The sequence below is a fragment of the Clupea harengus genome, chromosome 20 (genome assembly GCF_900700415.2).
Source record: "Clupea harengus chromosome 20, Ch_v2.0.2, whole genome shotgun sequence".
Lineage (NCBI taxonomy): Eukaryota > Metazoa > Chordata > Actinopteri > Clupeiformes > Clupeidae > Clupea > Clupea harengus.
In genome coordinates, this window is record NC_045171.1 from 3517868 (window position 1) to 3785038 (window position 267171).

The following is a 267171-nucleotide window of genomic DNA, read 5'->3' on the forward strand; positions in this document are numbered from 1 at the left end:
GAAATTTCTCAAACCAATGCATCACTTAACAGCACAATCACCACCACAGAAACCTGCTATTTAAATTATGATCTCCATGTCAATAGCTGTAATGTTACCATGAGTGGTGGTATTGATTCCCAGGTGTCAGCATAACAGTTGTAAATGTTCTATGCAAATGTGTGAGATCACCAAAAGGAAAAAAATATTTTGTCTGTTCCAAGATGAGTGTTTCGTTTTGCGGGTTTGGTTTGCTGTTGGTTTACTCTCTGGACACACAGACCATCAGTCATAGTCAGCTGAATCATCCCTTACCTCCGTCATTAGCCACACAGAATGTATTAAAAGTTTTTGAGGATCAGCTACTTGGAAAAAAAAAGTCTTATCTTTCAAACTAAACACAACTGCTCACCAAAGTTCAGTGACAGTGCAGGCTAAACAGACAGAAGCACATCTTGGACTGTGGAGCACTAACACGCTCAGTTTAACAACGCGAGCTCAGGTTTCGCAGCCATGGTTGACACACACTAGAGAGGGAGCCAGTGGCCTGCACCCCCTTCTCCTCCCCACCAGATGAGCAGGAGGCTGAGGTCATCCCCAAGGTGTCACTCCAGCAATACATGCAACAACTCCCAGGCAGGCCCAAAGGACTGACGCTCATGAGAAATGGCAGCCAGCAGAGAGATATGGAGCCCCGCGGTGGAGGCCGGGGGAAGTCACACTGAGAGGGGATGAAAAGTGAGCTCCCCTGCGGAGGGAAGCTTTCAGAGATGCTGCTGAATATGGATCAAGGGGCGAGATGTTTGGTTTGTTCTGCGGGTTTAGTCTGTATTTGAACATTTTAAAGCAAATGTATACCAGATAAGCAATAAGAAATCCAGAGTAGCCAAGCAAGACCCGGGTTGAAAACCTTAAAAAACTTTGCCCACAAATAATTTGTGTCATTATGCCATTGATACTGTTGTGGTGACTGGTCAGTCTGTAACACAATATGTATGGTGGACTACATGTCACCGTTAATAGGTGTCTACTTTTGTTATGCTTGAAAGCATTATTCGTGTCTGGGTGAGTGTCATTGTTTTATAGTGCTGTGGCCTCTTAAATAGCCATTTTCTAACATAGCCAGAGTGAATTTACTATTATGAGGAACTCCAGACTTTATGTATCCACCTTCAGGGGCTTCAGTTCAAACATGCTTGACAGATACTAAAACATTTTGTTCAACCAGTTCCCATAATATTTTTCCATTTTACATGCGCAAAACCTGAAAATCCTTAACTTCCTGTAACAGTCAGTAAACATCCAACGGTTTCATCCAAGTCAAATAAAGATGGTGTGATACTGTATTTTGAATAGGCTATTTAATATGGACATCTTTTGCATTTTTGTGCAAGTGTCATTGATGTCTCATTGTTTCCTTTCCGGGCAATTTCATTGTTTGTGTTTACTGAAAACAGAGTGCCACGATGGGAAACCACGATGGGATTTCAAGTGAGGATTCCCCACTTTTGCCTAGGAAGTATTTCCTTGTGTTATCATCAATCAGCTGATTTGAACAAACAATGTTTCTCTAACACCCTGGAGTGGATGAGAGAGAAGGACGAGGTTAAGGGAGGACGACAATAGGTGGGAGAGCAAGTTCCGAGGCTGCTGGCGAAACATGAGCTGTATTCTATCCTGCCATGGAGGCTAAACAAAATAGCCACAGAAAAAGAGTCTAGTGTACTGGGCAAACATGACACCCGATCTGTTGTTCATCAGTCAGTCTGACTAAATGTGTACTCGTGTAGACTGCTGCCCCACCTGAAAGCGGGATGTTGGTAACGTGACTCCTTACCTATATAATGCTCCGTCTCATCAGTGTGATAGTGCCTGAACTAGCGCGTCACGACGGTTGCTTGTACACCTGCTGGAATAACGTCCTGCCAGGCAGTCATCAACTTATACCTGTGTCTCCGTGTGACTAATGACAGTCGTCTCCTATTTTGTCGTTTACCTGGACTCAGGTAAGCTTTAAATGTCAACTTAACGTGCCACCAAAACCCCCAGCAGAAAAAGAGAAAAAGAACGGGAAGATCTTATGAGAATCGGGACCCCTGCAGTCAGTTCTCACCGGTCCATCTGATCAGTTCTCACCGGTCCATCTGATCGATTCGCTGCACGGGAGAGAGTAAGATGCCGGTCCAGATTCCGGATGATAGCGATTTCGCCTCGTTCAAAGAACAATGTGAAAACCACGAAGGATGGATAGCGCGGTACACCAAAGGAGGTGTGACGGTGTGGTGTAGAGACGGCGATGATTGCAAAGCTATCCAGAAACTCAAGGCAAGTGTTCTGCATTTCCCCAGTTCATTTTCACTGCATTGCGGAATGAAGACTTTTTTCACGCTGAGAGGATGGCCAGGTTCCGCATATTATTAGATGTAATTATTTGATGTGTTCATTTGAATGTAACTTGCAATTGTTAAAAGTAAGATACATTTTCTCGCAAAGTTCAAAGCCTCAGGTTAACTTTGGGAACATAATTGAATCCCCAAATGCTTAACATACTAGCACACGTATAAAAGCTAAAAACACGTTTCATTCCCTTACTCAAAGGCTAATAAAGTTTCATTTTGGAGACAAGCTTATTGGTGTTGCACTGTCCCTTTTGGGGAAAATGCGTAACCTACCGTTCATAACCACATAGACTAGCTTATGAACGTTAAGTTAATGAATAAACATTATTTAATCATAGGGTTTTATTCCCGATGGCATGTCCTAGGAGTATGTATGAAGTGTTATATAAGGCATAACGTCCACTTTATATTGGCCAAGAGCAGCAAGCAGAATGGGGGAGGATCTATTGTTGAAGTCCATTATGTTGCTCTCGGTGCATTGCCTCACTCCTACTTCATCCCCCTGTGATAGCAGTTCTTCGCTCGCAGCTGCAGTAAAATAAGTGCTGAGCGCAGTTATATGACCGGAGTGGCGGAGGCAAAAGATGTCGTCTGTTACCGATTCAGGGTTTTATCACCCTCGTGAAATCTGCACAATGGCGTCTTTCCTTTCCCTGAATGCCTGCCAGAGTGGAGACCCAAGGTAGAATATTATTTATAGATGATCCACATATATTTTGTAGGAGCCAGCATCTTTGGCTAAGGGATCATCCAGGGAATGTTCTCAGGCAGTATAGGCCTTTTCCTGCCTTCATGTTTAATTAACCCAGGCTCTGAGTAGCAGCCCCTATCACATTGCTCCTTTCAAGTGAGGACTTTGTGCCATCGAGTTACAAAAGGCAAGGCCTGTGCTTCTGTGCACCACCAGAATTGAATGGTTTTAGACAGTGAGTCCATTCATTAATTACCCACGACACTCAACCTTAAGAGCAATTCAATCAATATTGTAATAACATCTATTTCGTGCAAACACTGTCTGTTTGGCCTCGGTATACATTCCTTTTGACAGGCATGCAGCATTACTGCAGTTAACGTACCGGTACAGTTCTTGACAGTAACATAAGGAATGTACACACACACACACACACACACACACACACACACACACACACAAACATACACGCACACACACACACACACACACACACACACACACACACACAAACATACACACACACACACACACACACACACACACACACACACACACACAAACACACATACACACACACACACACACACACACACACACACACACACACACACGCGCAATGAAGTACCACATGTGTGATGGCTCATCAGCAACCAGAGGGTTGGCATTGCATCTAACCAACTGACTAAGCATGTCCAACCCCAACCCCCATCCCTACCCTCACCCCCTACCCCCACCCCCTACCCCCATCCCTACCCCCACCCCACCCCACCCCCTGCCCCCATCCCCAGGAGCATCCGTGTCAGTGATGAAAGAGCTAGCTAAGGGGCGGGGTGCAAGCAGGAGACATCCTGAAAAATTAAGAGCGGAAAACTCGTGGTAACTGCTAGCTCAGATGCGGAAACCTGAGTCCCAGTCGTGGCCCAGCCGGAGGGTATGCATATATTTTTTTTTTGCAAGGAGCACTACAGTTGACCTCGACATCAGTGGCGGAGGGGGACGCCTGGGGGGGGGGGGGGGGGGGACCACTACCACAGTTTGGGGCCCTTTTCCCTAGAGGCTCACGGGGCTGGAGAAGGAAATGGTTTAGACCCCCAGAATATCGGCAAAAACACGGATGACAGACCTGCCTCAATAATTGATAGATCTTTCTGGGGTAGTGATGCGCTTCTTGCCATGAATAATTGAGTGTGTGTAGAGGCATTGACGACATTCCATTCATAGAGACCAAAGAGAGTTTGTTTCAAGGAGCCCAGTGGAAATGGGGAGCGACCGTTCACGCTGGGTTGGGCGGAGGTGTCACATGAATTATTCAACTAATGTCAGGGGTATTAAGGATAGGGTTCCATTACTTCTTGCACGGTCCAAACAATATCTGATCGCATTGCACCTGACGTTTTTGGTCTTACTTGATCCACAGACCTACGCAAGCAATCTTAAGAGTGCAGTGGAAAAGTTGCGTCGGTAGAGAGTTTGATATCCGAGGGTTGCTTTTACCTCCACACTCTTATCTTCAAGCTGTCTTTGTTTCTGCCTCTTTAAAAATGATTTCTAGCTACAATGGCCAGGAATGAAAATCATACTGGGGAATTTCATCCTATGTTGATCATGTATTGACTTGTGAGCGTCATTACTTTGTCCTGAATGTTTTGACAGGCCTGGGAGGTATATCTGTGGGAGGTATATTTTATGTGCACATGTACACTCATGAAAAGTGTACTCCAGAGAGTCTACGGGCTGTGTTTGACCTTTATGCAGCTGGGTTGTCAGCTGGACTTATGTTTGACCTGCATGCCTCCCTCATTCAGCCATAGTAAATGGGTTCTTCATGGACTAGCAGTACTGCAGGTCCCTGAACCAGCATAAAATGGCCTTTCTCTACTAGAAGAACCAAGAAATCCTACATGGTGCATGTATTCACACCACTGTTGAATGGATTATTTCATGGTCTGTGTAATTCAAGTCTTCAGTTCCAGTAACTTCATACGCTAGTCACTCAAACTCAATCATTTCCCAAAGTATCCCATACCATTTTAGAAGAGAGGTCATAAAGAACAGCCATCCACCCACAAATGTCCCAGGGTCGACCTAAAGCACAGCACGTCTCAAAAGACTAACCATTTTATTCTTCTATTCCCTTCTTTTTCTCTGTCTTTCTAGATGAAAATCGTGTGCAAAGATGTCACAGCAGAAACGTTGTATGATGTCCTTCATGACACCAGCTACAGAAAGAAGTGGGACTCCAACATGGTTGACACCTTTGACATCGGAAGGCTGACAGTTAATGCAGATGTGGGATATTACTCTTGTGAGTGTCCCAGAACATCTGTTTACTGGTCCTCGCTCCCTCATTACTTCTCCTCTCTAGAGTCTTGTTTCGTTGAATTTCCACTCATTTAGTCTATAAACCGATAGTTTCCCAGCACACAAAAAAACAAGACAGATTTCATTCTCTGCCTGGACACATGAGGTGAATAATTCTTTTTAGCATTCAAGCTGCCAGCCAGCAAGCGAATCAATACGATTCAATTTACCAATGGAGTCTCCATTACTCAGAGAGCTTTGACTACAAATGTATTTTGTCAAACTTAATCTCACCAACACTGCATTGATAAAGAGAGACATATGAGGATAAATGCTAAGACCAAAGACTACTAAACTCAGACGTTAAATGACCAATATTGGGTGCTTTATTAAAGGGGAAACCATGTTGTCCTGTTTATCTTTCTCATTGCATGTTTGTTCACTTGTGATTCTAGGGAGGTGCCCAAGCCCGCTGAAGAACAGGGACTTTGTCACAATGCGGTCATGGCTACCCCTGGGCAATGACTACTTGATCATCAACTACTCCGTCAAACACCCGGTGTGTACGTTTGAAATGTTTGTTTTGGAAGAGTCAGGATTAGTTCAGTCTGGTGGAAGTAGATAAGTTGGTTTGTCACTTCTAAGGCCCTACACACATGTGTAACAGAAGAAGTGTAGGTCAGTGGCAAAAGTCTGACCACGGTGTCAGGTGAACGCTGTGGTGATTTAATCTCCATGTAGCAATGAATAATTTCAGTATGTACCCTGTGCGCGGCCTGGAGGTCATATTTTCCCTCTGTGGAAATTAGCAGGATAATACAATCTGTCTAAAAGGGGGCCTTTCCGATGCTCTTTGGGTGTCAGAGAGTTCAGCCCAGAACTCTGGATGGATGCCCTTGTCAAGGAAAAATCTGTCTGACACCAGATGTTGGGAGCAGTCGCTTCTGTCACTCTCAAATACCTTTTAGTATTGTCTCATTTTCTGCTGGGAGAATACCATTTAAAAATTACACTGAGATTCTTCCAAAATCACTAACAGATGAAAGAGGAAGGTCTGTTGTTAAGCATGGCCACTGCGAGAGGTAGTGGCTGTGTTAAATTATGTAGTTATCATTCTTTTGAAATGTTATACTTGTGCTTGTATTCATTTCACGGTCCAAATTCCATTTTAGCTTTAGCATGTATTACCAACGGAGACTCTGTGTTTGGTATGCACTGTAGAATAAGGTCTTATTTATTTATGTCATTTTTCAGCAATATCCGCCAAAGAAGGATTATGTGAGAGCTGTGTCACTTCTCACTGGTTACCTGATCCAATCCAATGGGCCAAACTGCAGCTCCCTCTACTACTTAACACAAGTGGACCCAAAAGGTAAGCCTCTGTTCATATTCCAACACAGCCTCGTGTTAGTGATATGTTTTAGTTATCTGTTGGGATAACAGCTTTCCAATTTATTTAGCAAATAACATTTCCAACCATTTCCACAATTCCAATATTATTTGCCTCGGGGGCCTTCAAACCTAAATGTACACCTCTGAAAGAGCTTAGATGAAATATTTAATATCCAAACACAAACACGGCACCCTTCAAAAACTTCAAAGCTTGGGCATGTAGTTATAGCACGGTTGCTTTGTTGATTCTTTCATCATTTGTTTATTTTTTTAAAGCCTTTGGCCCTTTAAAGCAATTTCAGTAACACGGCCCTTTTTTTCAAATGAGGCCTTTCACTCCCCTGGTGCCTTGCGGAGGGCTCTAACATCAGCTATATGCTTCAGGCGCTGAATCCATTGGACTGGAGCGGGGGCAGGAAGTCTTTGATCCCCAAAAATAAACTCCAGCACAGGACATATTTCATACATTTGCTAACGTCATTCTTTTTCCTTGCTGTACGGAGAGATCAGCGGATTATTAATGTCTTCCACTGCCATGATCCGCCAGCTGTTGGTGACCTGTGGGACCGTCACCACGGTTCCTGTCGCCACGGTTCCCCTCCCTCCGCCCCGGCACATCATTCCAGAGGGCTCGACACAATGCAGGCCTTCTGCTTTTAATAACACCCCAAAGATGCTGATTGATTTAAGATGTCTGTGCTTTGTTTGTAGCAAAACAGACACATCCCCTGCGTGTCAGCCAGTACAACAGCATGATTATAACCACTAAGGTTGGGCGAGTGTATTTAGTTGAAGCATCAAAGCCGACAGGGGAAATCATTTTGTGATGAAATTGTGTTCATCATGCAGCCATGTAGCCTTAAAGCCTGTCAACTGGCCATAATTCAAATGTGTCTAAATGTTTGTTTGTTTCTCCCCCAGGGTCTTTGCCCAAGTGGGTGGTCAACCGAGTCTCTCAGATCGTTGCTCCAAAGGTAGGAAATCGTTTCCTTGAGAAAACCCTCAAAATAAGACATTTCCACACGGAACAAATTCATTTAGAGAGCTAATGGTGAGCCCTATTATGGCCTTCCACTGCCACCTACTGGTCAGTTTAGACTAGTGCAACAACAATCAATTGAAGTCCTTCGGCGTTTACATTAGTGCCTTCTAATTAGCCCACGTTCTCGCTCATTCAGGCAATGAGGAAGATTTACAAGGCATGCGTGAAGTACCCCGAGTGGAAGCGGAAGCACAACCCCAGCCTGAAGCCGTGGATGTACCCCGAGCAGAACACACTCCCCTGCATCAGCGTGGCCGACCTCACCCTGCAGAGGGCCGAATCCCTGGAGAACATTGATGAGAGGGGCCTCAGCGAGGAGAAAGGCCAGCACAACAGCGACGACGAGGAGACCTAGACTCTCCCCTGTGACCGCTCACACTCTTAAGAGTGTGTGGCGGTGTGTAAAAGCTCTGTGTGCGAGTGAGTGTGTGTACACATGTACATTGTTATGCATCACATGACTCACTGTTTTCTTCTTTATCTCTCAGTGTTGGTTCAAACGTACAGTAGGGTTTGCATTCAGTTGAATGATGGAATATCTTGTACAGTTTTTTGGCATGTGTAATACTAAGCGCACCCATCCTCATACATACAAAATTGGGTTCAGGAAGTGTACATCAAATTATTTTAATCCAGAGATATTTGTACAGGGATGATTTTTAAAAGTTTGAACATTCAGCAAGAGAGCTGTGGGAAAAGTTCTTTAGTGTGTCTCTGAGTTAGAACTACTTCTACTTGAAACTACTCTTTTACTACTGACTATCTAATAATACTGATTATTACTTTATTGTCTTCTTGTTTGGCTTGTGGCTGTTTAAATGGATTTGGCAATTTAAGCAGTTAGTTCAGCTGGAATCAAGTTAATGCAAAGTCCCCAATCTTCCAATACATGTTCTGTAGATAAAGCTTTTTTCTGCATTTGCTGGTAGGTACGTACGTATATTATGGGGTTGCTATGGGGATTTAGATGGGTATTGGGGTATATGATGGGGTTGCTATGGGGATTTAGATGGGTATTGGGGTATATGATGGGGTTGCTATGGGGATTTAGATGGGTATTGGGGTATATGATGGGGTTGCTATGGGGATTTAGATGGGTATTGGGGTATATGATGGGGTTGCTATGGGGATTAAGGCGGGTATTGGGGTATATGATGGGGTTGCTATGGGGATTTAGATGGGTATTGGGGTATATGATGGGGTTGCTATGGGGATTTAGAGGGGTATTGGTACTGAAGGGCTTTATGGTAAGTCTCTGACTGGGTTGAATTGTCATATAGACTTGCTGATGCACTTGTGGTCACAGTATGATGCGCTATTCTCTATAAAAATTTTGATGAACTTCTTGAAGCTTATAGAAACACCGGATCATTGTGCCTTAATTACATCATGACAGTAGGCTTAGATATGTTTTATTTTTCAACGGAAAAACATACATAATATATTTATAATATAATATATTTAGGGCAAGTGAATCCAAATTCCCTAATGGTAACACCCAAAGCAGAGGTCTTGTATCTGAAAACATCAGTGATGGCAGAAGAGGGATAGAATGTTGGTACATTTGGCATAAAATGAAAATGACATGAAAAGATCCAAACAGGCTAACATGTCCAGTGGTTACACGCTGGTTTCAGCTAAGCTAATAATGGTAAGAACTTCAACTTATACATAAGCAAGTACTGCTATTCTGCATGGGTACTTGGGCAAACGGATATTCATACTTGTTCACCTCAGGGTTTGTAAAATCAGCTGTGTTTGCTTTCTTATTTCCTTTGGCTCACACAGATTTGTTTCATATTCTCCGTTTCCCTCCCGCCCCCCTTCCTCTGTCATGAATAAAGACATTCTGTTTAGTCTTGTAACAGCACCTCACACTTTTTTACAGGACAGATAGAATGATTGCAGAGATGGTTTATGTGAAGGCCAGGCCAAAATCTTGAATGGCTCTTTATGGGTCCAAAAGACATTTAAGTTGAAAATGTGTATTGACAGGAAAAATGTGGGTGCAGCATTCCTCATCTTTGGACTGAAACGTCAATTGCTCTACATAGTCATGGATGAGCAGATACTGCACAATACAAAAACTATTTTCCTACTTGTTACATACTGTTATTCTATAAATTATTTAATCAAAAGCAACTTACTGGGTGGGTAAATAACTTTACCTTCAACCAGATGCTGTAAATATTCAGCAGATTAAAAGGTCTTTGATAACTTGCTCCACCACCATGGGACCATGGAAAAAAGCAGATAGCAGAACAGAAACGCCATGCTGTGCCCTTGTTGTAGCACCAGGTACTGTTTGGTAGAAACATGGACACAATGGCATGGGGTCAGATGGATAAAGGAGATCGAACAGGTTTGTGCAGTTCTGGTGGTTACTTTGTTGGCAAGCATCAAGCATCAGAGACTCATTGAGTGACATGAAACGGTTTTGGATCACATGAAGGTCTGATAGTTAAAGACATGAAAACACACATTTTTTGTACCCTTTTTTAATATATGTTTTTGCAGGTAAATACCTGGGAGATAGAACTCAAAGCACCAGAGAGCAGTTCCAAGAGATCCCCTTTTCAGAGAGTGTGAAAAGGATGATTTAGTAGTCTTGCCCCCTCCGTCAAAACTCAAGGGCAAGATGAGAATAAATGACTGGGACGACCTGGATCCATATTCACAAAAGATAATATGTCTAAAATCTGTAGTAAATTCAGGGGCAACTCTTATCAATAATGAGTGTTTTCCTCTCGTACTCCTTCAGACTAGGAGGTGGACTCCTCCACTGTAAATCCAGGTGTACTTATCTCAACCGTATCCACTGAGCACAAGTATCAGCTGTAACCTACTCAACAGAGTCTCCCTCACTTTGACACTTTCATGATCTGAACATACAGCAATACCTACAGTAGCACTTTTCCCCGGGAATGGGGATCTTGGGCAGGGCGTAGGGTTGGGATGAGGACGTGTGTGATCCTCAGAGCTCAACGATCACACTGGCGAGGCCTAGATGTCACACCTTAATCATTGGGCAAATGAGCCCTTTCTCCTTACCTACATCATTTCATGTTTTGCATAATTTCTTGTGTTGTGGCTTCGTTTAGGTCATTTTGTTCAGATTTTAGTGAACTGGTTCTTTTGTACTGCCCGTCATACATGGGCTTATTATGTTGTTTGATGAATGGTCGGTTCAACAAAGGGGGCAATTGACGGTGTATAGGGCATTGCTACTACTACCCAGTCAGGCAGAAAGCAGGATAGAAATGGCTTATATGCCACATCCACATTTTTCAGTATAATTCAACTTCTTAATCCGTTTTGTCCCCAACAAGGTTGGGGAGTAGCAAGTGACAGGTTGTTATGTAAGACTTATGTAATTAAATTACAAAATAGATGTAATTGTAATCCGTTACAGTTACTGAGAAAAAATATCGAATTAATTTACAGTTACTAATCAAAATGTTGGTATTAACAAAGGAGTTAAATCCAAAATATATTATTTTCTGTAAAACACTTTTTAGCTGATATGTGTCATTCTGCAGCTTTGCCTCTCGTCTAGACAAGCTCCATTCATTTGGCAGTATACACTCAAATTCCGAGCGATGTTTTGATCTGCCTCTCGACTGCCAATCAAAAAGTAATCAAAAATAATCAAATGTAATAAGTTACATTACATTGATGAAGTAATTAAAATAGTTACATCACTTATTACATTTTTTAACCGGGTAACTAGTAATCTGTAACCTTTTACATTTCAAAAGTATCTTTCCAACCCCGGTTCACAGTGGGACATAAGGTCGTAACAAGATGTATCATCACTGTCATATCATATCAGTATCATTCATTAATTAGGCCTAACTGTAGGAACTTTGGACAACATTCCAAGTTTTCATATATGTTGCCGAATATATATTATATATATATATGTTCCCTTTGAAAGGTCAGCAAGAAATCGCTTGGTTTAGTTGATATCTGGCTCTTCCTCTGTGTAAATAATCCGTTTAGAGTGTTTTTGCAAATGTTATTATAACAGATTTGGCATAATTATAAACTGTTCTGTTTACCTGTGATAATAAGTGATGTTTACGCACAACTGCATCCTTTTTCATACATGAATTTGCAGATGGGGCCACTCCTAAAAATCTGTATTGTCTCAGGCTCTTCCTGTTTCCCATTGGGCTCACTTCCTGTCGACATCAGGCAGATTGTTCCTTGGGGAAGGAAAGGAAACTCCGCAAGCTGTCTGATTTCTCACAGGAGACCTCTAGTGCTGCAGTCCCCGAAAGTCCTGGCTTCCTCTAAAAGCGGCAGCCTGAATTTATACTAATTTGATGCATCATGGATGCACAGTGACATAATTCAGTATAACGTGTTTATTGCAGCTCATACTGAAGGGTCGTTATGTGGTCTATAATGGCTCTGGCTTTTTGTGAAATATCCCCTATCCTAGGCCTCTGATTTAGTTGAAAGGGTATTATTGAATGTAGATACACTTGCTCTGACTAGGGTACTCCACTATATAACTTCTGACGAATAACTAAACAATGAGGGAAATTATACTGACATAATATGATTTATTTGGCAACATGTTCACAATTATGTTTTATTGAGAGACCAAAATATTCAGCGGAATATAATCAACAAGGACGGCTAGAAAAAGTCGGCGAAGATCAACTAGCGCCTGTCCCTTTAAGGAGTCACTCCGGACTTGTCGGAGTTTCAATAAGCATTGGCACAACCCATACTCCCAAAAAGCTTCCTTTAGCTTCGGATTGACACTGGACGCCCTGTCTTCACCCGACATTCAGCAGGACAAATCAAATGTTTTCCACCTTTAGGATGTGTGAAATGCAACGCGCAACAAATTAAGGTAATGTAGCACAGAGCGTAGTTACACTAGTTTCATTCATAGTAATCGAAGTGTGCTCTCCACAGCATAACACATTTGATACCTTCCTACAAAGACTGTAAGACTGCATGCTGTTGTTACTTGAACCGTTTTGTTCAAAATTATTGCTGAAATATCTGCCTGGTGAATGCGTTTGATACAGCTAGTAGCCTATAACTAATGTTGCCACTTATGGTTAACTCTGTTACTTGGCTTTTTCAACTCCTGTTGTGCTTCAGAGTGTAAATATTACAGTATTGTTATTTCACGCTCGAAAAGAGGTTTTTCTGAAATCATAACGATACAGGAACGACTGTGGTAATTATAGCATTGTGTAGTAGAAAAGTGCTTAACTTAAGATAATGAGGCTAATGTTAAATATCGGGTAGTGAATCAAATATTTTCACCTTGTACCTAAATGTGGTAACCACAGAATCCAACAGTTCTTGGGTGGTATACGGCAGAAAGTCAATTAAAACAGGAACATAGAGAGGCAGTTTTAAAGTTATTTGTTCAGCAGAGCTGCAGGCATAATTAGTTTAGAGGAGTCACAGTGGAATTTGTCAATTAAAATGCTTTTCGATGTTGAGCATTCTGCGGCATGTAACGCCCATGCAGTTCACTGTTCCTTTTCAGTTATACTTCTTTGCAGTGTACCATGGTTTCATTACCATTTCCTCTGTGACCTGGCTTATCAGACCCCAAATCTCATGTCAATGAAACTACAGGACTGAGATGTATGATGGTGTCCTGTCTGCATGGTGTGACCCATACTTCCATATTTTCAAAGGCAGCAGGATCCTTTAAGATCCACCCCCAAGCTGATGGGTCTGGAGAGACTAAATTAGTTCTCATGTTTTGTAAGTCTGTTGCTGTGCATTCATATTATTTTAATTTGGTCAGACAGATATCCACATCCCAATGCTCAAATGCACACATATTTATGATAAATATTCGTTCAAATGATGTGGATAGATGTAGAAGTGACTCGTGAGTCATAACATTAGTCTTACTGGAAAGAAGTGATCCTTGTGTTGCTACGAGTTCCTCTCAGATGAGTCTCGATCGCATAGACCAAAGCATCAGCAAGGCATCAGCAATGATGGCGGGCAGTATTCTAGTGGAGTGGAAACAGTTCTTTTTTTAGGATTCTATGGGACCAGAATACAAGCGGCCTCGGGCTCCCTGCCTGTACACAGTCTTGTTCAGACGACAGAAAGTGTGGGCTTTGGCTCAAACAGAGTGCTTTCAGTCCGGCGTGTACATCTGAGTGCTCCAAATGTGACTGAGCATATTAAGGCACAAGTGCGTTCTGTCATCTCGGCAGCTCAGCCGCGGCCAGCCCTGAACAATGCCATATTGTGTCACACAATAGTGCTTCACTGTTATTTATAAACACCCCCAGCAGCACCCTGCATCCCAAATGCCTCCTTGATTCCCCCCCCCCCCCCCCACCCCCGTTTCGCCAATTGCGTTTGACTCTCCAGCTTCCACTAATTGTTCAGATGGGAGGACCTGGGATGTTTGACCAGGACAGGATTTGTGGAAGATGTTTTAAAGATGTTTTTTCCTCTGGTTACGTAAGGACAGAAAAGTTAGTGAATTGAAGGCGGAACACGCCACATCACGATAGTTTGTAAATGATCTATTTTTGTGCCTAATTGATGAGTTAATCAGTGGCACTGTCTGCATCCTCAGTGTTCACTAGAGAGCATATAAAAACAAAGGATGTGACCAGTTTGGAGGTTTGTTGTTTTTGGCTTTTTGTTTGTGACCTGCCAGTGGTCTGCACATTCCTCCAGTTATTTAGGAGCGTATTGAAGTTGTTAATGAACACATATTTCACGTCAGCTTTACTGACTGTTAGGTCATTAACGCAGTGTAAGTAAATGTTCACTCTACGCTGATAACCTAGTGTCAGTTAAATTGTCCAAAACAACATTTTACCTGCAGTTTGTGAAGAAGGTGACCTAATACTCAAAAAAGACTTACTGGGTTGATGATCCACCAAGAGGAAAGGATGCACGTAAAAAACGACAGAAAAGGGAAGGAAGTAAACAAACTCAAGGAAACTGTGAGAGGCAACTTCTTTGTTGAAACCAGTCATCTCATCATCTCATGATCTCTTGGCCCTAGCAGTGAACATCAATGTGTTTGCAATATGTGCGACGACTAAAAATGCACAAATATCAGTGTATAATGTTTGTAATGGTTACCATAACAGTGAATCTTTCAACCACCTATCCGTTATACACATCTTTGAAATGACAGACCGTATACCCAACTTGCTAACATTAAGAGTTTGTCCTGTCCGAGGTTATGTCCTTATCTCTGCTCCATCTCCGCTTGGTTGACATTATCTCTTTTCCTCTGGGGGTGTGGGGGGGGGGGGGGGGGCGGGCAGGCAGTGTTGCTCCACCACAGTATGAGAGACAGCTGTATCCTGTGTTTTGGGTTCTCACAAACTCCAGATCAGCCATCCCGATAGTTGTGGGTGGGTCGCAAGGGAGTAGGGGAGAGAGAGAACACTGGTTTCTTTTCACACAGTCATGATGAGGTGAAAATTTCCTAGAGCCAATGTGTCTGTTTGTGAACGCGTTCTCAGTTAACTCCCCCCTGATTTGATGAGAGGGCGAGGCGCGAGCGCTGCATGTTTTCCGGTGAAAGTGCGTAGCGCCGTGAAGAGCAGAACTGCCATGGAAATCTGTGTTGTCATCTCCTCTGGCCTACATAATGTAGACGGCCCGTCTGAGAGAGCGCGCTTATCTCGAGACGACCCCCCAACCCCCAACATCAGCCTCTCCCTTTGAGCTCACTGGTTGCAGGAATTTGGTTGACGGTCAGATTCACTGGGAGTGACACTGATGTAGATTCCCAGACTGGTGTCTGCATGTTTACACCATGTCTGAGTAGAGGGGATACCTCATGATGTCGCGTCTGTGTCTTCAGAATGAGAGCAGAAGTTGTGGTCTTGTGGTCGCTGCCGCCTACACTAAGTAGCAAGAGGCTGCTAACCAGTGCTGCCAATGTAGCAGCATACCAGTATGTAGCATAAGAAGCTAATCTGATGAATGACTGTTGTAGTGTGAACGTACTTTACATTCAGACAAATAAGGGTTGCACATATGAGCCACTTGGTGAGGTTACCCTATACTACGCTTTACGCTTAGGGTTCAAGTCTTAATGTGGCTTGCTGAATTTCCACAAAGTATTTGTGGTCACATTTTAATGGTCTAATTACTACAGCAGTCCGGGATGTAATTGTAAATGTTCTGGCTTTGAACGTTATTACTTAGTGATTTGTAAACAACAGGGTAAGCATCTGGATATAAAAGCATCTGGATATAAAAGCTGTGGAAGACTCCTCATGCTGAACGCATTTGAGTTGAGTTTGAGAAAACATCATGTTTACAGCTTCTCTTAGAAAAACTACACTCCGAAGTGGACATCATGTTTACAGCTTCTCCTGTAATCTTTTATCCTCCCTGACGCTAAGTATAGCCTGTACCCATTCAAATCACACAGAATGGCTTGTGACCTCCTCCCCCCCCATTTACCATTGAGTGACTGCCCCACGATGACAGGCTTGCCGTAGAGATGTGCGTGCACTGCCTCCTCCACCCCCCCCCCCCCCCCCCCCATGCAACAAACACGGCCGCTGCTCTCTCCTGCGGCGCTTGTCAGGTCAGGCTTTATCAAGCGCCTTCACGAGCTTCCTGCCTCCGCTCCGAGCGGCAGGATCCGGTGTATCAGTGTGCAGGAGCCAAAGGTTAGCTTCCAGAGTGCAGACAAAGGAAGAGTAGGATGTGACTCACGGCCCCCTTTTCATCAGCCTCCCAGTGTCTGCTATCCTACTCAGTGCCGTTCGCTGGGGAGCGGCCTGGGATGAATGGCATTTATGTTTGGCCAAGATCAGGAGAGTGCCTAGTTGTTTACGTGTTCTTATTGTGGTTCATGCTATGTCCAGACATTCAGAAGGAGATGTCAAAGGACTAAAGCTGAAAGTCTCTATTTGCAACAGCAATAGCTACAACAGCAGAGCAGAGAAATGAAGTTAACCTGGTGGCCAGTGACATTCCACAGGCACGGACAGTGGACTATCCTCTCAGTAACAAGTGTGGCTGAAGAGGGAGAGTTTGCTTCTGTACATGGTGTCTGGGGAGGTGGACACACGAAGGCTTCGTCCAGACCAGACTGACTCACTGGGATCTTCACTGCAGACACACGGTGAAGCTTTTTGTCTGTTAAGTGTGATGTGCCCAGAGCGAAGCAGGGGGGGGGCTCTCAAGGTCTTAACCCTTTGATTAGGAAATAATTCACCACGGTTACCGGCCCCTCCCTGACAGGATGGAATGCGGCTCCCGGGGCCTCTGCCCTCCCCTGGCCAGCCTTGAGCTTTCTGTTCAGGCACAGTCACGGGCACCCTCTAGGATACACACTGGACAGGGGGAATCTAACCCCTAGCTCTGAGGAAGTGTGTGCAGAAGGGGAGAGGCCCCTCTCGCTGCTGTGCCTACGCCCAGAGGTCTGAGTGTGTGTCCCGGCCTGGGGCCTCTCTCTCTCTGCTGTGTCTACACCCAGAGGTCTGAGTTTGTGTCCCGGCCTGGGGCCTCTGCTGAGAAATTCTTTTGAATGCTGCCGACCTGTCAGTGACCGCAGGTCCTGGGGATATTGACGTCTTGAGATCATGTACTGGCGGACGGTGGGAATGCGGCGAGGCTATTAGTGGTTAATTAAGGGGCATAGATGTCTCCGGGGAGTAGCTTTGCATTCTTGCTATCTTCTCATCAGTTGATTTCATCAGAACACTTCTGCCGCCTTCTGTGGCGTACACTTTTGATTGGTTTAGATTTCTCTTATGGCGCTTTCTCTCGTCATAAAGACCAACTAAGAGAAACAAAGATGGGCCTTTGTCTCGTCAGTGACATCAGCCTTTGTTCCACACCAGTGATTTTAAGAGGCTGGAAGAAGGGTCACGACCCTCTCTGGAAATGTCACAGTGATGCCATTTTCAAGTTTCCAAAAAAAGCTTTCTCTTGTAAAAAGACTATTAACTCTTTCCTCTCTCTAGTTGTTGTGTGGTGTTATTGATACATGCGTGACTCTCACACACATGACATGGGCAATGAACATTCAGCTTTAAAGCGCTGAATAAGTAGAACCCCTTTTCATAATGCCCAGTGGCATATATGACTTTAATCTGTGCCCTTTTTGTGTGCGTTTTTTCTCTCGCAGATGAAGAAATGGTGCCTTATTGTCCGCTTGGCCGATGTCGCTTCTGCCTACAGGCTAATTCCTTAGCCAGGGAACAACAGTATGGCAGCAATAGATACAAGCTCAGATGTAGAAAATTTGTTGGCTTCCATCCATCTCGAGAAGTACCTGGACAGCTTCCGACAGGCTGGATTTCTCTTCGCCTCGGACTTCTGTCACCTAGACAACGAAGCTCTGGTCGCTCTGGGCGTAACCGCTACTGGTCACAGGAAACGGATCCTAAGATTGGTCGGCCACATTGAGCGGGCCTGCCAGTCTCATAGAAGGGGACCTCCACTGGACCGCTGTCAGTCAGAGACCACAATTCATGCCACGGAGGCCGGAACGGCGTCCCTTCACGCAGACGCCACCTCGTCCTTTGAAGCGTTCCGCAACAGTTCGGTCCCGAACCTGTCCTCACTTGTGACGCACAGCAGTGCCGCAGGACTAAGCAACCCTGTTGTCAAACCAGTGCCAAAGCCTCGGACGGTTTTCAACAGACACAAAAAGGCCACCTCTTCATCGTCGCTTCAGGAACCTCCAGTGACGAGGAAACCCTCTCAGGAATCCCTCTGCTTCGTAGTTCTGGAAGGGGAATCCACAGTGGACTCTGTGAATGCTCCCTTTGACCCCAAACCAAACCCCTACGAAAGGCATCCTAGCATCGCCACCTCGACCCCAGAGCCCAGCGGCTTCCTGCCTCCTGTGCCGCCGAGGCTCCGTCGAGGGTTCCCCCCATTCACCCTCCGGGGGTCCTCCTTGCCCGAGATGGCTGAAGCCGAGCACCACCTGACCACCCCCTCCTTGTCCTCCTCCCCTGACTCTCTCCATAGCTTTGAAGGGTCCTCCTTCTCTGGGACGCCCACCTCCCCACACAGCTCCAGGAACTCAGGTGTGGAGATGGTCTCCAATGAAATCTACTGTGGCACTTTAGCAGGCTCCCCAGTGCCCCGCTGGGGCCTGTCTGTTCCCAAACCACCCCCGCGCCAGGAGCGCAACGTACCTTCTGAAAACGACGGGTAGGTCTTCAAGTCCTTTCATTTAAGTCTAAATTTAGTTTTCATCTGAGCTGTCTGGTTTCTCAAAAGCATGTCATAGATTTCATATTTTTTGACTATCACCTATTATGCAAAATATTTGAGTGTTTGTTTACCAGTATGTTTAGACTGGTTCCATACAGAGTTCTTGCATCACAAAGGTTCATTCGAACTGATTTTTCCCCTTTTTTAAGCACTTTCAACAGCAGTTCCCCTGAACAGCCTAATCAATTGATGGGTAAGTTTTTATTGCATCACTGATACCTCTCCAAAACTTGAAGTCCCTCAAAATTGAACCTATGCTTGAACCTATGCGAAGCAAGTGCTTTTGTGCTATACTTAATTTTATGTAAAAATATATTCTTAAAGTTTGACCTTAACCAAATGATTTGATCTCTGGTAGCACCTACTGATGAAGAAGATGACATGATCAGCCCATACTGTGAAACAGTTTTCCAAAGCAGACGGCAATATCCACATGAAGAGGTAACCATGTGTGTCACTGAAGACTTCAGTATTATAAGTATTAAAAAATGTCATTGCCCAGTGAATGTCTACTGCAGTAAAAGGTGAGCTGTACTGTATGTTCATACTATATGGATTTGGACAGGGGGAGAGGACCAGAAGCAATGAAAGCCTTGGACCCAAGAAAGGAGACGAACGAGGGTAAGAGTGTGTGAATGGAGTTTTTAAAAGCACAGGAAATGATAAGAAATTTGCCACTTTTAGTTGACAGATGTGGGATATTGGATGACGTCCCTGTCAATGTCAGGAGAGTTTGTTGACGGTCCCCCTTCCTCCTCTCCGTCCAGGATCATGGCCCATTCGTGGCTGAGGCGCCTCTCCAACTCCCTCCACCATGACACCCCCGGCTACTGCACTGTCGGGGAGCCGGCCTCACGCTCCTTCTCTCTGCCGCCGCACGGCATGCACCTCAGTGAGCTCGAGGAGGACCAGACCATCTCCCCTTACGCCAGCTACACCTCGCTGTCCGAGCGGGCGGTGCCCATCATCTACGGCTGGCTGGATAAGCTGTCCCCCCAAGGGTATGGTCCGCTGGGGCTGCTGCTCACCTACTGTCTCTGCCCGTCTGTCCCTCTGAGGAAGTGTCTGTGCCTACTGTCTGTCTTCTCCGAGCGGTGTGTCTTCCTTCCTTTTGTCAGCCATTTTGTCACTTCCCCTTTTCCACACTTCTGCTCTTATGGCTTTGGCGTCTTATTTTAGTAGCATATGTTAGGTCTATTGCAATCCAAGTTTGAATGTTGCAATTGTTCTTGAATGTGTCTATTAAAACACTGTAATGTGTATACCATATGAAATTGTTTTCGTATTGAAATGTGTGTTTTGTTATGTTGTGATAACATTTCATTTTTCCATGTGTTTAATTTTTTATATTGCAGAAACTATGTGTTCCAGAAGCGTTATGTGAAATTTGATGGCACAAACCTAATGTACTTTGGCAGTGAAAAGGTATATAAACTGAATGCTGGCTAATGTCCCTCAGATGACACGTTGATGTCTGCTTGAATGTCTGGTTATATTCTCAGTCTCTGTCTGCCTCGAGGACTACAACTCTTCTTTTTAGAGCTGGCCCCATTTCTCTTCTTTTGTCCCAAACTGTCTTCCAGGACCCTTACCCAAAAGGTGTTATTCCTCTGGCAGCCATACAAATGGTTCGCACGGCCAAAGACAACAAATTTGAGGTGGTGACCAGCCACAGGACATTTGTCTTCCGTGCAGACAATGAAGGTAAACAGAAGCTCACCAGCCCCCTGGCTAAGCCCGTGTGAATTCTCAGCACTTCACATTTGCATTTAAGGTGTTAACAGAAATATTTTCTTCATCTGCTCAGAATCATTATAAACATTTGTTTTACACTTCTCTTACTCATTGTCAGACATGTATTCAAGTGTTTACTTTGACTTTTAGTTTTCAAAGTATTTTTTAGTTGTATGAAAAATGAAATAACAACTTCCCATGTGCAAACACTAAGTTTATGATTAATGACAAAGGGAGGCCTCAAACCATAGCCTCAACACAGCAGAGAAAACAGTGCAACGAGAAGCCAAGGCTCCTTCCTCCTGGGTGATGAAAGCTTTGGTCTGCGGCCCATAGAGAACAAGCGCTTTGGTGCTGTAGTCCTCAATCAGAATGTGAATGTCCGCCTCGTCGCTGGCCTTACAGTGCCCCCCCCCCCCGTTCTTCCTCCCTTAGTGCACAGGAGCAAGTGGTGCAGCACCCTTCAGGAGCGGGTGAAGGAGCAGCTGGTTTTTGGCCGCCCACGCTTTGGCACAGGCAGCCACTGCCAGAAGAGCGGCTCGCTGGAATTTAAAGGGACCAAGTCCAAGGTCTATGTGGCCGTCAACACCGAGCAAGTCTGGATTTACAAGAGCGAGCAGGTAATTAGTCATGGCACAGTGGCACTCAGGGTTTGTGTGTGTGTGTGTGTGTGTGTGTGTGTGTGTGTGTGTGTGTGTGTGTGTGTGTGTGTGTGTGTGTGTGTGTGTGAATCAGACACACAAATTAGTTTCCTGTCCCACGCTCTGTTGTGTTGTCCTGCAGTGCTTCAAGAATGGCATTGGAATCTCAGTGATAGAGTCCAGGGGAGCCACTATCAGAGATGGCAAGGGCAGGAGCTTTGATCTCATCACTCCCTACAAAATATTCAGGTGATGGTCTATGAACAATCTCCCTCTGTTTTCATGTGGGCTGGGAGGGAAGCATCTTATTTTCTTTCATCTGAGCAGGAGAAACTTTATCATTTAACTCCATGTCCAAGGAGCGGGTATTTAAAGGATGTGTGTCTGATGAGTACGTGATGTTTGAATGTCACAGCTTCACAGCAGAGTCGGACCGTGAGAAGCGGGAGTGGATGGAGGCCATGCAGGAGTCCATCGCCGAGACCCTCTCCGATTACGAGGTAGCCGAGAAGATCTGGTCCAACAGGTCCAACAAGGCCTGCGCCGACTGCAAGGCCATCAATCCTGACTGGGCCTCCATCAATCTCTGTGTGGTTATCTGCAAGAACTGTGCAGGTGGGTCTCCCTGATGGGTGACCTGATAAGACCCAGGTGTCCTATCAGTCACAGCCAATAGGTCTATAAATCAGTCAGCCATCGTTAGTCATGATCGATATCTGTGCTTGACTTCATTTGACAACCTAAATAACAGAATTGGGTGCTTTGTAAATGACTGTGATGTTTCTGATATAATGCCTGCTTACTTTGAACTCCGACTCGAGAAGAAGGGCAGGATTTTCCCCCTTACAACCATTTGTTTGTGCCCTGCAATACTCGTTTTCACACTGTGGGTAAGACGTAATCCAGTTTGAACGAGGCCTGTTGGCAGCCCAGCCAGCACAATGCTCCTCATAGCTTTTGTTCTGTTTGACCGCAGGCCAGCACAGAGGGTTGGGAACAATGGTGTCAAAAGTCCAGAGCTTGAAACTCGACACCAGCGTTTGGAGCAATGAGATCGTTCAGGTAAAGGAGCTCTCCGCATCTATAATGAGGGCTCAGGTAAAGGAGCTCTCCGCATCTATAATGATTGTTCAGGTAAAGGAGCTCAACACATCTATAATGAGGGCTCTGAGATCTATTTTATATCTGCTGCCTGTGATAGCATCTGTTTCTGCCTATTGCATTGAAAGCCATGCTATATCATGGGTGCCTGCTTGTGGTGTTCAGACTCTCTTCTCTGTGTCCCAGCTCTTCATCATGCTGGGGAATGACCGGGCGAATGAGTTCTGGGCGGCCCGGCTGACCGCCGTCGACGAGTTGGACTGTGACGCCATGCCGGAGCAGCGGCGGGAGTTTATCATCCAAAAGTACCGCGAGGGACGCTTCCGCTGCCCGCACCCCAGCTTCGGCACCCAGGAGGAGTTGCTCAAGGTGCCAGACTTACACCAATACACCAAAAAGTTGCTTCTACAAACTGTCGGAGACTGTTCTTCCTGTTCTTATGGCTGTAGGAAGAGGGCTATGTAGGGAGACTGTACTATGCCACTAAAGAGAAGTTAGGTCTCCTTGAGCAGCCCGAGTTGCTTAAAATAGCCCTGGACCATCTGAGCACACAAAGACAGCAGTCATGGCTGGATCGGCATTCATTGTGCTATCACAGAGTTGGACCAAAAGCATTCATTTAGGTCTGCAGGCTAGCAGTCGGGCCATTTCAGCTTTTACAGGGAGATGGACAGGGTCGGATATGTGAAGACCTAAGAGAACTGATGAAAGGATCACAGTGAAGGCGAGAGTCTTTCTCTCTTTTTAGGAAGAGGATGGTTCTGAATACCCTGCGGCTGAAAGTGCTCTTAGTGATGCATGTTCTAAGTGTGTGTGTGTGTGTGTGTGCGTGTGTGTGTGTGTGTGTGTGTGTGTGTGTGTGTGTGTTGCATTGCCCCAGGCTCTCTGCACCGCCGTGACGGAGCAGAACCTGCTGAAGACCGTCACCCAGATTTTTGCGGAGGCCGAAGCGGCGCGTCTGCTGGATGCTAACGGCCATGACAAGCATCTGTCCCTCCACTACGTGCACTCACAGGTCATCTCCGGTAAGGCCTGCCTCTGCTCTGCTTCAAAGCGGGGCAAAGTGGCTTTCAAGTCGTACCCTCCATCTTTCACTCCAAAAGGGTCAGAGAGTACAGTTGCTCTTGGCATTATTCAGTGTACTTAGCGAATCTTTATTTATATAACACTGTCTCCCCCAAGTCTTATCATAAAGTATCTAAAAAAAATGGGTTGCGAATTACATTTTTATTCAGATACCACTATTCTCAAGTTACAAGATCTGGGTTGTGTGTGTCCTCTGCTGTGGTTTGATATGGTGATGTGCTTCAACAGACTCCAGTGTGTACGATGAGATCATGCAGCAAGTCTTGTACTCTGGGTACCTCTACAAGGGAGGCTCCTCGAACAAAGGCACATTATCCCGCAGAACCAGAGAAGGTAGGCGAATACGTGCCAGTACACTCCCTTGGCACAAGTTCAGTACCGGGGGCCCCCCTCTAAATTCCTCTGAAATATGGGCGCTGTTAGGACAAATGGATACTAATGTATTGTATCACGTTACATAATATGGGAGGACAGGATCTTGTGCTTGGCTTTGTTTTCAAAAGAGTTTCATTATTACCCATCTAATGTTCTCATGATCTTTTTTGGTTACTGTTTTTGAATTTTCATAAGCATGGAAAGGGAGTTTCCTGTGCCGTTTTTGTATATAACTTATCTTGACTCAAATGTGTTTTGTGGACATTAATTATGAATTTCATTGTTCAGTTGTGTAGCCAAAAACCTGAAGTCAATACAGCGTTTGATAATATATACATGTATACTCAAGCGCTCTCCTAATTTAAAAAAATTGTTACATTTATTGCAGATGAATTATGATTAAAAATGAAATGGACCTAAACCAAGTCCATTCCTACCATACTTCATCCAGAAGACGGGTTTGACCTCAAGAAAACAAACGAGATGCAGACAGATGCTGACCCGGACTCTCCTTTGTCTCCTCAGATTTCCAGAAGTTCTGGTGCTCCGTGGAGAAGTCCATTCTCTTGTACGAGTCGGACCGGAGTCACGAGCCCAGCATGAAGATTGACGTCAAAGATATAATCTGTCTGGGAGTCAGCAGACCAGACTCGTGTAACAACAACAATGGATTTATTGACCGGTATATTAACATCAGTGATACTGGAAAAATAATATGACAGATGGCAGAATAAAACAAACTGTGGTATTTTAGTTTGTTTTATTCTCTCATTAGCCACTATGTCTTCTGTTATTCTAGGTTTCGTTTCACGTTTGAGCTGTACCTTTCGTCTGACAAGCTCCTCCAGTTTGGCTTGGAGACAGCTGATGCTCTGCACTGTTGGGTGAACGCCATTGGGAAGGTAGGAGTGTCTGTCTGGACTCATCGAATGTTCAGCGTCTTCCATGTTTGTTGCTTGTAGGAGGTTTTGATAGATCTGTCTCTTTGTCTGTGTTTGTCTCTGTCTCTGTCTCTGTCTCTGTCCAGGCCACGACTCCTCTGAGCTGCCACTGCCTGCTGGCGCGGGAGTTTGAGCGCGTGGGTAGGCTGAGGTACAAGAACATGCTGGACCCCCAGCAGTGGAAAGAGGGCTTCTTCGTCCTGCAGAAGTCCAACCTGTTCATATGCCCCCGGACCGACGGCGCCGCCGAGGACATCATCAACCTCAAACGGCTTCAGGAGCTCAGTGAGTCGTGCTGCCATCACTCTGTCGTACACTGACATTTGATTGACAGGCAGCAGTTAAATAGCTCCTCTTTGATGTTCCTCTTGTTCAGGCACTGCGTCTGAGACTGACAATCATGAGAAAAAGGACATTCTGGTGCTGGTTGAAAAAGGAAGGTAAGCACATACATTGGAATTGCATGCCAGTGCTGATTTCATTAAATTATTAAAATCTAATAAAAGGTTCTGGAACTAATTAATGAAAATGACACCGCTGTAAAAAAAAGGACACATCTCTCACAGACTGATTCATCTGCACACATCATGCTTTTTCCATGATGGCCACACTCCTCTCATCTCTTTGTCTCCATGAAAGACATTCATTGAAATATGATTCATTTGAAAACCACAGAATGCTCAGGATGTTCCCAGACAGGACCGTAGTAATGAAAGGATCAATTCTCCAAACATTATGTATGTGGCCATCATTGATAGTGTCATTTTCTCGTCCCCCGCACAGGACACTTCATCTGCACGGCATGGGCCGCACAGACTTCCCCCTGTGGTTCGCCGACATCCAGAAGGCTGCCGGAGGGAAGGGCAATCAGCTGAGGGACCAGCAGCTCAGCAGACATGACATCCCCATCATCGTGGACAGCTGCGTTGCCTTCATCACGCAGTACGGTGAGGGCGGGGGCCGGAGGCGCGGAAAGGCCCTCTAGTGGCGGATTAATTCCACCTCACTTCATCATCATCATCATCATCATCTCCTTATATTCCTTTCATTTATGTCTCTCGCCTTCAGACCATTGGATACCATTCTGTGTTGTATTGCATCTAGTAAATGATGCTGAGCTAGGAATAGTTCACGTGTAATTAGATGGTTAATGGGCTAATGTGACCGTCTATATAAATATCTTAAACTACAGGACTGTAATCTATGCAAGGCCACTGCAGTTACATGTGCAGTTAAATTTCACAGGGAATGAAAAGATCTTTGCTTCATCCAGATATGGAATGCTGTAGTCTGATTGGCCTGATCCTGAAGATGATGCCCCGTGTTAACAGTGGCTTCATGTTCATCCCTCCGCAGGCCTGGGGCATGAGGGCATCTACAGGAAGAACGGCGCCAAGTCCAGGATTAAACTCCTGATGGAGGAGTTCCGTAAGGATGCCCGCAACGTGAAGCTGCGCATCGGGGATAACTTCATCGAGGACGTGACGGACGTGCTCAAGAGGTTCTTCCGGGAAATAGACGACCCAATTTTCATGGCAGACCTGCACCTGTTTTGGCAAGACGCTGCAAGTGAGTCCTGCTATACTATGCCTACACGTTCACCACACATGTAGAACAATACTATGCATACACGTTCACCACACATCTAGAACAATTACAGTGTGCACACGTTCACCACACATGTGGAACAATCACCACATGTAGAACGATTACAGTGCGCACTGGGCCACTCAGACACTTCAACATTGACACTCTGAATCGAGCTCATTCTTGACTCACGGTGATAAAAGAAGATGCTCCCTATTTCAGAGATACCGCACAAGACGTACCGTCTGGACCGATACAAAGAGCTGATCCGAGGCCTGCCCCGGGTCAACAAGACCACACTCTCTGCACTCATCAGTCACCTGTTCCGGTCAGTGCCCCCCCCCCCCCCCCCTGTGCACTCAGACCCAACCCTAGGGTTGAGCACGGTCCCTCCTTATGAACACCTGTGGATTAGCTGTGTTTGCTGTTGATGGGTTGTATCTGACAGCTGTTCCTTCCACTGTATGCAATGTACAACATCTTGTTGTTGTTGTTGTTGTTGATGTTTTGGTTTATTTTGTCATTCAGGGTACAGAAGTGTGCTGACCTGAACCAGATGTGCACCAAAAACCTCTCGCTGCTCTTCGCCCCCAGTCTCTTCCAGACTGATGGCAAAGGGGAGTACGAGGTGAAGATCATCGAGGACCTCATCGACAACTACCTTTATGTCTTCGATGTGAGTAGACCGGCCCCCTCCACGTCTCTCGAGACGCTCTCTCTGTGATTACCATGCACAGGGCTGTACTGAGATCAGCCTCTAGTGTTGGTAGCCTCTTAGCCTCAACGGTGCCATTTGTGTTCAGGTGGATGAGGAGCACCAGACACAGATTGAGCTGGAGATCAGTCTCATCACCACCTGGAGTGACACACAGGTACCAGCTCTCTACTACTTGTATGGATTCTATGGTTACTGGAGGAGAATGACTGCTTTTTCTTAGGCGAGTGTTAGTGTTGATGCAGACTACATCTTAATCCTCTTTCATGTGATACTCCCAGCTCTCTCAGGCAGGGGACCTGATCATCGAAGTGTATCTGGAGCATAAGATACCTGACTGCTGCATTACTCTCAAGGTGGGTGTACACCTCTCAATTCTATCCATCCGGAGAATTCTAGTCAGTGACCGAAACAGTTTGCTTACCTTCTAAAAACTGTCATTAAGCTCTTTGTCCACATGGTGGCAGGAGAGTTCCAACGGAAACAGTGGAAGTTTGGGTGGGTGATGTTTGTTTTTGCGGCGTGCTTTGCCTGCAGGTGTCTCCCTCGATGTGTGCTGAGGAGTTAACCAACCAGGTGCTGTACATGAGGAACGTTCCAGCCGCAGAGAGAGACATATGGATGACCTTTGAGGCGATTGAGGATGGAGAACTTGGTGAGGGAATACAGCCATTTGCTCTAAAGGCAGAAGTGAAACCTCTTAATGCAATGTTTGGAAACCAGACTGAGAGCCGTACGCTGAACTGTTTCACTTTCCATTTGATTAAGTCCCTGGGAAGTGAACTTTTTCACAGATTATATAACAGTTTGTTTGACTGAAAATATTTGAATGATGTAGTGAACTGGACCAATATTTACAAAAATAAATTACGAACTAAAACATGCAATTACATTCGTGTGTGTGTGTGTGTATGTATGTATGTTGGCATCTATGTGTGTTTATTTCAACAAACATTGTGTACTATTTGTAGTTGAGGTGTAAATACGGTGTGTCTTTGTCACAGAACGGCCTCTTCATCCTAAAGAGAAGGTTCTGGAACAGGCCCTCCAATGGTGTAAAATGGCGGATCCCAGTTCGGCCTACTTAGTGGTGAAGAAGGCCCCTAAAGGAGAGGCTATCGACATCTTCACAGGTGAGTTTGTGTGACGCCTGTATTATTTCCATAACAATTAAATGACCCCCAAAAATTAAGAAAGTCACAGACGTTGATTTCACACTCTTTCCATGTGTTTGTCTCCTGTGTTGTTGCGTGGCCATAGCGTACAAGAGTGAGATCGTGAAAGCTGGAGTGTTGAAGTGATGTGTTTGTCTCCTGTGTTGTTGCGTGGCCATAGCGTACAAGAGTGAGATCGTGAAAGCTGGAGTGTTGAAGTGATGTGTTTGTCTCCTGTGTTGTTGCGTGGCCATAGCGTACAAGAGTGAGATCGTGAAAGCTGGAGTGTTGAAGTGATGTGTTTGTCTCCTGTGTTGTTGCGTGGCCATAGCGTACAAGAGTGAGATCGTGAAAGCTGGAGTGTTGAAGTGATGTGTTTGTCTCCTGTGTTGTTGCGTGGCCATAGCGTACAAGAGTGAGATCGTGAAAGCTGGAGTGTTGAAGTGATGTGTTTGTCTCCTGTGTTGTTGCGTGGCCATAGCGTACAAGAGTGAGATCGTGAAAGCTGGAGTGTTGAAGTGATGTGTTTGTCTCCTGTGTTGTTGCGTGGCCATAGCGTACAAGAGTGAGATCGTGAAAGCTGGAGTGTTGAAGTGATGTGTTTGTCTCCTGTGTTGTTGCGTGGCCATAGCGTACAAGAGTGAGATCGTGAAAGCTGGAGTGTTGAAGTGATGTGTTTGTCTCCTGTGTTGTTGCGTGGCCATAGCGTACAAGAGTGAGATCGTGAAAGCTGGAGTGTTGAAGTGATGTGTTTGTCTCCTGTGTTGTTGTGTGGCCATAGCGTACAAGAGTGAGATCGTGAAAGCTGGAGTGTTGAAATGCAGAGAGGAGCCCCCCAAACTGCTGCAGGGGAACAGATTTCAGGAGCGGATATTTCAGATCAGGGATCATAAACTGCTCCTGCTGAAGGACAAGAAGGTAGGCCCGTGTCCCATCAAATACTGTCCCCCAATGGGGGCCCGTGTCCCATCAAATACTGTCCCCCAATGGGGCTCTAATCTGGCCTCCCTGGGTAGTAAGACATGTTCCTTTGTCATTCAAGAGCAATAAGCCAGAGAAGGAATGGCTGTTGAAGACTTTGAAGATCTATATTGGAATCAGGAAGAAGCTGAAAGCACCTACCAAGTGAGTAACCATGACTACTACTCTGTTCTATAAACCCGAGAACATCCAAATTAATTCCTGTGACCGTTATTCCATTCCATGTCAAAATGTGGATTATTGATTTTTCCAGGTGGGGTTTCACAGTCATGCTGGACAAGCAGCAGTTGTATGTATTCTAGTCCTTCCTGTTCAGTTTCTGCTTTCCTCATTGCACCTTGAAATCAAATAAAAAAAAATGATTTATTTATTTATTTATTTATTAAAGCCACCAGGCTACGCTACCAGGCTACGCTAAGGGTTAAAGTCACTGTCATCTTTCTTAAAGGTGCCTAAGCTGCTCATGCCAGGCAGAGCTGTGGGACTGGATAACCAACCTACTGAAAGCACAGGTGCCACAGCATCAACACGCCTCCCAATAAACATGAACACAGCAGTAGACTCAAATAAGTGTGTCGCCTGTGGACATCTAAAATGTTTCTTTCGTGGCGGTTTCAGGATGACGACCTGCGGCCGCCCGTGCTGAGGAGACATTCCTCGTCGGACATCTCCAAGCAGAAGTTTGGCACCATGCCGCTGGTGCCCATCCTAGGGAAGGAGAGCCACACCAACACCAACTCCACCATGCTCTCTGCCAATAAGACTCTGGTAACACAGCGCTGATTCTTGGCACCTCTTGTAATTGGAATGTGTTGAAAAATGAGCCAGTAAAAGGCGCAGTAAATTTCACTGATGATACCGTAAAACTTTATTTAAGGCTCCCATTCAGTATATAGACATTTTTATTTCTGTATTTCTGTCATGTATTATACCAGTTTTTAGACCAGCATTATGTTGTCCTTAAATAAATTGGTGTATTTAGTTTTACATTGTGATTAGTCATATTTTGCACTAAGCTATGGGAGATGTCAAATGTGCCCTGAAGTTACTTCCTGGGCCAACCTTCCAAGTAAAGTAATGCAAAGGAGTACAGAAAAGAAAACATACAGGGGTTGTATCCCACTCTTACACTTTTACCCTCACAGAACAAAAGCCCCTCTACAGGGGGCACTGATTCAGCCCATAGCTCTCCAGTGTAAACGTAGCTCATATCCGTCCCAAAAAGGCCTAAACAGCGGCCTGGAGCTAACTCCCCACAGTGTGTGCTCCTGGAGCTAACTCCCCACAGTGTGTGCTCCTTGCACGCCCCCTGGTGGTGCTGTCAGTATGGCACTCAGTGTCCCCTGGAGCTTCTAGGTCTCATGACGAACCCTTGGTATCATTGTGTCTCTGCAGCAAAAGCTCCACAATAGGAGGACGCTGTCCATGTACTTTGTAAGTAGTCCACGCACACGCTCTGTCTGAGTGTCTGTGGCATGCTCTCTGCTTGGCTCCCTCGCATGCGCGTCAGACACCCTCCCTCCCTCCCTCCCTCCCTCCCTCCCTGTCTGTGAATGACTCACTTCTCATGCAAATCGCCTCACTCTTCTGCACCCTCACCACGGGTGTTGCACCCCTTCTAAGCGTTGTTCTGGGGTTTGCTTCGGTGCATGTTTCTCTTTTTCGAGAAGTAACTCCTTTCAAATGTTTTTTGTTTTTTTGTTCCACACACTCACCCTGTGATCTGCTTACACCACTCGAGGGCAAGCTGGGTATGAACAGTTGACTGCTGGTCTCACCATAACATTTCATTTCTCAAACATTTCTCTGATTATTTGAAAGAAAAAAAAAATCTTCAGATTTTTTTTTCTTTTTTTTCCTTTACTGGAAACTCCCTGTTCCTCTTGGAAGCGATCGTTTCCCCCCAATGACACTATCAGGATGTTGCCTTGAGATGTTTGAAGTGAAGACAACAGGATGCATGGGGAGGAAGAACTGTTCCAGTGTATTGTTTTGCAGTCATAGCCTTGAGGGGAGGCCGGGAGCCTTTAGCTGCCTCCCTGTGTTGTGAGAAGACTGCGAGGCCTCTGGTTTAGCCCCAGTCCGCGGGCTTTGCAACTGAATTGTTTGCATGCATTTTCCCCCCTTTGTCCGGCACGTATTCAGCAATTATCTTGAGGTTGTCACTGTGATACTAAAACAATGGCTTAGCCCTCGAAAAAGGAAGTTTGTTGTTTTTGACGTCGTTGAAGCTTGAATTCTTCCAGTGTTGAGTTTAAGTGACAACAAATAGTGTCTTTGTCCACATAATGGCAGTTGATCGACCAGATATTCAGTTCAGATGACGTAATCACAAGGGAAGCTCATATAGAGAATAAACCTGAATCCCCCAAATTGCCCATCTTAGTACAAGTTCATAATGATGGCCTTTTATGTAACCAAATCCCTCATGACCCAGTCAGATTTAGTTTAGCATCAGAATTGGACCCAAGCCCTGATCAGCCCCGCCCCTCTCTCTGTCCAGCCAATGAAGGTGCAGCAGGACTCCTTTGAGGAGCGGCCTGAGAGCCCCGAGCCTCTGTACGAGGAAGTGGGCGACTTCGGCCTGCAGGTGCTCAAGTCCCTGGAGACCAGCTTCCTGTCGGGCAGCCATGCCAACCCGCAGGACGTGCCCGAGCGCCCACTCAGCCTGAGCCCCAGGCAGACCGCCTCCCTGGAACTGGGCCTGGGCCTGGGCGAGGGCTACGGCCCGGCGCGCCCGCTCAGCAGGGTGGAGGAGCTGGCACTGCCCCTCGCCCCCTCCCTGGAGGCGCTGGCGCCCGAGCTGGGCAGGGACCCCCGCGGGAGGTCGGTGGTCCCCGTGCCCCGGCGTCAGCCGCGCAGGCCATGCAGCCCGTCCCAGGAGCTGCTGCTGCAGGAGCTCTCCAGCGTCTTCACCAAGAAGCCCGAGATGGAGCCCCCGCAGCCGGCCGAGGACGAGCCCATCTGAGCTGACGGTCAGTGTGGACGCACCGGCACAGACTCTGAGACCTCCAGGTGCACCGGGGAGCCTCCAGGCCAGCTATCAGATCCCAAATACAGTGGCGCCCGCCTGTCGGCTCCAATGTGGAAGAAGGTGTTTTTTTTTATTACTTGAGCTTTTATGCCATGGGCCAAATGCACTGGTCGCAGGAGCAGATGAACCCTGAGGCCTGCACATCCACAAAAACATTTGTTGTAGAGTGTCAGTATTTATCTGTATTTGAGGTTCTTTCTTGGGCTTCTTGTCGTATGAGTAAGCCTAAGCAAGTTGTCCCCCGCAGTAATAAGACTATTGTAGCCCTCATTCCTGTGAAGTTAATTTGCTGTGTTTTTAAACAGAGCAATGATTTGGAGCTCTTTGAAGTATGGACCGGGCTCCTAGGAAAAGGAAGAATACGAGTATTTATTGTCCACATTTTGCTAAGCTGTATTTTGCTTGGTTTGCAGTTAAACCACTTTTTATACTTTCCAGTAGATTGTTTGTATGACTGTGAGATGAATACATTTTCAATTTCAAATTCTGTTCTATGTGCATACAGGAGCTGTCTTTCATCAGCATTAACATTAAGGCACAAGCTTATATATGGACTTAATATGGTGCTTGTGGAATATGCAGTCTGTTCTTCCTTAGCTCTCCATCGTGTGATCCACATGCAGAATTAACATTGTCTATGGGGCACATAGATTCCAAACCACTGTAGTAAAATAACTTATGTACTGGAAAAGCATTAGAGAGAATACAACATTTCATTTTAAGATCTAGTCAGGACCAAATATATGTAATTTTATTTATTAAATTATTTGCAGAATATTTCGTTCGTGCTAAACCACCAAGCAGCTTTTCTCAAAAACACTGTGACACTGTGGAGCTTGGGGGAATCATTAGCATTTTATAATGTCTGCAATACCTCGTTTTTAACAGTAGGTGGCAGTGTAGATATGCTTCTTCAATAGTATGGATTTTTACTGCTTGTAGTCCACTTTTAGTTTTTGACCAACTGTACATCACTAGACAGACAGCCATAAACATTTGTGCAAATGACCTCTCTCATGATGACTCATCAACCTGTGACGTCTGCCACCAGTCCTTAAACATCAGTCTCTTTAGTATTCCTCAATAAAACTGTTAGGTCAGCATTTTATGCATGTCTACTGTACCTGTCATTCCTGGCACGTTGCCGTACTAATCCAATATCTAAATGTTCTGTTGACTGGTTTTGTGGTTCAGCAATTTTCCCTGAATATACTTTTGTCAGGAAATGTGTGCGTTTTCTGTATATATTGTATATTGTTGTTCCTGAATTCAACTCTTTGGCAGTGATATGTTTATTTTCATCATCTTGTGCCATACCATTTAAAATACATAAATACTTTTCTAAGGTTTGCCACTGTGTGTTCTGATTTGATTTGCTGAGTTAAATCATCTACAGGAGGAAATAAGTGAACGAGGTCAGGCGGTTTTACACCTTTTGTTACAGTTTTCCTCAGTCCCTTTGGTACATTACTCCGATCAGAATTGAAATTGAGAAGTATGTGTTCAACATCCACATTATCTTATCATCTCCACATTATCTTATCATCCATCTGTTACTTGTTGGTTTACTTCTGATGCTGCTTTCAAAGTCCAAACGCAGGATGTGTCTAAAATATGGGTCAGTGAACCAGAGTGGATGTGCCTGGTCCGCATAGAGGACATGTACAGTTACAGTATGTGACCTTTAACCTCACACAACATCTTACCATCCTGGGAATCATCTACAGTGATCTCATCCCTGAGAGTGTGACATGTGTTGCCATGGACCAGCAGTCATCTCCAGTGATCTCATCCTTAGAGTGTGACATGTGTTGCCATGGACCAGCAGTCATCTACAGTGATCTCATCCTTAGAGTGTGACATGTTTAACATGGACCAGCAGTCATCTCCAGTGATCTCATCCCTGAGAGTGTGACATGTGTTGCATGGACCAGCAGTCATCTACAGTGATCTCATCCTTAGAGTGTGACATGTGTTGCCATGGACCAGCAGTCATCTACAGTGATCTCATCCCTTAGAGTGTGACATGTTTAACATGGACCAGCAGTCATCTCCAGTGATCTCATCCCTGAGAGTGTGACATGTTTAACATGGACCAGCAGTCATCTACAGTGATCTCATCCCTTAGAGTGTGACATGTGTTGCCATGGACCAGCAGGCCAAATTACTGTATGTCGGCATTTGGGTCGATGAAAACTTGTGTCACACAAACACCATCTGGGAATGGTTTGGTGGCTTCATAAATGTCGATTACTCTTTGTTCCATCTATTCTTTTCTTCATTGCTATACAGAGGTATTTGAGTTGTGGTACTTGTGATACACAACTGTATACTTTAAAAGTCGTAAAGATTTTTTTTCTCAGCAGGTTGTAAATGAGGGGACAGTCCAGTTTCATGCAGGTTATTTTCTACATCCTCCTACTACATGCTTACAGTGCACAACCGCTTGTATACGTGTGATGGAATTAGTGACTTGGATAACATTCAACTTTTTCAACATAATATTCAGTTAGTATGGAGGCAGGTTTTAATGATCAATCATTGTTACTGAAAGAGTTCCATTTTCATTTTACCGTCTCTAAATCAATCCTGGAAGCGTTTGCCTATTGCATGAACAACATGACTAAGCATCTTGACTGTCCTGTTCATAAACAACGACATACAGACTTCTGATGGCACCGACATGTTTATTGACATAATTATTTACTTTTGAGATATAAACTCAAAGGATTTTTACTTTTGAGGTATAAACTCAAAGGATTTTCAGGAACTTGCAGGTTATATATTGTGTGGGGATGTTTTGTGCAAATTGTTTCGAGAAATGCACTTCCTGTTTTAAAAATGTTCCGGATGATTGGAGATGATGTACCGATGCAACTGAGACGAAGTGTGAGCTGACACACTGATCCTTTGTGCTGGTGCCCGGCCCTGATGCACAGATAACGCACAGATAACGCACAGATAACACACAGATAATGCACATCCGGATCTATCTGGCACAAAGTTACTATCGTTATGGTAGAGGGCATTATGATCGTACGCATGATGGATGCACATTGCTTTGAACATTGAAATCAACCTTGAATTATTGCAGTATACTTGCCATTTTTGTGTCTGAATGAGATAGTATACGAAGAAGTGAAGCTTCATTTGAATCATGCTGATTAGAAGGAGAAATGGATGGTTTGGGAGTCAGTTATCCTGAGTGATTTGATTTCGATAAATTGTCAAACCTCAGCTGTCTAATCAGCTGATTAACCCTAAATTCATTCTACATTTTTTTTATGTCCAATAGTAGCACGTAAACTACCAATGAAGCAGGTTTAGGTACCAATGATGTGTTTTCCAGAACAATGCAGTGGCATCTGGCCAGAGGACATATTCTACTGGGAGTCACCCACAGTAGAGAGGAGCAGGCAGAACACACTGCTGACCACTTACTGATATATTTCTGCTTCTAATGGTTATACATGTTTTATGCATAAATATGTGGGTATATATTGGCTGTTCAATTGACTAGATTCTGCTAAATTACTTTGGATTGATTGGAATACTGTTGGTGAAAACATGAAAGAAAAGCAACAGATTTAGAAAAGTAACTGAAAGACTTTTGGTAAAGCTATTAGATGTTGCAAGTGTCTTTGGAAAGAGGATTAATTCTTTGAGGAAAGACTTAGCATTAACCTTTTAAAAGTCCCTTAGATCAGTCAATCATTCCTATCCCCTCCGCTAGAAATACCTTCAAGAGTAATCTCCTTATCCGAGCTTTTAACAAGACACCTCCAATCTAAAGCCATCAGCAGCTTGGCCTATCCTCTGGGCAACCATCGGTTTCCATTTGGTTAAACTGGCCATGAAAGACCACCCTTCCTTGTAGACAAACACTTCTAGTTTTCAATAAGTCCATCCCTGTAATGCATCAGCCTGAACCCCATTGAGCAACTTCAGAGCATGTAAGACACAGGCAGGCCTTTCTTTTATTTGGGTTTCTAAAGCCTCCTGTTTCAGCTGTGTAACACATATGTAAAAAGAGGAACGATAAAATGACTCCATGCAATGTTACATCAGTGTACACTCTAGGATTGAATGTGGGCTTAGTTGGACCAACCCCGCGGCAACTCAATAGGACACTGCTGTGTGAACAATATAAAAACGGAGACGGGCTTGAAAATCGCAAGCCCTCGAATGTGTTGCTTTGTGTGGCCGGAGTCTGCTCTGAGAGAGGACCTCGAGAAAAGACAAGCCTCGACAAGAGTTTAGGGGATTAAGTTCATTCTCACTGCCAGTTTGTCACCTTCCTGCTGCCCTCTGCCAGGGCGCTCAATGCGCTGCAGTGTTTTGTAATGGCTGCGCTTCACTCCACTGCACACCCAGAAGAATGTCCAACTCTTTCCAGGAGGAGCAGGGAAAATATCCCCAGGGTGGTATCCCCACTCTCTGTGTCCGTCTTTTCTTTCTTCTCTCTCTCTTTCTTTCTCTCTCTCTCTCTCTCTCTTTCTCTCTTTTTTTGGCCTCCCTGTCTCTTTGTCTAAATCTTTCTGGTCTCTTACCCTTTCACTCGTTCAGATAGTTCCGGAAAACATATGCAAGTGAAAATGAAGTCTTTGTCTCAAGTTTGTGGCACTAGTCAGTTGATTCTGGTGTTGTAGGGAATTCTATATGTCACTTTAATAGCAGACATCTTATTTGTAGTTCTGTTCCGTAATGATTGTTCGGACAATAACGGGTCATACCACGTCTAAAACACTCAGCAGTTATACAAAGAGAACATCGCTTCTCTCAGTTTCGTCTCCATGTTTTGGAGAGCTTCTTTCTTTTTTCTTGTTTGTCTATGACATTATTTTTTGAATGCAAATGTCGAGATGATGGGTGGTTGAGAGATGACACACAATGTGCTGCCTTCAAATTTTGGGGCACCCTCTTGTGAGCAAACACGCATTGTTCAATGCCCACCCACCCACCCCCCAAGTATTAAAAGGGCCTCATTGAGTCTGTGCTTGGATAAAAGGAGAATCTGTCGGCGGAACGAGCCTGTCGAGTCTCAGAAAGGGGAGATTCACTGGTTTGTCTCTGAGAGAAGGGCCTCTTCACTCCTGAATTGGACCGTCTTGTTTTCACTGTACTCTGGGAGTCAGTCTGACACTGGAGGTGTCGGCCCCGGTGGGGAGAGCAGTGACTCGAAAGGTGAGAAAACCGCAGCATTAGCAGCGACTGGGATCTGGTTTCAGTCTGGGGAAGGAAGCCCATCTCTGAATGCCCCATGACAATTGAGAGTAATTGGGGACTCCTGTCTGCGGAGTGTTCCTTCAAAGAGGAGCATCTCAGATGACCACCATTATGATTGTCCCCCTGGCTTGGCAATTAGGACCTGAATCAGCCCTCAACAGACCCATTGGCCTGACCCTTCCTTTTTTCTGACCATGTCAGAGAAAATTACTGGTTTGAAATACTGGGAATAAATGCCCATGAAAAGAGGTCAGCGTCTTGAATGGAAAAGTTTTCAGCAAAATTGATTGTGTGCGGTTTAACTGTGCACAACCATGGCAAAACACCTCCTCACGTTGTGTTCAGGTCTTCTTCTTCTTCTTCTTCTATGCGGTGCCCAACAGTGGGAAACACACAAGAGGGAAACCACCAGGACTGAATTCACAAATGGGTTTTATATGGCTTGTCATTTCAGAAACAGCCATTACCCTCATCTGCTGAACTGTGAACTGGGAAGTTTAGTTGAGGTTTGTCCTCTCCCAGTCTTATTCCAGTGTTGTAATCTGCATACGTAGTAAAATTAAATAAGGCTTATGTGTTTTTTGCATAATTCCTATTACTAAGTTAAGACTTATGGAGGATTTGCCTCATTTGTTTTGTTGAAGAAGTCTCCTGTGTGTGTGTGTGTGTGTGTGTGTGTGTGTGTGTGTGTATGCGTGTGTATGCCTTAATGAGAGTATGATTTGCCATTAGTGTGTAACCCATAAAGAGGAGCCTACTTACTCAACAATTGCATCCTGTTAGTTGCCCCAATTATTTGAAACAACTCGGGCCTGTTTTGATTAGACGGGAGTTATGCAAATGTGTAATGGGGCTGCATTGTTGCACACACATCCCTGGAGGCCTGAGCCTGTAAACACCATGGCAGCATTCTTCTCCTGCCCCAAATATCCCCCCAAGCACCGAATCAATAAATAAAGGCTACGTTAAATGGGTATAATCCTAGGGATGACCCCGCTTTGTCACATCACCTCGACCGGGACTGAATGGGGGGTGCGGGTGGGTGGAGGATAAAAAAAAAAAAGGAGAAAAGAAATGGTCCACATTAAATCCACAACAGTGCACGCCTAAGCTGTCACCTCTGTAAATGACCTCAGGGTTCAAATGGGGAAGAAGGGAGAGAAAGAAGGACACACTTTATAACTCCGACTTGAAAAAAGAACCTCCTCTGCAGGAAAAAAAAAGGAGACCCTCCTCTTATTTTGGCTGTGCGGGGTGTTGTTGGTGGCTCCACCATACATTAATCTTCAACCCCCCTCCAACACATACACACACCCACACACACACACACACACACACACACACACACACACACACACACACACATCTTCCTCTCGACGGCTCCCCCTATTGTAGCTGTCCTCATTGTAATGTGAGCCTGACTTCATCTCTATGCACCGGCAGGCTGCACTGTCTTTTCCTCTCCTTTTTTTTTTCTTTCCTCCGCCTAGCCTGTCCAACCCCCCTCTCTCCCTCCCTCCCTCCCTCTCTCCCTCCCTCCATTCCCCGTCCTTAATTGCCTTAGACCACCAGTATGTTTCTGCTGCAGATGTCTCCCCCTTCATTTGCCTAGAGAGCACAATCAGCCCCATCTGCTGCAGTTTTTACTTTCCACCACGAGGTCTCTCCACACCCACCCGTCCCCCCGCCCGTCCCCCCAAAAAAGAAGAAAAATCACCTCTGCACCCACCCACCCACCCACCCACCCACCCGCCCTTCCCCTTCTAAATCTCCACAGTAAGCCCCCGACGCCCCCTCCACCCAAAAAAAAGCCACAACTCCTACTCCTCCTAAAGAAAATCTTGTCAGTGGGGCTGGGATTGAAAGCCTATCAAAAAGCTATAGAAGAGTGCTTTGGTCTGGAGGGCACAATCGAGGGCTTGGTGTGAAATGAGGGCCCCCTACCAGTTTACTTTTTTCCCTCTGTACTCCCTGTCAGGCCCCTGAAAGAGGCTCAGGCCAGAGAAACGTGGACAGATGGGAGGACTTTGGGGAGGAATAATCGGAGTGCGCCGTGGCTCGATAAAGGTAGTGCATAGTGCCGTTGTTTATACAAAACAAAATAAAATACACAGCCATGAATCCCCTCAAAGAGCCCCAGAGGCAGACTAACCCCCCCCCCCCCCCCCCCCCCCCCCGCTGCGCCGTAGACGTTTCCACTTGTGTCTTAAAAAAAACAAACAAAAAAAAACATGCACTAAATACAAGAAAGCCAGAAAGCACATTATAGTCAAAATCCCTTTGAGAAATGCAGTGACATCTCATGATTTCTTTATTTGTCGCCCCCTGTTTGGTCCATTTGCCGCCCTCCTGTCTCTGAGCGTGTTGACTCTGACACAGGCGCTAGTCGGAAACAATCTGTGAGGTTTTTCCAGACAAAAATCGACTGACACAGCAAGTTTCTTAGGCTGTGAGTGATGTCTCAAACTCACAAATTCCCATAGAGGGTTGTGATTGTGGCGTCAAGACTTGAAGGCATGATTGATGGTGCATTTTAAGGGGCTGAAACAACTATTTTTCCTCATTTTAATAATTTTGAGGATGCCTTTTGTTCTATCAATCACGGTTCTTTCTGGTAGCGTGCCTTTGTGCCTGGCCTAAAGTAAGGTAATGAGATGAGAGGGGCCACTGTCAGTTTCACCCATTTGTATTGTGAGGGCTACAATGCGCATTCAGCTCAATCCATGTGTGTACTTATCAACCATTCTTTTAGAATACCCTCTGTAAGAACATTCAAAGTAGCCAAACTGATCTGCAATGAGGTCCAGAGTCTCAGTGTGTTTATGTGTTATTTAGAGTCTCCGCCTAGTTTTCCAAGCAGTGGTCACTGCTGATATGGTACCCACACAGCCCAATGTTCAAATTGATTCCCTGCATAAATTCACTACTCCCTTTTTAAATAGTTTCTCTTTAATTCTGTCGACAACCCTCCACGCATAATCTCTGCTCTCATGAAGACACAGACGTTTTTTGGCAGAATGGGGGGAAAAGTACTGCCGTGATCCAAATATTAACATTTACTGATCTTAGGCTGCGGCTACCGCTTTGTGTTGCGTGCTGTTTGAAAACAACCCCAAACTTTCAGATCCGGGGATGAAAACTTGAAGATTTCATCCCTCATGCCGCCTCCCTTCACAGTCCAATGGAGGTGCACTGTGTCTCCTGTGAAAGCCGCTGAATGGCTATTGTGGAGGCCCGTTGCGCATGTTATCTAGGCTGCCTCTCATGTCACTCAGCAGTCATGTGGGAGCACGGGGCCACGGCACGTCTGGGGGCCCCCATGGTCCCGCCTCGTTACCACGTCCAACTGAAGTGGCAGGGGAACGGGGAGCAAGGACCACCGCTGCCCCTCAGTCATGGTTCCGCTCATTCAATGACAGTTTGTTCTCAATTAGATTGCTTTGTAAAAACGTGAAAGCCATTTTAGTCAAATTTTTCCCTGCCATCTGGGGAGGGCTTTCAAGGGCATTACAAATGGCATCCTCGACTTAACACCAATGTCTCGGCTCTGTAACAGTCGCCTGAACGCTGGGCTGGTTATGGAGCGCTGTGCTCACATGAGCCAGGATTAAATTAGTTTGAAATCAACTGCATATTATCACAATGTCCGCACACGCCGAGCAGGATAATATAGATGCATGTGTGACCTTACACGTGTTTCCACTTTCATCTAATGTTCATACCTTGTTAATGAGACTATCTGCCCTTATTAACCCCTGCGTCTGAGTTTGTGTCATCCTGTGCACAGATGTATTAAAAAGCCTTTGGCAGTATTGTCCCGTAGCAGTAGGGGGCACTGTTTGATGTGTGGGACATGTGTTCTTTTGTGCCCCTCTAATGATCTGGCCCAATCCAGACCTACACACATGAGAGTGTATCAGACTATGGATGCCGCAGGGCAGGTGTGCCCAGTACCCGTGTATACACAGAGCATGACATCAGCCGTGTTGTTTTGCTGCAGGGACATTTCTGGCAAGCGGTGCTAAATCTGGATTTAAAGTAGTTCCATGAAGTGACGTGTGCAATGGAAATGGGTTCAAAAGGGTTTGAATACTGTGCACTTGCTCCTGCATGGACATGGTGTCCCAATGACATCTATAACGACTATAATAATGACTACGATAATGATTATATATCTATAACGACTATAATAATGACTACGATAATGATTATATATCTATAACGACTATAATCATGACTACGATAATGATTATATATCTATAACGCATAATGAATGACTACGATAATGACTATATATCTATAACGACTATAATAATGACTACGATAATGACTATATGTCTATAACGACTATAATAATGACTACGATAATGATTATATGTCTATAACGACTATAATAATGACTACGATAATGATTATATATCTATAACGACTATAATAATGACTACGATAATGATTATATATCTATAACGACTATAATAATGACTACGATAATGACTATATATCTATAACGACTATAATAATGACTACGATAATGACAATATATATCTATAACGACTATAATAAGGACTACGATAATGACTATATATCTATAACGACTATAATAATGACTACGATAATGATTATATATCTATAACGACTATAATAATGACTATGATAATGATTATGTATCTATAACGACTATAATAATGACAACGATAAGGACTATATATCTATAACGCATAATGAATGCTGTGGTGGTGGTGCTACAGTGCTAACATGGCCACTGCAGGATGCCTACGTACGTCACTTTGGATGAAAGCAATTGCTAAATACCAGACCTTTATCATCATAATGTTTTTGATGAAAAAACATGCAGAACGCATCAAGCACTGTAAATTTGATTGATGGACAGTGTGGATGAAAAGTTGGTCAGAGCACAGTGTCAGATCAATACCTTCATCATCAGATCATTCTTCTGATTACCACAGTTACAATAACAAAGAACTGAAGTAATTTAAAGTTCTGTTATATTTTTGTATTGTGAGATTTTGTCAAAACTCAGTGATCATCAAGTGTACAGATTTTTTATTACCGTTATTTAACTATTTAAAATGCTTTCACACCTGTAAGCACCAACAGTAATTGCTATTTGACACAAATTGTGACTTTAATGGCAAAGTCTATTACACCTTTGTTAGTTCATCAAAAATATAATAATACCTAATGCAATAATGAACCCAATCATTTAATAACATACCACCAATAATATAATAAAATCTTTGGAAGGCATTATTGTTTATTATTATATGGCAACGACAGTACGAGCGTTCTGATGGGCTGATGCGTAGTCATGCCACCCGAATATTGCTCTCCTCACCGGTCAATACGGATCCCTATTGCCCTCTGACGAAAATTTTAAAAGTTTTTCTATCCAAACATCAACAGCCATGAGGAAGTTCAGAGGAAGCGAAGATTTGTTATTGAAAGTGATGATGAAGACTAGAAACTATAGTTTGAAACACTTGTGTTGTTACTTTACTGTAAATTAAAGCCATTTTAGTTGAGCCGTGTTGTCTGTTTTCTATTGATCATTGTAACTTGAAGTTAGTAAGTAATTGGTTGCTACGCAACACCTGAAACACATTGTGTCGTGAGAAGACTTGAGAGCTGAACAAAACTACATGTTTTCCATTTACAATTACCATTTATTTTCATTTACAGAATTAAAGGAGCGAAAAATGCCATATAATAAACAACTTACTAACCTCGACCGTTCGGTCATGCCGGGAAATATCAAACTTCGGCTTTGGCATATCAACCTATTTCAAATAAACAATTAGGTATTTTAACATATTATTATATTCAGTTTTAGATTTATATTCTTCACTTTTGGTTTGGTGAATTCCATTTTCTTCGGTAGATTATCAGAGAGCTGAAGCTTATGCCCAAATTTTCACGGAGATCTAGAGGATGGCATCTCAACTCAGTCTAAAATTATATTAATAATTATATGTGTTGCATAGCTAAAAGGTTCACTGAAGAGCCTATATGTGTATTATAACATTGGCTTTCGTTTGTTGTGCCTTCACCCCTATTACAATGATAGTTGCAGCCCATATTTCAGTTACGTTCTAATTGATGACGACACAGTACACACAGTACACACCAGGGACGTGCACAGGAATTTTGAAGGGCCATTGCTCTGCCCTGGAAAAAAGGGGCAACACGTTAATTTTTGTAACCGCCACCGCCACGCCCCCTCCCCCTGGACGCATATTTTGCCTATATCACTTGAAACTCTGAAATTGTAAGTGTTGATCACTAACCGCCGCCACGCCCCCTCCCCCCACGCACATATTCCGCGATTACATGAAGTTCTGCAGCCGTAATACTATTTAAAAAAAAATATATATTTCCTTCGGAGGGGCAACTTCAGTCGAGGAGGGCAAACGGGCAGTTGCCCGAGCAACCTTAGCCCCCTCTTGTGCACGTCCCTGGTACACACAGTACAGTGAAGAAAATGCATTGATTGTATTTGAACGTTAAAACAAATGCATTGCACTTCATTCATCAACCATCTATATAAGACTAGGATGTAACTCTATGTACTATACACTAAATCATCTCACGCAGCCTGTTGAATGTAATACAGCTCATGCGTTATGTCTTTCCTAGCACCTAAACACCTAACCTGTGGATTTGACCTGTTTGACTTCAGTATTCTGAGCTTCCATATACTCAATTGGGCCAGGGCTGGCTGGATAGCTCTAGGAGTTTATTTGGTTCACAAAGTCCGAGGTGCAGTCAGCCTTTTGCCTACAAAATGAAAAGCACAAGAGTCAAATAAGGGCACAACACAAATAATCCATTTTGTTTTCTGTGCATGAAAGAATGTGGTCTCTTCAATGTTTTGTGGACATAATGCTAACGTGTTTGTGTTTTTCGTGGACAAAAAGCTTATGGCGTTTCGTAATACATGAATTCATTTGATAGCACAGAATGTATTCCCTCTACAAAAAAGGTCTGTTACACTTGGCACCCCAAAGCCAACAGACTTGCCAGGAAAAAACAATAACACAGCAGGCGGTATTCCAAGTACGTGGTTTAGTGACAAACCTGGGCAACCTCAGAGTAAGTAGTAAACCTCCTAATAGAAGAGCCGAATGGCTTCATTCTCCTAGCAAAACAAAGCCATGAGGCTCTTCTTTTAGAAGGTTTACCGTATTCTCTGAGTTAACTTACCCAGGTTTGTCACTAAACCACATCCTTGGAGTACCCCTGACAGAGAGCACCTCCTGACAGGTACCAGCAGCACAGGTAGACTTGTCTCTTCCTCCCTGAACCACAGGTTGCATCAGAAAATGCTCTTGTCTCTCTCTGACTTGCACTGTGTACGCTGAATAGAGGGATCCACCCTGTCCTGAATAATAGACAACAACAGCAAACTACATGACAGCACTCGTCTGATCAAGCTAAATGGCCAGTGTTAGTACTGCTCACGGGTGTGTAACATGTACCCAGCTCCTGAAAGCATATGTGCATAGAAAATGGTTAAAACGAGTCTAGAGTTTCTATCTTGAATCTAAATGCAAAATTCTGAAACTTTCTCAGCTTTTGTTCTCTCAACGTTATGCTTACCTCAAATTAAAATGTGGTATTCCTGCAAAATCATGTTCAAAATCATGAGAAGTTGCTCAGCATGATAAGTTGTGATTTCTGGAAAGGAAATGTAAATATGGCTAGGAATGATATGGTAGATGAGTGCAACCGCACACACGTTTCACCTGAACACATAGTCATCAAGAATGTTCTGTGTAAAAATGCGTTCCAGTATTAAAGCAACACTATGCAACAATTTGACACTTTTTGAGGTATGGTTTTATAGGCAACTAGTTTTGGTACCATCCTCAAATTCATTTTGATAGCATGTGGTCATGTGAAGGACAGATAAACACCTGTGTCTTTCCCACTAGCCATCCAGGATATGCACACATTTAGTGTTTCCTGACTGGAAGAAAAGCCTTCACAGCATGACATTGCAAGCTAAACTACCAAAAGACACCAGTGTGTTGGCAAGCCTTTATCAGTGCCAACTGGGCTGTTGGTGGTGTTTGCAAGATTTGTGCATGCCTTTAATGTAGTTAGCTTGCTAGAACAGAACTACTCATGGCTGCTTTAATGGACAGAATGGGAACTGGTCCACTGCTCAGGAGCAGAGGGTGTCATTCCCAGCTCCATTCCTGTCAAGATGCAATTGAGGTGTTCGGAGTCATATTCCCATTTTTCCCAAGCTGGTCCAATTATCACACATCCATGACTTTTAACACCACTCAGTGGTGTGAAAAACTTGTGAGTAAGTATTCCTCTCGAGGGTTGCATTGGGTGTGAATGTTTGTGTGTGTGTGTGTGTGTGTGTGTGTGTGTGTGTGTGTGTGTGTGTCTGTGTGTGTGTGTGTGTGTGTGTTTGTGGGTGTGAGTGTTTGTGAGTGTGTGTGTGTGTGTGTGTGTGTTTGTGTGTCATTATTAGTATCCTGGGAGTACAAGGCCAAATGTGATGTTTAGGCTTGGTTTTGGGTGTGCATTGAGAATTGAGAGGTGTACTGGAGGTGTGTGGTGAAGTCCAAAGGGAATACCAGAGTCATGTGTGTGTTTGTGTGTGTGTATGTGTGTGTGTGTGTGTGTAAGTGAGTGTGAGTGCGTGTGTGTGTGTGTGTGTGTAAGTGAGTGAGTGTGTGTGTGTGTGTGTGTGTGTGTGTGTGTGTGTGTGTGTGTGTGTGTGTGTGTGTGTGTGTGTGTGTGTCTGTGTGTGTGTGTGTGTGTGTGTGTGTGTCTCTGAGACAGACCCCCAAGGTGACTATGCTTTGCTGTGGAGCACCACCCTATTGTTTGCCATTTGTTTACCTTGCTTCCCCAAACCTCTGTGGCGAGCACAAAGCAGGCCTAGATCAACAGCTCCTTCAATGGGAGCGGCTCCTTTCTCCCGACCAGAACGCTGGTTACCTCAGAGAGAGGGAGAGTGATTAAGAACCCAACGGGCTGTCCCGGTTCAAGAGCACAAAGGCACTCCACTTATCCAATAAAAGTGCCTCACCGCCGGCGGCACCACACTCGGCACGGCCCAGCGGCAGCGGAGGCAGTCCAGCTTTGACACGGAATCTGGCATTGTTGTTCTGGAGTGGAAAAGAATCTAAAAAATCTCACTAGCTAATTCTAATGCAGTACACATAATAACATGTTCAGTAAATGTTTTTTTTTTTCTAATCATAATTTAAGGCAATACGAACAATGTCTACAACTTCTGATACAATCTCTTCAGCATTTTTTTTTATTTTTGATTAAGTGTTCTATATTCTGCAGCATTACTGTGTGTGCGACCTTGGGCTGTGTGTATTGTGTTCGATGGTAATGATGGTGGTGGTGTATGTGCGACCTTGGGCTGTGCTGTATTGTGTTCGATGGTAATGATGGTGGTGGTGTATGTGCGACCTTGGGCTGTGTGTATTGTGTTCGATGGTAATGATGGTGTTGGTTCTGTTTTGCGGGAGAGGAGGGGATGGAGGTTGAGGGGGGTGGAGGTTGACTGGGTTTTGGGGAGGTTTTGGGAACCAGCAGGCTAAACCAGCTGCATGGATAAGACACCGCCCATTCCCCGCTCAACAACAAAAGATGAAAGCACGTCCTGCTGGGTGGCAAAGACACCAGGTGACTGCAGCAACCTGATGGGTTCAGCCCGGTGCTCCCTAATGTGGAGACTCAGATCCAGTTGTATGCAGACTATTTAAGTTCCTCCTTTTTCGAAAAGGGGGGGGGGGGGGGGTCTTTTCCTATTGCTCTTTAAACGTGACCACATAATCTGTGCCTATGAGATACAGACAATGGACTGGTTGGAAGGTGGCACCATAGTGGCCTTCTCTTAACAAGGGCCAACCATTCGGCACCAAAGCACACGTGTCAGGTTTCAATTGAGAAATGGTGGATTTTAATGAAGGGCTGGTCTCACAGCGTATATTTCCTAGTTCTATAAGCTGTTTTCTCTGTTTAATTGGCAAGGGGTTTGAAGTGAATTTGGAGAACAAAGAACAGGTTTTTTCTGCAGGTTTTCTTGTATTCTCCACACGTCAGAACAGATCGTGAAATTAATTTAGCTTTTCCCTTTTGTATTTTTCTTTTGGTGATCAAGTTTATTCACACATTTTTATTTTAGGAGGTTTATTTTGAAGGGACATGTTTGTGAATGTGTTCGAGTTAGCCAAAAGGGTTACCACTTGTAGCCTGATCTCTGGTCAGATGTCACATGGTCAAATCTGATTGGACAAGAGAAGATTGTATTACCAACTATTAAACTGCTTTAAGTCTTTGCATTAAGTATTTTACAATCAGCGATTCTAAAACGTTTTGGTCAGATTTGAATTCTGCCTCTAATAAGATCTATCCAATAGAGGTAGAGACATGAATTCAATATGCTTTGTCACATTGTCTTATGTTCATTTTGTAATATCTGTTAAGTGCATTACGTGGAATATGAATAATCACAGGACCCTGATGCCCATGCTATGACCACAGCCAATATTACTTAACTAAGAGATGCTTTTACTGGGTAATAAAATCACCTAAGGACTTCCTGGCTCAAGAGAAAGCCATCATTGCAGGAGTAGGAATCATTTATGGCGCACACGTGCAATGCATCATTCCGCTCCAAAGTGTCCCACCGCTGGAGCCAAACTTTGCTCCTTTGTCCCGACATTACATGGCCCAAGTGAGCGTTGCCATGGTATCAGGGTGGATTGTTTGTATTTACACAGTGATTCAAAATAAAGGGTTCAGAAGTTCAGGCAATAAATGCAACATTCAGAGAAAGTTTTCAATTGTCACTGAGTAAGAAAGGGGTTTGTTACTCAGACTCAATATTCTTTCTCTCCTTCTCTCTCTCATTATCTGGCCTCCTCTTTCTTTCTCTCACTCTCTTTTTCTCCAGCTCTGTGTCTCTCACTCGCTCTCTGTCTGTTTGAAATTGTCAGGCCTTTTGAGTGTTTACGACATGTCCTCTGAGCTGATGACTAGGAAGCTCAATAGAAGTGTGATGGTCCTAGAATGCTGGAAGTGCTGTGTCTGTATCCACCTGCCAAGCCGTAAAAGCTGGCTATTTGCAAGTACTGAACTTGATGACCACAGTCGAATGCTGATGTAAGATAGAGGAGGCTAAACATACATTTGAATGCGAAAGAAAATCAATGAGTCAATGAGGAATGAAAATGAGTTTCTTAACTGTTTTATCTGCACTGCCACCGACCCGGCTCGCCATTTGCCTATGAAAGGAGGTTGGCACACTTGGTTTGGTTGGGGGGCATCTGTGGGTTTGTTAATCATTCCCTTGTCAAGCAGATAGCGAAAGCCCATCTGAAGCCACAGAGCGACAGGCCCTCACAGCGACTGACGGATGCGCCCCTCTCCACCAGAAAGCTCCAGAGGAGTGATCAACGATCTCCCCCTGTTCCGCCGGGGCGAGCCCAGGAAGCCCAGTGTGGCACAGAGGTGCTACGTCAAAGTGTGGAGTGGGCCACCTCACTATGAATAAGAAAGAGAGAGGCCAGGATTGATCAGGAGCCTTATTGATCATTTCTCCCACTGCTTCCCCAGGCGGAAAATGTCACTCCTACAGAGATGGCAAATCACATGCGTTTCTCCATGGGTAGTTTTCAGCCTTCAGTGCTTTGACAGCACATCTGAGGCGACTTAAACAGCCTTAGTGAGGCCGTCACACGTGGCAGAAGTGCAGGTTATGCTCTTTGCAATCCACTTTTCTTTTTTTTTGCAGGAGACAAAAAGTTAAAATTCTTAATTATTATAATATTTAATATAAATTGTGTTGGAAAATATTTTGAGATGTTTTTCACATTGGTTTATTTGCATATAAAAGAGAGTGAATGTATTTGCTATAATTAGCATGTTTGTCAGACTTAAATGTTTTCCCATGGGGGAAAGTCATGTAAAACCAAAAATGTAATACAAATATCATAACTATTATAAAAAGATGGCTTTATAAAAAGAGAGCGTTCTGCAAAGACTTGAATCCCCGCATTTGTGACGAACTTTGCCTGCACACTGACGGATTTAGTGTGGAAAATCCAGTGTATTTCAACAAAGAGCCTCAGTCTACATCTGAAAAGCCATCTCTCTCCATTTTCATTTTTTCTAACTGGCCCAAAACAAAAAAAGTGCCTCTCCGATTCAACCGTACACCATTCGTACCCTTCCTCTTCATGCCCTTTTGCCCCCCCCCCCCCCCCCCCCACCTCCCCCTCTCTCACAGGGCTTGCAATTATTGCAGATTTCCAACTTCCACTGGAACTAATGTGATAAAATCTAAGAAAAATACACGGTGGACAAAGAGAGAGATGTAGCCCTGGGCAGGACTGCTAGCGGAGGGCTAAGCCACGGCAACAAGTGCCTTTGGGAACTAATGGGATTTTCAGGGGCTTTCCTTGATCTCCTGCGCGCTCATTCAGGGAGTCTTTTTGCAGTCTGGCGGCACACTTCGGCCCCCCAGCTCTGGTCCCGTGTGCATTCAGAGGGCCCCCGCTGAAGGAACAGATCAAGCACTGAAGTCTTCTCTACAGGTGATACTCCGTCTTCAGGATAGAAGGACGGCCGGGCGCCAGTAATGTCAGAGTGTCAGAACCCAGGAACAGATGTGGAGTCGGCTGCTGTCTGGATTTGCAAGGGTAGCATTAAGAGTGACTCCCCATTCTGATACATCAGCACGTGGAGTGAAGCTTAGAATTTGGTCAAGCAGTACTAAGCAATTAGTTGAGCAGATTTGGTGGATTCATACCATTCTTCAGCGAAACACAGTAGATTCTAGTAGATTTCTAAACTTGGGTTTATAAGAAAACAGTAACAGACATTTCAGCAAAAGAATAACAGCTGTAGACTTAACCATTCCACTGAACTAATACAATTACACTGCCATGAAAATAGAATGCCACTATATTCTAGAGTTAATGACCTCAGTCAGATTACTCAGTATAAATTTTATTTCAATGTGTTTTCTATTTATCAGTATTGTGAGGAAGGGAATGAGACACAAAATTAATTAAAAATTAAAAAAAATATTTATTTGTTTATTTAATTGAGAAATAACAAAAATATGCATTTATGTATTCATCTATTCTTTATTTCTTTTGTATTTTTTTTATTTGGGAGAATCACAAATCTTCCACAGAGTGCAGGTCTACAGGTGTCAGCTTCGTAATGTGTGTATTCTGGCAGAAGGGAGCATTTTGAGACCAGGGACAGAAAACCCTCCAGGGTATGATCTGAGGGTGGGCAAGTCTGACAGGCAACTCTTTGAGCTTCTGTGTGTGTGGTTTGTGTGTGTGTGTGTGTGTGTGTGTGTGTGTGTGTGTGTGTGTGTGTGTGTGTGTGTGTGGTGTGTGTGTGTGGTGTGTGTGTGTGTGTGTGTGTGTGTGTGTGTGTGTGTGTGTGTGTGTGTGTGTGTGTGTGTGTGTGTGTGTGTGTGTGTGTGTGTGTGTGTGTGCATGCACTGGAGGAGGGGTGGTCAGCGTTCCGTCAGGCAATCTTCAAGTGGCAAAGCTTTTCAAAGCTTTGTTATCCACTTTGGGATGGCCTCTCTGACCCTAGTGTGGACGTGCTTAGCCCTCCAAGGAAATGGAGAGGGGTCCTGGTCGTACTTTATTGTTGTAGGGGGGAAGCAGGGTTCAACCGCACATGACCAGCATTCCCCAAGGAGCGGTAAGGGCGAAGACCCAGCACAAAGGTGAATCAGAGGAGTTGTCGTCGGACGCATGAAAAGGGTGGAAAGGCAGGAAGATTTAATGTCCACAGGCGACCTCCTTGTTGTGCGAGCCTGTAATACACAGTATCTATTCTCCCTGCTTCCTTTGTCTTAGTTTCAGCCTCTGGTATAAAGCCAACATTCCTCATCAACTTCAGAAATTTGGGTTTGAATTGACCTATGGCACCTATATGTTCACCTGTGACAGTTGCACAGTTGCAAGTACTATCAGCTGTTGTTTGGTTCGCTGTGAAGACAAATATTCTTTTATTTCAGGTTTTGAAGAGAAAGTGTGTGTGTGTGGGACGTGGTGTTTTTAAAACACAATCCATCGAAACCTGCTCTAACTGCAAACCCTCAGAAGAATGCCAAATTGTTCAAGCTTTCAAACACATCTCTAATTCTTCCAAAGCATTTTGTGTGTGATTATGTATCTGGGGTAAGGCACTGAACCATAAAGAGCCATTCTTCTTTAATCTGTAGCACTATACACACCCACCCAATTCGTTCCCAATTAAATTGTGTCCTTCTCAAAAGGCAGCCTATTTTTATCCAATCAAATGCATATTGGGATCATGGCACCGGGACCCAGTTTGTCCGTTTCCATGCCACCATGAATAGTGGTCTCACAGGAGGATATGTTTAGAAGCAGGTGCAACACACATCCCACTGTGACCCAAAGCAAACAATCTCACACTCTCAAATCAGAGCAAGACTAAAACAAACGTACAAATATCTAACCATGAAGCACTATCAGGACAGATAGTGCCGAGCACACCACAGTTCCGTTAATCATCAAGTTGGGTGTGAAATATCGGTTATTTTGAAGAGTTTTTTTTTTTTATTCACTCCCCAGATTTTGAGATGTTTTATAGTCCCGGTCCATAGGTCCTGGCTGCATATAAAAATGCAATTAAAAAGGAGGAGGGGAGGGATGGGATGGGATGGGGGGGGGGGGTCCCTTTCATTCTCTGTCCCAGACACTTTCTCTCCGGCTTAATCCAACCCCCAGCCCTAAGACTCCTTATGTGATCTGGGGCACACGGCTCCCATTCACACCGCTTCATCCCAGCCCTTTGTGCTCTTAATCGTTCCTCGGTATTAAGCGGCCTCCACGCCTGCAATCCCCTTCCTAACACTCGGCCAGTGCGCTTTGTTCTTCGGTTTGCAGCCTCTCTCCACGACCACTGTTCTCAAGCCCCATACACACACACACACACACACACACACACACACACACACACTGGCCCTCTGTTGTCCTTCCCCTGCCTGAGGAGACCCTCTTCTCACGCTGCTGGTCTGATCCCATGTTGCCTCGCGTGCCCCAGATGTACCAGCACGCACAGGGAGGCCCTAGAGAGACTAGAGTGGCCAGGACTCCTGAACTGCTGGCAACCCAATGATCTCCCATTATCACTGCACTGAGGCCCTCTCACAGTGCAAAGACATACTTTACCATAGGCAACATGTGCAAGACATGTACAACTGACTGACTGCTGACATTATAAGCTCAGTCTTTTGGAAGCAGATAACTTCTACAAAGATCCGCAAACTGTTTTTTACACAGTCATAACCATAACACTTATACAATATTACACACATAAAGACCAAGCAATATCATTTTGGATGATGCAGCATTTCAGATGTAGTTTAATGAAACCGTATCTTAAGTAGTATCTCTATGCCAGTCCATTATTCAGGGGGGAAGAAGCCTTTATGTCTTCTCCTCTGTCTTCTTGTTTATCTGCTTCTTGTTTATCTGCTTCATAAGGGATATGGTATAATTATTTTAATGTTATGTTATGTTATGTTATGTTGTGTTGTGTTGTGTTGTGTTTGATGAAAACTAATCATAGAAACTCATTAATTATAAGTGAGCATAATGCCCCATCTCCTCCCTCATCTAAATGAAGAGCTCATGGTCTGGTTGATAGGCAGCTGCAACACAAATTGGCAGAGTGACACTTACTCACCGACTTGTTTTCTTCTTCACATGCTTTTGTTGAGATGATATATGATATTTATGCATGACTCTATGCGTTATGACCAAATGTGCGTTATGACCAAATGTGCGTTATGACCAAATGTGCGTTATGACCAAATGTGCGTTATGACCAAATGCGCATTGTGAGCTCCATCACTAATGTCTATTATAATTCACTTGCTTACAGATACTCTGAAACATTATATATCACTTGTAAAAATGAAGGACACTGAGAATGTCTTAGAAGATACACATTTTTTTCATTATTAGGCTGATATAGTGATACACACTCATGGTGTGCACATGCATATAGACCAAAGTGGATAGTATATACATATCTACGACACATATAACTATATAACTAAGACATCTTTATTTGAGTGTCTCATTCCATTGCATGTATTTCTTGTTTTCCGTCCTTTTGCTGTCTGAGAGCTGTTCACTTCAATGAGTAAGAAAAACAGTGTAGTACACTGCAAAAGCCATTAAAAGAATATTTTCCCTTCTTATTGTCTTCTATTTCCCTCTATCCCACTCCAAGTGCTCCTCAACACTAACCCCAGACACACAAACAAATGCAAATGGCTCTGAAAAACTACAGAATGTAACTTGGAGCCCTATTTTAGAACTGGGATGAATAGCCCTTAACGGAGGCCTAATTAATCTAAGTACAGAGGCAATGGGCCCACTTGGAATTTTTTCACTCCTTTATCTGGTGAGAGAGAAAGAATAGAATCGAGCCACCCCTTTTTTTCTCTCCAGAGAGGGGTCTGCCTCATTCAGCCGTTTCTGTTAACATTTCTGAATGTTATACCCCATGGGTGAGCAGAATCAATCAATCCTCCTCTCTCCCCGTCTCCCCTGCATATTCCGCTGTTGTAAAATATGCAAGATGGAAGAAGGGGGGGGGGGGGCCAAAAAGAAATATAGTGATAGTCTCGGTTGTTTAGGGCCTACACAGTTTTTAAGGAGCAAAAGAAGCCTGGTCCTAGAGTTTGTCAGGTGCTGGGGTGGCAGAGGAGAACAATGGGAGAGGAGAAGCAGAAGGCTGGAGATGAATGCTTTGGGTAAATCAGTAATGGAGCTAAAGGGCATACGCCTGTGGGGAATTTGCTGGCTTATAAAGGAGCTTTAAGAGGCCTCCATTCATATGGACCCAAAGAGATTTGAATTGCCCCCTTCACAATCACTTGAAAGGCTGGGCTCAGGGTGTTCCGAAACAAAGTGGGAATCACGCTGCCTTTCAATGGCTCTAATAAGCTTTTAACTATTTTACATTATGGCGTTCCTCTCTTCTTCTCCTCTTCTCTTGGCATTGTTTGCTAGGCGTGCAGCAGGCCAACTTAAATGTCTGATTTATACTTTTCTTCATGGTGAATTTAAACAAAAAATCTCTCTGAAAGCAAGAGAGAGAGCCAAATGAAAGGGGGGGGATTCAGTTTTATTATTTAAGGTGGAAAATGGGATTCATTATTTAACCGACAGCAGGGATCTAGCTATACGATATAGGGAGTACATTTTAACAATTTCAATTTCAAAGCTCCATTTTCTTCAGATGCAACATTTTATACTCTCTCTCCTATTGTCTTGTGTCTTGAAGTGCATACTTAGTCTCACAAGACATGTCATGCAAATAAAATAGTATTTCCTGTTTTTTCTCTCAAACACTTGACTAAAATTGTAGGCAATATATCTGCAGGTCTCTAAGTACATGATGCTCTCTGCAAAAAGACAAAAGGAAAATCAATGAGAGTAGGTCCTAAAGCCAGCTATAGGCAACCATCCCTGTTGCTAGGCTGTTTTTACAGCACTGGAAATTGCCTTTTCTCCGCTGTCTGACGGAGGTCAGGGGTTCAGTGACGGCAGCCCAGCTACACCTTCAGCCTCTCCTGCGCCTGCCGCCCTGGTCCAGGAGGATGGGTGGAAGTGTGTGTGTGAGTGTGTGTGTGTGTGTATGTGTGTGTGTGTGTGTGTGTGTGAGTGTGGATGTGTGTGTGTGTGTGTGTATGTGTGTGTGTGTGTGTGGGGGTGGGGGGGGTGGGGGGTGGGGGGTGGGGAGGAGAGCCACGCACAGCTAGAGCCGTCGCCCTCTCGATGACACTTTTAAATGTGGGCTTCCCTCGGCTGTGTCGACATTAAGAATTTCATGGTAATTGTTGAAGACAAGTAGGGGGGCTCGACCTCTGCAGCCCTGATTAAGTTCTCATAAAAAAGCCCTCACTCCCAGGTCCCAGTAATAGCCCCCGATAGTAAAACAGAAATCATCCCCGCGCCGTGGGAGGGTAACCATGGATCCCATCCTTCAGAGACACTCTGTGTGGAAGAGTCAGTCTACTCTGAAAATCAAGTCATTTCATGATTTTTTTTTATTTCTATTTCTCTATTTTCTATGTCATGTTTTCTATCCATCCTGGTTCTGCTTTTCCTATTCTGAGATGTAGGCCTATGGCATATTAGCCTATGACATATTAGCCAATGCTACGAGAGAAGATAAATGACAGTGTTTGCACACTGACTGTCATGGCATAGTATTGAGCGTCCACTAATACAGACTAATTTGATTTTTATCTCTTTCAATTATCATCCTCTCTGCCTACTTTGAATCCATTAGGATGCTTGTCATTCCTTGAGGAATAATAACTATTATTATATTATAATTATAATTATCGTGTTTGAATAACATGTTATTTTATAACCTTAATATGGCCCTTTTTAGACCTCACTTTTGGCTCTGGTATGTAGCCATAGCAGAGCATAGAATAGCATAATTACGAACGCAATGTTTATCTCTTGAGTCTTTACATCTTAATTTAAATCCTGCAACAAACGATAGCTTATATTGTCTTGGTCCATGAAGAAGAACTATACAATATGAGAATATTCAATGAGATTCTATGAGAACATACAAAAACATATATATACAAAAAAGATCAGTTAAAACACTGTATATTGTTTGTAACCACCATCCCAGATTGTTTGCTTGAAAAACAGACCCTCTGAAATGTGCATATGTATTTTTATTAGAGTATTCATATTCATGAATTCTGCTTTGAATAAATAGCCTTTTCCTGGTGTTGCAAAAAAACAGCTACATCTCTTTGACAGTGGCATGTCACCAAGCCAATTATTCACACAAAATCAATTAATGACTTTACCTCAGAGACAGCATCAAATAACAAGTGTCGGAGACAGAAGCTGTGCCATCAGTCTTGGCATGATGCATGATGGCATCGCTACAGGTGCTGCCACAGCAGGAGTTAGGAGGAAAGGGGAAGAGGTTATCTTGTGGCGTATTGAGAGCAGGAAAAAAAAAAAATCACATCTGTTTATCCAAAAACCTGGATGGTATTGAGTTTCCCTGATTTTTATCTCTGTGGTCTCTGAGGACCAGCTCCCAAAGTGGGCGCGGGGTTAAGAAGTCATCTATTTTGCGGGGTGGTGGGGGGGGGTGACGGGCGGGGGGGGAATCAAAGTCTGGAGAAACGGGCAGCTGCATGGCTACCCTTTTGATTGACACTTTCCTGTGACTCTGTTCTGCCTCCGTGGGCATTTGAGCATCTGGTTGTTCCTCTTGCCCTAAAGAAAGAGGCTGCGCTCGGACGGGGGATGGGCGAGGCATAGGTGACAGTGCGTATCAACTCAGGTAGGTGCATCTCCACCCCCCCCCGTCACAGGCCCCACTCCAGGACACTCCAGGCTAATTAGACAGCACTTAACATGGTCGAGAGCACTCGTAACCTGCTGCCACACTCCGCAGCCTGGGACATCGGACATCCCTTTCAAAACTTTGTCAGGAAGAGTGCTTCAGTTTACAGTCCTTTAGAGAAACGATCATGTTGACGGAAGCTTTGGGTTGGATTACTGGACTTGTTACTTGTTACTTAATACACAGGATATTCCTCATTATGTATATGTATAACTTACATATTTCAGGTCGATGATTAGTTATTTAAAGTTGCAAAACTCATTTTAAATGAATAAATCATCACCTTTTATAACCTCATTATTTTCCCTCAGAGTGGCTCTTCATGCCTTACAACTCCTTAAGTGAAATCCTCTCAAATCCGTAATGTTGAACATATAACGTAATACGACTAAAGGCAATCATTTCGTACATGCATATACTGTATCAGAACCAAAATGGTCTAATGAACCATTTTAAGAGAATTAAGCTGCTCATTGATTTGCTCTAAATTGTAAAAATCTATATCCTGTGCGGTGATCATAGAGCAACTCACACGATACTGATATATAAAATGTTCATGACAACCCAATTTTAAGACCTTTACTACATCACTATTGCATAGGTATATACGTATACCTGCAAAGGTGTGTTTGTATTTGTGTGCATGTGTGTGTGGTTGGAGGTGGGGCTGTGTCCGTTGCTGTGTGTTTGTGGCTTTCCATTACAACCGTATGTAAGATATCTTTACACACTGCAGGCAGCCACTTGGAACCTCCAGCCCCGGGGCAGGGCCCTCTCTAAGCCTTTGTGTCTGTCTCGCTCCTAAGTGGACAAGTGCTCTCAAAATGTGAGGCTGGCCTCTACCTCGGGTTATTGGTGACATATGCCTAATCTACCACAGGAGGAACATCTGCGCTCGTAGCTCGTCTCTCAGGTGGAGGTGAGGCTCAAATGACGGGACAGATGACGCCGTTACAGTGGCAATGCATCACCGAGGCAACCTAGAAAACTAAATTTAGCTGAATAATTGAGACGACTCACTCTTGTTGTTGTTTGTCAGATGCAAGCAAACACACATGTGCAAAGAGACATAAAACATTTTCAAGTCCAAGAAAATGTGTTTTCCTTTTGAGAAACAAAATCACAACAATCACAGTCAATTTTCCCTTTACAACTAGCTCCCGCTAACAGTGAAGATGGCTGGCGTAGGTATACTCTCGGGTCAGCTCCACTCTACAAGAGCTTGACAGAACCACGTTCATTTGAAAGGACAGATGGATGCTTGTTTTTAAAGGATTTGTAAATCAAACTTACAGGGCTCCCACCATTACCATCCAAAATGGCTCTTGTTGATTTGAGTGAATGAGGTCTGCTTTTGGGCAAAGCCAATTCAAGGAGCTCCATCAAGCAGCCCTCTGCACCGCCCTGGGAGTACCCCTTGGGCCTTCTATGAGATGTCAAACACTAATAGACTTATTTCCTCCTCATAAACACTGTCAGGGAAAACAAAGAGAATACACTGAGCCTGCTCAAATGAATATGGGATGTGGCTCAAGGCCAGTGGCATTTCACAGGTGGGTTGGGGAGGAAGTCACTCGCAACACAGGAGGAGAAAGGGGGCAAGAGGATCCCATTGACTTCAGACATTCCTGCATCACTGTGGGTGCGCTTCTTGCACAGGCTAAGACAAAAAGCTCTTGCCCCGTCATAAAAGTGCCCTGCAGTAGGAGGGCTTTGGGAGAATGGTCTGTGATGTAGAAGCTTTAGTCCCGGCCGACAAAACATATCCAGTGGGTTTACAAATTGAGAACAATGTTGAGGAATTTACAATTGGGATCAATTCTGTTCTGTTGTGATGAGTGGGTGTAATAATTCATTTCAGTGGTACTGAGGACATGGAGGATTCTACTTTTGAGGTTGTTTGTTTGTTTTGTATTTTTCGATTTGGGGTTGCCGATTTGGTAAATGACAATCACAATATTATTATATTATATTATACTATATATATTATATTAGAAATATTTTCCTTCTTTGTCCAAATTGTTGATTGTCATGTCCCGTCTTTGTGACATGACAATTAGACTGAAAATAAGCCTCAATTTTATCAACAAATCATTAGCCACCTTAATTGCCCTACATTGCCGTAAGGGATCTTCTCTAGGACTTTACCATCAAGGTGTGAAGCCTTCTGTTGAAATGCTGAAGGGAAGAGAGGCTTGGCCTGATCTTAAGAAGCGTTTGGAGAGGCTTGTTCTCCACAGTTGTCAGCACTCACCTGCTAATCTCTGTTGGGGTTGAGCCCACAAACAGATTTAGTCTCACAGTTATGTGGTTCAAGGCGAACAGTCGACAACCCAAAACAAGCAATCAGGGTAAGGGCTCACTCAGCGGCCAGGAGGAGAGAGAATCCACACATGAGCCATAGGCTGCTTCAGGCTGACCACCTGATTATCTGACCTCTAACCTTCTGTTTTAGTATATAAATATCCATATTAATGAATCACCTGTATAGGCAATACCACATTTAATACCTATAGCAGAAGAAATGGATCTTAATGCAGAAGTTGGATACAGGCTTGTTTACCTGATGTGAGCATCTGAGAAGATACAATTCACCCCAGGCCCCAGAACGAACAGGGCTGGATATTGAGAAAGAATGCAAAAGAATATCCAGAACTGTTTTTTTTTTCACTGAAATAAACGTGGTTCAATACATCGTTTGTGGTTTAACTGTAGCGATGTATTTTAGTGCACTTTAGGAAGTGGTACCATTTCAATGTGGAACATTTGCTCTCCTTAAGGCTTTAAAGGTTGGCAACCTGCTGCCGCCACCATCTTGCCACCATCAATAATTAATGTCCCCAATAGATCTGAAGGGAGCTTATAAACCATACAGACAAATGGAATCAAAGTCAGCCTGTCTGGCTTTTGAGAGGGTTTGCTTGCCATCATGCGAGTACACTGACATCTAGGAATGCATTTTGTTGTCCCATATTGTTGCTATCCAACCTATTTAAATGTAGGACATATGTTACACAACAAAATGTGAACACATTTGTAGGATCCGTTTAAAAATGAACAAGTGCTTCATTATGCATCGGGAGGGTCATTTCGGCGAGATGGCACTTGATTTGTGGCTGGTGTCTTGGCCAAGGGCTTGGACCAAAGCGTAACTGTGTCTTAAAATCAATATTCCCATTTATGTATTGAGCATGACTCATCTTGGTGGAAGATCAGAGGAAAGGTCAAGGATACACGTCTCCTGAGGGCCAAGGGCTGTGGGTAGACCAGAGATGGGACGACATAGAAGCGTGCACATGGCCGTACACATAGGCCGACTGTTTTGATGTTTTTGTGCCCGTTGACATGGGAGGCCGTCTCCCTGGGAGGTGAGGGGTCTGCTACCCCGCTGTGGCCCCTGTGGCCCCTGACCCTTGTGCAGGCCCTGCAGTTACTAGCTTTCAGTCTCAGAGATGAGGGGGAGGGGACGACATGCATGACAATCTAGTTTAGTTTTTCGTGTTTTCGCAACTTTTAATATTCTGTCATAGTCCATGAGTTCTACCCTGAAGTTTCACAAGATGTTTCCTAAGCTTGGTAAAGAAATGTAAAATTGCAAATAATGTCAAACTAAAATACACAAATAATAAAATACGATGCCATGTTTTCAGCTATTTACAAAGCCGCTCATACTCTTCATGCCATCTCCAGAATTATAAATAACCAACTTATTTACAAGTTATTAACTAATTCAAATCCTTAAATTAGTCTGGAGCTGGATAAATAGTTATTTAATTAAACAAATAATTAGTAAAAACGTGATCAAAATAGTGCCTTGCGAGGACAAAAGTGCCCAAAATCACAGTAAAACTGGAGCCACAATTCCCTCCCAACTTTGTACAACTGATGATGAACTCCTTTTTACTGAAGCATTGGAGTGGCAATAATTAGTTTGCAGGTGCGAGCGCAACACGTAGCCCAGCCTCGGCGTTCATGTTGGGAATTGCTCACGGTCCTGTGCATACGAACAAAGGCATATAGTCATACAGCATACACAGATTATTGTGACTCCCTTCAATGCATCGGCACCCGTTATTTTAGGACGCGCAACAAAAACAGGTGGTATTAACACACATAACGTGATGTACATCAACTTCATGCTTGCAAACGTCCTATATATTTAACGATGAAAATACTTAAACAAAGCAAACTATAAATGCATTCGATAATTGTATATATAAATGTTGTAGTGACACTGTACACAACCACTTGCCTACGAGATTGCACAGTGATACAGATTTGGGTTTGGGTGTTTCCTTAGAACGTTGTCTCAGAACGACCTCGGTTTTTTCCCCTTATATTAGTTGGCATGTGCTCTCTCCCTGAGGCTGGAGGCACCCCCATTATACGTTTCTATCCTCGACACGTGCAGATACAAGGGGCTTGGCTGGACCTCATGCCCAAATCAATGGAGGATTTAACCTGAAGCCTCCATAGAAATAAAATGACCAGAGCCCACAAAAGCACGGAATGGAAGCTTTTGGAACAGTGAGATGAAGAAAAGAGGACGCTACAGCTCTCTTGTAAAAACAGGACGGGTTGGACTATTTCAGATGCTTGGGAATATCTTGGAGGAAAATAATGAACTGTTAACGTAAATCGCGTTTTACTAACCAACAGTTTGTCCCAGGCTATAATTTCACCATTTAAGATTTATGAGAAAATTGTTTGCCCAAATCTGGCTCCTGAACATGTATAGGCCTGACAATTAACGAGTCTGAAGCCATTTCAAGTTGTCCAATAGGCCAATTCCGGATAGGACGAGCATCAGATAACTGAACCAATTCATCCACCTGCCATACGCGCCCTTAACCGTTACTATCCGAGAGCGTCCTCTCTGCTTTGTTTTCAGCATGCATGGATGACAGAGTGACGCTCCCAGCAGAGTCCTAATGCATGACTACCCTATCGGAAAGGGATGTGTAATTAAAAAGAGTCGTGCAAAGGGAAGACTGGATGACATAAATTATACTTCTTTATCATTTCAAGCGAACTGAATTTCTCTGCATAAATATGACCGACACCAAATTTCATTATAAACATTATAGTTTTATTTGTACAAAAGTATTTGCAGCAAATGTATACTTTAAGGTAAATACATAATAGAATAAATCTCTTTATATACAATAAAAATACATTTCATATCAAAACCACATGCTGAATAAATAAAAAAGAAAAGTATGAAGTGAATGTAGAAACGAGCAACTCTATAGGACTGTCTAAAAGGTTAAGCAGGACTCGACAGCGTTCTTGGGGTCAACATACATAATGCATTAGACCAGATCCTTGTCTTTTGACGGCCTTTCAGCCTTTTGTCAGAGCGTTGAAACCGAATTTCCACGCTAGTTTTTCTGCATTATCACTCTACAAATTGTAAAATTGACTTTTCACCTCCGGCTGAAAACGAAAATCCGTCGTCCTCATTTTAAATTATAATTTACTTTTAATAGAGGCAGAGATCAAGATCTGTGGAGTGGACCTTGTATACGCGCTGCAAAAGTGCAAAGGTATTGAAGTCAGCAATACCAAAACAAAAACATAAATCTCATGGAATGATGGTGAAAATAAAAAGTACAAACCATATGAAAATACAGTTAAGGCAAACAGTGAACACGTATCTTGTCTTAATCTGAGCTCTTTGCACTAAACTGAATCTCAGACATTCTCCTTTACTACAGATACAGACAGTATGCTACTGAACGTTAACGATAAAGTCTAATAGTTTAGTAGACGCTGGGGACGAAGTTGTGAAAACCGTAAACGACATCTTTTTGCAAATATCCATAGTCATCCATAGTTGCGGGGCTGCTTGGATAGGAAGTGCAGGACGAAGGAGATGACGAGGAGGACGCGCTGGACGACCAGGAGCAAGCTTCGCTCCCAGGACTTGGGGCATCCGCCACGCAACCTAGAGATGACAGAAGAAGCGTGGTGTCCATGGGCTTGGTCTTGGTCTGGTCTGCAATCCTTATGGTTTCTGAGAGAGCCCAGATGTAGTTATGGGCAAAGCGCAATGTCTCAATCTTGGTAAGTTTGGTGTCATCGGGAAAAGCAGGGAGCACGGTCCTCAGCGTGTCCAGGGCGTCGTTTAGGCTGTGCATTCTGTTCCTCTCGCGGTCGTTCGCCTTCACACGGCGATTCTTCTTGACGACACGCACAGTGGTTTCGTTCCTCGCCCGCCCCCTGCGCCTCTTCTTCTGCTGTGGCTCGGAGCATGCCTCCTGCATGCCACTCAAGGATGAGTCAACCGAGCACGCAGGGGATGCGTCCTGGGTGCTGCTGCGAGAGTCCTCATCGTATGAGTAGTCACAGTTGGAGCTGTCGATGTCAGAGTAAATGTTCTCCATTGCTGTACTTGCTTTGTACGTAGAATCTGGAAAAGATAGAAATAAGGGTCTCGTTAGATGAACATCCAGTACAAAACACTGCCAAAGCACGAAGTGTTGGTTGAAAGTGTAGACTATTTCAAAATGACCAAGAGACTTGAGACATACCTGCAGGATGTTTGGTGAGAGGAGTGTTTTGAGTCCAAAAGTAGTTGTTTAGAAGTGTGAGGCACGCGTCAGACTTGCTTTTGCTCTTCAGTCTGCTCGTGTGAGCCAGTGAGCTTGGCACACGACTGGCCTCAGATACCTTATATACCCTGGTGGAACAATGCTCGTACCCCCCTCGCTTGGGCATTTTTGGAAGGATGAATGAATGGCTTGCATCAGGTCTGCCCCGTGCCGCACGGCCATCCTATTTGCATAATTTATGCCCGTTGTTTGTCCTCCCTTCGAAGCGTGCCTGTAATCATGACTGACCAATCAGAGCGCTCGACTGCTGGCCAGCCACGCGAACAGTGCTGTTGCTATCTCCACTGCAAAGACCATGCCCACTTAAAGTTAAACCTCTGGAGGAAAATGAAAAGGGAGGGCCACATGACTCACGCGTTTAGCCCCCGAGGCAAGGGCACACTCCACAAGTTCGGCAGGAATTATTTTCTTTCACAGCCAGGGTCTGGAAAACCTACATTGGCAAAACGCAAGCCTTGCTCTAGCCAGTGCCTGTCACAAATAACCTATCAATGTAGCGATGGCACGCCATCTTTATAGGGAAACAAAATTATCTTTCTTTTCGTTTAACAGTGGGCTAATTATTATGAGCTCGACTATATGCACAACATATTTGTATATCTGCAAATCAATAATCCCACATAGAGAAAATCTTTGTAATGTTGATAAGGGGGTTTTAAAATAAGATATATCGACCCACGTTAGCCCGTCAGTTAAGAATAAAGGGCCTCTAGATTGAAATAACAAGATTTGAGTGTAACGAAAAATCATATTTTAACACAAAATTCTGCTGAGGTTTATTAAGATTCGTGTCACGGGGTCCTCTGTTTTAAATTATACCGCGCCGTTTGGCACATTTCTTTAGGTTTATTTAAAAGCAACTTTATGAGACAACCATACAATTGTCCATTAATTATTCCATTTATTCCATTTCTAGCATCTCGCCTCTCTTTTGAAAAATCTGGATGGGGGCACTATTTAGAAATAGTTTGGAGAGAGACCTGCAGCGCCTTTCTCCTTGCTGAATTATGTGTATAGGGGGACAGTCATTTATAAATAATTACACAATGTTTAGAGTCTTCAGGCATGTATAATATATCAAAGCGATTATAAGGTGAATTGTTCCATTGTACGCTTCTCCCCTCACTTCTTTTCAGTCCTATACGCCTTGTCCCCCTTCCAAATTCTGCACCTCTGAGCTTTTGTCACCCATTTTTTTTCGGCCTGCGACACTCCAATGCCATTATTCGTATTCAAATATCCCCAGCGTGAACAGAAACACGCCTGCTCGGTGCATGTTTATATTTTGCTTAGGCTATTTAGCGTGGACGAAATTATATAAACTAACCTAGTTAAAATGTTTAGACATAATTAATTAATGTTTCGTTGTTGCGTAAATAAATTAGACAGGAAAAAATTAATGAATGTAAACTTTACAACTATTTTCGTCTGTTGCATACCCGGATACGTCCTTGGGGAAAATGAATTTTGTGGCCCTTTTAGCATAGTGTGTTTTCGGAAACACCGTCCTGACGGATAGGAGGAGATCAATTTTATTATTACAACACCAACCTGTCAGTAATAACATCAAAGACAAGAAACAGCTTGGATGCCCATTTTGCTTTTACTGGCGGCATTAGTAACCCGTCTAGAGGACACGCTTATTGGTCTTATAAAGTGATAAAATGTAACGCTTTTACAAGTGAACTTATTTCCTTATTCTGCAAGAAACATACAGATTGTTGGACTTTATTTTTTTGTGGAGAAAGTGTCGGGAAGGGGGTCGGAAGAAGGGGATTGGATGAAGCTTTTTCCTGCGCACACTCCAGAGAGGTTTCCAAGGAGATTCCCTGACAGGATTAGGCACAAGTGCAGGAGATGGGATTGCATTTCAATGGAACAAACACGTGAGAAAACACAACAACACAATCGGCTCTGGAGGGTCCAGTCTTATCCACGAGACCACATTCAAACTGAATTGACCGAAGACATATAATTATTCTGGAATGAGAGCGTGCGCAATGGCCTTTTCGAGCAGCATTGCTGCATTTACGGCGCAAGACAATCCATATCAATTTAAAATATCGTCTTTGTACTTGCGCTAGAAATATAACAGGCACTTGCATGACAGGTGCTAAACTCGCTCGCTCGCTAACAGAGCCGTATCCCTCCATTGAAAACTGAGAAAGGGACGTGTGGAAGGATTGACTCTATTCTGTGGGGGCACATTCACCAATTTATTTCATATCTATTTATACAATTTGAATTAAATTCAATTTTGCAGTTTGCACAGCATTAATCCCTGGGTATTAACGCGATTACTGTGCGCCAAAGATCTTTGAGTCAGAAAGTCTAATAGGAGTTTTCAGATGGTAATCCGTAGAATAATCCCTTCCCCTGGCGCAGAGGCAGGCCCGCAGCCAGCGGACCTTTTCTACTTGTTAAAAAAGGGCAGAATAGGGCCATTACTTTTGAATGATAATTAATTCCTTGCTCCAGTGCTTCAATTGTACCACGTTACTTCTCTCCATATCACAAAGTTCTACCTTTTCGTATGGGCCTTAACAGAAAAAGAGGTCGATCTTTAACTATATTATGAAGTTATTTAACTATATTATGAAGTAACATAGCCTATATGTAGTTATTAGGTGTGCCTGTATGCGTGTGTATATGATTGAGAGTGTATATGATTGTGTGTGTGTATGTGTGTGTGTGTTTATCTGCATGCATTGATCATATGAATGCATTTTGTCATGCATTATAGCCACAAAATGCCAACAACATTTCAAAATGACATGCTCTCTCTATCCCAGTCTCACCTGATTTGTATTTTTTTATATATATAATTTTACATTTTACATTTCAAAACAAGTGCTATGGTTGTGATGTCACGGAATCTCATTAAAGCCTGGCAGAATGCAAATTTTATGTCCTCATTGTTAGCTAGTCACAAAATGTACCAGTTCGTGAACCTGGCACTATCAATCAGATGTCCGGGCCTAAAAGCAAACCCAGAGCGAGCCATTCACTTGTCTTCATGTATTTGTACAAGTGCATAATTTACCTCTAGTTTACCCTACATTAGTGCTTACAATGAAACTTGTGTCTCTAAAGACTTTATAATTCAAAGTAACCCGGGCAACTCTTTTGGTAAAACGGGAAAAAGCTTTGCCAATGTTATCCTATCATTAAAAGAAAACAAATGTTCAACAATCCCTTAACACTGACAAATGGTCAGTACACTGACCTCACCAATCTCTTTCAGTGGAACATCCGGACTACAGACAGCAAATCTGTCCTGTAACTACTAGTCCATTATTGTCAGCCATTTTTGTTTGGTCTTTTATCTCATTAGATGTCCTTGTCAACATGATGGAAATAATTATTCTCCTGTTGTGCCTCTCTAATTGGTCCTCTTTTCAGCATTCCATCCAGTCGTTCCTCTCCTGTTTTGCCACTTGTGACGGAACTATTCTCACTGGACAGCATCTGCTCACCTCAGCCCATTCTGTTCATTATTACCAGTAATCAACTTTTGGGAAGAAGAATGGATGATTTCCATCAGTTTCCATTCTGATCTCTGGCTTGTGGCACTCGATGCCCACATGTGAGTGCGGGTGCGGGAGATGGCATCACTTGTTGGAGACGCTCAAATGAGCCATATGGTTTGGAGTGCGATAACTTGAAGCCGTGGCCAACAATGGAGTAATTGAGAAGGGGAAGGGGACTGAGCTTGACTCGACAAAGCTGCAAAAGCAACTCCCTCTTTCACTCTAATGAAGCTGTTGTCTGAGGGGCTGGGGGGGTTGGGTGGTGGACGTGATTTGTCATACAATCTGAATCTTTAGGAGGGCAGGAGAAAGACCTCCTCCCCATATGTCCTCTTACTTTGCATCTGAAAGCTCCGGGTGAGGAGAGTCGGGGGACAGAAAGGGACGTAGGTAGCAACCGAGACGGTTCAGACATCACAGCTCTCTTTAGTTTGCGTCGGTTTTGGGACACTTTCACACCAACACTGGACATTTTCCAATTGTGGTAAAGGCCAATGAGGGGAACAGTTTAATTCATCAAAATGAAACACTTTCATGTGCACTCTTGTACGGGTTTGAGTCACAGGAAAAAGTCTAGAGTTGGCAGAAAAAAAAGGATTACCTAGTTAATTCTGGTCGATAGTCATTCACAAAAATAAAAATAAACTGATGTGAAGGTTACACTTCTCAAACACATGTAAGTGTGAGAGTAAGCAGTCAGATGACAGCCATTTAAAAGATTTTAATTCATGTATGCCCTACTTATCTGTTATAAAAAGGAACACGTCACTTTTTTTGTTGGTTTCAATTATGCAAAAATTGCACGAGTGCTTTACAAATTGTCTCTGTCATACCATCACACTGTCTTCCTCGAGTGTTTATTATTCTTTAAACAAAACCAGACCCCCATGTTAGATTAGAACAATACAAGATCCAAAGCAGTCCCGTTTGATGGAATGTCACCAAACAAAAGGAGCCTGGAAACAAAAGCACTGCTCTTGCATTAGGTGCTACTGAAGGAGTTAGACCACCAAGCAATGGAGGACCTCTGACTAGCTAGGCAAATGCAATTATGCAATAACAATGGCAGCAATAGTTTCAGAAGTGAAGGCCTACTCCTCTACAGTGTGGCTCCAATAACGTCCACACAGAGAGCAGGTGTAAAAGTGTCCGGGCGAGTGGCACTCGAGCCCAGAGAGGGCTTTGGGCTTCTCAGCAAGTTGATCCGCATTGAGTGAAGTTGTTCTTTCATCTGAAAGAGGCTTCAGATAGATGTGTTGGCAGTGAGGCCCTCATCAAGATGTGCTTGCAGTGGCGTTGTGTTCTCCTCAGTGTTGCAGCATAATACTGAAATGATACTGAGGCATAGTACCCTTTAAAGTTCTGAAAAGAAAACATTCACAATCAAGACAAATATACTTATCCCATACGGAAGTTGTTTGTGAGGTTGTGGATGACTATCAGTTTGTTCATGTAGGTATTCATTTATGCATTCATTTATGCATTTGGCTATTGCTTCATTCACAACAGATATTTAATATAAATATTTAACAGAGAAACTGTTTATTTAGTTTTAATAATGTTGGGCTATTATTGTCACAACCATTGCAAACTTGTATTAAGTCTCAGAAAGGTGAAATCCTTCACTGTTGTCTGTTGTGATGCAAGCCTGCTGATGAATGCACAGCCCTGCACAATGCTCTGTCTCTGATTGAACTGGGAGGGTATCAGGGGCCAGGGTTATATCTCAAGGGGTCCATGAACTTGTGACTGCAGAGACATCTGCATGCATTCTCCCATTGTTCGGTTTTTCTTTTTGATATCAAGGTTAATGATATGAGCGAGCCGCTCTGCACAAGAATGTGGCGCAGGCTAAATGAGGAAGTCCCCGAGGACGTTCCTCATGTTGGATAACTCTTTTTGTTGGGAACACCCTCAACCAACCCAAAATATTCGTGGACATCTGCCCAGGCTCATCAATATGCATAGACTCAGTCTGGGGGTATCTGACCTGCCTAGGCAACAATAGAGTGGCAGTCTGATCTATGGCAGACCACTGCTCCTGTCTTTATACCCCCAGTCAAAGAACAGCCTCTGAAAACTGTCCTTTTGAGCACAAACTTGTAGGACCTCTTTTCATAGGAATCACTAGGACCCACAGACATTCTCTTCCCCCAAACCGTCCAGTCATTTGCCATTGTCTCTTCCTTTCACGAGACATGGATTTAGTGCACAGGACCCTATGGGGTGAAGGCCATGACATGTAGCATGATGATAGATAGATGTAGAGGAACTCCACCTGCCAGTAATGGAAGATGCAATAGTTGTCTTTTTGGAAAGCACAGAAAAAGTAGTCATCAATGTATTTTAAGAGTTTATCTTTTTCTTTTTGGTTGTTGTTGTTGATATGATTGGAAGTTACCAGCACACAATGCTGCCCGGACAGAGGCTAGTGCAAAGATGAGCTAACATCGCCACCTAGTGGATAAAAAGTATACAACAACCTCAGCTTTTCAGTCTAGTCAATGTCTTCAACATTTGATTATATGAATACATGAGGACTAATAACAGTGACTGCACTAACACACAAGATGTACAACAGCTTATAATTCAAAAGGACCACAAATATTTTATTTATAGATGTATTAAAAATATACATATTTTACATAATTTTATGTATTTTTTTTCTCCAGTATTTTAAATATTCCCTACATAGCAGTGTCAAACGCTTAGTTGTAACATAAAAAACAATTTAACAAATGCCATGAAAGCACAGAAAAGGTCAAATGTAACTAAATATAAAAGTAAAGATGAGAGATCACCAAAAAGGAAACATAATTTCTCCATTTCTATTGGTATACCATTTCTATTGGTATACCATGTTATAAAAATAAAAAATTATAACCAATTTTTCTTGGTTAGCAGTAGTTTCATGCCTCCACATTATCCTCAAGTATAACTTCTGATTTTAAAATGCAGAGAAAGCATGATGGGACATCTTCAGTAGTTTATAGAAGTACAGTACAGTTCAAGGGCTGTTCCATAGCATTATACGTGTAATGTCCGAACGAAATGTACTTCTATGTTCAGAACTAAATAGACATTTATATTTGACATTTATATTTGATCAACAGCTGGAGAAAAAGAAAGCATCATCAAAGTTGTGTAATATAATCTGCCTTTAAAGTAGCATGCAAACTATTTGGAAACTTTGGCAAAGCTGTAAGTGCAAAAAGTGACAGAAACAAAGATCTCATCAGGAGCCTCTTAGCACTGACTCACAGCACAGAGATGGGTTACATTCATCACAGGACTGAGGTCAGTACTTCACCCCAGGAACAAATTCTTTTGCATTGGGATTCAAATTGCTGTTAACCTGAAAGAGAGAGGAAAACAGACAAACAAGAAATAAGTAATGATTTTAATGTGATACTTCTACCAAACTGCATTGGCAAGAAGACATTGAATGCAAACTGCTCAAGTTACTTTCTGCATGAAGTTGAATTCCTATGCCAAAATGATGTCAGCCAAAGGATGTGGTCGAGAGTACTAAACATTATGTCTATTAATCTTTATGTCCATAACAGTATATTATGGGGTTTTCCTGTAACAACAAAAAGAAGAGTGTTCACCACAGACTTTCCTTGAAATAAGTTGGTCAGAAAGATCTTGCGTAATGTCTTCCTTACCAAGAAAGACAACACATCAAATTCCACCCATCTGTCAGCACTACAAACTACACTGCAATGAGTGGTAAAGAAGTATGATGGTGATTTTTGTATGGCCAAAAGACTTGTTTGAGACTCAGTCTGAGATATGATGAGTCAAGAATTCAGGTTTAAAAGAGAGACAGAGGTCCTTAAATTCGGATTCCTTCGAGTATTGGAGGAGTACTACATGTTCCTGGAATGGTGGTGAAAAACTATACTACTGAAACAGCAGCCTGCTATTTTCCTTTGTTATTGTGGACGATCTGACTGCTCCAACATTTTGTCAATTATGCAGAACTATCCATTTGGCTGGGAACAGAGTTTTACTATATAGCACACTTGGAGAGCTGACTTACTACTAAGTCGTTTAACATGTATCCATCACCAATGACCAGGGCACTGAGCTGGTCCTGCAGCTGAGCAAAGGTTTGAGGAAGATCACGTGCTGGTATGAACCAATCATGTTCCTCCTCCTCCTCCAGCATCTCCTGGAAGCATCTTTCGATGAACTCTTCCTCCAATAACTCCTCTTCAATCTGATAGAACCACACATATGCCATTAGGAGGGGTGACAAACAAAGGGAACTTCATAAACACCTCAAATGGTATAACAACAGCACACCTGTCTGTTGAACTCCTCCTCATTCTCCATCCACATGTATTCAGCAAAGGGGTTCTCTTCACCGTTCAGATTGCCATTAAGGATGACATCGCTAGTCTTGAAGCCTGTGTTGTTGCTGCAGCAGCGGCCGGGGTCTTTCATTTTAACCCTATAATAGTCATAAAATGATTAGGCCTAAGTGATAAAGATAGACAGACCGTGAACCAATTACGCTACTATATTTGTACTTCCGATACTTATAAGGCCTTAATGCATTTAACTCATAACTCATCATTTTGTTTGGCAAAACAAGGGGGTAACAATTAAATTATCGGATTAGAAGAAAAAAAAGTCACAGATCCAGATTTACGTTGATAAATAAGCAATATAACTATGCCAGTGGGAGGTCTTAGCGAGCTAAACATAGACATACCGGTAGTTATATAGAGCTACCAGATACGTGATGATTAAATGACATCTAAGTGCTTTGCAAGAAATGTTACTTACACAACAAAGTAACTATCTTTTGGACCTAGTTACAAAAATAAACTTAGTCGCTAACTAGTGCAGACGCAGCGAAAAGCGTCGACAAAACGGTGTCTTACACAACCATGCTAACCTAACTAAAAGACAGACTGTGATATTAAATGGATTGTCTTTATCCAGCAAGCTGGAAGGCATCATCATAGCTAACTTAAATGTCAAAAATCTTTGACAATTTCTCTCTAAGTGATCTCGGAAGGTTAGCAACTGAACTATCTCAACCTATAAACCACTTACTTTAATATTTCCAGATATACTGTTTTGTTTTTTTACCACCACAGCGATGTTCTCGCAATTCGCTTCAGTCCAGATAAGACAAGTAGGGTAGCCCAGTGTAATGGCGGCCGTATCTGTTTACATTTTGAGGGTGAGCCAGAGAGGCGGTCATTATTCGAAACTCTTTGGCTGAACACTTCGGAGTGATTGGTTAAATGTTATGACACTCACAGTCACGCCCTCCCCAAGAGGCATGAAACCAAAGGCGTCAAATGAGTTGAACCGTTTGGCCTACATTCACTTGGGATGCTCGCAGTGTTTAAAAATAATATTCCATGGAAGACTGTAGCAAACCATCTATATTGAAGTTCAGAATATGCAGCAGTTAAACAGGTGAGGTCAATCTCTGAGGGTGTAAGCATAGAGGTAGGGGGTGTGAGTGCCACTGAAGAACTAGTTGTTATTGAAAATGATGACATAATAGTACCCACTAGTCACAGTCATCTGATGCCATAAACAAGCATTTAGGGCCAGATGGACAAGGGTGGACCACATTAAGAGTTGCAGGTGCCTTTGAGATATTTAGATTTTCAGCTCAGTATTGCCACATTTTTTTTGTCTTGGCGATCACACTTTGTTATGCCAACTAGTAAACTTCATCTGTCTTTTTATTGGTACATGCACTGACTTGGTCATTTAGCATGTTATTAGCAACCCACATACACAATACTGTTTAAGACATACATAATGCAGCCAAACATAGTGAAAACATAAAAAAAAAAAAAGCTAAATTCTCAACTAAGTGCATACATAGTTCCTGTGAAATTAAGATACAGGTATAGGATGAAGTCAGAAGTCTGACTTGATGGTGCCCCAATGATTTTGATGCTCATGGGCAGATGCCCATTAAATCTATCTGACCATGGAGCTTTATGCGGGCCACTATGTGTTTGAACGGTATGTCAAAAGCAGGCTTATGTTTTGTGTTTCAGTCTGATTAGAACTTACAGCTGCCATTAACAAAAGTAAGCACTATCATAAAATTATCAATTAACAACGTATGTTACTGGTAACATCTAGGCTATAAAAATGTAAAGGGTTGGTGAAAATCAAAAAGTATAAATGAATAAAGCATGTGGCAAAACGGTGGGCCATTTGTCTGTAACTTACAAGTGGACTGCCCGACAACCAATGAGCAAAAAGGCCAATGGCCCACCAGCTCTGCCCCCAAAAATATCGATTGTTATTATACATAAGTTCCTTACATCTGAGCTACATACGTGCAAAAAGACGGAAGCAGTTCTGTGATGAGACGAGTGCTGAAGTAAAAGTACTTTGTAGTTATACTCCAATACAGTAGAAGGCGCCGTTATAACCAAAAATATTGAAGAGGGGCAGGGAGAAACGCGTTTCCTCTGTCAGAGACTCCGTAGACGGGCTTTGACTACCCTGACAGAGAAAGTCGACGTTCTGTAAGTTTTTTCAATTTTAGGGTATCTTATGTTTGGGTTAAAAGCAAGTTGTAATACATCCATTGTGAACATATGTAATTATTTATGTTCCGTTCATTTATGCAATTCAATTACTGTTCCCACAACTTAAAACGCTTACCTAGGCCTTTCTCTCCCAACTTCGGCTAGCGCTAGGTTTAATGGCGGCCATCACATTTAACCTAGCTTATTAGCTCGCAGTACCTAGATGAACGTAATGCAGCAGAAAGTGTTTACGGTTCATCGGCACTAAGAGGAAAGTACTAATATAGCATACAAACACCTATCTCTGTAGCTAAATTGTTGAACTTAGAATATAATTGTTTAGCCTCAAGTAAATCTTCCAGGTATGTTGATTTGCGAACGTGGCTGGCTAACATTGTTGACTAACAAAAATCAATCATGCCAGACATGGGTAACGTTGACGTTAGTGGGCCTGTTCGCTGGGTTGTAGAGTGAAAGCCATTGGCTTTTACTAATCCAATTTGTCATAATTTGTTAGACATGTACGTGTGATGGCCTCGTCTAATTTGGCTTGTAGATAACATTACTTTTGTTGATTGATTCATATGAAAAGGTAGCGGTACTAGGCTAATGTCACCTAGCCGAAGACTTTGATTAGCCTACCTTTGAACCTTGTGGTCGAGATCGATCAAATGACCAGCTTTCCGCCATTATCAGAACGTTACTACTACTGTAACGTTGACCGTTTTACCAACAATCTAAGCGGGTTGCAAGTCAGTCGATATGATTCTAGCTATAACGTTAGCCTAATGTTAGACGTAATGTCGAGGTTATAGTTTTTGCTGACTGGATCTTTGCTGCTTTAAGTTAGAATGACGCTCTTTGGAATGCCTTGCATGCATTTCCGATCTTAATTTTCTTCTTTGTATTTAACGTTGAGTTAAAGTGTGCGTCAAAGCTATTCCTCTGTCTCATCGGGCTATTGCCCAATCATCCAAGTTCCAAGCGTGGCTCATAATATGTTCGTGTTAGCTGATACTAGATTGAAGTCTTCCTGTGCTTTCCAATTATGTTAATTCGATTGATCAGATTGTGTTCAGGAAATGTTAGAGCTTGCTACTACCTGAAATGTTCATTTGGGGAGTTGGCTGGTCATCAAAACCTTCTTTTGGTATTACTTAGACTTAAAACAGATTATTGACGGATCATTTGGCTTGTCCTGTCTTATTTCCACCAAGCAGTCTTTCAGATCATAATGGCCATATAAGCTATTTTAAATATTATTTACAGTTGTGCATTTTTCCCATTATGGAATTACTCTTTCCAGAGCCTCGTGTGTAGTCCCTTCGAATCTGTGATCCCACTCATTAGTTTCCTGTCCTGTTCTGTATTCTGGCTTTGAAAGTGATTCTTCCAGCTACGTTTTCCACAGGAAAATTCTTGAGGGAAACCATTAGTTATTATTGACTTCATATATCTGCTTATTGAATTGTTATCGCTGACATATGCCTCTAATGTCTTAATTGAAGGCATGCTAGAATTTATTGCTTCATTGTGTTTCTGCAGACGTCATTTCATTTTGCCATAGAAGAGGAGTTATCCTTTCACACCACTGACTTGTCTTTCGGTTCTTTAAACTGAATTTTATCCTTGGATCTCACTTTTGTGGACTTCGTTCAGCGGTCTTACTCTGCTCTCTTGCCATCCAGAGCACAACTCTTCCTCAGCAATGTCCCAGAAGATTCCGGGTGACAGTTCTCAGAAAGGCTTTGCGGTAGGGCGTGGGCTACTTGCCGCTGCTGAAACGTTGAATTTCAGCATGGGTGAACCCAGCTCCAACAGCCTATATGGCTCCACTTCCCGACCAATGAGCAACATGGCTAGAGGCCCAGGAGGCGGACAAGGGAAAGACCATGACCCTCAGCTGTCCCGCCGCGTGGGCAGTCACCTTAGCAACACTATGAAGCTGTTCGCCAGCCTTGGTCTGTCGCCCACAGACTTGGACGAGCTGGCTCAGGTTCCAGAGGAGAACATCAGTGTGGAAACTTTGCCCAATCTTATCATGCAGCTTAAGAACCGGAAGGTGGAGGCCAGCCGCCGCATGTCTGGTGACCCTAGGGATATGTCCTCCCACTCCCCAGACACGTCATACCGAGCAAGTAGAGACGGCTGGGGAGACATGCAGGAAGGGCACCTGGACTCTTCCATGGGGCAAGCACCAGGCCGCGTGGCACAGGGCGACTTCGGTTACAGTTCCATGCAAGACATGCCGTCTCGAGGGTATGACCGAATTGATTATGGCAACACTGGTGCCAGCAATGGCAACCGAGACCGTCAGTATTCTGAGCTTTCCCATGAATCTTACCGTGGGCTTGGCATGGGCTCCTCTGCAGCGCCTGACAGCATGCTTATGCAGAGAAGGATGGGCTCCCCTTCCCAGGGTAAAGTGCAAGACTTCTTGGGACTCATGCCCCACATGTTTCCACATGTGTGTTCCCTTTGTGATTTTGATGTGCATTCTACCATGGTGAGTAATTTACACCACTTTGTATTCCACATACACATAACACTCTCTGCATCGACTTCTTTAAGTGGGTGACTTCATCTCTTTTATTGACATTGACCTAGCTGTTCAACAGAAGTCAAACATCTGTTCCCTCTTTTCATTCAACTTGACTCCTTTTTGAGCAGTCATTCTGCACAAATTTAATCTACTTATTCATAATTCTGTTTATGATTGTCTAGGTTGTCATTGGTATCTTCTCAAGTGATCTGAATTCGTTTCATGTTATGAAATACATCATAACCTGTTTACTTGTCACAAGTTTTGGGTTTGAGCAGATATTTTAGCAGGATTTTAAAGTTTATTTTTGGATTATTTTATAAACAGACTAGCCTATAAAGCATAATATTATAAACATTGTTTGCCAAAAGCAATAGCCTTGCATACACATTTTTGGTTATGTGCCCATCTATCACAGAGTTGTAGTTACCAGTGTATAAAAGCTACCTGCTAATGTATTGACAAAATAAAATCTAGTATTGTCATCAGATGTATGCCAGATGAATGGGACAGAACAGAATAGTTCTCTTCAGGTTAAAGTTCCATCATGTACCAACTAAACTGTCACATGAGTTCTAGCAACACTAAACACTAAATGAAAAGTAACCGTTCAATTTATACGAATTACAATGAACTCTTTGAGGTAGCCTGTTAGGGGCCTTACCCTTGTTGGTGCAAAACCTTGCATTAAGGCAGGTTTTCAAAACCCTAATTTTCACAGCAAAGTTAAATAGCTGTCAAAAGTTTGCACAGACACCTGTATCCTACTTCTGTCAGTGTGTGAGGGTGCTTGTACATTGTACATTAGTTTAAAGCACAACATTACATTTCTTTTGAAAGGCATGAAGTAAGTTGGTTCTAAAATAAAGTGCTCCTTGCCAGTCTGAAATATAATTTTTGATCATCTTAATGAGTGTTTTCTGGCTGGTCTGCTGACACTGAAGTCTCAGACATCTTACTCTGATCTTGAAACTCTTCATTACATGGGACAGGCTCACTCAAAGACCACACCGATAATATGGTGTTTAATCACCGCTAAATAACAAAAGAAAAGCAAAAACACTCATTGTAAGGCTCAGATTTTTAAGTTGTTTTACATCTTAAACCTTCCTATCCAGTGCAAATTGAGTGGTAAGAAATCAGGTGAAATATCTCACTTCCAGCTGAGTTGCAATTTTGACTGAACACAAATGCAGACAACTTGATGTCATTGAGAAGAACGGAGTCTCAAAGGATTTATGGGCTGGACAGATGACATCAATCACAATAAATGTGTTAAAATGTACAGTTCCATTTTTTCACAGTATAAAAGACCACAGTTTCTCTAAAATAAATAAGCTACATTAGCTAGTTTAAATAATTTTAAACATTGTCAGATCAGCATGAATGACTAATAATCACACAATCATCAGTTGTTCATTATGTATGGGATAATGTGTAGTCCGGCGTTCATTATCGAAAAATAAATCCCGACGGGACGAACAGGACCCCGACGCGCAGTTGAGGAAATATCAGACCTGCGAACGTTAGGGTGGCCCATTCAAATCAACTTAACTTTTTGGAACATTCTGAAGAGCCGTATAATAAAATCAATATAATTCCCAGTCCTATGTAGTAATGTCACGACCCAAGTATAACAGATAATAGCTGTACTCCGTGGTACTTCTGCTCGCACTACCCTGTGTTCCATAATGGCCGAATTTGATCACGTTTAAGTGCTTCAGAGAACATCAACAATCGGTACAGTATGGTAGCATGTTTATCACTGCAAAAAAAAGAATGAAATTCAAGTGTAAGATTAAGTTTCGCACCAACAGCGATTTAAAGAAGTGGTGTTTTCTGTGACATTTCCTGTCTGAGTATAAAATAATTACAAGACTGTGGCTAAAACACAATTTATGCTTCTGTGTAGAATCTATGCAGAGCCTACGCAAGTGGCCTACATCCTACAGAGAAATAGACACAAAAAACCCGTTATTGTAACCAAAAATAAGTCTGAGGTGATTTGCGAGGTGTCTGCCAGCCAACTATCTTACGTTAGCACTTAAGCTTATGTTAACAGACTAATGGCGCACAAAGTACGCAGCTTGCTAGCGAAGTAAACGGCGGTGAGCAAATCATAGCAGACTCATTAGTCTATACACACCCCCAACCGTTGGGCAAGCGGACCAATCACAGTTGTTGCGGTCTGCGACATTTCTATGGAGGTGTACATCAGGCTACGACGTAGGGTACAGGGCTACGCCACATCTACGACGTACATGTTGCGCAGAATCATAAGCCGGCCTTAATGGTAATGGTTCATATTGAGATCAAATAGCTGACCAGACCCAAAACTTAATTCAATTAAAGCCTTAATTAATCAAAAATCTGCCTGTTTCCAGTTATCTATTAGCCACTTCATGGTAGGTTAATCATTGGCATGAACAGATGTCAAATTCATTTCCCATTGTTCTCCCACAGGAGTGGACCCAGCACACCAATGGCTTACGCCATGCAGAAAACTGCAGACTCCTCCTACAGATGTAAGGAATTCATCTCATTTGTATAAGGAACTAAATATATGCGTTGACAAGAATTTTTCAGATAAACACTGCACAACTGCCAACTGACTGACCGTGCCATCTGTCTTTTTTCTTTTTATAGGTATCCAGATTGGGATCCTCACATGCCCTCCAACAGAGCGTATGTACCTCTGAAATTGATCTAAATCATTTATATCTAATCTGTTAGTGACTGATAAATTATAACATGGGAGCACGTTCTAATCTGTTAATGACTGATAAATTATAACATGGGAGCACGTTCTAATCTGTTAATGACTGATGGATTATAACATAATTATAACATGGGAGCACGTTCTTGTATTTTAAAGCTCGGGGCCACATCCAATGGACACGCCCAACCGCTCAGATGGTCTTCTGGGGGCTGCCCCTAGGGGGCCTGGACCACAGAGAGGAGGGATGAGTTCCAACTGGGGTAAGCGTGTGTGTGTGTGTGTGTGTGTGTGTGTGTGTGTGTGTGTGTGTGTGTGTGTGTGTGTGTGTGTGCTCATGCACGCATGCATCGAGAGAGAATGGAAAGACAGACCGACACAGATAAAAAGTTTCCCATGTTGATTGTGCTTCTGATCTGTTTTTTTTTTCTTTTCCTTATAGGTTCTGATCCTGGCTATGGATTTTCAAACAAATCTCAGTCACTTCCTGGACCTGGAAAGGTAGGTCACAGCGTGATCAGAGTGAATGCATAAATATTTTCCGAATTATTATCAGGCAGTTATCCAATGCCATTAGTTGAACCACAAATATGTTATGCATATGATGCCACATGTCAGATGTCTTTTAAAAATATATAATTACAAAAACAAAAATGGGATGGAGAGCCACAAAATGCCTTTTATAGTCCTACAACTTCAGATTTCCCACTCCATATCCTCTTTAGTGTTTATGTGATTAGTATCTTTCCTTGTGAATGGGACTCAGATCTAGGATAACCATCATCTCAACACTATGTACATTATGTCCATGGGTCATACACGGCAGTAAAGAAATAGAAGTGTGGAAAATAAGCGGACACAGGGACTCGGAACATGAAATGAGTTGAAGTGAAGTGAAGTGTGCATCACCGTTTCCCCCCTCGGTTGCCTCCTGTAGGTCAGAAGAGGCAGAGTTGTGGTGATCAAGTACGAGAGGAAGCCACTGTCGTCAAACAGCCTGTTTGGTCTGGCAAAACCTTTCGGGACTATTCGGGAGCATCTGGTGCTAAAAAAGAAGGTACTTAAGCCAAATAATAATTTCATATTGTGTGACCGTCTCTACATTCACAGTTTCATTCATATCTGAGCAATTTGAACAGGACCTGTAACATCTTGTCTTGTCACTGGTCTTTTTTTCCAAAACCACTACTTTCAAAGCTGCACTGCATAGCTCTGAGATGTTGATGTTTGCAACTCCTTCAACTTCCCAGTATAATTGGACGTTGTTGCAGAAAGAAGTCAAATTTAAAGGTGTATTTTGTCCATTAGCACCCACATGCTTGGACCATGCCTCAGTTGACGAATTTTGGGCTTTCAACATATGCTATGGGGATAAATCCCTAATAAGCAAGATAAAAAGCTTAAGAGTTAGAACAAATTTAGAAATCTAAACGGCAGCTCCCCAACATGCACAAAGACTCCCAAAGACAGCACGCCCGGGCTCAAAGTTTGTAATCATTGTACATCGCTCTCCTCTTTCTTTCTCACTGCAGGCTTTCCTTGAGATGGAGACCCATGAGGAGGCCCTGGCCATAGCTGAGTTTTATCAGAGGAAGCCTGCCATGGTGCATGGGAAGGAGGTTCAAGTGTATTTGTCCAGAGAGATCGCTGTGATTGATGTAAGACTTTGTTATCTCTTTTAAATAACTGTGATTTTAAAATGTTTTTTATTTTTGCATGCTTTTCCATGAGGGAGCTTGCTAGTTTTAGACCATCTCAGTGTTTGAAATAGTATGATTTTATTGTGTGTGTGTGTTTATTTCACAGAAAAGTCAAAGTGAGAAAGAACCTGCAGACCCTAAAGCCCGCCAAAGTCATGTTGTTTTCTTCTCAAATCTACCAAGAGATCATGAGAAGAAGTCTGAGTTGCTCACTGTTGCCCGTCGATTTGGCTCGGTGGAGAAGCACCTGTTCTTAAACGGCGAGGTAGACCCCCCCCCCTCTGGATTACAGAATGAAGTTTCAAGTGTGTTCTCAGCCGATCATGCAGTGAAATTCTCTGCAATCCTTTTCTCCACAGGCGTTTATTCAAATGGGCACTCCTGACGACGCTGAGATGTTAGTTAAATACTACACCTTGAACCCGCTGACCATCAGAGGGAAAAGCGTCCGCTTGAACATCTGCACTAAATACAAGACCCTGACGTAAGAGATGAGTTTAGTCCCATTTGAAACAAAACTGCGCCGTGTTTTTGTTTATACAGATTAGCATTATGATGAATGTTGTTGTTGTTGTTGTTGTTGTTGCAGGGTGCATCCCAGCAGGGGTGGGGCACAGGGCAGACCAGACTGGAAGGGGAACAGCTCCAGCTCCAAAGCATCCTCCAAGGGTCAGAGGTCGTCCGCTGCATCCAAAGGCAAGGAGAGCAACTCTGAGAAGGCAGACACGTCGCAGACTGCTGAAGAGGAGGATGGCGCCCAGGCAGAGGGTTCGGGGGATGAAGTGGCCGGGGTCATGGAGGGGGACGACCAAGAGGAAGGCGACCTGGAACATGAGCAGGAAGAGGAGGTGGAGGAGTCTGCCGAAGCAGAGGCGGCGGCCAATCCTGAATCGGAGGAGAAAACTGAGGAGGGAGAAGATCTTCAACCCTCCACCGACATCGAGGGGGACAAAGGAGGCGATGCAGCGGCAGCTCCTCAAGAGGAAGCCCAGGAGGAGAAGGAGGGCCCTTCACAGGAGGATGCCCCACAGGAGGAGGAGGAGCAGGAGGAGGCGGCAACGACGGCTGAGCAGTCAGATTCTACAGAGGCAGTCAAAGACCCTGACGCAGATGACGAGCCTCAGGATGGAAGTGATACTGAGGAGCCAACAGAGGACCAGGCAAGTTGTCACCGCATCAGTGCTCTTCTTACCGCTCCCTCCGCGGTGCATATCTGCCTGGGCAACTTGTTTGGCTTGCTGGTGTCCTGGGTGCTTCAGTTGTCTCGGCTGATTTTAAGTTTCTTTGGTATTTGTTGTAGCATGGTGAACCAGATTTCCCCGAGAACATGGATGACTTTGTTACTCTGGATGAGTTGGCCGAGGATGAGGATGGAGACCGGCTCGACTTCACGTCCAAAGGAAGGGACTCAGGTGTGTGGTTCTTCTGCTGTGTGGATCTGTCAGTTAGCTGATTACTTAAACAATGGCTAAAACATGTAATTGTGTTGCAAATGATTTGTTTCCCAATGAAATTCATTGTTTAACATGCTTTCACATTTTGTTGTTGTTGTTCCCGTCTCAACAGGAGGCTCAAGAAAAAGTGGGGTAGGTGACAGTGCATTAGCAGGAGATTCTCTTTAATGTATTGGATTCTCTTTTTAATATTTTGTGAAAAATAAACATGTTTTCCTTGTAGGGACTGAGGGTTGTCAATGTTGTTGGATTTAGAAGAGGCATTGACTACCTTGATGAAATTCTGTCGCTAGCCAAGCCATTTGGGAAAGTTGTCCGTCACCTGGTTCTGGATGTGAGACCAGAGGTAAATCAGATCAAATATTAAAAATGAGTGTGAAAAATTATGTATTTGTTATAATGTATTATTACTATTATTATTTGAATGATTTGCCCATTTCTACTCGCATATCAGGCTTTTCTGGAGCTCTCAAATGAAGAAGAAGCAAGGTCCATGGTCAGCTTCTATAACAGTAATGTCCTCCCATCTGTGTGTGGAAAACCAGTGAAAATTTACCATTCGCAGACGTACGCAACCATTCAGGTAAGGTTTTGTCCCAGTCCCAATCTTTCAAATAATTTTCAACATCTTCAAGTAAAGACACCAACAGAATCTTTCTCCCCACAGAGTGGCAAAGTTATATATGTGGGACAAATTCCATACTTCAAATCCTCCGACGCGACCCTCCTGAAAATATCCGAGCCGTTTGGAAAGATCAGACGCTACTATATGAATCGATCTCGCAATGAGGTAATCTGGGCTTTAGATTCATTGTTTCAAAAAGGTCGTTTGAGATCTTCTAGACCAATAACATATGTCATTGAGTTGTGAGCTGAAATTCGAAATACATTTCCACGTAGTGTTTCATTGAAATGGAAAGGGGGGAAGATGCGGAGAGGATGGCGGAGGCCTACAAGACCAATCCACCGAAATTCCAAGGAAAACGTCTGACCATATACGTGAGCAGGAAATACAAACAGCTCAAGCATGGGTGAGGTTCCTGTCTGACCATAGCAGGTCTCTGCCTCTCGGTCTCACGTAGCATATGTGTGTGAAAACAACCGTTTCTCTCTACTACCCCTTCAGACACAGACCACCAAGCCCTGAATCTGAGGAGAAACGGCCACCCAAGAGGGAGCGCGCGGCAGCAGAGGGGCAGAACACCGGCGACTCGCCTGCCAAGCCTGCTGCCAAGAAGGACGAGCAACCTCCGGCCAAGAAGATGAAGGAGGAGATCGTGAAAGACGACGAGCAGCCAGAGGCAGCGGAAACATCAGCAGCAGCTGAAGAGACCAGTGAACCGACTGAGGAGGAGGAGGAGAAGGAAACGGAGAAGGAGGACGAGAAGCAGGAAAACACAGACACAGACCAGAAAATGGATGCTGAAGAGGTAAACGTGTGTACTTTCTCCAGAAGATGACTGAATGAAGGAGATTATTATATAATGACAGAGATGAAGATGAGGCTTTTGTCAATTAGTTTCATTCGTCTCCCTTAACGTCCTAATGTTGGTATTGTCAGGGCACCAAGAACGGAGAGGTTGAACCCCCAGCTGCTGCCCCCGTTGAGGACGCCCCAAAGACTGAGGAGGTGGTCACCCCCGAGCCCGCTGAGAAGAAGCCTGAGGTTACCCCCCCCGCTTTCGGACCATATGAGCCAAACACCCCCGTTGGTAAGAAACAGATTTCAAATATATATGTGAACATTTATTTTCGAAAGGCAGTGCCTCTAATATTTTTTTTTGTAAATAATTATGTTTGCTTCTTACAATTTTAGGTGTAGAGTTTGTGAAGATGGGTTATTACTGCCGAGTGTGCTTCCTCTTCTACTCCAATGAGGAGACTGCCAAGAAGGTTCACTGCAGCAGCAAGGCCCACTATGAGAAACTGAAGGTATGGTGAAACACTATACACTATATTCTAGCAGGTCTTTTACATTTAAACATAAATTTTACGTCAGTAGGGATGTAACGGTACACGGTATTATGTTGAACCGTTCGGTACGCCCCCCCAATACACACACATGAATCGCGGTATTAAGATATGTCGTATTCCTTTAATTTACAAAACTTGCTTATCAGCCTTCTGTATGCAAATAGGAGCTGGAGAAGAGAGGGGAAACTAAAAACAGTATTATCTCAGCTCCATCTTGACAAGGGTGAAGGCTAGCTAGACAGAGAGAAGCACATTTGGAGAGGCATTCCCGTCCTTCAAATCCTCTGTGTGGGAACGTTTCGGATCCGTCGCTCAATTACAGTCTGCAAGCTAACTAACTAACTAAATGTAGTAGAGACGTATATATATTTATATATGAGTGCATTTATAATTTATTTTTTGCTTAAATATAAAGATAACAAAACCGTTTTGTTACCATGGGCCAAGGAGTCTTCACCTATATCATCTTGTTTTCCTTCAAACAATATAAATGATGTCTTTAGGCTGTAGAGTAAATGTTTAGTAAATGTTTTTTTCTGATCTCTTTTCAGAAACACCTGGAGAAGGATAAAGCAAAAGCAGTGAGCTCTGGCTCGAAGAACTGAATTCATTTTTATATTGCAAAGGTTTAGAATTTTGTTTAGATTTGTTATGTTTGTTTAAGTTTCAGGGGAAGTGTTATTTTCCTTTTTATACCTGTCTACTTGCTGTGGGAAGGTTAAAAAGGTTTGCATAAATATTCTGTGAGCTTGTTATAAAAGTTCTGTTTTGCATGCAGATTCCTTTGTTGAATGTAATTTAAAATGTTGCTCGTTTTACTGCAACCTTTATGCCACATTTCTGTGTTTTGTGGCTTTTATTTTCACATGACATGCTCCTGTCCAAAATGTAGAAATGTATGCAGTATGATAAATGCATCAAAATGGAGTTCCTATCCCATTTAATCGAATCACTCAAATCCTGTTATCTACACAGGGTAAGAGATTCCCAGGTTTGCAGTTTATACATGAATTGATCAGTTAGTTCCCTGGTAAGAACCATCATCATTGCATCGTCTTGTTGCACCCCCTTAACACTACTAAAGATCAAGACTGGGCTGTATTTACCAGTCCCTATGTATATGTACCTGTTTTGTATGGAAGGGGTCAAAAATAAATGTTTAATTTCCATTGGTATATATTGTGTAGTTGCACTTCATTGTACCTCAGCTTGGTAACCATTAGAATTATACACATATATATTATTTCTTTGAAATATATTTGCAGGATGTTTGTTTTAATGAGACCGTTTCCTGAATACGCAGCTTTAATGGATTTGAAATTACAGTACTAGCTACAATACTTATAACGAATTCCTGTGCATGAAGATGAGTGCAGTTCGACTGGATTTAACAGGCTGGCTATAGCTTTACATCGCAGGTCTTACAGCGGTTCTTATTCTTGTCTTCGAATGTTGTGGACTGCAAACAGCCGAGGTCCGAACCCCACGCAACGCGCTAACGCACACGGGTATAGGTGGCGATGTTTGGTAAAAATGTAGCTAAGCGCTTGCTGCGCGAAGCATATTTAAATTCCTCAATGAATGTATTAAATTTGGCTGTGCAGAGCTAACTATTGCCCTAATTATTGTCGTGTATGGGTCATGTTAGTTTGTATTCTTATGTCTGGAAAAGAGTATGCTCACATTGTGGGCACGCGGATTTCTTACAGGGTAAATGCTAGTTCTGTACCATTAAACCCACTTGTGTTGCTAGAAGTAACGTTTATCAGATCATCTGAACGTGAGTACAAGCAAAACTCAGACACAACAAACCTAACTGCTTTGGTGAGTGTAGCTCCAGCCCAGTTGGTGGCAGTGTGTATGCAGAGCTTCTGAAAGTTACGTTACAACAAAACCGGGTAGGGTTGTCGTTCAGAATCAAGAAATGATCAAACATGTTCTGAAGAAATCTTGATTTGTTCACGCAAGGTAAGAACATTTATTTTGAATCACATCACATCACATGTCTGCGCTGTGTACCTTTGCGCCAGAAAACAGGCTATAGATGGAGGCTATATACCGACATCTTCGGATAACGTTACTACCCTGCCACTGATAGCTGCATAGCTAGCTAACAGTAAACATACAATTTCAAGTAAAGGTTACTGATCAGGGGATACGATCAGAGACATGCTTCTACCACAATTTAACATCGTCCCTGTCTACACCTTGTAGGGTAACCGCATAAGGCTCAAGTTAAGCTTCGATTTTTTTCTATTTGTGCCGTTTTTCACGTAACGTTGGCGAAGTAGTTGGCTAGCTTGGTAACATTACATAATGCTAATATTTTGTATGTCGCATTAAGTTATCACCACCTGTTTACGAAAGCATGTTACGTTGATTTCTTGGTTTACTTGTTGGGATAGCTTGCAAAGCTGCCGTGAAGAGTGACTTGGCTCCGAACGTTAGCTATTTACCTACTTGCTCTACTAGCCTAGAGCCCGTTAGTTGGCGGATAAACAGATGCTACGGTGAACCCAGCTTTTATTTACTTTTCGGTATAACTATAAATCCACCTCGTCAAATGGTTAGTAGTTGTTATTTTAACCACACTTGGTTCAGGAACTGAATGTCTTCGGGGTTTTCGAGAACACTTTCACTTCAAAACATGTCAGTTCCACAGGCACTCAAGAATGCAATTTACACATAGCTCTTCTTTTCTCCCATTTTTACAAACGTCAGGTTACAAGCGAAGTTCAGATGACGTAAAATTAATGCTTAGGGACTGAATTTCAATCTACCTTAACTGTGAACATATTAACGCACAGATCCCAAACGCAAGGTAAGGCATTACGACATGTCTCAGAACCATCCATATAGAAGTTCGCGGACAGGATACAGATCTCGAGACGACTTCTATGAAGATTCTGGTTCACAGTACACTGGACAAAGGGATGTTTACCAAACACCTCGAGATCTTTCTCCCGCCCCGAGTTACCAACCTTCCAGCCATGCTACAGAGCCCCATCCATCCATGAGACCCGATGTCATAAACATCCTTGACAGCTGTGGGCTGGAGCCCAATGATCTCTCTCTTCTTGCTGAACTGCCCGAGGACCTCATCACTGTTGATACCCTACCCCATCTGCTGAAGAAGATCAGGGACAGCAAAGAGCAGAGGCTTGCACCTCCTGCTTCTACCTCTCATTTCACCACCAGTGCTCCAGCGCCAGCCTACGAGAGGAAGAGGCTTTCTCATCCCGCAGAGTACCGGTCAGATCGTTCATCTCATCCCACTCCTGCCAGCTCACACGACTTCAGAGAGACTCGGCAAGATCATGGCATTGACCAAAGGCATTCCACCACTTCTCCTCACCATCCTCGGCAAAGGGGCGCTCCCAGCTATGCGGTAGAGTATGGTCAAACCAGACATGAGGATTCACATTATGACCATGCTACAGTCTACAGCTCAGAACCACGACAGAGCCACATTTCATCTTCCTCCCGGCGGGACATTGACTACCGCCACAAATCAGTGATTGATGATCGTGAGCCACCGCATATCTCAAAGAAGGACACCCACCACACATTGCCATTGAGGAAGGAGGCGTCCGATTTCCATGGCAAAACTCCACCGTTTTTCCCATATGCCTGCCAACTCTGCAACATTGTTGTACTTTCTGACAAGGTAAGTAGTGTCACTTTCATTCGTGCTCTCCCTCTCTCAGTGATCTTCATTGTGTTTATATCCGTTCCCGTGGGTGGCCGTAGGAGAAGCAGGTAGGTAGCATAGGAGAGCTGCCATGTTTCAACCTGGTGTCTTTATAGTCCAGACGTTTTATAATACATTGCATGTAAGTGGTTAAAAGTGTTTGTATTTTTTTTTATAAAGGACTGGAATCAACACATAAATGCTGGTCATCATGCTGACAGTCAGCTCAAACTTTTGCAGAGGTTGGTGATGTTTGTATATTTAACATATTATTCAAAATTGTGTCAGAGATCACCAAGAATTTCATAATTTTCACGGTGAGAGAAATGGCAACATTAAGGCTCAATGACTTGTTTGTATGCACTTCCAAAGGTACCCAGCATGGGACTGCCACATCAACTTAGTCAGAAGGTAGGAAGTTGCTTATTATGCAGATGTTTTTGTTGATTGATTGTTTGTTTGTTTGTTTGTAATGTTGTCTAATTCTGAGCATTTTGAAGGGGCGATGACCATCCTCCGGAGAGACCAGCTGCCCCTGATCATGCGAAACCGGCAAAACCACAGAAGAGATCTAGCCAGCCCATGGGTAAAAGTGCTTGGCCTTAAATTACACTTTTCTTCTGCTGTGTCAGGCAGCTAACAGGAGATGGCGCTCTTGGCTGCAACACCTAAGTTGTGGAACTACCAGATGCCCCAGTACACAGCTCCTATAACTGTCTTTCTCTGAGTGTAGGATAACTTACCATAGATGCTGTAATCATTCCTACGCACATTTAGTCCCCATTTCACCATGGCTGCTAGGGGTGGGAAAAAAAAATCGATTTTTCGATTTCTCTCGATTCTCTCTAGAACGATTCTGTCTCGATTCAGAAAAGTTCATAATCGATTTTTTAATAAAAAGAAATAATTATTTATTTATTTATTTGAAGAAAAAAAAAATGTACACATCCATTTTGTGTTGAAATGCAAGCTGCATCGATTATTGCATTGTTCATTGAAAGTCATAATTGTGACAAGGAAAAGCTTTTTCTCTAATAAAAAATAGAGAAGGTAATTCATCTGTTGATTATCAAACACAAAGTAGGAAGTGATTTGAGACTGAGTAGCAAACTCAAATGTTTTAAAAATCGACATGCATCGATAATCGTTTTATCTGTTTAGAATTAATAATCGATAATCGGTTTTGAATCGATAATCGGTTTAGAATCGATAATGGGTTTAGAATCGAATCGTTGACCACTGAATCGGAATCGAATCGAATCGTGAGGTGCCAAGAGATTCCCACCCCTAATGGCTGCCTACAGATGTATATGTTGGCTGTGCACCATTAAGTGCCCATGAATGTAGCAGAAAGAGTGCTTTGAGATTGAATGTATCATCATTATTCCATGTTATTATCTGATCTCTTGTGTTTCAATTCCCTGTAGAAGGACCCTCGAATAATAAAAAAAGACCCAACCTGAAAAAAGTTCCAGACAAGCCCATGGTAAGTTTCAGAAATCCAGCTCACTATGTACTTATTATTGCTTTTGAAGACCCAACTCTTCAGAGAGCACTTCTCGTCCTAACTGACTAGTGCGTAACTTGCAATTACAGCAGTTACATTTCTGCACTTCTTTTTCTTTTCTATTTCATTTTGTTATATTTCTTATGTAAAGTAGTATTTATTGTTACACGAGGTTCTATTGCTCGTAGCTTGACTATTCTCTCCCTTGTACGTCGCTTTGGACAAAAGCGTCTGCTAAATGACTAAATGTACTTACACTTACAGTAATGGTAATACATGTCATAATATATTATTTTCTCTTCTTAGAATGGCGGCAAAGTTATTTCTGTCAAATTTACTGCCAAAAGTATTGATGAGGACTATCTGAGGAGGCTCCTGGGACAGTTTGGGGCAATCATCAAAATTATATTCTTCCCATCACTGGTAAGCAGTGCTTGTTCTTCATTAACACCCATCACTGCTGAAAAGTCGAATACCACCAGTAATATGTCACTTGTTCTCACATTAAACAGTCTATAACACTGTAAGGCAGGGATCACACTGAAAAGAATGAAGCGGCAGAGCGCAATGAAACACTTAAATCATAATAATTCCATTTAGTTTAAACAAAGTTCTGTTTTGTTCCTAAAAGATATGAAGTACTCATTTTTCTACAACAGAAGAGACCGTCCCACCCCAGAAAGAGTCTTACTGCTTCGATATGTCAGAATGCCTGAAATGTTCCCGACATGTTAAACTGTCATTGATGAGCATTGCGTTACGCTCAGAAAGTTGAACCAGGTTCAAGTCCATATTCCAGGAAAAGTCATGACTTTCAGTAAATTCAATGAAAGTTTTTCAAGTCATATAATTTGATTTTGTCATTGTAGTTGTCGTCGTATGAATTTTTGCCGTGTCATACAGTATCCTCTTTTATTGACATAGCTTAATTATTCTATTAGAAAAGGAAAGGCAAAGGTTGATTAATTTTAGTTTAGTTTAATTTTCATTCAATAATGATGAAGTATATGTATATATACATTGAAATGCCAGTGGCATCTGGGTGGCAACTGCATAGCACACAACAGAAAATGTGGTGCTTCTGCCAGTCCTACCGCTGGTGTTACGTGCACGGCTCACATGCATGAAACATAAAGGGGAGGCCACGCAGAATTTATAATTTATTAATGGTTGCAGGTATATATTTATCTAATAATTATAGCAAACGTGTGGTGAATGTCAGTGTTGTGAATAGAAACAACAGATGTAATGTAAAGTCAGTTCAAGAGTTCAAAACAAACGACGACGACGATAATCCAAAATCCAAGAACCAATCCAAAACCAACGATAACCAAATCCAATCTCTATCCAATGATAATCAAATGCCGGGAATCCAAAGCTCTCCCGACTGCCATCTGATCAGGGCTTTTGTAGCCCAGCCAATCAAGGATACACCTGTTTCCAATTACCTGCTGTAGAGACAGAGACAGAACAGGCATGCAATATCACAGGGCGGGGCCGTAACACTGGTCAGTGTGATTCCCCACCTAACTTGGTGGCAAAGTAAGAGTATCTCACGTCTCCAAAGGCATTAGAATGCGTGAGCAGTCAACTGAATGATATAAATGAGGACTGATTAGGTGACCAGTCTCACTGAACCATCTGCATTAGCATTTTATATGTGTGGCCATTGGGTTGGGTCTGTGTCTTCTCTTTGGCCTTGTGGGTTTGAAAGTAGAATCAACAGTAGACGGTGGCTGGGCTGTGCTTAGCCAAGGTCGTATGTAAGACAAAACAGTTTTCCTGTTGTTTATCATGATTGCCTGCAACCGTGTATGAAAGACCAACTGGACCCTGATTATTCAGTGTGGATTTCCTCAACGCAGGCATTTGTGGAAATGGGCTCTAAGGATCAAGCAGGAGATATTGAAAAATACTTCAGTTCAAATCCATTGGAAGTGGAGCGGGGCCAAGTTGTCTTCTCTGTATCTGACGCTTTTAAGTTTCTTAAGGTAATATCATTTTTTTTTACTTGTTTTGTTTTTAAATCAATATCTTGTTTTGTCAAGTAAGAAGTTGAATGAATGTCTTTCACGCGTTCATTTTAGAGTTCCAAGGTGGTGTGTTTCTCGCCTTTGCCTTCTGGAGGTGCACTGACCAAGGAGCTTAATGCTGTCGCAAAAGGATTCGGTCCCTTGAAGAACACACTGCTTTTGCCTTCTCGGGTAATAAATACATCCCGAGCAGTGTATTATTACCCACCAACAGCAGCCGATGGCACCTTTCCTCTAGTGTAGAAAACACTCACTGATATACCAATTCCTCCGTAGGCTTATATAGAGATGGTGAATGAAGCAGATGCAGAAGCGCTGGTGGACCATCATGCTTCCAAACCACTGAAGCTGAGAGGGAGTACTGTTCATGTGGACTTCTCCTCGGAGTATGAGACACTAGAGTAAGTATATACTTCTCCTCAGAGTATGAGACACTAGAGTAAGTATATGTGCCATTTCAGCTTTGTCACCGTTGGCACCATAAAGATTTTTTCACAAGATGCCAGTCTTGACTGTACATAGTATGGGATTTGTGTGATCATCTCAAGATAACTAAATCACATGAGTCATTCTCACATTTGAATTGGTAAGTGATTAAAAATAATGACTGCAGCTGTGTTTGGAAAGTCCACTCATTCTAGAATCCACTATATAGTGAATCAGCGATTCTGTAGTGCTGTTCGAATTCTCAATTGGAAATTTGATTTCGCTATAATAGTGCACTATAACATTTAATTTATAAAATTGTGCCGCAAACTGTAGTGTACAAATGACAACAACAAGCCACAACAAAGCCCATCTTTCTCCAATATACCACAATTCAGTGCAAGGTGAATGAACTGAAGAAGACCAGAAATGACTCACCAATGCATCATTTAACTTTTAAATTTAGCAGTCTGAGAACATTAAGAATAGAAAACAATCTGAATGAGTGATGAAACGAAAGCCATAGAAAATATAGACTGCATTTAAGCTTAACATCATGATTCGTTGCCCTGTAACGGATTCTTCGCATTTGATTCTTCTTACGTAAGGTAAGCAGTTTCATTGCCTTGTCAGCGTTACTATGTTGTTTAGTAACTGACACGGAATGTAGTGTCCATAATCTCCCTGTTGTTTATATTGTGAGTGGAGGTTTTGAACGCAGCTTATGTCTTCTACAGAAATGATCCACCTGACGAAAGTTCAAAATGCAGTTCCCCTGAAAGGCACGCTATGAGAAGTCCCAGCCCTAAGAAAAGTCCTAAATCCAGAGGCCGATCTCGAAGTCCCAGCCCGAAGAGAAGTCCTAAATCCAGAGGCCGTTCTCGAAGTCCCAGCCCGAAGAGAAGTCATAAATCCAGAGGCCGATCTCAGAGTCCCAGCCCTAAGAAAAGTCCTAAATCCAGTGGCCGATCTCGAAGTCCTAGATCCAGAGGCCGATCTCGAAGTCCCAGAAGGAAGTCAGGACACCGAAAAGACTCAAAAGAGAAGGAGTGTTCTTCACAACGCCGAAGCAGCTCAGGCCCAAGAGAGGAGAAACCCAAAGGGCAGTCTCATGGGTCTCCCCCTGAACCAGTTCCTCAGAAGGTCTCTGAGGAGAGCGTGAGCGCTGACGCTGAGATAAAAAGTGAGGAAGAAAAGCGGTCTGTTGCCTTGGATGCACACGATTCAGACAGTGATCTAGAAGGCCTGGCCGTGATCGCTGAGGATGACGAACTGGAGGACGTGGAAGTTCTCGATGTGGTGGATTCCGAGGGGGAGGAGAACAAGGAGGACGGAGAGCAGGTGGCCTCCAGCGGAACCGGACAAGACGGGGCACAAGAGATGAAGGAGGCCGTAATCCAGGAGAAGGCAGGAGCTGAGGTTGTTCCTGAACGTGCAGAAGAGCAGATCACATCTGAAGGCTTAAGCAGAGCCAGTGATCCAGATGTGTGTGAAGAGGCTATGGACAGTGGGGCGGTAGTGGCCTGCAGTACTGAGCAGGAGCAGGAGACACGAGACGCTGCTGAGGTATCCGGAGAAAAAGAGACTGATCCAGAACGCCCCTCTCAATCTAAAAAAGAAGTCGTAGAGGAGACCTCGGCAGGAGATCAGGAGAATGGCGACACAGGCGAGGACCATCCTGGAAAGACAACTTCGGATGTGGAAGATGCAGCCAGAGACGTGGAGAAGGCATCACAAGACGTGAAAGATGGGGCGCAAGAGATGGAGGAGGAGGAGGAGGTAGCCTTTTTTTTCCTTCAGTGCAGTTGCTTTCCGTTTATCTAGACTGGTTAATCATCCATTTAATTCTCTTCTACAGGATGAATTTGAATTCCCGGAGAACTTGATTACTTTAGATGAGATTCATGAGGATTCATCAGAGGAACAAGGTATTATATGAAATGTGCTTATAATCACCCAGCTGATCATAATGCCAACATATACACATATTCACATGATGGTTTCATGATATCTAGGTGATAACTATGTTTGTTTCATATTTATGTAAGCGTCTGTAGAATAATTTTACCCAGATGCAGCAAAGGCTGTGAATCTCTCTACTTGTCTTTTTAATGTCAAAAGAAGATATAATTGAATATTGACAAATATGAATAGATCTGACCATTAAAAAAAACAATGTTTCAAACAGCACAGACAGCCTCATTTCTGTTTCTATTTCTCTTCTCTAGCAGAGGAAAAGAACACAGAAAATCCGGTATGTCAGTATCTTAACGTCTTGTCTTTGTACTGCAACACTCCAATATTAGGCACTGGGCAGTATCTCCTGTGTCTTCTGCAACTGACAATAGAATGTGTTAGAGATTTTGCAAATTATCATTTCATGATGTGCTAAAAAACCTGATAACTTTTCCTTTTAATTTATATATATATATATATATATATATGCCCTTAAACATTGCCTCAAACCTGTTCAGACCCTGTTGAGGGGTTCCATAACACAAAGAACATGGTCAAAATGTGAAGGGAAGGATCCCTAACCACAATCACTTTTAAAACGGAATCTTTTTTTTATCTCAGGCCCCGTATCAGAGAGTCTTCTGCCTCAGGAATCTGCCACAGACATACTACACAGACGAAGAGTTTTGGAAGATTGGGAAGAAGTATGGAAAGGTGGCACATTACTTCCTGATTCGAAATCGATGCGAGGTGAGTTATTTTCTTTCGTCTCTCATGTTTTCACATGAGTTGACACTACTCGCCCCCACGCACTGCAAACACCTGTTTTTTTTTGACGCCTTAGACGTCATATAATTTGCACAAAAAAATGGTAAACCTGCTTTTACAATTTGTGTAGGGTTTCATTGAAATGGAGAACAGTGAAGATGCAAGGAAAGCAGTGAGCGACTTGACACGAAGGAAGTTTGTTTTTAATGGCTACCCCTTGGAGATCGCACTCTCTTGGAAATACAAGAGACTAGTCAATGCGTGAGTCCTGCCATTAAATCTCCTAAAATCAGCCATTTTAACTGAGTTAGGATCATGTTCTGTTTTTTAGTTGTTCTTTCATGTGCACTCTGAAGAATCCCTGTCATGGCCTTTTACTCACTTGACTTATTTTGACATCTAGATGGGTTCCAGAGCCTGAGAAGAAACATAAAAACCAGAGCAGTAAAAGCAGAGAGAGCAAAGACCGGAGCCGGTCACGCTCAGCTTCTAAGGAGAAGACCCGGTCGAAGCAGTCTCCTACAGAATCCAAGGACAGGATGCGGTCGAAGCGGTCTCCCACAGAATCCAAGGACAAGACCCAGTCGAAGCGGTCTCCTACAGAATCCAAGGACAAGAAGTCTGAGCAAAGCAAGCAACGCCGTGAGGATTCAGAAGGTTCGACAGAAAAGTCCAGAGACAAATCCAACAAGGAAAAGAGTCCGAACAAGGATTCCTCACAAAAGTCAGGAGAGGAGAGTAAATTGACTGTCAAAGAGGTACAAGTGTACTGTATAACAAAGCTTTTGTCTGTGAAACATGGAACGGCACAGCATTCATGTTTTATAACTGTAAATGTAATTCATTTTTTTAGGAATCTGCAAGTACAGACAAGGCTTGCACTGACAAACAAAACACCACAGCAGGACATACCATTGAGGCCAGGAAGGAGGAAGATGAAGGACATACCATTGAGGCCAGGAAGGAGGAAGATGATAGTTTTGGCCAGTACCAGCCAAACAATCCTGTCGGTATGGCAACCCAATGTGTTTCCTTATACATGATTATTATTACAGTACTACATTATGATTCAACCGTTTACACTTTGTGTCTCTCACTGCGAGAGGTGATGTGGGTGACCAAAAGAAACTCTACTGAGGTGCGATATCATTTCTGACCACAGGGCAGGAGTTTGTGAGACCTGTTGTGGGCTATTTCTGTAACCTGTGCAACCTTATCTATGCCACTGAAGAGGAGGCCAAAAATGAACACTGCAGTAGCCTGTCGCACTTCCGGAAGTTAAAGGTGAAGACTTCACATGATTTGTTTGATCACATTGTCTGAACCTTATCAGTAACATGCTTCACAGTTAGTTATAGATTGATTGGATAAGATCATGTGTAGTGACCATGTGTACTTTTTTGTTGTCAGTTTACATGCTTAGTACAACCTTACACTTAAAGTGCCAATATGTAGTTTTTCCTAGTGCTGTCAAAATTAACACATTGATGTTTGTGATTCATTTGAAATACAACCTTACACTTAAAGGGGCAATATGTAGTTTTTCCTAGTGCTGTCAAAATTAACACATTGATGTTTGTGATTCATTTGAAATACAACCTTACACTTAAAGGGGAAATATGTAGTTTTTCCTAGTGCTGTCAAAATTAACACATTGATGTTTGTGATTCATTTGAAATACAACCTTACACTTAAAGGGGCAATATGTAGTTTTTCCTAGTGCTGTCAAAATTAACACATTGATGTTTGTGATTCATTTGAAATACAACCTTACACTTAAAGGGGAAATATGTAGTTTTTCCTAGTGCTGTCAAAATTAACACATTGATGTTTGTGATTAATTTGAAATATCTAACGCATTTTTTTTAAATGAATGCAATTAAGGCAGCTGCCTGGGTTTTGCTATGACTTCTGTTAGTGCATATGTAATGGTTAAGAACATCTAGGGGCATCCAACGTACACCTGACATGGAGCTTAGCTGAGTTCACAATCTTGCAAGTTTATTGAGCGCTTCAACTTGCAACTAACCCAACAGACGGCACACACTGTAGTCGCCAGCTGCTCTCCATCTCCAAAAGTCTTTCTTCTTCTCTGTTCCTCCATTTTTTTTCATCGCAATCCCTGTTTCGAGATAAAAGTCCTCTAAGTCTGTAGAAGAAAATAGTTAAATGAGCAACTATAACAGTACAATTCTTACAGGTCACAGAAACATTAGTATGCCATAATATTTCTGTGTGTTCTATGCATCTTTGCTTGTTCTTTGCTTCGTCATTGCCAGGAAATGTTAATACGTTTATCTAAATGCCTTATACAGAAAAACAATACCCAAGAATACTGGGGAGACCTTTTGTCATTGTAAACCTTTAAAAACAAGGGTAAAAAATAAGTGTTAAAATTTTGTTTCAAGAAAGTTGTCTAACGAGTTTTCCTAACGTTGACTCCCTCCTCATGTCCTAGGAACATGAACAGAAGAAGGCCTGAACAGTGGGTGATGGAAGATTGTTTCTACGGATACACGCATCTTTTTTCAAAATACACAACTTCAAACAGCTTTGTAAAACTTGTTATACAGCAGGAAGATATTTCCCAAGAGCAAACAATGGGCACATCATTTTTTTTTTTGTCAAAATCAAGATTACCATTTCTCATAATATCTGCATTTGATTATTAAAAAGGAGACGGCGGCTTTAAGTTATTTCAATTCATATTTGTCTGCGTGCTATAAATTATTTATATCATACACTTCTGATTATGGTCTGATTATGATTCAGATGTGTCTTATAAGAAAAGCAAAAGTTGGATGAAAAACATTATTTTCTTCCTTCTCAATACATTCACTAGAGCTGTTCCATGGCAATGATCTGTTGAAATACTTAACGACTAACTACCATTCAGAATTGTCTTGTCCCCAAGACACTTGTCGCCCAGGATTTCATAATAATATACGATAAAAAATTCACTTAACAAAAATCAAGGGCTAGTTAATTTAATTAACCTGATGGAAAGGCTATTTGATAGCCTAAAATATTATTAAATTATTAGTATAAATGTTAGCAACAGTTTTTCAGTGAGTGTGAACAGCGAAACTTAAAATGAATACAATTTCAGAAAACTCACAAGGCCTGAGAGAGGACAAAAACAAAGACAGTTTACATTTTCTGTTTTGAGTAGTTGAGCAATATTGAGACGGAGCACATCGTTACCACAAGTTCAGGATCATTCAATCAAATTCTACAGAAAAACACATCAAGGACCTACAGAATAAAATCAATGTCCACACTATCAATGGCATGAAGTCAAAGGAAAATCTCTCAAGCACGAAACTGTACGATAACTGATGTAATAGAAGTTCATTAGTGTTGTTTATTTCTATGAGCAAAAGGGAAGGAAAATAATGTTCACTCTTTCAAGTTTGGCTTGACGTCAGAAAACACAGCCATCCAAGGGACAGATATCCACTCCAAGGCAGTATTTTGAAAAAAAAAAAAAAAAAAAAGGTTTTTAATTTGTTCTTTACATCAACAGATCAACTAGAGTCTAGACAGTTAATCTCAAGTTGTATTAAATCCAAATAACCTAACTTTACAACTATTTAAAAAGCATATTATGTCATTTCATGGAGTACAATATGAAAGAAAATATCAGTGTGTGTATAACAATATGTTGAACGTATCTAATTTGACAAATATAAACACTTGATGAAATGTATGTATGTGCTTGGAGAGCACAGTTTGCAGATTTCACTATGGTTATGTTTATTGATTGCCTGAGTATTTTAAAACTCATTACACTGAATACATCACCTACTTAACAACAAGTCATCAACATGACATGAGTTTCAATTAAGTGTATCCTGTGAGTGTGAAAAGATATGCAAAGAATCCATATTGCTCACCCCACCCAGATTTAGAACCTGTCAGATGTGACGTCATCCTCATGCTCCAGGGTGACACACAGTGGTAAATTGTGGCATTGGCTGGAACGTTCAGGAACTGCCTGGAACTTCAAGAGGCAGGATATAAAGCTGGGAGAGCTCACTGTGCTGAAGCAGAACAGACAAATCCAAGGCAACGCTAAGAGCAGTAACCACAGCAAGAACTACCAACTCTCAACTCTGAAAATGCTGAGCCTACATGGATTCCAGCCCTCCCTCAGCCCCTATGTGGACTTCTACTGGCCCGTCCGCAGTCTCTGGCCACAGGTCCGACCTCTGGACACTCACAGAGATCTCATGCTGAGAAACATGGAGGATATGAACAGCAGTTTGGAGCTCCTGCAGAATCTTCAGCAGCAGATCTTCCAGGAGATTGACCAAATCCCAGTTTCAGGGGAGGTTCATCCAGTTCCTTGCAATCTAGAGAAGAAGGGAGATGGTTTTGCTCTAACACTGGACACTAAAGACTTTTCTCCTGAAGAGCTCTCAGTCAAGCAGGTGGGCAACAAGCTACAAGTGAGCGGCAAATCTGAGAAGAAGCATGACGATGGAAAAGGCTCCTACTCCTACAGGGTCCAGGCGTTCAGGAGGGAGTTTGATCTCCCAGACGGGGTGAATCCTGAGGCGGTGACCTGCAGTCTGTCTGATGGAAAGCTTCACATTGAAGCAGCAGGAAAACAGACTCCTGCCATCTCAGAGAGGGTAGTGCCCATCGACTGCAAGACAGCAGAATCGACACAAGAGTCTGAGAAGATGACGGAAGAGGACAACACCACACACATAGAAAAGATCCAACAGTGAACACAATGTTGAAAATAGACTCTATATTCTTTTTTTATTGTTAAAAAAAATGTACTTTTTTAAACTCATTAAGTTACTTATTGTGATTCTATTACACCAAATGTAAGGATTGTTTTTATAAGTGGAAAAGAAGACTATATTCCTTCTTGATTAAAAAAGCTGGACTCTTAAAATGTTATTCCATTTCTTATTGTGATTTCTTAAGGCGAGATGTAAGAAATCCTTTTAAATGTGAAAAATTCATGTTCATGATGATGCTATTTTTACAGACAAATAAAATATCACTTTACGCAAGAGATTGAACCTTTTTTTAATGAATAACCATCGTGAATCTTTACTTGTGCATCTGTTCATAGTGAAAGAGTGTGAACAGCAAAACCTAAAATGAATTCAATTTCAGAAAAATCACAAGGCCTGAGAGAGGCCAAAAACAAAGACAGTTTACATTTTTCTGTTTTGAGTAATTGAGCAATATTGAGACGGAGCATATCGTAACCACAAGTTCAGGATCATTAAATCAAATTCTACAAAAAAACACATCAAGGACTTACAGAGTTAAATAGATGTCCACATTAACAACAGCATTAAGTCAAAAGAAAATCTCTCAAACATGAAACTGTACGATAACTGATGTAATAGAAGTTCATTAGTGTTGTTTATTTCTATGAGCAAAAGGGAAGGAAAATAATTCTCACTCTTTCAAGTTTGGCTTGACATCTGAACAAACAGCCATCCAAGGGATAGATATCCACTCCAAGGCCATATTTTGAAGTAAAATTATAGTTTTCTTTGTTTTTTTCACAGACAAGAAAATTAATGTTAAGTTTTGTTGAATCCATATAACCTTACTTTACACCTATTTACATAGCATATGACATAGATTTCATGGAGTACAATATGAAAGAAAATATCAGTGTGCATACAACAATAAATTGAACATATCTATTTTGACAAACATAAACACTTGATGAAATGTATGTATGTGTTAGGAGAGCACAGTTTGCAGATTTCACTATGAATATGCTTATTGATAGCCTGAGTATTTTTAAATTAATTTCACTGAATAGATCACCTACTTAACAACAAGTCATCAACATGACATGAGTTTCAATTAAGTGTATCCTGTGAGTGTGAAAAGATATGCAAAGAATCCATATTGCTCACCCCACCCAGATTTAGAACCTGTCAGATGTGACGTCATCCTCATGCTCCAGGGTGACACACAGTGGTAAATTATGGCATTGGCTGGAACGTTCAGGAACTGCCTGGAACTGCCTGGAACTTCAAGAGGCAGGATATAAAGCTGGGAGAGCTCACTGTGCTGAAGCAGAACAGACAAATCCAAGGCAACGCTAAGAGCAGTAACCACAGCAAGAACTACCAACTCTCAACTCTGAAAATGCTGAGCCTACATGGATTCCAGCCCTCCCTCAGCCCCTATGTGGACTTCTACTGGCCTGTCCGCAGTCTCTGGCCACAGGTCCAACCTCTGGACACTCACAGAGATCTCATGCTGAGAAACATGGAGGATATGAAGAGCAGTTTGGAGCTCCTGAAGAATCTTCAGCAGCAGATCTTCCAGGAGATTGACCAAATCCCAGCTTCAGGGGAGGTTCATCCAGTTCCTTACAATCTAGAGAAGAAGGGAGATGGTTTTGCTCTAACACTGGACACTAAAGACTTTTCTCCTGAAGAGCTCTCAGTCAAGCAGGTGGGCAACAAGCTACAAGTGAGCGGCAAATCTGAGAAGAAGCATGACGATGGAAAAGGCTCCTACTCCTACAGGGTCCAGGCGTTCAGGAGGGAGTTTGATCTCCCAGACGGGGTGAATCCTGAGGCGGTGACCTGCAGTCTGTCTGATGGAAAGCTTCACATTGAAGCAGCAGGGAAACAGACTCCTGCCATCTCAGAGAGGGTAGTGCCCATCGACTGCAAGACGGCAGAATCGACACAACAGTCTGAGAAGATGACGAAAGAGGACAACACCACAGACACAGAAAAGATCCAACAGTGAACACAGAGTTGAATAAAGACTATATTCCTTCTTGATTAAAAAAGCTGGACTCTTAAAATGTTATTCAATTTCTCATTGTGATTCTATGAAGCCAAATGGAACAATTGTTTTTGTATGTGGAAAAAAACACTATATTCCTTCTTGATTAAAAAAAGTTGCATTCTTAAAATGTTTTTCCATTTCTTATTTAGATTTCTTAAAGCGAGATGTAACAAATCTTTTAAAATGTGAACAATTCATGTTAATGATGTTGTTTTTTACAGACAAATAAAATATCACTTTACGCAAGAGATTGAACCTGTTTTCAATGAATAACCATCATGAATCTTTACTTGTGCATCTGTTCATAGTGAAAGAGTGTGAACAGCAAAACCTAAAATGAATACAATTTCAGAAAAATCACAAGGCCTGAGAGAGGACAAAAACAAAGACAGTTTACATTTTCTGTTTTGAGTAATTGAGCAATATTGAGACGGAGCACATCGTAACCACAAGTTCAGGATCATTCAATCAAATTCTACAGAAAAACACATCAAGGACTTACAGAATAAAATTGATGTCCACGCTAAGAACGGCATAAATTCAAAGGAAAATCTCTCAAGCATGAAACTGTACGGTAACTGATGTAATAGGAGTTCATTAGTGTTTTTTATTTCAATTAGCAAATGGGAAGGAAAATAATTCTCCCTCTTTCAAGTTTGGCTTGACGTCAGAAATCGCACAGCCATCCGAGGGCTATATATCAACTTTAAAGCAGTATTTTGAAAATAAAAAATAAAAAATGTTTTTAATTTGTTCTTTACATCAACAAGACAATTAATGTTATGTTTCATTAAATCCACATAACCTAACTTTACAGCTATTTAAATATTATATTATGTCGTTTCATAGAGTACAATATGAAAGAAAATATCAGTGTGCGTATAACAATATGTTGAACATATCTTATTTGACATATTTAAACACCTGATGAAATGTATATACGTGTTGGGAAAGTACAGTTTGCAGAATTCACTATGGCTATGCTTATTGATAGCCTGAGTATTTTTAAACTAATTTCACTGAGTACATCACCTACTTCATAACAAGTCATCAACATGACATCAGTTTCACGTAAGTGTATCCTGTGAGTGTGAAAAGATATGCAAAGAATCCATATTGCTCACCCCACCCAGATTTAGAACCTGCCAGATGTGACGTCATCCTCATGCTCCAGGGTGACACACAGTGGTCAATTATGGCATTGGCTGGAACGTTCAGGAACTGCCTGGAACTTCAAGAGGCAGGATATAAAGCTGGGAGAGCTCACTGTGCTGAAGCAGAACAGACACATCCAAGGCTACGCTAAGAGCAGTAACCACAGCAAGAACTACCAACTCTCAACTCTGAAAATGCTGAGCCTACATGGATTCCAGCCCTCCCTCAGCCCCTATGTGGACTTCTACTGTCCCGTCCGCAGTCTCTGGCCACAGGTTCGACCTCTGGACACTCACAGAGATCTCATGCTGAGAAACATGGAGGATATGAAGAGCCAGATCTTCCAGGAGATTGACCAAATCCCAGCTTCAGGGGAGGTTCACCCACTTCCTTGCAATCTAGAGAAGAAGGGAGATGGTTTTGCTCTAACACTGGACACTAAAGACTTTTCTCCTGAAGAGCTCACAGTCAAGCAGGTGGGCAACAAGCTACAAGTGAGCGGCAAATCTGAGAAGAAGCATGACGATGGAAAAGGCTCCTACTCCTACAGGGTCCAGGCGTTCAGGAGGGAGTTTGATCTCCCAGACGGGGTGAATCCTGAGGCGGTGACCTGCAGTCTGTCTGATGGAAAGCTTCACATTGAAGCAGCAGGGAAACAGACTCCTGCCATCTCAGAGAGGGTAGTGCCCATCGACTGCAAGACGGCAGAATCGACACAACAGTCTGAGAAGATGACAGAAGAGGACAACACCACACACACAGAAAAGATCCAACAGTGAACACGATGTTGAAAAAAAAGACTATATTCCTTCTTGATTAAAAAAGCGCGACTCTTAAAATGTTATTCCATTTCTTATTTAGATTTCTTAAAGTGAGATGTAACAAATCTTTTTAAATGTGAACAATTCATGTTAATGATGTTGTTTTTTTACAGACAAATAAAATATCACTTCACGCAAGAGATTGAACCTGTTTTCAATGAATAACCATCGTGAATCTTTACTTGTGCATCTGTTCATAGACAAAGAGTGTGAACAGCAAAACCTAAAATGAATACAATTTCAGAAAAATCACAAGGCCGGAGAGAGGACAAAAACAAAAACAGTTTACATTTTCTGTTTTGAGTAATTGAGCAATATTGAGACGGAGCACATCGTAACCACAAGTTCAGGATCCTTCAATCAAATTCTATAAATAAACACATCAAGGACTTACAGTGAAATTGATGTCCACGCTATCAACGGCATGAATTCAAAGGAAAATCTCTCAAATCTCTCAATAATTCTCCCTCTTTCAAGTTTGGCTTAACGTCAGAAAACACAGCCATCCAAGGGACAGATATCCACTCCAAGGCAGTATTTTAAAGTAAAAGTATTGGTTTTTTTTGTTAGTCTTTGTTTTGTTTTTAACACCTACAAGACGATTAATGTTAAATTTGGTTAAATCCACATAACGTAACTTTACAACTATTTAAATAGCATATTATATCGTTTCATGTAATGCAATGTGAAGGAAAATATCAGTGTGCGTATAAAAATATGTTGAACGTATCTATTTTGACAAGCAAAAACACTTGATGAAATGTATGTATGTGTTGGGAGAGCAAAGTTTGCAGATTTCACTATGGCTATGCTTATTGATAGCCTGAGTATTTTTAAACTCATTTCACTGAATAGATCACCTATTTTATAACAACTCATCAACATGACATCAGTTTCACGTAAGTGTATGCAGTGAGTGTGAAAAGATATGCAAAGAATCCATATTGTTCACCCCACCCAGATTTAGAACCTGTCAGATGTGACGTCATCCTCATGCTCCAGGGTGACACACAGTGGTAAATTATGGCATTGGCTGGAACGTTCAGGAACTGCCTGGAACTTCAAGAGGCAGGATATAAAGCTGGGAGAGCTCACTGTGCTCAAGCAGAACAGACAAATCCGAGGCTACGCTAAGAGCAGTAACCACAGCAAGAACTACCAACTCTCAACTCTGAAAATGCTGAGCCTACATGGATTCCAGCCCTCCCTCAGCCCCTATGTGGACTTCTACTGGCCCGTCCGCAGTCTCTGGCCACAGGTCCGACCTCTGGACACTCACAGAGATCTCATGCTGAGAAACATGGAGGATATGAAGAGCAGTTTGGAGCTCCTGCAGAATCTTCAGCACCAGATCTTCCAGGAGATTGACCAAATCCCAGTTTCAGGGGAGGTTCATCCAGTTCCTTACAATCTAGAGAAGAAGGGAGATGGTTTTGCTCTAACACTGGACACTAAAGACTTTTCTCCTGAAGAGCTCTCAGTCAAGCAGGTGGGCAACAAGCTACAAGTGAGCGGCAAATCTGAGAAGAAGCATGACGATGGAAAAGGCTCCTACTCCTACAGGGTCCAGGCGTTCAGGAGGGAGTTTGATCTCCCAGACGGGGTGAATCCTGAGGCGGTGACCTGCAGTCTGTCTGATGGAAAGCTTCACATTGAAGCAGCAGGAAAACAGACTCCTGCCATCTCAGAGAGGGTAGTGCCCATCGACTGCAAGACAGCAGAATCGACACAAGAGTCTGAGAAGATGACGGAAGAGGACAACACCACACACACAGAAAAGATCCAACCGTGAACACAATGTTGAAAATAGACTCTATATTCTTTTTTTATTGTTAAAAAATATGTAAGTTTTGAAAGTCATTAAGTTACTTATTGTGATTCTATTACACCAAATGTAAGGATTGTTTTTATAAGTGGAAAAGAAGACTATATTCCTTCTTGATTAAAAAAGCTGGACTCTTAAAATGTTATTCCATTTCTTATTGTGATTTCTTAAGGCGAGATGTAAGAAATCCTTTTAAATGTGAAAAATTCATGTTCACGATGATGTTATTTTTACAGACAAATAAAATATCACTTTACGCAAGAGATTGAACCTTTTTTTAATGAATAACCATCGTGAATCTTTACTTGTGCATCTGTTCATAGTGAAAGAGTGTGAACAGCAAAACCTAAAATGAATACAATTTCAGAAAAATCACAAGGCCTGAGAGAGGCCAAAAACAAAGACAGTTTACATTTTTCTGTTTTGAGTAATTGAGCAATATTGAGACGGAGCATATCGTAACCACAAGTTCAGGATCATTAAATCAAATTCTACAAAAAAACACATCAAGGACTTACAGAGTTAAATAGATGTCCACATTAACAACAGCATTAAGTCAAAAGAAAATCTCTCAAGCATGAAACTGTACGATAACTGATGTAATAGAAGTCCTTCTTGGTTAAAAAAGCTGGACTCTTAAAATGTTATTCCATTTTTTATTTAGATTTCTTAAAGCGAGATGTAACAAATCTTTTTAAATGTGAACAATTTATGTTAATGATGTTGTTTTTTACAGACAAATAAAATATCACTTCACGCAAGAGATCGAAACCTGTTTTTAATGAATAACCATCATGAATCTTTACTTTTGCATCTGTTCATAGACAAAGAGTGTGAACAGCAAAACCTAAACTGAATACAACTTCTGAAAAATCACAAGGCCGGAGAGAGGACAAAAACAAAGACAGTTTACATTTAGTTTTGTTTTGAGTAATTGAGCAATATTGAGACGGAGCACATCGTAACCACAAGTTCAGGATAATTCAATTGAAATTCTACAGACAAACACATCAAAGACTTAAAGAATAAAACCGATGTCCACGCTAACAACAGTATAAAGGATAGTCTCTTAAGCAAAAAAAAGTCCAACCTTGAATTGAAGTAAATTTATTCTGGTGAAAAAAAAGTCAGGAAATTATTATTTTTAACAAAATCACACGGCCACAATAATTGACATTCCTAGAAACTCTTAAGAACAAAATGAAACAGAAGCTTTTTTTCCATTCATAGTTTACTTTTGTCAGTTGATCAGAGTGTTCAGAATATTCAGAGAGGAACTTTCAAGAGGTTATCCATGACTTCCTGTTTCACTTCAGTATAAATATGAGGTGACACAGAGGCCTAATTCCCTCATTTATTCTTCAACATGGGAAAGAGAACACACAAATGAAATAAGGGAAAAGTGTGTTAACCTTCATAAGTCAGGGAATGTCTATAATAAATAGCTAAATCACCTGAAAATATAAAATAATAAAATATAATAATAAAAATATAAAATATCTACCATTAGGGAAAGTTCAAATCCATTGGAATTGTTACAAACTTGAATGGAAGAGGACACAAGCTTATTTTGCCCCCATGCACAATGAGTGAGGAGGATGGTAAGAGAGGAAGATCACTGTTGGAGAGAAAAACTGAAAAAAGTATCATCTTGGGGTCACCGTCTCCAAAACTACCATCGGATGCCACCTCCATGCCGATAGATCATTTGGAAGGCATGTCAGAAACAAAAGCCTTTCCTGTCATTAAACCACAAACGTAAGCCAAGTTTGCTAAAAGCTACTGGAACCGTGTTCTATGGCCAGATGACACTCAAGGTTGTTTTGGTGTAAAAAGAAGGATGACTACACCAGAGATGTTACAAGGGAGGAGACAAATCAATGACTCGAGAATGAATGGGGAAAATAAGAGGGAATCCGGAATGCTAAACATGGCGGATTTGTAACTTGAATTGTTGCAATAGTCATAGCCGGGCCAGCAAAAATTGGTGCATGCGCAGTGAGAAAGTCAAGAATAAAGTATTTTCTTAGCTTTTATTTGAGCAGTTGAGGAAACAACGCGCACACTGTTTATGCCAGATTTAAACGTGGATTCATGTGATGTACTGTGTGTGTTTAATGTCTGTTTGAGTTATGGTTCTCTCCTCATTCATTGAGGAGAATGGTGGAGGGTATGTGATGTTGTGAGGCTGTTTTTTCCTCCGAAGGCCCTGGGAACCTCGTCAGGTATACATGGCATCATGGACTCAATCAAAATCTGGCCGCCTCTGCCGAGAAATTAAAACTGGATCATGGTCGGATCTTCCATCAAGACAATGGTCAAAAAACATCCCCATGATAAGATCCACACAATTAGATTACGCAACAGATTAACACAAACATGGTTGGCTCAGTCCCCTGACCAAAACCCCATAGAAAACCTGTGGGATGAGCTAAAGAGGAGACGCAGTGCTGTTTTATTGGCAAAGGGAGGTTGTGCAAACTATTAAATGCAGGGGTGCCAGTAATTGTGAGTAACATCAAATATCAGTAACATCTAGCCTAAAATGTGGTGTAAGTGTTTGGGTGTATACACTCACTATGAGTAACATCTAGCCTACAGCCATCCTAATTTGGGAACTTTTTGTTTTTTATCTTGACAAGCATAGTATTTCTTGTTGGTGTTCTTTCTAATATTGATCACTTGTGCTCTGAGTCATGCCCATCATAATCATCTCATGCATCTAAAAAATGCTGGGTTAAATAACAACCCAAAGTAGAGCAAGAGTATTTTTCTTGTCATTTACCTTTAATTCCTGAACACAAGCAGGACAATTACACTCGCTTAAAATTCATAGATGCATTATTATTTATCATCTCATCATATATCATCTTATGTCCACATGACTGTTCTAACTAAATAGTATCTATGATATCATCAAAGACCAGGTCTGAAGAGTGATATTGAACAGGTTTTGAATCGATACTGCCATCAGGATTTTCTCTGTCTCCAACAAAACAGTAGAAAGATATCAGTTTCTGTAGCAGCAGAATGTGTTAGGAATGTGCTCTCCACTAAACATTGTCATTGTCATTTGAAATTATCAGTTATGGTATCCAACACGATTCTTCCTTCCAGGCCAGCCAGGCTGGATGGGTGGGTTTTTAAGGCCAACATGTAATTTAACTCAGTGTTTTGGTACAGAGTATGTCTTTTCTACATGGTCTACAAGGAAGTGCACTTGCTACATTTCTCAGAGGAACTATTTTCAACTAGTTGAACAGTGATTCAAAGCCTGTTGTATACGTTTTGCTTACATATGCCAGTTGTGTGCCATTTGCAATCTGCTTACAAGTCAAGTTTGGGTCAGCTTTTCTGGGAAATCACCAGCTTGTAAGTTTCAAGGTTTAACTTCTCTGTCAAACTTCCACTTGTCTTAGAAGATCACGTTGTTGTTCTCCAACTGAGAAAGAAAAAAAAATTGCATCCTTGAATTTTTCCCTGACACTTCAATTTGTTTCTAGGTGAGAACATTATGTCTAAACTTCAATGCAAACTATCATTGACACTAACAAGACTGAAGCTTATGGTTAATTTTAAAACTCACAGGACTAGCTGAAATGCTAGAATCCATTTTGACTGCTAAAATGTTCTGATTTTGAAGCTATATTGGGGCTTGCATCATTCTGATGTCCACAGATATAGTTAATATATCTACTAAACTACAAGACTATACATCAGGACATGTCCTAACATAAATATGAAACTATGTTTGGCTCTTTGGGGAACATTTTAGGAAGCGAGAAGAACAGCAATTTCCCCTTTCACCAAATGAGATGTGCCATTCATGCAGAACAGAGATCACGATTTTCACTTCTTGACCTGCTTAACCCAAGATTATTGATGATGTTAGCTGATTCGGGGAGTCACTTGATCAAAAGGGAGAGTTTACAGACAAGCTCAGGAATTCAGAGAGCATTTCACCATGACGAAGCAACAGTTCATCGCTGTCATTTGGCTGCTTCTCGGTCATCTAATTGGTAAGATATCTCATTTGAACAATCTAAAACTGCAACCCCAGATGCAACAAAGCCTACTAATAAGAATGATTGATAACTGCTCTGCAATACGATGTATGTCCGATAACAACATTGTAAATAGATTAAAGGCACTTTCATTAACATATTGTGAGGGTCAAAATGAATGGTTTGTAGACTCATTATGATCAGCAGCGTTTATATCATCAACCACATCAATCTCGAGACAAATGTCAGTAAAAAATATGGACATTTTCAGAACAGTGTTTTGTTACTAACTAGTTAGGCCATTGGATATATACAACTGTACTGCAATTTAAGTGTATAATTCAATGCCCAAGTGGTTATTAAATAATAACATTGACCCATATTGTAAGTTGTAGAACAGTTTATCTCATCTCATATCTCTTTAAGCAATGTTTGAAATGAACTGTAAAATTTTGCTATTGTTTTTTTTTTTAAATGTTAGACATCTATTGGTGTTGTCTTTTGATGTGACTGTTTTTCAGATAATGGATCAGCAGTTACTGTATATGGATATATAGGACAGAGTGTTACTCTGCCTTGCAAATATGATAGCAAATACTACGGCACTTTGTCCATCTGTTGGGGTAAAGGCACACTGCCGTCAAAAGGCTGTGGTAATAAGATTATTCAAACAGATGGCTCAAAGGTGACCGAAAACTCATCTTGGCGATATCAGCTAGTCAACAGACGTGGCAATGTGGGAGATGTTGCTTTAACTATCTTCAGTGCAAGAGAGCAAGACAGTGGAACCTATGGCTGCAGAGTGGACATTCCAGGATGGTTCAATGACCAAAAGACTCATGTGGATCTCCGCGTACGCGCTGGTAAATATGCTGGTGATAAAATGCCATCGTACTAGAAAAAAAAAAACAGATATCAAATTCTGTTTTAATGTTCATGGTATGTTTACTGTCAGCTCCAACAACAACAACAACAACAACAACAACGACAACGACAACGCCGACGACGACGACAACAGAAGCCCCAGCAACCACAACAGAAGCCCCAACAACCACAACAGAAGCCACTACTCTAGAAACTACTGTGGCAACAAGTAAGTCTACACACAACATCATAATGATAAACAAAAGGTTGAGGTGTTTGACTTAATGACTATTAATATTTGTTCTATTTTCAGCTCCTAGAATGACTACAGAATCAACTACTGTAGGAACCACAGCAACCACAGAAACAGCATGGATAACAAACTGTATGTAATGAAAGTGGCATTAAACATTTGTAACTATTTTTGTGACGTATATCACATCTGTGGTTAGATAATGGCTTACAGTAATGAACTTACATCAACACTATGCCCTTCTATTTGCCCATAGTCAGCTCCAGCAACAAAGGACACAATAACACAATTGTGTTACACTCTGAGTAACTAGTAGAGCCAAAGGAAACTAGAATCAATGTCTGGAGATAGCAGAATAGAAAAGTTAAAGTAAACATAATCACAGCTTTAGACAGGGCTGCCTGGAACAACTATGTAATGCCTTTTAGAATGTCAATATTTGCAAGTTGCCCGTTTCACACCCATTTTGTGTACTTTTACATAGAGTACGTGTAGAGTAAAAACCAAGACTTATTGTGGCTGTGTGGATTTTGTTTCAGTCCAAGATCCTACTGTAGAGCTTCTAACCACTACTACTTTGGTAGAAACGACACCATGGCCAACCAGTAAGTCAATAAACATAAAGAATAAATACAAAATGTTAAACGTTAGGGAGAACATTAGAAATGATGCACTACTAATAATGCTCAACTACAAATTATAACTGTCAATAAATAATGCCACATCACATAATTTTTTCGTTTACTCATTTCATTAAACATTCAAATAAAATGCCATTGCTTTTTTTTAACAAGTTGGACAACCAACGCATGCTGAAGATTCATCATCTAAGGCAGCACAGGTGACTGGGATGTCCACTGCTGAACCCTCAACAATACAAACAGGTACCTCGTAATCCTTTCCTTTCAGTATTGCTCTATAATGAAGCCAACTGAAACTAAAGCAAACTGAATCAACTGCAACAAAATAGTGTTTAGTTTGAGGAGAACAGAATTTCTTTATATAACTTTTTTGCTTGCTTTTGTTGAAGTGCATATTTTATAGCGAGCACATTTTATATTTCTAAGCCATAGTTTTAAACCATGTCCATTGCATATATCATGGCATACATTCACATTTTATTTCTGCACAACAGAACAACCAAAGTCGACAGCTGAGGAAACCTTAAGGACAGACACTAGTATGTCTCCGCCAGGTACTGTATGCCTTCATATGCCAGTTAAATGTTTGGTGAAGACATACAGTATACACATTATAACGCACTACTATAACTGAACTTCAGTGTCATAACAATACATTACTGCAGACCTCCAACCAGAAGGAATGGTTTTACTATTAAATGCTGTTGAACTACTGTTTTCACTTGTTTAGTGAAATAATAAACATATTACTTAATTACGTTTCAATTATCATCATTCTACCCTGTAGTTCATGAAACTGTCAACGTGTCAACACCAAGTGATCCAGATATGAAAAAGGTGAACCAAGTATATATTTTGTCTCCTCACATACTATATATTTATACTTAAGGTTTTTAGCTGACCACAAACTGACTATGGTCTCTTGCTGTTGAGATAAGACAAAGACAACAGATGCTCATTGAAGTTGCAAAGTGGTCAAGATGGGGATTATGTTATTGTAATTGTAATGTAATTGGTTTGGCTTTACAAACAGATGCAAGAAAGACATAACATTGTTCAGTGGATCGTGCCAGTTTTGGGAATTTTCATTGTAGTTTCTGCTATAACCATACTGGTGGTCAAGAGTAAGTACCAAATCATTTATCCATATTATGATCATTTCCATTCCATGCCATATTTCATTCTGTCAAATGTAGACCCTTGTGTTAGGCCTACTCTTATTCTAAACATTATGAATTAACAGTTGTGTTCAAATTGCTCTTGGAAATATTTTGTTCTCTTTCTAACTAGAAAAACAGCAGAAAATTGGCTCCTTTACCATGTAAGATAATCCAAAACCACCATTCTAAACAATTTCCAACATTTAAATCCCTGATCTATATGTCCACCTTGGTTACCTAAATATGTTAATATGTTCGATAGGCTAAACATTGGACCAATTTTGTTTTTCAAAAAGTATTTATCTCCTTTTTCCTCAGATTAGAAAAAAGTGTGAATGAAACCCTGTCTGCAAACTCTGACTCTAGCCAAGGCCCACCTAGCAGTGAAATATTGATGGAGCTCATGGATTCCTCGCAGCATCACTTTGTAACACAATGAACTATTTTGTAAAAGTGTAACATTAAACAACATTTACTATTCAATTAACATCATCATAACATGTACACAGAGTAACCCCCCTTGATTCACTGGGGAAATGGCTCATTTATCAACAATCTATAGACATTAGAGATGTGGCTTGACTTTTAATTTAATTAATATATACCTTCATACTTTTTGTTTGCAAAGCTATGATTATTTAACAACTAAACTTGTTTTTTCTATTAACAACCATCATTAATCACCAGTTTTTCTCTAGTGCCTTATCTTTCAGATAGAGGCAAAAAAGATGCAATGATTTAACATCAATTTAAGCATTAAACTTTAAAGAACTTATGGGTATACACTTATAATGCTAATATACCCATCATCAAGCTAAAGTATAAATGTATATGTAAATGTATGTGAATTTTGTGCTTATACTGATTGAAATTGGCCCCAATATATATAAATATGTATGCTGTGTAAACTGGGGAATAAACAATTAAAACAGTTTGAGTTTTTCCTGATTTTTCAGATCACATGTTTAGTTGTGTGGAAAACAAAAAATTAGATGGATTCAAGGAACTCTTTTCGGTTCCATTCGTATAAAGAATACATTTCTAGATGAACCACAGTGCCCCTTATCGCACTAAATGTGTTGAAGTCATATGGATTTACAGGTGAAAGATCATGGAACTGGGTGGAAACACTAACTGAAAGATCGGCACGTTCCGACGGATTTCATGTGAAAACACCACTATTGTACTTTATTATAACAGTATATTATAACAGTCTCACTTGAAACATTTTTATAGAAAAATAATGAGTTCAATAATCTTTCAAGTTTAAAATTAGATGTTTACAAACAATCATCAACACATAAGGCTGAATTACATAAAATGCAGTCTACTAAATAAAACTATAAGTTGATGGGCAGTTGCCTTTGCAGCTCCTTCTTCATTTCCTTGTTTTCTTTGAGGCGGCTGCGTGAGGACCAGGCCTGTTTTGGCCAAGCCTTATGAGACAGATTCAGCTCTCCTATCTGTCCTTCAGCCTGGGAGTCCTCTGGTGCTTCTGTTTTCTGTGAGAAGAGGGAAGCACAAATCACGAAAACATCAGCAACAACATTTCTCACACATTTGGTTTGGGAGGAGTTGGAAAAACACTATGTATCTCTAATATGTATCCTTTTAATTAATATTGAAATGAAAAATGATTGTTATCTTTGATTAAGCTAAATATTCAACTGATAAAGAAGTTGATACATTTCAGAGAGTAATTTACATTCGCTCCCAGTAGGGACAGACTTTGCTTTACTTCGTGGGACTGTCCTCTTTGTCCTTACTGCAACAAAAGTTATACTCAGTAGCCTTCATTAATCCTGGGAGTTTTGACAATGTAATTGCAAACTATTTTGTAGAGCAGGGAAGCGTGCATCAGGTCCAACAAGTGTGTCCAATGCATTATAATAATAATAATAATAATAATAATAATAATATGACCCATATTGTTTAACACATTACCTAAGGGCAATAATAATGTACTGTAATGTAACGCTTATATTGCACACCATTGACTCACAATTCAGTCAAACACAAAGTTATTCATGATCAGGAAACATTTGAGTTGTAAAAGGAATGAAGCAGTTCGTCTGGTTATGACAGCCTTAGTTTTTGAATATTGAGACTAATAAGACGGACCTAAATATTTTATTCATTAATTTTGCTCTTTACAATTCTGAGTGGGGCAACATTAACATGACTACATGGTCAACATGACTTTAATCCAGTTGGTGGCGGTAATGAGCCCTTTTATAAAATATCATTCCTGAAGAAAGAAGCCGAAAGAAACATAAATACCATGGCGTCCCAACAACAGCCTGGTGGAGTTGCTCCTCAGGGTGGTCCACATCAGCCAGCAGGTCTTCAGCAACCTCAGCAACAGCTTAGTCAACAACAGGACTTTGATCCTGTTCACCGTTTTAAAATGTTAATACCACAACTAAAGGAGAGCCTTCAGGTAAGTCCTTTGTTTGAGTGCAAGCATGTAGCTAACGTTAGTTCAGTTAAGCTAAAGGTAACCTAGCTAGCCGAAGCATTTTGGTTTAGCTGACGTATGCTGCAGAAGTAGCCTACTTAGACATTAGAACATGAGCATGTTGAGATGTAAATTAAACACTGTGCTATACATGTGCATGTTTACGCTTAAAGTGGAATAGCTGGCTAATGTTAAACAAGCTATTAGCTAGCTAGAGAGTTAGCCACTCTCCTTATTCTACGTACACAATACTATCACTCTGGTTAAGGATGAGGACTTTAACATAAGCGTTACTGTACTCCAGAACCCGTAGCAGTTTACTGTGTTGGGGAAGAAAAGGTCTGCAAACCTCTTTGATGCAGGAATCAGATCATACGACCCGGCTAACTCTCCCAGCTAACGTTACTCAAGTTCTCTAGTGGGTGCTTAACTTAACGGTGTATGAGTTTGACATATGTTGATGCGAAGCGACGTGGTATTTCTCGAAAAAACTTTTGTGTATGTAGCGTTAGAAGAACTAACGTTTTCATCATAAACGGGCTTGTGATTTGTGAAGAGGTGTCGTCTCTTCAACTCTGATTCATCTTCTAATAAAAATGTTGTTATATTATGTGTTCGGTTGTCTTAACAAGCCTTTTCATTCATCCTTACCAGAATGTCATGACCATTGCCTCTTTGAACTTTCAACACAACACAGCAATTGACAATGGGATGTGAGTATCCTCATAGAAATATACAATGTGTTAACATCACTATTTTTTCATGTTAATGTGGATGTCCTTATATGTTTGTGTATGGGTTCATAATTTAATTTACTTTAACATTGTCTCCCCTACAGCAAAAGCAATGATGCTGCGGTACAGCGTTTTGATAAAAGCCTTGAGGAGTTCTATGCTCTGTGTGACCAGGTTGAACTCTGCTTGGTAAGGATGCAAAGATGGTCTACATTCAGTAACACATATTTAATCATGCATGTCAGATCCATGCTTAATGTTGCTTATGGCACACCCTTAACTCTTGCCCCTGAGCCACTGCTTTAAAACTTGCATGTGCACGGTTCAACGTGCACAAGTCCGCACACACATCATTTTGGTTGCTATGGGGACAGTCAGTGCAGACTTCTGTGTGTTGACTGCGCGTGTGCATGCAAAGTTTAAAGCACTGGCTCAGGGTCGAGAGAAAACCAAATCTACTTACGCTATTTATTCATTTAGCAGACATTTTTATGCAAAGTGACTTAAAGTACAATGCACATTTTCATTGGTATGTTGGACATGGGTATGTCCCTAGGAATAAAACTACTGGGGATGCGCTGATAAAATTAGTTTAGTTTATTTCATGCTTCAGTGAGTCATAGTTTATTAGATTACCAGCAAAGGAATTTTAAGGTAGGTAACTATCGCTATTTAGATAGAGGAGTAAACAGTTATGAAGCGTTAGAGAAAACTATAGACCTATAAAAAAATAAGTCAGAGACATTATTCAAAATGCTGTGATTGAGCTTGTGCGCTGAGAGACGTGTCCACAACTGCAAAACTAGTATACTTTGGTGGCACAAATACGCACGTACCTATCCGCGCAGACGTTTTGGACTATACTTCAGCCCTTAGCTTACTGAATCAACAGTCTAGTGCTGATGTTTCTCAAACAATGGTTTATCATGGAAGGTGATCACCATCTTTATCTGTATCTTGTCATAACCTATTCAGGCAAAGCAAACTGTTTTGTATGTTCCTGAGACACCACCTTTCATACGGTGGGCTGGCAGTTTATTGGGTCAATCATCTTTTTCAAATGAAAGAGTATCTTTTTGTTATGAGGACATGATTTTTACATCATTAAGACAGTCTAGGTGAAACTATCTTGAAAGTGTGTTTAGGCTGTATATGCTCAAGCAGGGTTGTGTGGGACAAATTAAATGCAGTTGTATTAAGTTTGTTATTATTATTTTAGTTTATTAAGTTTCATAATGCTATAGTCCATGTTTAGACCGTAGACCATGTCCTTATTCAGAATGATTCTGTCTCTGCCTTTCCTATCTATTTTAAGCAACTCATCTGAATCGGATGTTTTGAATGTTGCATCATGAGGAGGGAAGGGTGTTCATGACTGTTGTATGCTACCAATGTTTGGGAGTAGCTGCCAAGACTACATAGCATTTCAACCTGTACTCATACATGGCAGCCCTCCTGATTTTCTAATTTGAGGCCTCTCTCTCTTTCTTTCTCTCTCTCTCTCTAGCGGCTTGCCCATGAGTGCCTTTCTCAGAGCATCGACAGTGCCAAACACTCACCTAACCTGGTCCCCACAGCCACCAAGCCAGACACAGTGCAGACCGAATCTTTGTCCTACTCCCAGTACCTCAGTATGATTAAATCACAGATATCTTGTGCAAAGGACATCCATAATGCTCTGCTGGAGTGCTCAAAGAAGATATTGTCTAAGAACCAGCAACAAGGGATCATGTGATTATGGACATGTACAGAACAAAGTGGTTTTTTTTTTCTTTTTTTCTCATAGTTGTTTATTTACATTGTCAGTTTTTCAAATAAAAAATAAAGCACACAGAGATGTAATTGTACATATTCTACTCTTGTACTGAACCTGTGCGTCTTATTCTTTGCCAAGACAAATACTACGCAGTTAGTACAGTACAGTTCCTCACAAGGTGACATTCTGATAAAAACAAATATTGAAGGACTGTTGATTTGCCTCCCTTCCATAGTCTTATGACTTAACATTGTATAGTTTAAAGAACCACTTGTAGTAGTCTAATTGGTGTTTTGGGTGATTATTATGAACGGTGACCTTATGGTGCTTCAGACAACTGAATACCCCTGTCCCTACTTATCTTTATAGATCTACTGATTTGTTACGCTTATGATATAATGGAAGCATTAGTAACCTAGCGGTAGTGTTGGAAGTAGTTTCAAGGACAATCCTCGTGGTCGAGCAACTCGTTCAAGAATCAGATGACGTCACCCCCACACAAGTTTGAAGATTATCGTTCAGCCTTCTCAAACAGTTGCACAGCGCACTTTACACATTTCACTTTCTCCAGCCGCTTTCGCTCTTACTGTGCTTCCCGTTTGGTATTTGTGGCATTTGACTGATTTTGTGCAGCAAACGCCACATTTGGTCTAAAAAAAACCCTGCGGGCTCAATTTTCAGCTAGCTTACTTTTGAATCTTAAGCCTGACGAACAAACCTCTGCAGCAGCTCAATTTAAGTGAGTATGTGTGATGCACTGAGAATATAGATAGGGATTTAATGCCCCTAGTCTTCTAAAACAGTGCAGATATGTTTACATTTGAATACATTACATAGCAGACCACTCACAATCACATGATGACATAGGAGAAGGCAAGGTCTCTTCCTTGTTTATCAGTAGGCTGTCACGTGTTGAAACTGCGTTACCCCCCGGAGTTAGGTTACATAAAATCTGTGTTTGTAATGAGGCACATTTTAACTGTATGGCACGTTATTAAATTACCAAAAAAGATTTACATGTAAAACTTAACATATATGATGTGATATATGTTTGTTGTTTTTTTTACACACAAACGTTTGTCTGCCCGACTCACCCTCGAGTGATTGGTACATTCCATTGTCGATTTAATTGAGCATCGCTTTCTCTGATAGCGCGACAACATTTGGATTCGAAGAGGAATGAATTCGCATAGGCTTTGCTGCGCTCTTTGGACGTTCTATGCCATTATATTGACACGATGTCTTCATGGGGTCGGTGATTTTTGTTGTTGTTATTGATGCCTAAACTTCCGTTGTCTCATATCGACTTTGTGCCCAACTGGCAACTTCCTGCGTGTTCTACTGTACTGACAGTAACTGTACTTCTACTGACTAACGTTAGCTTTTTCGAAGTCCACAATGAAAAAAATCTCTGTCGTTGTGTCTTTTCTGTTGTTGTAGCAAACCGAAGAATGCAGGACTGGCATGTACCCACCCAATGGGCCGACGTAAGGGTCCAATGTTTGTTGGCTAAACGTGTTCTGTTCCTACGGTGGTACATCTAGCTTGGCATGGGCACTGTGCATTTGCATGTGCATCTCATTGATATAAACCTTTGTTTAGGTTCAAAGGAGATGTTCCATGGTATACTGTAGATCTCAACGAGCCGCCCGTTAAAAGATGGAATGGAGTGGTCAAAGACAAGAAAAATGAGGTACGTTGTGAAGTTTAAAGCTTCAGATGCTGCTTCCGACTGAAGTGCTTAACCCTCCTAATTGTATTTGTTTATTTCTGCACAGTTATATCTAACTTAAAAGAATACATTTCATCAAACCTTCAAACTAATGCAATTGTGGCGAGTGAACATATAGCCACATTTGCTACAATGACGTGTTTGTCTTTTTCAGCTTGTAGCAGTGATGCAGGCCATAAAGGAACTGGCTAATAGTTTAGTTCATAGTGGAAGACTTGTTGACCTGGTGGACAACGTCTTGGTAAGATTGTATGTTTCATACCCTCGCAACAGAAGTCTGAATTGTAAAATTCAACTGGATGTTTGTGGATATTGAAGGCTGAATACATCTTTTTGGCAGCCACTGATGTTGGATACATTGCCCTACCCTTTTAATGAGGAGATCCGTGGAATAGCAATATCTTCAGGAGCTCCTGTAGGAGAAGTTATACTCTTTAACATCTTCTACGAGGTCTTCACTGTGTGTACATCGGTGGTTGCAGAGGATACAAGTGGTAAACATATAGTAAAACTTCAGTGTGTGATTTGTCCGTTTCATTTTGTCAATTGAATGACAAAAAATGGATGGCATATAGCATTGACCGTGTCATGCATGGTTTTCTCTGTAGGTAATCTGTATCATGGGCGGAATTTGGACTTTGGTTTGTTGATGGGGTGAGGTGCTTTTATTGATTTATTTTTATATTTGTCCTTGGTAAGAGTTTTTAACTGAAATTCTGATAAATTACCTGTTTTTAAATACTTTCTTGCTTATGTGTCAGATGGAATCACAAAAACCATTCCTGGATAATAACAGACAAGCTTAAACCTCTTGCTGTCAATGTTGACTTCAAACGAAACAATGCTACTGTTTTCAAGTCCACCAGCTTTGCTGGATATGTTGGCATGTTGACCGGCATCAGACCTGTAAGTACAAAATAATTGTAAGAGTGTGCATGGTCAAGTTCAGCCTCTTTCAGACAGCGAAATGCCAACTTCATGTTGTTTTTATCTGCAGAAACAGTTCACCCTGACAATGAATGAGCGTTTTAACTTTGATGGGGGATATGTAGGTCAGTGTCTGAAAGTATTTTTGCAAACACATTCATATTTTTGCGTGTTGAGGCCTAGCTGCAATGTCTGTTTCATTTATCGTGGATTACAGATGGGATCAGAGACTTTTATTTTTCTACATAACAAAACAACATTTTGCCTTCCTTCCTGGTTTCAACAGGGATCTTTGAGTGGATCTTGGGGAAGAGAGATGGCATGTGGATGGGCTTCCTCACACGCACAGTCCTAGAGAATGTCACCAGGTACAGCGACATTTTTAAACACTTCTCTGGACACTTCATATCTACAGTGACATTTTAAAACACTTCTCTGTACACTTCATTTCTACCTGAGCCCTACAAGGCAGACCTGAGAAAAGCACAACCCAATCTCGCTTCCTTTATTCAGTTACGAGGACGCCAAAACCCAGCTTGCTCTTACGAAGTTACTGGCACCTGCTTACTTCATACTTGGGGGAAACCAGACTGGACAAGGCTGTGTGATCACCAGAACAAGAATCAATGCCTTGGATGTTTGGGAGTGAGTACACCTCGGAGAGCAAATGTAGCTCTTTACATTTAGTCATTTAGCAGACGCTTTTATCCAAAGCGATTTACAAGGATGTATACACATTTTTCATTTACACTGATGGCACACTGCACATCAGGAGCAATTAGGGGTTCAGTGTCTTGCTCAAGGATGCTTCGACAGGGAATCGAACTAGCAACCTTCTGATAGCAACCGACTTCTGTGTCGCTTTGCCTTGTTTGGGACGAGTTATTAGCTGAGGAGTGATTTTGTTTCTGTTCTAGGATTGACCTGAAGCTTGGAAGGTGGTATGTGCTTGAGACAAACTATGATCACTGGGAGGAGCCTTTCATATTGGATGACCGCAGGACACCGGCCATGAAGTGCATGAATAAGACTACACAGGCTGTGAGTAATTGGTCTCTAATTATAGCAGACTGCGTAAAAGAGTTGAAACACAATTCAGTTCACCTAATATTTTACACATCTCATGTCTAATTTTACATATGCCATTCTGATGGTAAATTTAATTTTGCTTATTTTCCTCAGTATATTTCCTTTAAAACAATGTATGATGTTCTTTCAACCAAACCAGTCCTTAACAAGGTAAGAAAAGAAACATAAATGAACAGCCTTTTTTCCAGTGTCTTGTCTCACTCAAAGAGTTTTTGTTTTTGAACTGTATTGGTGTAACCATTCAACCGTGTATTCAACTCTCTCTATAGCTGACTACCTACACCACTCTAATGGAAGTATCCTCGGGCAAACTGGAGTCCTTCCTCAGAGACTGCCCTGATCCGTGCAGTCCGTGGTGATCAGGGCGCTAACACCCCATGCTAGCACCCTGTACAGATGGCAGTATTGAAGATCATGCGGTGATGTCATGTAATGACCCTCACCACACAGTATTCTTGCCACATCCTCAGCCAATATAATTTCTTGTCACTACTGAAGTGATGGCCAATGCAGTTCAGTGTTTGGGAATGAGCCTCGGTGTCATACATACTGTGCTACCTCTACATGTTGCAGTATATACTTGTTTTAGACTACTAAGCTATTCATCAAATAATTCTCCCAAACCATTGTCTTTACCAAATATGTAAATAAACGTTGACTTTGATATGTGTAATGGCTTTGAAATAAAATTATTTATGTGACTGGGTTTGTGTTCTGTTTCATGTAACTATACAGGAATTTAGTTATCCATAGCTGTGCGGACTCCTTTTTTATATTGATTTGTATACCCTTCATCCAAAGTGTATGGTACAAAATAGCCGGTATTACTCCAAAATAAAAGTCCTTCCGAACGCTGCAAAGAGATGACCTAGTCCTACCCAATGTTGAAAATGTGAGACTCATGTCTTAACAGATTTATTGTTATCCTCATTGCTCTATTGCTAGGTATGTGTCTGCTGAACAGTGTTGTGCATGAATGAGTTCAAAAGAACGCGTTCATTGAACACGTTAATTTTTATGAGAACGGTGAACTGAACGCAACCTAATGACAAATAATGAATTTGAACGGTGAACACGTTCATATTATCTGAGGTCCAGCGCCACTGATAAAGTTTCCGACAGTAAAAATCTCACCTTTCTGTGCAAATTATGTCCTCCTGAAAAATTTGCAATAATAAAAAAACCGTTTACATGTGTCAATATGAAGTGCAGTTTAAGGCAAGGTAATGGTGGATAAAGTTTTCTTTAAAAAACAAGTTAAGTCTTTCATTCTCACTTTCCACCTTAAAACTATGAAATTAACTGAACTATGAACTAGTTCAGAATTTAAATGGTGAACTATGAACGTGAACTATTCATGTTTACTTGTATGAACTGAACTTTGAACTAGTTCATGAGAGGTGTGAACTTGCACAACACTGCTGCTGAACATGTGATGAATACCCCCCCCCCCCCACTCCCCCCAATGTAGGGTCCCACTGGTTAGTAAGTATCTGGAAAAATCCTAAATGTTGCTATTTTTCCTTTCAGAATGGAATTCTGTTTAGTAGAAAATAATAATAATAATTCATTTCATTTGCAACGCACTCTTCATTCAGAAGAATCCCAGAGTGCCAACATATTAGAAACCAGGGGCGGCTCGTCCATAAGGGCGATTGGGGCGACGCACTGCCTAGGGAAAAAAAAAAAAAAAAAAAAACCTCCAGATGTATAAACGCAATATCCTTGTAAGTCGTGTAAATGACATGTACATTTAAATGTAATCATTTTTTTTCTGTCGGATTCTACCACTAGACCGTGTGCTCTCCCTCTGTATGTCATTGTCGAATCAGGTAACAGTCGTTCAGTCAGCCTAAAGTCGTGCTTCAAATGGCCCCGCCCCTTCTGGGGCGATTTGGGGCGAAATGAAAATCGCCCCAGACCTCTCCCATTGACTCCCATGCTAAATCCATTTTTTTTTCTCACAAAACAGAGCTCTCAATGCATTCTCTATGGCTTCCGGGAGGGCTCGCCCCTCCATGTCGTGTCATAAGTAGTGGACGTAAAAGCCTATACGAACGTCATACAGCTTCGACGGAGGCATATTCTGTCAAGATGGCTGCCCAGTCCAGTAACTCGATTCGCTCTTTGACAGAAACTCCTTTTTAGTCGGCGTACTAATGAAGATAAATTGACAACAAAACAATTAGGACTTCCTAGACCAAATGTATCCATTCAAAAGGTTTCTACAAAGGGAGGGAAATCCTACATCCATGAATTGGAACGAAAGAAAAACGCGGTCTGTATTTCATATACCACTGTCACTTTTCATAGGTTTCACAGTGTGTTTCACAGTTCGCTTCTTGCACTAACACTGAATATTTTTTTATGTGATGACTTATTTTGCTTTTGTAAGCCAATACTTTCAAGATCAGTCAATAAACATTGTTGGTTTTGACTTATGTTACCCCTTCTTTATGATGTTACTGGACATATCATGTGTCCTGTTAAGCTATGTTACATCATACAACATTTGAGACACATGGATAATGAAAAAGTGGGATAATTTAATGTGGAGCCACATCATGTTTGCTTATGAAGGCTCCTGGATGCAACTTTCTTCCATAGCTTTCCACCTGTAACTTGCTACTCTAGCTATGTAGCAAGAGGGGACATATTACTGTTGTGTGCTGCCAATAGTGGACAAAAAGGTATTGCTGTATGAGTTAATCAGCTAACTTAATGTACCTACTGAATGGGTCGCCTTAATCATTATCAAAAAAATTGCCCCCCCTGAGAATTTTTTCAGGAGCCGCCACTGTTAGAAACTAACTATAATAATAAAATAAAAATTAGTTAACATAAGCATTATAGAAAACTTAGTGGCAGTGATTTAACACAAGGCTAGAAATGCCTTCCTGAATAAAAAATGTTTTTAGTCCAGCTTTAAAGGAGTCTAGTATTGAAATGTATGTTTGTCTAAGGTACTTGTAAGGCGTATCTTGGTGATAATGAAAACTCAAAACAACTTGCTCACCTTCCCTTGGGCACAGACTGTTTTCATTCGCTTCAGGTCCATTTTTCCCATTCCTCTTTTATATCTGTGGCTAATCAGGCATCCCATCTCAATCACAGTCCACAGTAGAACTCTGAAAGATTTAGCAACCTGTTTTGTACACATTTCTATGTACAATTTATTAACCACATTTCACAAAAGTCAATAACTATTTGTATGTTGATGAAAAAGGTGAAGATGTCTTATTTATAAAATAAATATTTGTTGTTTTCTTTGTAATGAAAGTAAGGCCTTAGGACACGGAAACAAGACGTTATTTCTTTGGTCTTCCTCTGTGTCAAGTAACTGCAGAAATTACTCAACCCTTAGGACTTCCCTGCTCGCTGCCAGGATCCAAGGATCCTACTGCACAGGGAGACATTTCATAGTTTTCTTGTGGAGAGTGAGGACAAGACTGAGGGCATCTTTATTGGTGCTAGATTTTGTGCTTTCAACTATTAAACAGAGGAGCTCTTCGGAGTAACATATCTGTGGATTTCATCATGGTTAAGATTAAACTAGTGAACTTTCTGATTTGGATTTCTTTCATTTTTAATGTGTCTCATTCTGTAAGTACTAACTTTTCAATGAGAGAATGTTTGCTTTTTTCTGTTAATTCTTATCTGACAAAGTATGTGGTATTCAACAACTACACATTCGTACTGAATATACATGTGATTTATCTATGCCTAGTTTAATAACATCTCTTAACAACCTGTCACCCAATTAAGAACAACTTTATTAATTTATTTGGACAGACCTCTTAAAGGACCTTTCTTCCTGAGCAGCATTAGACACAAATTACCCGCGGATATAGAACCTCTATACTGTGTATATGCCTTTACCAGGGGAAATAGAACCTCTATACTGTGTATATACCTTTACCAGGGGAAATAGAACCTCTATACTGTGTATATACCTTTACCAGGGAAAAAAGAACCTCTATACTGTGTATATACCTGCTGTGTGTTTGTATGCGTGTGAGCCCAGGTCCCAGACGAGTGCCAGACGGAGACAGAAAGGCTCCGCATTCAGCTGAAGAACCTGGAAATTCGTTTTCAGAAGCAGCAACAGCAAATCCAGCACTTTCGCACCCTTAGGGACAAGACATCAACAAATGTGGATGATTTTATTGAGATGCCTAGTCACACTGAATATACTGGTAAAGGGCGCTTATGTGTGTGTGTGTGTGTGTGTAGTGGGGTCTTGATTTGTTGAACTATGTGTATGTGGGCAATATGTAAAGTTTATACTTTAATTCAACTGCAAAAACAATGTTTGAGGGTTTAAAAGATGATATTGTATTGGTCAGACTGTGCACAGATCTTTAACAATGGCAGTAAGGCAAGTGGATTTTACATGATCAAGCCCATTAGGGGGCCATCCCAGATAAAGGTGTACTGTGACATGTCTGAGGGGGGTGGATGGACAGTCCTCCAAAGACGCACAGATGGCAAAGAGAATTTTGAAAGGTAAGAGGGATGTGATTTGCAATTTTAAAGGATGAGGCTCTTTTATCATAAATATTTTAAAAGAACAAAATGGTCATAATGATTGATCATTTAACAAGACAAGTTGTTTTCAAAGGGGATGGGATGACTACAAGAAGGGTTTCGGGGACATGGAATCAGCAAATGGGGAATTCTGGTTGGGAAATGACAATCTACATTATTTGACTTCACAAGGTAAACTAATTTCTAAAACATCAAAGTGCAATAGCACGCGATAAAGAGCAGTGTGTGCAACTGAAAAATTGAATTTACTGATTCATGTTTTCACTGTGTAGTTGATTATGACCTAAGAATCAACATGGAGGACTTTGATGGGATCCAGCGCTATGCAGTCTATGACAAATTCAAAGTTTCAAGTGAGGAGGTACTGTCTTTGTTAACCTGCAGATAAATTAGAGCAATATAAGCAATTTCAGTGAACTCTGATTACAACTCTATGAAAGAAGAAATAACATGAGTCATTGTTTTCTCCTATAACAGTAGACCTACTATTCGCTGTAATTTAATAGATAATATGCATATATTCTATCTTGCCAAATTGTTCTGAAAACCAACCAATCAATTTACATCATACATTTTGATCAATGAATAAGGTACTTCCAATTGACATGTAGATTTTTTTTAAAGGAAAAATATCAGTTGAACTTTGGGAAGTACAGAGGAAATGCTGGGAACTCACTGGGAGGAAGCTACCATCCTGAGGTGCAGTGGTGGGCCAGCCATCAAGGCATGAAATTCAGCACCTTTGACAATGACAACGATCGCTATGACCGCAACTGTGCCAAGGAAGACAAGTGTGGCTGGTGGTTTAACAGGTATACTACTCTAACCTTGACACTACTTGGTCTCCTGCACTGTCACTTTCAGTTTACAGACATGAAAGAAGATATAGAAAACGGTCGATTTCCCTAAGATGTGAAATTGTATGTTCGTTTCATCTTTTGCCACTAGATGTCACTCTGCCAACCTGAATGGAGTGTACTATCAGGGTCCATACAGTGCTGTGACTGACAATGGGATAGTCTGGTACACATGGCATGGATGGTGGTATTCCTTGAAGGCTGTGGTCATAAAGATCCGACCTGCACAGTTTGAGCCAAATGAGGTGTAGCAGGAGATGTTTTACAATCTTATTAAGGGAGATCCCAGAATGTCTAATTGATTAACCGCAGCTAAATATTATAACCAAACAAACACAAATTAAGTGCTTTACTATACCCCTAATAAAGATATCAAGATTCAAGGTCTCTTGGTTTTGCTTTATTTCAAGAGATGTGCGTTTTATGAAATAGTGTTAAGAGTGGAGACTTTTTGCATCTCACAATATGCCTGTTTTTTTTTTTTTTAAGTTTACCCAGTGTCATACTTTTTATAAAAACAAAATTCTGATACTGCAGTAGGCTAAAGGTATCAATGCGGGTAATGGGTTAGTTCGAGCCTAGCGTGAAGCAGCATGTGGATCGGGATTAGAGTTTAGCATAAAATCTAATAGACTGCCCTACGACGTCATTAACTTTTCTCATTATCTCATTCTCAACGCCATCCTTTCCTCAGGTGAAGAAGAGGAAGAGTTTAAAAGTAGCCACCAAGACGGCGCACGAGATGTCATAGTTTGCTCTGTAGTAAAACGTTGGACGACACGCCGAATAATTTACGTTGTAAACCAAGAGGTGCTTCTTAGATTCAACAAGTGTGCCTATTATCAGGAGTATGTCTGAAAATAACTGACTTCCGAAAAGCGACAAGCCGACATTCAGTTAAAACAGATCAACACCTGAAATCGTAGCCTAATCAGTCTTTCAATGGCTACAGGCTAACAAGTTGTTGTGGCAGTTTTAACTGATCTTTTGACTGCAACCCCTGGATCAGTTCCCGAGATACCTGTTTTTGTTACTTATTTATAGGTGTTGGAATTTCTCCCGAAGAACTCCACTAAGGTTAGTTTACTCAAACTGATTGGTATAGAAGTAAATGTTTGTCCAGCTCAGTTCACATCTCTCTATGCCAATTTTACCAAAGGTTTGATTTGCTTTTGCATCCTTTGTGTGCGGAACCTATAGGTCCGCTTGGTTTGGCCACTTTATTTGGCATATTAACGAATAAATTAACTTGACATTGAGTCAGCGTGAGTGTTTAAAAAGTGCGCCATCATATGAATAACGTATAGGGTGTATTTAGATTTACAGAGCATACGGCGATGCTGTTCAAAGAACTATATGTAACTTTAGGCCTATGTATGTTTGTATGTGGACTGATAAAGCCAATTGTCCATTGATTCTTATTGAATATTGATGGAACGTCCCCACAATAATGTAGTCGGTCATTATGTGTTTTTAGATGAGATTGAGATGAAAATGAGAATTTATTTTGGTTAACTTTGATTAGTTGTTGAAGGGGAAGAATGTGTCCGGCAGTCCATGTGCAGCAGATGATCCTGTCCACGTTTAGGCCCACTATTTGTTTACTCTCCGGACTTGATCTATGTTTAGAAATGGTGGCAGGCAATCAGAAACAGCTGTTTGATGTGTGGTAGTCAGGTGCAGAAGACGGCTTTGGGTGGTACTTCATAGGAAGTAGGCTGAGCTCATGAGAAACAGGAGCCTGAGAGGAATGACTTACTTGAAATAAACGGCCCCCATGGTATTTGCGTTGCCCTGTGATGGTCCGCACTACGGCGTACCATAAGCAGCTTGACAGGGATTTGAGGGTTTGTTCTTCACTAAAAAGCCTCACACTGGCAGCAGATTTTAGGTCCCTGGGCTGGGCTCTACTTGAGACGGGTTAGCTGAAGTTAATCCAATAAACACAGTGTGGTTATGTAACAAATGGGGGTCTGCCTGAGTGTGGAATTTGTGACTGAACATAAAAAGTGTAAATTATGTATTTATTTCTTGTCTAAACCTATACAAATGATACACTTGAATCCCTTGTATGAAATCAAGATGTAAAAAAAAAAAGACATAGGTCTGTATATTTTCAATTGCAAGTCCTAACAAGCTATACCAGAGAGATGTTTTTGTAGGGTGCACAGTGTATCTATGTCACTGAGCTTCTTTAGGTTAAACGTGGGGCCCCGTGAGTCTGCCGTGGCTCTGCATCTGGGACTTTGAGGAACTGTCAGGGGCTTTTTGGAATTTTCCAGAATCCTCAAATGCCCGTGCAGGTGTTGGCATGTTGTTTTGAACCCTGTTTTGGTGTCTCTATTTGTCCAATGACTTACAATCCTTTGTGCTGTCAATCACTAGAGCTCAATGTCCATGGTTTATTTTGATGCTTTAAAAAACACACAGTTATCATAGTTATCATACCAGTATATTTAACTCTCTACAAGGTGTGTGTGTGTTTTATTCCAATTTATTTGACTTAAATAGGTCCATAATGTGTCATTGTAAATACTTAAACACTTATCACTGGTTCCCTTGCTATGTGTTGCTATGCTATCATGTGGCAAGAGTCTCCCTTGACTGTGTAGTAAGGCTATCTGAAGTGTAATCTTAATCTTGATCATTGATACATCGCTGAGCTCACCAAAAGAGAAATGTAGAAATATATAATTCACAAAAGACACAGAAAATGTCTGTTTGTTGTGACTCTAAAAATGCAGCAAATGTAGCCAGGCATTATCATGTCTGCTCTGAAGTATTACATTTCCTCTTCCCAATAATTTTCAGACTAATTATCCTCAATAGTTCACGGGGTAGGACTGAAATCCTACAAACACAATAGAGTTTTGCTCACACAGAGAAGATTAACACTAGGGGATATTTGTGCAATATTATCTGAAGCTTTTTATCAGGTTCAACAGGCCGGCATTGAAATAACTCTCTTTTAAAGTCCGCAGTTGTTGTCATGGATTATATAATCCAGGAGACAATGGTTTTCTACTGGTATTTGCCAAGTGTGGGCTGAGACTGTCCCTCTCCATTTAGATCTAAAGACCTTATTTGGATTAGGCAGAAATAGAACTGTTCTTACTGTGACACGGGTCAGTTCTTCGGGCCTCTGGTTTACAAGTTCATGCCCTTGGCTCTCCATTATATAATTGGAGATTCTGGCGAGTAGTTCTTCAGTGTTGGCCAAACACTGTACTGTGATGCAATTAATCTAATGGTTTAAGCTAATAGTCTTAATGCAGTGCAGAATCAACAGAAAAGACCCAGCACTTGCAATGTTTGTCTTTAGTGGTTCTTACTGCTGAGCACGCGAGAGAGGTTGTGCTGATGCCATTGCATACTTGCCTTGATATGTGACGTAGTAAGATAAAGGTTTGTTCTTTTCCCATTTGTTAAGTAGTTAGCGACAGAGTAGTATCTTGTGAATGTCCTTTTAAATGATACTCTTTGTTACAGTACCTCCAGTCTCCGGTATCTCCCAACAAGCCTATGGAGCTTACTACATTTTTTATGATTTCTCAGAAGTGTGCATTCATGTGTGGGGGATCAAATTGTTTTCTGTGGTTTCAGTTTCAAGTTCAGACTATTAAAACACACAAACACGCACACGGGTCCATGCCTCAATGAAGGGTGGGCTTGGTTAGCTGCTTAGCAACTCTGCATGCTGAGTTTGGCAGGCCACTCCCTCCTCCACAGTAACCCCCCCCCCCCCTTACTGACTGGGCTTAGGCATGGATAAGGTGACCAGTTACTCTCCCAGTAAACTTAGCACTGGGATAGCACGTGGAGCTGACTGAAATCCTTAAACAGCCAAGAGCGCGTGTATGCATATCAGTGTGAGTGTGTCTGAACAGCCAGGAGCGCTTGCAGGCATATCAGTGTGAGTGTGTCTGAACAGCCAGGAACGCGTGCAGGCATATCAGTGTGAGTGTGGCTGAACAGCTTGCATGTGTGTCCCTGGAATGAGCAGCTCTGGCTGGATGGTCGCTGGAGCCAGGAAAAGTTCCACTGTTGAGCACCATATTACTGATGCTCAGCTGAGTTAGAGTGAGCGGGGAGAGAGAGAGAGAGAGAGAGAGAGAGCGAGGAGGAGGAGGAGGAGGAGGAGGAGGAGGGGGGGGGGGCAGACGAGCGTTAAGTCTGAGGAATACTCTGCGTAGACATACACGGGACATGTTGAGTCTGCTGTAGTGCTTTACACAGCGCTAATGGGATTGGAGCTGCAAGAGCAAATCCTGATGGATGAAAGGGAGAGCCAAGTGATCCATGGCAGTCCTGGAGTATCCTGTTGGACTGGTATGTATGTGAATGGCTGAACAAGTTATAGATGGGACATGTAAGGCGAGTTGATTTATAGTGCCTGTCTGCTTAAGTTTTGTGTGTCGTATAGTTGAAATCTTGTCACGACATATGTGATTGCTCTTTCTGTGATGTAAATGTTTCTTCTTTTTTTTTTCATTGGAATTTTGAAACTTTTAATTGGAATTTTATTCTGAAGTCAAGACCCCTTTATAGGTGGCTGAGATTGATGCTGAAAACATGAGACTCCTGACTGTTTTGACTTCTCTAAAAATATCTCTTGTCTCTTATCTGAAAACAGACAGACAGTTTTGGCCACCTATAAATATTGTCATGTAAACAGATATGCTAATTCAGCACAGCATCTGAGATGGCAGATTTAACTCCATAGAAAGCAAGATGTTAGGAATGTAATGTAGTTATATTAGTTCTGTACTGTATAGGTATTTCTAGTAGCTTTTCAAATGCTGTTGAACAGGCAAGCTCTTGTTTCTGCGCTGCCCAGCACTGGCTTGAGCATTCTGGCTGACATGACTAAGCACAGTCTGTTCCCAAGGAAACCTTTCATTCCGTCAGGACTCTGAGAGATGGATTGTTACTGAGCCTTTCTAGATAAGTCCACAATAAATGCCCGAGACAAATGTTGGTCTGTGTGAGGCATTTTCGATTTTTTTCCGGGCTTGAGAGACTTTGAAAGGTGATCTAAGTGATTTGAAAAGTATGGAGTGGAAACGCAACCTTTCAGAAGAAGATTAAATGATAAGGTCAAAGCATATTTGAAGATAACTTTTTACAGTCTGGCATTTGCATGAATAGTCTGTAAGAAGGCAAGGAACCAGATTATAAATTGAATTAGAAGTGTATTGGGTCGTGATCATAGGATCTCTGTGATTAAAAAATCATGAAATGATACAGTGAAACTAAACTAAACGCAGTTACTGAACTCCCAACTTCTGAATGAATTTACTATGCCGTACACAGCCACAGCCTCATGCAAAATGGATTCTGGGTTTATAAAAATGTGTGTATGTTCTCCATCACATTGCCTTACGCATAGGCAATAGTACATATTGATGAAAATAGCAGTTCACTTGTACATTTCCGCTGGGTGTTTAGCCTTGCACAGTTGAAAAGGGGTCCACGGTTTCGCGTTATTATCGTTCATCTGTAAACTTTAAAATAAAATAACGGTACAGTGCAGCAAAGGACAACAATTGCATGTGAGTGTGAACACTAAGGATTAGATTAGGACACTTTTAACTGAATTTTTCAGTGTACCTGGCTGTACAAGGGAACACAAATTTCCTTAAGATAATGGTTATATAATGGTTATATTTATTTATGGGAACACAGTTTGATGAGAAGGAATGCTGGTATAGGATTTGAGCCCTTTAATGTGCAGTCCTTATAATCCATCACATTTTTCATAGAATTCAGTGACATCCTCCTCATGTTCCTCTAGCTCTCTGTCCATTATGTGCGCTCCAAAAAACTCTGGTGTTAGTGTACAGTCTGGGCCATATTATAAATGGGAAATGATCAATGTGGCTCCGACAAAGCCATACACTATACCAGTGGATTCATTCCGTACTTCAAGAGCAAGGAAGGGATGAGTGTCGTTTGATTGGCTATTGACCTGAAATATCAACAACCTTTCTCTAGAATCAAGAACTACACCTTGTTAGGTGAAAATTCACCCTAGTTACCTCAGGACTCCGGAGCTGCATATATATACATTTATTAGACAAACAACAACAATTGCAATCAGGCTCACTCCCAGCACAAGGCTGAAAGTGAAGCAATATTAAACACATCGCACAAGGTTTATATAGACAGAAGTTTAGCGTTCAGCAGGGAAAACCACGTGGTCGATTTCTGACGTCCAAGGCAAGGATGGAAGTTTTGCACAAGATTGGAAGAAGCACAGTTCGACCCTTCTTATCACCTCTGGTCTAAACATGCTCTTGTACATATGCAGACTAAGTGGCACCTAATAATCTAAGTTACACACACACACACACACACACACATAAAAGCCATGTCCCTGCTTTCATAAGCACATGATTCATACAAGGAATATATTAATACAAGGCACTTGATTCATATATTCTTAAGTCATTAACAGTGCTTGGAAATGATCTCCATCACACCTTTAGGTAGTTCGTAGTTGAATCATTATTGGTTAACCCCTACAGCACGAATGCCAGCGCAGTAGTTCGAGGTTGTGTGTGGAGAGTCTCAGGAGCACAAGGTGCATGCCAGACAAATTTAGACCCATTACATTCATCTGTTCCCGCGGATGGTGTTGCTACTGTCCTTTCAGAACCGCATGAATAGTGCATTCATATATATATATATATATATATATATATATATATATATATATATATATATAATGTTGAAGTGAAATTGGAGTATACACATATGCTAGCCTGCCAGATTAGATCAGGGCACATCCACACGGTGTGACAGATTTATTTGTCAAGTGCCATGACACACCCAAGAGAATGTTTCCTGCTTCTGAACAAGCCCATGCGTGTCCATTGGTCCTCATGACGCTGAATCATCCATGAGACGCCACAGCTGGGACTTAATTGTCACCCGAACCGCTCACTGTTTCAATTATTTTCCTCTGTGTCCACACGATGGGTTCGTATTTCTCTCCCTGTCAGTCTGCAGAGCCTGCAGTGCGGTGTAGACAGCTCCTGGGTCATGCAGTGGGGTGTAGACAGCTCCTGGGTCATGCAGTGAGGCGAAGACAGCTCCTGGGTCATGCAGTGGGGTGTAGACAGCTCCTGGGTCATGCAGTGGGGTGTGGACAGCTCCTGGGTCATGCAGTGGGGTGTGGACACAGCTCCTGGGTCATGCAGTGGGGTGTGGACACAGCTCCTGGGTCATGCAGTGGGGTGGACACAGCTCCTGGGTCATGCAGTGGGCTGGACACAGCTCCTGGGTCATGCAGTGGGCTGGACACAGCTCCTGGGTCATGCAGTGGGGTGCACACAGCTCCTGGGTCATGCAGTGGCATTGTGGCAGTACAGCATGTCAATATGAACCATGTTTTGTTGGTTTTTGATACTTAATGATGACTCTGGACTGTAGTGTTACTCAGCAGGATTGTAGGCCATTTGAGTCATTGTTCACTGAAGAACACACCACGTGGTACTGTAGCCTGTTTATGGGTGACGCTCCAGCCAAGCACTAGGACAGTTTGTGTCTTGCTGATTATCTTAAAGGGTTTTAAAGTCCTTCTGACGCTGTCATTTCCATAGTATTCCCTGTGCTAATGTCTAGTGCACATACTATCTTACATGCCCTTGCCAACATTACTAGTCATGAGGTGACCGCTTTAAGAAACGGTTTGTCATCCACAAGGAGCAACATTGTGACCTCTTCCATGCAGTAATGCTGTTGTCTGGTGGACTGCATCTAGTCCTAATACTGTGGTATTTAATATCTTTTTAGGTGTAACGGGTGATGTAATTATAACTCTGACGACAGTAAATGCTGCTTTTCAATGATCTGTAATGGATCATGCATATGTTGGTGTATATCCACCTGTAATGGATCGTCCAGGTTAAGTTACACACGTATCTTTTCAGACTTTGTTAAACTTACACAGTTAGCCTGAAGCCTGGTTTATATTAGCAGACCTGTACCAGTCGGACAACTAGCCAAACAAGCCATTGTATTTAATTCTGTTGGCTTAAGCATGTGGGAGCTTTGTACAAAGTATTAGAGCGTGCTCATTGGCTTTCCCAACTTGGCCCCTAATTATGACACTGACTGGTCATGTGTCCAGTCCACACTGTACATTTCAGCCATTAGTTCCCCGTTTTTCAATGGACTTGGAAAGGAGTAGCTTTAGGAATGCGTTAATTTAGCCAGCATATTCACTGACTGTTGGATAGATTCACTATGCCTGGATTTTTTTTTTTTTTAAAGAATAATCACATTTTTGTGATCTCTTCTTGCCAAACCATGTCTAACCAATGGTGGGAGAATGGAACGGAATGCAATTTAATTTAGTTGGAGAACCGGACAGTATGTGGCTTGCACTGCCTCTTTTCCATTAGTGTTTTTATCCTGTGTTGTGCTGTTCCCTTCGACCCATTCATTTTTAATGAATCCGTACCTGAGGGCATTAAGAATTCAACAAGACATGGTAAACCTGTGACGTCCGTTGAGTAAATGAGACGGTTACCTCAATAGGCAGTGTGTATGTTCTCACTTCACAAACCGATATCTTGAACTGTTGTCAGTGGAATAATTGTTGGAATAAGTGTGATTTCAGTGATGCCTTTTCCCATCTTTTTGTGGTTTAAGAGGCATTTCTTTACAGTTAACAGTAAAATACAACAGTCAGTTTAGAATACTTGGAAAGTATTTTGTCTGTACTATTCAGTTCATCATTCAATTTCGGTCTCTTCTGTGTTTTTCTCTGTTTAAAGGTGTGTAATTAACGTTTTTGAAAGAGGTGATGATCCCTAATTAACTGACGCAAGCTGCTTATATTCTGCAGAGAACAGTTACTGTTGGAGCAAGTACTTCTTCCTGAGGCCTATTCAAGAGCCTATATAAACAACAGCAGGAACTAAAACTGCAAAATGGACTCTGCGGTAAAAATGTGCGCAAACACCGAAATGGTGCACGTCCAATGCAAGACCAAGTGTTTCCCTCTGCTGACCGATGAACAGAATGGCAATGACTTGCCGAGTCCCGTTAACCCCTCTCCAGACTGTGCCAGGAGCACCAGCAGCCTAAGCAGTAGGAGTGTGGAAAGTCCACCTGACGTAGAGATGTTTGAGTGTCTCAGCGATGGCAATTCAGGGGAGGGTGATCCCACATGCTCTTCAAGCCCCCCTACAGTGTCTCCAACCCTTTTTAAAGTCAACAGAAACACCACCATCCAACCCCTGAACGTGACAATGGATATTACCGACCTCCAAAATGGCTCGTACATACAGCACGGCAGTGTTGATGGCAGTAGCAGGGACTCAAGTCCGCTCCTGTCCTCTGCCAGGCTGGGCACGCCGGACAGTTCCTCCCTGCCATCCTCCTTTAGCTCCAGTGACGGCTCCATCGACCGGGTCCTGCGTTGCAACAGTGACGGCTCCATGGACCGGGTCCTGCGTAGCAACAGCTTCTGCCTGCAGGACTCAGACCAGGTCTTCAGCATCTCCTACCTGGCGGAGTCGGCAGGCTCCCCAGCCACACCCTCCGACCTGGACATGCCCCATGACGCACTCACTTACTGGGGCCCTGGTGGCACCCCAAAAGAGGACGTGAAGCACCTGCGCCTTGGAGACGACCTCTTGAGTCCCAACAACCAGACCTATTTCTTGGAGGAATGCGCAGGGCAATCAGCACTCAATGTTGTAGCAAAGGCCAGAGGGTCGCCTTTCACCCCGGAGCCTTGCAGGAGTGCTAACTCTGTTGTTAAGTTGCTGCACAGTAATACCCTGGGATCTGGTCAGCTCATGACTGCTGGGGACAAGACTTTTGTGGTGCCTGGCCCTGAGGACGTTGACCCAAGCAAAGTACAAACTTCCACACCAGTGCAGTCCTTAGGCAACAAGACCTTCTGCCTACCAACCCTCAACGAATCACCCTTCACAGAAGAACCGGGAGACCAGGGAAGCTCGAAAGCTGATGGTATAAAACAACAGCCTGTATCTGGCACCACAAGAACAACGGGTGTGGTAAAGGCCGCTGCAGTTGCGCCCAAAGTCAAAAAGCCTGATTTGAGTTCTGTCAGGTCAAAGATCATGTCAAGGCAGGCAAGCACACAAAAATCGTCAAATCTGCCGGTTGTGAAAGCTTCCCCTCTTTGTTCTTCTAAACGTATGGGGGAACAGGTTCAGAGGCCATCTCATCCCACACCGAGTAAACCCTCCCCTACTGTGTCAACATCATCCGCTGTTTCTAGTCCCTCTGTGTCGTCTAACAAGTTTGCTCTAAGTAAGGGAAAGGCGCCCCCTTCAGGCCAACAAGAGAAGCCACCTGCAAGTCACACAAAGCTGATGTTCCCCAAGGCTCGGCCTCGTCTGTGGTCTGACAGTTCTCTCGTGCCCAAATCAAAGCCTGACACCCAACACCAGAGGGGAAAAACAGTCCCTCCTAGTTTTATAGCTAAGGTCTACAAGGCTGTCACTCAGTCCAAGGCTGTTTCGGCAAACCTCAAACGGCAGTTGCAGTTCAAACAGGGAGATCGGAATGGCTCCGCATCATCTCAAGAGAGTTCTAGAGAGACTTCTAGAGAGTCCCGAAAGGAGCTCCCAAAAATAAGCCCCAAAGTAAGTTGACATGAATTTGTTCAATGAATGCATTTAGATAATTGAATTGGACTAAAAATGTTTTCTGTGTACCCTCCCATTGTGTTCCACAGTGGCCCATAACTACTGATCATTTTCCTGTAGTTTTTGTTTCCAATTATATTTATTTTAATTGTGAATCAGATGGTTGTTCTATGTTCTGTAATAGGTTTGCAATACATTTCATCATTAAACACATATCTGTACAACAACATAAAGTGTACCACTACGGCTTTAACTATGTATATCTATGATGGACTTTAATTCTGAAATTGAAATGTTCTGTTTCAAGTATAGTTTTTAAGTGCACAAACACATTTTGGAAAAGCACTGGTCATTCAATTTTCCTTGAGAACAAAATTCTTACAAGGACTATGGGTAACCTTGTGCATGTATATATCTCTTTGACAAATGCACTCCATGTGCGCCACATGTTTTATAGACGGCAAGAAAGGGAAAAAAAGGAGGGGAAAAAAACCGTGGCCAGGCCTGCCGGAATCCCAGGGGAATGTAGATACAATAGCAGCCTGGCTTTTGCACTAGCATAAGCCCTCTCATGCACCAGAGCTCTCCTGAGTTGCTATAGCGAACACCATGGTGCAGCTCGGGACAAGGGAACGTGCTTTTCTCACATGGGACTGTGTAAGTGATGGTCAGCTCCTCTTGCAGACAGTGTGCAGTAGGCCAGTGGTGCCAGCGACTGGAGCAGCAGCAGCAGCAGCAGCAGCAGCAGCCTCCGAGGGGAGGAAGGCCAGGTTTGGAGTGCAGCCATCCCCCTGCCGTGAGCGAGGTGCCCCAGCCTCCCCAGCACAGGCTAGCAGCCCACGGCAACCGCCCAACATGGCCAGGCTGAGGCTGGGCGCCACCCGGGGGTTCAGTCCCAACAAAGACACCCAGGCTGCAAGTAAGTCACTCACAAAAGAGAGATTCAGTCTCTCGCCATTAGAAGTGCTTACTGGTGATTTTGGTTCACTTCAATTTGGTTCATTTATTTGAAAATGTTTTTTAAATTGTCTTCTGTGTTTCTGACATGGTGATTGGTTCCAGTAAAAGCCTGTAACTTGGACTTTTTCTAATTATTCAGTCAAACTACACAGGGAGCTGAAAATCAATACCTTATTAATGTCACAATATATCAATATATTTGAAAAAGGTTACCTAAAGAGAACTCTTCAGGCACATCAAATATTTAAGAAACTTGGACATCTTATTAATCAAATTGTCGATTTACCGTTTTTATAATTTTTCTTTTATACATTTTAAAACCATACACGCAGTACCACCTTTTACCATAGGAGGGAAATCAGAGAAAATGCCATACATGAGGATTGTAGAGAAGATGATTAATGATCACTGTGTTGTGGTGCTGAACCTGTAGTTTATTGTGCATGTAACCACTGTTGAACAACATCAACTGTTCAACATCGGCCATTTATAGACCAAGGTTTTGTTGAGCTTTATGGAGGAAGCAGGTGTTGTAGGGAGGAGGCCAGATCCTCTGAGGCCACATCCAAAGCTGGGATTGAAAAAGCAGACAGGGTCAGGGGGTCAAGAAGGTCTCTGGAGCCTTGGAGAACATGGAGGATGTTTACAGTTCATTGTCATGAAGAGGTGCTCAGGAGTATCACTCCGGGAGTGTCACTCGTTCTGAAAAAATTAAGCGACTCTGATCTGAGATTGAGATTAGACTGGCCTCTAGCAATCATTACAATAAAATACTCTACTATAACTATAATTGCACTGGATTCAAGATACTCTACTATAACTATAACTGCACTGGATATTAGGAATACACCAAGTAATCAGCCAAAAGTGGGTGACTGACTGCAGAAAAAATAAATTAAATGTATATAATCTAACGGATGGTGAAATATATCATTTAAGAGAGAATGATTGAGAGGGGAAAAAAAAATTCTGATGTCATTTTATTTTCACAGGTCATTCCAAAAATGTTCTAAACATGGCGGCTGGTCTGGGATCAACGCGGCCTCTGGATCCATTGAGTGGGGCCAAGCACAGCCCAAAGCGAGCCCTGCCCCCGGTCACCCCCTCCAGAATACCTGTGCAGCCCGCGGGACCAATCAAGAGTGTTACCAGATCCTCTCAAGCCAGTGGCCGTAGCACACCAGGTTGGGAAATAATGATTGTTTAATTAGCTCTGTTTAATCTTGCAATACTGGAGCATTGCTTTTTACTTGCACTTTATGGAAGTAGTTGGCCAGTTGCCCAGCAGGATGTGTTTGTGTTTGTGTGTTTGTGTGTTTGTGTGTTTGTGTGTGTGTGTGTGTGTCTGTGTGTGTGTGTGTGTGTGTGTGTGTGTCTCCATGTGCACATAAACAGTGTGACTCATAACCACTGCACTCTGGGGACCCTTGGTGGTCCTGCCTGTGTGTGTGTGTCTGTGACTGTGACTGTGACTGTGTCTGAAACAGTTCATCTTTGTAGTTAAGTTGCAGCTTGAATGTCTCCTCTACCCAAAACACATACTCAAACAACTGCAGGAAAATAGAATTTCATGAAAACCTTTTTTTTGAAAAAATGATTTTAGGCTATTGTTGGCAGAAATAATGTTTTATAGTGAATCCAAACAAAGCCACCACTGCCTTTGGTAAGATGGCAGGTGTTGATGCGCCACACCAGCGCACTCTGACCTATATACACTATCCAGTTGTGTTCCCTTCCCCAAGTGACCCATTTCATCTATGGGGTTAAAACCATTGCTGCTGACATTTAAGAAATGCTAAAGGACATATTTATATTGTTATTTATAGTATTATTTCTTCTACCATATTCTGTATTATACCATACCATTTATTCTACCAAATTCTGTATTATAGCATACCATTTATTCTACCAAATTCTGTATTATAGCATACCATTTATTCTACAAAAATTCTGTATTATAGCATACCATTTCATAGCATACTTTATTTTTTTTTATATTGTTTGGAATCACTGTATTAGAAATGTAATGCATATGATGTATTGATGTTTTGACTAAAGCTAATAAGCCAGTGATCTATATCAGTGTGGGAATGGCCTTGCTGCTGAGTTGGCACGGTCTGAAGAGCACCAGGTCCGAGTACATGATGATGATTTCTCTGAGTCTGGCATTCGACTGTACAAAAAGGGGGAACCCCCCCCCCCCCCCCTCCCCAACAAAGAATCCTTTTCTTTGAGCATCTCCATTCCCTCCGTCTTCCCATTGGCTGAGGAGCGTGCTGGTCTTTGTGTGTGTGTGTATGGGGATCCCTGGTCCACACACACACACAGATGTCTGGGAGGCAGGGTCTGTTCCACCCCACTACACACACACACACACGGAAGGAGGCGCTGCATGGCTGCAACATGTCAATGGTCTCATAACAAAGCAATACAGGCTTCCGTTCTCCTGTACCCTTCTTGGCTGTTTGGTACCCCGCTCCTGGGACACCATGTCTGCGTACAGAAGCCTCTGGAGCTGCACCTCGACTGAGCTTGTTGTCCCTGCTTCCTCCAACACCACTCTGGACCTGCGTGTCGGCGCGACCCCACACTGTGACCTCACTCTGTTGACTTGCCTGCTCATTGGATCCTATCGCTTCTGTATCGTCCCTTTGTTAGCCGCCTTCCATGCAAAGCCTAAAACACAACAATGGGGAAGTAAGTGAGGACTGTCCATGGCATTGGAATTATTTGTGTTTGTCTCGCGCCTGGAATCCCCTACGGTGTCCGTCCGTTTTGAAATAACCTCAGCCCTGTGTGTTGTATGCTGGAATTGAAACCCCTGTTTAATTCTGGAAACGGCACAGCAGTCCAATATTGCGTTTTCAGCGGCGTGTTGCGTTATTGTCTTGGTAACATGGCAACAGCATGAAAGGCGCCTGGGAAGAAAGGCCATGTTTGTTCCCATGGAGAGGGGCTTTCAGTTTGAAATGATCTACATTCATACGGGCATAGATATGATGTCCCCTTCAGAAAAGGCAGTCTCTACATGGCACCAACAGTAATCCAGCATATCTTAAAGGAAATAAGTGTTAAAAAGCAATTTATTGATGCAGTTCTTTTGTGGGCATGTTTGTCTCCCTCTGTGCAGGCTATGGAGAATCATGTAGCAGTGGTGAAAGGGCTGCCTCCTCCAAAGCCTCAGGACTCAGACCCAGACTTCAGACACCAGCTAAGAGCATCACAACAACAGGCAAGGCTACCTCCTCTCCTTCGTAACGCTCACACACACACACACACACACACACACACACACACACACACACACACACACATACACACACACATACATACATACACATACACGACACACAGTGTCTTGCACTGCTGCTCATCAAAATAAAGGACGTGGGGATTTGATGACTGGGTGCATACATGTTAATGACTGTATGGAAGACTAATACTTCAAAGACGGCTTCTATTCTTTGTATATAACTAGTCGACAAGTGGCTGCCACTAGCTTGAATCTCTGCTTTTAAATACCATGTGCTTCAAATACCATAGTTTGTGAACACAGTGAACCCTCTAGTGTGGCTACTGAGGCGTCTTTGTCTGACTCCTAACAAAGATATGTCAGCCAAATGCAGACTCCCACTGACTTGTTCTGAGTGTATGTATCTGACAGCCTCTGTTCTCCCTAACTGCAGTTTGCAGGAGCTCAGCCTCATCACATCCAGCCACCATCAAGCCTGTTCCCAGCTCTCTTAAAAAGCTCCCCCTGACACGGCCAGCTCGTGCAAACACTGCTCAACCAGGTATGGTGGAAGGAAGTATTTATTTATTTTTTAAAGTAAACGTGTATGGAAAAGCCATAAGGAAGTGATTCTCCAGGTCTTACTTTTAATATCTGTCAGATATGATGGTAAATCCTGAATCCTAATCCATCCATTGGATGTTTGTCTTTGATCTTAAACAACACCAATATGAAATTCATGGTAGTGGATTGGGCAAAATCACAAAGGAAATGCATCCAATCTCTACCAGTCATCATTGGGGATGGTTATTCATTGGTGTAGTTCATATGCTCCACATCCAGAAGTCCAAAATGTCTGTCCATGTTTGCTTCACCTAGTCCTCTAAATCTAAATGATTTCTGGGAGTGTTTGTTGGTCTGCGGCAGCTTCAGTGATTCAGAATGCCATGTGGCAGGCTTTGGGCACCATGTGTTCTGCTCTGAGATGCCAACTCCGTAGTCCTGGAGAGAGCCACTGCAGCCAGATCTCTTCCCAAAGGTTGTCAAAAGAATAAACAATGCTTCTGGCCTTTTAAACGGTGTATGATTAAAAAAAATGGATACTTCCCTTTATTCCCTTGCATCCTGTATATGTTTCTTTGATTTAGAAATGTGTGTTATAGCACTCACCCTGTTTAGTCACTAAATATAAAATGGTTAAAAAAAAAAACGTTTTTTTTTTTTGTCACACAGAGCTTGTCATTGTTGCAGAGCTACAATTGCATTCTTTGTTTGAAAAATGCATACTCCATTTTAATTGTAATGTATGCTTGGTAAGAGATGAATTTTCATTTGGACCTACGGGGTGCTGCCGACACGCCGTCTGTTGCTTTGTTTGTCCTTTTATATTGGGCATGGCTTCACCCCCAGCGGGATGTTGCACTGTCTGTGCTTACTGTGTGTTTTTGTTCTCTAATAACACATCGCTGACAATGCTGACATTTGGGCCATTGGTCAGCCGGATTCTTCAGCCATTGCAAATCCCAAACTCTAAAAATGCCCCCAGGCTCTGCATCCTTTCTTCTGGATATAATGTGTCTTTTCATTCTTGCTGGTTTCTTCAGAATAGGACTTGGATGCGAGCCCAAGATGCCCAGGCACCGGCATCTGCCTCGCCTCTTCCTCCTCCTCCTCCTCCTCCTCCTCCGCATTCTTTCCACATGTGCTCCCTGTAAACATCATTCTGCCACAAACATAATTATGAGTCCCAGGAGGGGGGCACTCTGTTGGCTGGCCGGGGCTGGCCGTGCGAGTGCAAGGCTTGTGGAAGATGATGACCGCCTGTGGGGGCGCTGGACAATTCTGGTAGCGGCTCGGCTGACCGCAAATGATCTCCTGCAGCTAAGGGAACTGTTTCTCGTACATGTTGTGGTCAGAGGTTTCTCGTTGGCTACTTGCACTTAGAGAGCGGTTGAAAGTATATCTTTACTTGAGATTCTTTGACAATCATTGTAGAGACGTGCAGTGGTGTGGATCGATCGCATGTCTGACTATAGCTACGTCATGTGGGTGTCTCGAAATGCCTATTGACATTATTTCTATCTTGCCATGATCTATGCGAGGCCTGGGTATTTTGATCACCTCACTCTGCTCATTAATGTTTGTAATGCATAATACATTATAATAGATAAATAGATGAATGGATGAATATTCTATTCTGTTTTTGGAGTCCATGATATCAAACCATCTGAAAAGTAAATAACAGGGCACTCATGTTTCCCTCACTGCCAAAATTGTATCACAATTACGATCTTAAGCAATCCACACGAGACATGGTAATGTGTTTGTTCTTCTGGTGTGGATCTGTATTCTCCACTATAGCACACAGGCTGTTGTACAGTAGAGAAGCATCAGCCTCGCCGCCAGTCATTCTCTGCCTCACGCCATTCTTCTTCTCCACTCTTTATGTAAATCTGAGTGAGAGAGAGAAGTGTCTGAGAATGAGAGAGAGGGAGGGAGAGAGGGAGGAAGCGAAAGTGTGAGCGAGAGATTTGTCACAACACAATCCACACACCCGCTCTTCACACTCCTCCCACTGCCCCCTCCTCCTCCTCCTCCTCCTCCTCCTCCTCCATCATCCCTTGGTACGCTAAAGCAGCACACTACATAGTGGAAGTGGTCGTGTTGGGATGCTGCTGCTGCACACTACATAGTGGAAGTGGTCGTGTTGGGATGCTGCTGCTGCTGCTGCACACTACATAGTGGACGTGGTCGTGTTGGGATGCAGCTGCTGCACACTACATAGTGGACGTGGTCGTGTTGGGATGCTGCTGCAGCTTTGTATGGGGAACCAAAGGGATAAAGGCTCCGCCTCAGCCACTGGATTAAGGTCTCAATCGTCAGCACATCTGTCAGTAGGCGGGGGGGACCTTCTTGTCCAACTTTCCCCCTCCTCCCTCCCCCTGACCTCAACACTGCTGTGCTGCCACAGGGAGCAGTGTGGTAGGGGAGAGCACTACTGCGTCTCGCGGAGAGGAGACGTTAACTGCCACGTCTGTGTGGAGAGCTTTTCTAATTCCTCCAGCTGAGGAAGACTATATATTCTCTTCTTTTCCCGCCTTTTATTGCAACACTGCCACTGTCTTGTTGACTGAAGAGCTTGAAATAAGGTCGAACGAACATAGAGTGCACCTGCTGACTGTGAGATTATGATGCACTGACTGAACTCCCACCTGTGGTTGACCTGCTGACCCAGAGCTGCTTTGCGCTCACTGGATGCTTGCGGTTTTGTTTTGCGTGCAAAGAGTCGGCAGCTTCGTGTTCGCGCGGGCACTCGAGATGATGTTCACCGCCAAGTTCTCGCTGTCCAACATCCACGTGAGACTGACGGCCAAAGGTTTGCTCCGGAACCTCCAGCTCCTCTCGGGATGCAAGAAGAACACTTTGGTCTTCTGTGCAGGTCTGTTCGCCCTCCGTCTGCCGTTCAAACCGCCCCTCACAGTGGCCATTTGCTTGTCTTCAGGTTGGGTCTTTCAGTGCGGTGGTTGTTGGCCTCCCTGAGGTGTAGCTCTTGGGTTGTGTTTGTGCGTTTATTAATAGACCGGCAGTCTCTTGGCTGACAGAAGAAACGAGTTCATCTCATATTTACGGCTTGTGTACATGCTAGAAGCCACTGTCCAAATATAGAACCGAGTCTGAGTTCAGATGGTGGATGACACTCAATAGATGTCAACATCAAGCAAGGTGTTTTGTTTTGTCAATTTTAATTAATTAATTTTAAGGTTGTGCGTATGGTGGAGTGTGTACATATGGTTTACAGTTTCAGAGAACTACTCCAGCTCTCAGACTAGAAAGGGATTATTTTGGATAACTACCCTAGCTCTCAGACTAGATAGGGGTTATTTTGGATAACTACCCTAGCTCTCAGACGAGATAGGGGTTATTTTGAGGGTTAGGTACTGGATTGAGGGGGGGGCTCCAGAGGCGTGTGAGAACATTCCTCTGACCGGGTAGATTCACATGGAAATGTTTAATTTAGACTTGTTTTAAGAGGCATTCCATTCCTGCTTTTAGAATATGGCCAAAAAAGGACTGTAATATTACGGGGACAGACGAGTATATTTTCACTCATATGCAGCTTGTATTTGAGAGGAATTCTAGAGGATTCATTTACCAGCTGTGGTTGAACAGCATATGTAACAATTGCTCGATCGTTGGAATCCCAGGCTCATGAAAATAGTTTTGATTTAGGTTCTCTGTTCAGCTTGTATCAGGGAGATGCTAAAAAAAAAGATTGCTATTATTATTCTATGGTCTCAATATGCCTTTTGCATACTGCCCATGTGGGGTGTACAAGCCAGGTGTAAGTGGACTGGGAATGCGATGCTGTACCAAGTAATTCGTTACCACACTATCATTTGTTGTTGTGGTATATTCAGGCATACGTGCATTAGTATTTAGGCGCACAGTGCATTTGTTAGTATTTTTCAACCAGATTAAAGGCTGTTATCAATTTAACTTATTTTTTATTATTGACAAAGTGGGTATGTTAACATTTTAAAACACAGTATCACCTTACTGGAATGAAAAAAAAAAAAAAACACAAATGACATGAACCACAAGATGGAGCTGTAACAATCTTTCTACTACGAAATTCATTATTTATGACTAGCGTGATTTTATTACCATGAAGAAAAAATGTAGTTAATATCAAGAAACTGTGGTTTGAATTATGCTGGAAGTTAAACAGACACAGCATTCAGTTCAAAAGTGGATGTATTGGATTGGCTGTTCACATTCATTTTTGCCAAAGCTCAGAGTGACAAAGATAAAGGACACAATTTGTCATTTTAACATTTTAGAGTTTTCCTATTTGAATGAATGTATAGGTTCAGAGAGCCCTTTATATGTTCATCAGAAGTAAGCAAGCTATAAGTGCAATGTTAACAGAGACCTGTAGTTATTTACATCTAACCATTAACACTGAATGAACGACCATCACAATCAAGCTTGTTCAAGTTGTGTACATCCCTAGATTGAATAAAAATATTTTTGATTTGCTACAATCCAGCACTTGATGCTCTCACAGAGCCAGCTCTAAATGTGCTTTCACGTGCAATCACTGGAACCAGACTATTTACTGCCTTTTCAAATCTCTTTGTACGAGTGAGGATGTAACACGGTTCAGATATCAAATTTAAATCAAAAGCCTCTGGACAGATGAGGGTTGATACTGGACGAGGAGGCTGAAGTGAGGGTTGCAACGCTGCTGGTAACCAGTCCTTGTTGCTATGGCGATGTGCGTCATAAAGGAGCTGGCCGTTGAGAGAAACTGGGAGAGGGCTGCCTGCTACTCTGGCCTCTTCACTCTGAATTATTCAGCTGTGAGAGATGAGGGTGAATTATTCAGACTTGACTGAGTAACACCCAGCCCTCTCCTCGTAGACAAATATAGCCTAATCGGTCATAAACCCAGACACATGGGATGAGCGCAGTCAATGACATCTATATCTATTTGTGTCTTTTAGCACAACTAGTAGTAGCTATGCATACACGGTTGTGGTCGATTCATTGAAATTGCGTCCAGTGTTTCCCCCGCCCCAAATAGTGACCGTCAGTTCGCTTCATACCTGTGCAATTAAAGCTAGTCCACACAGCATTATGGGTGAGAGGCTCATTTTCATAGCACAAACTATGACTCAAAATCAGTGGATAAAACACAGTAAACGCAAACAAAGCAAGTGACAGACCCTTTCCCATAACAAATGTGAGTGTGAAGAAAAAAAATGTGAATACACAGTGATGTGGGGGTGATATATTTAAGGAGTTCAAAATGTCACTAGATTTGAGAAGAAGGTGACCTACAGCTCCCACTTTAGAGCAGTTGACTTGGCGCTGAGCTCCCAGTTTCCTGAACTTACTGTAGATGACCCAAATAACAACTACTTTACTGCCATCAATTTATAAGTGTATCAACTTTTCTACTCAAGTGTCAGGAAGCTATATAAGTATTTGCAATTCATTTAAAAATAGTCTGTTCCATTTGGCATGCAACTATTTATCAGGTTTTTATTCTTGTCTTTACTGTGCCTAGTGGGTCATATGTTAGTCTTTTTGAAGACTCCTGTGCTGTGTTTATAGAAATGGATGGAAATATGAAAGCTTGTATACAAAAAGACAGATAAAGCCACTTCTTTGTGTTATGAGATAGAAAGTGGAGAGAGCAACTGTGTGGGTGGACTCCAGTCTAAGAAAAGACTGTCACCATGAGATTTGGCCACTAGAGGGCAATGTGGTGAACAGGACTCCTTAGCTTTCAACCCTCTGTGAATTTTCAAAGGGTTTTGTTATGAGGCCACTGCCAATAGGATCACACATTTAAATGACTGAAACTGAAGTACACAGCAGTATCCAAAACAAGAACTGCAGTTGGTTTTAGTGGGAAAGTATTGTACTCAGCAGTTTACAAGAATTAACACTTATTTATTTTGACAATCCTTGCTTAGTAGGCAAACATGGGGCATAAGTTTACTTTTACTTCTATTACGTGGGAATAAAAGTGATTCTCACAACTGAGGTACACACTTGGTGAGGTACATACTGATGTTTTAACTAAAAGCATGGTGCAGTGAACCTGGTATAGTAATGTGCAGTAATGTTTCCCACACAATGCTTACCTAGTCCTCTTTTAGAGCCGGGGGGAATTCATCAGATTGTTGGCATCGCTGTTTCAACATCTTTAATTTCCCATCATGCCTTTCTGCTTCTCCCCTGTGTTTCCTGAGGACACGGTGGTCCTGCGGTTCTGTAGTTTAGTGTCAGCCCCTCACCCCTCATAGTTGTGAAATAATGCAGGTTTTATTGGGCTGGAATGTTGTTTCAGTGAGGCTATTGTGCTCTTTGGCTGGGGCTGACGCACGGCAGTGATGCTTCAGTGCTATAAAGATTTCATGGCAGTGATTTTGACAGTAGATGAACCTGAGATGAGGGCTGAAATGTAATATTTCTGCCTACTTCATTTGTGTCATCTTCCCAGCAGTAGATGAGGTTCTGGGGTATCTCTTGAAACCTGATGCTTCCCAATGTTGACAAATGTATTGCGATGGCCTCTGTCTGAAAATCTGTTGCTCCTTTTGAATGTTTATTATTTATTTCTGCAGGGTCATAGACACACACAGTAACACGAGTTGTTACTTTGGCAACTTGTAGCCCTGAAGCAGCAGTGTAGAGGAAACAATAGAAAGTGTGCTAGATCAAAATACTCAGTTACCCAAACACAGTCACCATACTTAGTAAAGTCAGGATAGACTGCTGGGTTTTCATTAACGTCAATACGAGTCCTCATACAATGCTGTCATTCCTGTCAATGTCCCTCCTTTGGTTGAGGGATAACATTGTGTGAACTGTCAAAAGTTGCCCATTTTAGATTGTCAAATTCTTAGTTTAAATTTGCATGTGGAATTGAATTGTTATTTTTCTGCCATGTACTTCCTTTACTCAGACTACTTTACTAAATCTATCTTTTAGTATCACAATGGTGCTGTTTCTGTTTGTTATTGTTATGGTTACCAGCATGAAGACATCTAGGAGCCATGTAAGAACACAAGCCCCGAGGGGGATTTAGTTCCCCACACACACACATTTAAGTCTGCTATTTTGGCAATGTCCAAGCCTGCCCTTACCATAATATTATATAATACCCCTGATGGAACAAGTTGCCCTCTGGGGCAATCCCAAAGAGTTCAATATCAAGCCCCAAGTACACATGTAGACTCCCCTGGAATACACGTCTATTTTCCCCTGGCTGCCTATTTTCTTGTGTGCTGCATTTAGGCAGCCAATAGCTGTCAGGGGAGCCCAGACCTGGTGCCTCACTTGCGCTATTTTCGGCTTCTCCCGGGTGGCTCCTCATTAGTGGGATTCACACCATTATTTTGCCCTGGTGTTGCATTTATAAGGCTGATGTAAATCAAAACCGCTTTGACACTGCTGTGCCAAAATAACAGTGCCCTGTCGGGATGCAGTCGTACAGAGAGCAAGATTCAATCTGGCGATGGGAGTAATCTCATTCTCTGATCCGTTTTAGTTCTAGTGCGAGGGAGGCTTCTACATGGCTCCTAACAGCGTTGTGAATCATCCTAAATGCACTGTGTGGGCAGTGGCTCGTGTCATCTTTACTGGAAGCCCCATCATATTCTCTGTCCTGAGCTTCACTGTAACCAGGCACCACCAGGCTTGGCGGTAGGACTGGTAGGAGGGGGAACTGAATTCGGGCAAGAAGGAATAATGCTAAATGTGATCGGGACACTAAACAGATGCTCTCTTACAGTGGACAAGAACAAACAGAAGCCCAACGCCAGAACCCTGCAGCAGCAGCAGCAGGTGAATGGGCATCGGGAAGCAGCGGCCCCCGTCAAGAAGGCATGCAGTGTGGAGTGTCATCAGGCACAGTGTGAGAGAAACACAAAGACCATCCAGGATCTGAAGAGTGTCGTTCTTGAAAGCAACCGCAGATTCGAGGCCGTCTCTGTCGTCCTGCAGCACTGTTTAGCAGAGGTAACCGCCCCCCCCACCACACCCAAACATCCTGTGTCAGTGGTTAAATGTGTTGTTTACTTAAAATGTCTGCATATCAAGTTTTGTTTAATGACTAATACATGTCAAAGTCCTATTGGCAGACTTCACATGCTAGCATGCTAGGATTGGTGGTAGTGCTGCCCATGGGGGTGGAACATGGTTATCTGCCCCAGGTCTTTGAGTGACACTTCGCTTACTCCCAGTGTTTGCTTTGGTGGTGCTCCTCCATGGCTGAATGATTAGATCCTGGGAGGTGGCTTGGGAGTTGGCTCTGCAGCCGAGGCTTATGTTGTCTTCCGATGCCTTTGCTGTCTAACGACATGAAGCCATGTGTTTTTGGACATGTGTGCATTACTCCACCCTGTAGTGTCTTTAAAAACCATCGGTGTGGCATGAAGACCACATGCAGTGACAGGTGTCATTAGAGCTCCAGGCTGGGACAGTATTAAAGGAGCTGCCCATCGCTGGTCCTGACAGGGAACACTTGATACCCCCTAAAGTTATTTTGGTCACCTTGCTCGTATCAAAGCTGGCAATAGAATAGGGTTTGGTTTTTAGAACACACACACACACACACACACACACACACACACACACACACACACACACACCCACCCCATTTAAACGAGAGAGGTGTTCTTATTTAGATTAAAAATGGTACACTTCACCTTCACACTGTTTTGCCATTGAATATATTTGGCATGGATTATTTTCCAGAGATGTATTATGTATAATCCATTAATCATCCTGACTTTTCCCTTCTAACATGGGGAAGGCAAGTATTGTAAGAAAGGACATGACATGCTTTTACCCCACTCTTGAGTAGACCCTGAGTACCCAAGTCTGTTAAAGCACCACCCCATTGAAGTACTAAGGCTTTCTGCCTCTGTCATTACTGACTGCAGGTAAGTACCATAGATATAAGGAGAGGTCCATAAACAAGTACAATAGATAGAAGGAGCGGTCCCTAAACAAGTATCATAGATATAAGGAGCGGTCCCTAAACAAGTATCATAGATATAAGGAGCGGTCCCTAAACAAGTACCATATATATATATATATATATGGAGAGGTCCATAAACAAGTACCATAGATATAAGGAGAGGCCCATAAACAAGTATCATAGATATAAGGAGAGGTCCATAAACAAGCTGCTCATTCTCCCAGCAGTGTTACGTCTTACCCATGACCTCCCCTGCAAGAAACATTCAAACATTTTTAGTCTGAGATTCACCCAAATACAAAGGAAAGCGCCAGGTAGTTACTAGTTTAATATCACAAGGGCCATGTGTGTGTTGTGTCCTTATTTGGTCGTGCGTGTGTGCGTGTGTGCGTGTGTGCGTGTGTGTGTGTGTGTGTGTGTGTGGACGCCAAACCCTAGAGAGGTGATAAACAGTAGAGATCCGGCTCTGTGCCTGGCCCCACCCATCCAGCGGAGTGGTGCAGGGGACGTCACATCTGCTCTGCTCTGCTTTGCTCTGCCTAAGGACCCACCGGACACTGTTATCTGCCCCTGGAAATATGCTGGAGACGGAGAGGGGGCAGGGGTGGTTTTATCTGACATGTCTGAGAGCCACTGGCTGTGTTGGGTCAGTGATATACTCCAGAGGTCTGGCATACATGCGTGAGTGTACACAGACAAGACCGGATTTCACTGAGCATTATCTTATCCTTGGGCATATTAGGTCATCCATTGCATGTTGTTTGCTCACTGCCAACTATGTAGTTATGCAGCGTTCGCTAGCACTGCTCTTTTTAAAGGATCCATTTGGTAAATGTTGCAGCCAAGGCCCTGTACAAAAAAAATAAAAAAGTCTTTACATAAAGCTTTAGCTTTACTGGGCTGATGGAGAAGAGGAGGTTGAATATCTTAAATGCCCTTTCTCTACCTCTTGGTGATGTTCAGATGCGTTGTGTTTTCACTCATCCCCTAGGGTGGGGGATGGTGGTGGATACAGCCTGCACCCTTCCCCCTACTTCTGTTGGCTGATGTCCATTAGAATACATCAGAACCATAAATCATTTGGGGTCCAAATTAGTTTCAATGCCGGTGCCTCTCCAAAGATGCCTATATATAAGACTACACACTTATGTGTGTGTGTGTGTGTGTGTGTGTGTGTGTGTGTGTGTGTGTGTGTGTGTGTGTGTGGTCATATATATTGTTTGCTTTATTTGATGTTGATCTTCCCTGCTAAGATGTACACAGAGAAATAGACATTCTGAAGGAATTACTTTAAACCATTACAACCAAGCTACCTCAAAAGAACAACTACCAACCAAGAAAGAATACAATGTAAAAAATTGGGAAGTTGACTTTTCCCAAAGTGAACCTTAAACCGCATCCCTATCCTCACTACACGTCACGTTTTACAGACACCTCTCTGGAGCTGGTTGTTAGAGATGACATGACACGTGTCCGTTAGTGAACACGGCGTTCAGTGGAGGAATCCGTTCAACATTCATTATCCCAGGAATAGTGAGTGGGTCCTTGCCATGTTTGTGTGAGAATGTGCCAGCTGTTGCCTTGATATGGTTACAAGCAGAAGCAGAGCCTGGTGTTCAGATGGGCGCTCTGTGCCGATTGCCATCATTTGTTTGTGAAATGCTGTCAGCAGGTTTGGCACATGACCCTGGTGCATGAGGCACTCTTCTGTTGTTTGCCATAAGACCTGTGTGTTTGTGTGGGCGGTTTGAGGTGTGGGAGACATCCTATTCCTCCTCTTACATCCTTTTTCTCCAATGCAGTGTTTTGTTTAGACTTTGCTGCAATGAGTTGAAAGCTAAAAAGACTTGAGTGGAAGTTATTGCGTAGCATTTAACTCCTGTGTGTTTTAACCTAATTCCCCACAAGGACATGAAAGAACAGAGATTCTAAAAGAGTCAACGGTAGAGCTAAAATATATTGAATTAGGAAGCATGTGTTCATATTTTCCACTGATGTAGGTGGAGAGGCACTCCTTTCTTTTCCCCCACGGGGACACTGAAGGTCATCGCTGTTCTCTCCACCACCATGTCCCATTTCACTGAGAGCCACTTGATCAGCTTTACTGTCACACACTTAATATTTAAATATATATTTCCCCCTCACCTTTGCCCACTGTGCTTTGCTGAGACCCAGTCCTATTGCAGAGACTGAACCTCCCCCCACAGTGCATAGCAGGCTCCTCCCCCCCAGCTTCCACTCTATTAGGAGGAGTACGGTAGCAGCGTGCCACTGAACCGCCCGTGGTTGGAGGAGGCGGGGGACCAATAGGCAGTCTGTCAGCAGTGGTTTGGATGTGAGGCGTGCAGTCCGAGGTAGAGGTGCTGGTTCCTGCACCTGGGCTGTGCTGTGTGTCCCTCAGCAGACAGCCTGGGGAGAAAAGCCAAACAGGCCTCTGAGCCATGGGCTGCTCCAGCAGCAAGGAGTGCCTTAGTCTCTCCTGCACTGGACCAAGGGTAACACACATCCATTCTCTGCTTTATTATCTCTGTATCTATCTGGTTTTTGTTCATATTTGTTTTGTGGAATATGAAGTTGTCAGTTCATAGGCACAGACTATGTGTGACGTCTGTGATTTTATTTTTTATTTTTTTTTTTTTTTTTTTAAGATTGAATATTGGTGTGTGTGTGCTTCTGGTAGAATTGTAATCTTCATAATCCTATGCTGCTGGTCCTATGGAGTGGTGCTTTGCTGCGAGTGGCTTTTTTTTAATTTTTATTGATCAGTGAGGGCAGGAGAACGGAGAAGTAGGGGATGCCTGTTGTTTTTGACTGTGAGGAGCACTGCAGTTGTGAGGGACTGGCTCACCACCCAGAAACGCTGCAGAGGGAAGGGAGGTTTGGGAAGGCAGAGCTAGAGAGAGAGGAGAGGGGGGAAACTGGGCAGTGCTTGCACCATTCTGGAGTGTTCACCTAGTTTAAGAGGAAGCCAGCTTGGGGCTTCTGTTAAGACACTCACTGCTATTCTCTGCCAACTGTCTATGGTTTATGGAAAAGAAAGATTCTCATTCTGCTATTTCATTTACACTTGTTCTATGTGGATACTGATACTCAGTGCAAGATCTGTTTCCTGACTTTAGTCCCTGGCTCAGGGGCTTGTGCTACACATGTTCGACTCTACAATATGAATATTAATTTGTTTGTTTGTTTGTTTGTTTGTTTGTTTCTGCAGCGAGAAGAGTCCTTGAGGAAATGTGAGCAGTTGTCTGTGGAGCTGGTGAACCTGCGGGAGGATCTGGGTAAGAGTGGACCACAGCACATCACCACAACATCCTCACTGCCTGCACCACTGCAGCTAGGGCTAATCTGAGTGAGATAAGGGGTCTCCCAGCTCTTTGCCGGGGAAAGAGGTGGCCTCTCAGTATGTTTTCCTTAATTGGTGAAACGGGCATTCATCTGTACGACCGAAGGGACACAAAGCACTTCATGTTTTTCCAGACCCCAGACGCGTCCCAGTCGCCTTGCTTGGCCTCTCTCACTGTCTTGTAATTAGATTTTCTCTCCTCCATTTAATTGTTCAGACAAGATGGACTGCTTAGCCATCGCTGAGCCAGGGATCAGGGATGGTTTGATGGGCTCTCTCGTGAGGTTGGTTTATCGCTGGGAGTCGCTCCCTTGGGGGTCATTTGGAATGCCCCCCTCCTAAAAAAAAAAAGAGGGGAAAAAAAAAGAAGACATAAACGTACCTTGAGGAGGAGTAGAGTAAGTGTCACTACAGCTGTTTGCTAAAAAGGGCCTTAGTGGAGGACGCTCCAAATGTGGTTGTCATGGCGGCATCCCTCATATTGATGCATGAGGGTGCTGCACAGGGATGTGTAATGACTGTTGCCTTTGGTGTCCTTCTCGTGCCCCAGATGGCCGTGACAAGTTTTTTTTAGTGTTCAATAAACACCATCAGTATTCATGGGGTGATGGCAAAACCCTTTTTGTGTGACTGGGCGCATGTATTAGGACCGCAATGGCCAACACATGATTTTTCTTTCCCTTTGTAATCTCTATGCTGCAGCTTATCTTTGCATTCCCAGCGCATGTTTTAAGACCCTGGTGAGACCCCACTAAGAAGCCACTGAATGTTTAGTCAAAGCCGGGTGAGAGAATTCCCGAAATGTCTAGAATCTAGATTGATTATAGAACTCTAGATTGTCCTGAGCTCCAGAACTCGATCACACATTCAGTGTTTGGCTGCACCAGAGTTGTGTGGTCTGGAGGGGTTGGCTCTTATCCAAACTGGTCAAATAAAGTTACCTACTGCTTTAAAGTAATCCAGATCAATCAAAGGGCTGACTGAAGTTACTGCCAATAGCTATGAGGGTGTCTGTGTTTGGATGCCTGTGGTGCCAGTCTTGATTATTCCTGTGGTAAAAGCTTTAAGGCTTGGATTATGCCCTCACTATGCTTAGCACACCTCTGCTTTTTTTACCACCGACTGTTATTATACAATTAGCTTAGCCATGGAACAATTGTATGACCGTTACAGTTAAACCTTCTTAAAATCTATGAAATGTTAGGCTTTTGTGTTGCAGTACGTAGCTAAATCTGATTAACAGACTTCTGTTTCGGATGAGAGCTCGGATCTGACATTGAAACCTTTTTGCAGATGAGTCCTGGGTTTTGTGGTGGCCTATGTTTTAGAAATAAAGCACAGTACATCAGCCAAATCAAATCATTAGCATTTCCTGCCCCCTCAACAAGATTAACTATAAGAAGTTAGTCCACAGAACTGTCCAAGGTCACGGTCACATTTCTGCCCCCTGTGTGTTTCGTATTCGTCTGGGACTCAGAGATATTCTGCATGTCCACCTCTTGTAGTTTTCATCCCGAGCGAATCTGTAAATGTCTCATCGTATCCTGAGTGCCCCTCGCTCAGCAGAGCCTTTATTTGAGTGCTGTCATCCATAGTGCTGACTGCACCAGCCCTCCACTGCAATATTCCAGACGTCGCTCTGACAAGTTGCGACCTGGTTTCCCCTCTTCCTTCTGAAAGAGGAATCTGGCTTCTCCCCAACGCTAATATCATTCCATCCCGTCACATATTTTTTGTTATTGATGGTTGCATAGGTAGTCTGCTTAGCAGAATGAATTCACAAGCTAATAGAATGACCTCCTCCCCTTGATGTAATAAGTCAAAGTAACTTGGACTCTATGATATAGATGTATGATATAGGTGCAGTCTTCACCTTTTATACGCTGGAACAGTCTTGGTGCATTTTGTTGAATCCATTCATGTGTCCATGAATGAAATAGTCAATAATTGTATATTTTGAGGCTTTATCTTCCACTGCAGTATAGAAGTTTGTGTTCAAATGCAGTTATATGAAATTACCATGTAATGTGCTCACATGGTGATTAGCTTTAAGTTGTTCTGAAGGGAGTCATTTGAAGGTCAGTTTCTCTCGATATTTCTCAACAAATCCTCTCGAGTCTAAAGGCCATGGCGCAGTACTGGATATTCAGAATTTTGAATAATTATGAATGCAGCTGCTTTAAAAGTATTGTTTACTTTGTTCTGACAACTGTAAATGTTGAAATGCTAGCCACTCAAAACAAAATGGCTTCTAAAACCTCCTTTGGAAGCCAGTATCTATTTTCCTATTTTGCTGAACTTATCCCACTTGGCTCTTGGTGGCAAGTGGTGTTGGATTGTGACACAGCTAAGTGTGTCTGTTGCCATGTACAGCTGTTGGTCTTGAGCCTCACATTACATCACCCACCTAGCTTCTGCGATCCATCAAGACAACTGCAGAGTGTGGTCAGGCGTTCTTTCAGAATGGGTGCTCTGCCATGTGAGGGCTGGGTCCTGCCAGACTGCTGATCATTTATAAGAGGAGTCGTTTAGTAATGGGAAGGTTGCTAGTTCAATTCCCCACTCCTCCTTGCCGAGTGTGTAAGTGTCCTTGAGCAAGACACTGAACCCCTAACTGCTCCTGATGTAAAAAGCAGTTTCCTTGTACGTCGCTTTGGATAAAAGTGTCTGCTAAATGTAAATAAGTATTGTTGATGTGTCAGCTGTGATTAAGGTCTGGTTAAAACAAGGGCACGGTCAACTGTATGTCTACGCATTTGGCTGCTTTTGCAAGCAGGAGTAATAATGTCTGTATTGTTTCAGGATGATAAGCCACAACTGCTGTCAGTGATTTATGAGACTTTGTAGGTTTAGAAATGTTTAGGGTAGAATTGTTTTGTCAAAATGTTGAGCCTTGAGGAAGTGTGTAGCCTGTTGTTGCATATCAGTATTGCCACAAGCAGTATATAGTCCTCCATCTTTTCCTGATAGTATTGCAGCATTATCAATAAATGATCCTTGAATATTAAATGTAATGAAGATGTTGTTGCTCTAAACCTTGCTTGCCATTGGAGTTACTCTATTGTGTAAATGGACTGAAAGGCATAGGTGCAGTAAACCTTGCTTGTCATTTGTGTTGATATTTACACAATATGTTCCAAGGCTGTGAGAACCCCTTACAGTTTTCAAGTCAGGGTAACTTTGGTGATTGAGGTTCATGTGAGGCTGATTGACTTGGCGCTCCCTCATATTGACGCTGTTGGTGTCTCCTTCACAGTGAACTCCTCCCAGTCATGCGAGCGCCTCGAGCAGGAGAAGGACGAGCTGCGAGGGGCCTTCGATGGCGTCCTCCAGAAGCTGCAGGAGCAGCACCGCAGTGACCTGGCTGAACTGGAGGAGAGGCTCAGGGCCTTCTACTCAGCCGAATGGGAGAGGGTCCACCAGGTCTACCAGCAGGAGGCTGACAAGTGCAAGGCCCAGATGGAACAGCAGGTGAGCGGGAGGGATGGCTCACTACCTTGGCCTTTTGCTCCGTCCATATTTATGTGAAATATTTCCTTCATTTTGGTGTTTTATGTGCACTGAAAATAAGGGGAGGTGTGGAAACAGCCAGGAAAATGTCAGTATCCATCTGAACCTGTTTTTTTTTTTTTCTTGAAGCTGGAAAGTTTAAGATCCAAGCATGAGGTTTTGAGGAAAGACCTGGAAGCCAGCCATGCTGACAAGATGGAGAGCATCACACAGCAGTATGAGCAATCTTTAGAAGGCAAGTTATCTATTTTTAGTCAGTTTCATATTTCTTGTCTTGTCTTTATGTGATCAGAAATAGGAAGGAGAGTTCTGTGATTCCATTCTACTACAAATTTGTGTTTTCAGAACTCAGGAAATCCCATGAAGCAGAAATGCAAACATTGGAAAACATGCTGAAGGAGACTGAAGTTAATTTAACAGTAGGTGATTCATGTCTGGATATACCTGAACCATATCTCCTTGGACACTTAAGACACATTGCACAAAGGGTCACAATGTTTGAGTTTTTTTCTTTCCTATGATTAACGGAATGATGCATTTGGTAATTTAGCTCACAACTAATCTTTTCCAGGGTCAGATTGAAGAGCTGAGAACGGAAAACAGTGCTTTAAACGAAAACGAGATGTGGAAGGAGACGACAGCTGAATGTCAGGTAACAAAAGCATACACTTCCCTCTGCTGCCATCATATAGACTAGAAAAATGTTCTCCGATAACAAACTGGCAGCACTGATCAGACCCACTGCAATACCACAAGGGAGCATCTCCTGTTCCATCAGCAATGGAGCTCTCCTCTCAGCTCTCCTCCTCCCTGTTGTCCGAAGGGTATTCCAGTAGGATCCAGATGACCTTTATAATAATATATGAGACGGGAGAGGCGTAACTGCATACATTTGCACTGTTGCTAATAGTGTCGTAAACTAGTGACTGCTTAATATAAGTCATTATAGCAGTGAGTAGTGTAGTATGCGATACATTTTGGACTTTTACCTCATAGATTAGCGATGTGGTGAATTCCTTTTAAGTATGATGATGACACACAATCCAGCATTTGAATTATGGATAGGATATAACAAGTGTAAAGCATTCAAGATATGTCTTAAGCACATCAGCTGTTTGCTTCACCCTTATGGTGTGTCTGTTTTAGATACATTAATGACAAAATTGTGATAACAGATATTGCTCATAAAATCATCATGACGTGTTTTACTTTACTTGGCTTGTGCGTTGCAGTGCAAAGCTCCAGTTGCTTTGTCAGGGATGGCTAGAGAGCACTTACAATGGGACTGATGCTTTTTATCCACCAGACTGTTGGTCAGACTTCTGTTGTGACAGAATAGTCTAGTATTGATTTGGGATCACATCTACATGCTACAGTATCTTCTAGAATTTATGATACCATATCATATTCTCAACGTTCATCCTCTGTCCCTCGTATTCTGTTGCACAGTTCAGCCCTAAGATCTTTTGACTTTTCAGGGAATATTTGACAAACATGTAGAAAAGGCCATAAAGAAAACAGCCCAAAACATGTCAGGGTTACTACACGATGTCTGTCATAAGGCAAAATGAAAAACCTCTTTTACCGTGTGCTTTCAGACGGACTCCCACTCTCTCTATCTGGAGCAGGAGCTGGAGAGTCTTAAAGTGGTGCTGGACATCAAAAACAAGCAGCTCCACCAGCAGGACAAGAAACTCATGCAGATGGACAAAGTGGTACGAATCTTTACTCACACAGAGCTGCATTCTTGCTCGTTTAAACCACATCACACATTTGTCATTAAGACCATTTTTTTAACTTTTTTTTTTTATCTTAGCTGGAGAAGAATGTGAAACTTGATGAGTCTCTGCAAAAAGTTCAGCAGGAGAACGAGGACTTCAAAGCCAGGATGAACAAGCATATGGCTTTGTCTAGGTAAGGCTGCCTGTTTGGCTTCTATACCCCCCCCCCCCCAACAGAAACATTTACCACATGACGCTCAGCTTTGCCTCACTATGCAAAGCACCTCAATGTGTGTATTATTAATAAAGTGTCATCATTCAATCAAACTTTATTTGTACGGCGCATTTCATACCAGGAGGTAACACAATGCACCTCACAGAAGGAAAAATGGGGGGTGGGGGGGGGTTACAAACACTTGTAAAGACACACAGATTTTCCAGATATAAATAAACAGGAATGACGTACTAACCACACTGGCATCATTGTCACTGTAATGGAGGGTGCCCTAAGCTATTCTAATGTGACAGTTAGTTCCATGTTTTGAGGTTGGGTTAAGTGCTCATCTGAAGGAGACACCTTGTATTGCTTACATCTAAACTATTTGAAGCTTGTAGGTGTGCTCAGAAATAGCAGGTTGATTTGATGTTTTGACTAAACTGGGCTTGCTGGGCCACAGTGTTTAAATGTTGTGCTGCTTCGGCTGTTTAGTTTAGTCTAGTCTATTAGGCTGTAATCACAACTGTTTTGGTTCCCTCTTTCAGGCAACTGTCCAGTGAGCAGGCAGTACTGCAGGAGTCTCTTCAGAAGGAGTCTAAAGTGAACAAGCGTCTCTCCATGGAAAATGAAGAGCTCCTGTGGAAATTACAGAATGGAGACTTGAGCAGCCCCCGCAAGCTGTCGCCCTCCTCGCCCTCCATGCCCCTGCAGACACCCCGGAACTCGGGCATCTTTTCCAGCCCTCCTGTTTCACCCAGATAACACCGGCTGAAGGCTTCCATGAAGCACGCTACCTGGGACTCTGAGTTTTTTTTTTTTATATATATATACTATACCCAAAAGCTATATTAGCTACACCGGGGTTACTTTAGCCCTGTTATCCCGAGAAGACATTTCCAAAAATGGATATACTTTTTCGACATATGTAAAGATGCGTGTATTGCACAGAAGCACTTACCAGTGTGGACAACTCTTCTCTGCCTTTCTTTTTTATGGAGGAAAAAGGACAACTCAGGTGTGTGCATTTTCTTTGTCTGACTACCTTGAGTGAGGCCATTTTAAATCCCTGAGAAGAATGAGCTCATCACCACCTTTCTGACGGTCAGACCGCCAAAATCATGCTACTCGAGCAGGTTTGTAGGTGGTTTAAATCAGTGTAGTTTTGTCATCAGTGTAGTTTTGCCATCATTAGATTACGTTTTCTGCCTCCTCAATATTTTCAAAACTTCACAGATTTGGGGCGCAGGGAATCTAAAGACATGTATAAAGGAATCTATAACGGGCAGAAACACTAACAGTGGTACATTCTACATGTCAAATGATTCACACTTCTATCTTAAGAACTTTCTTACTGAAAACTGAAGATGCCGAATGTGCATTCAATTGTCCACAGGTCCTCTTCATCACTACAGAGAGAATCTATGTAAAAGCTGTTGTGCTTTTCCTTCCTGCGTACTTAAACTATTTTAAAAGGCCTCCTTCTATGCCATAAGAACAAACACTCAGTGCCTGCTGACTGTGAACCTCTCTAGAGGTCTCGGGGGTTCTGACGGGTCTTAACCTCTCGTGCTCTGGACAGAAGTATCATGTACAGCTCTACCAAAATATCTGTACAGACCTACTATTGCTGAAGTGAATGTAGTTTGTGACGCAGCTTCAAAACTCCTGTTGAATATGCTCACATGTCCTGGTAACAGTTGCTACCCTTTTTTGCCCCTCTGTGACATTCTCCCCAGTACAGTGATGCGATGCGAAGGGAAACCCAACCGTAGGCTCATGATTTAGAGACCGTCAGCGGTGAGAAAGGTCTTTCAGCAGACGTTTGTTTGTGAAGAGCTACTGGTCAGGAAATCATGAGGGCCCTCCACTCAAGTGATTGATTGACAGTGATTACATTGACAGTGTCATGAATTGTCCTCAGTAACTCAACTCTTCACCATGGCATGTCTCCCCTCTGAGATGTTTGTTTTTCTCTGTTCAGATGTATTCATTGACCATGGGACCAGTGTGTCTGACTGTTTAAGCATGGCGGATGGCCTTGAGAGCATCTCCCCCTTTTGTACAAAGAGTATTCTCCTACTGCAGCTTTAAGAGATTGATGTCATGGCAATGTAAATGTGTGGCTACAAAAAGAGAGAGAGAGAGAGAGAGAGTGTGTGTGTGTGTGTGTGTGTGAATGTGTGTCCTATATTTTGAGTGTGTCACTTGAGTATGTTTTCTTTAAAGTAAGCATATGGATGTGATTTTATTCATGTGACTGAAATTCTTTTAAAATATGCAATTAATAAAGTTACACTTACATGTTTCATCTGATGTCAACTTAAGTTTGTAATTCTAGCCTGAACTACTACTACTGGGGCAAGTTGTGTAACTAACCTGCCTAGACTGGAAACTTGGCTCCTTGGCAAACTCCAGTGAACCCACATCATGGTTTCCACATTAGTGTTGCCCATATGCAAAACAAAAAACAAGTGAATACAAAACGCTGATCTCAAAGAGACTTCAGATATTTTATGTGAATTTTATATTTGATATTTATTTATTGGAAGACAGAAGAGGAAAAGCAGAGAGAACATTCTTGAAGTGTGTGACTGCACTAAAATAAGCTGTGCAGGCGCTCCACACGTTCCACATATGAAACTCATTAAAGGCAAGGCAGAGTGGTTCACATCTGTGGACAGGGGATGACTGCTTTAACCGAGAAACAAATGTTTTTCCTAAAAGAGTGGTAGTTTTATTTATGCCGCAGTAATGTTTCAGAACATTAAAACAATGAATATTCAAGAAAACCAGTATATCGGTTATGCTTGGGACACAACTAGAACCCTCTACAAGAAAGAGTTAACACAGTAAATTGTTTTAATTTTATGACACTTTAAGGTCATTCCACGCCAAATCACCTAAAGCCTTCAGGTCCACTGAATTTCAACTTGAATTGTGTTCCAAAATCCATATAGCTATGCGATCAAGTAGAACACGACAAGCCTGCATACAAACAACAATGTTTACACATTAATATCTCGGGCATTTCTTAGTATTTCATTATTTTATGTATGTAATTGTTGTAGAATTAGATGTCTCAGACTGTTGCCTGGGGAACTGGGGTAAGCCATTTTGCATTAATGGCAACCAATTAGCACAAATTACAACAGGTCCCACAGTTCATTAGAACATTGTAAAGTCGATGTCAAGTGGGAATCGTGTTCTGTGGGGAAAAGCCTGTCTGTCATAAGACACTAAAAAGGAAAAATTGCTCTGTAGTCAGAACTAGTAGACTTATGCAAGTACCACATATGATCAAAATCTGAGAAAGAAACTTGAAATATTCATCCCAAATAACTATGCTTTTCATTTTTTGTTGCATGTTTGAAAGTAGTTCATGACATAAATCAAAGAGCAGTAGATCAGTGGAATTAATGAGTAAACTTGATAAATAAATGAAATGATTGCACCTTCATTGATCTTTTGTAGATTAGAAATAGTCTACCCATTTAGTTCATACTTATAGACACTGAGGTCTCCCCATGCTTGTTCTTGGCTGTGCAGATGTATTTTCCGAAGTCGATGGTCGTCTCCACATCCTCGACAGTGATGACACTCTGGGAGATGCGAGTTGTGTAGCTTACCTCCCTGTTTATGAGCCGCCACTCGTTATGGATGAACACTGGGCGCATATCCTAAACACAGGAAAAGAAACTTTCATTGAGTGGGGGAAGTGGAATTATGGGATACTGATCACCAAGGCCAGTTAGATGAGAAACATGTAGCAAAGTTTAGATCTGGTTCACTGTTGTCAATCATAGGCGCAGTCTAAATACTCCTTCACTACATATGAGGGTCTCTCATAATACAGGAGACCTTAGGAGCTACACACGGATTCTAAACGTACACCTGTGACAGAAGACATGTTTGTTATTGATTTTTTTGAATGACCCAGTTCATCTGACCTGGCCAGGGAACTTCCAGCTGAAGGCCACGTCGCTCTCTGGCTCTCCCAGGACTGTGCACGTGATGTTGAAGTTGTCCCCGGCACTCGCACTATCAGCGGAGGCCTCCAGTGTCACATAAGGGGGCCCACTGGGAACTGGGAACGCAAGAAGGGGACAATATGACATACAACATATTTCAGACAGATGACCAAACATGAAGGATGGATGTCATTGCTTCTGACGTGATTATAAAATTAGTATCCATATCTCATATAATGTGGACTTTTATTCACCTTATTTATGTATTAAAATGGTAACTTGGTGATCTTACATACAAGGTTCTGGGGCCTTACCCTCTACATAAAGCAGCATGTACTTAGTAGAGATCTGAGGCGTGAATTTGGTGGCGGCTTTGCAGTAGAATGCCCCCTGGTACTCGGGAGTGGGGCTCCGCAGGACGAAGCCTTTGGTTGGGTTGTAGGAGATTTGGGTCCCATCCACGGGGATCTCCTCGGGCGGCACCTCTCTGTGCAGGGACACCTCAGCGTTGGGGCTGCTCACCCGGCAGGGCACCATGGCAGGCTGGTCGGGCCGCATGTACACAATCTCAAAGTGTATCGGTGACGGGACAAAAAGCTCATCTTTGTCTGGACAGGGAGAGTGCCAAGTGGAGAGCTGTTAAAGAACAGCATATTTTAAAGAAAACATTGCAATGTCCTGTTCTGGACAGTAATTACCATGGCAAGTACAATGGTCAATTTTATTTAAAGGGAAAGGGGAGTAGGCAAATAGGAACTGGGATGACAGCAATGAAAAGTTTCACCAAAATAATAGCAACAAATTGCAAAGATTCTGAACCTATGAGAATTCCAGTCAGCAATGGAATTGCCATGGATACAAACAGCTTAACATTTCACACTCTCACCGGTGAAATAGATGTAAGAGGATGAAGAACGCTCTGGGTCTTTATCGCACTCATCTCCATCACACAGAACTGGCCAGCAGCTGTACTCCCCCGTGTCAGCAGCAGAGGGCGACGTCAGGATCAGTTGACCAAACTTCTCCTGCTGCTTGATGCTGAGGTCCAAAACAAACGCATTAAATATTGGTGTGCACCACCATTGCTCGACACGGGTCAACCTGTCAATGCAAGTCAATGATACAGATGAACTGAATCACAAACTATAGTCTGAGGCAGAGGCTTACGTGAGTCGAGTGTCATTGAAAGTGTCCAGGTAGGAGGGGTAGGCCCAGCCGATCTGGCTGCCCTTGCACCGGAGCTCAAGGGCTTTCCCAGGACTCAGGCTCAGGGTCTCTCCGAGCCGCAGGAAACGACCCTTGTCCAAGACCTGCGTGAGGATGGACCCGGCCTTGCCACTCTCCTTCTCCTTCAGCTTGGTGTGCCTGACTTTCGTCCTCTTCCGTCCAGGCCTGATGCGGTTCTCACTTAGGTCCTCTTTGCGCTTTGGTTGCTGGCAGACACCTTAGGAGAAACGGTAAGATTTCTTTACAAAGAGCAAAGGTCCAGCATAGAAAACAACTGCAAAAAAACTAAATGTTTGGAATGCTTTGAAGAGAATCAGATGAGCTGGCCATGTTTGGGTTTGTCTGTAGTTATTTTAAGAGAAAGTGTCCACATGTTGAGTCCATTAAGTCATTATTTATAACTTTTTGTGTTGGGACAGTCACTCATGCCTGTGGGATGGAATACTAAAAATGGTCAGTGAATTTTCTGTTATTGCCAGGAGACATTTCTGAAAACAATTGTGAGTTGTAGAAATGTGAATATTTGAAGCACTGAAAGCCACAATAATTATCACTCGATTATAAGTCTATAAGTGGTAAGCTGGTAGTTTTGGGCCAGAGTTGGACAGTTTAGAATATCAGTCTCTCCACCACACCACACACTACATTCATTTAACTCCAAAAAAGAGCCTTTGAAACAGATAGCAGCTCACGCCTGTGTGCCACATGGTAGGTTTGCCTGAACTAAAGTCCCTTTTTGAGAACATATGCCTTTGATTTCACAGCTTCACCAGAGAGAGAGAGAGAGAGAGAGAGAGAGAGAGAGAGAGAAAGAGAGAGGGCCAGCCTCCATCTGGAAAACTCCTCCATTTTCAGGTTCCAGCTGTGTAAACACAAATGCTAGAAATATTCTTCCTGGTCGTTGGACCAGCTAGTCATGGTAGGCTAAAAGTTAACATCAGCAACATTACGGCGCAGATCTTGGATATTTTAAGAACTGGATGTCATCTGTCATGGGCTTTATACTATATCCATGAGCCATAATCCAAACATCTCTTCTGAAAGAAATGAGATGAGAAGTTTAAAAAAAAATTTTTTTTAAAAATCACCAAAGCAAAAATAATCTGGTTGACTGTTGCTCAATCCTGTGGGAGATATTTCATGGAATTTCAAGTGTGCAACACTTTCTCTGAGTCGCCTTCACTAAAACAACAAACAGGAGGTAACTCTCTATTGTCCAAGTTCCAACTGTTACATAAATGACATCCCGCCCTGGCTCTCAGACGGCTCCTCTCCCACTCCACAGCCCTGCGATCTGCATTCCCAACACACTTCAGATGAGCCTGACACACCAATCCAACCCACACACCATCCTCTCCTAAGTAAAACAGGGAAATCAATACTTCAAGAATTCGAGAGAGCGAGCGAGAGAGAGAGAGAGAGAGAGAGAGAGAGAGAGAGAGAGTAGTGAGAGGTGAAAAAGTAATCTCACCAGTCTGTAGAGCCAGGAGGAGCCCCCCAAGAGTGAGGAGGACCAGGAGCTTCATGTCTGCGCAGGGAGCCGACGGAGGGGAAGAGCCACGGAGGGAACGCCAGGAGAGACGCAACCCAGGGAGCAGTGCAGGAAACTCTGTGGACTCCCTTCCCCCCGACTCTGCATCCCCACACAGAGGGGCAGAGATTATGTGCCTCTCCAGCCATGGAGCTCATTCCCCCTGTTCTGTTGTACTCTGCTGCCACCTAGTGGGGAGAGTGAGAAGAGAAAAGAAGGAATGAACATTTTCTCCTTTTCTTGAGAGCAAAGACAGCTGTGTGTATAAATCATGGGATGTATTTTGTCAGCTCACGAGTACACAATCCCCCACCCCAACCCCGTCCTCATTATTTGATTATACTGTATGTCCAGGTAATCTTCCAAGGCACTGCTAACTGTATGAAGAGCTTCAACACATTTTAAACTTGTATCCTGAACCAAAATAAAGAGCTTCTTTATTATTTTTTTTTATAATTAATCTCATGCAATTAATAGATTAGAATAGAGTAAACAAACCTCTGACACACCTTCATACCTTCTTAAATGTAGTTCTTCGTTCAGAGTTTGCTAATAGGCCTACTTTTATTTATTTTTCTAAATATGGTCTTAACCACAACAAGTACATTCATGGTAGCATGGGAGACAGATTTTCTGCCGCTGTCATTCATTACTTTTGACTAATTGCCATCTTATGCATCATTTAACGATGCGTTTAATCGTTGATATCCATGGATAGACACCTTTCTTGTGCCTTTTCCAGTTGGCAGGATCAAACTTTTAATTCTTACTTTTGCTGGACAAAGGGTGGCGGCCTATTCTGTTATCTCTATACCTTTATGATCATGACAATCAGATCTTGGAATAAATCTTTAATTCTGTTTCTACAATTTTCGATTTCTACAACTACTACACTCTATTTCATTATTTAGTATGATAAAACGTTTGATAAATTATGTGTGTGTTATGTATGTTTTTTAGCTTTTTTTTATCTGCCCTATGTAAAGCGTCTTTGGGTATAGAAAAGTGCTATATAAGTGTACGGTATTATTATTATTATTATTATTATTATTATTATTATTATGTGTGGACAAACAGGAAAACACTCAGGAAGGAAAACTAAACCTTGGCGTTTATTAACAATGTAGTTAGTAGAAAATCATGACAATATGCATGCATTTCATTTTAGAGAATTACATATACAGTGATGTGTTCAGTGCAATCACACAATCAGCAACAGGCACATAGTATACTTCAAGAGGAACCTATTTTTCTGTACCAAACATCGTACAATTTCTAATCGTGGATAATAAACTGTGTATGTTGTATCATCCAATCACACTTTAGGTTCCTCTAAGAGAATACGTTATTTTGTAAACTTTCATCAAGAGACCAAGACACATGCCACAGAAAGGGGCCTTCACAGTCCAGGCACCGATGTATCTGCAGACTGTATGTTGGATTCTGTCCAAGTTCAGGCAACACCATCTGATGTGTTACACTGTTGCTTTATATCTGAACATTTCATCAATTTACTAAAAATGGCTGTTAAGATTATTTTCATTGCTCCCAAACCATATCACAATTAAAAACGAACTGTTCCCCAAACTGCGGTAAAATAAGACCAAGGCCTGGTGATAGTTCTGATTGAGGTCACTCAGTGAAGATCAGATCACTGTAAGCAAGAAGCAGGTCACACCGTATTTAAAAACACATCAACAGATATCAAAAAGACATCGAAGAGAACGCCAGTGACACTTGGCGTTCAATCAAATTATAGGTTCTCTGATACCAGTGATAAGACTGAGATATGGATATTAAAAATGTAAATTCAACATTATTTATACAACAAACGAGTGAGTGGACTGGACCAAAACAGTGACTTGCAGTGATAATACACATTATACAAATGTGAGGCTCGTTATTCTAAAACAAAACTTTTGAAAGGTTTCAGCTGTTGTGTTAAAGTGAACAGAAATGCATCATGTAGAGAATTTCAAACTGGTTTGGTATAAGAAAACAAAGCCCAGTGAAAACTTACAGGAACAAATTAAAGGAATGATATTAAATATGTGGCGTCAAGCTTAACTTTCTTTAGGGAATCCTCAGTAGCAGTCTAGGTTTCACATTAGGCATCACTGGATCACTTGGACTTAACAATTCATAGGAATCCTGATTAAATGTGAACAAAAAGACTATATGTGCATCATATTCAGGGTAATTATGATTATTATTTTGACAAAATGTTCCTAAACAACTATTTGTCATTGTCTTTTCTGTGATGGAGTGTCTGTATATCATGCAGATCAATAAGGACAGAATGTAAGGCACTCTTACATACCAGTAACTTTTGGGATCTCGGATCTATTAGGATTAAAACGTCATAAACTCGTAATTGTATGAACTATCAGGATGACAGTGTTGTTTTAAGGCATTTCTTCTATTGACAACAATTTGTCAATAAACGTTTCAAGTGTAGCTTGATTATCTGCAGGACCTTGTTGATATGCTAATCCTCGGCTCAATGAAAATACTGAGAGGGTAGTTAAAGCTCCTTGTAAATACTGACGACTAAAAATGAAACAGAAATTGGCACTCACTTTAGCTGATGCACATGATATTGCAATGCATTATTTCCATTTAAAGCACATCTTTTCACAGTTGCACCAGTATGAACAATCACTTTACAGCAACATTCCCCACCGCCACAACATGATACAAAACACATCCAGTGTTGAAAAAATATATAAAAGTTCCCTTTAAGTCGACACACATAAAAATAATATACTTGACCTAAAAATTACCTACAAAGGACACCTTTAAATCTAATACACACTGTATGTAAATATGTATGTATGTATGAATGCATGTATGAATGCATTTTTGTATTTATGTATGTATGTATATGTTCATTCTTCGAATCATTTGTCTTTGTATTAATATGATTTCTGATGGTTCAGTGTTTACACAAATTTCCCAAAAGACACAACACAAAAGACAAAGCTATGTCAAAAGGTTACTGGCTACTTATGATGAACTACACTACACTTTCAGGCCAGGGAATGCTTGGTTGCTAATTAGCATGACCCACAAGAAAATAAACATATAATACTGCATGTCTTTCTGCTCTCAAGAGACCTCCAAATGTCACATTATTCAAATCTTCTCCTCGGGGCCTGACCCACACACACACACACCCACAGACACAGACACAGACACACACAGACACAGACACAGACACAGACACACACAGACACAGACACAGACACAGACACACACACACACACACACAGACACAGACACAGACACACAGACACACACACACACACACACACACACACACACACACACACACACACACACAGGCACAGACACAGACACACACAGACACAGACCCCCCCCCCCCAACACACACACACACACACACACCCCACCCCACCCCCACACACACACACACACACACACACACACACGTTGCACCTGCTCCATTACTGTGCAGCTGGACATTTCTAGCTTGATTGACAGGAGACCACACCTCTCCAACAGCATGTACATGTCTAGTGCTAATACTGTTTGTTTCCCAGACACAAGGGTAGCATCTGGCCTTCGCATACTTTCAAAGTCTTCAATCTTTCACAGGATATGTACAGGTAACCAGATACACTAGAAAAATGCTCACACACACACACACACACACACACACACAGGCTCACATACACACACACACACACACACACACACACACACACAGTCTCGGCATATAACTATGACTTCTGGCTTGGAGTTTTAATGACTATTTGTGAGATCAGTTAGGAATGAATGAAAAGAATTGTCATAGCAACACCCGTACCTATTTAAGACAAACTTGTAGCATACTAATTGAAAAGAAATGACATTGATAAATGCATATTCAACTACAGCTACAAGGGAACGATAGATTCTTCCAAGACTAGAGCCATGCAAGAGAACATATTAAAATAAACTTTCGACATGAAATGGCCTAGCCATGAAGTGTGGAGAGTAATGCACATGAAACAAGGCAACCGTTGGAAACGAACCCTCTGAAAGAATGGCAGAAATCACATTTAAACTCTTACATTTCATTGAGTTGATCCAGAATTGTATAGCCTGCAAGTTCCACTCCAATCTGCTTTGCTTGGATGTTACATATAGAGTTACATACTGTATATTATACTGAACTGAATTAAACACCAATTCTGAAATGGAATTGAGGTATATCAAATCATAAATGGTTTAACCACAGTGTTTGTATACTGTATCCAAGATTAAATTGTACTTCTGCTAGGTTCTCTAACAAGGGGGCTTGCTTTCTGGTACCTATTGGGCTAGGGTATTTAAGGTACATGAAGAAAGGCTGATGGCGGACGATTCAGCGTGGTGGAACCGCAAAGGCCAGCCGGCTCACGGTACATCGAGCTTGCAGACTCTTCATGTTTGGACCCTCGTCTGAATTGCCTTTCCCCGGATTGGGTTGGTTTTGGTTGTGCACTTTTTGTTTTGTTTGTTTGTAAATGGGAGTTTTTGAACTTCCCAGGAGCTGGGAGGCTTGAGCTCCGCACTTGGGCTGTTCATCTGCAGGACACACCGCTTGGGTCAGCCCAGGGCCCGTAAGGTAGACGGGTGTCCCTTTGGTATTTCATCCACATAGCTTTGAATATACTGTTTGATACAAATATCACAGACCTTTAGCTTTGGGACTTGAGTTTGGACAACTCCTAACACCCTAGACTTTGTTAATGAGCTTTGTTGCCAATCAGTGTTTGTAACACCTTGCTTGCCAATATATACACAAGCATTGACCAAGAGGGAATTAACTGGCTAAGCCGAGCAGAGGCTAGCAAGAAACTTACACATACAGCAGCTTTTACTGAGGGTGAAGGTTTGGCCAGATTGATAATACCCAGATCCTCTAACTCGCATTTATTATTTAATACAGTTTCAGCACATGATCCTGTGAATCATAACATTAAGGCCTCCGTGACCAGTTCCACTAATGCGCTTAATGTCTTACCCCATTGAAGGAAAGGCAATTAATTGTTAGTAATTGTTCATATCAAATGTCTTCTCTTACTAACTTCTAAATGGACCCGATTTCAATGAACCCAAATACAAAGATGGAGAAATACCCCTCTACCATCGTCAAACGTACATTGGGACAGTTGATGCTGTTTTATGATCCTCTTAACCATACCATCCAAACCCATCATGTGCCTGCCATACCGTTTCATTCTCTTGGTCATATTTACTTAAACCTTAATCCGCTAGGGGATCAAACAAAACTACAGCCGTTCTCCACGTTCTACAGAGAGAGAGACGCCATCTTGAATAAGAAGGTCCTCCTACGAAGGTCTGAGTGTAGCTCCTGCAGCTTTTGAAAGTCTGTTTGTGGCTAATAGTATGCGTCAACAGTGATTCTAAAAAAAAATAAAAAAAGGGTCTGTTTAGCACATGGAGCTTCAGGCCTCGCCTGTTTTCAGCTTGCTTCAACAGCGACTGGTCTTGTCTGGGTGGATGAACTGCTCGGCATCTACCTCCTTGCCCACGTTGGGCACCTTCTCTGGCACACTGCTGCAGCTCTGCTGCGCCCGCTTATGCTCCGCGCTGTGCCACATGCCATAACCAAAGTAGATGACGAACCCTAAACAGAAGACAGAAGGAAACAGTGAGGATGTATCTGATGAAGGTATTCTGTGGACATTTGTCCATTTGCTAAACTAGCGTACCTATGTCAGTTATCGGACAGTGTCAAACATCGGCCGTTCTGTTAAACGATCAAAATGTTAAGTTTAATAATGGATTAACAATCTATAACTTCAGTTTAATAATGGATTCACATGACAACGCGAACGTTTGCCGATAACACACGCTGTCCGATAATTAACACCGTTACGATTTTGTGCTTAGTCACGGCAGCTATTTATCTTGGTCGCTCACATGTTTCGGACAGGGTTTTACGGAGATGGCCCGTGAGGTACAACAAAAGGGCACCTACCCACTGCCATCCAGATGGAGAAACGGATCCAGGTGTCTCCGCTCAGCTGGACCATGAGGTAAATATTAACAAACACGCTCAGGATGGGTAGGAACGGCAGGAGGGGAACCTGGGGGGGGGGTGAGGCACAGATTGAGACAGCTGCTCCGGTTCAGCGCAGAATAAATACACACACTAACAGGAGATCAGAGGTGCGCTCAAAATCAAACAAAAGTGAGGCCTTGGGAAGAGGGAAACTCTACATGGACTCAACACAACTTCAGAAAAACATTTCTGAGAGCAGTCCAATATAGCCAAAATATGCTCAGGGCTCAGGAATGATTCTAGCTCAACAAAGAACATACTGCATCTCAACACTAATCCTTGAAACTGTAACAGTGTGTGGCTTCCAGTGAAGTTACTCAGTTTTCTCCAATAGAAAAACGAAATATGTTGACCCACCATGAAAGAAACCTTTCTGGAGGTCTGTGGCTGTTTACAGATGATGACGACACAGAGGATGAAGACTCCCAAGGATGCTGCCAGGACACCAAGAATCCAGGGCGCCATGGCAACAATGGCGTCTTGGTAATGTGTGGTCAGTGTGCTGATGATGCAAACAACCACAACTACAGGAAAGAAAGGCAAAAGTCAAATAACATGTCAGACAAAGACGTAGACAGGATCAACTCTGACCCACAGGTTAGAGCCACATGGGGGCGCTGTGTTAACTTCCTATTTGAGTCCTTCAGACCCTTCATACACCAAGGACTAGGGGGAGCACTAGGGGAACAGAAGGAACATGAAAACCTGTGTGTGAGAGTTTGAACACTGTGTGCCTATACATACTACTGTCTATCTTTTAAGCGGCTTAAAGAACTGTGAAAAGCGCTATATAAATATGATGTATTATTATTATTATTATCATTATTATCTTATGTGTACAATCCAACAAGCTAAAAATGCTTAGATTGGCTGACTGACCATTGGCTCTACGGTATGCTACTACTGTAGTGTGCCTACTAGATAACAGATAAGACCCCTCAGGTGTGTCTGACCATAGACCATGAGATTAGTTCAGGCCCACAGACTTTTAAACTCTATGTTCAGGTCATATAGGTTCCCCCCAGGCTTGTGACACCAGTCTTTAATGGCTCTTAGTCGAAACTTGAAACTTGCCTATGACCCCGACCGCCATATTGACCACAGTGGAGGTCTGCTCTGTAGGCATCAGTGAGGGGTGGAAGACCGAGTGCAGTGTCAGGGGTCCGTCCTTGTTCAGCATGTTGAGGTGGGACTCCGACTCAGTCAGTTCAGACTCTACCTCCCCTTCCCGAGCTCCATTCGCCCTGCTTTTTCCAAAGATAGATTCCGGCTGGTATCTGAAATTGCAATGTAAATATTGGATCATCAATGCTAGAGTGTTACTTGGAGTAGTACAAACTGGGGGTAAATAAAGCAGGCGTAAACACTATACATTGCCTCGCCTCAGTAGAGTACTTTTCACTAGACATATTGGCAGTGTTTTAGTATCGCTACTGAAAATGGGTCATGAAATATTATATGACCAGTTGGTGGCAAATGACAGATAAAAATAGAGTTGATGTATCCGGTTTGTAGCCCGTTTAGTGAAACACAACTGGAACATGCCAGTTTGGTTTGGCCAGTGTTATTTGCACTCCGCTAACGATATTACCAAACAGGGCTTTCATTTTTAACACACCCTTCCTCCGACCGCCTCCTTCCAAGTCAACAAGCTTACACTGGGACCCTTGTGAACTTTGCAGAGCATCACAAAACACCGGTTTTACTGTCAACACCCCACAAATTTCTTGGATTTCCAACTTCTTCTACATAAGGCAAAATTAAGCCTGCATTCAAAACAGAGTTGAGCAAACACAAGTCTGCACTGAGAGACCAGTCACATGACCATGTCACACAATGGCAGCATTCAGCAGCATTGCATCACAGGCCCTAACTTAATAACACTACACAACATGTTGCTATGATTTCCTGTGATTTATTTTGAGAGTGCAGTTGAACTCTGACCCCACGATGTAACTGACAGTAACCCCGCCCCACATTCAGAGATGTAACTGACAGTAACCCCGCCCAACATTCAGAGGTGCGCTGCCTACTGGATTTATGCAAACAGTGTATTTCTTGTCCCTCCTATCTTCTCCCTTTCCATACCAAAACAGAGACAGTAAGTTGACATTGAAAAGTACTGATATCGAGAAAAAAAAAGACTTGGAAAAAAACACACTGAACAAGGCTGTCATGAAGGAATAAAGAAAAGATTGTCACTGAAAAAAACACATCCGAATAAACAAAAAAAAACATCAAGCCATTTCAGTGCCCACAGTTAATTTCAATACAAAAGTTTCAATGCCAACGTTCTATTTAGATCAGTTTCGTTTCTTTGTCAATGCTGATTGTGTTTGTTTTTCCAATGTCAAACTTAAAGTCTCTTTTTTAGCTTCATAGATTTCTACCTCAACCTTGTATTTGGATGAAAAAAAAATGGAATAAGTTGAGTCTCACCTGAGAATGAGGACACAGGCGGCCACCAGAGAGTAGGCCAGCAAGGTGCCAATGGACATCATGTCCACCAAGGCTTTCAGGTCAAACAGGAAAGCCATGATTGCTATGGAGAAGGCGCCACACAGACAGAACTCAAATCAGCACCGTCAAATGATGTGATCGCAAATATGAGAAAAATAAATGGCATAACCATTGCAGCTAAACTGGAATAGTACACAGTAGGTCTAAGCTCACACCTTACACAGCATTTTCAACTTCAGTATGGATAAAAGGTAGAGGTAGCAATTTAACTTCAGACAATACAACAAACTTGGACATGTCATGCAACTTCAATACACAATAATTAAAAGGGGCAAAGAAGTTTTTAGAGCATTACGTAGCCTTTCTATGTCTGGTACCACTGAGTCTGTGTGACTACACTAGGCCTGCATACAGCTCCTCACGCTAGTGTACAGGTCTTCTCTGGCAATTACTATTGTTCCATCCCCCCAGTCATTAATAGGCCTATGTGTTTCATCATGTGTTTCCTCACTCAAAAGCACACTTCTTACTAACGTTTATATACAGTTCAAACAGGGATTGTATGTCCATTGTATTACATTGTCGATTAACGCCGTCAGCTACATTGAGTAGAAATATTTTATTGGTCTATCAATTATGTACTTTTTCCATCTTCCTGGTGTAGGACTAGTAGACAGAAGACTAGTAATGTGTGCTGTAGTCTGCGGAGCCATTAGCAATTAGCCAACAGGATTCTGTCATTGGGCACTCGAAAGGTCAGATGGATCCCACTAAAACTGACAAAATAAAAGATGGCTTCATCTTATCCAATGTACTCTGTCTATGTCTGGTGTTTGAATTATCTTGAATTATCATGAATTGCTTGGAACTATGCTTTTAAGATAGCTAACTAGGAAACACATAGGCCAATAAAATCAATGAAAAGTTTTGAGACGAAGGCAAACAGTAAATCTCAGCATTCATGCTAGACACAAAAACGGTTTCCTGAAGCCGTATCTCAAAGTAACTGACATAAAGACATAAAGCTTAAATGTTCTACAAACAGCTGTGCCCCATTTCCATGCACATGATAAATAAACAGTTAGGACCATTAAGGACGTTAGAATTAGAAAACAATTTATACCGTGGACTTCATATATGAATTATTTGAATTTACCCCAGTGCATTCAAAATGGAAAAGATAAAAGATCATGATTGAATTGAATTGTTCATGATTCTCTGCTGGAAGGACAGGAAATGAAAACAAGGTCGTGGATGGTACAGTACTGCATCTTGGACTAGTTGGGATTGTTTCTTTAAACATCCTCCCTACATACTGAAAACATATGAAACGGCCAGGTGGTTCTGCTGCCGCCCTGCAGGTCAGCACTGTGACAAAACAAACTTCAATCACTTCAATCACAGTTAGATCCACTCGATGACAGCAGGAGCACCTCTGCACGTTGAGCCTCCCTGATACCTCATGCTAGTTTCCCCCTCTCTTCCCTACAGGTCTCCACCATCAAAAACATCATAATCTTCAACTAAACACTGACATGTGCAGACATCAAAGTCCTCACGGGCCAGCCTCAACTTGCATTCTACATCTATATCCATCTATCGCTGCAGGGTAGATAGCAAGCAAGTGGATATTAAAAAATAGCAAGTGATTCTGCAATAAATATAAAGCTGCACTGCGTAGCAATAACCTGACCACTGGGACTGTTTGTTGATGTTTTGCTTTAACAAGCGATGACTTGGTGTCATATGCCTCACTAGACTACTCTCTCTGAATTGTGGAATTGGACTCACCAGTCATAATCTAAACGTAATGATTTGGCAATCCTGAAAGTAGATTCACAGACGACATGCCTGAAATATCAATATAACTAAGACAATATCCGTACACGCCTGTAAAATCTTGAACAAAATGACCACCACCAAAAAAGTACCACCACCAAAACCAGCATCACACCCAGTTAGCATGCAAACCGCCACCTGTGCCACTCCATGCGTGCACAACCACGCCAGGAGCTTACCCGCGGTGCTGCCTGCGGCCATGGTGGCAGCCACAGGGGACTGCCTCTTACTCACTTGGGAAAGAAATTTGAACAGTAAGCCATCTCGTGCCATGGCAAACAGAATGCGGGGCAGAGGGAACATGGAGCCCAAAAGGCTAGAAACAAAAAAAGGGTTGACCAGTTCAAACATCAAACACAGGGCACTCTGGAAGAGAAAGGAATTACACTGGACACAGCTAGCATCTGTGAAGGAGAGGGGTGTTTTATCTTGAAGATGTGCTTTAAGACTTGTCCCCTTACAAGAACCATTCAAGATTACCCCTTGGAGCCCTTTCGGAAAGAATTTTCCCATGAGTTTTAAAAGCAAAGGTTTTGCCACCAAAGTGTCAGAGTTTGAAAAGGATTCCAAGCGCAACCTTGAAGAGTTGTTCTGTCAAAGAAATTGTGAGTGTAGTGCAAATTTCCGGAAGCCTACCTGGTAGACTTCAGCTCCAACACAAATACCTGGTTTGAATTTTCCAAAGCCATTATGGAATACTGTCATAATGGCTGTGGGCTACACCCCCCTCTCTCTTTCACAGTTTACCACTTTTCACGGAAGCTCACATTGCACATGGAAGTCACCCCCAAGTCTCACCTGCGACTATACCGGAGCTCATTGTAGCAATAAGCGGGGTCTTCGTCTTAGGATTGATTCGGGCTAACGCTTTGAAAAGCACCCCATCCTCTGCCATAGCATAGATTACACGTGGCATGGGGAATATGGAGCCCAGCAGACTGCATGAGGGGGAGCAGAGACATGTGTGTGGGGGGGGGGGGGGGCAGAGACATGTGGGGGGGGGGGGCAGAGACATGAGACATGCACAGGACCAACACATTAGTCAGCAGCAGCCCCTCCCTGCAGCGTACGTCACTCCCTCCCCATGGAGGCCACAGAGCACAGAGCCAAAGCACATCAATTACACACACCAACATTTGGTTCTTTCTTTCCCCCTCCAAACATGACATCACTGTATTATACTGTATATATATATATATATATTATGGGCCCTAGTTTGAGAGCGAAAGTGCCTGGCGGAAACTAAAGACGCGTGCGCATTGAAACTAAAGACGCATGCGCATTTAAACTAAAGACGCGTGCGCATTGAAACTAAAGACGCATGTGTATTAAAACTAAAGACGCGTGCGCATTGGAACTAAAGACGCATGCGCATTGGAACTAAAGACGCATGCGCATTGAAACTAAAGACGCGTGCGCATTGAAACTAAAGACGCATGCGCATTGAAACTAAAGACGCATGCGCATTGAAACTAAAGACGCATGTGTATTAAAACTAAAGACGCGTGCGCATTTAAACTAAAGACGCATGTGTATTAAAACTAAAGACGCATGCGCATTTAAACTAAAGACGCATGCGCATTTAAACTAAAGACGCGTGCGCATTGAAACTAAAGACGCGTGCGCATTGAAACTAAAGACGCGTGCGCATTGAAACTAAAGACGCATGCGCATTGTTGCACATAAATATGCGCTTCAGAGGACGAGGTAAAGGTGTGGTCAAAGGCACTAAGAGGGCCGAGCCAGACTGGAGTTAAAGGTGTGGTTAAGGACAATCAATAGCATTGCCGAGCGATCCCTTCAAACTGAATGCGTCAAGAGGAGATTACAATGTCAGAACATGTCAATATCGCCGCGGGTTCTTGACAGTGTGCACCCACAACGCTTTTTCAAGATATAAACTGTACTTGCTTCTTGAGATCAGCATGCCTATCCTTATTCTGGAGAATGTATTTAGGCCTGCCATCCTAAATGTCAAAAGATGCGATACATATTCAATGTAATCATCTGAAACTGTCTACATTGGCAACTTCAGAGCTAAGTACTGAAATGAAAAATATGTAGCTTACATCTTTGCTGAATGTTTCAGCAGACATTCTTACACTCACTGCTTGTTAGAGCAGGAGAGGTCAGCTCTATTTTCTATGGAAATAAACGTTTTTGAGATGGAAACCCAGGGTTTAGTAGGCCACTTTCACTCCTTTCCACAACAGGATATGGACAGTGTGGTGATGGTCTTAAGTGTTTACTGCAAATGGATGTTAGGTTCGTCTCAGGTAACTATGGTATATATAGATTAAAAATTATCCTTTACATGGCTTTTGTTACTTTTTGCCTTTTCTGGGAACAAACTGTAGGTCATGTAGTGTTGTTGACGCATTCAGAACCCCCACAGAACCAAACAGGTGAGTAAAAGCCTGTTAAGCTGAGCACTGGGCCATCACGAGAGAGTTGACATATAAATGTATTCATTTGCATAACACGAGGGTACAGGTGACTGTGTGTGTAGATATAGGCCTACTGACACCTCACTGGGGTATCCCAGAATGAGTGGTCAGGGTTGGAAAGAATCGTAAAGGTAAGAGCAGCCATGATCATTAGCCTACATGAATGGGGAGCGCAAGGGAGAGTAAGAGTGTTAAATCACTCCACTGCGGCCACGACTTGACCTTTTATGGAAAATGCGCTTGTCTGGCACAGAATGTATTTTTCTGCCTTAGACTAATTAGGTTGCATTATCTGAGTAGAAATAGCAAGGAAAGTCATTATTGTGCATTAACGTCCTGAATGGCTAGTCTTTACAGGGGCTTAACTTTTTAAAACAAAGATTGTATTATTTTATTAAAGCCTACCAAAATATGTGTTAACGTTGAAGATATTCAAGATGGATTAAGTGCATTAACCCATAATACAGATTTACTCCTGCTTCTCTACAAACATATGTCGGCATAATGCGCTACTCTGCCAATAAAGGGAACGTGATATTTTTTGCCAGATCGATACAACAGAATTGGGCAGTAATGGTTTGCAAATGTTCCCTGTAAGGGAACAATGTGTCGCGATGCCTACATCCAAAATCCACGCCTCTGTGGAATTTTTAATTTATGACCGGAGTTGAAGACAACACGCCCGGACAGAAGAGGCCATTTTGGCATAGTTTCACCCACCAAACCAGGGCCCCAAGGGTACGTCAGGCATTTTGGTAGTTTCATGACAGGTTGATTTAAAGCAGATCATTTCCTTGTACCTTGGTGCAAAACATCTACCGTCATGTAAAACTTGGAGGGAAAGAAAGAATTTGCGAACACATAATCATGCTATATATATATATATATATATGTTTGGTAAGAGACCAATACCCACCAATAAGAGTTTAAATCAGTAGAGCTTATCTCAGCCAAACAGCTGCATAACAGCGTTTAGAGTATTCAGCTATGGGAATCATTCCACCTGACCCTTTTAACATTTATACCCTTTATCATTTATCATTGTTCATTTATATCAAACGGGACATAATATCCCACATATTTCACTTTGTTTAGCCATGTCTTAAGATCCTTAATTAGTATGTCCTATTGTCTGATAAAAAAACTCTACACAAAATCACAAAATCAATTTGATGCCATTACTGGGGGGTATAAGAGTATATGTATAAATGAAAAAAATAAAACGTAAGTAGCTTAAAAGTAGCCCGTGTCAATTAACACCATTATGGAGGAAACACCATTATTATATTTTGAAAAGAGGCATGGCTGTGTGGCAGGGTTTGGTTACCTGGTTGACAGGGCACAGAGTGATCCAATCGCCACTACAAACTTAGCAGGGCCCCATCCCACGTACTCGAAGGCCATCGGCAGGGGACTCTTCTCGTCCAGCAGGTAGTAGGGCATCATGAGGGTGAGGGCAGCCGACACCCCAAAGTACGCCAGGAAACAGATGAGCAAGGACGTCACGATCCCAATGGGAATGGCCTTCTGGGGGTTCCTCACCTCCTCTCCTTCACACACACACACACGCGCACACACACACACACACACACACGCACACACACAGATTTGGTCACAACACAGAATCACCTGAAAAGCATTTTGCATACCGACTTCAGGCAAAACAGAAAAATAAACTGTTCTTCAGCAACAACACTAAATTAAAAGTGAAGGAACATCCAAGGATTTCGAAATATAAATGAGTAGAACTCCTCGCCAACACCCCTCCAGCAATTGCCCGCCACATAAAACAGAGGAATCTGACAAACCTGTTGTTGCAATGCAGTCAAAGCCAACAAAGGCATAGAAACAAGTTGCAGCACCTGCAAGCGTCCCACTAAATCCATATGGGAAAAATCCACCAACACCATAGTCACTGGTGACATTATCCATGAAAGAAAGATTTCTGAAAACATAAAGAAATAAGCAGGTTACTCTAATGACAACTTGACTTCCCTTTAATGACGGAATAAAAACATAATATTCGTTCTTCAACGTAATATGTTCCTCGTCAGGGCTACCTTTTGACAATGGTGAAATTGATGAGAGACTCCTCTGATATATCCCAGTTGATTGAGTCGCCTTTCACGAAGCCAGAGATGATGACGAACAGCAGCACCAGCACATTGACAGCTGTGAACACTTTGTTGACCCACGCGGACTCCTTCACTCCAAACGAGAGGAGACCTGAGAAAAATCAGTTGTCAATTTAAGTAATCGTTACAGCCGTTCCATTTTTGGGCTAAACATTTATAGTGCAATTATGGTCTGCGTGAACTTCTTCTAAGGACCTATTAATGTCTTAATGATTTTTTTCTATTTGGATGAAAACAGCATGAATGGCAAATGCAAGCAACGATGAGGGGAAACTTAATGTCACTGATGTCATATGCAAGGCTGTTAGCACGCAAGTTTAGTGTTGAGTTCTCCACCGTATTTTTGAGCTGCGTGATGAGATCAGGATGTGTCAAACAAAAAAGGAAGGTAATGTTCAAATGCCCACGGATAAGCAATGGATTTTCCGACCTGGCTCATCTGGTGGACGTCACAGAGCTGGTGCACTTTTTTAATCTTTAGCTCCAAGGGAAGGGATTGATTTAAAAATGACAGCAGATGATTATCCATGAAGTCGATTGAAATGTTAGGTGCAGATGTGATTGCACCCAAGTGAGTTGTGATCTCCGTGTGAGCATTTGCGGGCAACCAAAATGGATGTTTTTTAATCATGCCGGTCGGAAACCCAAAGGTTTACGAAGTTCTCTGAAGTGTTTCCCAAATTCATTTCAATGGGGGGAAAAGACATGGAAAAAAAACAAGAAAAACAAAATAACGACTGGAGGATTGCAAATATTTTTTCACGACCACGGGGGCAGGACAGACGTGTCAGAGCTGGAAGTGGCGTCGCTATCTCAAAAGCGCCAGGAGCAGAAGCAGAAGCCAAAAAACAGGTGGAATAAAACAAAGGATACTTCATCCTCACACAATGATAGACATGATAATAAGAAGTAGAACACACAATGGGCATCTATCCAGCTTTTTTGTTTGGTTCTCAAATTAAAGCAGCACATCAATCATCAGTTCAACAGCAATAAGAAGATTTCAGGCATTCACAATACATCAGCCTGGGAACTACAGCCCAAGAAAAAAACACTGTTAGAAATACAGGCAAGGATTGCCCTGGAGAAATGTCAGGTTTACCTAACACTTGAGGGAGAAGGTGTGAAGCATTAGTGAACATTCTTTACCTTAAGGTACAGTTACATAACTGAGTCAGGTGTAGACTCTCAACTTCACACAAATGCATTCTAGGCGAGCAACTGTTTGCCCTTTGAGCAAAAACAAGCTTCATGAAAACCTCAACTGATTCTAATTTAATGGTGAACTTTGCAGAGTACATTCATTCCAGTGGCAATGAGATGATCTGATTGCTCTCCTGGCACCTCTTCACACTTTTAACTGAACCACATGAGCAGCCCTCTGTTTTTTGTAGCGAAGACGTTCTGTTGACATATACACGGTGTTCTTTCAAAATAAGATACTTGTTCCATTCCACCAAACTTCCATTTTGGCAAGAAAAACATTTGCGGCAAACATCAGAAGCAATGGACACTGATGCCAACTGACTCTTAAGTGCCACACACAAGGCTGTACAAGCAGTCAAGCCAAGTCACTCTTTGGCCTCTCTGCTTCGCCCACTATCTCTTATTAAATCAGCATTTCAGTTAGCTCATGACGTGGGCATGAGTGAGGAATAAACATCCATCCCCGAAGAGACCAACTCAAAGAACTGTCCTAAGAAGGTTCCCTACTTCAGAGTGATGAGACATGGCCTGCTTTAGTCAGTGGGTGAGACGTCCATGTAAGCATTGCGTACCCTCAATCAGGGCATTGCTGCAAAAGAGCCCTGTGCTCAGTCAATTCTCCCTGAATAAATAATGATGATGATGATGATGATGATGATGATGATTACCTGAGAGGAGCAGGATGAGGCACACAGCAAAGAAGTCTGGATACTCGGCGAGGCCAGGAGCTCTCATCCTGAAATAGGTTTTGCAGAACTGCTCAATGTGGCCACCGATAAGCTCATCGAATGTCCCACTCCATGCTCGTGCCACACTGGAGGTTCCTGTGTGTGTGTGTGGGGGGGGGGGGGGGGGGGGGGGGGGGGGGGGGGGGGGGGGGTCAGATGAATACAAGCTGTAGACACAGTCATTCTAAACAGTAACTCTGAACTGAACATAAAGTCTAATTGCACATCCAGCTGTCTGGTCAACAGCTGCACTGCAATGGCATTTTGACAAAAACACTAAATCCCACCAAAGAGGATGGGAACATCATTTTAAAATCAGAACATGTATATTTGTATTTTTGTATATTTGTATATTTGGAATACATTTGTATATTTTTTATATTTGGAGTACATTTGTATATTTTGAGTAAAGAACTCTACAAAGTAAAATCACATCATCCTACAGGTTTTTCATTATTGCTCACCTATCACATAGGACAGAATGAGATTCCAACCAGTGATGAAGGCCCACAGTTCTCCAACAGTCACATAGCTGTACAGGTAAGCCGACCCAGTCTTGGGCACACGGGCCCCAAACTCAGCGTAGCACAGGCCGGCCATGACTGATGCCAGCGCAGCGATGAGGAAGGACACCACGATGCTGGGCCCAGAGTTGCCTTTGGCCACCTCTCCAGCCAACACGTAGACGCCGGCGCCCAGCGTGCTCCCCACGCCCAGGGCGATCAGGTCCACGGTGCCCAGGCAGCGGCACAGCTTGGAGTCCTCCAGGGAGTCCATGTCCACCACCTTCCTCCGCACCAGGGAACGCCCGAACGACAGCATGTGACCCAACATCCTGGCACTTGAGAGAGGTACTGGTGAGAGCGAGAGAAAAAGATACAAGAGAGAAAGAGAAAAAAGAAGAGAAAATGAGTCAGTCATTCAGGCAATCAGGCTGTCTTGTGTAATGCCCCTTCTGCCTTGGTCCAGCACCTGTAAGGAGGGCTGTTGGTGTTCTGTTTGAGGTCAATCAAAATAACACTTTTTTTTTCTGGTAAGCACAGATTATTCCAAGGTTGTTCTGAACAAGGACATGTTCTGGTGTTCTAATGATCTGGGTCACATCTGGTGTCGACTATGGGAAAGACCAGTAATTACTTTCAAGAGGTCTTGACAAAGGTATGATTAGCCTGAGGACTGAGCACAGACCTCACTGTGTGAATGAAGACAAGACAGGGGTCACTCTAAAGCTTTGAGGAAAGCTCTCAGCGTCAGTGGGTGGCTTTCCTAAGTGTACTCTAACAGAAGAATTCATAACAACACTGCGAGCAATCCCACAGTCCTGCCAGATGATTCACTCCGCCAAGGAGCAACTTTGAAACAAACTAAAAAAAACATGACATAATATGCAAGCTCCTGAATAATCATTTAGTCAAAGACATGTGATATGTGTCTGAAGTTACTATGCACACTGCTGTTGGATTGGGTTTTACCAGCATGTTTACTAGTACGATTTTTCCTTTTTTATTTTGTCTTTCAAGCATATACCAATGGCAAATGCATACTGTCAGCATAACTGAAAAATCCTAATAGATTAGAAGGGGATGTTTAACCCATATGACATTATGCAAGAAAATTCCTCTATAACAGCCGGGATTCATTTTAAATCTTTAACTAAATAGTTTACCAGAACGATTTTTCCTTTTTTATTTTGTCTTTCAAGCATATACAAAAATTAAGTTCCCAAAGTCAGCATACTGTCAGCATAACTGAAAAATCCTAACAGATTTGAAGGGGATATTTAATCCATATGACATTATGCAAGAAAATTCCTCTATAACAGCCGGGATTAATTTTAATTCTTTAACTAAATAGTTGAGTAGAGTTGAACACAATCCATATTGGAATTGAGGACACAGTGCTACAGAGCATCTGAAGATATTAAGGACGTCATCCACAATGTTCAGTATGGCATACTTAACGTGGACTCTTTAATAACGTATCAACATGTCCAACAAATTAGTGTAGAAATGTGTATACACTTGTGCACAGGACCTGTGTACAGTAAGACTTCTAAGTCTCTCTACTGGATTAGTGTGCCGGTTCCAACACGAATGACCTATTTCTTCACACTCCATACCAGGAGAAACTTATTGCAAAACTTCACCTCTGCACACAAAGCAGCTTTCTTTGGCTCAGGTCTACTCTCCCCGTTCGGGCAGGTTCCACATTGGCTTATTCTCATGACAGCTAAGCCAATGAGTTCTTGAGAAACTATTACATAATGTGTGAAAAAAAAAGCAGCATTTCATTTTGACAGCTGTGGGTCGTTAAAAGCTGATGATGTCTACAACATGTCATGTCTATGCCAGCATCCCCCTGAATTGTTTTGATGTACTGAAGAGTTTAGATTAATTAAGAGGTGGAGTAGCGGTCCAGGACAGAATGTGAATCAAAGACGCACTCAACACAATGCTCTCCATTATACATGAATGACCACCACATTCATGCACTTTGCATACATCTCTGTCCTGTCCTACAGGACTTCAGTGAGGACCTGTCAATTGAATTAGCTTAATTAGTTTGAAACTGCCCACATTTTTATCAGGAACAGAGAGTAGCTGTACACCAAGAACACTCACATGCACCTTCCACCATAATTCCTGTCATTTTCAATAAGTCAATTGCATATACATTTTCGACTAACCATTCAATATTGTACAAAAGTCTTGCAATTACACATTTGAAATGCTAGTGCTTTGTGCATGGACATAAACAAATACAAAACTGCATTTCACAGAAACACGTATTACAGCAGTTGAAAGACAACCACAACTCACTATGGGAAAACCAGTTTATCAACTTCTTTCATTCTTAAAAGTCTTAAATACGTTCTGGTTTAAACCAAATAATGCATAAAATCATTGTTCAGTGTAAGATCACCAACGAACAAAAAGGGTTGTTTAATAAACAAAAAAAAACAAAAAATCTGGTGGTGCAGGACTGATCTGTAAGTATTCTGCACGAAGGCGAAAGGCTGTTCTATGGTACTTACCAACTGGAATTGTGCAGAAGCAGAAGAGACCTGAAGAACTTGGAACACCACGCTTTTTTTTTCAAAGACACACACCACACCGTCCGCAAGATATGGGTCAGACTCTATGTAAAGAATGGGGCTCAGGTTCGTTCACTTCCCTCCTCTCTACTCAAATACTTTCTCCTGACATGTCAAGCCCTAGAACTACTATTTTTACTCCTCCCTTCATTCTACCCCTCGTGTGTCTCAACTCGTCCTGCCCTCTTGCACGGCCTCTGAGGCTGGTCCTGTCCCACGACTGCACTGCCCCGAGAGGTGGACGGAGGGAGGGACAGACGGAGAAAATGAAAAAAGGGATAAATAGGACTTGGCCCATGGCTGCAGTCTGAGGGAGGCAATGTTGCTCCACTATGTATGTCAGTTAATCACACAGGTCACATACGAGGCCCCTCAGAAGAAAAAAAACGTCAGAATAAGCAAGTGGAAAGGGGGGAGACTGACCAAACATCTTCATGGTTTTTTTTAGGGGGAAATAAGATTTCCAAAGCACACATGGCCAAAAAGAGCCCCAGCTGCCAGAGTACTTACTGACCCCTGATAAATGGTTAAGCAACTGGCATTGACAAACATTGAAAAAGACACCACTGTTTGCCCAGCGCAGCCAGGAAGAGGCTCTAAAAGCAGGGGCCGTGCTGATTGGTGGGGGAGGGTGGAGGAGCCACCGAGGGTTCTAATGGAGGGTTGTTGTCCTGTGCGACCACACCAAAGCCATGAGCATGGAGTCACTAGATCAATAAGCATGACGTGGGTGCAGTATTGCACATAAAACTAATCTTTCTGGAAAATGTTCAAATCCTAGATATACTGTAAAGTCATGCAGTGCATGCAAAAATAGTGCTACCTTCAACCCCCAACCTTAAAAACCAATATACAAATTTTCCTTACTGAATGGTGTGTCTTGAATTTTTTCGGTTGGGTTCCTAAATACATTTGAGAAGCTTTGTATGAAATTGCATGTATTTGCATTGCATTTGCAATTACAATTACAATTGCACTGTACACTGTATTTACACAATACTTAGGCATCAACATCCTAGGACACTGGAATTACATTACGACAAGATTCCCTATGCAGGCCATATGTCTTCAATTCTGTTAAAGAGAGAATTTAGGTTTTCCAAACTTTGATGCAACCCACACAGGAACTACGGCGTGTCTGAATTCCTTGTTCAACCCACTGACTCGGCACCTACACTCCTTCAGTTTCAAACCCTCCGTTCTGAGCCTCCCCCGGCCATCGCCCATTATGTGCCCCGAGAGGAGTCAACGCAAATGCCAACCTTAATGGATGGAGGGTGGCTCGAGTCACCACAACAAACATCCATTCACCAGCCTTGGAGACCATTTTCTTTTTTCAGATATCCTGGATTATTTTCCTCAGCTGACGCCCAGCCAAAGATGTCTGGACAGAGTTTAAAGAGAAGAGCCTTTGACTTCTCGTCTGGCTTAGTTCCACGTACTGACATGACCTCTCATGGCAGCTAGTGTGCAGGGGGAAACCGACCGTGGCAGTGACTTCTTTCTCAACCACAACAATGCCAAAGGGTTATTTCCCAACAAAGAGGGGTTTCCTTGTCTACCAAAATAAAGAAATTCAGAATACTAAGGAATTCCTTCAATGCAACATCAACCATTTTCTGCACATTATGAGTAACTTCACCTGCAGTTCTGAAGAGGCAATTGCACAGGAATGGCCTGGCCCTTTATCAAGCCAAAACCTCTTGAACTAATTCACTGTCAGCAGATTGGTTCAGCCCCACACTGAACACTGATCCAGAGCGCTGACACTGTTTGTCGATGAGGCACCGCAAACCACTTAACAGCGTTATCAGGAGCCAATGATTAGCGATATAGCAGAAGGCAGCATGAACAGATGCTCTGCTTTGGAGCATAAATATGTAAGGATTTGTGTGGCATTGACCATATTGTGACGCTATTTAGGCAACCTAGCAGTGTCAATGGTAGAAAACGCATGGAGGGACCTACACACAAGCACTCTTTGAAGTGGGCATTAAATTCAAAAGATTAAATATAAGATGAAGCAGGTGATGGGATCATCCAGTACAATGTATGCATGCAGACGTAAGTTTACATTTTCAACCCTTACCTAACTAAATGAAATCTAACAAAAAAAATGAAACAGGTCATTTGTCAACAGGTCAACTGTGATTGTGGTCAGGGGCAAAAAAAATCAGATACACCACCTTAATATCTCCTGGAAAGTGTATACGTTTACTACTGACCAAAGTAACTACTGAATGGAGAGGGGGGCAGAGAGTGTGGCTGAACTCATTTACCCCCATGCAGTAGGCATACACAGCAGTTGTCCTTTTTCTCACCAAGCTGCTGCTAACTCCTGGGATGGCAACACAATGAGGCATGGCACCTTTAAAGAAAACATGGACAACCCAAGTGTAAAACCACAATCTACAGAGTAAATACAACCTTTTAGAAAAGGATGTGACCAGATTATATGTCCAGACCTGAATCAGCATCTAGTGAGCTTGTACAAATTTAACATCCAGACAGATTAGTTCCAAGAAATTAGGCAACCTTCATGCAGAGGATTTATGCCCAAGTCTTTTGAGTTTATTTAATACATTTAAAGCACTTTGAGCTGCATTCTTTTGCATGAAAGGTGCTATATAAATAAAGTTTTATTATTATTATTATTATTATTTGAACTGGGCCCCCAACAGTAGTGCGCCTTGTGCAGTAAATTAAATTGCACAATATTACAATATTACTTTAGACACAGTATTGTCTGGGAAAAGACAAGGATGTCATCCTGTTCATTTCATTACATTGTAATAACTCTTGAATAATCTAGGTCTAATTGGAAAGTCTGCAACGACCACCTGTATGCACCATTTTAGCCCTCCCTAATACTTTCTTTATTGGATACTGTGGTACTACTCAACAGCTTATGCCTGAGGATGCTTTCAGGATTTTCCACATTATCTCCAACAATGTTTTCATATAACATGGAAATACCACAGACCTTTTGAGGAGAAAAAAACGAACAAACATGACTTTCTTTTAGGCAAAAAGAAAACTGATATGCTTTAGGCAGATGCAGATATAATATAAGTAATTTTATATCGGTATTTTGTCTCTGTGTTCGGTACTGTTAATGCATCAGAACAATGCATTTAGAACTTGGGCTTAAACTCCCATCACCTTCCTATCAAACTGTTTGTTTAACCATATAGCATTTTCATTCAGACTTGTAAACAAAGCAACATTCATTTGATGATTCTATTCTGTTTTCTTGACTTATGTAGCGGCAATAACTATTGACATTGTCTCAATGCACTTTACAGAGCATACAGAGCCCAGAGCCTAAACGCCCAAGAGCACTAAAGTGACAGTGGCAAGGAAAAAAACTCCCTTTTAACAGGAAGAAACCTTGAGCAGAACCCAACTCATTAGGGGGGACCTATCTGCTTGGGGCTAGCCGGGCAGAGGGATAGAAGGTGTTAGGCGGGGGGGGGGGGGGGGGGGGCAGAAGGGAAGGGGGGAGGAGAAGAGAGTCAGTAGCAAGCAGATTAATTCATACATGTGTGAGGTAAGTAAGGGATAATGTATAGTACGCCAGTCAGTAAAGGAAAATAAATCTCGACAGGACAGACAGGACCCTGGCGCGCAGTGGATAACTATACAATATCCTGCTTATTAAACGGTTACTTACCAAAATGATTTAAAAAAAAACATTCCTCCAAAATATCTCTTTTTAAGTGATTTTGTTGCTGTTTTAAAAATAAGTAGTTCTTCACGCAAATAGAATAAAACATATTAGCATACATGCGGCATATATACAATAAAGGATACATTAAATATTGATAGTGAGTAACAATGTAAAGAGCCAGCATACTCATTCTCATCGTGTTGACATCTAACTATTTTAGAAAAGTCTATTTATCCGTACACATTATGAAACTGTACAAAAGCCGTTTACTACAGAAGATTGTTCCGGAAAAACAGACTTGTGGGAACTGGAGCACTACCTGAGAGATAGCAGATCCATTAAACTAGATGGCAAACCCAAGAATTGTAACTACACACTACTGTATCACCACAGCTTGGGGGGGAACACTGTGGTCTGCCTGCTGAAGCAGGAGCAACTCGCACTGTCAACAAGTCAGAGTGAGCAAACAATATACACGTCTTATTCAAACAGCATCTAACTATTCAGTGGATGCAAACAAATTTTGCACTGAGACAAACCAATGATGCTTATTAGTGCTGAGCAAAAACAGCACCATTACGGCCAATTCATGGTGTAGTCCTTGACCCAATTTTCCCCTTGTTCTCAGAAAGCCTGCAAACACCTATTGCCATTAACCCTAGTCTGTAGAATGCCATACGCACAATAGCTCTGCTTAGATATGTTGCTACATTTGAGCTTAATGTTCTACATATCTTGGTATGAACAGGTCAGTCAGCAGTTTCAGTACAATTAATGGCAAAATGGGGGGTAGGGGGGCGGTGATAATTGAGACAGGTAAGCTGTGTGCTATAGTAATGTGTTCTGATTTTCAACTGTTAAAAGAGGACAAACAAATGAATTGATTTATGGCTGTAGAATTTACAATCTACAGAGCTCTAGAAAATGTCTGCTAGGTTTCGTAAGATCTCCACAAATCTGAATGGCTTTAATACATCCTTCCAATTTGTATACAAAGCAGTCAGTGTTACTGAACTGTTCAAGCAGAATGCTTCATTCAACCAAAAACATAAGTCAAATCATGCAGATTATCAGAAATTCAGTAAGGCCACTGTATTGAAACTGACAAAAGGCTTAGGAATAACTTTCCGGAATGGAATGCTTATCCGTTCGCTCCAGATCCACGGGTATCAATATCACAGTTATCAACACTGTCCTCATTTTTCACAGTACAGTCCTGAGGTCAGTGTTATAGTGGAGGTAGAGGTGTTTGTTTTACAGAGTGTGGTGTATCTGTGTGGTTTCTGAATGCATGAGTTCTGCACAACGGGTGTGGTGTGTGTGTGTGTGTGTGTGTGTGTGTGTGTCGGGGGTGGGGGGGGGGGTTAAAAGGCCTGCCAAGCATCAGTAAATCAATCACTTCTGCTTAGTTTGACTAAACAGTTTCATTGTTCTTCACTCCCTCTGAAATCCTGAAACAGATGGTGCTTCTTCATTTTCACAATCTCATGAAATTTGCGTGCCGACTTCATTACATCCATCATAGATATATTCTAATATAACTTGTATGCACACCATCTTGCCATATTTGCATCAATGATCTACCAGTTCAATCAAGGCTTAAGGGGGTTGAGGCTGCCCAGAGCTGAGGCGACCATCTCTGACTACATTCTGATATAAGGCGCAAGATACCATCTAAAGTCATAGCCCACATGACCCTTCGCGATCCCTCACACTGTCCTTTTCATCAGTGGCTTTTCAATGTCGCACGTAACGATCAGAATATATAACATAAGCATAAAATAAGGCACATAAAGTCCTGAGGTGAGGCACAAGCAATCACACGCATCGACTACCCTTGTCGCGTTTCACTTAAGTTTATGTTAGAGTGGCCACTGGTAAAGAATGCAAACAAGCGCTGTTGCACACACGTCAGTAACCTGCAGTTTTGCACGGATACATCAGATTGCGATTTCATCACTAAAGTAACTATACCTGGACGATACTTAACATCATGGCAACCAACTAGCAGTAAGCATCAACATGCGCACATGTATTTGCGATAACAAAAACTCTTTCATAAAAGAAGCAAAAAAATGTCAGTCAGGAAAGATCACAGAGATTTAGGATACTCACAGTTTACGAATCCAGCCGATAGAGTTGAGAACGCAGGTTAATTATTAAAGTTTCGCTCCACGTGTGTGCCTCTTAAAACTCCAGGGAGGAGGCGTGGAATTGACGGGGTTGGGGTGGGGTTGACAAACTGACACATTTGTCCATGTAAAGCTGGGCACAACGTTAAGTGAGAAGTCGTTATTCATTGAGCATATTGTCGTTAGCTTTGCCGCTTCCTTTCCGATAACTATTTCCATCTGAAAGCCGAAGGAGTAATCGTGCAACCATCCCGGACCGGTTCGTTTGAATGTTAAGTGTTCCTGAATTTACCTGTACAATCACCAGCACAAAGACACAGCAAGGCTCCTGATTGTCTATGCTTTTTGGTTGATGTTAAAGGAATCGATGCAGTTAGGCACCACTAGATGTTCAGACATACTGTCACTAAACCTATACGGTTTTCATGGGGAGCGCCCTTTCTGTGGTGGTTATAGAGGCAAGTGTCTCACAAGCTCATTTTCCCCACAATTCTATACATGCTGTAGTCTTCTATATTGTATGTATTATAATATAGACATGCACAGAGCTACCAACTCTCACGGTTTCGCCGTGTGACACACGCTTTTGCATGTTTTCACACGCACTCACGCCACACATCCAATATCTCACGCTAAAAAAATTCAGATTTTGGGCTGGGACGCGTTCGTTCCTTTGCAAACTCCCCGACGTTATATGGCGCTAAGGAGCGCATCTGTAACCCTATTAGCTGCATAGACATCCTATTTTCCCCAAAAGTCCCGAAGTAATAGCAACAGCAGAAGAGTTACAAAGAGAGACAACTGCGGGAGAAACTCGCGAAGAGAATCTATCGCTGAAGAAAATCTTCATCTCCAATCTGAGCAGAGACTAGATATGTTAATGACATGTGGTTCAATTAAGTACTCACTCCCTTAAACTTTAAATCTTGAAAGAAATTATTCGTTTGTGTGTGTGAACTTGATTTTGTGTGGTGAATGTAAACTCAGCTGTCATTACAAGCAGCAGGAGAGCACCTTGTTAACCTCGTGGTATACTGCATGCTCAAATCATCATAGCATTGTTTATTTAGGCTGCTCACATAGCATTTATCTTTTTATTAACAGGCCAAAGAAAAGGACTCACTCTGAAGACTTTTCCAAACAACACTTTGAACAGGTAAGATGTATTCCAAAGAATTTAACATAAAGACAGGAATGATGAGGTATGTTCACTCCTAAACTGCACCTGAGTTATTCTTATATGGCTTTTCCTCAGACATGTGTATGAACTGCTGCTGGTCGATGACAATATACCTATAACTTAACAACCTGTAACTCTACTTTCATAAATAGGTTTCCCCATCTCCTCCCATACCATGGGCCAGAGGAGCATGACCACCTGGGTGAGGAGTTTCTGAATTATCAGACCATGCCAACCACCTCCCTTCAGGACGAAACTGAGATGGAAAGCTTCTGGGCTGGAATGGCAACACGGAAACATAAGGTATACTTTTTTTTGGCTTTCTTTTTGGCAGGTGTGGCTTGGCTACATCTGTTGCTATTATTGATGCATGCCTATATCGTGTCATACATGATGCAAACTATGCATGTTGTATCTGAACTTTGTTACAGTGTACTTACAGTATTAATCAAAACAAAATATGGTATGTTTTTCCATTTTGTTCTTTGTTCATTCTCAATAGGTGGCAGGAACCAAAGAATTTGAGAGGCTTGTTGCCGTCGCCAAGCTGGTCCTGGTGTTGCCCCATTCGAATGCAGATGCTGAGAGGGTGTTTTCAGTTGTGGAACTGAACAAAACTAAGACCAGAAATAGCCTGGCATTGGATGGCACCCTGTCTTCAATAATGGCCATAAAGATGGCCGACCTGGAGCCCTGTTTCAGATGGGAGCCCCCCTCAGAGGTCATCAAGGCCTCCAAGAAGGCCACAGGCCAGTACAACCTTGCCCACAGATCTTAGAAAACGACTAACCAGGTTCTGATCTGCACCTGATATCTCATTTTTAGTTATTTTTGTCATGTGTTGATCTATTTTATTGCTTAAAAAGGCTACTGTTTAAGCACTTTATTTGTTGCACTTTTTTGTTTGATGGAACGTGTGGTGGGAGGCTTTGAATAGTGAAAAATATTTCTCCCTAACTAATCTTGTGTCATTTTTTGCTGTTCATAAATCGTTAAGTGCTCTTAAATTAAGTGCTCATAAATCATTAAATACAATTATTAACAATATAGGTTAGGTTCCAGTTAAGAATTAGTTGAATACCATTGTAATCAAAATGTCAATCAACCTACCTTGGTAAAATCTTAAACACAGGTCTATTAATTAGGCTATATTGTGGTACATAGACAGTCATTGAGGCACAAGAATAGTTTTCTGGTTGAATGTTCAGCTCAAGTCTAAAAGGCCCTACAAGTCATGATCAGATGAACATGAATCAGAATAAGTTCAGGTATTGCACATCTTTAGCATACCACCCAAAAATCCACTAGAATGCAGGAAATAACATCTACTTAAACCAAAATGTCCTGGGGGTGGACCTTCAGCTATGTCTTTGCTTCACAGAATGTAACCAATGTTGTCCATCTCCAGTAGGCCCCACAGTAGGCAGACTTTGGGCCCCAAAAACCAACAGAATGCAGAGCACAACATGGGTACAACGCCAAATTAATTCCAATTCCCTGATATCTGAGCCACCCAACGTGTGTAGCTGCGTGCGCGGCAACATTTTCTCACTCCAAGGTTTTTTGAAAAGTTGGCAGCTCTGCATGCATAAACACAAGTACACAGTTAGCGCCAACGTCACTGCTGTCATTATCCACCGTCTCCAGAACCATCAAAAGAAGCAGCAAGAAGGAAAGAAAAACGGAAAATGCGGGGTAGCCTACCATATCACATCCACAGACAGTCACAGGCCAAATCCCATTTAGTTTAAAAGGCCAAATGGCCGATGGTATAAAAGACCTCATATATCTGTTAGTACTTCCTCTAGGGTGGTAGAACCTCCGCCTTGAGGGGAGCAAATCAAATTCACGGTGTAAAGGGTGTTGGGAGTCCAATATGATGACCTGAGCTTTCTGTGTGGCTCTGACTTGGTACAGGTGGCAAAGATCATTTAAATTTACACCAGTGACTTTTCGGCACACATTCACAAATTTTCCCAGCAAAGTTTTGTTTTTCACACTGAGATTACCAAACCCACAGATCATAACAAATGTCAAAACTGACTCAATACACAAAGTATAGAACACTTTCAGCAATATCAGTCAATATTAAAACATCTGACCTTCCTTACGAAAAACAATCTTTGGTATGCCTTTTTTACAAATACTTTCAGTGTTGGCATTGAAGGGAAGTTTATCATCCAGGATGGTTGCCAAGTATTTATACTGCTGGACTGCAGTCACAGGCTTCCATCACTGGTCCATGACTATGTTCTTCATCACACCAAAGGCTGTCTAATACAGTGTCATCCCCAAACTTAAGCACATTCATGTCTTTATCGTGAGTCTGGCAATCATGTGTATACAAGACAAATAAAAGCGGAGAACAAACGCAGCCCTGAGGAGATCCTGAGTCAATTAAGCAACAAACAATATTCAAATCCAAATTAAAATCTGACAGCAGCCTGTGTGCAAAGGTGTGAAACGGAATACAATTAAAAGCTGAAGAGAAATCATTGGAGAGCAGTCTTGCAAGTTTTTTGATCCCTTCCAGATGCATCAAAACAATATTTAATAGGGTTGCAATAACATCTTCAGTCCCACTCCAGGCCTTATAAGCACACTGGAGAGAGTCTAGTCTATCCTGTATCATGTCTAAATATTGTTTCTTAACAATTTAATGTCTTTGCTGATGTGACTTGTGGCCACTGGAACCACTGTAAATACTTTCCAAAGTCTGGGTACCCTTTGCTGTTCCAAAGAGGACTGGAAGGTATGCAAAAGGAAGATATGCGTAAAAATGACTCTATGTGAGAAGACAGGCTCATTTCTGCTAATCTCATCACTATGCTATGAGAGAATGTATTCTTTATGTTGCATGTTGCATGGAAATATCAAAAGGCTTATTCCGTAGGCTTATTCACTTCACAGAGGCAGTCCTGTTCTTCCAAGCCATGACAAATAGACGATTTATAATATTTATCTCCTCTCGTACTGTCATTACTTTGATTATAATCTTGGAGGTTGTAGCCAAGGCTATATAACTTGTCCCATGGGCCATGCAGGAACACAACCTGCAACAGTAAACATTTCTGTAATCATTTTCATTTTAGAATGTTTTTTTCCCCTTCAGTTTACATCTTCTGTTTTCATAGTTCTTTAATTTCATGTCTATGATCGCTAAGCAGGACAGTTAGGCAGTTTTTGGTTTCAGCCAAGTAGAATAAAGTGGTGTCAAGCACAATCTGGCTGTGAAAATACAGTTTCATCTACCTGAATAGAGTCTTTCTGGACACTGGGCCTGCAAGAAAAAATCCTAGCGAAAACCTTGTTTTGAAAGGTCACACAACAGTTATTTTTGGGTATATTACAAGTGTATTACTAATAGTAGATGAACTCTAGAATGTGAAGATGAATACTGAAGTGTCCTCAGTGTAAACTGCATACATGCATTCAGGTTTATGTTGTCATTATCTTGCATTTCAACATGTTTCTAAAACTTTGATATGCAAGCAAAGTTTATCTGTACTTAATGTTATTGATTAAAAAGTGCCATTCTTAACATTTATCTCAGTAGTTGGACATTTTGTATTGTCATGGAAACTGTGAGTTCTAGTACGTTTCCAACTGACCTTGCTCTTGTTCTTCCTTGTTAAAATAACACTAGGCAACAATTTGACACTTTCTGAGGTATGGTCTTATAGGCAACTAGTTTTTGTACCTTCCTCAAATTCATTTTGATGGCATATGGTCATGTGAAGGACAGATAAACACCTGTCTTTCCCACTAGCCATCCAGGATATGCACTATGTGGTTCTGTGTTTCCTGGCTGGAACACCTTGCAAAAATCACAGCATGACATTGCCAGCGATACTGCCAAATGACACCAGTTAGTGTGTTGGCAAGCTTCTATCAGTGTCAACTGGGCTGTTGGTGGTGTTTGCAAGGTTTTTGCATGCCTTTTAGGTAGTTAGCGTGCTAGTTTTGAAACAGAACTCCTTATTGCTGCTTTAAGGGAATTTAGTAAACCCCACTGAAAGTTCTGACATGACAGGGCATGGAGATATCATGATAGTTGCGGACGCATAACGTTACGTATGATATATACACAATACACTAATAGTTTCATATGTGCCGAAAGTACAATATTATCTTCGTGGTACATTATATCAACGTAAAATGGTACACTTTGAGGACAGCAGAAAACATTAATGAAGGCTTCTTAATGGATGCTTCCCCTGGCACGAAAACCGACGAGCATTAGGACCACGGAGTTTCATCTAGCAGCATCCAGAGGCTGAGGGTGAATCACCATCAGATGTAGGGAGGATCCATGTACGTAACACCTGATATAGGCAGACACTGCATTGTATTTTTGATTTCCTAATATTTTTGAGAAGCGTGAAGCTATATTAAATGTATATTTTAATTTGAACAGTATCGTTTTTTTTTATGTTTCTAGTTAAATTTGTATTGTAGCCTGCACCTTCAGCAAAAATTGTCAGTGATGGAACACATGCCAAAGGTAACGAGGCTACAAATGACAAACATACCCTATAATGTCTTCATATGCAAGTTCCTTGAATGAATATTCTATGTTGTACATGCACTATCCTTTAAAGACCTATCAGTTTTATTGGGATGCACATAGAGGGTGCTCTGCACAATTACAATAGACAGGAGCGATGGTGGTGCGGCTGTGTTTGTTTATATAACGAAGAATGGGAAATTGAAGCCAAATCTTAACAAGGCCTCAGTCTATCTCTAGTTACCAGTTCAATTCTGAATGATTATAGGCTATATGACATTAGCATGTATAATGGCTTATTGTGCCAAAAAGTGGCGGTATTGGTTCCGGCTTGGCTTGTTAGGTTGATTTTGCGCAATTATAGTATTTGACGTTTTTTCCAGTACAAATATTTTTATTAGCGGTTGTTAATCTGCGTTTATGAGCGTAATTAGTCAATTACTAATTTACTGCAGTCTATAGAGGTCTATAATGTATTGTTTTACATGTAGCCTGATAAGATGTCTGGATGCAGAAATAAGCATAGGCTACTTATGTATTTACGATGACCAGGTAATGTGTCGTTAGTGGAGGAGCAAAAGTTATTTTATACATATACCATAGATTTTAATCTCATATAGCCTACCAACTGAGGAGAGAGGGCAGGAGACATGATGACACTTTTTTTGAAGGCCTTTTCAGGATACTCCTGCAAGAAGTTTGAGGAGTGCAACTAAATTATTATCTAGGAGACCTTTCAAAACCAAGATTCATTTTCAAGCAGGAATGGTCCTTAACACAATTATAAGCTATGATTGTATTAATGATGTATTAATAAGTCATCTCTCTGTTAAGGAGCGTTCTTGAAATACAATGATTTACCTGCTTCTTTTTCTTAATTGTTCCTTATTTTGGCATGGTAGGCCATTTCTATGTATTTTTGCCAATTGCCTATTGATGAAGATGTCTTTCATGTAGTTTATAACAAGTGTTGGTAGTGGGAAATATTGTGTATCCACTGTTTCCCTAGAATTACATCACAAAAACTGTCACCTGACACTTTGCTGAAATCTGGAAGTCAAATCCTGGACTGGCTCTGCCAAACCTACATGTCCAGTGTGTTTATATACTAGTGGTTTGGAAATGTTAGTTGGGCTAGGGACTTAAGTAATGAGCGATGATCCAGCCTCTAATGAGAATGACTGGATCAGCTAAAGTCACAAATAGTGGGATCTATGTGGTGCAAAGCTAAATTGAAAAAGTAAATCATACATTCTGACTTAGTAAAGAGATGAGCTTTCACATCCTTTGTCCATACAAAGGTCTATTCAACTTTCTTTTCAGTTATCTGTGACATTATGTATTTTTTCTGATGGAATAGGTATAAATGGGGTAGCCATCCGCCATTACCCATTCTGAGCCAAGCCCACTGTTCAGTGGCGTAACGTAGTTACGACGGGCCCAGGTGCAGGCTATTATGACGGGCCCTAGTCAGTGGCGTAAGGCAGTGGTTCCCAAACATTTTACATTCCCGTACCCCATGTTTGTAACCGCCGCCACACCCCCTCCCCCTGCGCAGATATTCAGCCTACAACACTTAAAACTGTGAAATTGTCAGGGTATGTCACTAACCGCCGCCACCACACCCCCTCCCCCTGCGCAGATATTTTTCTGTTTTGAACTGTTCAAATATCTTCAAGTGGCTTTTGAAATATTTAAGCTAGTTAGCTTTACAGTCTGATAGTTGTCATGAAATAGATTAGGACAATAATGTTCTCTAGGGACGTACTCTGCAATCAGCAATTCATATTTAGAACTAGACGTCTCATACTCATACATTTATTTTACAAGTCTGTCAGCAGTTAGCAATATGCTACTGTGGCCTTTGGCAACTCGAGTCATCTCATCTACTCCATACATATGCCCTATGCCCTATTCTAACACAGATATTGCTGCTGGTTATTCGATCAGACAACTACAGCATAAATTGAAAGGGGCCATCTTAATCGTAAGATTAAAGTACACTGTATCCAATCATAATGCAGAAAGTTAGAAATTCTCCACACAGACAATACATTCCAATTACTATAGCTACTTAATGTCATGTTGTTTTGTATTTCAGGTCTATAATGTTTTCCTGGTGGACAAAGCATTCTGCAGGAAACCCTTATCTGGTACATTGCACCTGACAGAGACACACAGCGTTTTTACTGAGAATGCATCTGGTGTTCCTAAAGAAACATGGGTGAGAAACAGAATGTAATAGAATGTACAAAATGTTCTTTATCCTCTGTGCTGTTCATAGAGGGTATTTCTAGGAAGCGAGAGACAAGTTTACATATATCACCAAAACACCAGAAGGTTTATTTTCAAATTTGACAGTCATACCATTTACTTAGTAAGCATTTGTGAGCACTCAAACATGAATTATCATTTGAAGACTCTGTGTTGATTGGACCTCTTCTGCCGTCTGCTTTTCATTGGTAGATCCTGCACAGTTTAGTGTGTCTGGTTGAGAGGCAGCCCCCTACAGACACTGGGTACCCCCTGCGAGTTCACTGCAAGAACTTTCAGGTCCTTCAGCTCATCATCCCCCAAGAGACCGACTGCCATGAAGTGCACATGTCCGTCCTGCGCCTCTCTCGTCCAGGTGACCTCCTGTCTGGTTACAAATATTTGTTTTTCAGTGTTGGTCAGTCTAAACATGAGAAACAGACTGATAGGTGAAAATTCACCCTAGTTACCTCAGGACTCCGGAGCTGCATATAAGTATATTTATTAGACAAATAACAACAATTGCAATCGGGCTCACTCCCAGCACAAGGCTGAAAGTGAAGCAATATTAAACACATCGCACAAGGTTTATATAGACAGAAGTTTAGCGTTCAGCAGGGAAAACCACGTGGTGGATTTCTGACGTCCGAGGCAAGGATGGAAGTTTTGCAAGGTCGGAAGAAGCACAGTTCGACCCTTCTTATCACCTCTGGTCTAAACATGCTCTTGTACATATGCAGACTAAGTGGCACCTAATATTCTAAGTTACACACGCACACAGAAAAGCCATTTCATAAGCACATGATTCATATAAGGTAATTAATAATACAAGGCACTTGATTATTATATTCTTAAGTCATTAACAGTGTTTGGAAATGATCTCCATCACAGACCTTGACTTGAATGTAGCTGTGTGCATGCTGCTGAGTTTTCCTCAATTCTTGGTGACATATCCACATCCAGCAATGTAATTCGTTCTGTGAATGTTCTCGTCGAACAGAGCGATATGAAGACCTCTACTGTTTCTCCTACAACCCCAAGTCGGACAAAGATGAGAGCACTGGCAGGTGGAACCTCATAGATGTGAAAACTGATTACCATCGAATGGGAATTTCTAATCAGCAATGGCACACCACCTCCACCAACCATGATTACAGAGTTAGTAAATGTTTGCCTAAATACGACTAATGCCTAAATTAGAATAATTAGCATAACCTTTGTAAGGTAATACTGTACATATCCCATTTAAGTAGTCACCTTATCTAGCAGTCTTGCCAAACAAGTTATTGCAAGGTTACAATCAATCATGCAGATCAAGAATACTGAAGAGGTCATGATTATATGTAATTTACTATTATATGCAACTGGTCCAACTTGGACATATAGATTCTAGATCTCATCCACATGAACAGATGTGTGCACATGGGTTGACCCTAATGCTTTAGTTGAAGCTCATTTTGCTTTTATTTTCAGGTGTGTGAAACCTATCCAAGCGACCTTTATGTGCCCAAATCAGCCACTCTTCCAGTCATCGTTGGGAGCTCAAAGTTTCGAAGCAGAGGTCGTTTTCCCACGCTGTCCTACTACTGCAAAGAAACCCATGTGAGTTGACACGCAGTGTCCACAGTGGCCCTCCTTACAGGGACTTCCCGAGTATTTGGAAAATCTGACAAGTCCGAAGAGATTATTTCAGTCCTTCTGAGGAATTGGAAATGATAACTAAATTCCTTAACTAAAAGGATTGGTCAAGCAGGCGTTGACTGGGGAGTCTCCGTACACATTTTACATGATGGTATTTCAACTTCTGGAGTTCAAGCTTGATAAGGAAAAGAGTCAGTGTACAAACAGTGTCTCTTTAATGCATGTATAGCATGCTACATGAATGCTACAATGAAATGAAGTCCTCTCTACTGCATGTAATGCTGAGCAAGGGTCCTAATTTAAACACTCTCCTGGGCTTTATTTGTGCACGATATGTCAAAATCATTTTGGCCACCATGCACTTTCATTCCCAGTGGCCAGATTGACCAAAGCATAATGCACTGGGCTTCAGTACGAGTTGACTTATTGCACTGGACTCAGTGAATGCGGGGTCAGGGGGTTCAGAGGTCAGAGGTCAAGCTCCTTGGGGCATCTGCGTGGGATGGGCTCTGGCACGGTCTCCCCTTCACAAGTTGAGCCCCTCGCCCCCCCCCCTCAGTCCTCCAGTGTTTCCTCTCCAGCTCTCTGACACAGGCCAGTAGATGCTGAATATATGCCTTTGACCCTTCAAACAACCCTGGGCGGGGTGACCCACTTCAGTCTCTGCCTGTACTAAATGCCTTACGCATATATGCTATCCAGATTTTTTTTGTCATATCAGACACTCGGGATACTTTGTTATACGAGGCCAAGGTCAGATTCCCATGAAGCGAAGAGCACTTTGCAAAGACACAGTGTGTTCAGAAGTATGTTAGGAGAATTCTTTATTTACGAACTGACTGGTGGGGGGGTCCTTAATGGGAATAAAACGTGTTTAGTTTTCTTTTTTTTTGTTTTGGCTAGGTTTTTACATTCCAGATTTTTCCAAAGAGATGAATATATTGGTAACCAAATGTAGTGCCATTTAAGAAGTTTTTTATACTTAACATTAGGAGGTTAATGATACAATATGCATGACCATGAGGTGTAACAAACACACTAATAGTAATGTTTTGAACCCCTCACAAATACACTAATAGTAATGTTTTTAACCCCTCACAAACACACTAATAGTAATGTTTTTAACCCCTCACAAACACACTAATAGTAATGTTTTGAACCCCTCACAAACACACTAATAGTAATGTTTTGAACCCCTCACAAACACACTAATAGTAATGTTTTTAACCTCTCACAAACACACTAATAGTAATGTTTTGAACCCCTCACAAACACACTAATAGTAATGTTTTGAACCCCTCGCCAGGCTGCCATCTGCCGCAGTAGTCAGCCTCTCTCCGGCTTCAGTGCCCGTTGCCTGGAGGACGAGCAGCTACTGGAGGCCATCATGAAGTCCAACCCCGGCAGCCAGTTCATGTACGTTGTAGACACCAGACCAAAGGTAATCTCCCTTAGCCATGGAAGAAATCTCAAGAACCAGTGGCACCTTTTCTCTTGTGCAATTTAATATGCCCTCTCCCCACACCTGCAATTGGAAATAACATTTCCACATGAATGAAAATAGTATGTAAAGGAAAACATGTATTTAAAGTTTTCCCCCTTTTTTCTTTTTTTTTTTGGAGCGGTTTGAACTCGCATGAAACATATTAGTGGCAGGTTTCAAAGTGAAGTGCGTGTCATGTGGGGGCTGCATTAATATGTGAAAATGTGCACAAATAGCTGAATTAATAATTCAACACTGTATTTCCAGTTGAATGCGATGGCAAATCGGGCTGCAGGAAAAGGCTACGAGAATGAGGACAACTATGCGAACATCAGGTTTCAGTTCATGGGCATCGAGAACATCCATGTGATGAGGAACAGTCAGCAAAAGCTGCTGGAAGGTTTTTTCACATTTCACACATTTCCAGTTATTTAAACTGATGTGTTTCTTCTTTGTGCATTATCCAGTGACTAATAGTGTGTCATTATCACATATTGTAAAAAGAGCTCTCAGAATAGTCTGTGGCAGATAGTGCATGGCAAAGCTTGCATATTTTTCTGGACTAGTCCAATCCAGTTTATGGTAGTTTTCTTGCAATCCCTCTAAAGAATTCCCATAATCCTCTTTGTTGTAAGATCAGGATACCGTGACAGCGGACCACCTATGGCTTTCATTCATTACACTGTACTCTCCACAACCAGGAGTGCATTTGTACCATAGGAGCATTTCTTGGTAAAAACCAGGGGGGTACAGTTGGGGGAGACTTTGAATCCATCTGGCTCTCATTTCTGGACTATTTTTGTTTCTTAGAGAGGACATTTCAGTACCCTTTCCTGCTAAAGGGAGTCGGAGGGCGTGAGAAGGACGTGATTGAACATTTGAAAAAATAATAGTGGCTGTAGCTGTGATAACTTCTTGCCCCAGATCGGCACTGGGGAGTTCTGATCCCGCAGAGACAAAATGGCAGTGGCATTCTCTCATTTCATATGGGGCCCTATTCCCCCCCGCTCTTCCAGGAACAATAGGCTCTGAGAAATTAACCGCAGCTAAAATGCTCAGAAAGCCAGGGTTGAATGAACCCGTTCACCTGTAAGCTTGACCGCTGCCAGCAAGCACGCTCATGAAGACAGGTATCACCGTGCAGTATCTGTAGTAGTCACCGACATTCACTTTCACAGACTTGTTAGACAGACTACGCTATCACAATTGTATGTGGTTTGCCCTCTTTCAGGGACAAATTACTTTTTCAATGGTAAAAAAAAGATTGGGTACACCAAATATGTGTAGATTTTTTTATATATTTATATACACGTCAAATTTTAGGCCCAAAGAAAATGTTGATTTAAGGAAAATGGTAGAATTTCCACATACTCATGTCATCCAAATATTCGAGCAATCAGTCTTTCTCCCTTCCTCAGACTTTCTATTTTTTTGTAGAGATGTAGATGATTTTTCAACAATAATGTCACCTAGGGCTGTACCCTATATTACTTTTGAGGTGAGGTGATTTGTTCCACAGTGTCTGAGCTTCAGTCTCCTTCCATGACGGATTTTCTCATGGGCCTTGAGAATTCTGGGTGGTTGAAACACATTAGAGCTATCCTGCTTGCTGGTGTATTCATAGCCAAGGTAAGACTAAACTCTATTTGTTTACTAGTAGCATTATAAAACTATCATTTTAGATGGCTTAAAACATCAATGTGCTGCTTATTTGTGTGTGTGCATGTTTGTGTGTGTGCATGTTTGTGTGTGTGTGTGTGTGTGTGTGTGTGTGTGTGTGTGTGTGTGTGTGTGTGTGTGTGTGTGTGTGTGTGTGTGTGTTTGTGTGTGTGTGTGTGTGTGTGTGTGTGTGTGTGTGTGTGTTTGTGTGTGTGTGTGTGTGTGTGTGTGTGTGTGTGTGTGTGTGTGTGTGTGTGTGTGTGTGTGTGTGTGTGTGTGTGTGTGTGTGTGTTTCAGGCCGTGTCAGTGAAAGGTGTAAGTGTCCTGGTCCACTGTTCAGACGGTTGGGACAGGACAGCTCAAGTGTGCTCCGTGTCCAGTGTCCTTCTAGACCCCTACTACAGGACCTTGAGAGGATTCATGGTATCATTGGCTGTTGCTCCTTCTGTATTTCCTGTGTAACAATGCTGTTAACAAATACTCAAAGTATAGCTACTGTATATAGTATAAGTATAGTAAAGCTCATGTTATGTGAGATATTATGGTTGTGATGTTAATCTCTGAGAGCCATAGTTTGCTAGCTTGGTGGAAAGCCTACGTAGAGATGGTGGGAAATGTAGCCAACAGGATAGGCATTTTCACACTGTTACATTTCATGTGGTTTGGGCCGACGGATCCTGATACTGGGTGAGTCTACTGTGGTTGTTCTGGTTTGAGTTCACATGGCTGTAAATGAGCTCATGCTGGGTAAACTCTAATATGCTAACTCTGTTAGCCCTGCAGTCACCCCTGGATGTGAAGTGTGAAAAGTGTGAGTGTGAAAATACCCTTTAAACCTGTGGTGTCTTAAAACGCTCATATTTAAACCTGTGGTGTCTTAAAACGCTCATCTTTAAACCTGTGGTGTCTTAAAACGCTCATGCTAGGAGTTACAGGAGAACATCATCAGACCCACAGCAGCTTCTCCTAAGATAACGGACTCATAAAGCTCAATGTTCTGTAAATCTCTGCGCCCCCCTTAAACACTTTGATGTTCCCCGGCGGGCTGTGCTCAAATTGAGCCTCCGTCGGTAATCCATTGACTTTGATTTCCTGAGCTCTTAACCTTGCAACAGGTGTCTGAAAAAGTAGCGCTAAACTGTTATATAAGCACATGCCACAAACTCTGAGTTTTAGTGGTGGCTTCCTCTATTTAGTAAAAACACATAATTTAGACAAACTGTCCAATTAACGATTAATTAAAGTGTAATTGACAGTGGTGGCCTGAAATATAACATAAGTGGCTCCTTGCTGTTCTTCTGGGGCTTGCTGCTTTGATCATAAGGATTTAGTCTGTCTGGCTGGACCGTTGCCAAGAGGCATCTTCACTGGAGAGCATTATTGCTCGAGCAAGACCCACTTTTTAGAATCATTTCTTGGCTTCCCAGAACAGTGAAGTACAAATGAGGTGAAATAGTTTAAGGTACCTCACGGTACAGATTAGGACTGTCTCGGAATTCTGGCTCTAGGAGTATTACATTTCCTGTCCTTCAATGTCAAAGGAATTTGGGTTTCATTTAAAAAGACCCCATTCACCCAGCCTGTATTAAAATGTACCTGAGGTGACCTGATTTTTTTGGGGTTCAGGTGCTGATTGAAAAGGACTGGGTCTCATTTGGACACAAATTTTCCCACAGGTGAGCACACAGCTTCTCAGTTTGTGTTATACGCATTATACCCAAAAAAGCTGATACGGCACGATTGACCAAAAGACTGGTATGAGACGATTGTTGGGAGTGTATGGGATGTTTCAGCATTTGTATCTTAGAGTGGTGTGGTTTAGATCACTTTCACTTTAATCCCATTCCTAAGGAGCATTTACATATTCATTTGAATCTCATTTTAATGCCATTACTCCTTTGGTGCACTTCATTTGGGAGAGTTACACCCCATTGGCACACTCAGGACCAAAGCCACCTCTCTGAGACCATACGGAAGAGGTGGTACTGGGCCACCTTCAGGCAAACCCTTACGTGGTTTAATTCCAGTGAAGCCCACATCAGGTCTCTTTTATTTAGGTTGCAGGACATCTCTGCAGTGATCACACCATATTAGAATTAGTTACCAGCTATTTGACCACTTGTGAGTAGTTGACCACTAGTGAGTATTTGACCACAAGTGAGTATTTAACCACTAGTGGTCAAATGAGCTAATAACAGGTAGTGGTGACAAATGTGGGTTAAGTGAGTATTAGTAAGTGCATAAGCCCAAATCTCCCTCATGAAAAAAGCACTCAACATTTAGAAGAAAAAGAGGGCATTGCTTGGAAAAGGGTCCCATTCAAACATCAGTGCATTGCAAAGGATTTGGTAAACTGACCATCATCAGTCCATATCTAGTTTTTCTCACCCTGACATTACAAACCAGATGCACAATAACCCTGTTAACATTATGACACTATTGTCAAGGCATGGACTAAAGAATACAAATATCAACCCTACTGTGAGTCGGACTATTTCCCTGTCAATATAGATGTAGTCACATCCATGGGGATCCCAAAGAAGTGGCACCAGTCGTTGACCAGTTCCTGGAGGTGGTCTGGCAGCTGATGGAGCAGTTCCCCAGTGCCTTTGAGTACAACGAGAGGTTCCTCATCTCTCTCCATCATCACATCTATGCCTGTCACTATGGCAACTTCATCTGCAACAGCCAGAAGGAGAGAAGAGACGAAAGGTGAAATACACAAACATTGTCGAGTGATGGTGGTGGTGTCTTTTGTCTGATAAAGTGTTTCCATAACTCTCATTTCATCCTAAAGTGAGGTCAGAGAAAACGTTTACATGATACATTTATTTTTTTTAAACCGTGGTTTGTTTGTCTTGTAACACTGCTGAGTAATTGTCAGAGGTTATTTATCCAGCAGGTTAGAAATATTGTCCTGTAAATGGAGCCTCATGTAAAGAAAACCCTCAGGGAAATATGTTAAATGTGAATCACCCTAGGCCTGACTAATATCATGCTCTTTAATAGCAAGCAACTCTTTTTTTACTGTTTTTCAATTTTGTGTTGTATTTTTGTTTGTGTAGAATTCAGGAACAGACTCATTCCATTTGGCCTCACTTCTGGGAGAACAAGTCAGAGTTCATGAATCCCTTCTATAAGCCTGACCACTGCCAGTCTCAGGGAGTTCTGTGGCCAAATACTGCCCTCTACAGCTTCAAGTATGTACAAACATGCACTGTCCTACTTGGTCAAAAGTTCCTGTGTTTTGTGTCTGACTGTTTATACAGAACAAGGACACATTGCTAGATGCAACCTGATATTTAATATAGTCACATACTATATATTTACTATATATAACTATATAGTTATATAGTTTGTTCCTGTTTGGATGATTCCTGTAGATTCTGGAGGGGCCTGTACAATCGCTTTGATAAGGGAGTCCACCCACGCCAGTCTGTGCTTGACTGCTTGATGGCCATCAAAGAGGAAAACCAACAACTGGAGGAAGAGCTGATTCTCCATCAAAAGGTTGAAGCTTCCCACCAGCAACTCCGTGTATTTATTTGGCCAGTATGATATGTTTGGTCATACAATATGTCCTTCATTCTTGTCACTTCTCCTTTGTAGAAAATAGCCACGTTGGAGAGGCAGCGAGGGACAGCCACTTACAAGAGGAATTCCATCGTGACCAGCACAGACATCTGGGCTCAGTCGGACGCAGACCTAGACCTCTTGTGCGGCAGCATACGTTCATTTCCCCTCATTAGCTTTGGTCAGCAGAGGGGGTCAGATGGCGCGCCGTTGGTCCGGCCCAGGGACACTGGCAAGGGGTCAGATCTGGACCTGTTTGCCAACAGTGACCAGGAGTCAGGGGTGGCTGACCTAAACTGCCGACTGTCCAGTGGCAGCGAGTCACTACCAAGTGAGGATATCATCAAGAACCCAGACCTGGTTGAAGCGATCTACTCTGTTGCCTAAATCCATATTGAATGAATGGCTAAGGATGGAGTGGGGGTGGCGAATTTCTGCAATCATTTTTGAATGGCCAGCACTGTAATAGGCCACTTTAATTGCTTAATTGTATTTCAGGGTATAGTAATCATATCAATGTGAACTGTGTAGGTCCGAATTGAAGGTTCCTCATGTAAATGGTTCTGCACACTCACCAGTGCATGTTCCACAATTAAATTATATGCCAACAAGATTCTGTGAATCGAGTATGTTGTAACGAATTCTTACTGTGAGTTTATTTTTTTCATCTAATAGTTTATTTTAAGCACCACCTGAAATAGATCAGATTTTACCTAGTCTAGTGCCACCAAGGGATCTTTGGCTGGTAACGTGCAGTGGCATGCAAAAAGTTTGGGCACCCCAGTTCAAATTTGTTGTTGCTGTGAATAGCTAAGCAAGAAAAAGATGACCTGATTTCGAAAAGGCATATTGTTAAAGATGACACATTTCTTTAATATTGTAAGCAACATGACATAATTTCCATCTTTTACAGTTTCAAAATAACAAAAAAAGGAAAAGGTCCAGAAGCACACGTTTGGGCACCCTGTATGGTCAGTACTTAGAAACAGACCCTTTGGCAGCTTTTAAATATTTTTTGTAGCCTGCTAAGAGTCTTTCAATTCTTGTTTGGGCCAATTATTCCTTCCAAAAGGGTTCTAGTTGTGTGAGATTCTTGGGCCGTCTTACATGCACTGCTCTTTTGAGGTCTAACCCCAGATTGTTGATGATATATAGGCCAGGGGACTGTGAGGGCTATGGCAAAACCTTCAGCTTGCGCCTCTTGATGCAGTCCATTGTGGATTGGTGTGTTTAGAATCTTTACCTGTATGCCTGTTTTGGGATCAGTTTATCTTCTACTCACAGTAACATACATTTTGACCAGGGGTGCCCAAACTTTTGCATGGCACTGTATGGTTCAGCCCATTCTCCTCTTCAGGATATAAGTCATATTCTACTTTTCTCCTTGCTAAAGATATAACAGAAATTATGCCAAGATCAACTGACATTACAACAGCCATGCAACTTGACCTCTAAAGTATACCAACAATAGCTGTACACATGTGTCCATACATTTTATTTTAATTAGGCATTGCATTCATACTTACTTCATATTAATTCAAATATTCTACGCCCGTGCTTTAAAACAAATATTTATAATATCTTTTTGCAAATCATCACATTTCTTTCTCTTGTTGTTGTTTCCAGTATGTTCTTACGTAGAAATGGTTCAAAGGTTACTCTTGTCGTAACGTCATTGACTTGCGCAGTAAGGGCTCAGGGGTGGCGTCTGTGTGTGGTTATTATAGCCAAATAAAACTATTTGAAAGTTAGGAAGACGGCCCCAATGATAAAATATTAGAATAATCGTTTATTGCAGAGTTAATTTAGGTGTAACGTGCAGTGCCTTGTTTGAGAAAAGGTAAGTTCTGCCTGGCTGGCCAAAATAAAATTTGCCTCAGGACAGGACGAATTCATGGCTAGCTAGCCAATTAGCTACTTAGCCCTTACCAGCAAGTGATTTTCTCAAATAAAGTTTGCATTCTTGCTGGGTCAGTAATAGGCGAGACCAAGTAACAACAGTGCATGGCCTGCATTTTACAAACTGACATTATCTGCAAACAACCACTGACCTCAACAAATGTGACCGATGTCTGACCAACGTTAGCTGTCTGCGTTAACTTTACACTATAACCTGGCTAGCTAGCCCAGTTGTGTCGAATGCAGCCTGTCCTAGGACAAAACATTATTTCCATTTCTTGTTACAAACAGTGTGGCTCTGTTCAAACGATAAACAATGAAATATACCACTGATGTTGTTTCACGCTGCTAGCATGTTACGCTCTAGAAAGCCAAGCAGTGACGTGACGCTGAAATCACTTTTTTTTTTGAGACAATACCTAACGTTTGGTAGCTAGGGTATGTTTAGGTTTTCCTCTTTCTATAGCGCAAAGTCTACGTCAAAGCGTCTCAAGTAAGTGTACAAGAATTGTTTGCACTCTTCTCTGGTTAAGACACTGAGTTTGATGCACTAACCTGATGACAAAAGCAACAGCATTAGCTGGTTTGTCTGTATGATCAGCATTTGGTAGGCAGTATTTGTTATACCATAATAGAACAGCACTGTTGGACAGTAGGCTACGTGATGTGTTTTGACCCTCATTGGGTCTATACAACATACTGATCTAAGCTAGTGAAAGGTAAGCATTGACTGGGGATGTTTGTGTCTGCTGTGTTGCACACAGATTGCATGCAAGGTCATACTGGTCAGAGATGATGTCCTAGCATAAAACCAAAATTGCTGAATGTCTCTGGCGTACACCAGTAACACACCAGCAAACCTCTGCTATCCTGGAAAACCAGATGTTGCCACTCTCTTTCTTTAAGCTGGATCTGCAATGAAGTATCCATGATTTGATTTCTTGACAATTATTGAATTGGACTGAGGGTAGTGTTCCACAGACGTTCATTTCTGTCAAGAAAATGTACTTATTAATACAGAAACCATTAAGAAGGTGCCCTGGTGAATTGCGTCATCTTGCCATGTTCTGTCAGGAACCAGTCTCATGGGCCTAGATGTAAATAACTATTCATGCACATTAAACTACATGTGTGGACACAACCATGGGAGAATCTGTTTACACAATTGTGTTTGTAAACCAACCCTGCACCTTGTGAAGACAGTTTTAACCAACGGTGCCCTTGCCAGGTTATTTGTGAATTTATGGAGGGAAACCAGACTTGTTTGCTTTTATTTACTTTTCTTATGATTCAATATAGTGGTAGATGAGTAGTCTCCAGATGCTGTTCTCTTGTCATCTGGTGTTGCCACGCCAACACTAGGGATCACTTAAGATGCTATCTCTGGAATCACGTTTGAAGGTCTGTGTTGACATGGGTCCTCTGTCCCTTTAGGGAGGATCAGGGCAGCAGTCCCATGAAGGGTTCCTCAAAGGTTAGCGCTCGGCCTCTGATGCCAGGCATCTAAGTTGCATTATGCCTGCAGCTACTGTGGATCATAGCCAAAGAATATGCGAGGTTTGGGCGTACAATCTGGATGAAGAGCTGAAGAGGATCCGGCAGGTCATCCGTAAATACAACTATGTCGCTATGGTTCGTTGATGGAGTCCCTTTTCCCTGTTTAAGTGCTGAGTGTAGGTTTGTTGAACTGAGACAAACGTTTGTTTTTCTGTGTGTTTCTGAAGGATACAGAGTTCCCTGGTGTTGTGGCCAGACCCATCGGAGAATTCCGAAGCAATGCAGACTACCAGTATCAGCTACTGCGTTGTAATGTTGACTTGCTGAAGATAATCCAGTTGGGTTTGACTTTCATGAATGAGCAGGGTGAATACCCACCTGGAACATCAACATGGCAATTCAACTTCAAGTTCAACCTCACGTAAGTACCCGTTTTTTATGCAACACACTCCAAAAGTCAAGGTTTCAATTCACAGTTAGCTATGTCTAGCAAGTGTGCACACTTGCACTCTGCTCATGGGTTCAGATTGAATGGTATTTTATGTCAACATACTCTAGTAGAGTATGATCTTTTCTGCATTTAAGAGCAGTATCAGTGATAATTAATCACAGACATGCTTAAAAGTTTCATGGAAGTGGTGCTAAGTGCCTAGGTGCTTTGTGTCATTCTTGCAGAGAAGATATGTATGCACAGGACTCCATAGAACTTTTGACTTCATCTGGTATCCAGTTTAACAAGCACGAGGAGGAGGGTATTGAGACCCTGTACTTTGCTGAGCTGCTCATGACATCTGGCGTGGTGCTGTGTGAGGGCGTGAAGTGGCTGTCATTCCACAGGTCAGCCCCCCTCCCTGAAGACTCAAAATAGACCTAGTTCCTACAAGGAGGTAGCAAACATTTCACAAATGTTCTTTCAAGCTTTGCTCTCAGTGGTCTTGCAGTCAGTTCAGCACTTAAAAAACACGTTGCAATCATCTTCAACAGTTCAATCAGTTCATCAGTTCATCAGTTCATCATCATAGTCTAGTTCTACTTTGTTTTTGTTTGGAAATGTATTATTTATTTGCTTAACAATGATGTGCAGGTTTATTTTTTGTTAGTTACACTGAAAACTAAACTGTTCCCTTTAAAAAAGTACATCTGGAATGTAGTGTACTACGACATGTGAATATACTTTTGAGGTTTGAGGTTTTGTGAGGTGATGTTTTGATTTTGCCCTTGTCTGTTTTGCAGTGGTTATGACTTTGGTTACCTCATCAAAATACTGTCCAACTCCAACCTGCCAGAGGAAGAAGCTGATTTCTTTGAGATTCTTCGTCTTTTCTTCCCTAGCATCTATGATGTGAAATACCTCATGAAGAGCTGCAAAAATCTTAAGGCATGAAACTGTTTGATTTAATTATCTTCATCACAACTGTGACTAATTTATCTATATTATTATCAATAACCCTTTCCGTGTGTAACAATATGTGTCTGGAAGCCACTGTTTAAAAAAATACTGCAGGTGCAACTTTTGCTGATGGTTAATAGTGTTTTGATGCAATGCCATTTATTGCAACTGTGAGTTTGATTGGCAGCTGTGAATTTGATTGGCAGCTGTGAATTTCATTGACAGGGAGGCCTTCAGGAGGTGGCAGAGCAGCTTCAGCTGGAGAGAATTGGCCCCCAGCATCAGGCAGGATCAGATTCACTTCTGACCGGAATGGCTTTCTTCAAAATGAGAGAGGTACATTCTGTGAATGGACTACAAAGCTGACTTCAACTCTTAGTAGTAATTAGTAGCATTGCATTCATACCTAAAAACAAACAGTGAGGTTGTGTAGAGTAGTGGTTCTCAAACTTTTTGTCCAGGGACCCCATGAAATCCATTTGCCAAGTCTCGCAACCCCCACACATTTTGACAGGATATTATAGGTCTAAATTCAGTTTCATCTTGAATGATGAGACTGCTTGCTGAGACAATATTAGTTTTCATTATCCACCCTGATGTAGAAAACACCATTTCTGATACAGCATGTCAAAGCCTAATATGTTGATGCACAGGGCAGCAAGATCATTTCGCGACCCCCAAAAAACGTTTGGCGACCCTACTTGGGGTCCCGACCCCTAGTTTGAGAACCACTGGTGTAGAGGGTGATGTAGTAGATGTGTTAATTACACTCATTTTTATACATCTCAACCAGCTCTTTCTGGTTTCTCGACTAGCAGTGCGTGGGTTCCATATGACGACTGCAGTACCCATTGTACACATTCTCTTGTATCGCAGATGTTTTTTGAGGACAACATAGATGATGCCAAGTACTGTGGCCACCTCTACGGGCTGGGCTCAGGCTCATCCTATGTCCAGAATGGCACGGGCAATGCTTATGAGGAGGAGGCTAATAAGCAGCAGTCATGACATGTAACCTTTGACCCCTCCGCCTCCCAGGACTTCACCTCACTCCATCTTGTCCAGTCCTCCAGCAGCATGAAATATCTCCACCGTTTGAAGGCAGTATAATGTTCCGTAGTATGGCAAAGGCTTTTTCCCCGGAATCTTGTATTTCCAAGGTTGGTCGACAAACGAATTGACACGGAGAAGTTAGTGCCGGCTCCACCCCACTCCAAACACTGTCTGGAACACCACGATCAAGCATTTCATGTTATTTTCTATGAAAGCTCCTTGAAATTGCTTATGGGTTTGTTTTGAACTTCACACGCAGGGCATCATATAAACATCTGTTTGTATTTTTGTTAGTTACATTTTTCTTAAAAGTAAGTATTTTGCACTTTAAAAGCTCTCGTCAGACTCGAATGAAAAGCTACAAGAAATGATTTCCCTTTGTTGCCTTCTCTTTCACAACATTTGTTTCAATCCATTCTTTGAAGAGCAAAGGTGTGACTAGAGTACTTGATCTAATTCATGTTGTCCCCCAACAGATCTCAGCCTTAATATCAGCTACATTTTGTTTTCTTCTCTAGAGTCTAATTTATTGCATTTAGTTTGTTTTGTGTCAATCATTGGATAGCTGAGTAACACTGTTTTGTTATGTTGTTGTGTTATTCCCTGATAATAGGATTATGGCCATGTTCTCTTATTTTGATAGACTATTTTATGGACATGTCTTCCATTCATACATCTACAGAAACACACACACACACACACACATCTACAGAAACACAGACAGGCTGGTGCAACACCATTTTACTGTTTACTAAGGGTGAGCACCAGCTTTACAGTACAGTACAGTACAGTACAGTATGGTATGGTGAGACAAGTGATTCCTAACTGCCATTATTAAGAACATTTTGATCTTTTTTTTTTTAGGCTGTAGCCCATTTTCATTTTTAAGAAAAAGTTGACATAAGGGTTTTGTAGGGTTTTAGTAAGAAGAGGAGCTCAAAGCCTTTTATTCATTGAAGAAATAATGCATAGAAATAATCTATCTTATCCCGCCAACCTAATATCAGTGGAATCCTTTTTACTTGCATTGTGGATTGTTGAACAAAGCGCAAAGTGTTTTTGTGCGTTTTGTTTTCTCTGACTCGTTTTTGTTTGTCACTTTAAAATTCTGTGTTGCCTACAGAAGCACTGCTGCACGTGCCGCAGGTGTTCAAATAAATGCTGTGTTGAACAGTATCCCAAGCTTTTCTAAAGGCTTGAGTGACTTGTGTCTAGTTGTGCATGGGCTCAGCCTCTTATCATTTGTTGACTGTCAGATGTGGCGGAGAACAGCGAACCTCAGCCCCTTAGCTGCTTTCTTTTCCTGTAAGGGGTGATCTGGAGTTGATGTGTTTGTGTTCATGAAAAGTAGAGGTTCAGTTGGTTCAGTTTCTGCGATTTAGCGGAATGCCTCCTACATCAGTGTAAACATCCATGGGCGTGAATTAGGTTATGTAGAATCTACGGAAGCCTGAAGGTGACCGTTTTGATGATTTTGACATTTCTAGACGTGACTTGAAAGTTCAGCTGTTGCATGTGTATTGTTGCGGTTGGGATTTTGCGAGAAGAATGCTAATGTGATTAGGCTATCGTTTATAGCAATATGTATGATTTTGGTTTACTGCAACCGTGTTCTTACCTAGTCTCAGTGGATGTTTGCATTCAGTGTACCAGGCATGACGCTTAAATCAAGAAACAGCCATGGATGATTCCAATTTTTATGTTTGAGGTGAGACTTCTGATAGTTTGGTGACTTATTTATGTGTAAAAGGATTCATCTTAATGAGGATATGCAACGTAATGGGTGAGTTTTTAGAGCTTTTGTAAATAAAAGCTTTGTTTTTTTCTAACACATTAACTGAGCATGTAAAATTTGTATGTGTTTGTAGACATTGGTTTTTATAGAAATACAAGAAAAGGCGAGAAAACATTGTTTGTTATCACTTTTTGTGAAATGAAATAAGTTGCGAAAGTCAAATTCTGACATCAATAGGACAACACTTTATTTTTCTAGCACCTGTTATGCATATAGCACAAAGTGTTTTATACAGATGCATTAATAAGTAGCAGATTTTACAGAGACATAACATTGAAAAACATAATGTTGGCAATAATTTTCACAACAAATATAGGTGACAGAAATAATGACGTTACAGTATCATTCTGAGTTTTTTATTTCATTTTGTTTTCTGATGCATTCAAGATCCAGATTTTCAAATAGTAATATAATTATGCAGTTTATGATTCAAAACGTTTAAAGAGCAAAACAAAACCATTCAAAGGGCTTGGCATTACCAGTTCCAAGTGATCTTGAGCAGCCAGTTGAAACAGAACACTGCTGAATATTGATATAAAAGATATTAAAAGATATTATTATAATGGCCACAACAACTTTGCATAGCACATGGGTATCATGAGGGAAGTACAATGTACTTGCATCCCATGTATTTTATAACAGTACTACAACTATTAAGTCAATAATTAAGACAACTATTACATTTTTTTCAAACATCTGAGATATTATATTATTAGAGATATTGGAGAACATGGAAATGGCATTTTCAGTTATAATTTTTTACATTTGTTTTCTAAATAGCATCTAAAACATGGTATGCCTTTTGGATAGTTCGCTGAACAGTGCTATGTTATGGAGCTGGCCACCATGTTAAAAGAGTGGTATTGTTAAAGTACAGCTCTCCATCATGACAAAGGACATTTGTACTCATGATGAACAAGGAGACTAGAGCTGGAGTTTCAGGGCACAAAGATGACCGGTAGTGATAAGAAATAATGACACATTCATTACAGATGTTTCAGTCATTTCTGTAATCCTTGAAAAATAATCAGTAGGAACTGATCCATTTCAATTTCTGAAAATCTCTGATATGGAAATAAAATTTGAAAAAGTAGAAAACCCAATGCTGCAGAAACCCCCCAAACTTGCACCGTGAAGATCTGGCTATTTTGGATGAAGTGCTTTCTAAGGGATTTTTCTCAAAGATAATCTGGGAGATCCTGGAAGGGCTGTTATATAGTGTGTTTTCATTTCACACTATTACCTGGCAGCCTTTTTTCTTCCCTCCTAACTTTGATATTTTGTTGTAGCCCTACTGTAAATACTATGAGGTAGCTCAGTTTCACCCATGTGAAAGAATAGAAAATAAATACATTTCTATATGTAAATCAAAATATATTTTGGTCAACTAAGTAGTATAAAGCCAATAATATGATTAAAATAAAGAGAATGAACCTCCCCGTCATGTATGCTCACCAAAAGTGTCTAATATGAAGACACTGCTGTCAGCAATTACTTATAGTGTGAAATAATCTTGGGTCATTAGTGTGTTCACATCTAGTAGCCCATGGGGTCATACTCACTCTTACCCAAATGAGAGTCCAGCCCTTAAGCAACACCTCAGATGTTTACTTCATCATATATCCAAAGGTTTTGGTGTATTCAAGAATGAAATATGCAAGTGCAAGTTGCTGTATGCTGTTACCATACTAAAACAAGCAATACATCTGTAGATAAGACATTGTATTTTTTTTTTTTTACATATACAGAGACAAAGCTTTGCAATATGCTGTGGAACTTTTGTTAGTAACAAAAGAACATTGTTCATACAAATACATTACAATGCACATTTGCTAGAACAATCCATACAATTAGCCCAAAAAACTATTTGAAAAGTGCACTCTGCATTTACATGTAATAACATTTTCAAAGAGTTTGTATTCAGTGTCATAGAAAATATTCAAAGACAATATGGTCCTCAATTCAGAGGATTCAGTCATTTGCTGTTTGAGTTAGTTGACTTCTCTAGTAACAGGTGGTATCAGGAGTCAGTGGAGAGGAGTCATTTTTGCTGTGAAGGTATTTGTATTCCTTAGAGCAGGGTTAAAATTATAGGGGGATCAAGTACAAGACTTAGAAGTTTTTACGCAATAGCAATCATTCATATGTATTCAATTATGTTTAATTCATCAAGCATATAATAATTACTAACATTCTTCAAACGAAAAATTTCAAATATATTTGCCATTGCAACAAGTAAACCAGACATGGCACAGTAAACATTTGAATTACAAAAATACTGAAATGTACAAAAGAACTAGGGCCACAGATACATACTTTTCACTTCAGTGGTATGTCAACTGACTGCTGTAGAATTGTATCAATTGTACTTTGAAGCTGATAGGAGCGTTGTGGACCTGTTTATTCACTCTGTGAACTGGACATGGATCCCAGAGTAATCGAACCTCTAAAAGCTTCATGTCAGCCAGTTCCTATGTGGAATGGTTATGAATATGCTAACGGTAGCCTTAGATTGTTTCACAGGATTATATCCTGCTATATCTGTTTTTGATAGTTGTGTAAAAGTTAGCAAACCAATGATATATAGGCTACCCCTAGCCAGCAGTTTCTGGTGTATGTTGCTATGGTAACTGCCCTCCCATGTTTAATGTAAAAAACAATTGTGGAACAATTAAGTTCTTAAGGAATATTCAGATTTGCTTCAAAATACTTTTGATGCATATGATCAGACGTTAAATAGTGGAGCATCACAGACAGTTTGAAAATGTGGGGGAATTCTCCTGTAATGTCAACCCTGTGTCTCCCTTATTACTCAATACACACTCTCACACCTGTCAATAGTAAAAAAAACTATCTTGTAAGACATTCAAAATGACCTAATCTTCTCCTTCCTGCCTATTTGTAAGGATTTAAAAAGGCGAGAGCACTGGTCGGTATCCTCTGATGTCCTTTGTAAATGTACATGTCCCGTGCTGACAGCTAGGAGGCGCCACAGAGAACAGTGACAGCCTTAGGACCTTTAGGAAGTAATTTGTATTATATGCAGGACACGAGCATCAATCTAGTGGTCTACTGTGCTTTTGTAATCACAAATGTTGTTTTTTGCATTAGCTGAAACACATGACCAACCCTGATTTCATGAAATTAACAAGGTTACCAAACACTCCATCACTGGGAGTTTAAGTTTCCCTCCACATACCCTTAAAAGACAACTTTCCAGCCCTTCTGACAGTTTGTACTTGAACATACATAAAATACATCAAAATGAAGTACATGCATTAACATACGTCTGTCCTAGGCATTCAGAATAGCTGTGTTAATAAACACACTTTACTCTCTGACAGAAAACATCTGGTCTTCAGATTTCTGTAAGGACACAAAATTCATAGAGCAAATTCAAGCACGGTTGTCGATAAGCTCTGGTGGCAGAAACAGCCCCTTGCAGGGTGCGTTGTACTGAAGCAACTTGTACAAAGCTTGTGGATAACAGTACAGATCATTACCACGGCCAACACATCCGTGTAGGCACTCAGAAGACCTCCTGTTCTGTCCATTTACAGGGACCTCTTCTGTTGACAGAAAGCACATACACATGCTAAGCATTATTCAGCTCATTATTGGGACACACTAAAGCTGTGTTTAGTTAGAGGTGTTCTTAAAGTGTGCAAGTTGCATATATGAATTTCACAAACCTTTCTCAAGAAAAATCTTCACATTTTCCATCTACAATTCATTTTCTATAGTCAGAGCTGGATTTGGTGTACCTAAAGAATGGGAAACAAGGAGTCAGACTTGTTGATAGTTCAAATGTTTTCATATGATGCTCTAGGATCAGTAGTATAGAAAGTAGCATGACAAGTGAAGCATATGTCAGCATGTGGCATTTGAGGAAAGCCTTTTACATCTAACCAGAAATACACTGAGATTTACACAAAATGTATCTAAATCTAAATCTACAGTTATTCACTGAGCAAAAAAACAATTATGATTCCACTCTGGAAGATCAACTATACACTAACCTAGACAGTATATATGGTGTTGGTATTTAACTATGCTAAGCTACTACTGAAGGAAAACAACTTGTCTCTATGTATCAGCAGCATGACAAAAAGAGCAGCTTTGGCTGAAAATAAAGCTGGTTATGAGTGCATGTGACTGTTCTAATGATTCTGTTTTTATAAAAAGGAGGCTCTCGGATCCGATCATGTGAGTGTGCAGAGAACAGCTAAGAGCCTGTGCTATCATTTGTTTTAGCCCAGAGCCCTGCGAATGACCTACATCAGCATTCAGTAAGCTAAGCTCTATGTCCGACAGGCTCCATAAAGGCCAACGGGTGGATATCCGGCTGCTGTCGTCTCACCAGTCCGCTCTCTGTCCCCAGGTCCTTTGCTCTCCCGCCATGACTCTCCACTGTTGAGCAGCCGACTCTGAGACTCTCTCAGGGGCTTGGCAGGGAACTGAGGGGGCTCTCCCACACTGGCAAACACAGGATAACATTTACATTTAGTCATTTAGCAGACGCTTTTATCCAAAGCGACTTACATATGTGCGACTTACAATGTATACACATTTTACATTTTACACTGATGGCACACTGCACATCAGGAGCAATTAGGGGTTCAGTGCCTTGCTCAAGGACACTTCGACAGGGAATCGAACTAGCAACCTTCTGATAACTAAATGGCTTCTTTACCTCCTGTACCACTGTCGCCCCTATAACATATTAGGTGTTAACAGAGTGTTGTTCTGCTTGAACTAAAAAACAGTGACTGTCAGATAAACACTTTCATTTTTTTAAAGCAGATCCATAAGGACCTTAAAGCTAAGCATAATTACACATTACGGTGCAATTAGCTGTAAATATCCATTAATTGCAACTGTGTTTTCGCAGGACATTAAAATATAGCAGCAATAAGGAAGCCTGGCTGGAAGTTAACCCCATGTAACAGATGAATGATGTGTACTATAAAAGAAATGATGCACATTGTATGAAAATAGTGTTGACCCACCTTTTGTTGGGTGGGCTTTGGACAGGGGGCGTAGAAGGCTGTTCAGGGTCCTGGTTTACAAGACAGGTAGGGAAGGAGCAGCCATCTCCTAAACTGCGTATAATGGCAGTCAAAACAAAGCACTCTTGATCTCTGTCACCAATATCACAAGCAAGCCATGTGACAACATGTGAGGAGTCATTAACTTGCCGCCTGGCTACTCTCTGCAATACAAACACCTTACAGCAAGATCCAAACAATGGACTATATGTTCCAGTCATTTAACTTTTAACCAAATATTGTAAGCACCATGGAATATGTTTTGATAGATTCCTGATATTATTACCAGGTTCTTCCTTTTTGTGTTAAAGCTGTCCAGCAGTTGTCACAAGTTTTCTTTAGAACACGTACAGTGTACAGTGAATTAAACCAGAAGCCATATTACTACATACACCTATCAAAACTCTGCTCAAAACCTCAGCTTTTACAAGGCTACAGTGCATTCAGAGAGTATTCAGCCTTTTGCTGAAACTATCGGTGAAATATAAAATATATCAATCTACACGCAATACCCCATAATGACGAAGTGAAAACAGGATTTCGATTGTTTTTGCAAATTTCTTAAAAGGGAAGAACTGAAATATCACATTGATATGCATATTCAGACCTTTTGCTGTGACACTTGGAATTTAGCTCAGGTGGCTCCCATTTCTCTCGATCATCTTTGACATTGATTGAAGTCCACTTGTGCTAAATTCAATTGACCGGATATGATTTGGAAAGGCACAAACCTGTCTGTAACAGGTCTTTCAGCTGACAATGCATATCAGAGCAAAAACCGAGCCACGAGGTCGAAAGAACTGCCCGCAGACAAAGAACAAAACAATCCTGCTCCTTTGAAGGTTAGCAAGAGCACATTGGCTTCAAGGGAAGAATTTTGGATAACCAGGACTCTTCCTAGAACTGGCTGCCTGGCCAAACTAGGGGGGGCGGGAGGCCTTGGTAAGAGAGGTGTTCTGATTGGTTGCTCTGGCTGAGCTCCAGAGATCCTGTGTGGAGAAGGGAGAAACTTCCAGAAGGGCAACCATCACTGCAACACTCCATCGATCTGGGCTTTCTGGCAGGGTGGCCAGATGGAAGCCTCTCCTTAGTGAAGGACACAGGAAAGCCTCCGTGGAGTTTGCAACAACAACAACAACAACAACACAAACACCTAAAGAACTCTCAGTCTGTGAGGAACAAGATTCTCTGGTCTGATGAAACCAAGATTGAACTGTTTGGCCTCAATTGTAAGCCTCACGTGTGGAGGAAACCAGGCACCCCTCATCACCTGCACTATACCATCCCAGCAGAGAAGCACGGTGGCGGCGGCATCATGCTGTGCAGCAGGGTCTGGGGTCAGGGTTGGGGGGAAAGATGAACAAAGCAACTTACAGCGATATCCTTAATGAAAACCTGATCCAGAGCACTCAGAACCTCACACCGGGTGCGAAGGTTCACCTTCCAACAGGACAATGACCCTAAGCACACAGCCAAGACAACGCAGGACTGGCTAAGGGACAACTCTGTGAATGCCCTTGAGTGGCCCGGCCAAAGCCCTCACCTGAACCTAGGTGGGGATGGGAGGTATAATTTACAAAACTAATTTAGCACAAGGCTGCAACATAAAGTGTGAAAAGGTGAAAGGGTCTGATTGCTTTCTGAATGCACTGTAATGAACCAAATTAATAGGTTTTAACACAGTATCCATAATAGTTTGTCTTCCAAAAATGTAAAAAAAAAGATTCATGTAGGTGTTAAGGTATGTTGGTACCAAAATATAGGCTACACTCAGACTCACAGGGTTTTGGGTTTAATATTGCATACTGTGATCTATAATAATGAACAGCACTATGCTACATATCTTAAAGATTTCAAAGTACTACTTCAACTTTACTATTTTAACTTTTTAATTGAGAAATCCACACCGAGGATTTTTCTCAGGTGAAATTCAATGCAATTTCTTATCAAACCAGAGTCCTCAAGTCCCTTTTATAACGGCATCAATGTCCCATCTAGTTGGTGTTTTTAATGAAAATAAAAATGACATACTAGTGTTTAAAAATGAGGGCCACACATAACCTAGTTACTTTTAATCTGAATTAATTAATGGTAATAATATTATCCGTGGCTTAGCTCAGCAGTCACAAGAAATCTGTAGTAATTTAATTTTGGCTGAAATATCCATTTCACCTCTTGGAACTGGCAAAGTGCTAACTACACTTTAAGTTGGACCTTTCTCCACTTACCTTGAAAAAACGGGTATTGGCCAATACGTCTTCTCATCGCCAAAGACCTGGCGGACATTCTTGCTGAGGCCCAAGCTGAAGCCGTTTTTATCAGGTCCATGACGGAATGCAGGGGCCCGAACAGCCTCTAAAACAAAATGGTACTATTTACCTTTACTTTGTTCTACTACTTGCACTGCTTAAAAGACCCTCTGATCATCTGATCTGATCTAATTGATAATGTGGACTATGGTAAAGGATATGATGAAAAGGATCATATTATATATTGGTGAAGATATATTCTATCAGTGAAGACTGTTTTATTTTTCCATGCAAACCCTCCCTGGTTGATAATGTTTGTTCTGTATGCACAGTGTATACGTTATGTATCTGAGTACTTTGATTATTGTTAAGTATTCTAATGGTAAGGGTGACTCACCGAGAGTTGATCTGTTTTTACAAACTAGCCAGCAGTGGTAGGCAAACAGTGCTGCCAGACTGACAGAGAACATAGAGGCAGCGAAGAACAAGAACATAATGTGGAACTTGGCCTGGGTGTCTGGCAGGCCACTCTGTAAAATGTCACAAACACAAAGGACAATCTATCAACATTTCAGGATAACAGAAGGCATTTTCTTGATGTCTGCAAACTAAAAGCAAATGTGCGAAAAGATTTTGCCACCTACCAAGTAACAAGGATGAATTAAAGCCAATAATATTAAATAGTGAGACAATATCATTTAGCTGCCCAAATGTTCGATTACATTTTCCCCAATTTTTCTGACTACAGGCACTGTCCTAGAGTAAGATGAATCTACTGCACTGTAACTACCATAAGGCTCTATGGTGCAGTGCAGTCTATAATGGCGCATTTCTGCTACAGGGTGAAGCCTTTTCACTGCAGTCTAGAAGCAGCCCAGTTTATTGCCAGATTGAGTATTCCCTACCAAATATTCCTTTAGTCGTTCATGTGCTTTACCCCCGGCCTGGGAGAGAAATCGCCATTATTAAAAGAAAGCACAAAGAAGGGCGTTACGTTATTGACAGTCACTTAACCTGAACACCACACACACACTATAGGGTCCTCCCCAGTAGCATCTCAAGAGCACCATCATCTTAACTTATCTTAACTTACCAACCAGAATTTGATGAAGTACTGCAGGTCCGTTGCAGTGATGAAAAGGCAATAGAGTAAAGAGTATGCTAGAAACAGCATGAAAAACTTGTAGTTGGAGAAGCCGACACAATTATTCACCCTAAATGGAAAAAAAAGAACAGGAAAATGGCTTTCTGTGAATGCATAGTGCAAGTAACAACAATACAGGAACATTTTGTTAGCACAGCAAGTAGGCATACGTTTAAGGAAGCTGCATCTAATTTTTGCCATTTTCTTTTTTAGTGTTTGTTTTTAAGGAAGAAGTAATAATCATAAAACACTGGTGTCAGAGGAGGTGAGTAGTATTAGAATTTCAATTCTATTCAATTCTATTCTATTCTATTCAATTCAATGACGACCTTAAATGCAAACAAGGCAGACGGAACAAGAAAAGCAGTTCATTGGTAACAGCTGATACATCGATGAAGTACACACCATGGACAGTGGTGATCCATCTTCAAGATACACCTACAGAAATAACACAGAGGCATTGGGCAATTGGGAAGCATTATCAACACAATCAATCCGACCACATTCAATTGGGATCAGGCATGAGAAAGGTCATACTTATCACAGACTGAGCAGTGATGACAGCGGTCTGGCTTCACCAAAATGCAGCGATCACAAAAACGAATAGCTGAAGAGAAGCCAGGATTAAGTACAGTTATCAATCAACACAACGTACCTCACCTCATACTGTAGGCCAACAACTGACAATGTAGAAATGCAAACTGAATGAAAAAGAGCATTACAAAAATGTAGTCTGTAGGGACCGATAACAGAGTGGAAATGAATGTAATGTACAGTCAGCACATTTAAAGGAAGTGAGCTGCCAGCCAAATAAACACACTGCCCCCTGTGTCCCCTTAAAAGTACCCGTCCCCCGTCCCCCGTCCCCCGTCCCCCGTCCCCCGTCCCCCGTCCTCCACCACCATGCTACCAGATTGATTGGATACCTGCTTGCCCTGACTGATTGTAACAGGGGTGGCAGACATCATTTGTTAGCTTTCCACTAAGATTGCTAATGCCTAAGATTGCCATAAACCAAATGTGCTCATCAAAGCAGAAGCTTTATTGATGACTGATAAGAGTAATGATGGATAATGAGTTTAATGTGAGGAAAAAGTTGCCAAACGCTACAAAAACAGTTGTCCCCACCTTTAAAGTTTAAGTTTAAGAATAATTACAAATACTGATATGTGCATAGGTCCTATTTATATCCTATATCCTAATAGTAATTCCTAAATTTCCCTCAGGATAAATAAAGTATCTATCTATCTATCTATCTATCTATCTATCTAATGATTGTGTATGGGTAACTGCATGACGTTGGAGTCTAGAGCTTTATTTGTACCTCCTGACATTGTGCGCGTGTAGACGGGTAAATCCTGTCGGACAATCCTCCTCAAAATCTCCTGCTGAGACTCTCCTCGGTCCACTCGTTCCAACAGCTCTTTGTCCGAATATGACAGATGGAACTGTTGAACACACATACATATGTATATATATATATATATATATATATGTATATATATCTATACATCATGGATACCTGGTATATATTGCATGACCTTTTGCTGTTTATTCCTGTTTTATTTTTGGAATTCCAGTGAAGCCTCTGCTGGTAACCTTCTTAACGGCAGGCAGATAAATTATGTCAAGAGAGGCAACATTATTTAAAGCAGCAATAAGGAGTTCTGTTCCAGAACTAGCAAGTTAATTACCTAAAAGGCATGCAAAGACCTTGCAAACACCTCCTACAGCCCTACAGCCCAGCTGACACTGATAGAAGCTTGCGAACACACTAACTGGTGTCTTTTGGCAGTATAGCTGGCAATGTCATGCTGTGAAAGCTTTTCTTCAATTTTTGCAGGGTATTCCAGCCCTGTATACAGTACATAACTACATAGGGCATATCCTGGATGGCCAGTGGGAAAGACACAGGTGTTTATCTGTCCTACACTTGACCATATGCTATCCACAATGAATTTGAGAATGGTACCAAAACTAGTTGCCCATAAAACCATACCCCAAAAAGTGTCCAATTTGTGCATAGTGATACTTTAAGTGAGGCCCAGTAACATTTTGCGAAGGAGAACAGCTGTTGCATAGCCTCATCAGCTGCAGTCTCCTTTGATAGACAATGGCAAATAAACATAAATATCCCCCAGAAATATAATGAGTCTAGTCATAACAGCGGGTATAAAAGCATGAAACATTCTCTGCTTAAGGCGCAAACTACAAATGCGGATCTATTGCGTATAGAAATGAATGCCATCTTGACTTAAATGATAAAAGTCTGAGTCACGATCATGCCTGTTTAACAGTTCCCCTGATAACGCCAGCCTCCGTTCAGAAGAAGTAAACAAGTACTCACCTCTTTCAGGGGATGCATGGGTTCGGTGAAGATAGTTTGCCAATATGCCCACACAAACATGATGAAAAATAAATGATATGCCAGGAGGTAAACAACTGAAACAAGACAATAACAATCATAAGACACTGAATAAAACATTTACTGTATCAGTACTGCTGGAGGCTCAAAGTATCTGTTTTATCTCAATGTACAAAAGCCAGCTCTTTTCTACTTTCTACCAGTTAACATAAAAATCAGTGCATTATGTAGCAAAAATAAAGAAATGTTGAGCTTTCTAGATTTGTCATTCTGGAAACAGAAATTCAACTGATCAACTGTATGTTTCATATTCTCAAATCTAATCAGTGAGATTCCTTGTTGGCAGAACAATATGCTGGAGTGCTCCTGCAATAAACACCAAGCTTGCATAAACAATCTAAATGGGTGCATCAGCGACAAGCACCGGCATTCTCTTAAGCCATACTCGGCCCATTCATCATCGCCCTATAATATAGACCTATGACGCACAGCTCCGAAATGAAGATGATGAGATGAGAACAAGTCTTATTAATTATTGATTCCACCTAAGAGTGCATCTTCTCTGAAAGGGATTTTTCAACCTGGGCCCTATTTTTAGATTTGGGTCCAAACTTTTACTAGGACAATTAACGATCGGAATTGGTGAGTTAGAATGCTATAACCGGCAACCGCAAAACAGCTATACAATGTAATCCCATGGGGCATCCACCTGTGTCAAAGTAAACCACTTTTTTCCACCACTGACCAGCTCATAATGTAATTATTAGTGTCTGACTACATGGAAAGCATTCCTACAGAGATAGACCTGTGTCTGTTTACTTCAAAAACTTTAAAGAAACTTACACTACAGAACCCTGTACAAACAGTCAGGTTTGGACCCAAAAAGATCTAAAAAAAAAATCACAAGTTTTCCTTTAAGCCTACTAGCTACTAATGTCAGATACTGACCTAAGAGGACGTAAGGCCCTCTTCCGAGGATGAGTATGTAAAACTTGTTAAGATTTAAGATTTAATGGAATTCATTTTCAATTCTGAGATTAGTTAGCTTCCAACTTCTTTATAGCATCACTTTCAAAATCGAATACACATGCACTTACTTTTCTCTCCAAGATTTTCAACTGATTCTGGAGAAAAGAAAGAAAGAACACAAGAAAAGATCAGGCGATACAATTACAGTGCAAGACAATAAACGATATTCTTCTCCCTTCAAAGATGCTGTTAGTAATGTTTGCATTTCTTTCCATCTTCTGCCAAACAGCCACCATAGAAATCCACCCCTCCCTTTAGTGTACAGTGGATGTGTCAAATAATTGTCATGGGCATCTGTTCCTTTGGAAGCTTCCGGATTTGTTAATAAAGCCGGACCATTTTAGATATTTCAGTTGCTAATTTAAGATCCCATGAGAGTCCCAGAGACATTTCTTTCTCAGTCCATCTGTTTGTGTGGCCCCTAACAGATTGTTAGCTCCTGCAAACATGGGAAAGAATATTTATTACAGCAGCTTTCTTTTTATAGGTGTAACTATTCAGTGTCAGTTGAGATGCAGCCATGTATTTAAACTGCTGTCATTGGTTTCTCAAAAGATAACTCTTTCAAACACCAGCTTGTGGTTGTTTGTAGTTATATTATCTACTGACCATGAAGAAACACTTTTGTGACGTGTTTTGACAACTACATATGTTTGCCCATTTGTCTGTTGTCTGGAGTCTGTAGCCACAAGCTGGTGTCCCTATGTCGTATCCATGGTGATAATAAAACTGTTTCTAGGAGGGACTGACTATTTCGGGGTTATGATAGCATGTAGAAGATTTGCAAATGGCTGGTAGTTTTTATATATTCACCCAACTACAGTGGTGTTCATGTGTTGTTAATGTGTTAATGTGCTGTTAATTGAGAGATTAGTTTCTGTCAGTACAGTTCATTTTCATGCTGACTTAAATGCATTTCCATTACATATTTCAAATGAGTCATAATGCCATAATTTTCATAATTTTAAACTCTGAGCAATGTAGTTCTAAATTAAAAGCTCCAAGTGATGATACGCTATGCAAACCCCTCATTGCAATGCACCATACTGACTGCAGTAGGAATATAGCTGCTTGTACAATATATTTGTCAGTGTAGGCCCAGTAGACCATGAAGTGCCCTTAGAAGAGATGATGGGGACTGCTGATGCACGTAGTCCTTCAGTAAGGACATGGGCTGCTGACTAGTGTCCCAAGCACTTTTTACTGAACGCTGAGACTGCCTTGTACAGGGAACTGGTCTGAGGTGCTGGGATAAAGTGATGGAAGGTACTGTGGTCAGTACATGTGTACTACAAAGCCATTAACCACACTATAACAGATTCTCTCTCACAGAAAGCCACTTAAGATGGACGCTGGGTGAATGCAGTAGAACTATGAGTAACACAAACTGCCGATGGCTCACTTAGTTTCATTCTTTTTTAAAACAAGATTTATAAACTGCTCATGGAGGCTCTTAGAGCTTGCAACAGTTTCACAATGTACCAGTGAATGTCATATATCAGGATAAAACCACAGAAGTACATTTTATGATTTTAATTTAATTTTTCATTTATTCATTCATTAATCATAATTGTTTTGTTTAGCCTCATATTCTCCTGGTATATGGCATATAACTGTATACACCCGTATTTTTCACTTGTCTTGTGAGTCTTGTTTCATTACTATGTGTGGTTATCAGAAACTAGAAATGCAGCCGGACTGAACAACAAGAACACCATGCCTTTCAGAACTCCACTAAGTGGTTCTGCATTAAGAAATGGGTCAAGCAGAGATTGCTTGAGGTTGTGTTTGACAGGAAGGCAATGAGATTAGCTTTCAGATAGAGGGATCAGCTGACATTACACTCATAAGCCTTTTGTACGGCGGGGTACACGCAGTCTAAAATCCATCGCATTTTTTGATTATGGCTGTCTCCAGTTCAGGTGAAACCTCTAAATCACCACCTATGAAATATTCCTTGAGAGGTGAGAAATGATGACAGTCATCATTTAATTTGACCTATAATAACCTAGCAGTCATATACAAATTCTGACTCGATTCCTCCATGCAAGGGATAGTGTATAGTCAGCTTGTCATTATCACAAGATAAACAGGCAAGACCCTGCAAAAGGGAATTATTTGATGATAAAGATTAGCTGCCTATGAATTATACATTTGACTTCAAGGCTTCCTCCCAGAGAGACGAAGAACCTAATAGAAAACATTTAAATATCTTAATTACTGGTGTAGCATGAGCTTGAATCTCCTATACTCCATTGGACCTGTGATGTTGTGGGCTGTGGCGAAGCTGACACTGTGAGAGATATCTATTGTAACTGTGGTGATTCTGATAATGTGAGATATCTATTGTAACTGTGGTGATTCTGATACTATGAGTGAGATATCTGTTGTAACTGTGGTGATTCTGATACTGTGAGTGAGATATCTATTGTAACTGTGGTGATTCTGATACTATGAGAGATATCTATTGTAACTGTGGTGATTCTGATACTGTGAGAGATATCTATTGTAACTGTGGTGATTCTGATAATGTGAGATATCTATTGTAACTGTGGTGATTCTGATACTGTGAGATATCTATTGTAACTGTGGTGATTCTGATTCTGTGAGAGATATCTGTTGTAACTGCTCAGGGGAAATCCTCAAACATCCTATGAGAAAGGTGTGATTTTAAATTTGACCATCTTCATAGCAGTCTATCAGCTCTGAATCTACTCGAAATGCCCATGAAGAGAGGAAGAACTTGCCTTCTAGACTATTTATCCTGACAAAACTAGTTAATTTCTCTGTGGGCTTGACATGTTGATAATAAACTGTGAGATGAGGTCACAATTCAGCAGGTCGACATCAGATGTAATTATGCCTTGAAAATCCAGTCTGCTTCTAAAGCTATTTCCCCCCCTCTCTCTCCATCTCTCTCTGTTCTCCCTCTTTCTCTTTCTCTTTCTCTCTCTAACACATACACTCACACAAGAAATTACTTGACATTTTGCTGACAGCTTGCAATAATGAATAGGCCAAACGTGGAGCCCTAAACCAAGTAGATTTCAAGCCCTGCGAATGTTGCGCTAGCTGCTGGGAGTTGGTGTACACTGACAAACGGGAAGTGGTGTCTATGGAGACCGCCTGACTGCAGTTCAGCATAAACGCTGATGAAACTCAGCAGCAGCATCAGCAGTTGGTGCCGTGGTCTCGACCACCGCTCATACACACAGGGATCTCTCCGAGCTGAATATCAGCAAACCGCTTCCTCGATTTTCTGCCTAATTCTGTCGATGATGACAGTCTTCTAAAAACTGACTGGGCCTCAGTTAGTGATACGCTGAGCTTGCAGAGATGGAACATTTTGAGACCTTCCTCTGAACATATGAAGTTGTGGCGGAGTCAGTTCTCAGAGACAGACTCCCAGATGCCTTTAAAGAAGTGACCCATATGCCACCTGCTGAGATGGCACACGGATGAAAGTGTATTCCTACCTGAAAATGGCATGCATCACACAGGGGCTGTTCGATTTAAGCACCTTTGCATTGTGTGTGTGGTTGAGTGTGAGGCCATCCTTCACTGTAAACTAATTTACACCCAGGCAGGCGATACAGTACCCCATAAATCTGCCGTGCCTTCATTCCTGAAGTGATTTTTCATCCAGACACTGCACAAATGGCTCGTGTATGCTTAGATGAACACTGGTGTCAGTCTTGAGGAATAAAGGGGTACATGCTTCATGAATACTATATGTAGTTTACACATCATGGTTACGGAGTGCATCCATCATACGAATAGGTAAGATTTTACCTTTGAAAGGAATGTTTTTTAAATAAAAATCAAATACACAACTCCACAGCCTGCACGCTCATGCCCTATACAAAATATGATCTTTGTCTGTATTCACCTCTCTCAAATAGAACTCTCTGAAAGTGACTCAACATTATTTGTTGGAGCTTTCCAGATGCCATCACATGCGTTGACATATGTGCCCATTTTAACCAACTCCTGACCACTAATTTGAAAAAATGAATTCAGTCGAAGTGATTAGGACAACAACATTTCAACAGCTAACGCAAGGTCTACATTTCAGCGTTACAAATCATCATATACCTCATGATTTCGTCTGTAGAAAATATCGACAAACACAGGTCACAGTCGTTTGAGAAAAGAAAGAGTCTTACCAATACAAAGCTGGACAACATAGGCGTAGTAAGACCATGCCACAATTATGGAGATGAATAAAACCGGGATCCAGTGTAAAACTCTCTTACAGCTTCTTTTAATACTGCGCGAACCAGACGGCGCCATCTTCTTACAAGACCAAATCTGGCCTATATTAGTTGTTCCTATTGTCACTGCATTATTTGTTGATGCACAACGTGCAATTGACGTTAGTTCATGTTGAAGTCCGACCACTCGTCTAGTCGCCTGATCTGCGGTGCGTCGACGAGTCTCGTTTGCGGTGCAAAATAACAGCGCCGCCCCTTCTCACCAAGTTGCCATGACGTTCGTGGGATGCTGTGCTACATGCACTCAGTCAACCACATTCGACTGATAACCAATTTCTCCTCACTATTTTGACAACATCTGTGCCATTTCATGCCTGTTTAAGCTATCATCTGAAAATGATAGCATTTTTATTCATCGTGGACAGTGTTCCACGCCACTTTTGGACCGACTGCGAGCGAGCGATCATCAAAGAAATTGTATTTGCAGATTTTTTGTATTACATGCAACCTCTGACATTTCACCATCAACTGAAACCCATGTTTCTTTTGAAATCCTTGCAAAGTTGCATGATATGATCCATCAAAGGCTTTATCGAGGACAAAGAATAGACATAAAAGTCAATCCAGACATTTTAGGAATTATATCAACACAGGTAAAATACCTTCTCTTATTAATGCAAGACAAAGATCATTATAAATAACTTTACATAGTTACTGGCTATAATATTTGTGTTTTTTCTGTATTATGACCCATCAAGTTTAGCACATGGTCAGTATTATTAGTCCATTATTCAAGCTTTGCACAATGATTTAGAAGTACCATTGTACAGCCTACTCGATAATGAAGGGTCCTTAGCCCTGTTTAAGACTTGCTGGAATTTGTCCATGAAGTTTGCTCCAGGCAAGTAAAAGTGCTCTTGATAGACATAAAGACAACCTACATCTGAGACGACATTACTGCCCCACTACTCTCTTTCTCTCTCCCTCTCTCTCTCTCTCCCCCTCTTTGTCTCTCTCTCGGAGCAGCAGAATTCCCTGTAAGCTGATCTGTGCTGTGGAGTGCAGACAGGCTTGGAGAAAGTATGTTAGCAATGTGCTCACTGTATAGGCAGATTAAGTGGCTTAAGTTTGAAGGGAATCAGTCTGAACAACTACACAGGCCAGTAGTAAGTCTTAGATGGAAAGTGGTTTTATTGTTCTGAAGTAAGACATATTTGTGGGAAAATGAAACAAAAATCGAGAGAATAAATAGATAACAGTAACATATATGCACATACACACATAGGTTCCTTACCAAGCTACATAGCAGGATATTCTACATGCTTTATTCGTTTTAAAACAAATAAATAAACATTTTCAACAAAACAAGAACTTAAACTCGAAATAGTTTGACTGACAAGAGTTAAATTACACACTTTAACCTGTCCTCCTGATGAAAAAGTCAAATATGCAAAACGCTACATTGAAGACCATTTAGAAATAAAACACGTTCAAGGGATTACTCTTCTAACTGGTGACATGAGAACTTAATGTGTTAAGAACCATCCACCATACACTGATTTTCTTTAATAGAAATGGTGTTGTTATCTCTTCCACTGTTCATTTACCCCTTGCCTACACAGAAAGCCCATTCAGTCGGTTCCAGCTGACACGCCTGACAGAAACAGTTACATGGCGCAGTTAAGATTACTGCAAGATGCACTTCACAGTCTTCAACATGAGATCCTCCCTTCAATCGAACCTCCTCCTCAAGGCAGAGAGGCAGAACCCAGACACAGGAGTCACAGGGCACTGGACACTTCCCAACTGAAGAAACACACAACGCAAAGTTTGCATATTGCGTATCACCAGATGGTAATGATTTTAATCGTGGCATTATGAAGCCACATGTAATTCACCATTCAACTAGCATGTGTATCAGTAACACATCACCACTAGGCTATGAGCTAAATGTTAGCGTGGCCTTTTTCATCTCACAATAGTGTTTTTTTTTTCACATGCCACTTCTGTGTGTGGCTGTAAACAGCTCTGATCCATGCGGGTGTGAGGTGCAGGGTTAGGCTGGTGTCTGGTATCGCTGGATTGTTCGTTAATATTACAGTGTAATTCAATGCTGAGGGAGGGTATGGGCCTCAACAGCATTCTAGAACATGGAATTCGGTTTGGGTAACCAAACAGGCAGGATAATCAATAAGATGTCACCATAAACCTGAAAGATGTATCTATCTTAAATGTTTTAATGACATTATGATATCTTAACTGGTGGGTTTTTACAAAAAAAATGAGTAATGAAAAGTTTATAGTGGCAAGAATTTGCATGCAAAAATGTTAAAGCTCCAAATCTTAAAATCAGCAAATTGTGGAATGCCTTTAATAATTTCAAGCTCTGAATCTTAATGTCATTTGTTTATTTTATTTACCTATTTGTTGGAGAGCTCCTTCCTCAAACATGACTTGAATGATGTGAATCGGCGATAAGCTCTGTTGCGCTGTTGCAGAAACAACATGGAGATAAAAATTAATCAAACTTTTACCTTATTTGTTTGTAGCCACAACATTTTATCTGATTGTATGGTTGATAGAATAGTTTGATTGACACTGTGTGTTTTAATAAATACTCGACATGTGCCCCTCATACTGACCACTAGAGAGCAGCAAAAGTCCTCAAGAAAAGGAAAAAAAACAAGTCCTTGAGATTTTGAACAATTCTTGGTGATAATTTGCTTTAAAAATATATAGATTTAAATATATGGCAAAAAAGACTACACTGACATTCAGTATATCTGATTGTTTTCCACAGGCCTGCTGTCCATAATCAAAACAGATACTTGCATCATGTAGACCACCATCAACCTGACCAAGACTGAGGCCCAGTGATTATTGGGTGTTGGATATGAGAGGTTGATTACAGCAGCCAGGCCAGTCGAAGAAGAGGAGGGTTGAACCAGACACTCTCTACTGGTGACTGAACCGCTAAGCTCCTTACCAAAGAACCTCTCTGCCGTCGGTCCTTCATGATGCCAATGAACTCCTTGTAGCTCAGCTTTTCATCGTGGTCAACATCAAAGATTTTGAATACTGTGTTCACCAGGTGCTTGCTGAGCTTCAAGCCTGTAGCCACGTACACGGCTCGGGAGAACTCATCTGCGACACATTATTTGGCGTTAGACAAGTCACTCTTTTGATTAGAAGATAACATTCAGTTGTGCATTATTCGTATGAAGCCAGAGACACAGAGAAACGTAGACAGTACCTTGCCCCACTGAACGACTGGCAAAGTTGAACATCTGCATGGCAAGTACAAAATCCTCCAAATTGTTGAGAAATTGGAAGAAAGATCTGAACTCTTCAAAGACAATTCCCTGCAAGAAATGCAGAAATAAATAGTAGTATAAATACTAAATAATAACTAATTAGATCCCAAAGAGATACTGAGCTGAAGAAGTCAATGAAAATACAGCAGATCTGAGATCTGTGGGGAGGGGTGTCTCTGTGTTCAAATGAGTTGAGTAAAGGTCTCAGCATCCACTCCACCTCCATGCGTGGTGTTGACAGCTAAGCTGAGGGGAGCAATCAGTCATACCAGCACTACATAAAAGATGACTTCCCCAAAAGATGTCTACACCCAGATAATGCTGGCTCTTTGACACAACATATAATCTTTTCCACGCTTAAGTTTTGAAATCTTGAGAGTCCATAGGACCTTGAAGACTTCAGACATAACTTGTCAAAGGCTGTGAACATTTCTGTTGGATTTTTCTCTTTTTTTTCCTCTCTCCCCCGTGGTATGTACAAATTGAGCTGTCGTCACCTCAGGATTGTAGCTTTCTTGGGAAGAGGTCAACCTGTTTGTTGGCTTTTTTAAAGACCATTAACCTGATACTTGCCCAAACAGAAAATAACAGGAGAGCTGTACCCAAAACATCACATAGCCAGCAAATTATCCCAGCAGGGCCTCCATTGGGTTGCACTCATCCATTTCCAGGTACTAGACTCTTCTTTGGCTCAATGACCTCTAAACAATTAGCAGCGGCTCTCCGCCACATGAAGTACTGAGTTAAATGTGATGCTTTGCTTTGTTTGTGAGGTGAAGAGCAGTGAAATTGTCTTTGCTCACTTTACTATCAATGCTGTTTCACTGACAACCCTTAACAGACTGAGAAGTTTATGACCCCCTAATGTGTGGATGAAGTGTTTATGAGAAAATAAACTGCTTCTGCTTGCTAAACATTCTGCTTCACGACTCTGCTAAGTGGAAATTGGCGGCACACTGTGAGACATGTTGAGAGATGTTAGCAGTACCAAAGAGAAACAGCACATCCTCAACAAAAAATATGCTGAACAGAAAAATTATATTATCACCCATCCTACACTCCCACATCTAGCACATGTAAGATATCTGGGTATCAATTTATATACTCTATCAACCCCAAACCACAAGGCCTATATTATCTATGGAGGGAGCCAACCTGTAAATGGCAAAAAACACAGGCAGGCAAATGACCTTGTCATCAGGAAAATTCTGTTGCACATTCTCCATGTAGCTGCTGACGTTATCTACGGTGGTGTAGCGCAGGAGGACCTGGGCGAAATCCTCCACGCTGATGGTGGGCAAGCCCTTGGAGTGGCTGAGGAACTCGATCTCAAGCACCTCTGTCTGCAGGTTGTCCATGAAGCTGCGGAGAGAGCGAATGACATGAGCAGCACCACCGCACCAACAGGGGAAACCAACACGAGCCCGGGGAATCCCAGAACAATCACTCAGCTTTTCACGGTTATAGAGATACAGACACAGGGATACAAGTCAGCTTGCAAATGCAATTGAAAGCTTGAGGTTAGTGGCTCTTTGACCTCAACAAACCCAAATGGAGTCTTGTGCAATGCGGCAAACCTACCTGTAGAAATGATCAAAGTGTAGCTCGCCTTTTCCATCCTCTCCAAAGAAATGCACCAGCAGTGTTGTGTTGGTCATCTTCTCTTCCACAAGCTGTGCAAATAATTGATCAAATGTTGTTTAAATTTTCCTAAAGGAAACTGGACGTACATACAGCAACGAGTATCCATTTTCACAGCTCACACGCGTAACCTTTAAAAACAACATGAACGTTCAATATTGAACAAACCCAGAGAAGCCGTATGTAGCAACAACATTTCCCCTCATCCAGTCCCCAACTCCTTGTTTTTCAAAGAGATCTCTCCTTGTGTTAAAGAAATGTTGTAAAATCTCTGTTTTGACGGCAGTTCTCAATATTGTTTCACATAACCATAAAAAGTTGGCCATAAAATTTCATGTTTTTTTTTACAACTTCACAAGTTAATGTGTAATCAGCTACATTAAAGCAAGACAGCGTACGCTTTGACCCAGTAGTTTCCCAGGCCCCAGCCTCTGTCTACACCAAACGTAAGTAACCACTATTACAATGGATGGATGACACGCTAACTTTAGGAAAAGTGCATTTGAACTCTTGGGGGGAATTTAATCACAATATACAGCTGCTGAGTAATTTCTTCTTTTATGTCTTTTAATATATCTGACTGGGCACACGTGGCTGTCATGTTTTTATACACCTACAGTGAATGTAAAAACACACCGCAAGACATTTTTACCTGGTTAAAACCTTATCGTTTCTAAACAGAGACCAACTCAAGCTAATACAATAGCAGGAGGAAAGGTATTTTCTCAGTGTGGTTTGCAATGTACATAAAGGAACGACTACCAGAATTTTCTTCACTGCTTGCCAACCTTCATGGAGACCGTTTTTTAAGGAGTCAAGGAAGCCTGTTATGAATTGTTGAGCTCAGTGTTGTTGACGACAGGAGGAAGAAAAAAAAAAAAAACAATCAACACGGACAGTCAGTCCAAGGAATGATGAAACATTCCAAGAATGATAACTACCGAACTGTGAGACACGAGGACATGAAAGGCCTCCTCAAGATGAGTCGCGTAGCCCTCGCCTTTGTGGCATGGAATGCGGAGAGGACAAGCCAGCTGCGTGTGCCAGGAAATCACAATCCGGGATTAAGAGAGGTATGAGGGGGAGTGAGAGGAACATGCATGTTTTACTTGGGTACAGGCTCCCCTGAAAATACAGCTTATTAAGCTCCAGGCCAATGCAGACAGTGTTGTGCACAAAGACTGATTTTTTTCAGCCACGGGTAGCAAAAGTGCAGATCAATGCTAGACTGGATGTGGAGTAAGCTGACGGCTACGAACAGGAGGAACCCCAATGGGAGGAGTAGAGGAAGGTATTTAAGAGCTGTGACACCAGAAGTCAGAAAAGTGGCATGGCCCTGGCCACTAAAATGATTGTTTTTGTGTATACTCGAACTCTGGGCGATAATAGTGTTTATCTGCATAGCTGTGCCATGTCTGAACAATGCACAGACTCTCTTTTCCACTATTACAGACCCATAAAAGCAATTGCCTCATTACATTAATTATGGTTGGAGACTAAAATAAATGAATATTATTCAGTTTACTGTTGTCATGCACAAATGATACAATTTGGATACAATGGATTTTACAGGGGAAAAAAAAGCTTTCTGTTAACTTTGTATCGCTACTGTGCCCTCGTGAACACTAAAACTTTGCATGCAGCCAACTCTCTAAACCACACCCCAAAAAAAAACAGACAGTGTTTATGGTTCATTTTTTTATGTCGGAATATTTTTACCCAACTTAATTTTGGAAACTGTCATGTCCCAACATCACCACACTCAAAAGCAACAGCAGTTAGCACAGGATGACTGCACCATTTTATTCTATTTATCCATCCGAGTGGGAAGAGCCAAAAGCCCACAGCACTTCCTAGAGCTCCACTAAACAAGATTTATGGCTCGATACTACACTTAATTAAGGGGAACTACATTCCTGTTTTGTCTCTGTATTTTAATGACTGTATTTAATCACTGCCATGTAAAGAACAATACATGATGTATATGCACTGTAGGATTTAGAACAAATATCTGAACGTCTGTTTTATCTATGCTTAACTAAAATGCCTTTAAGAAGTAAAGGGGGAATCTTCCAGAAAGCCTAACTCTGAGTGAAAAGGGGGGGGGGGGGGGCATCATGCTTTCGGACAGAAAAAAAGAGTCACTTCTCTGACTGAAGACGAGCTTATTCCACTCAGACTGGCAGGCCGTTCACCTTAGCCGGTCAGTCACAAAAGGTAACTCAAACCCAAATACCACTTTTCAAGTAACTGTAAAAATAAAACATGGGGGTCCTGGAGGAATTCTGTCATTCTTCAGGTGAGGGCCCTTTAAAAAAAAAAAAAAAAAAAAAAAAAAAGCATGTTTCTGAAACCGTGCCTCAGCGGCAGTCAAGTAACATAAATCATCTGTTGCACTTTTCGGGGCCTACTGCCTCTCTCTCTCACACAATGGGGGATGTGTCTCAGGCCCCTCTGCCAGTCGCATTACAGCCACATTGTGCTCCCTCTCCGTTCAGGACACCAGGCATGCATGAGGGTGTGGCTCTTACACTCTCCCCAAATCCCACTGCCTGCTTTTTCTTTCAGTGCAAAGGATGACTCTCTCTCTCTCTCTCTCTCTCTCTCTCTCTCTCTCTCTTCCCTTCACTGTTAGCAGCCAACCTTATCTGGCATGGGGGGGGGGGGGGGGGGGGGGCTCTAAGTGCAGCTCACTCACATGATGTGGAGAATGGGGAATGGTGGGATTCAGAATATGCTTGGCACATTATAGTAGTCATTGTCACACCCTGTGGCATCCCTTAAGTCTAGTCTATCCTCTCTCACACTCACTGTAATCTCTAGATTACACTCGAATGTAACACTTAGACAGACCGACACACACACAAACACACACACACACATTTGCAATACAGGTATATTTGCACTTTGAGATTGCTAGTACATATTGTGATGTGATCTAGGTATATACACTTTTACAGACTCTGTTTCAGATACTAACACTATGCAACAATGAGGTGGATGATATCCTGTTATGACATGCAAAGCAACCACTGACTTCTCAGTAGTGAGTCAAATGCAACTTAACCACATGCCTTGTCTTGTAGCCTGTGCAAACATTAGATAAAAATATCCATCACGCCAACTTATTTAACAATACTGTGACTGTACTTACTTGATGCCCCTCTGATTTAGCCATTCACATAAATACACCGCACCAAAAATGAAAAATGAAATAGATAAAAATAAAACACACGTGTTTAAAAGCAGACGTAAAATCTAGGCGTGGGTTTAATTGTAATCAGGCCAGAAGACATCATGGAAAACACGTGATCAAAAGAAAATATTATGGTCAATTACAAGGGAGCGACAAGCAACAAAACACTGTGAGCTGGATTTGATATAAGATGAGAGGAACAATTATATAACGGCCTTACTAGCTGTGCAGCCTTCTCGGATTCCTCACTTCTTTCCTTTTTGTCGGTTTTCTTCCGGAAAATATCCTCAAGCTGGCAAGGAAGAGTGACACAGCACATCATGAAGATCTAATACTCCATATCCAGTATTCCACTCATGGAATAATGTACTAAGAGTGATTTAAGTAGAGAACGCCCCCTACCACCAAAAATTCTTTTTTGTCCACAAGTTCATTTCCATCAGCATCAAACATATTGAAGGCTATTTTGAAGCCAGAGAGAGGTTCTGAAAAGGTAAAGTTGAAACATGTTTGATGGTAAAAAATCATTGACTTTAAACCCATTACATGACTAAGATAGCATGAGTGATCAAGCAAATAGGCAATAGACTTCATACATCTTTATACAATTATATCTCAGCAGTAATTTGTTATAATTCGATACCGGAACAAAATGGGGAAAGATATATGCTTTAGGCAGTCTCGATCTCATAAATTCAGACCTACGTTGGCTATAAACAGGACATAAAAAGATGCTTTGATGAAAAGCACTCACTTGTTAAAATGCAAAGTAGAAAGAGATACTCTGTGTAAGTGATGATGCCTGAAGAAAAGAAAACACAATGCGTCAATATTTGGTTTGGAGAACTGGCTTAAAAATGTTTACACATCCCCAAAGAAACCCCCTTGAAATGAATCAAATTACCAGGTATCTCAGGGAACAGCCCACACCCCTAAGCACATAATGCTTTCATCCGTATTGATAAGATCTAAGAAGGTGCCTCTTGATTCATGCTTGGTGTTCTCTTCACACAAACAAGAAACTTTACAACATGAGTGACCAAGGCGGACGCAAACCCAAACAAAATTAAAGCCGGCTGCCAGCTCCTGAGTTGCCTCTCGTGTTTGTTTAGCTAGGTGTAAAACATTCTTCAGTGATCGGACACTGATTGAAGATGCATGATGTGGGTTTGGGTCCTGTCTTTTGGGGGCCTACAGCTCTTTTTGTTGTTTGAAGAGGGAGGCCGACGAACAACTGTCAGGCCTGGTTGGGTAGTCTTAGGCAAGCTGTCTTGCTGTCACTGAAAGCATTCCCCAGCTATTGTTTGCTGGAGATGATAGTGACTTGAGCTCAGATAGTTCTGGGTGACTGCTCTGAGTGTTATGGGAAAAGGGCTCTGGTATGGTGCTCTCTCCACAGAGGGCATAGAGGGAAACCTGTGGACACCTTTGTGCTAATTATGCTAAAACAAAATGTTGGATATCCAAAGACAGTTGTAGGATAGCAAGTGGTAGTTCATCATCTGAAATACCTTTTTGGAGATGGGTAAACATGACCTGCTTGCCCATCACATACCTAAAATTGTGGTATTACAAATAAGGTGTTATGAAGTTATTTGTTGTGGTATAGTCAAGTTCAACATTTGTGTTATCAGGCATATTGGCTGAATGTTCCTTGGTATATCATCAGTTGTATGACTGAAGCATGATTCCGTTAATTCCATAAACCTTTCTGAAGGCAACAGATGGATCTCGTTCAAATCCTGATGCTGAAGCACATATTCAGACAAATATACAAACAGTTCAGGGGAGACTGCTTGTGAAGGACTGACCCTGACAGAGTTGTAATCCAATACTATAATACATATGTTCATCGCGTGTTAGGGTTCCGGGAGGTCTGCTAAATGGACAAGTCTCAACACTGAACAGTTCAAAGAGTTTGCTCATCTTCAAAAGAAAAGCTTTTCCCATCACTCTTTGCTTAAAGTCCAGCTTATAACAGTCAACCTATAAAAGCCAAACACTGGCTCTACAACGTACACTAATTTCAGCTGACATACACTGGACTATTCACCACCATTTTTTCACAAAATGACAAGTGTCTCATGATTACGTTATTGAATTGCCCCAGGTATTCATGCCACTTGATAGTGTCATTTCCTGCATTGCCATACACAGAAGACAGACTATACTTCCTGTAAGAAATGAATATTACTCAGATGCACGCATGGCATCCTGAGGCTATGTCAGTGCACATGGTATCTGGGATTGCCCTAGAGCAAAGTAACAGCATGGCTAGATCGATCCAAAGATAAGATTAGATTTATAACTTGATCTTGAGTCCTTGTTTTTCCCGATTCAATCACAATGATTGAACAGAGGCACTGTCCCACATGCAGCGTCTGACATAAAGACATTTAGCAATGACCTTGCAGACCTAGTGGTGAATTGTCACAAACAATTGAATTTGTTATGAATAAGAAAATCAGTACTATCTTCCTAATCTAGTTAATTTAATGCTGAGCACTGAACATTTTATACCAATATTATCAATATACCATCGTGGTATAGGTTTGATTTAACTTTAAAAAACTGACATCGTTATAAAAGTGAAAGATAGTTATGAAATTCCGGTAACTTCATTTAAACCCAGTATCCATAAAACATAAACACATTCATACATTTTTATGAAGTATTTATAATGCATCATAGCAATATCTATGTCATAGCATAGCTGACATATATAACCATTTATGAATAGACATGACGGCACTCATAAAGTGTATTAACTTTACGCAACTACGCAACTATTATGATGAAAGCTTGTATAGAGTCACATATGGCTCCCTTTGGTGAATAAACATTGTGATTTATTACATGAAGCTTTATTAAACACATTTTGATACTTCAAGTTGTAAGGGCTTATACTATAACATTGTAACGCTTTATGAATACAGTCATTACTATGCATAAATAATTATACAGACTTGTGTCAATCATTCTAAGACATTATGAATACTTTATAACCCTTTATGAATGTGTTTATAATGCTTAATGGATACTGGGTTTAAGTAAAATGTTGACCCTTACCTTTGTCATGAAAGTTTCTGAAAAGTGTGGAGGTTCCCTTTCCAACAGGTGGTGTGTCTGACAGCACCTGTTCCAATTCCTTAAGAACGAGAGAAAAAATGCTTTAAAGCATTCCATGTGGCTGAGCTGTAAAAATGTTTTATGATATATTTGAAATATACATGATAACTCTGCTGGATGCAGCCCACCTGTCTTGAAAAGGATTTCCACTTTTTCTTGTCTGGGGGGCGAAGATACGTGAAATACAGTCATAAAATAATCATTGATATTCAACTTTCATTTCAAACATGTGGAACATTTACTGCAAGCGTAAACACTTGATGTTGTATTATCAAGTGGTAGTGTTACAGCAGACGTGTTCTGTGATCTGCCATCTATGTACATGGGACATCAAGAAACCAAAACAGTCTGAAGGGTAAAACATTGTTTAGTGCTGTACAGAATCAGGAACCATGTCATGTAAACACTGTGGCGGAAGAAGAGCTGGGGCTGACGTGAGGAGAAGATGTTGTAAAGTAATTGGCCTGGTATTTCAGATGCCCCTATCTGAGCAGGGTGATGATAACGAGGACAATGACCCTTCTTCTGCCACATTAGACTCTGATACCAAATGTGCGTGTTTCTATTTTCATTCTTGACATTTCTTATCACATGAAGACTTCATCTCTGTAGGTACATGATATAAATGAAACCTATGTGGCTGGACTAATGCTGTGGAGGTTAATGTGGGGTCAGTAAGATTGCGATTACCAATGTGATTTATGTACCACTTGTTTTGCTATAACTATTAGTTGGTAGATGAAGATCCAGTATGGGGAATATAAACGTATGCATTTATATGTATTGTAAATATGGATTCTCTGCTATTTCATAATTTTGTTTCTTAACTCTACTATTCTTTCAGCTATCCCATTTGTGAATATACTTGACATAATGCCAGTTTCTATTATCAGGGACCTTCATTACTTCGTAGTGGTTGAATGCTAAAGACATGTTTTAGAGGACTAACTGAACTATGCCTTTTAACCTATGCAATTGTTCCGTTTGAGAGATGCTCAAAAAGCTGATCTTTTTGTATACATATGGCTTCTGTAGCAAATTCTTCAATAAGCCTCTACCTCCAATCAGAAGCTAAGACAGGCTCCAAATCAGAGCTTGGGCCTCCAGGATGTGAGTGAAACACTAGAACAGGATGATGGGGTGAGAAGAGAAGAGAAGAGAAGAGAAGAGAAGAGAAGAGAAGAGCCGAGAAGAGAAGAGAAGAGAAGAGAAGAGAAGAGAAGAGAATAACAGAGCAGAGAGAGAGAAGGGTTTCTTCACAAATCTATGCCTAGCACCAGTTTAATTACCAAGTGTGTTGCTTTAAAGAACCTGGAAATGAACATATCGGTGCAAAAAAAAGAGGTACGCAAATAAATGCACTACAAGTTAATGGTTTAACCATTTTGTCACTGTTTACATAATGGACCTCAATTATGTGTAACAGCCTTTGTTCAGACTTTTCCAAACATCTACAGTTATGAGCACACAACATTACATACTTTACAGCCACGGCATAAAACCATAAATGCCATTATCCCATTTCGTCACACCATTTCCCATTAAAAATAATGTGCTGGGAGGGGAGGTGCAGTGAGTGCACTTTGTATTAGTGTGCTTTTTGACATTCCAGGAAATCCAAGTCTTCATGCCAACTCAAAGGTGGATACGCACTCACGCTTAGAAGACAAACTTGGTGTAAGAATAAAATGAACCAGGTATGTCAGTAATCTATTTAATACACCTGTTTTAGTGGACACTCCTCTAAAGTGTATCGTATATTCAGCTTTAATTGTAGTGTGTTTGTCGTGACACGTGTCCCAGTAGAAGGAGAAACACCTCTCTTAAACTCGTCAAAGATAGTGTACTAAAGGTGACGAGTCCTGTTGTGTTGTGTGTCCTCAGGCTGAGGCCGTATGCTGCTAGTTTTATGGCTATCATGGAGCACTGGCTCTTCAGGGAAATTTGCTTCAAAAAAACTCTGTGTCTGTGGTTGTCACTGACACTAACCGTAACACCTCACTGAGGTCATGTAATCAACTTGATGCAAAGACAATTTTTTATTCTAACTGAAAACTAAAAAAAATAGCTATAGGAACATGGGAATAAAACCGAAGCTTGTGTTAGTCTGGAAGAGCCCATAAACTCTGCAGGTGTGGTGTGCCTCTCAGGTGCTGCTTACTCTTGGGGGGGTCGGTTGAGACCGACTCGAGGAAGTTGAGGGGGGTCATATAAAGCTGCCCCTCACACTCCACCGAGCTGAACAGGCGGAACCTCTCCTCGCGGGCTGATATGTGCTCCTCCTCTTCCTCATCCTCATCAACTCTCTTCGGCTACAACACGAACACACAGGGCCAAAATCAGTGAGCATCATTCTGACAAGCCAATAGCTAATACTAAACAGTGAAGGAAATATATCATTATTTCAAATTAATCCCTACATGATGCGTTTCCATAAAGCATTATTTGTCAGTTATTTATTTGTACATTATCACTATAATACATATAATGTGGACTTATTGCTAAGTAGTATTCATCCTGTAAGTGTATGCGCAGGAACTGATTTGACACCTTATTGACTGATAAGTGTGACTGAAACATGGTAAAGACAAAGACACCCTAACCACCCCACTTTTCTCTTTTCTCCACATCTGAACAATGCAGCTATCTGTGTGTCCTTTGGGCTCCCGGCATGATTTGGACTCAAACCCATCATCACACCAGTAGCCTGTAGCCTGTTCTGTCCAAAAATGTACCCGTGGTAGCCTGTTGCTGCACACAACCCTTCCCAACGATAATCATCAGTGCAGTACCACAAGGGTGTAGTTTTTTAAAAAGTAATAATTCATACAATAAATCAGTCAACATGAAATGAATGTTCCTAATTATTCCTGATACCAGAGTATGTAATGTAATGCTATCTAATGTTTAAACCAATAGAAAAATGAGCACTAATTCAGTCAGTATGTTTTCTTCTCTACAATATCTATCCTTTGAAAACATGTACATCTATTAGAGCAAATGGCTAATAAACACTAAATATTAACAATTACCAAGTAAAACTCATTAAGATAAATGATACCCATCTCCATCTGAGCTATAAGTATAGTCTCATGTTTTGCCATTTGACATAAAACACTATCACTCGAATATTCACCTTCAAAGATGACTGACACACTGGCCTTCTATGAAAAACAGAAATGTCAGACAATACACTAAGTGTGGTGCTAATTTATCAGCCACTGCTTCATGGCGCTGTGCCAGGCCCACTGGGCACCAAGCAAACACCCTGGGAATGTGTGGTCCGGCTAATTATTACCCTGATCAAATGTCAGCGTCCCTGCCAAGCCAGCGTGTCCTGTTACCTCAGCCCTGAATTCCACCATCTCAATCCACAAGTCAAGGTTATGTCCAATTCTTCCCCCCCGGCCTACACCCCCCCACCCCTCCAAGATAAGAGTGGCAAGACAAAAGAGAACACAGTGTAAGCGAGGCTGCAAACTAGACCACGTCAATTCTATGGTTTAGTGGTCCAACAATCTGATGAAAGCGTTTCAACACGACCCACAGATCATTATTCAACAAATCTGTCATAAAAGCCTTATCCCTGGACTATGACTGTGTCTCTTAGTTTTCTTTCTTCTTTGAGTGGTGCCAGCAAGTATCCAATTCATAGACTAATTGCATTCCCTAGGAACATGTAAAAGTAGAGAAATGAGTGTATTGTATGTTATGTCTATGTTACACAATCAACTAGATATCACATGGTATTTATAGAATGATAGCCTGTTGAACATTCCCATGTGCTAGTAATAGCCAAATACTTTTGCAGAAAACCCTGTGGATAATCCAAAATATCAAGCATTTTTTTAAAAGCATGTAAAAAATTCAAGGTCCAAGGTCCTTATATCATCAGCTGCTCACCCTCTAAAATAGAATGAGCAGCAGGCTGGGGAACTACCACAACAGAAAAAGGTCTTCCCAGTTCTCTTCTCATTTAGTCAGACAATTCAATAGTAACAGAAATGAATTAAGATGACCTGATCAAATTGGTAAAAATGGTACATTTACATGCAGCAGAGACTGAGAAACCAAGTGTGTCATCCTTTTCAATTACTTTATTTACAAAATCAGATTCTTTTTTTTATTGACCATAATCAATGTTGTTTTCCTGTTTATTTTCCTGTCAGATTTTGTAGTCATACTGATCTATTTGCTGTGAGGAAATCACAATATACTGTAAGTCTATCATGATGAGCCAATAGTGGATGTATACATTTTATATGCATTTGAATTTCATAATGATGTGCTCGTGCTCATGAGAGGCCACAAGAAAAATCGGTTTAGTTGAGATTGTTTGTTTTTCAAAGATCGCTCTACGGCTCAATGTGGAGATTCTTTAATTTAGTAAACTCGCTCGAACTTCATCTGTCATACTGCCAGTTTAATTTTCATACCACCTACGAGACATGTTTTGACTATGGAGGTAATATATTTCTATATTTGCCACTGCTGAGCCGACACCTGACCGTCGTCTTGGCTGGCCGCGGGCCGACCCTGCATGATCAACACCATCGTCCAGCCCAGACCCTGATGCGTGCGTAACAGGTGCTGAGGCGTCAGCCGTGGACCGATGACTGCGCAACATGGAGAACCACAGAGGGACATTTTGGACTACAGAACACATTTATTTTTGAGGACGAAAGATATTCAAGTTGTGGGCCTACGTGAAAATACAACCAAAAGGAAGCCGGTGTTATTTATAACACGGAGAAACCATGTCTAACTGATCCAAATAACAAAACTACATGAACACATGAAAACATTGGTACGTGAGAATCAACTGCTATAAAAACACAGGTGTGTTTCAACACACAGTTAATTAGGGTTATTGTCAGCAGGATTCGACATAGCGTGCATGCACACAGTTGGCGTACCTTTTCTTTGGCAGCTACTGTTTGCAGCAGGGGAGCCAAAGCCTGGCCACTACAAAGTGTCCTGCCATGTCCAGCATGGTCATAACAGTAGTAAGCTACAGCGCCCCCAAGAACAAAGCATAATCCCGTTTCAAATACACCTGTTTTCGTCTTTTTACAGCGTTGGAACACGTGGGTGATATTAGTTGCACAGTTCCTGAGTACAAGACCGAGTCTACTCAAAGTAGCCATCGCAGCACTAAGGTTATTTATGCTCACACCTCGCGAGAAGTAGACTTCAGGTCAGTTTCAAACGACTACATAAGCGGGAATAGAGCGCTGGTTAACTCCACTGATAATCAACGGCAATTGTAGCTCATCTAATTCTTCCAAAGAAAGTGAAATAAATAACACATTTACACTATGTAACAGTTTGGTTCTCTTATGTTCCCATGGCTATGTTGCTGGTTATAGACCACAGAGAATGTCTTTCTCTCTCTCTCTCTCTCTCCCTCTCCCTCTCTCTCTCTCTGTGTCATAGATTCTTAGGGGAAATCTCACACAGGAAAGGTTTAAATTTACGGGACCGCCCACAGTAAGCCATTGCTTGCATTATGCACCTGCCTCACGTTTCAAGCATTCGGTGTGTGAGGCATTCACAGTGATTATTCTGCCGCACTGGTACCTGTGTTATTGTGCTCTGTGAAGACTGAGGATATATCCAATATTGCGCACGTCGTGGAGCGTCTTATATGTTTCTACTTCACAAACTTATACACAAGTGTTAAATACTGGGAATAACTATTTGATACATTCTGAAGAATATACTCGTAACGAAAGGAATAAGGAGCGCAGAGAAGCAACTAACTAGAAGCATGCCTTCACAAAATCAGCTGACGTTTTGGAGCAGACCAGAGTAAACGCTTTCCTAAGAACCTCCTGTCTTACGAGACAGTTGTGAATGTCAGTTATACTGTACGCGTGGTCTAAACAGCCCGTGCCAAGTACTGGACATCGCTGAAATCATGCAATAAACGGCAGCAATCTTGCACGAGACATTCTCTCTGTATTTCAGCCCCAAACTTCACCTGATGTTGCTGCGTAGGTTGTTTGTGATGGCAACTATCGGAGAAGTCGGAGCGCTTTTACAAACCATGGATGCTTTTGGCCATGTCGGGTCACACTTTCACGTAACATCTCTTGGAGACAGTATTGGCCCTCTGAGCGATCACTCAGTGCCCGCGGAGAGACTCTCGCGCAGCACCACGGCGGACTTAGCCCATTTAAAAGGAATTCATCGCAGACGGCAGTTGTACTGCAGAACTGGATTTAACCTTGAAATACTCCCAGATGGCACCGTCCAGGGCACAAGAAAAGACCACAGTCGATTTGGTAATCCCCCTTATATTTACTGTTTCAGATATGATGATGTCATTTGTATGCCCTGTAATGCACCTTACTAATGCATTACTATGTTATAGGACTTAATTATCATATATCTAAAGGGAACAAATTCATCATGGATGTATGATGTGCATAGTTATTAAAACATTTGCATCTGGAAAAACATCTGTATGCTTCAGATATCTCTTGAGACAAACTCCTCTTTACTGAGAGAGCTGGGTAGGGTTTAGATTTCATCTGAAGAACCTGGTTGTTTTGTTCCTCTCCAGGTATTTTGGAATTCATAAGCCTTGCAGTTGGATTAATAAGCATCAAAGGAGTGGACACTGGACTCTATCTCGGGATGAATGACAAAGGAGAACTTTTTGGCTCTGTGAGTACTGTCATAGTTATGTATGTGAATATGAATGCCATATTAAAGTTTCTTTTGAATGTATTGATTTATATAATGAACTCATGAGTAGAATGGTCCTCATTTTTTTAATTCCCTTTCAATGATTTATTTTCATCCTTAGGCGGCACTCACCAAGGAGTGTATCTTCAAGGAAGCCTTCGAGGAGAACTGGTATAACACATATGCCTCCTTGAAGTACAAGCACAATGGAGAGAAGGGGGCAGCCTACTTTGTGGCACTGAACAAGGATGGGACACCACGAGATGGGACTAAGTCTAGGCGGCACCAAAAGTTCACACACTTTCTGCCCAGGATAGTGGACCCTGACAAAGTGCCAGTACTTAACAAGGACAATGTAGGACAAAGCTGAGTTTCCGATTAAAGCCGGAACGGATGAGGTGCAGAATCGCTCTGGTTCCCATTTCGTCTTTGGAGACAAGGGATGGAAGTGAAGACCGCTGGCACAAAAACGTGGCCAAGACAGCTAACATGAAAGAAGAATGGTCAGTGGGCTCCTGCTGGATTGCACCGGCCGCTCGCTGGGGTCACCTGTCCGAGACTCTCTGCCTGCACACTGGGAGCCATTCGGGCCTGTTGGTCTCACTAGATAAAGCCCTGCACCACCTGAGGAGAGGAGGGCGAGAGAAGGAGGCTAAAGGTGTGTGATAGGATTCCAACGCTGATCTGCAGAGAAGGACTCTCCAGTGACGTGTTTCCCATTAGCTGTGTTTCCTCGAACAGAGAAGCAAAGAACAGCTGGGAGACAGTGTCCAATATAACATAAAGACTGAGTGCCACAGTGCATTGCTGAAGAGACGTTGTGTAGAGGACTGTGAAGGTATCCTGCTTCTTGAAGACTTCTAAATGTAAAGTATAGAGGCTGGATTGTCGACTGTTATGTCAGTGTGGTTTATTTATGCATTTTTTTTTCAGTACATGTATTTATTTGAAATATTTATTTATTGAAGAATATATATTTTTACACATAACTACACAACTAGACCAAACAATTAGGAATTGTATCAAAATAGTGTCTCAAACAATTCTTTTCATCTGACCAAAGAAAATACTTTGTTCGTGGTCTTATAATACTGTATTGTCTAGAGTAAGTCACATTGTGATTTTCTTTGATTGATCTGAATAATATCTCTCGCTGCTATGGTTTCCACCATTTGTCTTGCTGCCAGTCCAAATATGGCATGCAACACAGTGCATATTCTGTGGGGCAATTAAACATATTTGAAAGGGATTTGTCTTCTCATACAAACAGTCTGTGACCACATTCCACTGTACTCCTACAATAGAACTATAGACCAACTCCACTTCATTAAAACGAGTTTGATCAGAATAAGTAGCCTCCAGAAACGAGTGTAATTAATGATGGTGTTAAACATAGGCATTATCATAGTTATAAAATCACAAAACATATACTTTTCCTCTTTATAAATATTCTTACTATGGATATATGTCATAATCAACCAGGGCCATATGCTAATAGTTGTGCCTAAGCTCACTCGTGACCTTGGGGTTCCCCTTCCCTTCACCCCACTTCCCTCCCCAACCAGCGTCTCATGAAATAATGATGGTCATTACACCGGGCTAAAAATACAGCAGACCTTTCTCACACTTCGGCTTGAAAAATGTGTTCAACACACATTTCTCCACGATTGAGCTTTTATTCGTTTTTGTTTTGTTCATTTGGTTAGCATACAAACTCGCCAAACTAGACGAATGTTTTCCTTTTTTATGGTGGCAGTTATGCCAAGACGAAGTATCCACCGCGTGCATATCAACTTCAAAGCTCCCCCGAAGAGCCTTCTCATGTAACACTGCTGCAATGACAAGATCAGGGTGAAATAAAAACTGACCTTTAGTGAAGACTAGTGACTTGGCACTCCTGTTAAAAAGTGGGGTCAAAGCGATAAGGATTAAGTAATCTTTGTTGACAGTTTAAGAATTATACTCTGGATAAATACTGGCCCTACTATTGTTTGATTAAACTAAAGGTGACCAAGGCTCTCCTGAAGGCACTTAACCTTTGAATTCTAGATCTTTTACGACCCCATGGACCTCCTCTGGGTTGACAGATGAGGGCAACGCTGCTTCAGGCCACATCCACACCACTTGCAACAGATTCTCTCTTACGGATATGAGCTGCCTTCCCTCTCCGCATGTTTGTCAAGTGGCCATGCAGTTCAGATTGCACCGTCCCCATCTCTAATACTGGGCCCTTTACGCAGGGATGCAGGAGAGGGGGGAAGTAGGCTTAAAGTACCTGCATTGTCACCTTGAATAGATAAAGACCTGGGACCAAGTAATGCGGGATTTCAATACCCTCATCTGTAACTCTTTTTTGTATTATTCTGGAAACGTTACGCTAAATGAGCACGCTCCAGCAACAAATGTATCTTTAAACAGTTTCATCAATGGGTGAAAGAAAAAGCCTGTTGATTGTTGACGTGTGGACGCAATGGTCTGTGATCTGAACGTCTCTGTGATGACGTGCCAGGGCTTTTTTTTCTGACAGTGGGGCTTACCTGCTGCCAACTCCTAACTATACATGACACAGAGGGGGTTTCCTGTCTTCCATATGAACACCTTCAAACGGGCCATGTTCACTTGGTTTGGGCTGACTGACCACAAGCAGCTCTAGCTTCCTCTAATAAATAAACACGACTCATAAAGACCCTTTTTATGTTCCATATACAAGAAGGAACATTAGCCCTCTCACACACACACACACACACACACACACACACACACACACACACACACACACGAAACACACACACACACACACAGAGACACTCCACACCAAAGTAGACGTGCCTAAAACAATTATGTGGTTTGTTCATCAATGTACAACCTGTAGGAAATCACACCACATCATGAGGTCTGAGTTTGTTTCAGCGTTGCAAAGTTTGATATACAGTGGAACTTAACCTTTACAGAGCCACTTGTGTTTTGGAGGTCATGTTTTTGACACAACTGGAAATCCCGTTTTGTGATACCTGATGCCCAGAAGTTGTTCTTTTGTTTGACTTATATTTCTTGGGTGTGATCTGAAACAGATGCCTTTGTCTGGCAGTCTTGCAGGTGGTCCGAAGCACTTCGCAGCCGGCATTTAAATCCTTCATGCATGCCCACTCAGAGGCTCCGCCTTTTGCACTTAATGGATGCACCCTTATTTTCAACACCCCCTCAGACATGGCCTCTCAGAGAAACCCTATCGGGGAGCGGGGAAGGTTGATTGTCTGAGAGAGTGAGAGAGAGTGAGAGAGAGTGAGAGAGAGAGAGAGAGAGAGAGAGAAAGAAGCCTAAACTTGTGGGCAGGTGTTGAAGTTTGTGATCTGCCATGTCTGTTTTGCTGTGCAGTCAGACAGTGCAGGTGTTCCTCTGGCAGTCATCAAGGTGTTCTCACCTTGCTTCATGTGAAGACTCCTGGGGATGAGGGGACTAAGCTCTCTCTCTCTCTCTCTCTCTCTCTCTCTCACATGAGAAGGTGGGGATCTGAATGTCTTTGTTGTCTGCCCCCAAGACCATCATTTATATCTTTAAATGGTGGACAGATGAACACTGTGGGCGAGGTGAAGAGTCACCTGCAGTTGTAAATCCAGAGTTACTTCTAAGAGGGGGAGTCTGTTTGCACAAGGGTGGTGTTTGGATGTCCCCCCTGTGCAACTGTGTATTTAGAGCTCTCTGGTCTTCTTTTTGTAAATAAAGAAAATTACTATGCCCAGTGGACAACACCATATAATATTATGGAGCTTACTGAGACAGAGAATTATTGGTCTATTGTATAATCATAGTGGTCTGGACATTTGATATTGATATGACTAAGAATCCCTCCATGTAATATAGTGCCTTGTCAGCATGCAGTTGTAAAATTTCAGGGTGTGAAAAGACAACCCTGCAGGCAGATGTAAAAGCTCCGGAGTGTCAGAAGAATATGTTCCTCAGAAGAATGTCAGTGATTTTCTAACCCAGAAAAATGAGGGGCATTTTTCCATAAAATACTTGACAACATTAGCAGTGAGCAGTACAGAATGGGCATAGTCATACAGTTATACAGTTAGGGCTAAGGTAAGCAGTTAGCTACAGTTAAAACCAGCGTTAGGGTTGGTGTGAGGTGACAGTTAAGGTTAGGGTCAGGTTATGGTCAAGTAAGGTTAGCTGACAGTTGTCGGGAAGTTGAGAATTACAGTTAGTGTACCTGTATTCGATAATTTATTTACAACATTTACTACTTATTTACTAATTTATTTACTAAAAGTGAAGAGAATAGACTGTTTTAACATCATGTGTTATCCAGTGGCTGCAATGAAACTACTGGGTGTGTAAACAGTCTATTAAGTTGCCCACTAGTTCCCTATATCTCAGTGGTGTGCATGACTTTTAATTTGGATTAAAACTAACACACAATAATGTATTTAGTCTTGTCATCAAAGTCATTTTACGTACTGTTTTTAGGGAATTGTTAATGCATTCTATTACAAAAAAAAAACATTTTCAAGATTGGAGAACATATTTTAATATAGAATTAAATATCATGGACTTAAATTAAATAGAATTCACTACACAAGCAGGAGGGGGAGAAAACACTGTCTGTGTTCACACCCTTTAAAAACCATTAAAATTAGACTCATCAAAGGCTGCTTGAATGCATGAATCATCATGTTTGAAATCTCTGTAAAAACTGTTTTACCAGCTCTGGGTATTTAACATAGGCCTACACAAAATCAATTGACTGGTCATAAATTTGGGTCCTTTCAATGGCCAGGTTATAAAAATCGGGAATTGCTTGAACATCATTTATCTTCTTGTGTTAAAAACACAGTCAAGCTTAACCAACCATGCGCCTTGGAGTGAAATGGCAACTTAGAAATCATACCTCTGTGCTTAGATATATATGCCCTCCGGCAGCGTGCCTCTCCTTCTGAACCCTGCCTCCACCACCCCACTGCTCTCCATCCCCACCCCACCCCACATCTGCTGGGAACCCAGTCTGCCTCTCCCAGCGGGTCCCAGCCACGTCCTTTCCCTGCCCCATCTGTCCACATTACAAAGGCACAAATTAGTTCTTGACATTTGGGTGCCATAATTGCCCCTGAAAAGCATGAGGCATCAATTAAGCTCTCAGTGCCCTGACAGGCTACTACCCCTACAGGAGGTGACCACTGCCCCAGACCCGCCGCGCTGGACAATCCACCAGGGTGAACCAGGAGAGCCTTTCATCTGGGATGTCCATTCATCAGCAATATTAAACATTCCACAACAAAGGGACCTGCATATGAAATGGACTAAACAAAAAATGTACAATGAGCACGCCAGATAAGTCAAATGTGTTTATTTTGTGTATGTTCATTGGTTATTTTACTAACTGCTGTCATTGTTACTATGATTTGACCTTCATGTTTTGGAACACTGCAATTCCTGTACATCCTGTTTATATTTAATTTTTTTATACTTTACTTCACTTACATGACTTTAGCTCCTCAAGTGAATGGAATGAGTTTCATACATTGTATGTGAGGTGACACCAGCCCGATATGCCGTGTCCAAAAGCAAATGTGAATGTTACCTTGGCTTTACTAAAGCTGTACTAAAGCAACTTTTCAATCTGGACACAATTTGGGATTAATATGCTATTACAAAAGTGAACTGTGGGGGTTAATGTGGTCTCTAAGAGCATTTTGTTTGGGTTCCATAGATCTCCCTGACTCCCCGCATTAGCATGGCTTGACAGTTGCTTTTCCCACAGGGTTTGTGTATCCCTGGGGTCACAGAAAAGGTCAATTGGTTAATTTCCATAGTTTCCACCTAAAACATTCTTCAGGCACTTGGAAGTAATTCAATCAGCAGCAAAAACAAAGTGTAACAGCGCAGATTGAAAAAAAATCATTATGTGTCGCACCATACTTCCCATCCAGGGATGAAGTCTGGTCTTTCTGCGGGTGGAAAGTAATTACTGGAGAGAGGACACCACCGTTGCTGATAGACTCATTTCGTTTCAGAGTGGCTACTTTTTGATGTCTATTCTGAGTCCAGACAACTCAGAAGTGAAGACGGGGTGATGAATGCAAAATGTTGGTGGGGAAAATTTTGAATTCAAATAAGTATATTGTCCACTAAAAGCTGAGCTGCTTAAAATGAACAGCTTTCACATTTCTAATGAAAGGCAATCCATCAGAAATGAACGCCACTCCTTTAGCTTCAGCAGCATTGGTCAACACTGTGCACAAAGTCAACAAAACTAATTTAAGGTCAAAGTAACATACAAGCATAGCTATGAGAATGACTAAATGACACCAAATATTCAGTGTAATGTTCTATCTTAACAGACATGGCCACTGAGATAAGTGAAAGGAAAGCATGTGCATCAGGAACAAATGCGACTTGGATTAAATAACTAAAAACCTTCAAGAAGATCACACATCAGTAAGCTGCAGGAGACATGCAGACAGGCTTACGCTGAAGTTGGAAATATATATGTTGTGCGTGCCTCGATAGCATCAGAAATACAACACAAAATATCCTGTCAGGACTGTGACTCCTAGTTCAATGGGTAAATTGATATCAACGTGAACCGCTATGCTATGGCCACTGACTGCTGTAGCTGCAATGCATGAAAATACACATGATTAAAGCCCAGCAAAACTACAAAATGAAATAAATGTAACCTAGAAACATGTCGTGTGTGTTTGTGCAGAAACGGGCAAAGTGAGGGTGCACTGAAGGTTCCCCTGCCTGCAAGTGAAAGTGGAAATGTGCTTTGTTGCTCCCAAGTCAGGCGGAAAATTACTTACCCATTTGTCATTGTGCACCAAGATGTGTGGGTCAATCAATGGATTCTTTCATGACAAGCTTACGGAGTTGAATGTTTTTCCATGGCCTCACCCCTTCACACCTGGTACGACAGGTAAAATAACAAAACAAAGGAAGAGAAGGAGAAAGGAGGGTTTAGGGAGAGACAGACTTCGAGTCGCAGGAAAACTGATAGGCGGAAAGAGCTCACCATGTAACCTTGCACTTCCATTGCATATATAAATGCACTTGAACTTGGTATACACTTGTGTACACAGTGGCAGAGGCAATGGCCTGTTCTGGCCTAAATCCAAACCCCTGTAGAACCAATCGTAAACTTCACCAGATGTAAGAGAACTATTAGGTATCAGACAAGTTCTTTTGGCAGACGTAGCATGCATTAGTCACCTATTTAAACTTCTCAGACCTTGATCCTTTTTTATTTCAAAGTTGTCAAGCATGCACGTATGTATACTGTCCTCTACATTATGCAGTCCACAGTCAGAGGTGGAGGGATGCCAAGAGATTATCCTGAGCACCTTTAATGATAGGCCTCAAAGTAAATGGTGATCTAGAGCTTAGGGCAGACACTAGGGACCAAAGGCAGGAATTTCATACAGCATTTGGTTTACACTGAGATACTGTAGGTCAACAGCAACAAATTTACAACATATATGAAAAAACGTATCCTGCCCATATGTGTTTGGGTGGCTTGCTGCCTGGAATTTCTACTGGCCTTACTACAGCATGTCAATTCTTGTGACAGCTGACATGGTATTGCTAGGTGTTTTATTGAAGAAGCTGAGCTAAGAGTAGGCATGCAGGACGGATTAAAACATTGAAACCATTAAATCATGTGCGCGTAATATTTCGGAGTTCGGATTATTTCTGAGACGTTTAGATATATGTATGTAAATCAATGTTGGTCCTAAACATCACAACATCTATGCAGTCGAAATGTAGTAAAGTAAACCTAAATAATTTGCTGTATATAACTATATAGCTGGGCATATGCAAAAAGCCAAAAGCTATGCTTGATTGTCCCTCCCAGTTAGTTACTTTGCGAGGTTGTGTTGCACTTGCTGTCCTGCACAGTCCCATGTGCACAAATAGGTGGTAATGGTGGCCAAGCATGGCGTTTGCAAGACTCGGTGTGTATGGCTTTGTTTCGCCTTAAAAGAAACCAGCTGTCCTGAGCTAATCAAGCAATTGAACAAATATGATCCCATTACGCTCAGGGTCATGAAGAAAATTCTTTAGCGGCCTACTCACTCATTGTTCTGGCTACCCATGCTAGGGGAAGCGTTTCCAGTGACTGTGACTGTGAAAGAGAGGGGATGGATGGGGTATGTTTGGCACGACCTTGGTGATGAAGACTGTTCATTTGGCTGACGTGTCACGGGGAACGGTGGCTAAGATGACATTGGCATAGATGCCTGAAGGAGAGACAGTATCAGCTAAGGCCATCTCGGGTTGAAAGCTTACACTCTCTGACCATGATGTGGTTCAGTAGCTCAACGAGATTTTTTTCAAACCAAACCTACAAGATTACCAACTTTTTTCATGCACTGATGGAAATGGAGAAAGAGATGAAATGCCCAAGTACATTGGAGCACAGCAAGGATGTATGGGAAATGGGACGGGCTGTATAGATTAAGAGAAGAGAATAATGCAGCATTCTGTCTCAGGTGGGCCTGAGTCAATGTACTTGTAATGGTACAAACTATTCCTCCAAAGCTGTTTTCAGCACTGTATTGGACAGTGTTTTCCCCTGCAGAAATCATTAAGAACTCTACAGGGAAAACATGCTCTATGTAAGATAAATAGCTGACTTTGAAAGTACAAATAACCTAATAAATCATGCACAAACACACCTGAGCGTGTATTATTCACTGTCTTATTAATAAAATGAATGCAATGATAAAATACAAATTGCAATGCTAACTGAACCTAACATGCTTTTAACATAGTGTGGATGTGACATGGTTGGTGATTCTGCAGGGCTCCCATAACTGAAAGCTCCTTGGTGTCAGGTGAATTCCCATGCATATTTAGAACTATCTGATTGCCTGTTGTAATCTTTTACAAGATCAGTTCACATCTGTGGAGTTTACCAACTGATGTGGAAGTCTTCAATTAAAGCTCAAACGTCAGGTTGTGTTGTAAATCACACAGCGAGTCTCCACATGCAAGATGTTACAGAAGAAGTGACTAGGACTGAATGACAGTCACAGTTACCTGTGCTACAAGCAACTTGTGATAGTATGGGAATATGATAATTTGATAGAAACATTTGTTATGATTGTAAAGATGGAAGCTAAAAGAATATTGCTATACGGTATTTAAACACCACGAAAAAAACATACTGTTTTTAATGCATCCTTATGAACTGTAATACCTACTGTAAATATGCTACAGCCTGTTGACTGGTCATTGTAAAATCAAATTTGCAACTATGTTAAAGCAGCTTTTTTTCATATTTTATAATATAAAATAAATGTGACATTTCATTGCAAACATTACATTATTTGTTGTGGATACAAGCTCACAAAAGAGCTTGTGAGTGGCAATGTTCCAAACCAGACCAACATGTTCCTGTAACTCCTGTCTGTCGTGTCAGCTAGCAGGTCTGCATCTACCAGGGGGAAAAAACTGAAAGAGTTGAAGAGATTAAGGGTGGTATGACTTACTGCAATGGCCAAACATGTTCTTTTATGGGTGCCCTGGCCTGTGCGAGTGTAAACAATAGCTGAAATGTAGGGGACTTCAAAGACATCACACCACTCAGCTACCTCCATAGTAATTTCAAGCACATCAGAGGAAAGGAAATCCCCTCGGCTGGCAGAGTCTTCTCTGTTTTCTTGAGTCATTACCGAATGTCACCTCACATGGTGACGTCTATGGAGATATACGACTTAGAAATGGAGATCGTGCAGTGGATTTTCATTAGTCATCAGTGACCTTCATGACCTTCATTAACAGACGGGACTGTGTGTGTGTTTTGGAAGTACTTGGTGCACCAATACTGTCTGTCTCCAGAATCATCCCTGAGTTTCAAGATGAGCGCTGCTTATGTGAGAGTCAAAACTGTTTGATGAAATGTAAGACATCAGAAAGATTTGACACATTTCTGTACACGTACCACAAACCGGATCAAAGGCGTACAGATTTGTGACATGCCGGCATCAAATTGAAATTGTGTTTATTTTCCTTTTTAACTAATCCAAAGATGGAAATAGCCTCGGGACATCAGCATCCTTACTTGAGTGTGTGTGCAGGAAATTACCCGGTTTCAACTACCATCCCTCCCTTTTTAGTCATTGGGACAGTTCAGTATTTCTCACCATACAAAACAGAGATCATCAACTATTCCAAAAACATATATCCATTGCATGAATGTGAAAACATGGAGATTCAGGCTTCTCTTTCTCCTAATGTTTAAAGCTCTGCGGTGCCTTCTATTTCATGCTAAGATTATATGTACAGCAAAATAGTACAGTACTATCTTTCCAAAAAGCAAAATAACAGGAGATCCTCATTTATGGGGTTTGAAACCATGTCTGATTTAGTCGTGCTTATTTAATTGCAATCCTCTGGTTAGATACCATGGAGAGCCTCGGCAGTAAATAGGCTGAAAGTCTCTCTGCTTTCTTTCACCTTATCAAACAGCACCAGTACAGAAGTTAATCAAAAGAGCACAAAGAGGGCCTTTATTTTGCCGAAGCCTCCATGCTCTCGGATATCAAAGGGAACCCAAGCTACCACAACAAGATGCTACTGAACCAGATAAGACACAGGCTTTAGCGGACAGTGACAGGAACACAAGAACACGCTAAAGAGCATTAGAGGGGGACCGGGAGCAGGAGACATCTTCATTGAAGAGGCATGTTGTTGTTGAGTCGTTGCTGCATTTTGCTGGTTTTCTAGAACCAAGTCCGTGAAGGACGTGTTGACCACTGTGTGAAGTGGTATGTACGTGCTGAGTCATGATTTCTGTACCGCTCATTCTCACAGAACAGGCAGGGGCATCATTTTGGTGCTTACGGAGCATTTCCTCATCAAACTGTGGCTTTGTCATTGGTTTCAGACTGAAATAGTCCAACAACTGCAAGACAGATGAGACAAATTAGCTTTATCTAATTACAATGGCATGTATCTAAAAAGATGGCTATGATGTAGGTCACTGAATAATACTCACTCCTCTTTACAGTTTAATTTGCTCTCTGTCAGCTTCCTTCATGTGTGTAACAGTACTCATATAATTATCTTTTTCCACTTTTTTCACTATTTAGGTGACATGAACAGAAGCACAAAAGCATAGCCTTACAGGGGGAGCGCCTGAATCCCAAATATGTTTGTGGTTGTCATCTCGTCCAGACAGCCTGAAAGATCCACCCTTTCATCCTTCTCCCCTTAAATGGTCCAGGCGAATGACACTCATTCAAAGCACTTTTGAAAGAGATGACTCACCTCACTCAGGTCGATATGTGCTCTATTGACAGCGGCCATCACAACAAAGTGATGAATGCAGGACCCTCTCAGAGAAATGTGTCCCATGTCTTTCCAAAGGTCCCTCGGGTATAAACATTTTTGTGCTCCCTAATTGTGTGGGTCACTTGGATTGGGTTTTTGCATTTGAGACCATCTGACGGCAGCTGTAATTATCACGAAGATAATCGCCAGACTGCTGGTTTTAAAGGAGTTCCCACAGACATATAGCGTGGCAGTCGGTGGTAATAGATGGCTATTATAATGACATACCCCCTTCCTGAATAGAGATTGTGAATCAAAAGCCATTAGCATGGTTATGTTACAGTTAATCTTTTAAAGCCTCCCGCTATATTGGCAAAGTCCAGATAAAATGATTGATAAAAAAGGCAGTTTGTAGGTAAGGAATGTATAAATCTGTATCACCTCACAAAGGTAGTGGCTTTGAAAAAACTATCAGCCTCGTTTATTAAAGGTTAAAGCTAACCGATTGAATTCACCATTTGCTGTTCCTTGCACACACCACGAGTCTACATTACCTGCTCAGAGTCCAGGTAAAGGTGTACAGTAAACCCTTTTACCTTGGCTCCAGTCCAACAGATCGGCTAAATATTTCAAATAAAACAGAGCAATCGAATTCAAGAAATAGAATAGAAGTGTGTATCTTCTAAAGCCTATTCCTTTTGAAGCTACAGCACACTGGTCTCACCTGCTGGATGCTTTTAAAACAACCAAAGTATCATTTCAATGTTACTGGTTGGAAGAGGGAGAAAGGGAGATTATGAGACAATGATATCACACACAGCCTATGCAGGTGCTTGTTTTATTGCATCCACTCCAATCTGACAGCCATCTCAACGCTTCTGTCAGCCACTGGATCGTCCCTCAGCTTGTCACCAGCAAGAAACTTTTCTCATAAACTCGACAGACAGAGGAGTCCTTATTTGGAAAAAGAAGAAAGAAATGTATTCATATTTCGAAAATTGGATTCAAAGTGAGATTAACACCAAAGAATCACACCAAAGGTTTGGCACTCCGAAGGGTGCTTTGACATTTTGGCAGCCTGAGTTTGCTTAAGCTGACAGGTTTCTGGATGCAGGCAAAGTGAGAAAGAGACGTTGCTTTCTCCCACAAAACATTACATTCCGGGCCCTGGCCTGTTGCTAAGTTGTTTTTCTTTCTTAATTGCAGTGTCCATTTTACACTGTGTGAATTCACAATATGTTGTTGATTAGATGCGTCGCAGGATCCATTTTGTTTGTTTGGTATGTTTGTGTTAAACCTATTCCAGAGAGTGATGAGCCAAGAGCAAATTTTCTTGTTTCAATTAACAGCAATAACGAAGACTCGAATTCGAAGACTTGCCTTCTGTCAGAGATCAAACAAACATTTGCCGTAACAACCCTGACTACTCTCTACTGCTTCAAGCCACTGGGGAGTTAACAAGATCTGTGGTTGCCCTTCAAAATGCTGAAGCTGACTGCCTGAACAGATCAAAGTAGATTTCAGTGCACATTAGTTCCTTAGCGGAGTTCTCACAGGCCAATGGAGATGCTTAGGCATACATTCCCCGTGTCAGAGGGGAACAAAAGCATTACTCAGAGTCGGGAGAGGCGTGAGAGCTCTGAGATGCTCTTCACCTATGGTGACCAATCACAACAGTCGACACAATCCACTGCCCCGGGGCACTGAAAGCTGTGGTTTATGTTGTCACTTTCAAACATTTTAGCGTCGCACACTTCCCATCTTCCTGTTGCTGTTTACATTCTGAAGAGCTTCGTTCCTATGAATGAAACTACTTTTTGTTCCTCAACTAGTATCTAGGAGCTTGATAATCTTCGGTTGTTAGACGCGAACTGACTGTCCTTCAAATAAACTTCCACGCACAATGCTAGAATTTTAAAACCTACCTTTCTTGTAGCATCTTACTGACATGTGTAAAACTGATACAAGAGGATAAGCCATGTGGAAAGTGCACACAAGTAAATGTCAAACTGGAAAAGACTCTGTCAACAGGTAAGAACCATGCCATGGTAAGGAGCACATATTGTGTTCCATTATCCTCCATGGTTTGTGCACCTGAGAACGGAACAACAATGTCTAACTTACAAGCTGAACAAAAGCTTCCTTCATTGAGGCACCCTTGAGGGAGATGACAGCTCCAATATTGGCCTCGGCATGGATAGCTAGCATGCAAGGTTAGAGGAAATAGCCTTTTCAGTCTGACATTGATGTCCACTGCTATTTTAGGGCTGATAACATAAGATTAGCCCACTTCTGTAAGGGGAGATAGAGATATATAAAAAAGAGGTAACATGAGAAGGTATTAATAGAGCCGTGCAGTGTGTTCTTGGGATGCCGCAGGGAAGGCCTGCAGTCTTGTGCTCAAGCTTTTATCGGGCAAAACGCAGCACAGATTCATGAATTATCAGGCACATTATCAGATCCGTCTGACCACAAAATCATAAATGGAACCCTAAAGCATTTACAAAAAGCCTACAAAAAGGGTTGCATGTAAGCTTTAATGGAGTTCATAATGTCGCTGACTTTAGATAAAAGCTATAGTAGAATTTAACAAGGTGTTGGAAGCGGTTGGAATTATAGACATAGTGCCCTTGTGCATCAGATCTTCATGCTTGCTGGATGTTCCAGCTGAATGCTTTTTCTTTTGCTGATTCCGTTCTGTCCTCACCATATCTGCCAGCTCTGCACTCAGAAGCACCAACCACATGCGATATCGCAAGGCCGAGAAAAAAGGGAAGAACACACAAAAGCCGATGACAAGGGCCTTTCATGTCACTTATCAGGATGGGCGATCAGGGAGATCTAGATTGGCCAGACAAAGTGCCATCAGGCCCCCTAGCTCTATGAAGAGTTTCATCTGTTTGAAGAGATGGGCCCATATCACTGTCCTCTATTCCTGTGCGGAGACCACAGCTAGGTGGTCCACTCATCAAAACCAGAATAACACATGATGATGCTTGTCTTTATGGGCGGTGGAGGAGTGCCTCTGTGTGTGTGTGTGTGTGTGTGTGTGTGTGTGTGTGTGTGTGTGTGTGTGTGTGTGTGTGTGTGTGTGTGTGTGTGTGTGTGTGTGTGTGTGTGTGTGTGTGTGTGTGGAAGGGGGGATTGACATGTTTTAGCCTTGGCTCACAAATCTGACAAAAAAGAGAATAGCGAAAGGTTGAAGAGTCTGGCAGTCACACTCGCTCTGTCACGCAATGCTTCAGCGGAGATGCTCCTGGTCCCATTGATACCTCAAGCTGTGGGTGAACTCTTAAATGAGACTGAACTTTAAATACATATATTTTTTTAACACATTTTTAAAGCTGAAGAGCGTTCAGGTGTAGTATTTCAACTGAAAGAGAATTCCCCCTGTCAACTCGAATTTTCCTCCACAGACATGACATGTGAATAATGCTCCAGATTAAAGTTTCCCTGTTCAACGTTACAGCCAATCCACCGGTGTCTGTATCATATTGTAAACATAGACTGGGGATGTCAAAACAGCCATTATTTCAGCTGACATACCAGCGTGTGGAAAAAGGGATTCGGTTTTTTTTTTTCCTTTTCTTCTCTCTATGTAATATTGCAACATCAAAGCAGAGAGGATCACATAGACAGCTGGCTTATACATTTTCAAAGGGAGAGACCCTGGCTACACATGCCCACCCAACTGCCAACCCACCCCAACCCCACCCCACCCCACCCCCACCCCAGCCCAGCCCCAGCCCCCTCCCGAAGCTGCTGTATCAAAAACTCGAGTTGTGATGATGAATTTTAAGCATTTCGAGGAACTGAGCCTGTAAACAGTACGCAGTGATGAGGTCCACCCACTGAGTGGTGAAGGCGTTTAAAGTGTGGCCCTCGAAATTGGGATTCCACACGCACACGCACACACACACACACACACACACACACACACACACACACACACACACACACGCACGCACACACACACACACACACTGGCTTTGCACAGTCATCCTGCATGTGCCATTGATCTCTCCCCTGGTTCTTTCAGGAGATGTATATCATAAACACCGAGGGCGAGATGAAGGTGATGGCTGTTTGCCGGTGGGGGTTCTCTGAGCACTCCCTGTGCCTTTCAAGACAGAAGAGGAGGCGGGAAGAAAAAGCTTTTAGGGAGAGTGTGTGTTTTTTAAGTCCTCTATCTTGATGTGCCCTTGCCTCGAGGTGCTGTTTCAAGTTCGATTTGAAGACCCTCTTTTTTAACCCCTCCAAAATCCCCACAACAATGGAGGAGGCTCAGGCGAAAGGTATAAACGGCATGAACTCAGAAGGTGTGGATGAGACCTTGTAGTATGACTCAAGGAAACATCTGTCAGCCCAAAGACAGGTGCTCTCCAGCTGCAGTCGAGGGCCTTCAAGGGATGTCAAATAATCAAACCATCAATATGTGGTCTTAATACAGTCAGTTGGCATGTCCTGAAAAAAAGTTTCTGCTCAGTATATTATATGACAACAATATTGTATAAGATGATTGACAAAATCATCACATTTGTTAAGTTATGTGTTGGATTAACTAACATATCCTTGCAAACAGCAGCACCGTGAGATTCAATAGAAGATGTGTGATTCAAACACAATGAATGCTGTTCATGCTGGGCCTGCTGCCAGTCTGTACTTTTTTTCTTTTGCACTGACGCTGATCTTGAGCCTGTTCCTGCATGGATTCCATACGTGGCACTCGCTTGGGAAACCCCTGCTCCGAGCCAAAGACCGTTTGCTCAAAGTCTACACCGCACACAGCTGCGACAGAGTTGCTCAGGTAGCGACTTGTGCATTTATTTATTGTATACATTTTTCCATTTCTCCCACTGCTGGCGGCTTGACAGTGCCCCTATGTGCATACCCGTCAGTTTCTAGATTCTTCTTGGCGACCTTCAGACCCTCAGAGTGCTGCTGCCGCATGCTTTTTTCAGACAGTAAATATGACAGTGATTATTGTTTCCATGGTGATGAAATACAAAATAATTGGAAGGAGCTCCACCCCCATGCCACACCGCAGCACAGGCTGGCAGACATCAAAATTCAGGTTCAATTAAACGAGACACTTTTTGGGGGTATTTTTAGCAAACCTTTGCAGAACTCTATTTTTATCAGCAGCAAGTCAGGCTCGCCAGTGACCTTTGACCTGCTAAGTTCTTCCTGATTTTTTTTTTTTTATGGAGCAGCAAACGTGTTCCCACCCAGAGTGGCTTGAACTGCATCTTAGGGATTACAAGCACTCAGGAGAAAGAAGTCATAACCTAGCGTCGCTTCAGGCAAACTGGGTCACAGGCCACCCAGAGGGAGGAGGGGTGGGGGGGGGGGAGGGAGGTCAGTCACCAGAGCCACTGAAACCCTTCTCCCAAACGCCAGGTAGTGACTCACAAACCACAGGCAAAACCTTTGATGACTCTGAGGTCTTTTGAACGCACCAATCTACATACATTATGTTCAGCTGACCCCCCCTTTTTTTATCAGTTTCCTGTCTTTGTCACGATGGACAGGCTACAATTATGCTGTGAATAACCTACTCCATTTGAGTAACTTCACAGGAGAACAGAAGACTGCTGAAATATGGCAAAAAAGGCTTCTGGAATATTGTCTTTCATTTTTATATTGATATATTTAGAAGCTATTTGGGAAAGCTGAATGAGCAATTGTAACAACAATGGCTGTATGGTATCACTATATCCAATCAGAGTCACCAAAAACAATACTTCATTGCCGCTGCTATTGTTGAAGAACGTTTGTTTTGGCTGGCAGGGACCAGGGACGGATATGTATATTTAATAGAAAGATTTGTAGATTGGTCACTCCTAGAGCTGAGAACAGTGGGATTGTTCTCATAATGGCGGTTATTATTGTCAACATTGTGCCTAATTGTTCTTTGATCCTAAAACTATGAGCAGCCCCTCAGGCTCCACCAGAATGGGCCGTATGTGTGGAAAACAACTCAAGCAATCAACAGCTGCCTGTTATTGACAGGATGAATGGGTTCACTAAAGCGGTTCCACTTTTTGTCCATCTCTTTGCCTTTGCAAATGGCTATTGTGATCAGCAAAGACTGAAAAAGCTGCCTTGTAAGTGGTTTCATCAAAATCAATGAAATGGGAGCTAAGGCCTTTGTGCCATAAAAGATTAAAAAAAAACATCACACACTGTAGAAAAAGTT

At 41.9% G+C, this 267171-nt stretch overlaps 23 protein-coding genes across 43 annotated transcripts; 17 read left to right on the forward strand and 6 right to left on the reverse strand.

The window, feature by feature from the left end:
- Positions 1 to 1457: 1457 nt before the first annotated feature.
- Positions 1458 to 8818, forward strand: stard15 (StAR-related lipid transfer (START) domain containing 15). The gene is made up of 6 exons (XM_012839977.3): positions 1458 to 2304; positions 5230 to 5377; positions 5829 to 5932; positions 6628 to 6745; positions 7687 to 7739; positions 7944 to 8818. Exons 1-6 carry the CDS (start codon positions 2155 to 2157, stop codon positions 8160 to 8162), a joined length of 792 nt encoding a protein of 263 aa, XP_012695431.1. The 5' UTR covers positions 1458 to 2154; the 3' UTR covers positions 8163 to 8818.
- Positions 8819 to 12504: 3686 nt separating this feature from the next.
- arap3 (ArfGAP with RhoGAP domain, ankyrin repeat and PH domain 3) lies at positions 12505 to 33725 on the forward strand. 4 transcript variants are annotated; one of them, XM_042710774.1, is made up of 34 exons: positions 12512 to 12674; positions 17928 to 18964; positions 19177 to 19220; positions 19386 to 19468; positions 19593 to 19648; positions 19795 to 20121; positions 20383 to 20452; positions 20611 to 20731; positions 21197 to 21381; positions 21545 to 21651; positions 21818 to 22017; positions 22379 to 22464; positions 22690 to 22872; positions 23384 to 23528; positions 23818 to 23922; positions 24490 to 24646; positions 24764 to 24866; positions 24992 to 25190; positions 25282 to 25345; positions 25689 to 25852; positions 26262 to 26474; positions 26715 to 26820; positions 27021 to 27168; positions 27296 to 27364; positions 27489 to 27563; positions 27745 to 27862; positions 28212 to 28340; positions 29143 to 29279; positions 29404 to 29486; positions 29596 to 29631; positions 29791 to 29854; positions 29961 to 30110; positions 30738 to 30776; positions 31233 to 31824. In XM_042710774.1, exons 2-34 carry the CDS (start codon positions 18009 to 18011, stop codon positions 31272 to 31274), a joined length of 4764 nt encoding a protein of 1587 aa, XP_042566708.1. In that variant the 5' UTR covers positions 12512 to 12674; positions 17928 to 18008; the 3' UTR covers positions 31275 to 31824. The 4 variants fall into 4 exon arrangements, with proteins under 4 accessions (XP_042566709.1, XP_042566708.1, XP_042566707.1 ...); XM_042710773.1 differs by lacking the exon at positions 31233 to 31824 and adding an exon at positions 31846 to 33725 and having other exon boundaries at positions 12520 to 12674; XM_031587112.2 differs by lacking the exon at positions 31233 to 31824 and adding an exon at positions 31846 to 33725 and having other exon boundaries at positions 12522 to 12674; positions 19795 to 20028.
- A 29103-nt stretch (positions 33726 to 62828) lies between these two features.
- Positions 62829 to 63452, reverse strand: neurog1 (neurogenin 1). Its single transcript, XM_012839999.1, has one exon. It carries the CDS (start codon positions 63450 to 63452, stop codon positions 62829 to 62831), a length of 624 nt encoding a protein of 207 aa, XP_012695453.1.
- Positions 63453 to 69550: 6098 nt separating this feature from the next.
- On the reverse strand, positions 69551 to 72415 carry LOC105911555 (polyadenylate-binding protein-interacting protein 2). Its single transcript, XM_012840376.3, has 4 exons — positions 72281 to 72415; positions 71522 to 71669; positions 71256 to 71435; positions 69551 to 70565 (listed from the first exon to the last, which is right to left on the reverse strand). The coding sequence occupies exons 2-4, from the start codon at positions 71660 to 71662 to the stop codon at positions 70509 to 70511; spliced, it is 378 nt and encodes a 125-aa protein (XP_012695830.1). The 5' UTR covers positions 71663 to 71669; positions 72281 to 72415; the 3' UTR covers positions 69551 to 70508.
- Positions 72416 to 73647: 1232 nt separating this feature from the next.
- Positions 73648 to 85295, forward strand: matr3l1.2 (matrin 3-like 1.2). Of its 2 annotated transcripts, XM_012841290.3 has the most exons (21): positions 73648 to 73731; positions 75280 to 76240; positions 78740 to 78801; positions 78923 to 78961; positions 79152 to 79255; positions 79435 to 79493; positions 79930 to 80049; positions 80525 to 80650; positions 80799 to 80957; positions 81052 to 81176; positions 81282 to 81852; positions 81993 to 82104; positions 82259 to 82278; positions 82370 to 82492; positions 82601 to 82729; positions 82814 to 82936; positions 83047 to 83177; positions 83273 to 83576; positions 83708 to 83858; positions 83963 to 84078; positions 84672 to 85295. In XM_012841290.3, the coding sequence occupies exons 2-21, from the start codon at positions 75443 to 75445 to the stop codon at positions 84723 to 84725; spliced, it is 3426 nt and encodes a 1141-aa protein (XP_012696744.2). In that variant the 5' UTR covers positions 73648 to 73731; positions 75280 to 75442; the 3' UTR covers positions 84726 to 85295. The 2 variants fall into 2 exon arrangements, with proteins under 2 accessions (XP_012696744.2, XP_031413780.1); XM_031557920.2 differs by having other exon boundaries at positions 73676 to 76240.
- Positions 85296 to 85938: 643 nt separating this feature from the next.
- On the forward strand, positions 85939 to 97244 carry matr3l1.1 (matrin 3-like 1.1). 3 transcript variants are annotated; one of them, XM_031557919.2, is made up of 19 exons: positions 85939 to 87787; positions 87992 to 88053; positions 88184 to 88222; positions 88312 to 88397; positions 89239 to 89297; positions 89625 to 89741; positions 91184 to 91309; positions 91406 to 91522; positions 91628 to 91752; positions 92515 to 93556; positions 93636 to 93705; positions 94006 to 94031; positions 94355 to 94483; positions 94632 to 94762; positions 94905 to 95073; positions 95113 to 95259; positions 95355 to 95511; positions 95664 to 95785; positions 96960 to 97244. In XM_031557919.2, exons 1-19 carry the CDS (start codon positions 86957 to 86959, stop codon positions 96981 to 96983), a joined length of 3579 nt encoding a protein of 1192 aa, XP_031413779.1. In that variant the 5' UTR covers positions 85939 to 86956; the 3' UTR covers positions 96984 to 97244. The 3 variants fall into 3 exon arrangements, with proteins under 3 accessions (XP_031413779.1, XP_031413778.1, XP_031413777.1); XM_031557918.2 differs by having other exon boundaries at positions 85939 to 86088; positions 86842 to 87787; positions 94905 to 95259; XM_031557917.2 differs by having other exon boundaries at positions 85939 to 86088; positions 86928 to 87787; positions 94905 to 95259.
- Positions 97245 to 98528: 1284 nt separating this feature from the next.
- Positions 98529 to 99410, forward strand: LOC116217952 (heat shock protein 30-like). The gene has a single exon (XM_031557922.2). It carries the CDS (start codon positions 98623 to 98625, stop codon positions 99235 to 99237), a length of 615 nt encoding a protein of 204 aa, XP_031413782.1. The 5' UTR covers positions 98529 to 98622; the 3' UTR covers positions 99238 to 99410.
- A 1130-nt stretch (positions 99411 to 100540) lies between these two features.
- Positions 100541 to 101261, forward strand: LOC105910281 (heat shock protein 30-like). The gene has a single exon (XM_031557924.2). The coding sequence runs from the start codon at positions 100637 to 100639 to the stop codon at positions 101249 to 101251; it is 615 nt and encodes a 204-aa protein (XP_031413784.1). The 5' UTR covers positions 100541 to 100636; the 3' UTR covers positions 101252 to 101261.
- Positions 101262 to 102552: 1291 nt separating this feature from the next.
- LOC105912737 (heat shock protein 30-like) lies at positions 102553 to 103313 on the forward strand. Its single transcript, XM_012841739.3, has one exon. It carries the CDS (start codon positions 102643 to 102645, stop codon positions 103225 to 103227), a length of 585 nt encoding a protein of 194 aa, XP_012697193.2. The 5' UTR covers positions 102553 to 102642; the 3' UTR covers positions 103228 to 103313.
- Positions 103314 to 104366: 1053 nt separating this feature from the next.
- On the forward strand, positions 104367 to 105076 carry LOC105911633 (heat shock protein 30-like). The gene has a single exon (XM_031557921.2). The coding sequence runs from the start codon at positions 104447 to 104449 to the stop codon at positions 105059 to 105061; it is 615 nt and encodes a 204-aa protein (XP_031413781.1). The 5' UTR covers positions 104367 to 104446; the 3' UTR covers positions 105062 to 105076.
- A 3223-nt stretch (positions 105077 to 108299) lies between these two features.
- Positions 108300 to 112948, forward strand: LOC105911869 (T-cell immunoglobulin and mucin domain-containing protein 4-like). 2 transcript variants are annotated; one of them, XM_031587599.2, is made up of 12 exons: positions 108303 to 108466; positions 108870 to 109113; positions 109620 to 109961; positions 110054 to 110191; positions 110276 to 110347; positions 110755 to 110820; positions 111010 to 111099; positions 111351 to 111410; positions 111644 to 111693; positions 111890 to 111980; positions 112147 to 112177; positions 112335 to 112948. In XM_031587599.2, the coding sequence occupies exons 2-12, from the start codon at positions 109059 to 109061 to the stop codon at positions 112453 to 112455; spliced, it is 1116 nt and encodes a 371-aa protein (XP_031443459.1). In that variant the 5' UTR covers positions 108303 to 108466; positions 108870 to 109058; the 3' UTR covers positions 112456 to 112948. The 2 variants fall into 2 exon arrangements, with proteins under 2 accessions (XP_031443460.1, XP_031443459.1); XM_031587600.2 differs by lacking the exon at positions 111351 to 111410 and having other exon boundaries at positions 108300 to 108466.
- Positions 112949 to 114256: 1308 nt separating this feature from the next.
- Positions 114257 to 117672, forward strand: med29 (mediator complex subunit 29). The gene is made up of 4 exons (XM_012840567.3): positions 114257 to 114456; positions 115129 to 115187; positions 115313 to 115397; positions 116716 to 117672. The coding sequence occupies exons 1-4, from the start codon at positions 114298 to 114300 to the stop codon at positions 116941 to 116943; spliced, it is 531 nt and encodes a 176-aa protein (XP_012696021.1). The 5' UTR covers positions 114257 to 114297; the 3' UTR covers positions 116944 to 117672.
- A 275-nt stretch (positions 117673 to 117947) lies between these two features.
- Positions 117948 to 121413, forward strand: LOC105911479 (acid ceramidase-like). Its single transcript, XM_012840281.3, has 13 exons — positions 117948 to 118215; positions 118405 to 118451; positions 118567 to 118657; positions 118851 to 118937; positions 119037 to 119190; positions 119305 to 119350; positions 119458 to 119602; positions 119694 to 119748; positions 119910 to 119991; positions 120137 to 120268; positions 120541 to 120664; positions 120806 to 120862; positions 120982 to 121413. The coding sequence occupies exons 1-13, from the start codon at positions 118144 to 118146 to the stop codon at positions 121069 to 121071; spliced, it is 1182 nt and encodes a 393-aa protein (XP_012695735.2). The 5' UTR covers positions 117948 to 118143; the 3' UTR covers positions 121072 to 121413.
- A 1537-nt stretch (positions 121414 to 122950) lies between these two features.
- Positions 122951 to 126500, forward strand: fgl1 (fibrinogen-like 1). Of its 2 annotated transcripts, XM_042702816.1 has the most exons (7): positions 122951 to 122990; positions 124077 to 124908; positions 125059 to 125218; positions 125334 to 125431; positions 125533 to 125621; positions 125885 to 126072; positions 126209 to 126500. In XM_042702816.1, the coding sequence occupies exons 2-7, from the start codon at positions 124884 to 124886 to the stop codon at positions 126366 to 126368; spliced, it is 720 nt and encodes a 239-aa protein (XP_042558750.1). In that variant the 5' UTR covers positions 122951 to 122990; positions 124077 to 124883; the 3' UTR covers positions 126369 to 126500. The 2 variants fall into 2 exon arrangements, with proteins under 2 accessions (XP_042558750.1, XP_042558749.1); XM_042702815.1 differs by lacking the exon at positions 122951 to 122990 and having other exon boundaries at positions 124053 to 124908.
- Positions 126501 to 130281: 3781 nt separating this feature from the next.
- Positions 130282 to 136754, forward strand: LOC116217992. Its single transcript, XM_031558025.2, has 2 exons — positions 130282 to 130446; positions 134901 to 136754. The coding sequence occupies exon 2, from the start codon at positions 135057 to 135059 to the stop codon at positions 136752 to 136754; it is 1698 nt and encodes a 565-aa protein (XP_031413885.1). The 5' UTR covers positions 130282 to 130446; positions 134901 to 135056.
- On the forward strand, positions 136716 to 160167 carry mtus1a (microtubule associated tumor suppressor 1a). Of its 4 annotated transcripts, XM_031586877.1 has the most exons (14): positions 136716 to 136745; positions 137433 to 137667; positions 138701 to 138892; positions 140839 to 140940; positions 141395 to 141502; positions 149249 to 149475; positions 153651 to 153717; positions 157039 to 157253; positions 157422 to 157527; positions 157638 to 157711; positions 157864 to 157944; positions 158891 to 159007; positions 159109 to 159206; positions 159776 to 160167. In XM_031586877.1, the coding sequence occupies exons 2-14, from the start codon at positions 137604 to 137606 to the stop codon at positions 159990 to 159992; spliced, it is 1668 nt and encodes a 555-aa protein (XP_031442737.1). In that variant the 5' UTR covers positions 136716 to 136745; positions 137433 to 137603; the 3' UTR covers positions 159993 to 160167. The 4 variants fall into 4 exon arrangements, with proteins under 4 accessions (XP_031442737.1, XP_031442738.1, XP_031442739.1 ...); XM_031586878.1 differs by lacking the exons at positions 136716 to 136745; positions 137433 to 137667; positions 138701 to 138892 and adding an exon at positions 140183 to 140405; XM_031586879.2 differs by lacking the exons at positions 136716 to 136745; positions 137433 to 137667; positions 138701 to 138892; positions 140839 to 140940; positions 141395 to 141502 and adding an exon at positions 143712 to 144379.
- Positions 160168 to 161746: 1579 nt separating this feature from the next.
- Positions 161747 to 166111, reverse strand: pdgfrl (platelet-derived growth factor receptor-like). The gene is made up of 6 exons (XM_012840579.3): positions 165897 to 166111; positions 164366 to 164642; positions 164085 to 164236; positions 163513 to 163806; positions 163178 to 163314; positions 161747 to 162907 (listed from the first exon to the last, which is right to left on the reverse strand). The coding sequence occupies exons 1-6, from the start codon at positions 165949 to 165951 to the stop codon at positions 162722 to 162724; spliced, it is 1101 nt and encodes a 366-aa protein (XP_012696033.1). The 5' UTR covers positions 165952 to 166111; the 3' UTR covers positions 161747 to 162721.
- A 3595-nt stretch (positions 166112 to 169706) lies between these two features.
- On the reverse strand, positions 169707 to 191781 carry slc7a2 (solute carrier family 7 member 2). Of its 3 annotated transcripts, none has more exons than XM_031587431.1 (12): positions 191727 to 191781; positions 183312 to 183701; positions 182788 to 182943; positions 180839 to 181004; positions 180587 to 180723; positions 180106 to 180328; positions 177130 to 177269; positions 174472 to 174574; positions 173107 to 173309; positions 172390 to 172556; positions 171949 to 172057; positions 169707 to 171594 (listed from the first exon to the last, which is right to left on the reverse strand). In XM_031587431.1, the coding sequence occupies exons 2-12, from the start codon at positions 183679 to 183681 to the stop codon at positions 171440 to 171442; spliced, it is 1929 nt and encodes a 642-aa protein (XP_031443291.1). In that variant the 5' UTR covers positions 183682 to 183701; positions 191727 to 191781; the 3' UTR covers positions 169707 to 171439. The 3 variants fall into 3 exon arrangements, with proteins under 3 accessions (XP_031443291.1, XP_031443292.1, XP_031443290.1); XM_031587432.2 differs by lacking the exons at positions 177130 to 177269; positions 191727 to 191781 and adding exons at positions 176511 to 176647; positions 185882 to 186300; XM_031587430.2 differs by lacking the exon at positions 191727 to 191781 and adding an exon at positions 185882 to 186271.
- A 5119-nt stretch (positions 191782 to 196900) lies between these two features.
- mtmr7a (myotubularin related protein 7a) lies at positions 196901 to 208652 on the forward strand. Of its 2 annotated transcripts, XM_031557965.2 has the most exons (15): positions 196901 to 197237; positions 197365 to 197427; positions 199532 to 199654; positions 199897 to 200059; positions 200684 to 200841; positions 201157 to 201285; positions 202631 to 202765; positions 203075 to 203207; positions 204327 to 204436; positions 204764 to 204889; positions 206093 to 206142; positions 206978 to 207178; positions 207532 to 207666; positions 207850 to 207976; positions 208076 to 208652. In XM_031557965.2, exons 2-15 carry the CDS (start codon positions 197410 to 197412, stop codon positions 208424 to 208426), a joined length of 1959 nt encoding a protein of 652 aa, XP_031413825.1. In that variant the 5' UTR covers positions 196901 to 197237; positions 197365 to 197409; the 3' UTR covers positions 208427 to 208652. The 2 variants fall into 2 exon arrangements, with proteins under 2 accessions (XP_031413825.1, XP_042558724.1); XM_042702790.1 differs by having other exon boundaries at positions 196902 to 197427.
- An 84-nt stretch (positions 208653 to 208736) lies between these two features.
- cnot7 (CCR4-NOT transcription complex, subunit 7) lies at positions 208737 to 215711 on the forward strand. 4 transcript variants are annotated; one of them, XM_031557967.2, is made up of 7 exons: positions 208737 to 210431; positions 211373 to 211570; positions 211663 to 211856; positions 212111 to 212272; positions 212669 to 212813; positions 213051 to 213161; positions 213702 to 215711. In XM_031557967.2, the coding sequence occupies exons 2-7, from the start codon at positions 211454 to 211456 to the stop codon at positions 213831 to 213833; spliced, it is 861 nt and encodes a 286-aa protein (XP_031413827.1). In that variant the 5' UTR covers positions 208737 to 210431; positions 211373 to 211453; the 3' UTR covers positions 213834 to 215711. The 4 variants fall into 4 exon arrangements, with proteins under 4 accessions (XP_031413827.1, XP_042558725.1, XP_031413828.1 ...); XM_042702791.1 differs by having other exon boundaries at positions 208737 to 209879; XM_031557968.2 differs by having other exon boundaries at positions 213641 to 213803.
- Positions 215712 to 217266: 1555 nt separating this feature from the next.
- Positions 217267 to 231948, reverse strand: zdhhc2 (zinc finger DHHC-type palmitoyltransferase 2). Of its 4 annotated transcripts, none has more exons than XR_006151445.1 (14): positions 231675 to 231948; positions 227577 to 227603; positions 226462 to 226556; positions 225439 to 225562; positions 224652 to 224721; positions 224520 to 224552; positions 224064 to 224184; positions 223876 to 223914; positions 223368 to 223500; positions 222950 to 223076; positions 220683 to 220775; positions 219952 to 220149; positions 219366 to 219437; positions 217267 to 219242 (listed from the first exon to the last, which is right to left on the reverse strand). XR_006151445.1 is itself a non-coding variant. In XM_031557966.2 (14 exons), the coding sequence occupies exons 1-13, from the start codon at positions 231799 to 231801 to the stop codon at positions 219397 to 219399; spliced, it is 1146 nt and encodes a 381-aa protein (XP_031413826.1). In that variant the 5' UTR covers positions 231802 to 231945; the 3' UTR covers positions 217267 to 219242; positions 219366 to 219396. The 4 variants fall into 4 exon arrangements, 2 of the variants coding, with proteins under 2 accessions (XP_031413826.1, XP_012696065.1); XM_031557966.2 differs by having other exon boundaries at positions 220034 to 220149; positions 231675 to 231945; XR_006151446.1 differs by lacking the exon at positions 223876 to 223914.
- A 1450-nt stretch (positions 231949 to 233398) lies between these two features.
- On the reverse strand, positions 233399 to 248249 carry micu3b (mitochondrial calcium uptake family, member 3b). The gene is made up of 13 exons (XM_012841624.3): positions 247919 to 248249; positions 245164 to 245314; positions 243131 to 243162; positions 242943 to 243021; positions 240628 to 240675; positions 240276 to 240358; positions 240094 to 240165; positions 236618 to 236709; positions 236227 to 236398; positions 234976 to 235084; positions 234709 to 234866; positions 234143 to 234211; positions 233399 to 233528 (listed from the first exon to the last, which is right to left on the reverse strand). Exons 1-12 carry the CDS (start codon positions 248147 to 248149, stop codon positions 234143 to 234145), a joined length of 1296 nt encoding a protein of 431 aa, XP_012697078.1. The 5' UTR covers positions 248150 to 248249; the 3' UTR covers positions 233399 to 233528.
- Positions 248250 to 248282: 33 nt separating this feature from the next.
- On the forward strand, positions 248283 to 250765 carry fgf20b (fibroblast growth factor 20b). Its single transcript, XM_012841635.3, has 3 exons — positions 248283 to 249289; positions 249571 to 249674; positions 249817 to 250765. The coding sequence occupies exons 1-3, from the start codon at positions 248989 to 248991 to the stop codon at positions 250063 to 250065; spliced, it is 654 nt and encodes a 217-aa protein (XP_012697089.2). The 5' UTR covers positions 248283 to 248988; the 3' UTR covers positions 250066 to 250765.
- The last annotated feature ends 16406 nt before the right edge of the window (positions 250766 to 267171 follow it).

Excerpts from the sequence above, each read along its gene's own strand:
- stard15 (XM_012839977.3), top strand. The coding sequence starts at position 2,155 with ATGCCGGTCCAGATTCCGGATGATAGCGATTTCGCCTCGTTCAAAGAA. Across the intron at positions 2,305-5,229 it reads AAGCTATCCAGAAACTCAAG|ATGAAAATCGTGTGCAAAGA; the intron begins GCAAGTGTTCTG and ends CTGTCTTTCTAG. Across the intron at positions 7,740-7,943 it reads CTCAGATCGTTGCTCCAAAG|GCAATGAGGAAGATTTACAA; the intron begins GTAGGAAATCGT and ends TCGCTCATTCAG.
- arap3 (XM_042710773.1), top strand. The coding sequence starts at position 18,009 with ATGGCAGCAATAGATACAAGCTCAGATGTAGAAAATTTGTTGGCTTCC. Across the intron at positions 19,221-19,385 it reads ACAGCCTAATCAATTGATGG|CACCTACTGATGAAGAAGAT; the intron begins GTAAGTTTTTAT and ends GATCTCTGGTAG. Across the intron at positions 19,469-19,592 it reads GGCAATATCCACATGAAGAG|GGGGAGAGGACCAGAAGCAA; the intron begins GTAACCATGTGT and ends GGATTTGGACAG.
- neurog1 (XM_012839999.1), bottom strand. The coding sequence starts at position 63,452 with ATGGAGAACATTTACTCTGACATCGACAGCTCCAACTGTGACTACTCA.
- LOC105911555 (XM_012840376.3), bottom strand. The coding sequence starts at position 71,662 with ATGAAAGACCCCGGCCGCTGCTGCAGCAACAACACAGGCTTCAAGACT. Across the intron at positions 71,436-71,521 it reads AGGAGGAGTTCAACAGACAG|ATTGAAGAGGAGTTATTGGA; the intron begins GTGTGCTGTTGT and ends TGGTTCTATCAG. Across the intron at positions 70,566-71,255 it reads ACATGTTAAACGACTTAGTA|GTTAACAGCAATTTGAATCC; the intron begins GTAAGTCAGCTC and ends TCTCTCTTTCAG.
- matr3l1.2 (XM_012841290.3), top strand. The coding sequence starts at position 75,443 with ATGTCCCAGAAGATTCCGGGTGACAGTTCTCAGAAAGGCTTTGCGGTA. Across the intron at positions 76,241-78,739 it reads TTGATGTGCATTCTACCATG|GAGTGGACCCAGCACACCAA; the intron begins GTGAGTAATTTA and ends GTTCTCCCACAG. Across the intron at positions 81,853-81,992 it reads AGGAGCCAACAGAGGACCAG|CATGGTGAACCAGATTTCCC; the intron begins GCAAGTTGTCAC and ends TATTTGTTGTAG.
- matr3l1.1 (XM_031557918.2), top strand. The coding sequence starts at position 86,957 with ATGTCTCAGAACCATCCATATAGAAGTTCGCGGACAGGATACAGATCT. Across the intron at positions 88,054-88,183 it reads CAGCTCAAACTTTTGCAGAG|GTACCCAGCATGGGACTGCC; the intron begins GTTGGTGATGTT and ends GCACTTCCAAAG. Across the intron at positions 89,742-91,183 it reads TTATATTCTTCCCATCACTG|GCATTTGTGGAAATGGGCTC; the intron begins GTAAGCAGTGCT and ends TCCTCAACGCAG.
- LOC116217952 (XM_031557922.2), top strand. The coding sequence starts at position 98,623 with ATGCTGAGCCTACATGGATTCCAGCCCTCCCTCAGCCCCTATGTGGAC.
- LOC105910281 (XM_031557924.2), top strand. The coding sequence starts at position 100,637 with ATGCTGAGCCTACATGGATTCCAGCCCTCCCTCAGCCCCTATGTGGAC.
- LOC105912737 (XM_012841739.3), top strand. The coding sequence starts at position 102,643 with ATGCTGAGCCTACATGGATTCCAGCCCTCCCTCAGCCCCTATGTGGAC.
- LOC105911633 (XM_031557921.2), top strand. The coding sequence starts at position 104,447 with ATGCTGAGCCTACATGGATTCCAGCCCTCCCTCAGCCCCTATGTGGAC.
- LOC105911869 (XM_031587599.2), top strand. The coding sequence starts at position 109,059 with ATGACGAAGCAACAGTTCATCGCTGTCATTTGGCTGCTTCTCGGTCAT. Across the intron at positions 111,100-111,350 it reads ACCCTCAACAATACAAACAG|AACAACCAAAGTCGACAGCT; the intron begins GTACCTCGTAAT and ends TCTGCACAACAG. Across the intron at positions 111,411-111,643 it reads CACTAGTATGTCTCCGCCAG|TTCATGAAACTGTCAACGTG; the intron begins GTACTGTATGCC and ends TCTACCCTGTAG.
- med29 (XM_012840567.3), top strand. The coding sequence starts at position 114,298 with ATGGCGTCCCAACAACAGCCTGGTGGAGTTGCTCCTCAGGGTGGTCCA. Across the intron at positions 114,457-115,128 it reads AACTAAAGGAGAGCCTTCAG|AATGTCATGACCATTGCCTC; the intron begins GTAAGTCCTTTG and ends CATCCTTACCAG. Across the intron at positions 115,188-115,312 it reads ACAGCAATTGACAATGGGAT|CAAAAGCAATGATGCTGCGG; the intron begins GTGAGTATCCTC and ends TCTCCCCTACAG.
- LOC105911479 (XM_012840281.3), top strand. The coding sequence starts at position 118,144 with ATGAATTCGCATAGGCTTTGCTGCGCTCTTTGGACGTTCTATGCCATT. Across the intron at positions 118,658-118,850 it reads TCAAAGACAAGAAAAATGAG|CTTGTAGCAGTGATGCAGGC; the intron begins GTACGTTGTGAA and ends TGTCTTTTTCAG. Across the intron at positions 119,992-120,136 it reads GTCCTAGAGAATGTCACCAG|TTACGAGGACGCCAAAACCC; the intron begins GTACAGCGACAT and ends TCCTTTATTCAG.
- fgl1 (XM_042702816.1), top strand. The coding sequence starts at position 124,884 with ATGCCTAGTCACACTGAATATACTG. Across the intron at positions 124,909-125,058 it reads TAGTCACACTGAATATACTG|ACTGTGCACAGATCTTTAAC; the intron begins GTAAAGGGCGCT and ends TGTATTGGTCAG. Across the intron at positions 125,432-125,532 it reads ACATTATTTGACTTCACAAG|TTGATTATGACCTAAGAATC; the intron begins GTAAACTAATTT and ends TTCACTGTGTAG.
- LOC116217992 (XM_031558025.2), top strand. The coding sequence starts at position 135,057 with ATGGACTCTGCGGTAAAAATGTGCGCAAACACCGAAATGGTGCACGTC.
- mtus1a (XM_031586877.1), top strand. The coding sequence starts at position 137,604 with ATGGCCAGGCTGAGGCTGGGCGCCACCCGGGGGTTCAGTCCCAACAAA. Across the intron at positions 137,668-138,700 it reads CAAAGACACCCAGGCTGCAA|GTCATTCCAAAAATGTTCTA; the intron begins GTAAGTCACTCA and ends TTATTTTCACAG. Across the intron at positions 159,008-159,108 it reads TCATGCAGATGGACAAAGTG|CTGGAGAAGAATGTGAAACT; the intron begins GTACGAATCTTT and ends TTTTTATCTTAG.
- pdgfrl (XM_012840579.3), bottom strand. The coding sequence starts at position 165,951 with ATGAAGCTCCTGGTCCTCCTCACTCTTGGGGGGCTCCTCCTGGCTCTA. Across the intron at positions 163,807-164,084 it reads CTCTTACATCTATTTCACCG|ACAAAGATGAGCTTTTTGTC; the intron begins GTGAGAGTGTGA and ends CTCCCTGTCCAG. Across the intron at positions 163,315-163,512 it reads CATGCTGCTTTATGTAGAGG|TTCCCAGTGGGCCCCCTTAT; the intron begins GTAAGGCCCCAG and ends TTGCGTTCCCAG.
- slc7a2 (XM_031587431.1), bottom strand. The coding sequence starts at position 183,681 with ATGTTGGGTCACATGCTGTCGTTCGGGCGTTCCCTGGTGCGGAGGAAG. Across the intron at positions 180,724-180,838 it reads AATTTCACCATTGTCAAAAG|AAATCTTTCTTTCATGGATA; the intron begins GTAGCCCTGACG and ends TTATGTTTTCAG. Across the intron at positions 171,595-171,948 it reads CTCCATCTGGATGGCAGTGG|GGTTCGTCATCTACTTTGGT; the intron begins GTAGGTGCCCTT and ends TCTTCTGTTTAG.
- mtmr7a (XM_031557965.2), top strand. Across the intron at positions 201,286-202,630 it reads ACTACTGCAAAGAAACCCAT|GCTGCCATCTGCCGCAGTAG; the intron begins GTGAGTTGACAC and ends ACCCCTCGCCAG. Across the intron at positions 204,890-206,092 it reads GGACCTTGAGAGGATTCATG|GTGCTGATTGAAAAGGACTG; the intron begins GTATCATTGGCT and ends TTTGGGGTTCAG.
- cnot7 (XM_031557967.2), top strand. The coding sequence starts at position 211,454 with ATGCCTGCAGCTACTGTGGATCATAGCCAAAGAATATGCGAGGTTTGG. Across the intron at positions 211,571-211,662 it reads AATACAACTATGTCGCTATG|GATACAGAGTTCCCTGGTGT; the intron begins GTTCGTTGATGG and ends GTGTTTCTGAAG. Across the intron at positions 211,857-212,110 it reads AACTTCAAGTTCAACCTCAC|AGAAGATATGTATGCACAGG; the intron begins GTAAGTACCCGT and ends TCATTCTTGCAG.
- zdhhc2 (XM_031557966.2), bottom strand. The coding sequence starts at position 231,801 with ATGGCGCCGTCTGGTTCGCGCAGTATTAAAAGAAGCTGTAAGAGAGTT. Across the intron at positions 227,604-231,674 it reads TGTTGTCCAGCTTTGTATTG|AATCAGTTGAAAATCTTGGA; the intron begins GTAAGACTCTTT and ends TCTTTTCTCCAG. Across the intron at positions 226,557-227,576 it reads TGAAAATCTTGGAGAGAAAA|TTGTTTACCTCCTGGCATAT; the intron begins GTAAGTGCATGT and ends GTCTTGTTTCAG.
- micu3b (XM_012841624.3), bottom strand. The coding sequence starts at position 248,149 with ATGGCTACTTTGAGTAGACTCGGTCTTGTACTCAGGAACTGTGCAACT. Across the intron at positions 240,676-242,942 it reads CAGAAACTTTCATGACAAAG|GCATCATCACTTACACAGAG; the intron begins GTAAGGGTCAAC and ends TCTTTTCTTCAG. Across the intron at positions 235,085-236,226 it reads AGAATTTTCCTGATGACAAG|GGAATTGTCTTTGAAGAGTT; the intron begins GTCATTTGCCTG and ends CATTTCTTGCAG.
- fgf20b (XM_012841635.3), top strand. The coding sequence starts at position 248,989 with ATGTTGCTGCGTAGGTTGTTTGTGATGGCAACTATCGGAGAAGTCGGA. Across the intron at positions 249,290-249,570 it reads AAAAGACCACAGTCGATTTG|GTATTTTGGAATTCATAAGC; the intron begins GTAATCCCCCTT and ends GTTCCTCTCCAG. Across the intron at positions 249,675-249,816 it reads AAGGAGAACTTTTTGGCTCT|GCGGCACTCACCAAGGAGTG; the intron begins GTGAGTACTGTC and ends TTTCATCCTTAG.